A 288,358-nucleotide genomic window follows, 5' to 3' on the forward strand; every position below is an offset into this window, starting at 1 on the left:
ATTCTTAGAGACCTATATTGGGAAAAAAATGCATGACGAGAGCACTCTGCGGAAAAACTACCTGGAAGATATCTATAAAGATACACTAACCAAAATTCCTTTCACATCTCGAAGACGAAGCAGTAGCGATAAATACAGCCAAGTCTTTATTCGAGAAACCTAATTTAAGGAACGACCTTGCATTCATTTCTGACAATTGCGTATTTCTTGCACAAGCCATTACCCAACTTGAGTCCCAAAATGTTCGACTGACAGAAAACGTGTCCAACGTGAAAAAAGTCATCGAAAAGGTGGAAGGAATACCTGGGAGTAAGGGAGATCTGATCAGATCAAAACTGGTAGAAGAACTGAGCAAGAACAAAAGGTGGGAGACCATCTGAGGAACAGAAGTCACCTCAGAACATCGTGTACCCTTTACAACCAACGAGATAACTTCTTTCAGCAAGGCACCTATAACATCTGTAGATGTTGAACGATCTTTTAGTCGTTACAAATCCATCTTACGCCCAGATCGTCGTCACTTTACGTTCCAACATTTGAAATTTCATGTGGTTGCAAACAATTTCGAAGAGTGAAGTTTTCAAAATTGAAAATTTAACACATCTTTTTATAAATAGTAAAAATGTTCTTTGTTGTATAAATCATTATAACTTGTAAAAACAAATTATTTTGTTCCTAATAAATTATTATAAATTGTAAAAATGTTCTTTTCTTGTATAAATAATTATAACTTGCCCCCCCCCCAAAAAAATTCCATTTTCATAAAAAAAAATGTCCATTTTACTTAAATATTCCAGAAAATATTTTAAGAAAATCACATATTTTCCACATAATTGACGAAAATAAATGCATATTTTAATTAAATATTTGGCATTTTTAAATACATAAAAATCCGTTCCTTACTTATATCAGTATAATATGTGAATTAATAGATCTCAATTAATGTTGCCCAAGTTCTACATATGAAAGAAAATTATTAGAGTAACAAGCGGGATTGTTATTGAATGTTTTTTCCGAGTAGTAGGCGAATTTTCTCAAAAATTTTCAGATGTTTTACGGTTCTATGGAAATTAAACGTTGTCTTCAATACTGAATGTTCATTAATATTTTAGACAAGTTTTTAAAAATCACTGAATTCTTTTGTGCAATTTTTATATTCCGATTAAAACACGATTTCATGTAAACAACAAAGTAAGGCTGTCAGGAAATGCAGCTAAAGACGACTATGGCCTAATGGAACAGTAAAATTACAAATATAGAGTGGTATAACTGGTCTATTGTGAGGAAGTAGAATAATTAGGGTGTGGACCCCGCTAGGTGAACTAGTGGTGCCCAAGGTTCGCGCAGCAAGGAGGTTCTTACACATTACAGAAGGTTAAGCTTTGTGGACAACCTTTACTTCATTTCCTTCCGCTTAGTTTTATAGCATGTTGGATGGTGCTTTGTGACCTAGACAGGGCTACTTGTCCGCTAATGGGCCGCTTGTCCACCATAGTCCTAAGCGAAAACCTTGCTAAAAAAAGTGAATTCTGTACTGATGGCGGTCGGAAGGCGGTAAGCAAGACACTGTGGGCCAACACAAGAGAGGTGGCAAAACTGTGTTATTTTAAATTAGAAGATAATCAAATTTAAGTATACAGGGTGTATACGGAGGAGTGGTCGAAACTTCGGAAGGTGATTCTGGGCATCATTTGCAACAAAAAATGTTATATAAACTATGGCCCGATTCGGCTCCGTTTTATAGATATCTTTAATTTTATGTTTTTTCAAGGTACTACTACTTTTTAGCAAACACTTGCCTATATTTCTTAAACTACTAAAGCTACAGCAATTTCAATAAGCTCATTGAAAAGAAGGTTAAATTTCCTTTTAAATAAGCTAATTCATATTTCAAAATAATAATATCAAGTGTTTCATTTTGAGGCCCAAACATAAGAAATAGCAAGTTTCTAATTTTTTCTAAAAACTTTGACTTCATTTTTCTCAAAAATATTATATATGTTTTAAACGTACACTCCTCATGAAAAACATCTATATACAAACACCTTTCGAAAGGTATACAATTGCATAGGGGTTACTTTAAAAATTGATGCAGAAATCTTTGATTAATTGCAAAAAAGTAGGCCTCAAAACAGCGTCAGCATTATGAAAGGAATTCACCTACCATAAGAATATATTTGATCAGAATCATCAAATCCAGTACGATTTTTTGCAAACGTGTAATTTAATAATTAATTAATTAAGAACTATATTAAAAAATATAAAATTTACATTATAAATAATAAAATAAAATAAAAAGAAGAAAAATGAATATGATGTTAAATGAGTGTTAGGTACCAATTTCGAAAGAAATGATTTTCGCCTAACGAGTTTAGATCTGTGGTTTTTCTTTAGTTAATTAGAAAAAAAAAAAACTAAATATGTGAATGTACAGTCATATGCTCAGCTATGAGAAATTTCTCAACAAAAATTTTAAGTTATCAAAAATACTTGTAGATACACCTCTATATAGACAGCTCGGTGGATGGAGTAGTTTGCAATGGAGAAGCAGCGAATTTCATGATAGTATCTAGCAATAGTACATTTTAAACGGGAAAATAGTCACAATTGCGATGACAATCTAAAATTATATTTTCGAAAATCAAACTGCAAACGATCATTCTAATTAATTCCCAAGTAATTTTTAGCTCTTGAGAGGTACAATGACCAATTCTGAACTATAGTGGTTATAGTAATGTTTACAAAAGAGAAGATTGGTTGAGCTTGAATGGATAACCTAGCTACTGTGGTATTCAATGTAAGACGAAAGATCAGCCTGATCCTTTCTTCCCTACAAGACGGTGAACCAATTATAAAAAGCAAAATGAAGAGTTACATAAGAGTGTAGCAGAGGATGAAATGGGTAAAAGCAAAACTATTGAATGACAACCGCGGAAGAATCTCATTTACATGAAGGCGTAGGCTATTCAGTAGCAATAACATATTAGATATAATTTAAAGAAAATTTAAAAAAAAAAGAAGCGGATAATGGCCAAAAAAAAATGGAGACCTTGAGCTCCCAGGAGCCAGGAAATACGATTCGATTGGTTTGACTCTGCCTACAACTACTAATTAATTGATATTTTAGTGGAATTAAGAATATTAGTTTTCTACAATGGACATCTCTTCGTGGTATTTGGCATTATTACCTTATGTACCACGACGTAATCTCAGTTTTCTCACATCTGTTTATTTTACAAACAATATTCGAGTAAATTACAGTTATGCAGAATAATAATTTACTTTAGAAAGTGTTCATTACTTTCATTTTCTTTTTCTTTGATGTTCACGTATTTCTTAATGTATAATAATAAAAAATAAAAAGGCCAATCGGTTTCTTAAACCATGTTGTAATAGTAAGGGAAAATTGTATTATATGTAATCTCTTGGGTAATAAACTATTATTATTATTGTTACAGCCCAATTTTTAAACATCATAATGATATTAACTATGTTATCAAAATGTTAAGGCAGCCCTAATTTACCATTTACAACAATTATAACATCCACCAAATGTGTTTAGTCAGCGAATAAAATTATGGAAATATTAAAAATATTAAGTATTAAACTCATTCATAACTGTCTGAAGCCGGGAGAATTCTCCAGCACAGTCAAGTAAGATAGGTTGGTCAGATCGCATTTACAATGGAAATTGCCCTAAATAATTGTTAACCCGGCTAGTGTTGGTTGATTGCACGTTTGTTACATTTTGAGCAAAGTTTTATGAATCGCTTTAGATTGTCAGCAATTACTATGCATGATTATTTTTATCTGGATAGATTGAAGCAAGATGAAACTAATTACAAATATTTTACTAGTATTCTAATCTATAGTACATTAGGTGAAAATTTAGAAATGAATTATTATTACAAGTATTTATCTATTTTTTGTTTTAACTGCGTGTAATTTGTGCTGCCGTATACTTCAGAAAGATTAATTAAAAACTGAAATTTCGTTTTTAACTCCGTGAAACAAATAACTACAGTAATAGACCAAAACTGTCTCCTTTTCTATTTTAATGTGCTTGTCATGTGACTATACAGAATAGAGCATAAAAAATGGCAACGAAGAAGAATAATTCAGAATAGATTTTTAAAAAAAGTGCCAATTTATCAATATTTATAAGGACACCTTAGCAAAAACCAACAATTTTAAAGGTTAAGCAAAATGGTTGATTAAACGACAAAAGATACAAAAATCAGCAAGTACCAATTTAACGACACCTTAGAGATAATAAATATTCAGATATAGAAGATTAAATTTTTATGGTTCCAATCACTACAATTTCAAAACTCTCTATCTCCCTTTGTATTGTTCCAATTTTAATGATTTTTTTACCGAATTGCAGAGAATAGTTTCCTCTATAACTGCTATAAATAGCAATGTTTTAATGATAATAGTTATTGAGATATAGAAGGATAAACATGGGAGGTATTGCAAATGGTTCAAATTTCAAACCTCTATATCTCTCTTTCTATTGTCCCGGTTTTAGTGAATTCTTTACCAAATTGTAGAGAATAGTTTCCTCTATAACTGCTATAAATAACAATGTTTTAATGATAATAGTTACTGAGATATAGAAGGATAAACTTGGGAGGTATTGCAAATGGTTCAAATTTCAAACCTCTATATCTCTCTTTCTATTTTCCCGGTTTTAGTGAATTCTTTACCAAATTGTAGAGAATGGTTTCCTCTATAACTGCTATAAATAACAATGTTTTAATGATAATAGTTATTGAGATTTAGAAGGATAAACTTGGGAGGTATTGCAAATGGTTCAAATTTCAAACCTCTATATCTCTCTTTCTATTGTCCCGGTTTTAGTGAATTCTTTACCAAATTGTAGAGAATGGTTTCCTCTATAACTGCTATAAATAACAATGTTTTAATGATAATAGTTACTGAGATATAGAAGGATAAACTTGGGAGGTATTGCAAATGGTTCAAATTTCAAACCTCTATATCTCTCTTTCTATTGTCCCGGTTTTAGTGAATTCTTTACCAAATTGTAGAGAATGGTTTCCTCTATAACTGCTATAAATAACAATGTTTTAATGATAATAGTTATTGAGATTTAGAAGGATAAACTTGGGAGGTATTGCAAATGGTTCAAATTTCAAACCTCTATATCTCTCTTTCTATTGTCCCGGTTTTAGTGAATTCTTTACCAAATTGTAGAGAATGGTTTCCTCTATAACTGCTATAAATAACAATGTTTTAATGATAATAGTTATTGAGATATAGAAGGATAAACTTGGGAGGTATTGCAAATGGTTCAAATTTCAAACCTCTATATCTCTCTTTCTATTGTCCCGGTTTTAGTGAATTCTTTACCAAATTGTAGAGAATGGTTTCCTCTATAACTGCTATAAATAACAATGTTTTAATGATAATAGTTATTGAGATATAGAAGGATAAACTTGGGAGGTATTGCAAATGGTTCAAATTTCAAACCTCTATATCTCTCTTTCTATTGTCCCGGTTTTAGTGAATTCTTTACCAAATTGTAGAGAATGGTTTCCTCTATAACTGCTATAAATAACAATGTTTTAATGATAATAGTTATTGAGATTTAGAAGGATAAACTTGGGAGGTATTGCAAATGGTTCAAATTTCAAACCTCTATATCTCTCTTTCTATTGTCCCGGTTTTAGTGAATTCTTTACCAAATTGTAGAGAATGGTTTCCTCTATAACTGCTATAAATAACAATGTTTTAATGATAATAGTTATTGAGATATAGAAGGATAAACTTGGGAGGTATTGCAAATGGTTCAAATTTCAAACCTCTATATCTCTGTTTCTATTGTTCCGATTTTAATGAATTCTTTACCAAATTGTAGAGAATAGTTTCCTCTGCAACTGCTACAAATAACAATGTTTTAATGATAATAGTTATTGAGATATAGAAGGATAAACTTGGGAGGTATTGCAAATGGTTCAAATTTCAAACCTCTATATCTCTGTTTCTATTGTTCCGATTTTAATGAATTCTTTACCAAATTGTAGAGAATAGTTTCCTCTGCAACTGCTACAAATAACAATGTTTTAATGATAATAGTTATTGAGATATAGAAGGATAAACTTGGGAGGTATTGCAAATGGTTCAAATTTCAAACCTCTATATCTCCCTTTCTATTGTCCCGGTTTTAGTGAATTCTTTACCAAATTGTAGAGAATAGTTTCCTCTATAACTGCTATAAATAACAATGTTTTAATGATAATAGTTATTGAGATATAGAAGGATAAACTTGGGAGGTATTGCAAATGGTTCAAATTTCAAACCTCTATATCTCTGTTTCTATTGTTCCGATTTTAATGAATTCTTTACCAAATTGTAGAGAATAGTTTCCTCTGCAACTGCTACAAATAACAATGTTTTAATGATAATAGTTATTGAGATATAGAAGGATAAACTTGGGAGGTATTGCAAATGGTTCAAATTTCAAACCTCTATATCTCCCTTTCTATTGTCCCGGTTTTAGTGAATTCTTTACCAAATTGTAGAGAATGGTTTCCTCTATAACTGCTATAAATAACAATGTTTTAATGATAATAGTTATTGAGATATAGAAGGATAAACTTGGGAGTTATTGCAAATGGTTTAAATTTCAAACCCCTATATCTCTCTTTGTATAGTATAAGAACGTTTTTAAATAACTACTACATATAGTAACAATCACTTTTGTAGAAAAAATAACTTAAACCTACTATTTTTATTTGTAAAATTAATAAATTAAACAAAAATTATTGGTGTATGATGGTGTAAGCAATTTTTTTTTTTTTTTTTTAAAGTTTTTGGATTTTTGAGCCTCATAATTTTTTATAACGTTTTTCTTTTTAATCTGTGATTAATAGTTTGATTATTGTTGATTATTAGATATTATAATCAATCTCAGTTAAATGGTGTGCTACTTGAACATATCTTTTGTACATGAAAAATTGGCTGTATTAGGGTCTGTTTCGTCTAATAAATTCTAAAAAATATTACTGAAAATTTATTACAGTAAAATCACTCTAATGATGTCAATGAAGTATTAATGTTAAGTACTTGCTGATTTGTGTACCTTATACTTTACTATTTATACTTTTAAGTTTAATGATAGATTGTGCCTACGATTGGATAAAATTTCATACAATTCGAGACTGCCTAATATTAGGATACAAAGTGGTGTGTAGTTTTGGAAAGAACAATCTTGACAGAGATTCAACTTGATTTCTCTCCTGTATTGTAGAAATGGAATTATTGATCAATGAAGCCCCATTTGAAACTATCATATTTTTGTACTAAGTTTATATCTATCTGTCTGTATTTTGTTCATACTGTAGTGTTCGTGTGGTACTTTAGAGAGAGTAATTCGTCCGAAAGTTCTAAAGAATCTTTGTTGTTGTTTTAAATAAAATATGATAGTTTAAAAGAGCCACTTTCCTGTTTAAAAACCTGTTAGAATTGTGAGTAGACTGATCTTATGGCTATAGTTAGGGTCATAAGATCTGTAAAGTTGGGAGAGAGCTGGTCTAGGGACGCATAGATCGCCTTGTGTTGAAAGAGAAAGGAGTTATTCCCCTCCTTAAGACCCGGCGCCCCACTCCATAGGTACGCTACTGTCTGCGGCTGTTTTACGAGGAGTTCATGTGTAGTGAGTGTAACAGTGTTTAGAAGTTCACAGTTATATAGTAAAGCAGCATATTTGGTTTCGAAACTTTGGAAAAAAAAAAATAAATTAAAAAAAAAAGACACGAGTGAAACTAGCAAATTGAAAGTGAAATCTCTTGGCGTTCCCCAAAACAGAGAATAGTGGACCATCACAGGATCCAGGACAGATCGCAGTTTGGTGAGTTCCGACACACTTTCACTCTCGAATCTCGCAGGTCTCGCTACTCAATCTTCTCTAAGAAAGTTAATCCACCAGTTTAAAAGAAACAGTAGTACCTAAGTAGGGACATCCAGCAGATACTCCTTTGCCTAGAAAGTTGCGAATAGCTAAACATCCTAACAATCTTCATTTCTGCTTAACAACACCGATTAAAGAATTTCTTACAGACAATTATTTAAAATAAAAGTGATAGACATACGTTTATATTGTGAATAATGATGTTTAAAACTAATCGTTGGAGCAGTTTTCCTTGAAAAAATATAAAAAAATTATAAACTTACAACTCAAAAACTGTAAAATCGATTCAATATAACTTCCGGTTAATCGATTTAAACCAAAATTTTATCTTCGCGACCCCTAGTGGAATTAAAACGAAATATAAGTAAAAAATTTGTATTTTTTTTTTGTATTTACTGTTTTTTTAATAATATTAAAACCGCCCATGAACACATTTACTAAAAATGATTAAAACAAAAAAATGAACTCAAAAACTCTTTAAAAAATATTTTCTCCTGTTAAATGTTTTATAAATAAATAAATGTGACTTTTTTTTTACTTTATTATGACCGCAAATTTGATTTTCAATTAAGTTACAAAATAATTAGAAACGTAAAACACAATAGTGTAACATTTTAAAGGGTAATAACCATCTTTCACCCAGTATCACCACCAAAATTTTAGGTCACTCTTGGATTGACTCAATCAATTGGCACTTCCGATTGTTTGGCTAAATGAAATAGCATTTCCGGTAAACTGATTTTTGACTAGAAAATTAATGACCTAATCCTCTGGCGGTATCTAAACCAAACTTCAAATTTAAACTGCCTACGATTTACCGTTTACAAACAAGAGTTACCGGTAAAATACCCAGAATAGAAAAATCTACAAAAAGCCAATTTTTTTTATAAATTAATGATACAGATGTTATAACCGTCTAATACACTGAGAGTGGACAATTTAGAGGAGAGCTTCTTACCTTTACCTCCCAGAACCTACTAAAGTAAAGTGCCAAATAATAGTGGTAGACCTCTATGTGTGCAGTATGTATACAACGTTTTAAAATATTGTCTTCAAGGAAAGTGAGAATTACATTTTAATGAAATGGTAATTAAATCGATTAAATTTGACGGCCACTGCCACCTTTATTTTTACTTTTATTTTAAGCAGAGCAGATATTTCGTGCTATCAAAATTTTTTTTACTGAATTTTCATTAGAAAATGTACGATTTAGAGATCCCTGAATCTGAAGAAGTAGTTTTTAATATAATCTTCAAGTGAATATAAATGTGTATGTTGCGTAGAATGTTTAGCACAGTTAAAAAGACAAAAATCGTTGGAAGGTCACAACCTTATATGAATCATGTTTGGGAAAAACTATAGGAATTTTGCAATAACTTAGCGATCCAAATTTTTTTTCTGAAAGTAAAATGGATTTTTAATAGTTTTTGAGATTTTCTAGATAAACTAGACCTCATAATCTGTAAATCTATAAATTATTTTTAAAAATATTTTCTTAAGATAATGTATTTTTGGGTAGTTCTGTGGGATTAGCCTTTTCTCTAAGGTGCCATTTTAGTGTTATGTACAAAATAATCACAGGCACAATATACATAATGATTAAAAATTAAATGTATCGCTAAAAATATTGAGTTCTTTTGAAGACAATCACTTGACTAAATGTATAAAAATCTTCTGTATGATCTTTTAAGGTTTTGTGTTTTCTACAATGACTGGAGCAAGCTTCTTCTCTTTCTAGTCTTTGTAAGAGTCTTTATTTAGGATTGTGTCCAATTTCTGATAAAGAAAATACACGTTGTAGGGTCTTGTGAATTTGTAAAACACGTTTTAAGCGCATGGTCTGGTATTTTTTTCTCACTTCGAAATACCAAATATATTTCAGATAATTATATTTATTAATTCAAACGAGCTTCATATTTTTATTAATATTTATAAAATATAATGTTTATTTGAAACATTTTTTTTGGATTTTTGTATTTTAATTGTGCAACCATAAAACACAATAATTCTAAAGAGATTTATCAGAAAAATGCTCAGTTTTATCATTTATATAAGCGATACTAAAAGTATTGCTCGAATTTCAAATATGAAGAGAATATTTTTTCAAAGTTTAAGTATATTAAAAATGGCGCAAAACTATATTAATTAAACTTTGCATGAAAATGTATCACTTTAATTTTGTAATCATTTTGATAAACTAATTATTTTTGGCTATTTTTGGAATGGTGGATATATTTTTTAACAAAATTATTGTTCAAAAACTAACGGTGATGATCTAAAATGGTTGGATCATCAATTTACTTACCTGCTAGTAATTTATAACAAAGTAATTTTTCCACTTACAACGATAGGAATTGTAAAAGTTAGTCGGAGGATTGTTTCATCCCAGTTTTTATTTGGTAGATTTCGAATTATTTTGCCGCCACATACACTTGCTCAACAAGATGAAGCTATTTCAGAGTTTGCAAAATTATGGTGGTATCTGTATTCAATGTTTATGTATTCAAGACCATAACCACGTTTGTTGAGCATATTTATTTATGTTCTTGTAGATAAGGCTAGCTAACCAGGAAAATATTTACAGACAACTTTAGGAATTTAGAATGTTCAAGAGCTGTGTTTTTTGCTTAAATGTTTGGTGAGGTTTGCTAAACCGATGTCAGCACGCGTTTCCATTAACAACCAATCAAAAGCTCTTGCTATCTTACATGTTCTCCGCAACACGAACTTTTACTGACCGATAACCGAGATCGAGTGAATTAAGTATAGCAGAATAACAATAGTCTATTAAGAAATAACACTGCTACCTTAATCCAGAAATCTGTATCAACCTGTTAAAAAACTTAGGAAAAAGTATCCAGGAATACATTGGGTTAATCACATTGGAGCATCCAGAAACGAAAATGTAAGTAACTTAAAAACGGATCACAAACATACTTTAATATAAATTTCTCGTCACTTAAATAATACCGATGGGTGTAATGGTTGTGAGAGGGAGAATGATTGAAACATGTAGTGAATTGTTGGATATGAGGCTTCTTGTCTTTTCAGCCTTAAAGAACTTCCAGGCTTTCTTTTTTTTGGGGGAAGAAAAAACTTCGCCTAAACAAAGAGACCTTCACTGGCGTGACATGCGCACAGGACAGTCCTAAAGACTACCACTTTGGAAGAGCATGCTATAAAGCCTACGGCCACAGACATGAGCATGTAGTATGTCTTTACGCAGATAATTATCATTTTGCCTTCCCACGTCCCAATATTCAGACAATGCCCTTACGAAATATCTACTTATACAATCATGCGCCTCATTAGTCCTAACCAAATTATTTCTAATTTTAAAAAGCACCTTGATTTGTGTAGCTTGGTATTGGTTAACTTATCAGCAACTTACATATCTATAAAACTGCTTTGAAAAGAAATTTGATAAATAAATCTTTTAACCAGTGCTAACAGAATTGTATTGTATCAACTCTTGTGTAACATTAGTTAAAATTAATCTTGTTTAATGAAATGTACACATGTTGGCTCACAATTAAATTTAATCATAAAAAGCAATCTAAATAAAATAAAACTAAGTTTTCAGAGTTAAATGCAAACAAAAAATTTGCTCATTTATCAGGACAAAATGTTAAAAACTAAAAATAAATTTAGAAAATCAAGGAAAAAGGAAAATAATTACAAATTATATCAATTAACCAACATTAGAAACAAAAAAAAAAAGAAGTAAAATATAACATTAAGACCAGTATATGTTTTTGTAAGGAATTATTAAAATTAATGGACCTAGAAGACATACTGGATCAAAATTTGGTATTAACAATAATAATAATGATTACCTACACAAATCCAAGTATTTACTCCTTAAAAGAGCTAATCTAAAGACAGTAGTAGAATTTTTTAATTCGTTATTCTTTTTTTTTGTAGAGATATTATTGTGGGGAAAACAAATCTATTGCATATTTTGAGAGTTAGTTAACGGTATATAGATAGAAATAAGATAAGATGGCACTGGTTTGAAGAATAAACAAAAACTAGCTTTGAGTTCAGAAGAAACATATAGAATGATAAAGCAGCGAAACTGAAGCAAACAAAAAGATCTTAATATACAATATATTTATAAATCCATCCATTTATTTTGAATTAAGCAGTATTTAATTTATGTAAGATGAACTTTGTTAATAAAAATCATAACTTTAAGCAACAGTTTGGGTTGAACTCACATTTCTGAATATTTAGTGTACATATTTCGTACTGTGATGGATGTTAAATATGTGCATCTTATAACATCTTTTCATTTTCCCGTTGAAAACGTGTTGGCTTAATTTTGATAATTACTTTAAGTGGTTCTCTTTAAATTGGCTAAAGATACTTAGACGACACCTTACAGGCTCTGTTTAGAATAAGGGAAATTTGCAAATATATTGTCAATAATGTTGAAGGTGCAGCAATAAATACAATACAATGTGGTTTAATAATAGCATTTAAACTGCCAGATAAGTTTTTGTTGATCGTCAACAACTGCACGAAAAAACGTAACGTTGTAAACTTCAAGGTTGTGTACATTCTAGGAATACCTCTAGACTAAAGTGCTCTAGTAGTGCAAGCGTAAAAAAATAAAATAAAAGTCACAGCCATGAATTAAAAAAAAACATTATTAAAAATAAGTATATTGCTTGATCTTTTTTTGGTTATAATTTTAGTAAAATTTAATACTTTTTAAAAAACATCAAACTAAGTCAAACTTTTTACCTGGGTAAAAAACTAACTTGGAACCCTCATTCGCGACTGAAAAGAGAAGAAATAAAGATACAGTCAACTGAGAAGGCTACTTGGACCGATCTCTATAGTGAACAAACATATATTGCGATGTAGATCTCTGGGTGTCCTCTACCAAATCGAAGTCCTTAGACGTATCGTCAATGCTTCTTTTTTAGTTTCCAATGATACCCTTCATAAAGATCTCAACATATTTTTTTTTTAAATTCCCGAATTAATAATCCGCTCTTGTTTGCCTTACACTCATCTATTCAGTCATCCCAATCCTGTAGCTTCCACTAACAACCCTGACAAATGATTACGCAACTTAAAACTGCGATAGCCGTGTTATCTTCTAATTTCATCAATCCTGATTCTAGCTCCTGGAGTGTTCCAGCATTGGTGGGGGTCTCTCATAACTCTGCAGCGGTGAGGCAATTAGGCTAATTGTACATTTTGTATAAAGAGAACAATTTGCCTGTTGAATATATCTTGTACAGGATGGAATAAAATAATTAAACAAAATAAATGAAAACTTAATAATCTATCCATGAGACAATCGAATTATTTAACACTTGACCATAAGTTGCTAAACCTTTGATCGACAATAACGTGTCCTAATTGAATTTGGATTTTAATTAATTTAAAGTCCCTAGTTAACTGCATTCAGTAACATGAATTTCTCAGTTCAATTGCTTTAACATGCAATCGGCTCGTAAAGATAAACGATTGCTTCCAACGGTTGCTCAAAGTAGACATGACACGACACAAGCTGGTCAAAAATCTCCATCTCAGGCAAACATTGCATGCTGTGGGTGTCAGCCAGTGTGTTTGTCCATTTACCACTTAACCAATCCTGGTAGAAAAGAAATTGTAATTAATCTGTGAAATTATCTACTGCATTCTATTGTACACAACCTAGCATTGAAGTTTTGAATCACTATTTGCGGCAGCTCTAGATATATTTGAATGCCATAAAATGAGATGACATATTTCGGCATTGGTTTCTACAGACAGATTAAGTGTATAATTGATTGTAATTCCGAAGTGAAGGGAACGTTGGCAGTGTGACAATCTAGCAGTACAGGCAGCCACTTGGTATGCGACCACCGCACGCATTCTCTCAGCCTCACGCACTTCTTTACCAAGCATATCTTTAAATTAAACCTGTTGTTGCGTAACCAATCACTTAAATATTTGAGTTAGTTTATATTTTTTTATTTTTACTTTCTCTTACCCCTTTTGTACGAGGAAGTGATGCAATCATGCAGGGTTTTTTTTTATTTTATTTTGAATTTTCATCGAGAAAACATGTTTTGGATCAGAACATGCAGAAGTTGTTTTTGCATATTGATCTTTGTGGGTAGTAAAATAGAAACTAGCAGTTAGTTCAAGTATGATTTTCCTATAGAGCCATTTTAGTGTAATGTAATGATCTACCACTTACACTACTTAATAATAACAAGGATTTGAGTTGCTGCAATTCTGAGTTAAAAGAAAATATAGTCTGAAGGTTGAATATCAAAACAAAGTATTGAATTCAAGAAGTTAATTTAATGCACTAAATAGTTTTTATTGACAGTTTAAATTTTGATTGACAATGGACTAGGAAAACTATTGGTTGAATTCAAAAAATCACACTCACATAATAAAATTATGAATCGAAACATACACTTTTTCACACCATATACCAACCACAACCGTTCAGGTAAAGTATACAGACTTAAGTCACCAAATTATCAATTAAATAAAAAGATAATTTTCTTGAACCCACAATGTGTGTTATCAAATACGGATTAAAAGAGTTATTGAAAATAGGGTCAATATTTTTAGTGAATAAGTATACAGGGTGTCCCAAGCTATATGGATAACGACTTTTTCTCGGAAACTAAGATAGCTAGAAAAAAACTAAAAAATACGTTTTCCCTTAGTTTTTTGTTAGGAATCCAAATTTACTTTATTTTTTTTTTTCGGTGCTTCCAGTTGCGAGATACAGGCACCAACTTCATTTTTTCAAATGGAAAGGTGCGGTTTTTATTTCAGAAATAGATTCCTCTATTTTTTTAAAGAAAAATTTACTTGAACGGTTTTTTTCTGTGAGCGATATTTTAGAAGTTATGAATGAAAACATGATTCTTATAAGAAATTTCAAAATGATAATATTATAACGGTATTTTGATTGAAAAGAAGAAAAGTACTATTTTATTATAAATTTTACTCCTCATTAATATTACAGATCATGCTCGAAATGGCCTCCACCATTAGAGATGCATAGACATGCTCTTTCCTGCCAATTGCCCTTACTGCCAAAGAAATAGATTCGATTTTAACCGAGTTACAGACATCTATTATTCTTTGCTTTAGTTCATCTACAGATGCAATCCTGGCTTGATTCTGATGCACCTAGATTTAGTAAAGCTTTTAGATAAGCAGAAATAAGGAAAGAAAGAAAAAGTTATGAATAATCACCTTGTTTTTCGAGTATGGCCACTGAATCGCCCCCCGTATCGATATAACACCATCAGGCATGTAAAGAGATATCTCGATAGGCAATTTGATGGGCGTGTTATATCGACACGGGGGGCAATTCAATGGCCACCTCGTTCACCGGATTTGACACCTATGGACTATTTCCTTTGGGGATACCTGAAAAACAAGGTGATTATTCATAACTTTTTTCTTTCTTTCCTTATTTCTGCTTATCTAAAAGCATTACTAAATCTAGGTGCATCAGAATCAAGCCAGGATTGCATCTGTAGATGAACTAAAGCAAAGAATAATAGATGCCTGTAACTTGGTTAAATTCGAATCTATTTCTTTGGCAGTAAGGGCAATTGGCAGGAAAGAGCATGTCTATGTATCTCTAATGGTGGAGGCCAGTTCGAGCATGATCTGTAATATTAATGAGGAGTAAAATTTATAATAAAATAGTACTTTTCTTCTTATTCAATCAAAAAACCGTTATAATATTATCATTTTGACATTTCTTATAAGAATCATGTTTTCATTCATTACTTCTAAAATATCGCTCACAGAAAAAAACCGTTCAAGTAAATTTTTCTTTAAAAAAATAGAGGAATCCATTTCTGAAATAAAAACAGCACCTTCCCATTTGAAAAAATGGAGTTGGTGCCTGTATCTCGCTTCTGGAAGCACCGAACAAAATTTGCAAAGTAAATTTGGATTTCTAACAAAAAACTAAGGGAACACGTATTTTTTAGTTTTTTTCTAGCTATCTTAGTTTCCGAGAAAAAGTCGTTATCCATATAGCTTGGGACACCCTGTATATGAAAACAATAAAACATTTTAATTTTATCGGATTAAATGGAAAGCTAATTTTTGTTGGGCGGGAGATGAAAGATGATGATTCACTAATAAGGTTGCATAAATTTACAAAACAAATAATTTAATAAGAACACCTGTTATCTGATACTCATAGAAGATGGCTAACTCAGAATACCGTATAAATCGAAATCATGAATTTTGTGTTGAGGTAATCTTGCAAATTAATTTGTTTCAGTATAGAACACTACTGTTATACTATTCAAATAAAATTAAAAATATAGCAGTATATTCATTAAGTGATATATTTTGTGTTTCATTCTTACACATAATACAATTATGCCCATGTAATACTAGTGGAAGCTAGGAGATACAAAATAAAACATTAGTCCAAAGATTTGGTTACTACTATCATCACTTTCTTTTTATAATTATAGACCTTGCTTCCTCATTGGCGGATTTCACTTTTATCATTCCATATTATTTGAGGTAATACAGGTTGACAATTTTAGTGATCATTCTAATCGGACAGACTTAATATTAAAATTCTTGGCTAACCAATGTTTTTTTTTTGATAGCTTTCGTAGACCTCCTTAAGCTAAGCTAGAAGTAGATTATCACGTTGGTGGCCAATCAACAATTCCAGAGGATCGTTTTGTAGGAAATTATTATCCAAGTTCGCGGGTGACTAGATGGCCGCAGGTCAAAATCAGGATTGTAAACATATAATTGGTATAGTTTACCAAATTAAACCTAATTTTTTTTTTTTTGCTGTAGTTCTTCATCCGCTACTAGTTCTATCACATCAGTCTCAAATAATTAATTATCGAAATCTTGTTCTTCCACGATGCTTCAACTATTTTTGAATTCTTATTCTGTTATGATGTACAATTAATGGTGATTTCTAGTCATACATTTATGCTATAACACCAGAGTATAGAAGTTTTGAGGTGTTATGCTGTACACTATAGATTCAAAAAAAAAATGACTCAAACAAATGAATGAAATAGCATCATCAAACACCATTAAAATAGGAAAATAGGTGAACGCACAATAAACTCAAGGCTGCCTTGGTTATACCATACTTCGCTAGAAAAAACTGTGCTCCTATTTGTATAAGGAAATTTAAGTTTTGAATAAAAACAGTTAAATTTGTTTTATATATATACTCGTATGTTGCTGGATGCACATTGATAGACAATATCAATAGCCATTGGAGGGAAAAAGATGTACGATGCCAGCAGAGCATAGTGCTGTTGACAGCTGGAGAAGCTGCTAGAGATAGACAAGGACATATGCGAGCAGCACACATCTCTGCTTCATTCTGTTTCTTCTTCTTTTTTTTTTGTTTTATTCTTAATAAAATATCTGAGGGAGGAGACATGACAATGTGCCATTGTTCTACAGGACGTTCATCCCACACTTCTGTACAGAGCGATACAGCACACTGTCTACCCTCTGCGCCAACTCAAACCTTGTCTCTACATAAATCAAGCTCATTCACAAAATCATTATAATAACATTTGACACTTACATTAGTCAAAGATTTTTTGTTAGAAGCAAAAACTTTTAATACTCGTTTTGCTTCTAGGATGTAACAAAAGTATTTGCGCTTTTTGTTTTATAATTCTAAAATGTTTTTTTTTTTTTACTCATTTATTAAGCTTACTTCTGCTGTAAGTAAAAACATTATATTTTAATCTTTATGTTCTTCTCCTATATCAGCTAACGCTGCGTACAAAAATTTCAATCATCCCGGTTTCATTTTCTCTGTAGTTATAACTTTTTTTTTAACAGGTAAAAAGTAGGCCAGGTCTGGGTTGTATGATTACTCAGGCAGTAGTTCTAAATTTAAACCTTCCTACGGACGATACATTTTTATGAGGATACTTGATTTCGTTGTGTTCTTAAAGACGTATTTTGTAGCTACTTAATCGTATGATAGTCAGGAAACAGTTTAACATTAATGACGCAATGCTTTTTAATGCATTGTAAATTTAGCGGCTATCTGAGTAGTTTATTAAATTATTAGATTTTGATGAGTATAAATATCTCTTATTTGTTTTGAATTTGAATTGTACCTAAGAGTTGTAAAATACATATGTTCCCAAGTCTCATCTCTGCACGGTTTGCAAATTTGGGAGCTCGCGCTTTCTAGCGTCAGTTGCACTTACTAATTAATTACTTAAAAGAGAAATTCTAAATTAAAAGAATACCACTTTTTGGAGATTATATTTTTAATATGCAGTCTTTCCACGAAGTAAGTAAAACTGTTGAGATACAATCCTAATTAATTATGTTGATCACCATAAATTATCACTGCGTCTAATATCCATTTATTAACATTATTATATGGAATTCTGAGCACTCAGCTAGTGTAACTATAATTGGTCTTTCTTAAGCCAGTAAATTCTTTCAAAATTATCATTAAATGAGATTTGAGAACCAGTGATATCCTATAAACAATAGCTTACCTTACTTGACATAAATTGAATTTATTAGATACGAGAAGACATAGACGATAACTCTGCGAACATCTTATCGCAAACACTTAATAAAGAAAAGTACAAAGCATACTTACAGCGTTTTCTTCTAATTAAGTCTCCTTAATTAATTTAAAGAAACAAACCGAATATTTAGGGGCTCCTCTACCGGTTGAGGCGCAACCTTAAGCATGCGGCTAGAGTTTCTCCAGTCCAGAACAGCCCAAAGTCATAAGAAAATGATAGTCAAGTCGATGACTGTGGGCAATTTAGTATAAAAACCGTACATTATACCTACTCGTTGGTATTAAAGGTCGGAATTCATGGGAGCTGATTTATATTATCCCTTTTTCTTTTTCCTGTAACATGAAGATGGTCAGGCAGCTAACTCTGCCTTTGGACATGACAGTTATGCAGCACTAATAGCTTTTCGTAAATCCTCAACATCGAGATTTGAGGCCTCTTTTAATTACTTTTTAAGATTGTATTGACTTTAAATCTTTCGTCGGGCAATGTGCTAATCAAGAAGGGTATCTTGCCCTTAGATTTCACATAGAGCGCAGTCAACTTATATCACATATCACTGATTGCTATTCGAATGGGTCGTCATGCGTATAAAGACTTCCACACAGTCTAAAAGCTTATATAATTTGATTGTAAACAACATTATGTGCAACACTTCGTGGATTTAATCCATGGAACTAATTTTGTTCCGAGGTCATTTGTTTTTTATACACCTCATTAATACTATGAGGAGTACTTGCAACTTTGTCCTACCTCTATAGTGAACCATAGTACAATGTACACAAATCTATCACAAACTTCTAATGAATTTCAATGTTGTGAGAAAAATTAATCTATAAGAAATGTAATAATTGCAGTAAGAAAACGTTGTTGCAGGTAACTGCTGTAACAGTTTGCCGATTAACCTGCACACTGTTGCAAAATAAAATATTTTTACAATTGGGCCGTGACTGCAACACAAGGTATATGCGTGATTTCGCAAGAGCTGTAGCTACATTCTGAAGTACTGGCCTAAATATCTGCACTGGTAGTGCTCTTATCTGTGAGCGTAATCAAGTTTCACTCTAAATTATAAATACAAATAGGGAGTAAGGATTTAAATCTAGTGAGGCTAACGCCGAACAATATGTTGGAGAAGAGTATCTTACCTTTGGATTCCAAAAGAATTAACTACTGTATGCTATTTGAAGAGTTGTAATTGCCACTTCTCCGCAAATATTTTTTCCAACTAGAGATTGCCTTCGCTGACCAAGTGTATAATACATATCATACCAAACAAAATCATTTTTAGTGCCCACCTTATTGAAATAACTAACTTATATAATACAATAAATATAATAAAACAATATTGAAAGAATAAATCACTTGTAGTTTTAGTATACCACAAAAATGCCACTCCTTTACTCATAAAAGCAACTTTTAAAAAATTGTAATTTTCTTTTAACATGCTGCAGCAATTGAATGTATGAAGATTTACCAGTCATGTGCATTTTCTAACAAAATTTATATTGGAATTCTTAGTTTTCATGTATTTTCTGTAGGTTATCTATTTATCAAAATAGCTATTTTTATTGCCTGGTAATGTAACAGCTCTCTAAAACGGGCTGTTACAAAACTGACAGAATATACAACTAATTTCTGGTCTAATTAGCTAGTAATTAGCCATAAAATATACTTACAACTACTGTGACATGTTGTGCTGCATGATTGCCCCACTGACTCTGTTGGGTAATGTGCAGCGGTGCCAAACAATGGTAGTGTTCCTGCACATTTGGTCATGTACTCGCTGTCAACCTGCCAATCAGCTACGATACTCATCTTTTTGTGTCTTATTGGCAGCATAAGTTGGTGATCAACGTCAATTGACTTTGCCCAAAATTGTTGCTTTGCTAGAAAAAAAGATTCTGTGACACTGACTGGGTCTGGTTCTCAATCTAACGTTACTGTTAAGGTCCTAGGAGTTTATAAAGCTTGTTGATTGGTCTGGTCAATGGAAAGAGAACTCTGTGGCAGGCCTTACTGCACATTTGCAATCTTCATTCATTAAACAAAAAAAATAATGCGAACAACATATTCTTACTTGCAAATACTACAATTACAATTACTAAATTTTACTGAACATGTTTAATTAACCTTAATGTGTTGTTTGAGCTCGCCATAAATCGTACTTGCAAGCAATTGGGTCTTCTAGTTACACCACCTTTGCATCTAGCAGCGCCACCATCAAACACTGTTGAAATTGTTTTAAATAAAAGTTATTGTCTTTAAGTGGTAAGCAAACACACTTAATAGCATCTCACAGTTAACGCACTAAGTTTGTTTTAACAGTATTCGAGCATATTTCAAACAAAATCGAAACCTGTTCCATAAAGTTGTACTTTTAACTGATTTTCTTCAAATTTTGAATACTAGCAATGCTTTAAACATCTTTTAATATTTTGTGAGCGGTTTAACCGTACTTTATAATGAACTGTTACTTTAGAGAAGGTATTTAACGTTGTATACCCTAAGAAACCTTAAAAATAATGATAAATATTGTTACAATTTTTGTAAGAAAAGGGTTCACATAAAATTGATAGGCATTTAGGAGAATGTACGAAGAAAATGAATGTCAATAAAATCGTGAATTAACTTAAAACTAACTTGTGAAGTATCTCAGCCTAATAGCTTGTAATAAATGCTACAGTAGTATCAATCAGAATTCATGTTTGAGTAATCCGAGATTTTTATTTGTTGAATTATGCTCACTCACACTTCTGGCACTTTTTTTTGGGAGAAAACTTCAAGCAATACCTCTTAGAGACATGCAGTTATGGCGTGATTAGAAGTAGTCGTACTCCACACTAACAGAGAAGAAATATAGTGTGTTAGTTAGTGTAGAGTTGTACTTACTAACAAAACTATTAAGTAAGAGTGGTTACCAACTCGACCTTGTACCAAATATCTCGTGCAACAATTTAATACATTTCTTTATTTGTTATTAGACTGGCCATAATAGATTTCTAATAAAATTCTACAGATTAGATTTTTTGCATAACTGAATTTTATAATGTCAGTATTACTTAGTGGTGTGCACGTGAGTAGGCTGTCACGTGCAGACATGCGGAAGTGGCTTCAGTGACGCACCGCTTCTCTTACACAATCTAGCTGGAGTTGTGCTCTTCGAGCAGTCGAGTTGCTTCAGTCTGTCTGTCTTGTCTAACATGGCCGCAAGTTCTCAATAGCCAGCCAACTGTGTTACTAACTTACTTTGCGAGAGTATTAATGGGATATTGATGTCTACAGTTTACGAAAAGTTTGAAATAAAAGTGATCATAGCGTTTTAAGTTAAATCAAAATTGCCGAGCTATTCTCGAGAAATCTAGCCTCCTGCCAATCAGTTTTCTACTAATTCGCAATTTTTCTAATAAATTTCATTCTAATCAATAGTATAGCTCCCAAATTCTTCAAATACTACCTGGACCTATACTGTCACAATGGAAAAGAAGTCTATTGAAAGATAAGAATAACAAATGTGATTTTTTTATCTGTTGGCTCTACATTGCACATCCAATCCAACTAGTAATATCCTGAGACAGTTGCATTATAACGTTTACAAATTTAACCACAGTCTAGATTGTAGGGGTTACAAATAGGTTTTGATAAATTTGAATATATGGTAGTTGAAAAGATCAAGCAACAAGTACTATCTTCACTTCTGAGGTAGCACCGTTATGCACCAGCACAGAAAGTTTCATATGTTTGGGGTCTACGAGTATATACCCAATCGAATGTTACACGTATAATGACGCAGATTTCAAGTTTAAAATGAACTGAAAGCAAAAAGAAGGCATAACTCAGTATTTATGGAATCTACAAATATTAGTAATAAGGGGAGATCTAGTGTGAAACAGATTTTTAAAACATTAAATGACCTTAGTAATAATGTAGATAAACATGAAGATAGTAACTCACAAATTGACATAAGAACGTTTCAGCTAGACATTCTTACCATGAAAATACTAGGCCAATATTCTTTCGACTATTTCATGAAAGGTGTACTATTGAATAGGCAGTCCCTCGGTCGGCGATCTAGGATTAGTTATTAAACATGACTTGTTATTTAACAAACATCTTATTTGCCAAAGTTTATAACAAATAAAACACTAGATTTATTTTAGTGTACCCCGAAAAATGTTAATGATGACTCAGTAATAAAGAATTCATACTGCACTCTTGTGAGATCTATTTTGAAGTGTAGACCTAAGAAAATGCTAAATATTTAAAATATAGAATTTCACCTTGTTATTTATGTTCTTGTAAACAAGTATCAATAATGGTTCCAGAGGTAGCACAACTATAACTCTATCTATTTAAATAAGTTTTATTTAAGCAATTTATGCATACTTAGGTGGTTTTTAAGTCCATAAATAAATATTATGTATTTATATAGTTATATATTGTACTTTTCATATTTTAAAATATTGTTTAGTAATATCGTCAAGAACTTTTGAAAGATTATCGTAAAAGGCTTACTGCCCTTAAATCAAAGAAATAAAAACTTTTATGTAATTTAATAAAATTCGAAGAATTGTTCGAAGCCTACAAACTACATATAAAATCTACAAACTTCGAAGGTGTACAAAATAATTGATAAAAGAAAATAACATTCCCATAGCGTTATAGATTTAAAAACTATATAATTGTTGCTTTTAGAAAGGAAAAAAGTAAAATTCCTTTAGTCTTGTAACATTTTCTTAAAAGATGGCAATAAGACTTTTTATAAGTCAAGGTTAAATAGCTTTTCAGGGCGCTCATCATTTTACAATGACCTGGCGCCCTTTTATTAACATTTGAGCTACTTGTAAACAAGTTTTTGTTTTTACTAATCTAAAAATTCTAAGCAAACAATTTTTTGTAACTTATTTTTCTGTTCATCTAGGCGTTAAAAAAATCTTTGTTATGAGCTAGATGCTACTCATTATTTCTATGAGTCTCAATATGTAGTTGTAAAACTGTAACAACGTTCACTACTTTGTGAATGTTAAATTAGCAGTTATGATCACTTTCTACGCTGACAGATACACCCATTTTACAAATTGGTAGTTGCGGTTGGTGATTTTAACGGCCTCCTTACTGGCGTGCAGTAGGACACACATAAACCGAACATCAGATTTCATATACTAAAAGAAAAAGAGTTTTATAAATCACTTTTCCTGTTCTAAAGTCCAAAAAACCTTATTCCGGGCAAAAATAATCATAGTAGAGTCATGAAATATACTCGTATTTCAGTACTGTATTCAGCCTAATACCAAGTTCCTTTGTAGCAAGATCTGCGGAAACTAATAGAATCTGGAATGGCAGAAGAAGTAGGTTGCGTCAGTAGGTCACAAGAACAACGTCACGCTCTCCAATACATTGTTTTGATTTAGAGAACTGGGGAAATCGGCTTATAGGCAGATTGCTTTAGAAGCGTAAAAAGAAGTAGCTTTATCCCCAGGGCAACTATGAGATATTCATTTGCGCAGTAGCACTGATCCATATAGCTCTCTGTATGTGGCTCCAAGTAGCTTAACTAAGGTGCTGCTTAGCCAGACGGAAGTATCTGGAAGTGGCTGATAAGCAATGAATCAGGCTGATTCTTTCTGGGTAGTACCGGAGATAGCGAACGATAGTACGGATGAAAAAATTCTTCCATCTAACGCATGGAAACGTAGCCTTCTAAAATTATACTGTAACTGGGCAATAGAACTAGTTGCTATGTTTATGGTTACAAGCTGTGTGATTTTTATTTGGAAAAAAGGATTTTAATTATTTTTATTCATTCTGAGTTGGGACTTGCTGGAAGTGAGACAAGGTCAAAACTGTTTGGAAAAACTTGTGTTACCTCTTGTTCATCTGCGAGTCTTCTCGTCTACGGCCCTGCCGTAATTGATGTAAATTACATTAAATAATTTATTAAAGAATTTGTCCCGAGACGCTGTTCTGAGTAATGGTAAGATTGGCTATTGGTACTCTAGCTTAGGTCAAATAGTTTATTGGTCATAGTGAGAATTGGGAAGAGCCAGCGGCTGGCCTACAATACTGAAAAATATTTAAAACAAAAACATAAATATAATCTGCAGTAAAGTAAAAGTAATCGCCTACTTTTTCAGGCGGGCGAAAGCACGTACGTTACTATCAACTTTTTTTTAACAGATAAAAAAGTAACATCACTTAATCCCTCAAAGAATATTTATTTTATTATATATATTTATATTTATATATATTTAATTTAAGCAAGTTAATCTCCTTGGTTGAAACCCAAAGCATGAAGTTTTTAGTCAGGGTCAACTGCAGTACATTTGTCTTTATCAGTGGACCAAGAAGTGCCTACTGACTACATTTAAAGCTTTACTAATAAGCTGGCCTTTTGAACTTTTTAAAACAGTATTTGTGGCAGCATAATCTATTTCAAAGAATAGTTGAAAATTACAGAACTGAATTAAATAGGACTATTTGGAGCAGAGCACTGATAGTAGAACGATGACAACAGAGACATGTGTAGATTTAACAGACCGTACATACTAAATTATTATTCAGTTACACAACATGCCAAGAGTGCGATCGAATTACCAAATCACTTGTAACTGTAGTCTGCCAGCTATTGTCGCTTACAAAATAATCTCTTTTGATTAGTAAGGAAATCAGGTGTAAACAGCCAATTCTACAGTGGATGCCCTATAACTTTTCTGTCTCATCTGTAATCACAATGTCGCTTTATTCTGTGGTACTATTTAGATTGTTCGAGAATTTCTTGAAAAACAGCATTAAAGAGTTATTTTATACTAACTGAATTTTAAGCTATTTGATTATTTAAACTTTACGAGCGCAAAAACATTTTCAATAAGTAAAACTGAATTGTCGGACAATAATCCCTACCTAATCTTACCAGATCTGTGCAACCTTTTTTAACCAAAAGGACCACTGGCAATGTTGGCCAAACTCTGCCTTAAGTTCAAGCATGCTTCTTCGCTTTTACTAGCAAAGAAATTGTTTTGAATTGAATGAATTCAATAAATAATGTAGCTAATATATTATGTACTGTTGTTACAGATGACCGTAGCTGATTGTAGCAATATCAAGTACCAGGTCTAGCCCAAGGAACCACCAGTTCATGTTCGCCTAGAAGTAAGTGCTGCTCTTTACAAAGAAATTTTCTAAATAGAAACAATTTAAATATGACACGCAAGTTCTAATACTTTTCTCACGTTTAAAAATGCATTTCTGCCATGGTTACCATATCATAATTTTAGCAAGAGATTCTGTGGTATCTCTACTACCTACTGTAGTTATGCTTTTCTACAGCTGTCTGGCGAAAAGAACTGTACAAGTGTATAAGTGTTTGTGAGTTACAGTTATTCCAACTTTTCTAGATGTAGAATCAATCAATCAATCAATCAATGTATTTATTGCTTTTTAAATACAAAACTTATAAGCAAGGAGTGGGATTTCAAACAAAATACAGGTTTACAAAAGCTACAAGATTGGGTTATTAAATATAAAGAAAAAACACGTTAGTTCAAAATTAAATTACAACCAAAAAATTAAAAAGAAAAACTTGGAAATAAAAGATCATCCTACAATGGTGAAGAAAAAAAAAAAAAACCAAATAAATAAGCAAATAAATAAATAAACAAAATAAAATAAAAAATACAAAATAATAATAACAACCAAAATATCAAATAAAGAATACATTAATCAATTAAATAAAGCAGAATACTTTCCAGTAATATTAATATTTATCTACATTAATCCTTTTTTTTTTTTTTTTTTTTTTTCCTTCCTCCCTCTTTTTCCTTGGTTTGCTAACTTAGACAAGATATCATTTTTCGAGCTTTTGATGACGTCAGGATCTTGTTTCGCCCAAATGTCGTCAGCGCCAAGTAAACAAAAGTATTTGTTAAGTTCTGAGGTCCAGTTAAAGGGCATTGAGGAATCATTAATAAAATCTAATAACCGCAGATAACACATTCGCGGAAGTCTGTTGCCAGGCATCGACAAAAGCTTGCACCACCAATTAACCATTTTTTTAAATACTTTATATTGTAGTTTTAGCCGTCCAGTTTCTAATCTTATGAACGCATTTGGAGTACTAACTGGGAGTCTCAGAAGTTTCTTGAAAAACCCCGTCTGGCATCGTTCCACTACCGCCAGACACTGGCCACCCCAGATCTCTGACTGGTATAAGAGAACACTTTCAGCCAGGGTATCAAATAAATACTCTTTACTGGACCATTCATCCGATTTAGAAACCCTCAACAATTTTAGCACCGTAGAATTGGCAGCAGTACTTTTAGCCAAAAAATTATTCCCAGCATTAGAAAACTTTCCAGAAGAGAAAAAAGGCACCCCAAGGTAATTAACTGAGTTAACCACATTAATTTTATTATTTTTATAATAAAAAGACGGAAACTTGGAGATCGTACCTCCTTTATGAAATGGAACAATTACGGTTTTTTCAGGATTCACAGCAAGTGATTTCGATGTACAATATTTTTCCAAAATGCGTAAACATGACTGGGCTTCATGCCAAGAAGAAGCTTCTAGATGTAGAATGGTGGATAGATAAAACAATGTTTACTTTCTACAACTTGATGAGTTTGTCCGAGAAGACAAAGAAGAACCTTTTCAGTGGCTATTAAAAAAAAAAAAGGAATACGTTTTTCTTAGTTCAGCAAACTGCTTCTTAATGTAAAGACCTAAAACGTTTAAACTACTTTACGTTTAGTTTCACCATTAATTTCAGAGAGTGCAACTGACTAGGTATCCCTATCTACCCAATATAACCTGATTGATTGTGATAGATCCAGTTTTGGTTTCCGGATAAACCACGGATCTTCCATGCCTTCCATGGAATTGGACGTCATTCAGCTACAGACGGCTGGTGTCGATGACTGAGTGGTAGTCGTTATCAAAAAAGAACCAACACAATTACACAACATCAACACAAATCATCAAGTATCAAACCATCAACACACAAATACAATAATATTTAGTAAAGTTTGCAAAGAGTGTGCTAATGTTCTACATTTGCTAATATCTTACAGTTTCCACTAAAATTCATCTTGTTCGCCGGCAACTTTATCATGAACTACAGCTGAAGAGTTGAAGCAAGCAATAATGGAGGCCGCTCTACTGAGTTCGTTGCTGCTGCTATGTCTAGGTGAGTGCATATTCTTTCGTTCTGGGTTCAGATTTGGCCGATGATATCTTTCGAAGATTTTCCGATTGAAGTCGCCACTGTTCTACATTTTTAGCATTTCTGAATAAAAAATAAATGAATAAAATAAAAAGGATATTTAAGATTAGTCTCGTTGTATGTGTTCAGCCTAACTCAAAACAAGGTCAAATTTCTTATTGCGTATAGGTGCTATCAAGAGAATCCTCCTATGTACTTGGTCAAAATAGAGCAACCGAAAGTGTCACATTACTTGAATCAGTTTTTCAGTATTTTGTGATTATATTTGAAATTATTCCAATTCCAAGTTTACTTGGAACATTCTATTCTCACGCAATACAACATGTAGGTCTATCATTTTTATTTGAAACATTCTTTCTGGGACAATTCATTAGTGTTGGTTGAAGTTTAGCTCTTCTACGAGCTCGTATAATGTGCCAGTTCAATATATTACACGGTTCTAACGACTACTGAATATTAATTTGAATAAAACTATTTGACTAGAAACCTTCTCTTAAAAATTCCTTTCTTAAAAATTGTCTTACTGCTCGTTTAGACGAAAAGTTATTTATTGATCTACATGTACGAGGTGTGTTCAAAAAGTAACGGGAATTTTTAAATTTCGCGGGTTTGGAGAGTCTGATTGTAAAATTTTTTTTTTATTATGTTGGTACACATGCCCCTGAAGTACGATAAAATTTTCAGTAATATTCATTGTTTACTTCTTAAGTGGCAGCCGTTAAGGTTAGACGTGTTTTTCGAGCTTGGCGATTTTTGTTTGTTAAAAAAAATGGATCAAAGAATTTGTATTAAATTTTGCGTAAAAAATGAAATAAAGTGTGTGAAATGTTAATAAAGGCATATGGTGAGTCTGCTATGAGTAAAACAAGGATTTACGAGTGGTATAAGCGTTTCCAAAATGGCCGCGAAAACGTTGAAGATGACGAACGACCTGGGCGTCCAAGCACATCAACAACCGATGAAAACGTGAAAAAAGTGAAAGAAATGGTTATGAACGATCGCCGAATCACAATCAGAGAAGTCGCTGATGATGTTGCCATATCAATTGGCTCATGCCATGAAATTTTTTCGGATGTTTTGGGTATGAAACGTGTGGCAGCAAAATTTGTTCCAAAATTGTTGAATTTCGAACAAAAACAGCGGAGAATGGAAGTTGCTCAAGAGTCACTCAATGAAGTCGACAACGATGCGGATCTACTGAAACGTGTTATAACAGGTGACGAAACATGGGTTTACGGATATGATGTCGAAACTAAGGCTCAATCGTCCCAGTGGAGGCATTCTGGATCGCCAAGACCGAAAAAGGCTCGACAAGTGCGGTCGAATGTGAAGGTTATGCTCACTGTGTTCTTCGATTTTAATGGCATAGTGCATCATGAATTCTTGCCACAAGGTCAAACAATCAATAAGGAGTACTACCTACAAGTTCAACGCCGTTTGCGTGAAGCAATCCGAAAAAAACGCCCGGATTTGTGGCAAAACAATTCATGGATTTTGCACCACGATAATGCACCTGCTCACACTTCATTGCTTGTTCGTGAATTTTTGGCCAAAAACAAAACTTTAACGATGCCCCAGCCTCCATATTCGCCAGACATGGCTCCATGTGACTTTTTTCTATTTCCAAACATAAAGAGAACATTAAAAGGCCGTCGTTTTACAAGCATAGATGACATTAAAAGCGAATCGCTGAAAGAGCTGAAAGCTATCACAAAGATCGAGTTTCAGAAGTGTTTCGAGGATTGGAAAAAGCGCTGGCACAAGTGTATTGTATGCGAAGGGGACTACTTTGAAGGCGACAATATTAATGTAGATGAATAAATAAATATTTTTTTCAAAAAACGAAAATTCCCGTTACTTTTTGAACACACCTCGTATAAAAAATGCAATTAGTAGCAGGTATTTTTCTAAAATCTCAAATGATTGGAAAATTGTTTTTAATAGAGTGGTTCCTCTCTTTAACCGATATATTAAAAATCTTATTACAGAGTCCGCAGAACGGCACTTAAATGAAATTAAAAAACTTTAATTTTTTACGTTTTTTATGAATTTTCTTCCGACGCCGAAAATAAAAGAAATTGAGCGCTTTCTTCTTTTCAAAACTGCTGTTTCAAAGAAATCCTGTGTGAAGACTCTCTTACTACAAATCTCGAGGTTCTGACTACAGTACGTTTTAACTTACACCTCTCTAGACCCAAATAATATTTGAAACTATTATCGTTTAGAATTTATAAATGAACTTTATTTGAAAGTGGATAAATGAACGTACATTATTTGAAAAAAATATTTAGTCAAATATAATGTTTAGCAAATTTTCAGGATTTTTTTTGGAAGATGAAGCGAGGGCCCGATGCGTTCCCTTAAAATCTGCTTCACTCTCACTATTTCTAGCAACCAAAAACCGAAATCTCCACAAATGGAATACATATGTTTCTTTACAAGGACTAATCGTTTACTAGAATGCTATGGGATTGTTTATTATAGATTTTTGTATATCTGTGGATATATAATGGGTGGGGCATTGCTGCTTGCTGGGCCGAGCTAACTTGCCTCCAGCTCTCACCCATAGCTCTTAACAACTGAACTTTATAAGTAAGATTTTGAAAAGACAAGCCGTGTCCTTGGCTAGTAATAGAAAGTAAGCAGCATTGTAATTACAATGTAGCTCACTCACTGACCTCAGCCTGTGGGAATTGACCTGACCTTCGTCCATTAGGCTTCAATTCGGAATACAATCACTCACCTTTTTATATTTTGACAGACAGATGATTTGAGATGCATTGAGAGTGTTAAGACTCCTTCAGAGCTAAATGGTCTGTATGTAAAATCAGTGGCTTATTCTTCATGAATGCAAGGCATGTTCATGTCATGTGTATTTTATTTATTTTGTTCGAATCTAGATTCTATTTATTAGCGCAATGCAATTTGCAAATTAGGGTTTTGAAAACCGCTTCACTTCTTATTCGAATATTAGTAGATCATATCATTTGATTGACGGGATTAGAAGACCGTGTTCTTGATCAAGTCCACTTGTCTTCTGTTTTCCTCTACTATTGTAGTAAGAATGAATGAATGCACTTCACTAACTAAATTATTCACATATGTAAAATATTTACGATTGTCACAATTATTATAATTTCAACTAGGTACCAAAAGTTTATATTGGCCTATTTGAAATTTATATACCTTATTTATTTGCAAGGATAAGCAAAGAAAAACTTAAAACTTGGGGGAAGCTAAGGGCACTATTTTATTTCGTTTTATTTTTCCTTTAATGCAAATTTTCGATCGGGGGAGAGTGGTTCCTAGGTCACACATCCTCTGCTGACATTCAACCAAACTACATCTGCATCTGCAGGCCTCAACACGTACTGTACAGCAGAAAATAAAATTAGATGATTTACTTAATTAATAATTAACATTTCCATATTTGACACCTTGGATACATATCTTGATCTAATTAAAAATGAGCCTATTACCATCTCAAGAATTGGAAATTGCAAACAATTTTTTTTTTTTTTTATCCAAATCAGTACTTTAATTCTGTAGTGGCATAATCTTAGTTCGCCTAATATTAATTCTCATTTTTTGGCCGGCAAGTCCAATGTTTGATGTTTCTTTGAAGAAATGTATTGCTTAAAATGTACAAATACGTAGTTGCATCAAGTAGAATTTCTGCAGATCTTCTCACTGTTGATGATAATATGATAATTAATAATTTTGCGAAAAAAAGCTTTAACTTCATTGTGGGTTAATAAAGTACAATATTATTCATGGATTACCTCAAACTTGAAATTTGTAATTATTTTGATTTTTTGTATAAATCAAAATCACTATTAGGAATTCTCTATTTAGTTGTAAACCGTTTTGATAAATAAGTACCGTTATTTAATTTAACTCTGTAGGCTTTAATTATTAAATAAACCCAAACCTTGTTAGTAATTACTAGTTCTCATGTTTTTACAGCAACAAAATATTTCATTTATTAATTACTTTACTAATTTAAGTATATATTTTTATTGTTAGCTTTGATAGATTTTTATTGTTAGATTTATTGATGTGCATATGCCAATGTAAAATTCTTGCTATAAAATACACTCTATATTAGTAAAGAAATGAACCGCTGACTTTGCAGGAAGTGCACTGGGAGGCGGTCCTGTGTACACAGCCTCTGCTGACATTCAGCCAAGCTCTGCAACTGCATCTGCAGGCCTCACTACGCAAACAGTGTATGGCTTTCTAGACTTTACCACAACTATTGCCAACACTGTGATGATATTTTCGCCGCAAAGTCAAGGTAAATTGTTGTCCGCAGTCAGGTCAGAACTGAGAGAATTTATAGCTAATTGATTCAATGTGCTAACAAATCCAACCTGATGAAGGTTGGCTTAAACTAGTAAACTTAGATTCACAACTGATTGTTCTGGCCGCTACCTACGTTAAATTTGTTTTCGTTCCTACCACTTTATCAACAAAGGATGAATCAAACAGCTGCTAAAAAGTGGCATTCCCACAATGTATATAGTTTTAGCTGTATTAATCATAAATTAGGATCTTTAGAAGAGAGCAAGAAAAGAACCTGAAACATGAAAGCAATGATTTCAGAATAACTTTATAAAAAATGGAAAATAATTTTGAAATTCCAGCTTTTGTTAAGTTTTAAGAAAATCTTAGGTGTCGGATGTGACCAGGATTTGCCATTACCGGCTATTGTTTACAAGTAGCATGACGTTTTCAAAAGGCATTGGATATAATGTCATTTCAACATCGTTTAGGATTGTGGCTGCTTTTGTAAACATTAGTTTTTTCTTGTCAATTTCTGTACTTTTTATGATTATTTTATTATTATTTACTATTCAAATGTGTCGGAAAATTGTCCAAATAACATGCTTCTCTTTGAGAGAAGTTGTATTGAGTTTCTAATGGAACTTTCAAACGATAGGGAACAAGAATTACAAAAATGACGGTATTTATTGAGAATAAGGATCTGAAAAACTTTCTTCAGCAATGATCATAAAGTGAGTCATTTAATATATTTTTTTTTTAATATGGTTTCAAATATCAAAAAATTATTATTTTTACATGTTTACATTCAATTTTTACAGCACTTTCACATTAAAGCGATTTTTTTTATGTATCTTTGAATAAAAAGTTTTTGAGTTGAACAGTTTGGGGAGAGAGAAAGAATCTTTGGTTTAGGCCGCGTTTAAAAATTCTGGTCCAAGGGTTAGATGGAGAGGTCCTTATTTAAGAGTTAGTTAAATTAGACAGGGAATGTAATCTAGTGGATTTTACCTTGTGATTGATAACTCTTAAATATGCATTTAATTTTTTATTTTTCAGCAGCCGAAATAAAACCAAGCAAACCAGCTGAAGTTAAATCTACTGTACATATCAGTAAACAGGTGGAAATCCGAGCCTCGCCGACAGTGAAAATTAGTTCGGAGAAGGCGGTTAGCAGCAAGGTGAGTGTCAGCAAGCAGTCGGCAAAGGCACCCCAGCCCAAGCAGACGGTACTCCAGTCCAAGTCGGTCAGCGTCTCTGAACAGGTAAATTTGGACCTGTGTTCCATTATGCAAACTGTTATAATATAGCGTGGGGAGTTTTTTTAGCTTATTTATGGCTGAGACAAAAGCACTCATACCATAAATGCTGTAGAGATGTAAACTGATTTCTCATTGGCAGTCAAACAACTTCTAATTAAATTTATCGCAGGCCAGCTAATATGCTTATTAATTTCTTTTCTATTTTATTTTTTGAGTGAGTCCTCGTTGATTCTCCTGACGGATTAATTGATTACATCATATATCTCGATTTATTGTCACTTCATATCTATCGAATTCTTTTTCCGTTTGTAATATCAACAAAATTATAAGGTTTAATACTAACCGGTAATAAATAACAACCATGTTCCTCTTCTAAAGCTTCTATAATATTGAAAGAAGAGTTCAGTCTCTACAAGGTCATCACATGTCATGATTTCTTTTTCAGGTGAAAACCGACGTACGAAAGAAAGTGAGCAGTTCAGTAAACAAGGGAAATGTCGAAGTGAAGCAGAAAGAGAACCTAATATTCGATAATAATCTGGAGCCGTCCGAACAGAGTGATCTGGCTAAACAAGCTTCTGGCAAAGTGACTGAGACCTTCAAGGTAATCTTATATATTGTTTTTCAAATACTTAGTTAGTCGGTTCTCTTTGTGTCGTTAGTTTCAAGTGAGTCCATTCTGCCTTACACATTTTGAATGGTACGGCCTTGAATTTTAGATTACGTCGCAACCATTATGGATCATTAGATCCTGAGGGAACTACTGAAAGGTTGGCGAAATTCCACGTCAAGGAACATGGACTGTAGACAAAACACACTATAACAGTAGTATACTGCTGCAGCACTGGCCATTGCATCACTAATCTGCATACGGAGGCCTGGCTGAACACTGTTCTCTATTATTACCGCTATCTGATTGAGTTGACATTTCAGCTGTGAGTTTAATTTTAATTAACTTGCTAGGTGCTGGAAGTCGTGAGTAGCAAGGCCAGGAACGAACCAACTGGTCTGGTCACCAAGCTGGGCGGAACTATTGTGAAAGATGGTGTCACCACTGTGCACGAAACCAGCGTCATTGGCACTTATATTTCAGGTACAGTTCTAGTTTTTTTTTTAGCTAGCTTTTAGAAATATGGCTAAGTATTCGCCTTTGAAAGCAGATGACCCGCTGGAGCAAAACAACCTTAGCTCACCATGCTACAGTGTCGTATATCCATCAATACGCTGCTCTTACATTCTGTGGGTAGGGCGTCAATGAAGATGTATTTCACTTTCTGGGTCAGTGTAAACTATTGGGTTTCATAAGAAAGAAATTCTTTGACGAGAAAAAAAAGTGAAATGATTCTGCTGCTGAATGACTCGCTTGAAAGAATCCATTTTAATTTATTAAAATTCAATTTCAACCCCAGTAAGTAGTTTTAAAATTTTTTTTCTTTACAGCTCAATTCCTATTTTTAAATTTAATTTTCTATGAAATTAACGAGTTTGGTAAAAAGACAAAAAGGCTTCATGTTGCTAAAATGTTTCTTTAACGAAAATTATGGATCAAGAGGATGTACAGGAACGCTTGTTTCTCTCCTTAGTGCTTCATTGGTGTCCGGTTCTCGATCTCAAGAATTTGGACTATTCAAATTAAATCTTTTCTAAGAAAGCACGAGGTTTTGTGGTTTGGAATCGTTGGACCAATTGAGTCTTGCATTTGCAGCTGTATGCAGTTAAAAACAGCCACTAAGTAGATTTTTTAGGCCAAAGGAAAATGATACATTAATATTTAGAGGAATTCTGTTAAGCTACATTTTAGATGTAGCTAGAAGAATGGCTAAAACTGGTAGAACTTCGCCACACAATGTTTGTATTGTATTCGATTTGACGAAGTATTGCAATTTTACTATTGCTTGCCTTGGACAAAATTAAGGGATGCGTTCTGATTACAATACATTCTTTCTACAATACTTTTACTAGGTACCAAGTATAATCACTGTTGCCTAAACATTTTCCAGGTAAATATGCTCAAGTTTTGAAGAGCAGCTCGCATGTCATTAGTCGCCCAACCAAAACACATCAAATTCTGCCAAAAAGTCGCCATCTTGAACCATCAGTACTGGAAGATTCTCTACCGTTAGAAGCGCTGTTCACGACTTCAGCTGGCCAGAATTTGGTGAGACATTCTCGGCGCCCGGCCGTCTCGCCGCCATTTAAAAACAAGTTGCAGCGCACTAAGGTGCATGAGCCGAGCAAAGTACATGAGACGGTGGAACAGAAAAAGAAGCACACCTCTAGGCCTTCATTCAAGTGAGTGTCTTTTGCTTTGTTTAAAATACTCACTTTTAAGATTCATAAATATTTATTAACACACCTTATTGTTGGCACAGACTGTCACACAATCGGTTCAGTAGGACGAGCGCTGTTAGTGTAGACATCCCCACCGTATCTGTCTTCCCAGAGACCGTCGCACCTACCAGAAGGTTCAGTGACTTCTATATTTTACTTTTATCTTTAAGATTTGATAGTGGCAGTTACATGTGTAGGATGACCAGTCAAACTGCAACTAAATGAGAATGCAGACTTCTTTTGTATTAGCTCTTCTTCTCTGAAGTCTGAAGGCGGCCTTTCCCTTCTGCTACTTCTCTAGTAATGATATCGTCAGCAGTTAATCATTTTTCTAAGAGTTAGTGCGGCGATGAATGCATTTTGTTTGGGTGTTGAAGAACATGCCATACTACTTAGAGGATGGAAGTACACTAGAAGGTATATGAAGAAGCTGAAACGAAGACTTCTATTGATTCTGAGTGGGCAGATGTACATAAAATATTTGTTGACTATCTTCATGCAGAGCAATCTAACAGGTGGGCTACTTATCAAATTTTGCAGCAGCAGCAACAGGTTGTTCTGCCTAGAATTTTGCTACAATCTAGCATACCTTAGGGGATGGGTTGAAAGGTTCTGTTATTAGTCCTACTAAATGGTACAGAAGTCTTCTGCTGGTCGCCTGCACTACACAAATCAAAGTAGAAATCATTGAATGAGTTGAAGTTGCTTCTGATCTGAAACTAAGAAAACATTGCATTTCAGGTACAGACAGCGTTCGGCGTCCACCTCGTCAACGGTAAGCTCGAACAACATCGAGACCGGCTCGAGGAGGTTCAAACCAAAACCAAGCCCAGTCACCAGCGAGTCTACCACCAGCCTGTATAAATTCAAGCTGGCAAGACCTCAAGGCAGGTGGGTCACAGTCCTAGCCTCAATCCCTTAACCAGCTGGCAACGACCTGCCACTTATTTTTCTAAAACTGTTACTGTGCCTTGCCAAATTTCTTGTCTACCTAGTGTGTGTGAAACTGATTTAATTTTAATGGTTACCTTTGTCTGTTAACAACAGTTTACTGGATTTTTTAATAAGATTGAATTTTTGTGTTAGTTCGAGAGAAATTCTATAAGTAAATATAAATCACTCTCGAACAAGGTTTTCTCCGATTTACCAAATCGGCTGCTTTGAGCGTGACTGGATTTAAACCTTGAAAAAAAAAAAAACACTGATTATCACCACTCATGACTAATGTTTGCACGAGAAGATGATCTGGCCAGCTTGTCAACAGCTGTTAGATGAAACTGCAATGTGCTAAGTAGTGAAAGGATTAGCTAAGTGATTAGCGAACTGGATTCCCTTGGGTAATTCTGGGTTCGAATCCAGCTGCTGGACTTTATAAATTTTCTTTCTAGCAGCTTTTTACAGCTCACAGTTCGATGATGGACGATATTTTCTGTATCAAGAGAACAGCCAATGCCTCAGATTTTGATGCGCCTTGAATGAAAAAGTAGATAATTATAAGCTAAACGTTCGTTTGCTATGCGCAGGGATGGCAGGTGGCAGTACAAGACGAGTCCGAAGCCTCGAGTGGCAATTCGGCGCCAGGACGAGGACAGCGCCAGCAACATCGTACAGCCGACACCTAGCCTGGCCACGCTGCCGGAGCTAGAGCAGAGCGAATACCTGTCTGAGAGCGACTTAGCCGAGACAACGCACACGAAACCTACACCCACCTTGTCCATACACACCCTACGAGTGGACATCTCCACGCCGGCCAACTTCAGCAACACCTACTACGAGATCGCCACTGTCAAGTCGCCCTACACATTTCAGGTACTCTAAACACATTATGTAATGAAGATCTTTCGCCTAGAGCAGCTCTCCGAAGTCTGCCTGATTTCTAGTTTTTAAGTGAGAACGAAAGATAGTCTGCTAGTCAATTTAGATAGAGGGGCGCCAGTGACTAGATAGGGTAAAAGGGAAAACACCTCTGTTTGTGGCAAGACAAATCATACTTTGCAATTTAGAAACTAATGGTGCACCATGTAGAAAGAAAATAGCACTAACATTCACACATCACATTCATTACCGATTTTTTTCGTATTTCCAGGTAGGCACAGTGAAGAATACCCGTTACATTACTTTGACGACAACTCTAGAAAAACTGCTGGAGGAGGCCAGTCCGACTAGCAACACGGAGCCACTCACTGAGAATATCCTGACCACTACTCCGGTGTATGACAAGGAAGCGCCGATCGTGACCCTGCCAGTGATCAACATAGCTGCCGGAGAGAGCCTGCCGCTAGAGACAATGACGGACACCTTCAGCACCAGTGAAACCTTGCTCAAGACTCACCTACTACCGGTGGTGCGCGACTCCAATACTACCACTCTCACCTTGGTCCAAACTTATGAGGTAATTATTGGCTATCTATCGCATTAATATGGGGCTGGATTGCTCTTCAATATTAGTTGGCGGTCACCTACCTGGACGAAAGCAAATGTTTTCTTGACATCTCTTTACTGATTGCAGGTGACTAAGGTGGTAAGTGCAACCAAAACTCTGCCACCCACAGAGCTGTTCCAGTTCATACCTAGCAAGACTCTGACAGAGTTTAACACAAGGCTGGACGAGGCCGGCTCGGAACTGCATTTGGAACTGGAATTTGGCGATATGGACAACAATGAGGAAGAGCACTCTGTGGCCGTACTACCGGACAATATCACCACCGAGCAAACTATAACTCAACAGACACCGCTCACACAACAACTTCAGCAGCAGCAATTGCAGCAGCAACAGTTGCAGCAACAACTGCAGCAGCAACAACTCCAACAACAGCAGGAGCAGCTGACACCGGACAAATTACAGCAGTTAGCATTCCTGCGGCTTTTGAACCCAAACCAAGCCCCGGTCATCACCTCGTCCACCATACTGTCATTGCAAACCTTATACGAGTCGCACGTGATCCCACTATTTAATGGACTTAGCACGGTGCTAAGCACCGTATCCCGGCCTGTGAAGACTGTGACACGCACAGACTACGTGACGGGTACGGTGCCGCTGCCTAGCTTACCGCTGCCATTCCTACCGACGCCGCAGTTGCAGCCACTGGTCACGTCCAGCCCTATTGTCCAGCAGACCATCATTACGCAGACCGATTCCAAGGTGCTGAAGCTGACGTTCGGAGCGAAGACCGCCTACACCACTCTGTACTCTACCAGGGTGCTGCCCACGTTGGTAACTACTTACGTCACCTCTCAGTTACCAGTTCAGCCAACCATACCTGCCTTCCCACAGTTTTTCCCTCCGTTTAACCCTTTCTCTTTTGTTGGATAAACTGGACGACTTTAATATTGCATCATCACAAATTTACTTCCCTAATGTCGCATTTCTCAATTAAATTGAACCTTTTACAATGAAATTAAACATTTGTCAACTAGGTTTGAACAAGGTTTAATGAGACCGACAAATATAAAATCTTAAGAAATGGATTTACTCTTAGGTAGTCATATTCTATATTTGATTGTGGGGAGATCCGGCAGAATGGGTTGCCTTCAAGCCGATTGCTAATGACATACGCTGCAGTCTTCGAACTGCATTGTTACCGAATCTAACCTTACCTAAATCTTAAGCTATGCTATCTGGCGGTACAGAATGTGTTTCTGCCAGGCCTCTATCAAGCCAGTGTTTTCTTCACCTGCTCAGGAACGCTCTCAGATATCCACAAAAAAGCTGTAAAGCTATGAATCTGATGAAACGTATACAACGATAAGTTACAATTACCGCTAATCTAAAGAATTTATACTTCCAAACAGGGCAGACTCCGAGGGGCTCCTCGCCATAGCTCGTTGCTTATTTGGAGGAAGTCCATGCTCATCATGCTTCTTGCCGAACACATGGGGTTTTCTCTCGTTCAGAATAAAAAGTTATCCTACAAACTCCGCATGGAGAACTGTGGCGTACTTGCCTAATTCTATAGCTGAGGCTATAAATTCCGTCCACGTCTTCTAAATAAGCTTAGTGACCTCAGAATTCCAGTCATCATCTGGTACAGCTTTTCCATGGATTTATGATGTTTCCTACTGAAGAAGCGTGTTCCTTCCTGGTTAAATTTTGTGCAGACTCTCACTTACTCAAGACTTTCTTGGCGGAAAATCCCACCAATCCGCTTACTTGCCCAAGTTCTACAGGAACAAGCATGCTTTGGCTCTCTAGCTAGTTCTTCGATTAGCAAAAGAAGTAGTTTCGTTTGCCTTCGTGAAAACTAATAAAAAATTATTGTCTAAACATTGTGAATTGGTAGTTTTAGGTCTTTTTAGAGTTGTACTATTTATTATTTTTTCCTTATAACAAGTGGTCAAGGCTAAGGTTTTCTGAGCAAAAGTGAGACACTGACTTGAGAATACCTCTTCAAATATTAGAAAAGTAAATCGAAACCTTTCATTTTCAAGAGAGAGAGGATACAGAGCACAACAATTACATTAGGGCGCCCAAAACTGCGAGGAAAAAACTTAAACAACAAAATGAAGATTGCAGAACAGCTCTGTGTTGCGTAATTTGCTATTTTGTAATTAAATATTTCTGCAATTAAATAGCTATTGAAATGACTTACCTGACAGTTTTAATTAAAAAAAATTGTTCCCTTTACTGTTATCGATTTTGTCGTAATAAACACAGAGACGTCACGAATCACAAGCAGAACTAGAAATTGGACTAGTTGTGTTGTACAAATTTCAGCCAATCCCGGTGTTATTCTACCAAACAAGGGTAGTTTACCCAAATTCTCGCTTTACCACAAACTAAACCAATCAATTAACAAATTAGAGACTGAAGAAAGCAAATTAATTAAATTACCAAGTGAAAAGATAAATATATATATTTTTGTAAATGTAACATTTGGGTGCTAAATCATTGTTTTCTGGTTATTGACTGATATTCATGGAAGATCTGTTGCATACTACAATTTTTAACAAAATTATTTACAATTTTGGATGTACTTGGATAATCGGTTGAATAATTCTTTTAAAATTTCCTGTTCTTTTTTTCTTATCACTGGCGTGGACATAATCCTCTGTTCCCGCACGCTTTTAATTTTCCTTGTTTTCTGTTGAGGATACTAAAGCGAGACATCTCATGCATCACCCTCCATGAATATTTCTAATGAAATCATCCAATTACCAATTAAGTTCCTTATTTACTGGTTCTAAATTTTTTAAATTTAATTGTAAATGTTGATGAGTGAGCAAGCAGGGAAAACAGCAATCCCCTCAGTACGAGTTTAGTACGTTCAAGTTCCTCACCAGCGAGTAACCTACCATTGTATGTAATGTAACTAAAATTGTTTCATATTGTATTATTATAAATTCAAATATGTAAATTTTAAATCATTTCATTGATAATTCTAACAACCATTTGTAGACAGAGTTAGCTGGCTGCTAAGATATTCTATACCATCCTAAACATTTATTTGGGGGAACTCAAGGCCTTGAAGGTGAGCCCATTACCTGACAGTATACGCTAGAATGAGCGAATTGTATATAGCATTCTATGTCCCTAAATATCTACTTCTGCAGCCATTTAACAGCTCAATGGCCAGTAATTTCAGGGGTACATCCAGGAACCACCGCCTGGATCAACACCATGGGGTCAGCCTCTAGGCATTTCGCAGATCGCGGCCAACGACTGCCGATTAGCTAAACCTAGATATCTGGAATCCCAAACTAGTACCTCAGCTCAATCAATAAGTTCCAATACCTCTTCATGACACCACCATAATCACGAAAATGGACGGGGAAGTTTGGCATAGACAGTCTTATGCTCTAGGCACTATACACACGGAACCAGTTCAATTGTCTAGCTGTGACGAAAAAATCTCCAAACCCCGCTGCAATTCCACCAAACCGAAGTAGTTTATCCTAATAATTCTGGCTTTAATATGAACGAAAGCAGCTACTTGCATTTGAAGACTAAAGTAGACAACTGTTTACGGCTCTTTATACCAATGTTTGCTATTTTAACCTTCTTCTTATCAATATGCCCTGACTACATAAAGTTCTCGCCTCATTCTCATCGTTTTGGTGCAATTTTCTCGAAGCTATATTTTTCCCCGCATCCTGGATTTATGTTCTCGTTATTGCCAAAATTTGGTTAGCTTGTAAGGAGGCTATTTCACCCTTTCAAGGGCTTGTCAGGGCTTTGGAGCAAGATCATCTTCTCAACTATACTGAAGGATCTTTTACAAACTCTGTAGTCGGTAGTAAAACTTTCCAAGTCTGCGTAACTGCTTGAATGTCATATATACCAGTCCTTACACACAATTAGCCGTCTACTACAGCCAGCAACAACTCATTGCGCCCAACTTCATCCTGCTTTAATTTATTAATGAAATTTGCACATATATCAAACCTTAGTTTAGTTATAATATTATTTAAATAAATTTAACGACTACAAATTAGTATATCTTTACCATTACAAGTAGAATTAATGTGCGATATGCCATCTATAAGTACTTTTGTAAGCAGATTATTACCATTTTGTAAATTGAGTATAAACCTATGTATTTAATTGTTACATTTTTGTATGATTACAGGTATCTTTTGTAATGCCAGGTATTTTTTCCTTTACCTCCCCCCACACCATAGTTCTATATCTAGAGTATCTATGCTGGATCTAGAGTATCTATTTGTAAAGCTAGCTCCATCTTTATAACTGTGCTAAACTTTGTATGAATGAAGGCATGCATTGCCCGCTTTTATATCATATGAAATTAGGACGTATCCATTATGTGGACTCAAATCATTCGTAATTTTCACCATTTTAAAATATTACCCACATTTTTTTGGGGGCAACAAACTAATTTAATCTGAATTGAACTTTATAAATACGCAGAAGAGCGATATCACTACTCAATAGCTGCTGTGATATAAAATGATCAGGCCATGTCCAATGAATGAAATTATAGACAAGTCAAAGTAGCTATACGCGTGCAATTTAAAAACATTATTTAGGATAATAATCCTAATTGTTTTTGAAAACAACCGCAATGTGTAGAATTGCGTTTGAGTAGCCTTAGTTGATTGCCTCAAGTTTAATAGATACTACCTCAGTTTCTTTATCTTCTCTGTTATTTTAAATCTCAAACTCAGCAAATTCAAGGATTATTGAATTTGTTGGCTTGAATTACCTCAATAGGCACCTCAAGCAAGACTGCGTAAAAGTAATCAAACTTCTCTAGCACTTCAAAATATCTATCCTAATACATAGGTACATCCAACAAAAATTTTTCAGAACATCTATCTGAACTTGGTGCGCTATTTCATCTTTTTCAGTTTGCTCTGACAGCTCAAATTGATAGTCATCATCTTTCGAAGACAATGGATCGCACAGTTCTTTACAATCTTACTTCAATTTTTGTTCTAGTTAAGTGAACAGTCATTATGAAATTGCTTCAGGATCAAGATGGTATAGGGAGTAAATAAGGAAGCCAATTTTGAAAACTATTTTGTAATGGCTACTCTGACCATTCTTCATAAATATAACTGCTTTACATTTTTTTATTATTTTGTATTTCTACCTAATTATTAACATAATTTATTTATATATATATATATATATATTTATATTTATAGTATATTTATAGACTTGTAACTGTACAGTATTACTATATTGACAGCATTGCTTCTCGTAGAAAACGTTATATCAGTACTCATATAGTTCACTTCAGTACATGATTTCTTAAAAGCGATAATAAATTCATTTCTTAGTGGTTTTTCGGAACGGTTTAAAAAAAAAGTGGCTAAAATCAATAAAAATACAAGGTCGGTTGATGGCGAACTGCATAACCTAACAGCTCGCTGTGGTACTTCACCACCAGCCTTTACATTATAGCAAAATAAATATAATACACACGGCTGCAAAATAGAACGAAAGATTCTGCTTATTTGAGTTATTGCTTTAAGAACTTTCTCCAGTATGCCGAATTGCTGGTCTTAAACTCACCACTGCATTCCACTAACTCTTCAGAAAGGGTATGTATCCAGGGCAAATCAAATTGTATCTGATTTCCAGATGTTCTTTGACTACTATTTTCTGACCTTGGCTATCTACCAATTGCTCAAAAAGCTAAATGGAAAAATATAATTTTTATTGGGAACTAGTCTTTACAAAATTAAAGAGCGATATAAGGCGGACGACAGAATGGCAAAATTGACTGGTTGAACTTGTTGACTTGTTCAAAACTTATGAGTATTGGCCAAAAATGTTTTTAGTTCACATAAAGATCAAGTCACTTGGAAGATTCTAAAAAAAAAATCATAATAAGAAGCATGTTGCTTTATTTGCTTCTTTTTGTCTATTAATCACCGGTAAAATAAAAAGGTAAATGATCAAGGCGGCTGTATTCGGATGACCAAGTATTGCTTAATGCGTTAAGCTCTTTTTGCTTATGCATCATTCACTGCAAAAGAGGGATGATGGATGTATTCTGAAGAGCCAAGTTCTCATTTAATGCTTTACCGCAAATGATTTAACTATGCTCATGAACACAGTCACTTTGAGGTTCATAAAGCAAGATTGAAAGCAGCCTCAAAGCGAGCTCAGCACCAAGATGACTTTAGAAAACGCTGTGATATAATTTTAGAAACAGAGAAAGTTATGAAACCGATATTTCAAACAATCAGGATTTTTTTTTTTACAACCGTTTTGACAAACTGTTCCGCGTTCACTTTGCATGCACCTCTTTATTTGGTGTGTGGCGATGCGTAATCTTCTGATGGGAAGTTCGTAATGAAATTAATGCATTATATACAAATATTATGGACTTACTGAAAGCTCTGTGATTCACTTTCGTATTTCTAGATTATAATTTTGTTTCTTGCTAGCGGTTTCATGGCGACAGAAGTATGGTAATGCTCTCAACGAATTCAAAACAAAATAGTATAAACAAGTATGTAGTTAATTTCAGCATTAACGTCAGACCACTGAGTAGTTTCTTAGATTTTGAAATTAAATTCATGATTTCAAATTTGGTAATTTTTATTGGACTGACCAACAGGGTTTGGAGAGAATCTGATTTTGTGACAAGGCAGCATCTCTCGGTGAATAAACCACTGTTTTCCAGATTGAGATTTAAGCTATGTGTCTTTTGGAACTCATATTGGCGAGTTTCTGGGCAATGTCCTAGTGTAGTACAGGTTAGTTCTACAGAATTCACTTTTATGGATGCTCGGTAGGTTTTTAGTAGTCTGAAATGGTAATTAAAGGTCCTACAGATTAATCAAAGAGATGTAGAGTTCCTGGCCTTCACGGAAAATCACTTAGATTGTTTAATTAGAGCTTCTACGGAAACCCCTTAAGAGAAGGTATTATGATAGGAGAAGAAACAGGTATTCGTCAAATGAATGTCTAGATTGTAAAGAATTTCAAGCAAGGCGAAGGCTTTTGTTTTGGACTTTGATTTTATTGACTTTATTTGAGACAGCCTTTGTAGCATGGAAAAGGGCTTTTGGATAACGCAAATTCACGCAATTATAAGATTTATTCAGTTGAGTCCAAAATGAACCGTCGCATTCAGGAAAATAATGAACGTAAGTTCTTGAGAATGTGGAAAAGACTAGAACTAGTATAACCTGTGAATGCTAGCAAGGATTGTTGCAGATCTGTTTTCAGTTTTGCTAGATTAGTGGATATTAGCAGGGTAGAAATATCATTAAAGAAGATTTTAGTAAGCCAGCTGCATAGCTCTCAAATTACTCAGTGCTCTTACCACTTCCAAGCTTGCACAGTTCCATCACTTCTGGTCGCCGACTATTGTCAACTGAATTATTAGAATTAATAAATTAGTACACAGAAGGGCAAGCGGCAGCTACTATTTCTTAACGTTACACATATTTATAATATACCTTAAGCAGTGTATAGTTGCGATACAGTGGTACAAAGAACAACAGGATCTCGCTCATCTGGCAGTTAGTTATAATAAAAAATACAGTATTTACTTAAATTTACACAGAAATTGCGTGCAATGGCAGTCTAAATCTTGTCAAAATATTCATCTGATCTCGTACTTTATTGATAGAGCACCTCCTAACAATTGTAGAGTAATAGCTAGATATATGTGTGAAGAAGGATGGAATTTACAGAAACCTCGAAGCTTAAACTGAGTTAGTCGTGATAATATGGAAGTGCTTACATAAATGATCATTGGTTAGTTACAAGAAAGCCCTCGGACTGGTTTTTTGATGATGAAAGGACCAAGAAATATACTGGCATCGTGGGCAAACCATCCACTTCGCAAGGAAGTAAAAGACATGTTTTTAATTATAACAAATATGCGTTCGAACAGAACTTAAAATCAAACCATTCATGAAGTGCACAGCATGTACCACAACTAATGCAATCTATCGCTTGGATTTGTCTCTTAGAAAGTGGACAGCTTTGTTCCTTGTCAAGACTTATGGTATTCTTTGTAGTATTTCAGATGACTCATATAAAAGGCGCTCACATCTGCTCGAATAGACAGACCGTATAGATTCACGTATAGATTGGTGTTAAAATGTTCCAGGAATCAGGATGAGCAATCTTCTAGTAAAGCTGTCCCTCTAGCCAGGGGTTTAAAGTTATTTAAGGATTTCAGGAAATGAAGAGATGGATAGGTAGGCCAAATAAGGAGCCTCTCTCCCATTTATTGGTCTCGAGCCGTTGCTGTGTCGTTTGGCTTCCGGGGGTGCTAACTTTGCAGTGTTTGTCTCCATGGATGAGTTCAGTACTACCATCCACGATGGAGAGTAAGATCTTGTGGCTGGTATTTATGGATCTCTTCCATGCATTTAGTTGGATCCCTTTTTTTTCTCTGAGGGATAGGTTTTATTATGCCCCTTTTATGAAGTAAATGAGATGTAGCAAAAAAACATTTATTTTAGTTTGAACTGAGAGAATCAGAAACTTTGTTTAAGTAGTTTGTGGGTGAGGTTATGCTAATTTTTCTATTAGGTTTTTGTCCGCTTAATGTGATTGGATTAGGTCTGGATCAATATTCAAATCCTAGAACTGTTTTTGTGGTTTTCTGGGATAGCCTAAGGGCTCATTTGGTAAGGTAGTCTAAATGCAGGTGCATACTCTGGACTGTACCTAACCGCAATGCCTTTTATGCAAAAATAATGGCTGACTATAAGAAAAAACTTTTCATAATAGTGTGTTCTGACGTCTTAGTTAAAACACTACCACTTAAAGTGGCCTTCAGTCGATTTAAAGCATGGATAAATTGGTTAGGATACTCGTCATATCTTTTGGATCTGTAAGATTTGTTTTGACATGCCACAACAGTCAGCGCGCAGATCTGTATTCGCAGACTTGGTTACAATCATAGCAACCAGACTAGTTAGTATTCCTTAAAATCCCTAGCTAATAAAAATAAAACCCAAAATATTTCTGGGTTTTGTTATAAGTTAAAAATAATTTAATATTTTGTTCGTTGTTACAATGTTGCTAGATATATTCATGTATCAGATTACGCAATATACAGAGTCTTATTCATATATTAAGTACAGTTACAGATTATTTACTCAGAAACAGACTAGACAAACAGATAATATGTATACAGTCGATGGTCGTTGAAAAGTGCTCTGCTCAAAAAACCAAATTTCACTCATAACGGCAGTTCTACTCTCAACGTTTTCTTGACTAGTGTTCCGTCAAAAAAAAAAAACTGTAGAAAACACTTCACCCTAGAATTGATTAGATCTACCAGAGATCAATCTAACAGTATCTACTTAACTGCTTGAGATAGGTTGAGGCAGAGCAGAGTTATTTGGAGTGTGGCGCATTTATTGTTTAAGTCTTGCACTTTTAAAACTTTTTTGTAATTAATTAAATTTAGAAAAAATTAATATGAATTCATCTCGCGATAAACATTTTTCATTTAATCTTAAAAAACATTGAAATTCGCCGCAACTGCAGTTGGGATTGAGTCATTTTCTGCTTACTAGCTTCCAAGCTATTATTAAAAATAAACCTGACTCCTTAGTGGCAACAATGAAAAAGTCACATTTTGTAACTCCAGATTTTCTGTTTTTGAGCAGAGCCTTCTGTTATATAAATTTATATATACCTTCCATAACAACTCCAATTTGATAATAAATTAAACTTGTATAATTGTGATCTACTACAGTAGTAGGAACACAATGATGACACTCAACTATTTCAGCTGCAAAAATATACAACGTCATTATAAATATATTTGGTTCGGATTCTTTTAGAGAACTTTTAAGGTTTTCTTATTAATTGTTTAAGTATCCATTGGAGAAATGTTCAGTCTCAAGAGAGTTACTTGTTTCGGTGTTAACAAGAGTTGGAGGTTAGTTGGGTCCAGCATAACAAGCGCGCCAGTACACCTGACTGGAAGACATGCCTGCGAGCGCAGCGGCTCACAGCCTCTCAGTTCTACCTCTTAATAAATAATAAGATTATTCTAGTTTTTTTTGTCCAACAATTCCCTGTAATCAGAAACAATAGCTTAAATTTATTGAACTGAGCATTAAAAAAAGGATACAATCCTACTTTTAGACTATTTAGACGACTATTAAGATCCTGATTATCCTGACTATTAAGATCTTTGTTAGATTATTAGGTTACCATAAGGATAAGAAAGGTTTGGGGAATTGTAACCAAGACTAGGTTGAGGTAGGAAAGCTAGAATTTTGCTAGATAAGATTGACTGGGTTAGGTTTAAACGTGTTCTAAATTCTGAAACTTGAAGGCCCGCCTCTGTCGCTTAAGGCTAGCCGTGTGCACCGGCCTACTAAGCTAGCACTACTTAGCTAGTCAGTTTTTCATCATACAGGGTTGTTTATGACAGGTGACACTGATTTTGCTTCTGCTTCGTCCATTTCTAAATAATATTTGTCCTGACGTTAATGTTTGATAATTTTAGTTGGGTAGAAGAGCAGTTGTAGCTCATAGAGGGTAGAGCGGATCTTCTCGCCACGTGTTAGCTGCAACACAACCATATTCACAATTAGTTAATGTGTATCTAGCAAAAAACAGACAAACAATGAGTGTCTGCAATACGATCTCAGTTTGCAAGGCAAGAAAGAGAGCTATTGCTTACCTTTGTAATGCATTTCTTTGTGCATGCTCACTGAACAGATTTTGCCCTAAAAACAGCAATCAAGAAATGATTATCAAATCTTCAATGATTATTGATAAGAAGTACCATCTGACTTGGGTACCCACCGAAGGAGTTTCAGAAGATTGAAAGTCGATGTTGGTGCGCACAGTGCGGTGATGCAGCGGCTGCAAAGGACGCGCATTATTGCCTAGCGGGGCTTTCGGAGTCTTCTCAGAGCCTTGCTTCAATTGACGTAGTGCATAAAGCTACACATTAAATAATTAACTTCAACTCCAGTTACTGGCATGCAATTTACAACCCTAGTAAACAACAGGGCCGAACTATTTATTTAATTACTGCCAAGCTTGAAATTTTTGTAAGGCATCAACCAAACATAGTTGGTTCAAATCAATTGTATAAAGCAGTAATTTCCATCAATGAATATTTTATTATTATAGCCCGTTGATTGGACGATTGTAAGGTCTTTCTGTCACCTATTGGATGCATTACAAATACCATTATTTAGTTTTGTTCTTCTTCACTATAGTTTCAACTTCTGTGAGCTATTAAATTTGCTCTGCCAAAATTAAAAACGGAAAAAAAAGTAGTTGGACAGAACAATGTTTCATTGGAAAAACGTTATTTATTCTTTATAAAATATATCACATTTACATAAGTTTGAGCGATATGTTTCTAAATTTATTTAATAATTGCTTAAAGTAGTAATAGGTTTTTAGGTTAATGTAATAGAATAGATATAAATTACCTCTTGTCTAGTAATGTAGATGGGTTTGTTGAGTATGATCCAGACTGTAGTCTCCCAGCATCCAGGATGTGTGGTGGACCCGTCGTACGTCATGTAGTGTTCCGTGTCGGGCAGTAGACTGCGTAGCGACAGGTGGCGAATTGGAGTGTGTGCGCCTATAATGAGAAATATTGCCTAATTCAATTATAAATAAATAAATACACTTCATTTAACTTATAACCCTATACAAGGCGTACGTCCAAATTAAAACTAAAAACAAAAAAAAAGCAGCTTGTTTTTGCGGAGTATTGCTACCATACTTTACTGTGAATTTCCCATAAACAGGCAAATAAAATTCTAGTTTAAGGCCGAAAATCGAACTCAGCACCGCAATCCAATCTCAGCATCACAGCTTTGCGATCCTCACCGCTAGTCGCTTAATATCATGGCGCCTTATTCATTTTTTTCCCCCATTTTACAAGTGAAAAACCATTTGAATGAAAGTTCAGTTAATCGTTAATCAAATTTATTTATCCATACTCTATATGACTTTTCAACTAATGGTTGAGACCACGTTTTGGCGAGGCCACCTTTCTCAGTATCTACAACAAAAACTTTTCAAATAATTTTGAACTTCACCAGCACACGATTCATTAAACAAAGATAGGCCCACCCTTACACTCACATTTCACCGTGCTGGTGACTCACATAGAACCATTTTATACTCTCATTTTACGAGGAGTTAAAAAAGGTTATCTAAACTTCCATTTAAAATATTTAAAGTTTTACTACCTCAAATACTAAAGTATTTAATTATTAAATTTCAAACCAAACTTTCAAGAATAAAGAAAATCAGTACAACGGAATTGCAGTTTTAAAGAAAGGCTTTTTCTGTAATTTACTATGAATTTGCCGAACGGATTCATTTGAAGCTGATCTAATAAAATAATTTAAGTTATAATAAAATATTCGTTAAGTGTTCATACGAGATTCTTTTCATGAGAAAGCAAAGTAAAACTGTCATGTATTGGCGAAAAATATTCGAAAACTAAGCATTATGTATATGTACGTAAGATTAATATTACTCCTAAAATAGCAAAAAAAAAAAGTGAATAGAATATGAAAAAATAATGGAAGATTCCGAAAAATAAGTGAAGGTGTTGAAACACCATTGTCAATACCGCATTGACCAGCCATGAATGGTTTTCATTGGAAGGGGCGTGATGACACTAGAGGTGGGCGTGACCCGCCCACAGTCTGCAACCCTACTACGCTGTGATTGGCCAATACTTTAAAATGATTAATTTCAATGAAATAATTAATTTAAAATTTTTTTCCGACATTTCTCCCGTAGGTATTTGATAAACTTTCGATTAAAGCAAGAAAAAAATTCCCCATTAAAAATACGATAAATCACATTTCTTTTGGAATAATACTTCGTCTTTTACGCAATTATCGTCAACAGAAACAAAAAAACTTCAGAATTTGTATTGTTTAATCGTGAAATAGTTTTTTTTTTTTTTTGGCGCCTCAACAGCTGAGGTCATTAGCGCCCGGAGCTTTTTCCAGTGCACTGCCGGCCTCCGGACAGTGTTCTCTCGTTACAGACAACACTGTCCATCACCGGACAGTGAGCTGTAAGAAGCTCCTAGGAAGAGAAAATCTAAGGGTCAGCTGCTGGATTCGAACCCGGGACCTCCGCGTGGGAGTCCAGTATGCTAACCTCATAGCTAATCCCTTCCCTTCGTGAAATAGTTAATAAGGAAATAGGTATGAGAGCCGCCATTAAATAGGCGGTAAGCTTACTTTACACTCCATTCGGTGGAGAACTCTGGTAGCAATTTCTGTAAACATAAAAGCAATTTCTACATTCACATTTAACTATGTTGACGATTCACTAGACTTATAGGACCATCCTACACTCATATTAAACCATGTTGACGACTCACTAGACCTATATAGGACCATCCTACACTCATATTAAACCATGTTGACGACTCACTAGACATATAGGACTATGTTACACTCAGATTTAACCATGTTATCAATTCACTAGACATATAGGACTATGTTACACTCAGATTTAACCATGTTATTATTTCACTAGACTTTTATAGAACCTTCCTACACTCATACTCAACCATGTTGACGACTCACTAAGGTTATATATAGTATGTTCATTTGTAAAACTGAAGATGACTGTGAAGGTAGAAACGTATTACTGGCGTGTGTAAAAATAAACAAAATAAAAAGAACAGACTATTATTTTTTATTTGCACCCTGATAAAATTAGTTTTAAAATAGTATAAAAAAATTAAAATTTTTCTTATTGGTCATATAAATAACAATTACCTTTAAATTTGACTTTGCTAAAGGAGCTAGTGATCAGTCTCAATTCATTGTTTGGTGTTTCGCCAATCTGCAACAGTTTTATCAAGTTACTGACAGAACCAAGCACAATGAAATATTAAGTCGAGTATTTGAGACGGATTTTCTTATAATTGTTATTCCTCTCAAGATAGAATGCAGACAAATTCCCTTCAACTTTTAGTCGAAAGGTTGGCCTAAGTGGTAAATTCTCATAATTGCAAGCGAGGAATTGAAAGAAATGAATTTTCCACGGTTATCCTTTGTGGATCACAGTCACAAATGGCATGGTTAATATATCATATTCGTCAAGCATTTTTTTAAAGAGGCTGAGTAACAGAAAGTGTGGAACAATAACAACAGGTAACTAAATTAGTAGGCGGTTGGATGACTGGCAGTCGAGGGCATTTTGCACATGGAGGAGTATTTGGGCAAATCACTACCCTACTAGACTGAAGTTCAAATAATTGAAAATAGTTAGCTGTTGTACCTAGATAGAGGCCATATGATCCAGGAGTGCCTAGGTAAACTTAGAGCGGGAATAATAAATTTAGGCTATCTATGATAATTAGGACATATAATGAGATGACTGACAATGACAATAACCTGGTAAAGGGCAGTATTCTTTTTATAGTACCCAACTGTTGCTGGATAAGCGCTGTGTGATATAAGGATAGAAGGTCCAGTGAGACGCTACGACTTCCTGGACAACGAGCAAGAAAACGAGCTAGGAAAGGAAGATTGCCAGCCTCCACAGCCTGAATATCCAAGACTATTGTTCAGGCGTACAGGATTTTGAGGAGGCACTTGTCTGTAGCACCGTAAGAGATCGGTTGTATGATCCAGCAGTACGGCAAACTAGCAAACATTGCAATGTTACTACTGTACATGGGGCTTGATTGTTTTTAAGCCTGGCTCCATCGAACAGAGGTAAAACCTTGTCCGGCTTGTTCGCCTTGTGCAAGGTGCAAATAGATGCTGCCCACTTGAAATTCTGAGCCGACTAACATGACAAAAACAAAAACAAAAACAAGGCGCGTTTGTACTAGAAAATTATATCACACAAATATTATACTATTCAAAGAGCAAGTAAGAAAAGTGAAGAAGAAGAAGAATTAAATAGACTACGAGTGCTTTCGGGTTTTCTCACAGGAATAGTAAACTCAGAAGGGCAGCTAAAGAACCTGAGAGCCTAAATTGGCTGCTGTAAGTGCAAATTAAGCAGCCTGCAGTACATCGTTGGCTCACTGCGCAATATGATCATTATATTACTACTTTTAACAGTGACATCATGGTAGAAATAACAGCAAGAGGATAGTCTCACTCTAACAGTAATAACGCTCCATGATAAAACAGCAAACGCTGTAGAAACTGGCTGGTCTTAGTTCAGATCTAGCGTACCTGTACCATCAGTGAAATGCCGACGATGCCTTGCGATTTGTGCTGCGCCTCAGTCATGTTGTGGTAAAGCTCTGCGTTGAAGCCGTACAGCTGGATCTGCAAGCATTTATAGAGTTAAAATGGCCTGCTACTCAAAGCATTGCAATCTTGTGAAAAATTGAAGCAAGTAAAATTTGACATTTGGTTAAGGTGTGGCCAGGAAGACATATTGCATTAATCAGCTAATCGTAACTTCCAATTTTCAATGTGATTTTTTTTTGTTTTTTGGCACGATCCCAATGATTGTCTTTAAACTTCATTAAACAAGTATTCCGAACATTTTATGGACAAAGTCATTTTAGAGGACCTAAAAAGGGGTTACGAGTTCTCTGAAGAGCTCTTTCAGTACACTGTAAAGTCTAAACGACTTCATGGATGAGATAGAATTAAATATGAAGCCATAATTTCATTGATAATAGTAAAGCTCCCTGATTAAATAGATAAATATATGTCTATTTCAATTAAACCAAAATTCAGTACGTTTCAATGACGGTTCTATTAAAGCTAGGCGACACATTATTCTCAACAGTGTCAGTGATTATTATGTTGATGCTTTTATAACATTGTATTCCAACTAATGGTTAGAATAATCCCCTAAACAAATTGGTCAATTGCTGTCCCTCGTTAGATTCCATGCTGATTTTTTTTTTTATTTCACCGAGGAAACAAATTTTGAGATCTCCTGTGAAAAGGAAAAGTGATTTCACGATTAGTCCTTGTGAATAAGAATATGTGAGTGGGCGAGTGTATGTCAAAACCGTAAACCTCAGAAATTTCAAATTCTATATTTGATTTAGGCTAGACATTGCCCGGAGTTTTAGTAACATAAATGGAATTTTTTTTATTCGGCCAAATTCGATGAGCAGATTTTGGTGATTTTCTAGAAAAACCTTTATCGCTTTTCATTTAAACATTCTGTATCACTAAAAACTCGTAGTTTTTTCACATTTATCTGAAAAATTTTGTGGTAAAATTCATTAATGGGAGGATTTTGAACGAGGGGTGAAGTTAGGCTGCCTTTAAAGTGGGTCGTCCGGAAATACTACACTACATTGCTGATTTCTTAAAAACAGCTCCCAGGTATTGTTTTTTAACCCATAACTCATATAGACCTTCCACCTCTATTTATTACATATAATCGAATAAAGTGATTTTGAGGCGTTCTAGAGGACTTATCACGTCACACTTTTTTTGTAAATAGCAGCGTTAACTTATAAACGCCCTTATGTAATACGAAAACCAACTCAACGCTCAATGAAATTAAGTTTGAACAAGAATGTGTAAATTAGAAGTCGAAGAATTAGAGTAAGAGAAAAGTCATGCGAGTGTTCTTTAGCAGATTATTTTGGCAGTAAGGTGGCAGTTGTTTGAGGCCGTGTGAGTGGAGTATTGACCGGCAGCCAGCGCCTGCGCGGCTCCCCGCCACACGGGCAGGAGCCGCTAACCGCCCGCGCCCGCCGTCCTCTCTAGCCGCGTGGTTACCGGTTACCAGACACCATACTCCCCACCACACAAACACTTCTCTGTCAAAACTAAAAATTCAAAAACTAACACATTGAAAAAAAAAAAAATCCTTCAGCCTACAGCTGAAACCAACACTAAGGACTAATATTGCCTTCTATTTCACAGCATTAACTGGCCTAAATCCGCACACAGTCTACAATTATTAGGCTATAATGAAAGCCTGTAGGCTTTTTTTTCCTCTCTCTTCCTTAATCTTATACTTTGTACTGATTATCAACTATGTTTATCAAACCTTTCGTATAAGTTACCTCTTTATTTTCAAGAGTATTAAATAGAACAATGTAATTAAAAAAACATGCTTAAACCATCAATTTGGTCCACTTAACATAAACGCGGTACGGCTTAACATAAAGCTGTAAAAAAAAGCCATTAACCTTTATCAATAAACAGAGCGGGAAGGTTGCATAGGCTACTCAGGTCTGGTTCCAAACAATTTATGGAGAGTGGTATGATTCTGGAAGGCATAATAAAAATTGGGCCACCCTCTCTATCAGTAGATTCAGTACTTCTGACACCAGACGTGAAACCTTCATTACCAGAAAACTTTCAATAGAATTAGATGTATACCGCTCAATCGTAATGCGCACCTGGGTCCTGATGGTACACTTTAAGCCCAAGCAAGCCGTACGCCGTCTTGAAGCCCGCAACATCTGAGTGATTTTTTTTATTTCATCAAAAGAATAAATTTATTTTGACGATTCAAATAAAGAAAACCAATGGTTTTCCAAGCCAATCACTTGTACTTGTTCCCCAAGAAAAAGATTTGAAAAGAAAAATAATGCTGCGCGTTTGATGCTACTACGAAGGCGTCATTCATTGTTGGCGATTACAGCTGACTCTGCTCTACTCGGCTAGAACTCGAACACTTGATTTTGGCTGGAAAATGATTCTTTTTTGGTAAATCGAAAAGAAGTACTCGCCACTTCGAATGTACTCAGTAATGGATAATTCAAATTTAAGCTTTTGTCTAACCCACCTTACAGCCACTTCTGGAAAGCCATTGATAACCATTTCTTCCGCTCCATGACCTACTGGAAAGTGGAGCGGTGAAAACAGGACGTTTTATGTATTTTTTTTTTTAGGGTGGGAAGCGCTTGGTTGGTTTATGGAAATAGAAAATTTCGAAGTGTGAGTTTAATAGTTAAGCAAACAAATCAATTTTCAATTGTAAGGAGAAAAACGCTAAGTTTTATAATATACCGGTTTATTGATGTGGAATCTATTTGACCGTTTTCGATTACGAAGATAATTTTGGGTGATTTACAAAGTGTTGAATTGAACAATAGCAAACTTAGTAACGTGTGGTTACCAAAATGAACTGTCAAGTTGAACTGTAAGCAACTCTTTGAAAGTTACTGGGAGTTTTGTTTATAGCAGTTGGTTGAAGTCAGTAATGTTATCAAGACTGTACATTAGAGAGTACGTGGTGTGCAAACACAATCCAACGCCTGCCTTGGAAAAAAAGAGGCAGCTTGGACATTAGTGCTACCTGAGCACACACCTCTCTACCTGACGGCAAGAAGTACGTAGTAGTTCAGTTTGGAATACCAACTACGCTCTAGGTTTGCCCTAGCTCTACAGTTTGAGTAACTTCGCTCCGATCGACCTCTATTTTTAACTTTTTATTCAGGAGTAACGTTACAATTTCACCTTCGAGTAACGTTGCTGGCCACCCTCCACTAACCAGAGATGTAGCAGAGGTCTATGCATTGCAGCAGCCCTGGATGTTCAAGATCAAAAGGGCCATACCGTTTGTTCATTGTTTATAGTGATAGTCGTCGTGTATTCGACACAAAAATTTAAAATCTCCGAAAGTTCAATTCTGATTTTGGCGAAAGATTAACAATCTTGAAATGACATTTTACTGTATCAATTTTCTTGAAAATTGCTCACTGATTTTCTTTAAACTAGGTAAAGGGCTCTGTATTATGGACGTCTATCACTGTTTTCTCCGAAAACGTATCCATGAAAAATTTAATTTTATTAGGGTTTCTGGGTGATCTTTTTCTTAAGATTGCCGCCCTATCGAATAGAAGCTGCATGAAGGTGCACAGATATTGAAACTTACCTCTCCAGGGAAGGAGTAACCATGGATGTGGTGCTCGGAGCCCTGCTGATCCAGCGTGCCATAGTGGATGTAGAACTCCTCGAACTGGTACCTATAAGCCAGCGGCCCTCCTGTGATGTTGACATGGTGTTTGGTGTCTTTATCCACTCGGAACACCAGCGACTGGCCCGTATTCAGCAGCGTGCCGCTTACCTAGACACCATTACCTATTTCTTCTACATTGAATTAACATTTTATTATACAAATATTTTACAGTGACTAGCCAATGAAGTACTGTACTGGTGGACTATGAACATTACATCTGAAATAGTTTTTCAGCAAGTGTTGTAACTGTAGACCCAACTTCTACAACATACATTGTTTATCACCGCTTCCAGTGAATGCAGTTCTCGCTGTACTATCAACTGCAAGACTTGGTGCATGCACTACTTAAAAAAAAAAAAAAATCACCAAATTAAGGGAAGTTGTACATTTTGAGCTATATGTGAGGGAAAGAAATCCACATTGGCGTCACTCCAGTGAAAGACTTGTACTTCAGCGGTCAGCGCAGCTTTATTTTAAATTCATGTAAATACTGTATTCTTTCTAATCTCTTAGAACTGAGTTACGACATTCAAAACAATATAATATGTTTTCTACGTCAGATATTTCACGGACGTTAAAGGTCCATCCAAATACGTGTGATTGGTAGTCTCTTTCTTTAATAGAAACTTATGTTAGTATTCATACGTCTTTCTTAAAAAGACAAAAACCATTATTTACTTATTACTTGAGATATTTGCAGCAAGAGCAACCAATGGAGTGTATGTAAGCAAAATATACACACTCCAACGACTCAACATTATCCAGCTGAACTACTGCTCTGAATAAAGGCCAAAACTTCTTTTGAAAAGTCTGTTTTAAACGGTCATTCGTCTTAGTTTATCTCAGCAGGTTCAAACATGTCTACTTACCACCAATCTGTCTCAATGGAGTCAGTGCTTTTTATACTCCACTGTTTACTTCTAATTTTATTCCTATCTGGCAAATCTGTAATTTTGCTGTGGTAATTTTGGCTGTTTGTCTAATCCTATTATGAGACTGCAAGTAGTTTAGACAGGGGTTGCCGTATGAGTTGTTTTTAAAAGTATTCGAGAATCAAAGAATACTTCTTATCAGTTCTTGTGATTTATCTGCCAGCGTCGTTTTCCTACCAGAGCTTAAGCACTGTCTTTTCCTTTCGTACTATGGCGATAAGCTGCAGTTCCACACCTGCAATTGTTAAGTGTACGCTATTAACCCTTCTGTGTCAGTTTAAACTAGCACACTGCATAGTTATCACTATTATTTTTGTTTTAATGATTGCCGGATAATATTTCATAATAGTCTTAACAACGATATCAAGAAGCGTTAAGCTTTCTTACTACAACAGTTCTGGATTTGCGCGACAATGATGCTTGTAATATCATACTCACCGATTTATGAACGAAAAAATTCACTTAAACTAAATGTTTTCAGAAAAGGTTTAAACATTATTATAAAATCTATAATTCATCCACCCCTATTGACTTAGGAGAACAGGTTTTAAAACGCAATAACTCATTTTGCCTTTTTCTTTTATTTTTTGGTTAATATTCTAAAAAGTAAAAACAAAAAAATACAATTTTTACACTAAAATCACTTGCCATATCACTCGCGTTTACTCCAACTTCTTAAAATCGGGAACAAATCATCCATTTTTAAAAAGATATTGCTTCTCTTCCAATGTATGAATAAGAAAATATTCTCAAATAGTTTTCGAGTATATCTTCTTGTTTCATATTTTTCCTCAGAGGGAAATATACAGAAAAATTAAAAAAAAATCTGACCTCATAGTACCAAAACACTAACAGAAAGAAGCGGAATACAGTACAGAGTTATGTCATCAAATTCCATTAATTTTCCAAGTTGCTCAAAGGAAAACAGATTATCAGAAAGATAACAGATGCTATCTTGAGCACAATTATCTTTGTAATTAGAAAGATTATTGCTCTGGTTGCAGATTGAAAATTATGAGCTTACATCCTAGTTTCCTGCAATTAGTTTATTGTTTTTTTTTAAATTAACTTTTCATGAGTTCAGATTAAACCAAACCTTCTAATCTACGAAGGATGTGAGTTTATTTTCAAATTGTCAACGTTTTACGAGGGTCGTTTGAAAAGTCCGTGCAAAGTCAGAGAGATAGCACTACTGGCGCGTATCGAGGTTATGTTTAGTTAGTAGCATCTCTTGGAAGAACACACACCAAGTTTCAGCCAGATCGGTCTATTTCTTTGTGTTTGGCATTCGTTTGAATCGAGGAAGTCGAGTGATTTTCAAAAAATGGACGAAAAAGAATTTCGTGTGTTGATTAAACACTACTTTATGAAAGGCAAAACGACTCAGGAGACTAAAGAGAAGCTTGATAAACATTATGGTGACTCTGCACCTTCGATTAGAACAGTTTATAAGTGGTTTCAAAATTTTCGGAGTGGCCATATGAGCACAAGTGACGCTGAACGTTCTGGACGCCCTGTTGAGGTTACTACTCCAGAAATCATTGATAAAATCCATGATATGGTGATGGATGACAGAAGAGTGAAGGTGCGTGAGATTGCTAGTGCTGTGGGCATCTCGAATGAACGGGTACATAATATTTTGCATTAACATTTAGACATGACAAAGCTATCCGCAAGATGGGTGCCGCGATTGCTCATGCTTGACCAAAAACGAAATCGTGTGAAGTGTTGTAAGGACGGTTTGCAGCTGTTACAGAAGAATCCGCAGGACTTTAAGCGTCGTTTCGTCACTGTGGATGAAACATGGATACATCACTACACTCCTGAGACCAAAAAACAATCTAAACAATGGGTTACCAAGGAGGAATCTGCGCCAAAAAAGGCGAAGACCGTTCCTTCGGCGGAAAGATTATGGCGACTGTCTTTTGGGATTCGCGAGGAATAATCCTCATCGACTATCGGGAAAAGGGTAAAACTATTACAGGTGCATATTATTCATCGTTATTGGACCGTTTGAAAACCGAGCTGCAAGAAAAACGCCCACGATTGGCCCACAAAAAAGTCCTTTTCCATCACGACAACGCACCAGCTCACACCTCAGCAGTTGTGGTCACAAAATTAATGGAAATAGGGTTCCAACTCGTTTCACATCCCCCCTATTCTCCAGACTTGGCTCCCTCGGACTACTATTAGTTCCCCAATTTGAAGAAATGGCTGGCGGGAAAAAGATTTTATTCAAACGAGGAGGTGATTGCAGAAACGAATGGCTATTTTTCAGACTTGGACAAATCCTATTATTCGGAAGGGATCAACAAACTAGAGCAGCGTTGGACGAAGTGTATAAGCCTAAAAGGAGACTATGTTGAAAAATAAAAAAGGTTTACCCCAAAAAATTAAGTAGTTTTTATTTTTGCACGGACTTTTCAAACGACCCTCGTAAACAAATACAGTTACATTGAAAAGTAATATGTGACAAATGCTTTATAAAGGCAGTTAGTGCAAAACTTGCATTCAGGAGAATATACCATGATTTAAAAACTAACGGACAAATATATACTTTTGTTTAGCGATTAAAAAAAAGCAATTGCAATAACAAATTATATAATTTCAGTACGGCAACCCCGCGTCCTATCATTGCCGACAATCAGACAGTTATTTTATGATGTCACTGTCTTGTACTAAGTCAATGCAGTAGTTCTGATACGCTGGCAGCTGAAATAAATATTCATTTAATGATATAACTGGGTTTCCAGTGAGTATGTCCCTAAATTTTAATTTAGAGGCTGCTATTGTAATCTCTGCAGATTACAAAAAAATAAAAAGCTTTTGGTCAGGACTTCTGTAAGATCATAATAATAGTGGCTCCTCATAAATAGTGACCATTTAGCACATTGACATTACACTCACTTGTTCTACTAACACACTGTGAATAACTTAAACTAATTCTCTCTTTTTTTAAAAAAAATATTGCTCACCTTAAATTTATCTAAATCCACATGTCTTAAATATGGATCGAATAATAATTTCTTTGGTTCCACATTGATTGGAGACTGGCGCCTGCCCTTGTTGCACAGACTCCACTCTGGATTTATACGACCCCAATACTCCGGACCTAACTCCACCCATTAAATAAAAAATCCAATTTAATTTATTTTAACTACAAATATTATATAGGAATGTACCTAGTGCTGCCATTCATTAGTAATGAATAAAAAATTAAAGCAAGGCTTTCAATTAATTGTACACAATTACCTAAGTCGATTACACTCTGCCAGTTGATGAAGCCATCATGAAATCAGTTGACACAGGCTAGCTAGAGGTGTAATACTTGTACATAAGCTGGCCAAAACATCTTTTCAAGGAAATAGACTATGGGTGCTAGCCTATCAACCATTAGCAGAACTACAGTCAGATTCTATCATAATTATAGAACAATTTTGCCAGAGATCAGATAGTTTTGTCTTCACGAAAAGAAGGGCTTAGAATAAATGATGAGCACTGTAGAAAAGGAATTTGGATAATAGAACTTGACAATTTTATAAATCAATGAACATATACTCTTTGGATGTGAATGAATGAGTGTCCAACAGCCTTCAATGGTATGTAGGAGTGGCCGATTTTGATACAAAGAACCGTACTAACAAGGGAATCCTATAGTTGAAGAAAAAGTCTTGGGATCCAGGCCTCTCTTTTGGAAATAAGAAGAACTTCAACGTAATAACTCTACTACAATGCGCTACATCTTCGTACTCGATCGTTTTCTCTCAATTCTTTTCTAACGCACTTCCACTGAGCGTAGAAAGTGTCCTTTCATTTAGATGTCGCATTCTCCTGGCACAAACAAGCTTAATATTTAATTTATTATATGTTTAGTGTATGTAGGCAATTGACCAGAAACACTTTTGGACGCTTTGGTAATAAAATATGCACTGTAACAATAATTTGTTGTTACCCTAGTACTTAGGCAGGGCGATCCTTCATTTCTAATACTTTTCAATTCAATAATTCAATCAGTAAAATGAATTTAAAATGTGAAGGTAACATTTATAACTATTTAGTAAATCACTCCGTTTATACGGCGGTTGGTGTTAAGATTGGCAACAGCTTTAAAAGCCGATCTACGATATTTAAAGTAAGTGGCAGCCACACTCGATCTTTAAATAAATGAGGATAAGATCGAATTTATGGTAACAACCAGTAGAGTAAAATGATCAAAGCGACTTACTGGTTGATGAGCAGTAAATTCAAGGTTGAAAGGATTTTAGCGCTTTACTATATTATATAATAAAATAAATATGTAAGCTGAAATGTAAGAAATCGAATAAGGAGTCCATAAATGAACAGTTTTATTGTCAATAAGATCACTACTTATCAGAAGGTAGTAAAACCGGTACTAATATACGCCCCGAGACTTGGCCAATCAAAACAACAGATGAATTGAAACTGTAAGTTTTAGAAAGAAATGTACTAGTCAGGAATCTGCAGCGGATTAGAAAGAACTAAAACCTTAGATATTTCTACAAGCTAGGACTTTCTGTTAACATCAATAAAAATAAATGGGCTGATTGAAGTATCATGTGGACATTCATGGATCCAAAAAACGTATTGAAGAGTATCAAGGAGAAGAACAAGCTAAAAATAATTCCTGGGAGTACATGTAATGAAAATTTAACAATTGTGAGTGAAGTAAGAAAGGAGAGTGACCACGCGGAGAACATAACCAATGGAAATAGTTTAAATTGTTGCTATTACTATTAATTATAGTAGTAAATGAAAATATGAAATATTAATTACGATACATAAGCCAGTACACGGTCGGTTGCTGGAGTGGATACTAAAGCCCTTCATCAAAACATGTATAAACGTACTTGGCCTACATACTTCAAAGGGTTCTGTTCCACTGATTAAATACTAAAAATTGGATTAAACAATAAGTTTTGTAACGCTGTTAGTAAATATGGAGGCTCAGCTTAGGTTGTTTAATTTAATAAATAACTAGCTGATTGATTTGTTAGAAATTTGCGGAAGAAGTTAGTTTTATTAAAGAGATTGATCATATACGAGTATGTGATATGTACATATAAAAGAAAAATATAACAGAAGAAATGAACGGCTTCAGCAACGGAGACTGAAATGATAGTAGATTCCAGCTGGAAGGCTTTCCGCTAGGAAAGAAGTCTAGAAAGAGCAAAAAGAGCTAATGTTGTGGATGTTTTGGTGCTTTTAGTAGTTAAGTAAATGTTTATTTTCGAATTGCCTGTGTAATCTTACATACTAACTGTAACACTATTGATGAAGGCAACACTAGGTGTATAAAATGATGGCGCTAATTGGCGGCCAAGTCGACAGCTATCCAACAGGATCTGGAGCTGAGAAGTTCAAGATCTAACTGGCGTTGCAAAGCCAACTGAATGGCGGAATGATAGGAGGCGTCGAGCCCAGTCAGTGAAGGCTTTTTAAGTTAGGTCATTTTCCTTACCAATTGGTTCACTTTTCCTAGCCTAAGTACCTTATATTACTAATCTTGAGTTGTACCCTTTCTATCACAGTTGATGTTTATATAGTAAAAGATTAAATTACCAAATTTATCGATTCCTGAGTTCAACTAATAGGGATTCTACTACGCACTCCATTCACAGCATAACCGGAGCCAAAGTAATTGCCATTATTGAAAACCTAATAACCGCATTACCTTTTCTTATTTTATTGCCTATCACATATGTAAACGGGTAGAAAAGGGTAATCACATGGTTAAAGGAAAATGAACTAATTTAGCTGAAGTAATCACGAGACTGCTATCTACACTCCCTAAATACCTTCTTAAATGAGAAGTTAAGCCTTGAAGTGAAGTGGATAGTTTTGTATTTTTCATAAAATTCCTGAATTATTAGGTTTATTATACGAAATCTGCAATGATGAATAAGCGCTCCATTATGTTTCAATCTTTGGAGAGTCAGATGTTGCAAAAGAAAGATTTGCGAGAAAAGTGAACACTGGCAAAGGTGATTTAGAACCTGATTGCACTTAACTGGATTTAGATTATTACGGTTATCTGGGCGTACAGGCAATTCAGGGATGCCACTCAGGCGTAAAACATCACAAAAAGGTAGTAGAGAAATATTAATTAAGATAGTTTGAGGCATTTTTCTTCTCGAAGGCATACAGCTCGAGCTTCAAACTCAAGAATCACAAAATGGAGTTCAACATGGTTTCACCAAGCGAGCTCTCAAATGGAGAAAAAAAAAAGTCAGTTCAAATAAACTACAACTAGTTTCGAACCAGTATGTTTGGGTACGCTACTATAGCCACGTGAACAAGATCAACAGCTCCATTCCAGTAATGGAAAACCATTCGACTTGGCAGCCTAACGCCTTGTAGCAGAAATTTGCTACGTTTTACCTCGTAGCATTCACAGAAGACACATACCCGAAATTCCGTCGTACGTCCACCATTCCTCCCAGCTTCCTTGTATCTCTGAAACATAGAAATTAGTCATGTTGACAAGCAAAAAGTTAAATGCAATAAAAGTATCTCTTAATATTAAGGGACCCACAAACTTGTAACTGCAATTACTAGCCCCTGGTGATATATAATGCACATTGCGTTCATTTCAAAAATCCTAATCGTTCACAGATTGTTCAAATTGGCGAAAAATATTCCTGGGAATAAGTATCGCGCTTAGGGAGAATCGCCTAACTGGACACCAGTAAAGTATTTCGCAGGGAACATCAGTGCTAATAACTATGCCACAATGAACGTCTCCGAAGTAACCTTGAAATTTAATATTTGACACGACAGAGATTTCTGTTGTTTTTTTTCTTTTAATTTTCTCTGAAATGCCTCTTAACTTGAAATAGCTGGAAATAATATATGTTATATTATTGAGGAACATAATTTTATGTATTATGATACATAATAATCTCTTATCAGTGTAACTATTAAAATATTGTATTTAATAACATTATACATGTATTATATGTGTTCAGCATAAGACTACCGTAACTTCGGGAGGTGATTCTGGGCATCATTTGCTGGGCATCAAAAATAAATAAATAGGACAAGAAGAAAAGATAGTTTAAAGTCTACATTTTCATAAGATATTTAGTTGTCATTTTGCTATCATTATGCGAACGTATTCGAATAATGAATATCGCGTACGTTATACATCTACGGTTTCGTAGATGGGAATAGTGGAGAAGCTAGGCGGGAGTATTCTAGATGATTTCCAGATAGGCGTGTTCCGAACGCTAAGACGATCGTGGAGGTGAACAGGCGGTCCGGTGAAATATTCCATCTACCATTATTTAATTTGGGGATTAGAGCGAGTAATAAGTTTTTGGCTTATTCATTAGCTCTTCACGACCTGTTAATTCCAAAAGTTTATTGTGTAGTTCAAGAAAATCTGTGTTTTATTCACATATTTAGCATATTTCTCCAATTAACAAAAGAATAGCACACAGTCCTAAACTCGTTAAACGAAAAGCCTTTCTTTCGAAATTGGTACCTAACACTCATTTAAACTCATATACCATTTTCTTCTTTTTATTTTATTTTATTATTTATAATGTAAATTTTATATTTTTGAATATAGTTCTTAAATAAATTAATTATTAAATTACACGTTTGCAAAAAATCTTACTGGATTTGATGATTCTGATCAGTTATATTTTTATGGTAGGTGAATTGCTTTCATAATGCCGACGCTGTTTTGAGGCCTACTTTTTTGCAATTAATCACAGATTTCTGCAACAATTTTTAAAATAACCCGAATGCATTGTATACCTTTCGAGAGGTGATTGTAAGTAGATGTTTTTCATGAATAGTGCACGTTTTTTACATACATAATATTTTTGAGAAAAATGAAGTCAAAGTTTTTGGGAGAAAAATTAGAAACTTGCTATTTCTTATGTTTGGGTCACAAAGTGAAATACTTAATATTATTATTTTGAAATATAAATTAGCTTATTTAAAAGGAAATTTAACCTTCTTTCTAATGAGCTTATTGAAATTACTTTAGCTTTAATAGTCTATAAAAATATAATAATATCTATAAAACGGAGTAGAATCAAGCCATAGTTTATATGGAATTTTTTTTGTTGCAAATGATGCCCAGAATTGCCTCCCGAAGTTACGGTAGTCTTATGCTGAACACCCTGTATTATTATGATTTAACGCTGAGAAATGGCAAAAATGCTGAAACAACAGCATAAATGAATGTTAAATGTAAATGCGTTCAAATTGAGTTATTTGGGCCATTCAACTCTAAGAAATTTGAGTAAGAGTAGTTGATAGATTGACTACCGACTTTGTAGCTCTGAACTCAGTTCAGTGACCAATTTGAAACATATTTACTCCTTTCTGGGACTCCCAAATGGGTATAATCGATTTCAAAATTGGTAAATAGCACAAAAACAATTCTTGCTTTTAGCGGTAATAAGAAGAGTATAAACTTGAGGTTGATTACTAGAAGTTTGAGACCAAAATCCATGGCCGAACTGTGGATGATTGATGTCCTATCTGGCAGCCCCGCGGCCAGTACAGGATTGAACGACAGATGGGCGGAAGAAAACTTGGAGACGGAATTTTTACTGGAGCAGAGGGCGACTCCAGTCTGCCACCCTCTAAATCAATGTTTGTGCGCGCCCCAACCTATACTTCCATCCGCTTTGGAATTGCTCCCATTTTTATATCTAAACAGGAAGTTAGGGTTATAAGACAAGGGTTGGACTGTGAGAGTGAATCTTGCTGCCCTCCGTATCCACCATGATCAAGAAGGCGGTGGGTATATTAACAACAAGGATGTCACTAATAGCAAATATCTCGGACACAAAACACATACTTTAACGAGCACTGTTCCTTCAATCTTCATCATTTTTACTACTACATCACTTAATAATTTTTTATTAATTCCTGCCCTGGGCAATTTTCTCTAAACATTTAATAATATTTCACATAAGGCCTATATAGGCCTTATATAAGGTGAACCAATAAGTATTGTCCATAGGCCTACTGTGTGTAGTACATCTAAAGTGGAGTTCAATGACGTATTGGCCAACTTCATATTTTCCACTATTCTTGAGTGACGTCACTTTATTTTTTTTTTCTAAAATCATTACTTTTCTCCAATAAAAATGTTATTACTCAGAAAGTTTTAGTCCGAATTCAATTCTGATGACAAGGTTAGAAAGACAGATAAATTTTCTAAAAATTGATACCATTTCGAAGCATAAATTATTCTCCAAACAGCCTCAATCTTCCTCCGGACGATGGAAAAATAAAGTAATCGAAATTTTTAAGAAAAGTCATTTAGCCCTTATGTGATCATCATCCGACCTAGGTGCTGGCACTTTTTATAAAAGTTTCCTTGTCTAATGGGGCTTTCAAACGGTATATCATTTTCCACGATTCCTTTTATCTTCGTATGAGAAATTACGTTTGTTTTGTTCACGAGCACTCAAGAGTGTTAGTTTATCAAGTTGTTTAAATCATTGAAAACTCTTTTAGATGGACCAGTAGTAAATTTTTAAAGTAGATTGTCTTAAAATAAGGAAGTCAAAGGCTACAAATTGCCCTTTAAACATTTACTTCTGATCTCACTGAAATATTTGAGAAAATGTTAGGAAATATTTTAAACAAGTCTATTTTTATAATCTAAAAGAGTTTTCAATGAATTAAATAACTTGATAAATTAACACCGTTGTGTGCTCGTGAACACGTTTTCTTGTAAAACAAACGTAATTTCTCATACGAAGATAAGAGGAATCCTGGAAAATGATATACCGTTTGAAAGCCCACATTAGACAAGGAAACTTTTATAAAAAGTGCCAGCACCTAGGTCCGATAATGATCACATAGGGCCTAATGGGGTTTTCTCAAAAATTTCGATTACTTTATTTTTCCATCGTCCGGAGGAAGATTGAGGCTGTTTGGAGAATAATTTATGCAAAAAAGGTATCAATTTTTAGAAAATTTATCTGTCTTTCAAACCGTGTCATCAGAATCGAATTCGGACTAAAACTTTCTGAGTAATGACATTTTTATTGGAAAAAAGTAATGATTTTAGAAAAAAAAATTAAAGTGACGTCACTCAAGAACAGTGGAAAATATGAAGTTGGCCAATACGTCATTGAACTCCACTTTAGATGTACTACACACAGTAAGCCTATGGACAATACTTACTGGTTCACCCTGTATAGGTCTACAATTTTATGAGGTGCTGGAAAGCAGGGCTAATAACATTAGACTCTCTTCCAAATACAATTTCAGTGTACTGTACGGTCCTAACACAAGTATAATACCACTAAAATTAAAATTTGTGGCATAAATTCCGAATTTGATGAAAAATCAGTTAATCGCTAACGCATTTTTACTTTAAAATTCTTTATTTTTGGGCTAAAAATTTGTAAAAACAATAAATGATTTATTTAAATGATAAATCTAGGAAACGAATGTTTGACGACATATACAGGTATTTAGATGCACAATTTCGCTACGAAGACATAATATTCTCCACCAACATCTATGTGCTTAAATCTGTAGCAGAGCTAGCAATGAAATATGAATGTATTTAAAAGTTATAGCCGATTTAGAATGAATGGAAGAAAATGATTAGAGAAGGATTACGTGATTTTAATTTCGGTTAAGCTATAAGGATGGCAGGAATATAGATTACTGATCCATCCATTAGCTGTAGTTTATGTAAATAGTTGTATGTTATATAGTAGTGGGATGAATGTGTGAAGCGAATGTATTTATAAGTAAGAATGGAGAGTGAGTGATATTCTAGTGATAAGCACCTAGACGATGCTGGCTGTATGGCGAAGGCCAATGCCAAAAAAAAAGGCAAAAAAAAAATCTAGTTAAAACATATTAGGAAACATCATTTTTAGATGGTTTCTGTGCCATACTTGACTACTCCAAAACAATTATCGATCTTCCAGGAGAACCTCTAGTTAGGGGATAGTTGTTACGCCCCAGATTTTTCTGTTTTGCGCGCTATTAAGGAAAAGTATAAAGGTAGCATAGTTTTCTAAAAACTATGTGGTCACCTAGATGTCTATCGTTTATATTAAAAAAAAAAAAAACTTGTCTGTCAGTTAGCAAGATGTGAAGTCTACAATAATTGAAGAGAATGGTTGCGAGCGTTGAGTCACTCATTTTGTTTTTAAGCAGAACTGTTTGGCTCAGTTTTAAACATAAATTTTGTGGTTGGATGGTTGTAGTTTAATTTAGATAGGAGAGTTACGGCCAAGTCTACTATCTGCGCTCTAATCTGGAATAGCGTGACCGCGCTTCGTCGCATGATATGTTTCAATTCGGGCCGCCTTGAACTAGAATAGAGTTTTACAACTATCGCCACTGTCCAGCTTTAATGCACTTCTATCTGAAGTATTCACTCGCTACTGAAGAGAGCAGTTTGACTTATCACCACCGAACACAACCAAAGCCTTCGTTATAGCAGGACAGGCGGGGCACAGGCACACGCTTAAGAAAAAGGATTTGCTCCTAATTATAAACTAAAGAATCAATTTAATATTTACAAAAAATAATACGACGGGTAAATGTTTATTAAGATGAAAAATCAGCACAAAAACAATTTGAAATTGGCAATTATAGAGTATGTTCTGGCGAATACCTATAATCTCAAACAAAATATCTGAAGTAACGAATGATTCTTCGAGTTCTGAAATTAATTTATATTCAGTAGCAAGTAAAAGTTCGTAAATTCACTGGGAATTTTGAAGAAAGGCTCTTTACAGATGTACAATCAGCATGCAGCTTATTAGGTGTAAGATAATGTGCTATTGCTTCGACAGTTTCTGGGAATCTTGCAGGCTACTCGCAGATATAGGGGAAAGGCTAATTGCCTGAAAGTTTTCTGGCACTGTGCAGAGATATGCTTCTAAAATGTAGGAGTGAATAGAACCGAAATTGAACAGAAATTGGTTTATTTTTAAATAAAGGATCAGTTTATAATATTTTTTAAAAAAAAATAACACAGGATTCTACAATTACTGCGCGGAGAAGCTGAATTTAAGAGTAGGAGACGAACTAGGTGTGAACATCTGCTAGCAGAAATGCTGAATCTATGGATTGAACTATACCACTGAATTTCGAGTCATTTCCCGCATGTTATTAACTTTGTAAGAGCCAATTATTAATATTTTTTTTGCAAAATAAAAGAACAAAACCTTAATATTTTTAGTTTCAGTTCATTCAATTTATAAATTGTGCAAAACCATTCCATGGAGATGATAAAAGTTAAACAAAAAGTAATAGGATCAAACAAATACTATTTCTTTGCAACTTATCTGCTGGTAGATGTCGAAAATAGTCGTTAAGTAAACAAATATGCCTAATATGTAGAAAGAGTTTGCCTGTACAATTACAGGATGTTTCTGTTAGTGCAGCCCACAGACTTCAACGAACCCAGAGTGGGCTTGGACCTAACTCAGCCAGTAACTTCAACGTTATACCGTTACCACTTGTTTACGATTTTTTGCCAACTGTAACTGAAGAGTCACGATCATGCAAGAATACCGAAGTGCGTATTACTCCGCAGATAAATAATCGAAGGCCCAAAATTTATTATTATTTTGATTTAATATGTGGTACGAATTCTCACACGCCTTCTTACTGCAATCATTTCAACTAAATTTTATACATTATCTTCAAACGTATATTTCCTTCTAAAAGATAGGTTAAGGGTGCTATTGCTTATCACACAGGCATAGATATGATTGCACGGTAATCTTACAATTGCAATGGCGTGCACGCCCCCAAAATACTTGAACATAATATCATAAATTCTCGAGAATACAATCTTTTAAATAAAATTGTAAATCACATGTATTTCGTACATTCTTCTACGAACATGTAGTGTTAATACATAAAAGTATAAGATACACCTGGGCCCGGCCACTGGGTTATAGTATATACATGGACTTGTATTTTACCCTTCTTTCTTTATTGTAATATATTTTATTTCTTTCCTACTTTTTATATTTTATTTTACATTCTTTGTTTTAGTATTACTTCTGTGATAAGGGGACTGATTCGTATATATTTTTTGTACAGGAGAATCCAAAAAGTTAAGTTTAGCAATGAAGAAATAGTACACAAACCAGTTGTAACTATAAATACATCTGAGCGAAATGATACAAAAGATGTGACTAATCAAGTTGATGGATGCTGGAAAATGTTGTTATCTACTAACAGTTGAAAAATAGTCAAAATTAAAAAACCAGGAATATTTTTAAGACAAATTAAAGCGGCTTGCATGAAATTGAATTCAAGGTTAACAGACATATTGTTAGTATAATATACGAGATGTGGCTATTAAATAACGAGACTATTGCTGTAGAACATTTTATTTTAAATTTATACATATTTAGGGGAAAGTGGGGTAACTGTGCGCATTTTCCTAAAAAAAATAATAAAAAATTTAGCGAACATGTAAAAACATCCAGGATTTTTTTGTGAGTTGAAAAAAGCTTTGTTTATATTGTCTGAGGAGTAAGACTATCAAAAGTAAGTTAATAAAGACCTATATTTTTTCCGCCTAAAAGCTGCACTGCGCACCCTTACCCATCCTATAAGGGGTAACTGTACGCAATAGTCGGGTAACTGTACGCATTACTGAGGCATTTGTATGAATGGAAAAACAATGAAAAAACAATACCTTGAACAAGTAATTATATTATATACAAGTAATGAATTATATTTTTAGTGGTCACAAAAATCGCACACATAATTTTCAGGTGTATCCCAACCAGAACATAGAGCATGTGCCCAACGAGAACATTGTGTGCATCTATACCATAACTCATTTTTTCGAGAAAAATCGTCACATATTACACACTTCTCGTTATCCTCTGACGGCAAATCGTCCAGTTCATCATCATCGCATAGTTGATTCACATCAACTTCTTCTTCTGATGAACTGTCGCTGTTTAAAATCTTCTTGAGCCTATAACGTTTTTTAGTCAAGGATGCTTTTGATTTCACTTTATTTTTTAATCGTTCTTCAACCTCACGACGTCTTCTGTTTTTTTTAATCTCAGGTTTGCGGAGACTTATTTCTGGATGTCGTTTTAAAAACTGATAGTACCAGTCTTTGCCGGCCATTTTTCTGTTTATATTAAAACTGTGTTTAATGTTGTTAGCCTCAGCGTAGGCAAAAGCCAGTTTACGGAACTGAATGCTAGTCATTCCATAATACATTTTAGCCGCTTTTTCTTTCACAGCTTCAACTGACTGAAATCCGTGTTCCTTTTTAATGCAGATTTGACTTTGTGGAACAGATAAAAGCCACATGGGACCAGGTCAGGCGAATAAGGCGAATGGCCTAAAACTGGGATGTTGTACTTGGCTAGAAACGTCTTGACCGATAATACTGTGTGAGCCGGTGCGTTGTCTTGATGGGAGAACCCCGTGACTTGTTCTTCCACAAATCGGGCCGTTTTTTCCTTACTATTTCACGGAGGGGAGCAAGCACCTCACGGTAGTAATGTTGATTAATTATAATCGATATTTTCATCCGTTTTGACGTCTTCTCGGCCATCTTAGAAACGCTTGAACCACTCAAAAAAACTTGCGCACGTGATAAACATTCATCGCCATAAACTTCTTTTAATAAAAGATAAGTTTCAGTAGCGGTTTTACACAGTTTCATGTGAAATTTCACGACAATTCGTTGCTCTACTACATGTTGTGTAGTATCATGTTTTCGGCAAAACGAAACTAACACCTCTTACACAAACGGACGGTTCCGGTCAGACAGATTTCCCTACAAACACACGTAAGACGCTGCACAATCGAAAGAGAAGGCTTTACGCTGCACAGCTGTCGGTCGTTAGGATTTAGCGCATGCACAGTTCTTCTGTAGCAGCATCAGTATTATTTAACAGCCACACCTCGTATTTGATGATAATAATGATATCCTGTTAAATAAAAACTATATCTGCCAGCAGCAAAAATTTAATTTTTACGTAAACACCACTCAAACCCTGAAATGATCGCCAAAGTTTCCTTTGTTCAGTATATAATTGGAGAAATCAAATAGGATCTGAGCTCTAAAGAGTTATGAATAGTAAAAGACAGTCACTTTCTGCAGAAGAATGAAATTAATCAGGCAATAATGGCGCTATTTCTATTTTATTTTTAAAATGGGACTCAGGTCCACTTTTTAACGTGTATAAGACAAATATTTATTGATTAATCCCTTTTTTTAATCATAATAATTTTAATCTTCGGAAAATAAAAAAAATCGCTTGTAGAAGAGATTTTGATAATTCGCCTAGTTGCCAATAGATAGTCCACATTCTTGTTATATACGTAGCTCCTAGGCCAGGGGTCGGCAACCTATTTCAAGTAGAGAGCCATTTCTTCTTAAATAATTTTAATAAATCTTACCAAGAGCCGCAAGGATGATAGTGTAAACAAACTCTGTAGATCATTTGTATTCACAATTTATTATTTTATGATATTCAATAACATTTAAATGTTTTATATATTTATTTTCACATATTGCAAAGTAAATAAACAAATAAATAATAACTAAACCTGTGTTTGAATGAAAATGGCGGCAGTCCTATATATTACGTACTGTATTTTAATATAATTCTATTCAATTTCTAACCTATCACATTTAAAATTATTTTTGAAAAAATATCTTTACTTTAATAAATGAAATTTACATTTGTTTCAATAAAATTGAAATATACAATTTATTTTGGACAAGAAGAGCCACAAAATTTGTATAAAAGAGCCGCATGCGGCTCGCGAGCCGCGGGTTGCCGACTCCTGTCCTAGGCTATCCTTTAAACTTCTTATTGCTTCGGTCTAATTACATTTCAGTGTAATGTTCGTTTGTACTAACTATATTGTTGCTGAGAATTAATATGAGTCAAATGTTTCTAGTTTGAAAAATATTAAGTTAGAACCTTGAGAAAATCAATTGAAATATTAAGATGTATTTCAAATAAAAGCTTAAGTCAGAAAGTATGACCTAGTTACAGTGTATGTTAGCTGTTGCCAGTTGAAGTAGACTTAGGAACACATTCAAAAACACATTGGAGGATAATAATTTAAGGCAAGCGGTACAAAAGATGCTTCTCAAGATTCTGTCGCTAGTTTCTATTGCTTCTGAAAAGCTCTCATCTATAGAATATATGAATAAGATTGTCATTATAAAGCTGCCTCACAAATATCTCCATCCACTCAACGCCAGAGATTTAATGCAGCCAGAGGTTGACACGCCCACTTTATGTTGCAAGTAATAGCTAGTAAAGAAAAATAGCTGCAATCATTATACAGTAAAAAAAAATGTAAAGTGAACAAACACCCGTCTACCCCTTAATACAATTTGCAAAGTTTTAAGATAAACATTTCTTTCAAAATTTGAAATTTCACTATAACGTTTCCTGATTAAAATGCTATTCATCTTTACTGTAACAAAACTGTAATTATGAGAGATTTTATACCATTTAAGAAAGAATTTAAGATATGAGTGACATAAATGTTCACAGATATCTTTTTACTCAGCAGAACTTAAATCACGTAATCCGAATGAATCCAAACATTTCGTATTATTGAGACGACTACAAACTGAACTTTATTTTATTGTAATGCCATCATCTTGAGAACAGTTGCGAAAGAAAAAGAAAAAAAAAATTTGTTTTGTGATAGTTCAGTGTATTACACAGTCTGCCAATACGGATAGCCTTACAAACAACTAGCAGAGTTGCTCTAATTTATCACAGCTTGCGGTCCAAATGTATTAAACGAACAGTACATTAGTTTCATCCCGTGATACATGGCTAATGAGCCAGCTAATTATCGTGGCTTATCTGTGCTGTAGTTATTAGCTCTGTTAGGCTCGCTTAAAGATCTAACTTCTTTGTATTAAATGAAAATACCACATTATTACAGCGACCCTTAGATTCGTTCGCGTATATCTCTATTTTCTTTATTATTATTTATTATGTGAATAAAAAGAAAACCTCTTGGATCTGTAGCCGCTGTATTCAGTAAAATTTTCATCTTCAAACGTTTAATTAAATAAAATTTCAACCTAAACTATTTGCGCAGATCTGTTCGCAAGAATAAATAGGTGGTTTATACATTAAAGAGTGGTTATGCAAAAAATTTTTGCAACCTTTTCAATCGTACAACCTTAATCACTATTAATGTATGTAAATGAAATTATTTACAATTGGCACCCTGCTGTATTTGCATAATTTATAAATTGAAATCTCATTTCCTTGGAACATAAAGTTTCCCTGTATAATATATCCAAAAGGAAATTGTAATAATTGCTAGGAATTGGCCTTCATATTATACATATTGCTCGCTAATATTACGGCTCAAACTTAGAAGCAAAAACCTTCTGTTTTAGACGTCTATCCACATAATTCAAAACAAGCCTAAGGCTAAAAACGTTAAATTTCTTAGGCTAAAAAAAAAATAAGGTGCACAATAAGTCTCTAAAATTTTCAAGAATTACAGATTACCGTGCAAACTCAGCAAGATCAACAAAAAAATTATTGGTCAGTTTTCGAAAGCAACCGAAGCCTTGAAAAAAAAAAAAAAAGGTTCTTAAAATTAATGTCACTTCGCTTGAATTTTACGAAGAAATTTTAGGATTACAAAGTGGACATGAATAATTAGATTGATGAGTCAAAAATTATTAACAGCCGAATTTTGGCGGAAGAAATACGAGGGTCGTTTGAAAAGTCCGTGCAAAGTCAGAGAGATAGCACTACTGGCGCGTATCGAGGTTATGTTTAGTTAGTAGCATCTCTTGGAAGAACACACACCAAGTTTCAGCAAGATCAGTCTATTTCTTTGTGTTTGGCATTCGTTTGAATCGAGGAAGTCGAGTGATTTTCAAAAAATGGACGAAAAAGAATTTCGTGTGTTGATTAAACACTACTTTATGAAAGGCAAAACGCCTCAGGAGACTAAAGAGAAGCTTGATAAACATTATGGTGACTCTGCACCTTCGATTAGAACAGTTTATAAGTGGTTTCAAAATTTTCAGAGTGGCCATATGGGCACAAGTGACGCTGAACGTTCTGGACGCCCTGTTGAGGTTACTACTCCAGAAATCATTGATAAAATCCATGATATGGTGATGGATGACAGAAGTGTGAAGGTGCGTGAGATTGCTAGTGCTGTGGGCATCTCGAATGAACGGGTACATAATATTTTGCATCAACATTTGGACATGACAAAGCTATCCGCAAGATGGGTGCCGCGATTGCTCACGCTTGACCAAAAACGAAATCGTGTGAAGTGTTGCAAGGACGGTTTGCAGCTGTTCCAGAAGAATCCGCAGGACTTTAAGCGTCGTTTCGTCACTGTGGATGAAACATGGATACATCACTACACTCCTGAGACCAAAGAACAATCTAAACAATGGGTTACCAAGGGGGGAATCTGCGCCAAAAAAGGCGAAGATCGTTCCTTCGGCCGGAAAGATATGGCGACTGTCTTTTGGGATTCGCAAGGAATAACCTCATCGACTATCTGGAAAAGGGTAAAACTATTACAGGTGCATATTATTCATCGTTATTGGACCGTTTGAAAACCGAGCTGCAAGAAAAACGCCCACGATTGGCCCACAAAAAAGCCCTTTTCCATCACGACAACGCACCAGCTCAAACCTCAGCAGTTGTGGTCGCAAAATTAATGGAAATAGGGTTCCAACTCGTTTCACATCCCCCCTATTCTCCAGACTTGGCTCCCTCGGACTACTATTTGTTCCCCAATATGAAGAAATGGCTGGCGGGAAAAAGACTTTATTCAAACGAGGAGGTGATTGCAGAAACGAATGGCTATTTTTCAGACTTGGACAAATCCTATTATTCGGAAGGGATCAACAAACTAGAGCAGCGTTGGACGAAGTGTATAAGCCTAAAAGGAGACTATGTTGAAAAATAAAAAAGGTTTACCCCAAAAAATTAAGTAGTTTTTATTTTTGCACGGACTTTTCAAACGATCCTCGTATTATACTTAGGTTTGTTCGACAGCTATTTGGGTCTGGGTTGCTATAAAGAGTCTATTGTCAGATGTTGGCCGAACTTTGTATGACATATTTTGTAACACAGATCGTTGAGAAGTTTAATAAAATGGGGAAAAATATGGATGTAGTCATATTTTTTACAAAACAAAGTTTATGTATATTAGTAGAAAAAGCAAAGCTCCATTTTCACACTTAATCTGTACCTCGGAGGGAAAAGGCACCATGTCACAAAAAGTAAATTTTACAGGGGAGCCAAATAAAGAATTTTTCCAAATTCCTTTTTTGTTCTACTTTTCCGGTTATACTCTTTCCTGTACTTCTCACCATAAATATTATAGTTGGTATGGCCACTTTAACTCCCATATTTTAAAATATTTTACTTTCATCTCCAATGTGAAAAAAATTTATGCCCATGTAGAGGGCCTTTTACCCTTAAGCAATGAAGTATCATAGCGGTTTTTAAAAATACATAAATCGCTTAATAGTAAACATAGGACATAGTGCTTTATACCTGTAGAAAGAGCAACAAAAAATTTGTAAAATGATGTGAAAATCTGAAAATCGAAAAAAATGGACATGGTGCCTTTTCTCTCCGAGGTACAGAAATGTACATGAAAAGGGTTTTCTAAAAAAATCCCATTGGTACTCCGAACGTGATACATGTACGTTCTTGTGATTTCTCACTTTTTGAGTTTTCTTGTGCCCCCATATTCATTCAGGCTAATGGTTTAAAGAGAAACAATTTTTTCAGATAACTCCAAAAGCCGTGATCCTGATAACAATAAATTCTTCAACATTGACACAAGTAATGAGCAAAAATTGGTAGGAATTCCACAGCCGAACTCACATTAATTGTAAAAGTATTCATGTTAGAAGTGGCTGTTTTGTCTAAAAAAAAAAGAGAAGAGATTTGCAAGATGGCCGACCCTTACTTTGATATGCAAATATTTGTCAGATATGGCGACAATCAATAATGGGCACTGAGATACAATTCTGACACAAAGATACAATTCAAATTATCTGAGGTTAATTCTAGAATAGGGAACGGTACTCCTTGACACAGCCAATCTGCCGCTCGTTACCAATTCCACTTGTGACTCTCTCATCAAAGACATAAATTATGAATCAATGTGAATAATGAAGACGGTCGGCTAAGAGTCAAGATAGACCCATCCACTCGGATTTGGCACTCCTCAGCCTTCTCCAAGTACTTTGTAAATACTGGCCGAAAATTCCAACCAAAGGTTACTCCAGATTATATAGTAAATGGTGAATAACTTTTACCTAGCCAAATAATACCATGATAAAAAGAAATCCATTTTAAACTTTTATTACTTTTTATTAATCTTTGAGACTATGTTTATTTACTAAAACTTGGCCACTAATAATTATCTTAAAACTTTAGTGGATTAATTTTTCATAAAAATAGTTCAATGTTCATCTTTGTTAGTCCAATATTTTCCCAGGATTATACTATAAGCGGCAGTTCAGAGGGAGTTCCACGCTTGTTCTGCCATTTTAGGAAAATGGATTGTATTAATTATTGTTAAAATGGATTAATTTTTTTGGCTAAAATTCCGGTTTTAGAGAAAAACACTCTTCGCACACTTTCTACTTAGATTAAAGTCCTATTGCTTTTGTTTGGAACTCTTTCTCTTGAAAACTGATTTTACGGTAGGATTCTAGAGTGTTATTAATCAGTGGTATGAATTAGCTCGTAGTCATTCCGGTACCTTCTAGTTTTAAAATGTTAACATGAAACATTGCCTGGTTACATCACAGTCAAACAAGAAGGTTAAAAAATTATGAGGCTCTTTCAACTAGTTCAATGTTCAAAATCGCAACGCTTCTGTTCTAAAATAAAATGGACATAGAATGTCATTTTAAGATTAGTGGTGAATTACTTTCTTTGAATTATAGTCCTATTTTGGTTAGTGAGGTAGAGCTGCGTTCTCCAACTGTCAGGTGAGAGAGGTTACTGCAGTAAAAATAGTTATAGCTTAACATAAAACTACAAATTTTTATAATACCCTGGAGAAGGTAATTAATTTACCGAAACGTTGATGGGAAAAAAGAAATTTGTCCATAAATTTTAATGACTGCACCTCATAAGATAATCTATTATTAACGGTCGAAATAATAAAACCATCATTATTTGATTATATACTTTATGTTCATAAAAATAATTTAATTTGAACGGAAATCTATTAAATTAAACTCGTTCATTGCTTTAGCAGGATTTGAAGAAAGTAAGCTAGGCAATTGAAGGCTAAAGATGTTGAAGATTTAATCAAGAAATGAGAGCTGAAGAATGGTTTCACGTCCTTTTCATGCTTCTGACCAACGTGACAGAGTAATCTTAGGATGGTTTAGTCCATCCTTTCTTTCAAACTTCTGCGAATTCATCTAGGGGTTTTAGTGCCACGCAGACGCATGTCTCTTAAGTAATGTTGAAGATGATAACTAGAAAATTCAACAGGTTGTAAGCGCCGATAACAGTCAGAGTGGTTCATACAATTTGTTTCTGTTCCAGAAATTCAGAACGCTTCTGATATAGTCGAGCACTGACTTCCACAATTTTATGAGTCTAAGGAACTGCAGCTGGCTGTAGGACCCTATTGATAAACTTTCATGAAGAATATACCTATATTCATGTGCACATTTCTGAATACTGCCCAGAAAACGTAATGGATGACTATTTGGGTGCTTGAATTCCTGCCTAAATTGTTATTGAATTCCATGCTATAAGCATGGATAGGAGGGTTCATCGTATGCAGAAATATGTGGTTGGGTCAGTTTGCGTTCACCTATGTCGTCGTTGCTTCAATTGTTTAGGGCATTTTGGATCGCCTGCGTTCCATCGCCTTCTTGGGGGTACCGCCCTTTGTTACAATCTAATCTATTGCTTCAATTAGAATGGTTACAAGTACATCATAAACGTGATCTTTTGTGGTTGCTGTTTATTAAAAAATAGCTCAGAAATACAGAAATTTAGGCTCAAACCATTTACTTGGAGATAATTTCTAACTGTTTAAATACATGCCAGTAAGTACCAATGGTTTTCAACCTTTTGACACTCTAGGTCCGACAAAAATACAAATTTATGTGACATTATTTTGAGCAAAAAAAAGAACGTACATTGAATATAGCCACTGCTAATTTGACGTATTTGTAATTTACTAAATTTTTCACACACCGGTAGAAAACTAAAATTCTGCCGCTTGAAAAACACGGCCCTACAAATCACTGCGTAACATTCGAGAAGATTTCCTATTGTTGTGGGTTGCACTATGTTTTAATATAGTTGCCTTGTTTACGCAACTAATTTTGCGTACTGAAAGAATTCAGTGTATACTTCGTTCTCTAATATCGCGTCCAAACCATTCCACTTATTAAATGAGAACAGTACAAATGTCGTTTATAGTGAACCAACCTTACGCCTAAAACAGCCTAAACTATTCCCAAGTTCGTACCCAAAGTTTTGAAGTCTTTTCACAAAGAAATGTATTAAACGCTTTCTATGGCACACACTACTGTATAGAAGTAGCTATGAATTAAATAATTATTGAGAATAAAGGAACCGCTAGCAATAAACAATGTTCTTCCTACTTTTGTCATTATAATGTTTAAAATGAATGAATACGGTTTATTTCGAATATATTGTGAACGTAGAAAAAGCAAGTAAACAGTATTTTCACATATCTATCCGTATAGTGAATATCCCAGATTTAGTCAACCTTTGCTAACGAGACTAGTACTTCTTCATGGCATCAATCAACGCATGTTTCTATTAGTGGTTAAGCCAATATAAACGCTATTTAATCACAATTTGTCTGTGTCTCGTTCTATCATACCAATATACTTTTTGCATATCTTAATGTAGTACGTCCTGTCAGGGCTATCCTTTTGATAAACAATTTTTGCAAGTGTACTGGTGAATCTGGCTGCCTCACCAGTGTTCTATCAAGTATGCTGGAAGACCCTTACATTATGTATAAATTACTTCGTACTCTGTTCAATGAATGAAGGAAGGCAAGGTGATTTACACATTTTTAGTTTTTCATTTTGCTAAAAACGAAGCGAAACAGTAACACACCTAAAAGATATAATGGTTGCAATGGTGTTGCACAATCGGTGGAACTAGAACTCTCTGTAGTCTGAACCAAAGTAATAAGAACTATAAAAGAGTGGTTTATTGAAAACTTGCGTGCAAGGGTATATCCGGTTGACCATTAGTCTTCGTTCGGCTTGACCTAGGATGAGCTGGCTGCAGGAAATGATCTGGAGCTCGCGTGAGCTCGCTTTCCGCATTCTGTTGTGATGGTCACATGGACTAATTAGCCGCTAGTCGGCTGCAGCTTCATTTTCTAGCTAAGACAGCTGGTTATTGCCATTCTTCACTTTCCCACAGTTTTGGCGACTTGGTTCTTAGTCTATTGTGGTCAAAACATTCATCTAGACGGCAGAGGATACAAATCTCTGAGTGGGAATATCAATTATATACGTGCTGCTTGCTAGGTGTCTCAGCAGAAAGTATTGGTCAAATCTGTCTCAATATGTATCAAATTCAAACAACCATCACACATATCAATGTGAAAAAGCCTTTTTTTCATAAACAGAGAACTCAAAAACTAAATGTATTTATGATTGCAATACGTCCTAGAGAAATTAAATACAAAAAAGAAACACTCACCACTACAAACATACTCAAATATTACTCGCACTTAGACTAAAGAAACGTTTGTTGCGACTGCTATCAGTATGCCAACAAAGTGTTTAGAAAATCAAAACTCGCAGTAAACATGAAATGAGCTAGGTGTTGCCAAAAAACTAATTCTTAGATCATTCTTATCTCTATAGTATTTTTTCCTTTTTATTCTTTGTGATTTCCTAGATAAAGATACCAATAGGTTCTATTTTAATAATGAACTTGATGTAAAAAGTTCCTCGGATATAGGCTTATCACTTTGGTTTGTAACTTTTTTTGGTGGGAGAACCTTGTTCTCTAAATTGTTGTAGCAGGAAGCTTAGAAATCAACACTCAACGGTGTTATTATAGTAAAATTGTAATAGATAGCAAACATTTTAGGTTACAGAAAAAGCTTGTTAAGTTTTGTAACAGTAAGTCGGGTTTCACAGGTTTCTTGTTTTTTATTTTCAATTTTTATGGACGAAATTTCAACGTTGTAAAGATAATTCTTGTGTTTCACTCAAAATGTCTCGTGTTGTTTCATTTATCACTCCCGAGATCTAGTGCCACTGTTTCAAAAAACAGTTTAGCTAGCCATTTTTGTTTGTTTAATAGAGGATTAAGGAGAGAAATGCGACAAGTAAACTCTTTCTTACAAGTTGAACTATAATGCATATAATATAAACAATATCTTTTAGTTTAGTTTTTCTTTAGTAGAACTTTAAAAGTTAGCAGTCATTTTCTAATCGTTACATGGATAAACATCCATAATAATAATTGCCCTAACGAAATTAAATATGCTCAGATGATAGAATTATTAGAGGCATTTTACCGAGATACTGTAGCCCATGTATCTGATAAATATTTGCAGCGAGGCAAGACCCGAACTAATTCAAGCAGAGTGAGACAAACAAGGTTCAAAATTGGTTCTAGTATTGGGAACAAATGGTGAAAATCATTTTTAAATTGCTATGTGAGCACTCTAACTCTTTTGGTTTTCATAGAGTTCTTCCAATCTCTTGACGGACACGAAAATATTCGTATTGTTGGACATCTTTATTGAACTGAACTGTCTATAACTATACTGTTCTTAAATTTAGGAAAAGTTTAACATCACTGTGATCTCAAACCATCTTTTACTATCCTTTTTTTTTATAATATGGTCCGTGAATATCGCAAAAGAATTGGGTCGATATTTGAGCAATTAACAGCTATATCCCGAGTATTAGAACCGATTTTGAACCTAGTTACTCCCACTAAGACTTCTTCAGGTTTTCTGCTATTATTTCCTGGCTCCCAACCAAGTTGCACACAATCATTTCTAATTTCTAATTTGACTGCAATTCCCCAAACACACCGTATTCAGGTAAAAACTTCGGCCAATTCCAATAATACTACCACTTGGACCATCATCCTCTGGAGTTAAGCTCAATTTAACGTTCAGAAAATGTATGAGACTTAATTTTTCACTCAAATAAAACCTTTTAAAAAGAGCTAAAGATTGTTATAATCTAAGGAGATGTACTTCTATGAGTTTTAATAATTTTACTCCCAACTTGGGGAAACCATGTCGTCACTCTTTGCTCAATCGTACATTTTTTGTTTTAGCAAACTTCTACAATAATGCGACCAACTTTTTAGTGCAAATTCTAAGTTTACGATCAATTTTTCGTTTGTTTGTTTTGCTTGAACCATTTTCTCGAAAAAAAAATTGAAAGAAATGTAAAATTTCCCGAGTTTGTAAAAAAGATCGGATGCCCTAGAATGAAGCACTTTAATGTACGGTTTCTTCAGTCTCATGAGTCATTGAAATTACACATAATGAAGGCCTATCACTTTGGTTTTGAGATGTTTACAATAAATATTGTTTTTTAGAGTTTTTAGAAAAAAAACTTAGCCCTAACAGCATCGTTTTAGAGTGATTGTAAGATTGAAGACGACTGAAATTCAAAATATAAAAAAAAGTTTAACGTAAAATCTTTGAAAAATTACTTATATCATGGTTGTTGAATATTTTATTCCGTTGCGGCAACAAGGAAGAGTCAAAATTCTACCACTTATATTACTAAACTTCATATTAGTTTCTCACATCTATGTAAGGGGAAGTATTGCAATCGAGCTGATTTTTAAATTTTGTGGTTCCTTGAACACCAAAAAACGGTTTTTTTTTTTAGTATAATGGTCAGTTATTTATACTTTTATTTGTGTATATCACCGTAACTTAAAAAAAAAGAATATTCGCAGAAAGGTCAAATTCAATAATTTTTGTTTTCATGCCCAGTTAGACTCAATTTTGGTTAAACTCAGCAATTAGATTATAGTCAAAATGTTTTTGCGTTTGTTTTTAAAGTTGCTGCAATGATTTTCTATAATATATTATATATTAAATATATGTATGTCTGAAAGTCATTTTTAGACCAATTCTAAGAGAGGGATAATGTTAGCTGTCTTATAGTATCTAATATCTAAATAATGTTGATGAACAAGAATTTAACTTGTTTCCAGAACTTTACAGTTGAAGAAATCAAATGATGAGCAGTGTTTCTCTATTTAACCTTTTAGTTTTCTACTACTTTACGGTCTTCTTGAACTTGGTAAACTAATTATACTTTTGTTTTAATTACTAAAATCAATTATTCTATAGAGATCTCTTATTTAAAGACATAGTAAACAAAATAATATTGAGTTTGTTGCAGCCGTGAAGCTGTTTAATGTTGAAAACTTAAATTTGTATACAAATTATAAGTTTAAAAGGAATTTGACGACGTAAGTTGCATCAGGAGCAAGTCGCGTGAGTGTTCTCACTGTTTTTTTTGCCGTATCCTGCTATTTATTCCAATAAAATACGTTTCGGGAATTTGTAGACCTAACACTTGGTCTGTAAGATTAAGTTCAGTGTGTTCTACGAGTGATGGACGAATTCTGAGAAGTGAGTCTGGCCCCCATTGCAATACTTCCTCTCCAGGAATCAAATGAACAGTTTCATAACTGTTCCACGTTATAGTTGCAAAAAGCAGGTTTTGATCCTACACTTAACTGTCCTGCCGGACTGTATTGGGTTTCGAAAAGCAATAATGTGCAGTATCTAGAAACTAAGCGTTGAAGGAAAGCAAGCTGTACTTACCGACTAATAAGGTTGCCAGAATCCACAGCCATACCATTGTAGACATTTTCTATTTTTGGGGAGGATTTCCAAGGAATGTGGTGGAATTTTGAGGGGCCAAAATTGAATTTTTGGGTTTGGCGCGTCAATAAATGTGAAAATTCTAGCTAGTCTCTTGCATTATTTTTTTTATTAGGCAGTGATTTTGTCTGTTTTTATTACTATTTGGAGTTTTCCAAATTTCAAAGTTTTCCGATGTTTCAGAACTTTATAAAAGTTCTATTTTATCTAGGAAAAATTTATAGAAAAATATACATATATATATATATTTTTTTGTCTTGAGTGTATGTGAGAAAATGATAATAGATCAAACTAAAAGTGAACTAAATAAGGGCAGAATTTTGGGAACATATTTACTAAGGTATTTACTGTGCGAGACTTGGGGTTACTGGCAAACTAAAGAGGGAGCGAACTGTGGGCTACCCCCACCGCCGGCACCCAGCTACCACGGCCGTGCCCCACTACCTCGCCGGCGACCCCCACAGCGCGCTCCCGGCTTCCACAAACGGCTCGGGTAACCTCACCTCGACTCAGTCGGCCAGCACGCGCACTCGAACAGCCGCCCAAACCATCGCTCCAATATTCCACTCTTATTTACTCACCATACAAGTTTCCACTTTTTTTCTTGACTTTCACACAGAACCTACAAGACCTGAAAATAACGTCTTGGTCAAAATTAGACAAAAACCTTTTAAGATTACTGTATGTTTATTATAAGTTTACTATATCGATTTCTTAATTTACCCTGATTTAATAAAACCAAACTAGCAGGTAGCTTTAAACTTTGGTTACACAAATATGGGCCCAATTTATTTACAAAACATTTCTCCAGGCAATTACATTTTAGAAGGGGATCTAAGGGAAAGGGGGTGTTTGCTTATTGCAAAATGCTATTGCAGTAGATTTTGATTCCAGTAAATATTTATTTTCACAATTGAAAACTACTTTTTTTAAACGAACTCGTTCATCGGAAGTTCCACTTCATTTCATCATTTTCTAATTTTTGTAATTTTCTGGGGGAAAAAATTGTTTTTTTTTTTTTAAATTGGCAGGCTATACGCAATTGACAGCTTGTACAATATGTACGAAAATGTAGTCGAAAGTCCACAGGAATTCACGTAAGTGGGAAGAATGTCAATTCACCAGGAGCGTAATCGAAAGTACTGCACGTTACGACTTTTTCATGTACACCTAACTGTCTACAGTAGAAAATAGATAAAGAAACAATGAAGTTAGACTTGAATTCATTCTGGGATTAACTTACTAATCTTAAGCCTATCTATTTTGTCAGAAAACAATTACCCCTGAAGAGTTCAAAAAGAGTAGTAGAATTTTTGTATTTTAGGAATTACGTTTAAGGTAAACATATTTCTAGTACAAATTCTAAACAAAGAATTTTGTTTATCTTTTGCAATTATTATCAATGGTCAGTTCATATTTACAGTTTCATTTAAATTAATTTTATTTCATCTTACATTTCATGAGTAATGACAAAGTATTGCAATCGGGTTAACTTTCGATTATGAGATTTTTACCGATAATTTTGAAGCCCCTATAAGTATAAAAGTAAAAGTACTGTAAGTAGAAAGTAGAAGTATAAAACAGAATGTACAGCCAAAAAATACTAACTTGACTAGTAACTAGTATTCATCTCTTTAGAGAACTAAGAACTGAAGAAAAGCTCCACTTTAATTTATGTTAGGTTTTTGACTTGAGTATTATTTTAGAGAAAGATGATTTTGTTGGGGTTCTATGGAAGCTTTTCGACACACTTCTTCAATAGCATCATATTATTGTTTGTTGAGGCCAACTATTTTTTTATTACATTCTAATTTTGATTAATTAAGTACGTAAACTGCTTATATGAAAGTTTCAGCCAACTATTAAGTTTTCAAGCTCATACAGACTATATATAAAGCTTCACAAATAAGCTGACAGAGTGGAGCTAATTCGTTATTATATGCACAACAATATTAGCAAAACTCAGCATTGGATTGAAGACAGTATAATTATTTTTGTTAGCACTAGGTTATAATTGCTAGAAAAAAAGTGGCCTGTTCACATGATATTTCTTGCCGTGAAGATTACTACAGATGAGATGGTAGGGCGGGGTCCCTGGCACTGCTTCCAGTATATAAGAGAGCTTTATAAGTTTTGAAGAAAGAAGAAATTAATAGAAAAGTTTAGTGAGTCGTTTAAGGAGGGCAGGCTAGTACCAATTTGTAGCCGTGCCAAATGTGCGCCAGCCAAAGAAAAGGGGAACTGCATCCCGCACCACTGTCTAAGTAATAGACACCTACCTCCTTGTTACAACCTCCTCTGTTAGACAAATGAAAAAATATAGAATTCTTTGTGAATGTAAAGACTAACATGACAGGGTTGAAGTTGTAACAAAAAACTTCGTACGGTTTACAATCAGTTTGTTCGACGCAAACCTTATTAGCTACTTACTACTTTTACAGTCACTTAATGCTTTTGGCAGGGTTGATAAGAGATGCGATTTAAACAAAAAGTGGCTGATCTAAAAATTAATCTACAAATTCGGGCAATTTTGCTTTGCTACTTTCAGAAAGCTACAACACCACAGAAAAAAACGCTTTCAAAATTAATGAAATAGAGAGGGGTGTATCCTCTAACCTTAGATTCAGCACTTCTGGAACCGCCTGGAGAAAAGGATACTTATAACAAAACCAGAAAACTGTCGGGTGGATCCCAAGCCAATCATAAATCACTTGGCAAGGGGCTCTTGGACGCACAGAGGCATTTCTCATCAATCTAAGCCCTATTAGTCATACGAGGAGCTCGGTCTGTAAAATCCTTCTTTCATCAAGATTTTCAAAGGAATCTTACTACTTAGCAAGCATTTTAAGGTATTCTAATAGTCTAATCGTGTTGCATTAGCAAAGTGATGTTTACGTAATGGTAAGGAACATCACACAATATTTTCATTGCTTCTTACAAGTCATTTCTGTTTCTCATACAAGACTTACTAGATAGTTTACTTTAATGGAACAATTTTAAAAAATCGCCATAAATTGAAAAATCTAATATATAAAGAGGTATTTTTGGTCTGTCGATTCCTTCAAATTGCGATATTTTGTTGATATATTTAGTTCCAATTAATATTATGCGGTTGTATGGTAGGACCATACATTACATGGGAACTTTCATAAGTGATGTGTACGAGAAAAACTCCCCTCTAAAAAAAAAAAAAAAAAAAAAAAAAAAAATCTTTACATTTTGGCATCTAAGTGAAATCGGTCGGAGAGTTTTGATGAAATCTCTTAGTTTATAGTCAAGTAGTCCTACTAAGCCATGCCAGCTAATCCTTCCGGAATTAATGAAGTGTACTGGTCTTCCTAATTCATTATTTCCATATTCGCGTGTACCTGACGTCTTGCCAAAAACTCCTGCAAAAACCGTGCCTAATCTTTAAAGTCAGCAGCTTTAAGAGTCTAGTTCTCTGTTCTAAATCAAGCAATTTATCTTGATAAGACTTACTAAGTTGGACTTTTAGTTGTTCTGTCTAAGAGACTAACATTTTAACTAGGCTGTATCAATCCTAATAACAGTCACATCTTTTTTTTTTTTTAATAATTTCGTTGTTTACCTTATTCTCGCTGTTTATCTCAATCCAAGGCATGTAAAACGCACAACTGCTTTAAAGTTATTCGCCGTACTACAGGTTTACATCGTTATTCGAACGGTGATACTACCATACATCTTTTCATTATCAGCAACACCGTCCGCTTGGAATTTTCTTTCTAGTTGTGCGTGAGCTGTCAAGACTGAATTTTGGATCCTCTCCAAAACAGTAATCTTGCCATTATGACCCAGAAGTTGGTAGCAATAAAACGCTGGGTACTCTTTGGGCTTCAGTCTCTTAATTTAGAACTAAGTTAAATAGTACAGCAGAAAGGGCGTTTTCTAGCCGCCTTCCTGTATTAAATTATACCATTTTCAAGAGAAATACTTATACATTTTAAAAGAACAACTCCCTGAAGACATATTAACTTTTTTCTTGCGCTGTAACTGAAGGGTACATGGCCCTTCATCATGAGCTTCTAGAAATGTTTAACGACAGAATGTATTAATATTTAATTACCTTTTCATATACCTTCAAATAATGTTTTCAAATTATTTTGTGAATTTTTAACTTATTCTTTTGTTTCCAACCAACTAACAATTACACACATACATCCTTGTATCTCGTAAATTGTGTTGCTAAAAATGTCCATTGGTTTCTAATGAAGGGCACCAAAACGTAAAGCTACGATAAAGAATTTATCAAAGGCTCTCTTTTGATAAAAACATCTCTTCTTTACTTACAATTAAACAGCTTTAGGCGTTTCATATCCATGTCACCACCTTACACGCTTCGACAAGCCAGTTTTATTTTCTGGTGTGATATACATGACTTCGGTTAGTGTTATTTCGTGAGGTTAGAATTGGCCACTGTAGGACTTGGCGCGACTGTCAGTTGACACCTTTACTCCTGTGTAGTAGTAGGTTGAGTAAAGAAAGTCAATAAAAATATATATTTTGCAAAATAGGTTATGAGGATTTATTTTGCCTTTTCTGAATCGCTCCTACCTGTCGAGGCACATTCCTTTACACTTTTACAGTCACAGTTTTTAAGTTTAAGAACTAGATTTTTTTAAGTATTAAAATTGTTAGAATAATACTGTCATTAATAAGAGAATAACGAAATTATTGACAAATAAATGTTCTAGGATCTAGAATCATCAACAGCTAAGGAGAAATGACCACTAATTTTGGCCTCTAAATGTATTTAGTTTTTGTTATTAACACTTGTTTGTATTTTGTAAAAATATGTATGGAATTTTGAATACATAAAAAAATATGTATATTCTGTATCGTCAATGATTAAATTTCTAAAAAAGTGTACATTTTATACCAAAATTATTTTTTATATTCATTTCTAATTTAATAAACTTCTGTTCACAAAAAGTTAGAATGGTGAAGTAAGAACATTTCTTAACATATAAAAAGTGAGAAAAAGACGAGCCACAATTCCTGCGTCGATGTGGGGTCAAAGAAGTGAGAAAATCAGTTCAATTTTCTTTTAAATTTTAAGATTTTAATTAAATAAAAACGTACATATATATATAGACACTCTAAGAAGACGTTTGTGGATGGGTTTCGAAGAGTTAGGAACTTCATTTAGCAAAAAATTATAGTACTTTTTTTCCTAACCTGTGAATTTCAACACAAGATTTAGTTAGAAAAAAAGAAAGAATAAGGCCAACAAAACAATTCAATTTAAAAACAGTATATAATTTAAATAGAGTGAAATATAAATACAATCTTATTTACTTTAGAATAATACTGCCAAACACAAGTTTGTATATTTGTAATCTCATAATTGTTTTGTATAAATAATTTGTTCAAAAATAGAGTATTTTTTTGAGTTGATCTTGAGTGAATCTTTAAATTGAGTTGAGTCTGCTGACAATCCAGAATGATAATCAAAATTCTCTTTAATACTAAATTCTTTTAGACATTACAGCGAAACTTGCACGGCTCTTCGCTATTAAGAATCCTAATTGAGTATAAAATCACATAACAGTGTATTTGGTAATTCTCTAAACTCTTGTAGTTAAAGAATGAGTCTCGTCAAACAGTCAAATATTCTTCTTTCTTGACAATCCAACATTCTGAGTATCACAAGTATTGCAAACAAGCAGATTCATTTCCAGTAAATATCAGCTTGTTTGAGCAGCTATTGTGCATTATTTTCGTTGGATGAAAAATAGCGTCTCAGCCAGTACGAAAACTTAGATGATTATATCACCCGAAGAAGTATTTTATAGCGGTGGCGCTATAAAAAGAAGGAAGAAATAACTGATATTTACAGCACGTGGACTGTAGACAGAGCATCAATGAAGAAGTAACCTATTCTAAGAAGAGTCCCAACCCTATCTTGGATCACAAGATAACAGAATGTAAACAGATTCACATTTACCTGAAGTCCGGCGTCTTGCATCTGGCAAAATCAATTGGAAGTGCCAATTTATTGAAAAGATTTTTTTTGCAATTTCTCGAAAATGGTTCCAACGATTTTCTTTAAATTTTGAACACACTACAAAAATAGGCCTATCACATTTATTTGATTCTTCTTCTTCTTTTCTTTTTTTTTTTTACAAATTCTCAAATCCATTTTATGAGGCTTGGCGGGGTTAGATTAGAATGCCGCTTCAGTGGCTGTAAGGTTAACCCTGCATAACATTAATAATGAATTTTTTAAAGAAATTTTAAATTTGAAGGAAACAGGAACTTTCACATTGCTGGGTAGGTGCTTGAGTTTTTGCGTTTTTATTAACGATTTCTTGCAACTTGAATGCGAATACGTTGGTCTGTTACACTTATTTGTAAAATATGTCCGTGAAAATTCATCTAGAATGATAAAGACGAGGAAATAATATTTGGCTCAGTATAAAGTGTCTTTTAATAAACTATAAGTATAACCTACATATATCTGAATAAAGCTCTGTACTTTGGAGATAAGATCCATAATGTTTATATTAATGTGTCTCGCCGCACAAACTGCTCTAACAAGCTAGTCCCTGACTGGTATTTCTGGCTTCTCGTAGTAAGTCAATCTCACTAAATTTGGAAACACTAAGACGCTCGCCATTCTCTATAGTCTCTACTTTTCCAGAAAGCGGTATATTGGCCAACGATATAGGCTGTCCCGCACTTAAGAATTCTAATTGTTATCTACGAACTGCCACGAGTCCCTCTGGCACTGCTCGGACACTGCAGAAGGCGACTGTAATCTTCGCATATCTGCTTTGGATCACACTTGACTGCATCATTTATTTAATTATAAAAATAGTTCCTTATTAATCTACAATTATTTACATTTCGATCGGCCATCGAGCAGCTTCTTCCAAAGGTCAAACTGCTCATGGAATTTGACCATGTGTATGCTAATGCTCTTTTTAATATTGCATATATTGAAGGGGATGCGCTTGTTTATGAACTCATTAATATGTACACGTTTGACATCAATGGACTGAGCGACAATACCCGTCGTGAACACATCTTCCAATTTCAGGTACGTGCTCTTCAGTGCCCGTTTAAACATGTCCGATATAATATCTGATGTTAATAAATATGCCGGACCTGTTGTAAAATCAGGAAATACGGGCAATGAGAATTGTTTTGTGGAGACAAAATATTTGGATTTACGATTTCTAATTGGTTTCCATTTCCTAGCTAACCGTCCAAATATTGTACGCTTTGCGTTCGTATGCTTCTCAATAAATGTCAGTAAATGCGGAAAGTTGATGAACATATCATCGTCGGTCTTCAGCACGAACTTGGCCTGTTGGAACAAGCAACATACATATTTTACAAATTTTAAATACAACTCAAACATATAATCTTTATAATAGACTGTAATAAAAATCTACGCATTTTTCACCTCACAAAAATATACTTGTTCACTCGCCCTTTAAAGTGACTGCGAAAAAAAGAGAATCATAACTTTAAGCTACCTGTGAGCCAACAATCCATTTAGGGTGGGACAAACACCTCTTATCTCCCCCTAAATGTTTTAGAGAACACTTTATAACCGAGAAGAATAAAGTTCTCATATAATCACACGATCATCAACAATTGAAAGATTGTTTGTCTTGATTCACTGATGAAGACGGGTTCAGGAGAAAGAGATAATGAGTGCGACTTGCTGAGGCGTAAGTTAATGTTAAATGCTTCAGGAGCTTCTGAAAGCCAAGCCATCGGTTTAATCTTAAGTGGGCGGTTTAATCTGTTTAACTTTACTACACCTGAACGTTTTCTGGAAGTGCATAGATCCGCTTTTATAGCTGGCTTCGGAATTGCTGAGAATGAGAATAGGTACGTCCTAAACCAAGCTTACTCTCAGGCTCGTATCACTTTCACAAAACGAGTAACTAGCTTGAGCAGTTTCTCCATTTTAATTACTTTGGAAGCAACGTTTCTATCGTAGTACCTTTTTAAAATATTTTCGCAATCGCGTAAAAAGATCGCCTATATTAAAGTCGTAAGAGAGGTTCCTAATAACTAACTGGTTGTAAACAGAACTGGAGGATTAAAAGGAAAAATGTACAGATTTTTATTAAAAGTTAAGTAACAGGATAATCAGAATTTAAAGAGATCTGGCTACATAAGAACAGTAGAGGTGAGGCTGATCCAAAACAGACTTGGGATCGGTAGTTCTGCTCCAAACAGGAGCTTGATTGCTTCCAGCAATTATACAAGAGTACTGGCTACTCTAAAATATATATTAATTACCTTAGAACAATAGTTCTCCACCCAATCGAGCAAGGACACAGTCTTCAGTGTGAGATTATCGTAGGAGTCAAGGAAATCAGCACGTACAACGTCACCATAGATTTGAGATTCTTGAAAGGTTGCCGTATTAATAGTATTAACACGCGACATCCCCAACATGAATGCCAAGGAGACATCTCGCCTCTGTCCGAAGTGGCCCCAAGTCTGTCTTATGGCCATCCTTGCTTCTGTGTGACTCGGTGCAGACATAATACCAACTACAAGCTGCAAACAAACAATCAATGTTAAGACAACCAGTAAAATCGTTAAAAACAATTTAAAAAATGGAACTTTTGGGAATGGACAACGGCAAAATCCTACAATCAATTCCTTTAAGGCACTTTTCCTTTAATAAATATAAGTATGATCCCAAGTTTATAAAAATGTTACGCGATATATCAGATAAAAAAAAAAAAAAAATCAAAAATCATTCTTTAGAACTGCACCTTTCGTTAACCTAAGAACTAAGCAACGCCAATGGTGTAGAAATGTGATTTTCGACCATAACAGAACAGAATAAAATTGTTCCTGAGGGTTGAGCAATAAAACAAATGTTTCCCTCTGGCCTTCCTCGACTTCCTTTAAATATTTTTCAGAACTTTAAATGCACTTGGAAGCAAGTTGATCACATTAGTCCTACGAGAAACACCTCCCAAACAAATATTTTATTGGGGGAAAATTATACACATTTAGGTAGGCAAATATATGCTTAGTTAAAAAAATAAAAATAAAAAATTGTTAGAGCTATTTTTTTAGTGATTCTACATAGATATTCAAGAATAACATTTGCTAAAAAAATGTTTTCGTCTTAATGGTACCACAAAACATATATGTCCAATGAATACTGTAATGACAAAATTTGCGAAAAACCTACTCCTTTATGTGGTGAATCCTCGTGATTTACCTCTGTTTCAAAGCTTAATTGTTTATCTTAACAAAAATGACCATTCTGAACATTTACCTTCAGTTTGTTACCAAGTTCTGGACAGAGATCTACGTTGGGTATATTGTATCCTGACTGGTACAAATTTTCCGTCAGAATACCTTGCGCAGTTTTGTCCAGCGTTTGATTTTCCTGTGGTACCTTTACAGCGGCTGCATTTTGATGCCCAATCAAGACGACCGGCGATGAGGATGGTGATTTTCCGATCTCTAAACTAGATTTAGACGACGCGACTACATGGTGACTTGAAGTAGCATTGGTTATGTTTCCTGAAAGCAGAAATCAAACATGTGAAGGCAATCAGTCAAAATATTGGGCTGATGGCCTAAAACTATTCTGTATCTGTAACTAATAATGAAAATCTAATTCCTTGATTGAGGTATTAAAAAGCTGTGCAGCCAATTGAGCCGCTTCTTAAAGTTACTGAAAACGATGGGAAAGACCGCAGCTCTGGTCTGCTTTAAAATATGCGTGGGTAATGGAATTGGAAGAGTAAGATGTTGTTTTTGAGCTTCTTGCTGATGGGCCAGCACGTTGTTTCAAGAATAGCTCTTTGTAAAGCGGAAAAAGAAGACTTCTGCAAGAAGGCTACCCATGACTAAACAGTGCCCACTTATGTCAAACAACCGCAGTAATTGAAGGTTTCTATTTTGAGCTTTTTCCTCGCCTAGTTTACAACCTAGTTCTGGAAGGCTCTCAATGTCAGATCTTCCAGTTAATTTGTACATGAACTGGATCTTTCGAGAATTTTTTTGCAAATGATGGCTGGTGATATGTTGAGGGGGAGGAATTGTTGGCTCACAGATGGTTCTGTTATGAAAATGATTATTTATAACTTTAAGCTCAAAAAATCATTTTCGAAACGTAAAGTTAAAACTGCACAGACCTTTGTTTATCCCAGTGTTAACTTTTCTCAGCTTACTTTTACAAAAGTATCCTTATCATAATGCTTACTGCTCCTCTCTGGATCAATGTGGTATAAGAGCACTGGGCCGGTGAAGTAGGAAGAATAAATAATGACTGTGGCTCCAATCAATCCGAATACGATCACATGTAATATCTTTGCCCGAAATGCCATCATCTGAAAAATAAAAAGATAAAAAACTAAATATAAAAAAGAACTGACATTTTGTTGACAGGCGCAAAGCAGTTGTAAGGAATGGTGCCAGAGAGCGACATGTCCACACCCATCTCAAAATTTAAAGGAAATCTTTATAATGCTTCAAAGTTACTTATAGCTGGGAAAAAAAATCTGAGTACCAACGGTCACCCAACCTTCTTTTACAGTGTTCTTACAATTATGAAAGCAAAATTCCTAAAACGACGGCGGTAAAAGTATCTATTTTCATGGATATTTACAGAAGTAAAGGCTAAATAAAAAAGAAAAACTGCTTTAATCCTCATAAAGCCAGCTTACCTGTCATTTTATCTTTGATGCACCGATATTACAGAGAGTACGCATATTTCCGACAAATGTCTGGTTATCCAAATTTCATTTTTGAATCTGTTAAAAAATAAGTGCAAAAATTCAGAATAAAACATCTTCATTTTTTACATACAACAAATTACTGATTAAAATATATATGTATGCGCATAAAACTAGAGCTTGGCCTTTAAGAAAGTTGTATGAGGATAACAACTCTAAAATGATCAAGTCTAACAAATATATAGAGGAAATCGAAAGCTTAAAAATGTTTATAAAAGTAAGACATTATTGCTAGGTTTGTTAGCGATCCGCCTCCGTCCACCACATCAGATTGGTTGTTAAACATCATGCCCATTAGAAAAAATTGGTATTCTCTGACTTTTCATTTTATTTGTAAACTGAAGTTAATGATTTAAGTTCAGTGGGCCCCCTCGTATTTTAGGATTTTCCAACAAACTATAAATAATTAGATTCTTTCATACGACTAAACTGTAATAATAATAGTTGCTAGTACAGCGTGAGATACTAAGCTTATCACTAAATTTTCTAACTTTTAATTCCTTCGAGTTTTAATTATTTTCGTCCATTAACCTCTACTTTTCCTCAAAGGGAACTAACGATCCATGTGGCAATCAAATGTAAAGACATAATAACTTCCTTGCATAATAGTTATAATTATTGAAAAGATTGAGAGGCTTTCTAGCAGGACCAGCGACTCTGAGCAGAGACACCAGCCACTCGGTCAGGTACCTAAACTTTCTCGGCTGTCCCAGCGAAACAACTGGTGCAACTGCTTGCTGTAGAACAAATCTGCTGTGCACTCTAGAATATGCAATCGGTTTATTACAGCTAAGAGCTGTAGGATTACTTACTACAAGTTCAAGGAGTAACCATGAGTTACTGAAAGGTGTACAGGGAGACTAGCGACAGGTCCAGTGTATCTGGAATCATCCTATAAGTAGGTTAGCTTTAGCCAATCAACCCTCCAAAACCGAGTTGAGTTTTATTGAAATTGAGAACGTCACCCCCGCTACATATGTAGAGATAGTCACATTGAAGGCTTCATTTATTTTGACACTTCAACTAATGCATCAGACCATGCATAGCGGAGTTGTCGACCACTTCTTGAATGAAGTCGTAAAAAATATGATTTTTAACACAGTACCAATCAAAACGGAATGAGGTTCAAAAGTTTGTGGATTATTCAAAACTAGACCAGATTGCATCGATATCTCGCTTCATGCGATCTCCATCGAGGCCTTAGTATGGCTTGAGGTAATACTAAAGAGTATGCAAAAATAAATATAATTAATATATGTATAAATTAAATTAATATTAATATATAATTTATGGCGCTTCTATATCTTAGGCCGTTGCACCTTGAGCCTTTTTCCTTACACAATTTGCCTCCAGACAGCGTTCTCTCTTTACAGATAATACTGATCATCAGCGGGAGGTGTTAAGGTTCGTAAGGAGAGAAAATCTAAAGGCAGACAGCTACATTTAATCCGGGGATCTCCACCTGTGAATCCAGTGACTAACTACTGAGCTATTTCCTTCCCCATATAACACACACACACACACACATATATATATATATATATATATAAGAATATAGGTGATAGTGAGAGGGGGGGTTAGAGATCAATACATTACATCGAGCAAGGCAAACAATAAACAAGAATGTATTCCCTAAAAGCAATAATGTTCCACTTCCACACAAAAGTACTTTTGGTCTGTGATTTTTGAAAAAAAAAAAAAAAAAAAAAAAAAAAAAAAAAAAAAACCTTGACGGTGTTAATCAGTCTGACTAACCAAATGAAATAGTACGAGAAAGTAAACAACATTAAATAATTGAATAAAAATAAAGTACTAATAAAAAATCTAATGTTGAATGAGATTGGTATAGGCAGCGCGCGAGGTGATTATGCAGGCGGTTGAGTCAGCGCTTATCTCATCGCAACTTCCTTGAGAACAACTTACCTTGAAACATTTTTTTAATAAAATACTTGTTTGCATCCTCTATAAACTACATGAAACAACAGCACGCTGACCTTTGGTAGATAACCTGCCGTAATAGCAAAAATTCCTATTCGATTGCTACTGCAAATACTGATATTTATTACTGATGTTCCTCAAACTTGCAAATTAACACCTTAACCTTCGTTAGGACCAAATATTACGTACGTACGGATTTTCAGTTGGAGATTTCATGAGAAACTTGCTAAATATTCAAATATTGAAATTTAAATTAAGTGCCACCAGCTTCATTAGAAAATAAGCTTTTATCAAAATTGATCAACCAATTGATATGATTTTAAGAAATTCGGTTATCAAAAAGTGTGTTTTTCGAAGACAATTTGTGAAGCCAGATAGATAGATATATACATAATTTATAAAATTTGAAACTAAATTTTTAGATATTACGAATACTACAGATAATAATTATATAAAAGTAATTAATTCTAACTTCTTTTAAAATTGATAGAAAAACTGAAGACTAGTTGAAAGAAAGTGTGCAAAAAAAAAGCATTTGAAAAGAAAACCTCCAGAAACTTTATGGAGTCATTAATATATGGCCCTTAACATAGACAAAGTACAAATTGAGAGCTGAAAGTACTTTTTAAAAAGACTTCGTTCTTGTGGCTACTATGGCTAGAAAGTCTACTTAAATTCTCGATTTTACCGCTCATTAGTCATTGATCACGCCCCTTAGTTACATTAGTCAAGTGAGAAGAAAACCCTTCACTATCCAAAGCCTTTGTACATGCCCATATAGCAACCCTAAAACAAAATAAAAATTAACCATAAACCGAGTATAAAATTAATATCCAGTCTCAGGCTCGAGCAACATAAGATTGCAAGCAGTTTGTTCAAATCTCAGATCGGCTAAATACTGACAAAAAAACGTTGCTGTTAGAAGCGTGGCCTCAAAGCAGTATTGCGGACCTGTTAAGTTTCTGCTCTTGGATATGGATGTGATATGAGAAATTTAAAGTAAAACATATTAACTATCTGCCTAGTCCATATATCTGATAGGTAGTTGAACGCAAAGCTACCTAAAACTTCCTACTCTAAGTTGCAAACATCAACCAATCACTTTCTTTTGTTCTATTGGAAAAATTTATTTTTGGGGGATTCGTCGAACATAAAGAGATTGAAGAAGCAGACTTCTTTGGGAAATGTAACCTGTGATCCTCGGGAGTCAAGATCCTAGGCAGCAGCAAATCTGTAGCCAAAAGAGAATCGTCAACTTGAAAAGCACCATTTGGACGAAAGTAGTTCCCTGAACCTCGTATAACAACGGTAAATCTACTGATCACGTTTAGATGTAAGATAACACCGGCATGTACTCTTCGATTGCTTTAGTTTCATGTGTTGGCAGAGTGGCACTTAGAAAAAAAATTCTGAGCTGACTCATGCCTCCACCGTACCGTAGGCCTAAAATGTCTGTAGAAGACAACGAGGAATCGGCCTCCGGATGGTCGTAAGAAGAAGTACGTTAAATTAATAATCTACATAAGTAGATTCAACTGATATATAACAACTAAACAATCCTTACACTTACCTTTATTACAATTCAATGCATTAAATATTCCAAAATATGTATTGGCATTTTGGTTAAATGTATGCATAAACTTAAATCACGATGTAAACATGGAAAGATGCACTTCATATTAAAACAAAAATACAAATAAATTGTTATATCAAATTTATGAATTTCCCTAGTAAAGATATCAATAGTCCACAGTACATATACATTACAAAACAGAAGTAAATTGTCGATTTTTCGTTTAATAATGCAATAAAAAATGATAAGGTGTAAACAGATCTACATCTGTGTCACTCAGAATTAACGTTATCACCTAAACTGCTTCAGTATCACGTCAGAATATCTATGGATAAAATATTATCTTCAAAATTAAATAATAATGAAGCAAAAGTCTTGAGTATTAATGAGTATGACTAAGGCGCTGGCACTAGACATTCACATAGACTGAGCCAGTGTTCTCCGGGCGGTCGGCTCATGTCACAGTACAAATGTCGTACTTCATTTCTTCAATAAATTATTGACACTTTTACTCAAAAAGAGTTAATAATTATATATATTATATTATCATAATTACATTATATTTTGTTGCCAACGAATGTATTGTTTAGTTAGAAGAACAAATGAGAACGTCTTTTTTAATTTTTTTTTTTAATTTATTAAAGAATTGCTTCAGCAAGAGTGCACCCCTTTCAAGATTAATGAATTGAACAAAGGAATTTAGTTAGAATAACGTTGGTTGATGAAATATGGTGTGCCCACTCACACGAATTTTATATAATGGAGTTCTCTAGGTACCAGCTTACATTTTTTTTAAAGTTTCGAATTCGTACTAAATGTTATTTCACTTAAAATATGTAGGTTGTTGCAATGAAATAGAATTTTTGAATGAAGCGTTAAAAGTTATAGTTTCCAAAATACTTTTAAAATTCTTTTTCACTCTCTTAATCCTCAAAGTTCTAACATGAATTTTCTTCAAGCTCCGAATATTTCATTACATAGCATTATACATTAACTAAAAACGTGCATTACACTGAAATGACAAGTTCCAGGAAAACTTGTATGGGAGTCCCCAAAAATTGACCTAAAACGAATTTGACTAGAAAAAAGAATAAGCTACGAGTATGTAAGGTATGTACGAAATTGACAGAAAATTCTAGAAGCAATTTTCGAGCAATTCTCAAAAAGAGAAAAATTCACTTTGTTGAGGTAATTTCAGTGGGGGAATTTTCTTCATACATGGTCTGTAAGCAAGACATTTGACCCTACTGAACAATTTCTTAAGAGCTTGACTTTAATCAAAATTTGCTAGTAAATTATTTTGAATGTAAATTGTAATTTACATGTTTGTAAATACCATAGAAAGTATGAATAAAATTTTTGAAATGTTTTTCCAGAAATCTCCAAATATTGCAAAATGTGTTCAGTAAAGTGGCACTTCAAATTTGGAAATTCGATCCCTTTTTTTTAATGTTTGTTTATATTTAATAGGTGAAAAATACTTATATTACACTGAAGTGGCACTTTAAAAGTAATTCAACCTCTTCTTGCTCAGAAGTGCTCTATATAGAATTTTCCGTGATAACACATTATAGATGACAGTTAATGCACTGTTTGATGATTATCAATTGAGCCTGATTCACCTAAGTGAATTATCAAATTTAAACATTCGGCAACTTTTTCGTTTTTGAATTATAGAGGATTCTTATTAAATTTTTGCAATAATTCGTAAAACCCTCGTTTTTGAACTCGAAGGACTTCAAATCGAATGTTTTCGATGGAAATTCAACTCTAGACTCGAATAGAGATCTACCACTTACTGGTCTAAACATATAACCATCACACTAAACCCGCCCCCGCATTTCCAGAGTAAATAATTGCTGTCACCATCCTCTCGCTTCCATAATCTGAAAAATATTCAGACAGTGTAAACATGTAGCTATCTCTATAAAGGGTATAAATGGACCAGCTTGTGTACTACTATGTAGTTTATATACTTAACTATTTAGTTTATTACTTATCTAGTAACTTCAGGTAAACCGGTTTTTACAAGATTGTCCTTATTTTTGATTCTGTATTAACTTATACACAATGTTGGATTAGATTTAGTACAGTATTATTTATTTTTTGTTCGTTAAGGAATTAAATACATGGTTTTTCTAAGGGGATGGGGTTGAAGGAATTTATTAAAAAGACACAACCTGAAGGAAGTATAACTTTATTTTACAATCTTAATGCTCAGTTATAATACAAAAACTAAATTATTGGTTCAAATTTGAATTTTACCCACTGCAAGCACACAAAAAATATTGGTTTTATTAACAAATTTCATTCAAGCTGTTGCATGTCTTTTGAATTGCTCGTTGAGTAACTGGAGCGTCTGCATCGCTTTCTCACGACGCTCTTCCAGGTAGCAATCAGACTTGGCGTCTTCTAAGTACTCCTTAACAGCGTAGTTACTGTGTGCTAAATTCAACAGCTTTTTTTCGATAAATAGTATCTGAGCGTATCGTTCACTCTCGGAAAGTTGTCTCTGTGAAGGGAGAAAAATTTTGAAAATAAAGTGTTTAGTTTGAAATAAAATGAGCCATTAAGGGGGTTCTGAAGGTCTTTCCAGATTGCTAAGAGACCAGGCAAGGGTTAGTTCTAGGAGTTCAGAGAAAGTAAGATATGTAACATATTAATTGCGAAGTTTTCTATTTCTAGGTAACTGGAGGTTCACCGCCTGCCACCTTTTTAAAGAAACCTAAATATAACTAGAGACAAACTCTTTAAAGTCATCGACTGGACTGAGAGCTTGAACATGGGGAGTAGGGTTTAGAAGTTTAGCATATAGCATATCACCTTTGTCTGGTGATTCTACTAGTTAACACCTTAAGCTTCAGGGTTCACAATACTGGTTTTGATGTGACGGTGAGGCTTTCTGGTGAAGGTAGTAGTAATATACTCGGCCGCTATGATAAGACAGGAATTACATAATTCTCTTGGCTGTTCAGTCAGCTCTATGGGTTTTTGGGTTTCTAGCGATACTGGCGTAGCACTGTTTGTATATCCTGTCATAAAATAAATAGTTCGGGGACCAGGTCACTCTATTCAGAGCATAAATGCAATGTAGTGGAAAATCGAATTCAAGAAAACCCAGATCTACCCTAACATTCAGGAAACAGTGATGCGCAACTAAAGTATAAAAGTTAACAGGAACCAAAGAGAGTTAATATACCGGACTCAACATACAACGGCCATCAGTTCAAACCAATACATAGCTAATATTTGACCAGTGAGAAAAGGGGGGCTTTTCACCGTACGAATTCTGGCGTTTCATGAAATGAGTTTCACCTGAATTTTAGTGGGGTCATAACATATTTCCAGTACCTATTTAACTAGTCAAAAGCTATTTTTCTAAACTGAATTAAACCGAATCATTCTACACCATCTCTAGATAGTTCCCATAATGAACAAAATACCTCTGCCCAATCCTGGACGCCCTTCTTCAAGTATTTGGACACAAACCTTACAGACCCAAAGTTGACTATTCAGAACATGATTACAAAAATCATACTTGATTTCACTGAAGTCGTACTTGATTTAGGTACACTTGGAACATATTGGAGCCATACGGTTCGATACGATACGATAGCCAAGCGGTTAGAGGCGAGTACCGCAAAGCTAAGATGTATTGTGGTACTGGGTTCGATTTCCGGATTAAGCCTTGGATTTTATTTAATCGTTTATATGACTAATTAAAGTAAAGTATGTTGCTTTCGCCCACAACACCTAATTTGATGGTTGGACATAAATCTCGCCTAACAGGCTTACTTCACTTTTTTCAAGACTTACCTGTACTTCATTAAACTTAGCCGTGACCTCAATCACACTAGATTTAGTAGATGATCTAGCTCCTGATAGTGTTTGTCTTGCAGCTGTTAATTCTTCTTTCTTCTTGTTGATTCCAGTTTCTAGATCAGCTATGTTCGTATAGGTTTCCATCTCAACGGACATAGTGTGCGTGTTCTTGGTCACTTTATTCAGATCTTCTTCGACTTTATTGCCCATCTTTACGATCTGAACAGAATAACGTAGGATAAAAAAATCCTAAAGGTTTGGGCCATAATGAAAGAAGCTTTTCTTTGTTTTACTACAAACCTTATTCAGATAGCAGAACAAGTTGATGAACTCATTGCTTACAGACTTGACGGTGTTTAGAAGGTCCCGTTTAACGACGTGTGACTGCGACAGACTCATGGACTTGTAGTCGGCCAGGGTGGGTATTGTGGATAGCCGGGCAGCTAAAGTCTTCAACAGTGGCAAAATTTGTGCGTCTAGAGCGTCCAGACTGTTCAACTCGTCTTGCCTACGACTCTCTACGCTGCCAAGGAAGTCATCAATCGCTAATTCTTTTTTACGTAACTCCAAATATTTGGCTACATTTCTGGATTCATCTACTTTCTAGAAATAAATAAATTAACAGATGCTTGTATGAACCCTTATACAAAGATATCTTATTTTAGTAACCACCATGAATTATTATTATTATTTTTTTTTGTGAACCTATAATTGTTTTCACATTAACCATAATTGAAAATTAACTCCAACTAACAAGAGGCGAAAGAACCTTAGTTTAGAGAATAAGGTAATGACATTTTAAAACTAATTAAAAGCTTTTTTTTTTTTCGTTCTTGTCTTAATAAATACAACAGCTGGCCACAGGGCAAAAACCAGCCAACAGAAAAAATGGTAATTATTCGAAAAAGTAATAAAGGATAAATTAATTTTCATAATTTGATCTCATTCGAATAATTAATTAATTAGTATCCACTATTAGGTGAATCGCTCTACCTGCGAACAAATTTCTTCTAAACAACTTATTTCCTTATTTACAACATATTTTACCATTCTTGGCATAAGATAAAAACGATTTTTTAAGACCTACAGTTATCAAACAGAATCTGTGGAAATTCGGAAGTGCAGTCTGTTTTAAAATCAGCTTTGTTACCTTCTCCTGTAGCTGGGTCAGCACGGCCTCACCATGCCTGATCTCTTCACTGATTTCGGAGATCGCTTTTTCCATAATGCCGATCTGTAACTTGTCCTCCTTGATCCTGTTCAGCAGCGACTTGAATTCATCCTCAGGTTCCAGGTTGTCTCTAATTTCCGCCAGTAAATTACTCTTCTTATTGTTCAAATCCCACAGTTTAACTTCATTTTCAAACATTTCCATTTTTACCTGAAAAAAATACAAAACAAAATTGAGTGCAACAGTATTTAATTCTCAATTTGCTGTCAACCAGTAGTTATTTGACTAAACAAATTGGTACTCGAGATATGATAAATTATATTTAGAATTATTTTTAGCGATCAAACAGAACATGAATTAACAGTTAAATTTGAATAGGCAGATAACCATATTTCTAAAATTACATTAGCCAGATACTATTTGCCTACACAAAAGAAATTTTAAAAATAATTAAGTATCTGCCTTGAAGCATTTTCTAAGTTTTAAGAAATTTGTTGGAGAAGTTATATGAGAAAACCGCAAAACAATTGTTCTGTAAAATGGTACGTGAGACCATAGGGGACCTTTTGAAAAAATCTATTAACGATTGAGACTGAAATTCGAAAATTCTGTCATGATGGCATTCCTTGATATAAATGTCAATACGTAATGATGCTGTTATAACAAAAGTGAGAAAAAGGCAAGAAGCTGGTATTGCTTCTTATTGCAGTCTTCTGCTAACCAGTAAGGCACGCTACTCACTGGCGACACGTACACCTGATCTCCTAAAACAGGCATCATTTTCTCTATCGATTCAATTTCCCCCTTTAATTGTTCCGCCTTCTGCTGCATCTCAGTTTTGCGCTTCATTAGCTCGTTGTAGCGTTGCTTCATCACTGGACTCATGCTGGCGATCATCTGATCAGTTTTGTAAATTTCCTGCAAAATAACATTTTAGTCAATTAAATATATTCTAATCATTTTGTTTCTACGCAGTTTTTAAAAAATACTGCTCATACGACAAGAGAAGAATAGAAATTAAAATTAAAAAATCAGAACTCTTCACAAAACCAACACTTGCTGTTACAAGAAATAGATGGATCAATGAAAAAAAAATGAAATTTGAACGAATTCGAAAAGAAACCCAAAACGACCAAAATTTAAACTAGAAATATCTCTCAAACTATTATTAGCCAAACAATCCCATTTATACCACATATAAAGATAACTTTTCCATACATTTTGGTGAAGAAATCATTCAAATCTCATAAATACGAAAATAGATATACACGTTTGAAACTGGAATGAATTTGAAAACCTCCAAAATTCAACCTTCAATATATCGTTAACTCTTATAATTAGAACATTGCAATTTGCATCACACATACACCTATCTTTTCTTTATAATTCGGTAAAGAATTCATTAAAATGCGATAAATACAAATTGAGATATAAACGTTTGAAATTTGGACGTATTCGAAACGAAACACAAAACGTCCAAAATTTAGACTAAAAATATCTCTTAAACTATTATTAACAAAACAATGCAATTTATACCACACACAAAGATAACGTTTCCCTACATTTTGGTGAATAAATCATTGAAATCTCATAAATACGAAAATAGATATAAACGTTTGAAATTTGAATGAATTTGAAAACCTCCAAAATTCAACCTACAATATATCGTTAACTCTTATAATTAGAACATTGCAATTTGCACCACATATACACCTATCTTTTCTTTATAATTCGGTAAAGAATTGATTAAAATCTGATAAATACAAAAAGTGATATAAACGTTAGAAATTTGGACGTATTCGACACGAAACAAAAAACGTCCAAAATTTAAACTAGAAATATCTCTTACACTATTATTAACAAAACAATCCCATTTATACCACATATAAAGATAACTTTTCCGTACATTTTGGTGAAGAAATCATTGATATCTCATAAATACGAAAATAGATATCAACCTTCGAAATTTGAATGAATTTGAAAACCTCCAAAATTCAACCTACAATATATCGTTAACTCTTATAATTAGAACATTGCAATTTGCACTGATTAAAATCTGTGCAAATACAAAAAGTGATATAAACGTTAGAAATTTGGACGTATTCGACACGAAACAAAAAACGTCCAAAATTTAAACTAGAAATATCTCTTACACTATTATTAACAAAACAATCCCATTTATACCACATATAAAGATAACTTTTCCGTACATTTTGGTGAAGAAATCATTGAAATCTCATAAATACGAAAATAGATATCAACCTTCGAAATTTGAATGAATTGGAAAACTTCTAAAATTTAACCTTCAATATCTCGTTATCTATTATAGTTAAAACATTGCAATTGGCACCACATATACACCTATCTTTTCTCCCTAATTCGGTAATGAATGCATTAAAATCTGATAAATACAAAATGAGATATAAACGTTTGAAATTTGAACGTATTCGAAACGAAACACAAAACGTCCAAAATTTAAACTAGAAATATCTCTTAAACTATTATTAACAAAACAATCCCATTTATACCACATATAAAGATAACTTTTCCCTACATTTTGGTGAAGAAATCATTGAAATCTCATAAATACGATATAAACGTTTGAAATTTGAATCAATTTGAATGCATCCAAAATTTAACCTTCAATATCTCGTTATCTATTATACTTAAAACATTGCAATTTGCACCACATATACACCTATCTTTTCTCTATAATTCGGTAAAGAATTCATTAAAATCTGATAAATACAAATTGAGATATAAACGTTTGAAATTTGGACGTATTCGACACGAAACACAAAACGTCCAAAATTTAAACTAGAAATATCTCTTACACTATTATTAACAAAACAATCCCATTAATACCTCATATAAAGATAACTTTTCCCTACATTTTGGTGAAGAAATCATTGAAATCTCATAAATACGAAAATAGATATCAACGTTCGAAATTTGAATGAATTTGAAAACTTCTAAAATTTAACCTTCAATATCTCGTTATCTATTATACTTAAAACATTGCAATTTGCACCACATATACACCTATGTTTTCTCTATAATACGGTAAAGAATTCATAAAAATCTGATAAATACAAATTGAGATATAAACGTTTGAAATTTGGACGTATTCGAAACGAAACACAAAACGTCCAAAATTTAAACTAGAAATATCTCTTACACTATTATTAACAAAACAATCCCATTTATACCACATATAAAGATAACTTTTCTCTACATTTTGGTGAAGAAATCATTGAAATCTCATAAATACGAAAATAGATATCAACGTTCGAAATTTGAATGAATTTGAAAACTTCTAAAATTTAAACTTCAATATCTCGTTATCTATTATAGTTAAAACATTGCAATTGGCACCACATATACACCTGTCTTTTCTCTATAATTCGGTAAAGAATTCATTAAAATCTGATAAATACAAAATGAGATATAAACGTTTGAAATTTGAACGTATTCGAAACGAAACACAAAACGTCAAAAATTTAAACTAAAAATATCTCTTACACTATTATTAACAAAACAATCCCATTTATACCACATATATAGATAACTTTTCCCTACATTTTGGTGAAGAAATCATTGAAATCTCATAAATACGAAAATAGATATAAACCTTTGAAATTTGAATCAATTTGAAAACATCCAAAATTTAACCTTCAATATCTCGTTATCTATTATACTTAAAACATTGCAATTTGCACCACATATACACCTATCTTTTCTCTATAATTCGGTAAAGAATTCATTAAAATCTGATAAATACAAATTGAGATATAAACGTTTGAAATTTGAACGTATTCGAAACGAAACACAAAACGTCCCAAATTTAAACTAGAAATATCTCTTACACTATTATTAACAAAACAATCCCATTTATACCACATATAAAGATAACTTTTCGCTACATTTTGGTGAAGAAATCATTGAAATCTCATAAATACGAAAATAGATATAAACGTTTGAAATTTGAATCAATTTGAATACATCCAAAATTTAACCTTCAATATCTCGTTATCTATAATACTTAAAACATTGCAATTTGCACCACATATACACCTATCTTTTCTCTATAATTCGGTAAAGATTTCATTAAAATCTGATAAATACAAATTGAGATATAAACGTTTGAAATTTGGACGTATTCAACACGAAACACAAAACGTCCAAAATTTAAACTAGAAATATCTCTTACACTATTATTAACAAAACAATCCCATTAATACCACATATAAAGATAACTTTTCCCTACATTTTGGTGAAGAAATCATTAAAATCTCATAAATACGAAAATAGATAAAAAAGGTATAAAATTTGAATGTAGTTGAAAACATCCAAAATTTAACCTTCAATATCTCGTTTTCTATTATAATTAAAACATTGCAATTTGCACCACATATACACCTATAGTTTTTCTATAATTCGGTAAATAATTCATTAAAATCTGATAAATACAAAAAGTGATATAAACGTTTGAAATTTGGACGTATTCGAAACGAAACACAAAACGTCCAAAATTTAAACTAGAAATATCTCTTACACTATTATTAACAAAACAATCCCATTTATACCATATATAAAGATAACTTTTCTCTACATTTTGGTGAAGAAATCATTGAAATCTCATTAATACGAAAATAGATATAAACGTTTGAAATTTGAATCAATTTGAAAAGATCCAAAATTTAACCTTCAATATCTCGTTATCTATTATACTTAAAACATTGCAATTAGCACCACATATACACCTATCTTTTCTCTATAATTCAGTAAAGAAATCATTAAAATCTGATAAATACAAATTGAGATATAAACGTTTGAAATTTGGACGTATTCGACACGAAACACAAAACGTCGAAAATTTAAACTAGAAATATCTCTCACACTATTATTAACAACACAATCCCATTAATACCACATATAAAGATAACTTTTCCCTACATTTTGGTGAAGAAATCATTAAAATCTCATAAATACGAAAATAGATAAAAAAGGTATAAAATTTGAATCAATTTGAATACATCCAAAATTTAACCTTCAATATCTCGTTATCTATTATACTTAAAACATTGCAATTTGCAGCACATATACACCTATCATTTCTCTATAATTCGGTAAAGAATTCATTAAAATCGGATAAATACAAATTGAGATATAAACGTTTAAAATTTGGACGTATTCGGCACGAAACACAAAACGTCCAAAATTTAAACTAGAAATATCTCTTACACTATTATTAACAAAACAATCCCATTAATACCACATATAAAGATAACTTTTCCCTATATTTTGGTGAAGAAATCATTAAAATCTCATAAATACGAAAATAGATAAAAAAGGTATAAAATTTGAATGTATTTGAAAACATCCAAAATTTAACCTTCAATTACTCGTTTTCTATTATAATTAAAACATTGCAATTAGCACCATATATACACCTATCTTTTCTCTACAATTCGGTAAAGAATTCAGTAAAATCTGATAAATACAAATTGAGATATAAACGTTTGAAATTTGGACGTATTCGACGCGAAACACAAAACGTACAAAATTTAAACTAGAAATATCTCTTACACTATTATTAACAAAACAATCCCATTTATACCACATATAAAGATAACTTTTCCCTACATTTTAGTGAAGAAATCATTGAAATCTCATAAATACGAAAATAGATATAAACGATTGAAATTTGAATCAATTTGAAAACATCCAAAATTTAACCTTCAATATCTCGTTATCTATTATACTTAAAACATTGCAATTTGCACCACATATACACCTGTCTTTTCTCTATAATTCGGTAAATAATTCATTTAAATCTGATAAATACAAATTGAGATATAAACGTTTGAAATTTGGACGTATTCGAAACGAAACACAAAACGTCCAAAATTTAAACTAAAAATATCTCTTAACTATTATTAACAAAACGATCCCATTTATACCACACATAAAGATAACTTTTCCCTATATTTTGTTGACGAAATCATTAAAATCTCATAAATACGAAAATAGATATCAACGTTCGAAATTTGAATGAATTTGAAAACTTCTAAAATTTAACCTTCAATATCTCGTTATCTATTATACTTAAAACATTGCAATTTGCACCACATATACACCTATCTTTTCTCTATAATTCGGTAAAGAATTCATTAAAATCTGATAAATACAAATTGAGATATAAACGTTTGAAATTTGGACGTATTCGACACGAAACACAAAACGTCCAAAATTTAAACTAGAAATATCTCTCACACTATTATTAACAAAACAATCCCATTAATACCACATATAAAGATAACTTTTCCCTACATTTTGGTGAAGAAATCATTAAAATCTCATAAATACGAAAATAGATAAAAAAGGTATAAAATTTGAATGTATTTGAAAACATCCAAAATTTAACCTTCAATATCTCGTTTCCTATTATAATTAAAACATTGCAATTTGCACCACATATACACCTATAGTTTTTCTATAATTCGGTAAATAATTCATTCAAATCTGATAAATACAAATTGAGATATAAACGTTTGAAATTTGAACGTATTCGAAACGAAACACAAAACGTCAAAAATTTAAACTAGAAATATCTCTTACACTATTATTAACAAAAAAACCCCATTTATACCACATATAAAGATAACTTTTCCCTACATTTTGGTGAAGAAATCATTGAAATCTCATAAATACGAAAATAGATATAAACGTTTGAAATTTGAATCAATTTGAAAACATCCAAAATTTAACCTTCAATATCTCGTTATCTATTATACTTGAAACATTGCAATTTGCACCACATATACACCTGTCTTTTCTCTATAATTCGGTAAAGAATTCACTTAAATCTGATAAATACAATAAGAGATATAAACGTTTGAAATTTGAACGTATTCGAAACGAAACACAAAACGTCCAAAATTTAAACTAGAAATATCTCTTACTAAACTTTCATTAACAAAACAATGCCATTTATACCACATACAAAGATAACATTTCCCTACATTTTGGTGAAGAAATCATTGAAATCTCATAAATACGAAAATAGATATAAACGTTTGAAATTTGAATCAATTTGAATACATCCAAAATTTAACCTTCAATATCTCGTTATCTATTATACTTGAAACACTGCAATTTGCACCACATATACACCTATCTTTTCTCTATAATTCGGTAAAGAATTCATTAAAATCTGATAAATACAAATTGAGATATAAACGTTTGAAATTTGGACGTATTCGAAACGAAACACAAAACGTCCAAAATTTAAACTAGAAATATCTCTTACACTATTATTAACAAAACAATCCCATTTATACCACATATAAAGATAACTTTTCCCTACATTTTGGTGAAGAAATCATTGAAATCTCATTAATACGAAAATAGATATAAACGTTTGAAATTTGAATCAATTTGAAAAGATCCAAAATTTAACCTTCAATATCCCGTTATCTATTATACTTAAAACATTGCAATTAGCACCACATATACACCTATCTTTTCTCTATAATTCGGTAAAGAATTCATTAAAATCTGATAAATACAAATTGAGATATAAACGTTTGAAATTTGGACGTATTCGACACGAAATACAAAACGTCCAAAATTTAAACTAGAAATATCTCTTACACTATTATTAACAAAACAATCCCATTTATACCACATATAAAGATAACTTTTCCCTACATTTTGGTGAAGAAATCATTGAAATCTCATTAATAAGAAAATAGATATAAACGTTTGAAATTTGAATCAATTTGAAAAGATCAAAAATTTAACCTTCAATATCTCGTTATCTATTATACATAAAACATTGCAATTAGCACCACATATACACCTATCTTTTCTCTATAATTCGGTAAAGAATTCATTAAAATCTGATAAATACAAATTGAGATATAAACGTTTGAAATTTGGACGTATTAGACACGAAACACAAAACGTCCAAAATTTAAACTAGAAATATCTCTCACACTATTATTAACAAAACAATCCCATTAATACCACATATAAAGATAACTTTTCCCTACATTTTGGTGAAGAAATCATTAAAATCTCATAAATACGAAAATAGATAAAAAAGGTATAAAATTTGAATCAATTTGAATACATCCAAAATTTAACCTTCAATATCTCGTTATCTATTATACTTAAAACATTGCAATTTGCAGCACATATACACCTATCATTTCTCTATAATTCGGTAAAGAATTCATTAAAATCTGATAAATACAAATTGAGATATAAACGTTTGAAATTTGGACGTATTCGGCACGAAACACAAAACGTCCAAAATTTAAACTAGAAATATCTCTTACACTATTATTAACAAAAAGATCCCATTAATACCACATATAAAGATAACTTTTCCCTACATTTTGGTGAAGAAATCATTAAAATCTCATAAATACGAAAATAGATAAAGAAGGTATAAAATTTGAATGTATTTGAAAACCTCCAAAATTTAACCTTCAATTACTCGTTTTCTATTATAATTAAAACATTGCAATTAGCACCACATATACACCTATCTTTTCTCTACAATTCGGTAAAGAATTCATTAAAATCTGATAAATACAAATTGAGATATAAACGTTTGAAATTTGGACGTATTCGACACGAAACACAAAACGTACAAAATTTAAACTAGAAATATCTCTTACACTATTATTAACAAAACAATCCCATTTATACCACATATAAAGATAACTTTTCCCTACATTTTGGTGAAGAAATCATTGAAATCTCATAAATACGAAAATAGATATCAACGTTCGAAATTTCAATGAATTTGAAAACTTCTAAAATTTAACCTTCAATATCTCGTTATCTATTATACTTAAAACATTGCAATTTGCACCACATATACACCTATCTTTTCTCTATAATTCGGTAAAGAATTCATTAAAATCTGATAAATACAAATTGAGATATAAACGTTTGAAATTTGGACGTATTCGACACGAAATACAAAACGTCCAAAATTTAAACTAGAAATATCTCTTACACTATTATTAACAAAACAATGCCATTTATACTACATACAAAGATAACTTTTCCCTACATTTTGGTGAAGAAATCATTGAAATCTCATTAATACGAAAATAGATATTAACGTTTGAAATTTGAATCAATTTGAAAACATCCAAAATTTAACCTTCAATATCTCGTTATCTATTATACTTGAAACATTGCAATTAGCACCACATATACACCTATCTTTTCTCTATAATTCGGTAAAGAATTCATTAAAATCTGATAAATACAAATTGAGATATAAACGTTTGAAATTTGGACGTATTCGACACGAAACACAAAACGTCCAAAATTTAAACTAGAAATATCTCTTACACTATTATTAACAAAACAATCCCATTAATACCACATATAAAGATAACTTTTCCCTACATTTTAGTGAAGAAATCATTGAAATCTCATAAATACGAAAATAGATAAAAAAGGTATAAAATTTGAATGTATTTAAAAACATCCAAAATTTAACCTTCAATATCTCGTTTTCTATTATAATTAAAACATTGCAATTTGCACCACATATACACCTATAGTTTTTCTATAATTCGATAAATAATTCATTAAAATCTGATAAATACAAATTGAGATATAAACGTTTGAAATTTGGACGTATTCGAAACGAAACACAAAACGTCCAAAATTTAAACTAGAAATATCTCTTACACTATTATTAACAAAACAATCCCATTTATACCACATATAAAGATAACTTTTCCCTACATTTTGGTGAAGAAATCATTGAAATCTCATAAATACGAAAATAGATATAAACGATTGAAATTTGAATGAATTTGAAAACCTCCAAAATTCAACCGTCAATATATCGTTAACTCTTATAATTAGAACATTGCAATTTGCACCAAATATACACCTATCTTTTCTTTATAATTCGGTAAAGAATTCATTAAAATCTGATAAACACAAAAAGTGATATAAACGTTTGAAATTTGGACGTATTCGACACGAAACACAAAACGTCAACAATTTAAACTAGAAATATCTCTTACACTATTATTAACAAAACAATCCCATTTATACCACATATAAAGATAACTTTTCCCTACATTTTGGTGAAGAAATCATTGAAATCTCATAAATACGAAAATAGATATCAACGTTCGAAATTTGAATGAATTTGAAAACTTCTAAAATTTAACCTTCAATATCTCGTTATCTATTATACTTAAAACATTGCAATTTGCACCACATATACACCTATCTTTTCTCTATAATTCGGTAAAGAATTCATTAAAATCTGATAAATACAAATTGAGATATAAACGTTTGAAATTTGGACGTATTCGACACGAAATACAAAACGTCCAAAATTTAAACTAGAAATATCTCTTACACTATTATTAACAAAACAATGCCATTTATACTACATACAAAGATAACTTTTCCCTACATTTTGGTGAAGAAATCATTGAAATCTCATTAATACGAAAATAGATATTAACGTTTGAAATTTGAATCAATTTGAAAACATCCAAAATTTAACCTTCAATATCTCGTTATCTATTATACTTGAAACATTGCAATTAGCACCACATATACACCTATCTTTTCTCTATAATTCGGTAAAGAATTCATTAAAATCTGATAAATACAAATTGAGATATAAACGTTTGAAATTTGGACGTATTCGACACGAAACACAAAACGTCCAAAATTTAACCTAGAAATATCTCTTACACTATTATTAACAAAACAATCCCAATAATACCACATATAAAGATAACTTTTCCCTACATTTTAGTGAAGAAATCATTGAAATCTCATAAATACGAAAATAGATAAAAAAGGTATAAAATTTGAATGTATTTAAAAACATCCAAAATTTAACCTTCAATATCTCGTTTTCTATTATAATTAAAACATTGCAATTTGCACCACATATACACCTATAGTTTTTCTATAATTCGATAAATAATTCATTAAAATCTGATAAATACAAATTGAGATATAAACGTTTGAAATTTGGACGTATTCGAAACGAAACACAGAACGTCCAAAATTTAAACTAGAAATATCTCTTACACTATTATTAACAAAACAATCCCATTTATACCACATATAAAGATAACTTTTCCCTACATTTTGGTGAAGAAATCATTGAAATCTCATAAATACGAAAATAGATATAAACGATTGAAATTTGAATGAATTTGAAAACCTCCAAAATTCAACCGTCAATATATCGTTAACTCTTATAATTAGAACATTGCAATTTGCACCAAATATACACCTATCTTTTCTTTATAATTCGGTAAAGAATTCATTAAAATCTGATAAACACAAAAAGTGATATAAACGTTAGAAATTTGTACGTATTCGAAACAAAACACAAAACGTCAACAATTTAAACTAGAAATATCTCTTACACTATTATTAACAAAACAATCCCATTTATACCACATATAAAGATAACTTTTCCCTACATTTTGGTGAAGAAATCATTGAAATCTCATAAATACAAAAATAGATATCAACGTTCGAAATTTGAATGAATTTGAAAACTTCTAAAATTTAACCTTCAATATCTCGTTATCTATTATAGTTAAAACATTGCAATTGGCACCACATATACACCTATCTTTTCTCTATAATTCGGTAATGAATGCATTAAAATCTGATAATTACAAAATGAGATATAAACGTTTGAAATTTGAACGTATTCGAAACGAAACACAAAACGTCCAAAATTTAAACTAGAAATATCTCTTACACTATTATTAACAAAACAATCCCATTTATACCACATATAAAGATAACTTTTTCCTACATTTTGGTGAAGAAATCATTGAAATCTCAAAAATACGAAAATAGATATAAACGTTTGAAATTTGAATCAATTTGAAAACATCCAAAATTTAACCTTCAATATCTCGTTATCTATTATACTTAAAACATTGCAATTTGCACCACATATACACCTGTCTTTTCTCTATAATTCGGTAAATAATTCATTTAAATCTGATAAATACAAATTGAGATATAAACGTTTGAAATTTGGACGTATTCGAAACGAAACACAAAACGTCCAAAATTTAAACTAAAACTATCTCTTAACTATTATTAACAAAACAATCCCATTTATACCACACATAAAGATAACTTTTCCCTATATTTTGGTGAAGAAATCATTGAAATCTCATAAATACGAAAATAGATATCAACGTTCGAAATTTGAATGAATTTGAAAACTTCTAAAATTTAACCTTCAATATCTCGTTATCTATTATACTTAAAACATTGCAATTTGCACCACATATACACCTATCTTTTCTCTATAATTCGGTAAAGAATTCATTAAAATCTGATAAATACAAATTGAGATATAAACGTTTGAAATTTGGACGTATTCGACACGAAACACAAAACGTCCAAAATTTAAACTAGAAATATCTCTTACACTATTATTAACAAAACAATCCCATTAATACCACATATAAAGATAATTTTTCCCTACATTTTAGTGAAGAAATCATTGAAATCTCATAAATACGAATATAGATAAAAAAGGTATAAAATTTGAATGTATTTGAAAACATCCAAAATTTAACTTTCAATATCTCGTTTTCTATTATAATTAAAACATTGCAATTTGCACCACATATACACCTATAGTTTTTCTATAATTCGGTAAATAATTCATTAAAATCTGATAAATACAAATTGAGATATAAACGTTTGAAATTTGGACGTATTCGAAACGAAACACAAAACGTCCAAAATTTAAACTAAAAATATCTCTTAACTATTATTAACAAAACAATCCCATTTATACCACACATAAAGATAACTTTTCCCTATATTTTGTTGAAGAAATCATTGAAATCTCATAAATACGAAAATAGATATCAACGTTCGAAATTTGAATGAATTTGAAAACTTCTAAAATTTAACCTTCAATATCTCGTTATCTATTATAGTTAAAACATTGCAATTGGCACCACATATACACCTATCTTTTCTCTCTAATTTGGTAATGAATGCATTAAAATCTGATAAATACAAAATGAGATATAAACGTTTGAAATTTGGACGTATTCGAAACGAAACACAAAACGTCCAAAATTTAAACTAGAAATATCTCTTACACTATTATTAACAAAACAATCCTATTTATACCACAAATAAAGATAACTTTTCCCTACATTTTGGTGAAGAAATCATTGAAATCTCATAAATACGAAAATAGATATAAACGTTTGAAATTTGAATCAATTTGAAAACATCCAAAATTTAACCTTCAGTGTTTCGTTATCTATTATACATAAAACATTGCAATTTGCACCACATATACACCTGTCTTTTTTCTATAATTCGGTAAATAATTCATTTAAATCTGATAAATACAAAAAGAGATATAAACGTTTGAAATTTGAACGTATTCGAAACGAAACACAAAACGTCCAAAATTTAAACTAAAAATATCTCTTAACTATTATTAACAAAACAATCCCATTTATACCACACATAAAGATAACTTTTCCCTATATTTTGTTGAAGAAATCATTGAAATCTCATAAATACGAAAATAGATATCAACGTTCGAAATTTGAATGAATTTGAAAACTTCTAAAATTTAACCTTCAATATCTCGTTATCTATTATAGTTAAAACATTGCAATTGGCACCACATATACACCTATCTTTTCTCTCTAATTTGGTAATGAATGCATTAAAATCTGATAAATACAAAATGAGATATAAACGTTTGAAATTTGGACGTATTCGAAACGAAACACAAAACGTCCAAAATTTAAACTAGAAATATCTCTTACACTATTATTAACAAAACAATCCTATTTATACCACAAATAAAGATAACTTTTCCCTACATTTTGGTGAAGAAATCATTGAAATCTCATAAATACGAAAATAGATATAAACGTTTGAAATTTGAATCAATTTGAAAACATCCAAAATTTAACCTTCAGTGTTTCGTTATCTATTATACTTAAAACATTGCAATTTGCACCACATATACACCTGTCTTTTTTCTATAATTCGGTAAATAATTCATTTAAATCTGATAAATACAAAAAGAGATATAAACGTTTGAAATTTGAACGTATTCGAAACGAAACACAAAACGTCAAAAATTTATACTAGAAATATCTCTTACTAAACTATTATTAACAAAACAATGCCATTTATACCACATATAAAGATAACATTTCCCTAAATTTTGGTGAAGAAGTAAGAGTTATTAGGATGGGATGACCGCAGGGGCGCCAAGATCATTGGTGTACTAGACCGAAGGTAGGAGCAATAGGATCATGAAGGAAGTGGTGTACCTTGGTCAGCTGGCTCTGCAGGGCCTGACAGGCTTCCTCGCGGCGGACTCTTACCAGGAACAGCACCTCGAGAGCGGCCTCCTCTTCACTGTTTACTCCTGCCAGTTCTCGAGCTTCTGCCAGTGTCTTCGCTGGATCGTTGCCCACGTTTACCTTTTGCAGCGCTAAATTGTGGTCGGCCAATCGTCCTTGCAGCTCTAATAACACCAATATTCAAATTAATTTTACACTATTTATCTTTGAAGTTCTTCTTGTTTATTTATACAGGATTTCTATGCCGTTCCAGAGAAATGAAAATGTATTCATGAATCCTGACAATATATTAGAAACTCATCAAAATCGTTGATTTTAATCGGTGTAGCAAGCATGTTTATTGCATCCCTAACCGGTTTCGGATTTTCATTCTTCTTCAGAGGTAGTGAGTTCGACTTTACCTATATTTCCGTCACGCAATACATTTGCGAAATGAATGAGAGGAGTTACATGTTGTTTTTGTGCGTTATTCAAAATGTTAAAAGTGTAAAATGTTAGACAATCTCTGAAAACTCCGTTTTCCACGTTTTTCTAGAGAACCATTTGATTTGCTTTGTTGTTGCATAAAATTATACATAAATACAAGGATATGCCTTTATTTTTAAGAAAATTCGGGAATTTATCTTTTTTAGACAAGAAGATTTTGTCAAAGATGGGTGTTTTTCGACTCTACTCTTTTTCATTCAGTTTTTGACGATGTAGAACGAATGTTTATTATATACCTCTATACAACTGTTCTACAAGACAGTTTTATAAAGTGATAGACCGTATAGAAAGATTTTAAGCTACCAGTATTCTGAGAGATAAAACCCACATATCTAGGAAATATTAGGATGTAAGGTGATTTGATTCAGCAACGATGACAGTGGAAGAGTTTAGGCTGTTTTCCGTTAAGGTTATTATCCGATATGCCCAGGCTACAGTGAATCTTGTAAGAGGTTTAAGTATGAGTACGGACGGTACTTTGTTCTGACACTGCTGGCAAGGTGATTTGAGGTAGGTAGGATTTAGTCTATGAAAAATAGCAATACTAAGGTGAGACTTGCCTGTGAGACTGGCTGCCAGCTCCTTAACAATGGCCTTGAAGTAATGGTGCGAACCCATGTCCTTGGCCGCCTGGTCCATGTACGCGTTCAGACTGTCCAGTTCAGCATTCAGCTGGTTGATTTTCACTCGCAGTACTTCTTCATAATATTTCTTGTCTCTAACTATCCTTTCGGACTGCACTTTGGCCACTCGACCTGTGGATAGCCGGGCCTGTGACACGTGCGTACTCTGCCGAGAAGTACTTAAATAAATATTGTTATCACGCTTAATAATCATATCCATTGAACCCTTTAATTCTGATCCACTTTGGATTTTAATCCGTCTTCAGTTTATTTAAGTTCATAGAGAATTATGAATTATGATTTCCGCTGTATAAGGCTTTTGTCATCAAATCGTTAAACTAATTGTTCACAAACCTGATCAAACAATCTGATGAAGATAAAAGAAAATCCGAAATCGTTCAGAATTGAACCCAAGCATGTTTGACGATAAACTCAAAGGAAAAGTAAGAAAAAAAAAAAAACCCTTAGGTTACAGAAAGAGTTAAAATCTTGACAAATTTGCGAAAAAGTGATCCCGTAATATGGCTGATTTTAGAGTCTCCTCTACAATACTATTTCAGTTTCTAATGTTACAATAGCGGTTTCTGAGTTCAGCTGATCTGAGCCTAATATGGCTTTTATCCCCGAACCTCACCCACATCCAAAAAGTTATAGTTCCCTCATCATAACTATGAAACTTACGACAAGCGCTACGAAATAACTAAATGCTAGGTAACCTTTCCCTAGCTCTATCATTACAATTATGGCACTCTAAGTAATTAAAACTCTTCTCCGAAAGTTTGTCAGAACCGAAAAGGAATAGAGTACTCTGCTAGTCAATGAGAAGTGAACTACCTGTGGTTGCAGTCCCATGGACATCTTGTCGGCGTGGAACAGCGCCGTTCCGGTGCTGATATAAGGGCTATAAGTCTTCGGCACCGAGGTGGGTGGCCTCATCCGCGCTCTTTCGATCTCCTAAACAGATACATAAATTTCTAAATAAAGTTTAATCAGCCAGAGAAGAAACATACGAGTGCAATATGTTTCTTTTCAACCGTATAATTATGTTACAACTTGCCACATGGCAGTTTTTAATGAACAACCAAGGGAAAAAAGTACCAAGTTAATTATCCAGCAGTATGGACCCAACCAAATTTTCAGTGGGGCTTTATAATTTAAAAACAGAGACTTAATAAACAAGTTCAAATAATCTATGTCTTTATTGATTAGATATATTACCAGTTCTAATTAAATACACCCACTTAATTTACAATTATCTTTAAAGGAACAAACTATTAATGGTATAGTTTGCTGCGCTGTAACATTAAAGAGATGAACAGTAGACTAGATTCGGCCATCAAGTCGGCTGTATTCCTCAGCCATCTTAAAACATAAAAGATGTTTATTGTACCTACTAAAAAGGGAGGTTAAGTCGCATAATCCTCACACACATTTTTTTTTCACTATCAACTTCCAGTGGCAAAAATATCTCCTCGAACTGGAGCCACAGAAGCTCCCACAACGACCCAAACGGTAGAGGCAACCTCTTCCTACAACCCGTTTGTGACTCCACGTTCCTGGAAGGAAGGGAGAAACTTAAGCAAAGAGAATTTTCAGGAAGCCCATTGCCCCAATAATTAAAGATGAGCCTTATTAATAGATTCTGCAAGAATGACAGGAATTGAGCTTACGAAGGATGAAATGGACAAGGACTTATATTGCAATAATGAAGAATAGATTCAATATTTAACGCAAATGTATTATGTTTAAATATTAAATTGTAAGGCGTAACTTTGGTAGATGGGAAATGTAGTCAATAACAAGCAAGCAGGACGGTTGATGTCCTCAGGATGAAGAAGGTTGCCGGAGGACCATGAACAGTTGGCAGAACTGTATTTAAAAAAAAAACCGAGAGCTCAACCCAAGTGACGTTCACGTGGGTCAGTCGGAGAGTTCAGTGAGTGGTCATCGTGTCGTCATGTGTATACCGGGTAGGTCCCTCTGTGTTTATGTTAAACTAAATTAAATGTGAATATAAGATTTTGTTTAATCTTTTGGTATTCTGAGTGTTGGTGGCGTGCCCCACACCTTTAGATTTCCGCTTTAATAGTAGAAATATTAGTTTAAATATTATTTTCAGTCTGCTCTCCCAAATTACTCTTTTCAGGAAATAGAGGCAGTATTACTTTCTGTTCAGCTCTCCTAATTTATTTTATTACTGCCCTCTCAAGCTATTTCAGGATTTTTCACTGACAGAGAAGACAATTATTCTCTTATTAATAAATAATAATAAGTAATAATAATTCCGGAAAGTGCTTGAGCTTCACAAAACAAAACTTAGTCCTTGATTTTATCCGTAGCGCACGCATGTTCATTGCATCTCTGACCGGTTTCGGTCATGATAAATCATAAAGGCTTACATACCGCACCTGACTTATTCATAAGGTGTCATAAGAAGGATGTAAGTGTCCTAATCAAAACTTAATTCAAATTCTAATGTCATAAAAAATCACGACACAATTTGTTTCCAGTAGCATTGCTCGCACGTTTGATGCACTAACAGGATTGCTTAGAAGTTTGCAGCTGGATAATAGTACTACCCATCACTTTACAGAGAATACTGTGCCTCTAACTTTTCTGATTAAGACGTAAAAAAAATTGATGGGCACTTACTTGCTGGAAAGTGGCTGCTTTCCTGGAGGCCGGTCGCTCTGAGTGGTGTCGGTCTCTCCAGTGCGAGAGCGGTCTGTCGATCACCATTGTTTCTTTGAGTACAACAACTGTCAATCACCTCGCAGCTTGTATAACACGCTCCTATTCAATAGGAGTGTGATTGTTGGGAAACAGTATTAATACAATGACAACAATGGAACCTGGGCTGAAAATACGAGCACTAATGGTAACTAGGCAACCAAACTCAAACAAAGTTCAATTAATCGATTCAGACAGTTTAAATATCGGCAATGCAATAATTCAAATTAATAGATAATGTGCAAATAAAGAAAAAAGGAAATAGCCTCGTCCCTTATTCTTAAATCTTCTTTTAAACTACGACCGTCCTCGAGTCTAATTACCCGGTGTGATACTCTCACTTACTCTTATAGTGATCGTAAATGTCATAATTTCATTTCTTTGTATCATTCTATTAATCGAGATTAGAATATAAATTTGATGTTTTCATCTCCAACCCTACCCTCAATATACTAAACTGGCCAAATAGGATGAATCCTAAATATCAATGTACAAAATTTATTACCTCGAAAATCTCTGTGAATATACAAGCGCATTATTTCAAACATGCTGACTTACACAAAACTAGCGACTACTTACTCGCCCAAGATAATTTTTCACTGGAAATGAAAATTAAAAACCACTTCCATTTAAACTATCAAAAGTTGCTCGCACGAAATTATTTTATTCATTTACAAGAACTTCGTATGAAATTAAAAACCTATTTACAAGAATTTGTAAGCTGAGTCTTATTCTTGCTGTATTTTTCACAAAAAATCTTCAATTTCCTTTACTCTGTAGGAAAAAGTACTAAGTAAGTGAAACGTGACGGAGTTTGAAACGTTCATTCAACTAGATTAGGTTACTTTGCTACAGCTCGCATTGATTAGCCCCCAGCTGTTTAATAAAGTAGTCTCGAACGGTCTTAAGAGATGGGTTCCCACTCAAAGTGAACCACAGGCCACATCCTAAACAGTTTCTAAGGCAACAAGCTTCGAGATAAAAACGAGTTACAGAAAATCAGTCCAATAGGTTTAGAAATAGCTTGATCAACTTTTCAGAAGATTGAATGAGATCATTGAAAAATAGGAAGCCCCCGCAAGAGTATCAAGTGATTTTTCGATAGAACAACTCGACTAAACTTAGATAAAAAGAACCATGTTCTTTTTAATGAGTGAATGATGGCCTCCAGACAGATAAATTCGAACATCCTGAAGAAAGATTGTTCATCTTTATTAATTTAACTTACCCTCTTTTAAGAAATGGTAAGGATGGTCAGTTTTATAAGTCTAGAAAAGTCTTTATTAAAATTCATTACATAACTACATAACACACATAAAACTTAACAATACTGAACATTACAATTGGCAATACAAAGCCTCCTTTTTGGTGTGCCCGCTGACTTAATTTTGTTCTAACGCCATCTTCCACCTTCGTCCATCTTAAAAATCTCCTAGTGTGATGTGTTCTACTGTTTTTTATGTGTAACGCCTTCGAGCAACAATAGTAGACCACTCTCACTTTGTAAAATCTAAGAATGGACTTTTTTTTTACAAAATTCATTTCATAAATTAAAAACTACGTCTACATCAACGTCTTGTACCTTGACCACACTAAACAAGTTTGGCAGTTCGCGTCCAACATTATGTGTAAAGTTTTAACATATCTGACGAAAGTAACTAGACATCACTCATCCAGGCCCAGTTGTGTTAACGCAGTTTCTAATGTTTTTTATTGTACTTTAAAGATGTCTCTTGAAGAAGGTAAAGACAATGTTTGCAGAAAAGTTGAGGAAGGATATAAAAACAACCATTTTAAGGCCATGAGCCAAGAGTCTAACAAGTCTTTTTTTATGTTGGTATCCATCAACTGAAACAATTCGCTTCTCAAAAAAAGGGCTTTTTATCAAAAGTAGTATTCTTCAAATTGGTCCCCAGAAACACGAAGTTTTTCAGATAAATTAATTTTGATTAAAAGATAAATTTATGCATACAATAAATGCTAGCACGAACGGTTTTATATTCCCTCTTCAAGTAATTCCCTTTCTTGTCGTAGTTCTTCGATAATATATTGTTTCACTGTTCATACTAGTTTCTAGACCGGCATAAAAAACCACCGTTTACATTTTGCTTCAAATGTTTTTCAGTATAAGTGCCGAAATTTTCAAATTATCTTAAGGGGTACTAAAGTTAGAGCTTTCAACAATAAAATATTATACAAAAATTCTTTCATAATAAATATAATATATATACGATATGTGCGTGTGTATTTATATCTGTAAATATTGTATATATATATATACAGACACACACAAATCCGACAATCAAGTTCCTTGTTGAGAAATCTTCACTGTCACACGATGGCATTACTTGCCTTACAAGATTATAAAAAAATATATAAATAATAGAAAAAAATTAATAATATTCAGCATAATAAAAGTTTAATTAGTTCAAGTCCAAATGTGTTATTTGGTAGATGGGAGGTTTACAAAGGTACAAAACTATTTACAGAGATATTTACAAGCAAGTGCACTCTGCACTCCTATTTACAGTATTTTCTTAGCCTTAACACACCGACAGACTAGTGAGCTTTCTTCCTCGCTTTCTTTATAGAAAAACTTACAGTCTCAAACTTACAGCATAAAAATAAATACATTGGTATTCACTTGTGATCGCGCTTAAGGTGATCACAAATCCGTTGGATCGGCAACTTGACGCGCAACTGCTCGTTAAAACAAGTTTATTTATGATTCTATGTAAAAACTTAATGAATAAAAAGTGGACGATTCTCAATTTTTAGAAAGATGCTGCACTATAGTTTCGCTTCGCCGAAGTTAGTTACACTTTCTAACGCAAAAAGTGTTATACGCCAAGACAGCTAAGTCGGAAAAATGTAAAAGAATTCTAATGCCATAAAGTCCTTTAATTTTTATTCTCTCAGACTGAGATCGGTGTGTCGAGCGAAAATTGGCAAGTGTGCATTGTCGTAGCCTGTTGAGATATAGTTCTTAGCCACTAATCTAGATCTCTTTTTTACTTTCCTGCAGCATGATGACTAACCGGGTCTATAGGCAATTAATGTGCTGACCAAGTGCACCAGTATTTACCTGGACATGGCTCAACATTTTTCTGACATAGAAACAATACGCGCTTTAAAGTCATATATTGATGTCTGTAAACATTAGAAAAAATGATGAGTTCAAGTCCATGGAAAGTCTAATTAGAAAGAAACACAGACTTTTTTTTAACACCTCAGAAATTAAATAAATGTATTTGCTAAATACTGGCTGGTTTAAATTAGAACCCTCTATTAATCGATTAAATAGTAGATCCATGAGTTGCCGTACCATCGACAAAGGGGTGATAACTTGACGACAAATTTAATTTAAGAAAGTGATGCGCTTCATACATCAGAATTAATATATTAATAAAATTCATAATAAACTAAATATTGCACTTTTTTAACAATACCACAGGCAAGAATGTTAGAGAGCACTGAGCAAGGCCCCAGTTGGAACCTTACCTCACACCCTTAGATACACTGTACACTGAACAATGAGATTAAAACTCATTCGATTTTTGTAGATGTTTCTGTTTAACCTATTATATTATTAACCTTAAAATATTAAGGTTTTAAAAAAACAGAAATATATTTCATCACTTCTCAGAATATACAATCACAATTTATAATAATCACTATCATTTATAATAATATTAATAATAACAATAACAATACAGTCAATGTAAAAGAGCCTGTGCAACAAGGCTTCGAGATTCATCAAGAATTATGCATTTCCTTTAAGCAGTTCTTTTAAAAGAACACTTATTAATGATATGTTTCAGTAGTTTCGAGACCTCTGTGACTGCAAGGCACAAGCAAGTTCAACCTATTTTCTCATATACAATTATTAGTTCTAACATACATTTTCTTCAAACCTGGATGTTTTACTAAAACGGAAATACTGGTAGATTTATATCAGCTACAGTGTAGGAGAAGTGAGACTTACCACTTCCCCTAGCTCTCCACCTCTCTCGGGAAGTCAATATTGTCTAATAAATACATGCTACCGACTAACCGCAAGATCTACAGATATGTGTGAATGCAAAGTTTAGAAAACAGTTGTGGGCCTCATTCCGAAAAAATCGCAAAAACCTGAAGTTGTTTTAGTTGGTTAGTCTTGCCAAAAGGTATGTCTCTCTAACGGCAAGTAAACTAAAAATTAAATTTCAACTTACTGTAACCTACTATTTCCAGCGAACTAAAAATATATATTTCTTAAAGGTGAAATTTATTAGTCAAAAGAAAATACAGAGGGTGTTATAGGCTGGAAAGCCATTTGGACCAGGAAGACCTAGCGAAGACCTTTAATTTACCGTTCTGGCGTCAGCGGCTATTTGATAGAAGAACAAATTTTAACTAGAAAAAGCAAACTGCACCAACACCTAATCGAATATTTGAATTATGAGCTTCTAACGCCTTAGTTCTCAGAGCAGACCTGCCACTCCCGGATTACTCTCTTCCACACTACAGCCCAATTTTTACGAGGTACAAAATGTACAAACTCGAACAAAGTGAAAGCAAGATGCTTAGATATTTTTGATAAGGTAGATTGGTGGCATTGAAAGGGCTTGAAAATTTTGTTTGTGGAAATAGAATTAAACTTATAATTAGTAACTACAACATACTCCAGGAAACCTCTGAATTCATAGTAAACCTACTCCATTAAACTGTGGATTGTTGAAAAATATCGCAAGTTTCAAAACAGTTTTTTGTTCACACCTCACCACATATATTTAGAAAAAAATCCGAGTTTGAAGAATAATACAGGAGATTAAAACAACATAAATACACCTGCCAGTGCCGATCTCCAGAGATAGCCCGCAGAGCTAGGCTACTAGAAAGCACCCTCTGCAGAAGGGCCTGTATGGCCATCTCTGTCTGCAGTCACTTGACGACTTTCAACATCACTTAACAATTTCATTATATTTGGCACGAACATGATTGCTTTGGTTATGATTCTTTATTCTAGTTAAATTCTAAAATACATTATCACTTTTGAATTTCGTTTCTTTATCTAAATAGCACCGAAAATTTGATAACATTTTAAACTTTTATCTTAAACAACAAATTGGAAGACAAAATACCTTGATTCACAGACAAAACATTGCCTAAGAAAACCGTGGAGTGCTATTTTTGATGTAATATCTGGAGACCCAAGTGTGCAGAATATAAGCAGTCTTTCTACGGTACTATTGAAAACAGCTGTTCTGAGAAGTAAATTAAAATCGGAAATTGTATAGCTCAGCAACTAGTTTAGACAGGCGCGATCGAGATACATTTGTGCTGAGGAAATTTTGCCGACAGAAACTTTTCAAAACCTCAAAAGTCGTGTTTCTATTAATCTACAACGATGAGGGAACCAAGGACTAGAATGTTGGGTAGTCATTCCCCAAGAAATCAAGTCTAATATTTAATGCTGATGATTTGGGTAAGGATTTTCGATTAGTATATCCGGAAAAGAACGTAGGTGACATAATTTTCTACAGCGTCTGGCAAGACCAGAATTCAGCACAGAAGTAGCATTTATAGTGTTTCTCTCAAAACTCCACTTTCCTAAAGCTCTAGAAAAAGGAGGACTGAAGGCTTCATTATATGAGTTCATCAGTTTTACCTTTAAGAGCTAGGAGAGAACAGAATCAGTATGCTACATATAGAAGTAGAGAGAAGGGAAGACAGTATTAACCGGAGGTCAGCGTGCCCGTTTCGCCAGTATTAGGTTTATCGTTCAGTAGAAGTATACTCTCAAGAAAACGCTTGGGAGGTATAGAGATCAGGGCTTTATAAGTAGAGCCAATTTTTGGATGGGCAGAGTTCGAGTTAGACAAAACTCTTTACGCTTAAGACTCGCACCGGCTAGGTAGTTCTGTAGTGATGATAATAATAATGTACACCAAGAAGTAGGACAAGGAGCACAGTTTGAGCTGGCATACAGTGAAAAAAACAATTAACGTTTAAGTAGCTGAATGCCAGTCTTGCGAGAGGCCAGCTGTTTAGCAGCTCCGAGGAGTAAAGCGATGTTTGGGAGAGTAAGTCCTTAACGCTCAATAAAAAGCACTGTTCTTCGTTACAAGAAACATGTTTTCGTCTCTCTGTATTTTGAATTAAATTGAATTTTAGTCAGAAATATTTGTTTTGTGGATTTGTGAACATATAACAAATAATTATTAGTGTGTGACTTTTTCGAAAACGGAAAACAGACGATAGCGCCAACATGCTTCCTAACTTACTGCTTATGCGACTAACAATTGTTTATTGCATACCAAAATCACACACATATAAAAATGTAAAGTAAACAAATAATAATAATTTCATTTAAGAAAATTATTAAGATGACTTAGTAACTAGGTTGCATACTTGGGCCATCCTACAATCGAAGTAAATACTTATTTCTAGAGGACTGTCGCCTGAGGCGCCAGACGGCGCTGGATCACAGATATAAGGCACTATTACCATTTATCACAATGAATTTCACAAAAATTTTGTTTTTTTACAACAAAAAAAGAGTCTAATTAAAAGTGTGTTTTTTTTTACTGATGAAATTATTTGGCATTTCTGTGAGTTATCTTGGAGATTGGAAGACTGGTTCGCTGGCCAACAGTGCTGCTCCTGAAAGCAAACATTTCACCATTAGTAATCGCTACCATATGTCACACACAATTCTATTACATCACAAAAATGCTATAAGTTAACTAAAATGGCATTGTTTTAGTCAGCTCTCATTCCTCTTATAATCTGTAATAAAGACATAGAGCGATAGCCAAGAACTTACAGCATGACAATTGAAAAGATCAATTCTGCTGACCTACCTAGAGACAGGCATCGGCAGTCGCGATCCAAACCGCCTAACCGAGGCCCCCTTGTTTTGTTGCAAATTGACTAATGGACAGTTATTATTATTCTGTAAAAAAAATAGATACATTTTAATTAAGATGACAGTTAAGTGTTTCTTTACATAATTATTAAATTTTTGCTATAATTACGGCTGATAAAACAATTCAGGCTAAGCAATATGAGGAAAGCAGCTTCAAGCTTCGTCTTTTGCGCTCGACTTGCGTGGTGCAGCTGACTCTTAGAGACAACTTGCAATTGAATAGTCAAAAATCAGGATACCAGCAAATACTGACGCATCACAGATAAGTTAAAGACCTCCGGAGGAGATGCTGCTTCTGAGCAACATCTTCCAATCGAAGTCCAATGAAATCTCTATAAGAAGCACTGGTTTCAGTGACATCAGACTGTCCTAAAAGAATTTTCCTTTTCAAATTTGTGTGGACAGAAACAATGTACAACACTGTCTGTCCTTTTTGGTTATACTGTTCACAATCACACCCCTACCAAACTATACTAAAACCCTATTAAACGCGGTTATGCAATCCTATTCAAAAAATAGATAACCCTCTATAAATGCATCCATAATTACTTTTATTAGTTAACTTACCACTATTGTGTAATCAACATTATTAGTTATATCGATGTTTTTCTCACACACAGCTTTTACGTAATTTATTTCCTTAGTTGGCAATGATGTTCCTAAAAAAAAAAAAAAAGTTCAATCATTTATATGAAATTTAAATAACCGATAGTAGATAAGCCTTTAGAGCTCTTAGCATTCTCTTCGTTACCCCATCCTGCTTAGGGTGGAATCTGCCAGCTTTCCTTCCCTTATAGGTTCAGTCCGTACATACAATCCATCAAATCTATCCTAGCCAAACATTTCCATTAAGGTCCAAACAATCAGAAAAATACTGACCCGTAGAGGATGTTTATGTGTACGTAATTCTGGTGAATTCTAGCTAACCTCATCACACTACGTATACAGATTACTTTGTATTACGCGACTGACAGTTCAATGAAGGGCGAAGTCGTATCCAATGGAATATATAGATGAAGCCATCAGGGATTTTTCGTTGAGATTTTTTTGCTCACATAGAGACACTCATAGAAACTTAAAAAAAAGTCTAAAAACAATGTAACCCAAAAATGTTCCGTTGTGGATTCCATTTCTTAAAGTTTAACACGTTCGTAACACATGCCCCTTTTATGAGAAGTATGAGAAAGTAAAAACGAAATCTAGCGAGATGAAAACACGTTTTTCATGACAGTATACGGTTTGTACCTTCTCTGCTGGTGAGGCGCTGGCCTGCCACAACATTGCTGCTCTCCGCTGGCAAACCCGCTGTCGGCTGGTGAGAGGTGTTCAGCGTCCCATCGCTAGTAGTGATCCTGCCTTTTCCAAACATACTTAAATTCGCTGAAAAAATTGAAAAAATCTGTTGTGATCACTAGCACGACTGTCTCCGACTACAATTTTTAAAGTTCCCACTTCTCAATGAAACACCAATTAAAAAAAAAAAAAATACACATTTTTGAACTTAAAACATGCATTTAAAATTAAATTATGTACAACTTGTTTCAAGTGTAGAGTTAAATACTAACGCTTCCTGCCGAGGGTGTTGGAAAGTAGGTTGGAGGTAGAAGCTCGACAGACGTTTTGCAACGAGGACTCGTTTCGCTGTTGCAGGTTGGAGGTGGATGCTCGACAGGTGTTCTGTAGCGAAGATTCGGACTGTTGCTGTAAGTTGTAGAGCGAAGCGGCCCGCATCCTGCTCAGTCTTGGACTGCCTCTCTTCTCTACCGCTGCAACATCAGTACACTCATACATTACTCTTACACTACTCTCTTTAAAGTAATAGTCCAAAGTTTACTTACAAAGTTTTCGTGAGACCTGGTTCTTTGGAGACGCAGAATTTAAAGTCGTCATATCTGAGCAGCTCAGCCTGGACCGGTGAAAATTAAAATTTATTAAATGCAGAAAACAAATTATTGAGCAGCTGAATTGATAAAGAGACAAGTATCTACTAAATATCCTATAATATCTACAAAAGAGTGCAGCTTTAGAAACAATTCATGGAAATTTCCAAGAACAAAGTGACTACATCAACTGTAGAACGGGTTTGCAACAAAGATAGCCAAGAAATTTGCAGCGGAATCCACCTTTTCCAGATTGCTGAATTAGTGGGAAAACGAGCAAGTAATTTCGAAGGAGAAGTTATAGCACTAATACTTCTCAATAAATTGGGAGATTTAAATTGGAACAAAACAGTAATTTTAAAGTTGATACTGCAGCATACGCAAAAATACTCAAGCATTTAAAGGTAACATGAAAAATAAATAAATAAAAATGGATAATGGAAGAATACTAGCTTACTCATCATTATCTAGCGTGAATGTTTGATTGAGGTCACCGTCAGCACTGCAGTTAGAATCGAGAAGTGTGAATGTTCGGTTTAGTTCATTGTCCAAATTAAAATCAATCTGAGATTGCCTTCTGTTTGAGTCGTCCTTCAAGGGTGACGATGCAACCACATTCTTCTTTGCCAAAACTAGGCTGAAGTTGAGGTCATTGCCCGGCGAACCTAAAGACAAAGAGACTGTAATACCTAAATATTATATTAATTAATTACTTTTTAATGATTCTCGCCTCGAGAACCCACCAAGTTTGTTTAAAGTATCCGATGTAAACTGGAAAGTGCTGGGTAAGTTCTTGTTCCAGTCATCTGCAACACTAAAACAGAACACTTTTTTACAGACTATATATAGTACTTCAGAAATGCAATTAAGGTTTTGTTTCTTCACAGAACAGATGTCAAAAAAATGTTAGAAGTAAAAGTGGTACAATTCAAAATTAGTAGCGGAAAGAACTAACCTACTTTTTTGGGTATTTTGCGCTCCTATAGGCATAACACAACCCACGTAGGGGCTTCAGAAGGAGATAATCTGTAATCTGTAAGTTAATTAGAGTTAACTAGGAGGGGCACCCTTTCCGAACGTAAGGCCCTTAAAAATTATATGAGGGTACTCATTTTAACAGTTATGCAAATGATCCCATATTTATTACAAAAGCACATCATAGGGGCACATTCTTCCCCTAGACAAGTTCAAGTTTAATTCAACCGGTTCTAATGGATGCCCTGACACTACAACTTCGTAAAATGTCCGCTTTGCCTTGGAATTCATCAGAAGCAACGTTGTTGTTATTTAAAATGGAACAGTGGTGACATTCTCAAGAGGAAATTGAGAATCATCAAATAACATGGATAGCAAATGTTGCCATATACTCCCTCCTATGATTACCTTGGTATACTTAAAGCCACCTCCACAGAACGTGATTTAGAGGATAATGTGGCAATATCGCAGGCTACGACCATGGCTTCTGGAAATATCGACCAATTGTTGTGTGCCCTAGTTCCATGGTATCGTAAGGCAATTGAAATGGGCAGCGATTATATGGAGGAATATTATTTTACTTCCATATTTTTCAACCCAAAGTTCAGGAAACAAAAGACTAGATAAAAAATAAGTCAGGAAAATATTGTGCATGACTTTTGGAATGAGTCTCCTAAAGCGAAATGCATTGTAATACTGAGATATGTGAGAATAGGTTGTAAAGATGACGGTTGTTTGAGTTTAAATAGCCACAGCAACCTCGAAGGTTGCAGAACTATGCAGGCGATTCTGTATTAGCCTGGAGTACGCAAACCCTCCCAAGGGATACTTACCTACCCACAATTCTAATTACACCTTCAGAAAAAACCTACCTTTCTTCTAGGAGAAGGGAGCACGGTTGGGCTTCTCCAGTCTTTTTATCTAGAAAACAAAACAAATATGATGTGATACCACACACCTCTCTAAGGAATGTACAAAAATTATTTTAACCAAGTAGTACTTACCTTTTTCACGGTCCGTCTTCTGCAAGAACCTGAGCAGGTCGGTGTGATTTTCATTCTCTGGATATTTTAAGAACTCTAGGCCGCTATCATCAACATCTTCAAGCCTGTAACAAATGTATAGAGTAATAACAATAAGTCAGCTAAGTCAGTTTTACATTAATAAGTCAGTTTTGATATTGCTTACAATTAAAAACTGTACCACTAAAATTAAGTATAATTTCCCCAATATGAGCAAATAAATAGACTGTTCCTTTTACTTGATACAAATATGTTAGCCTTACGAAATTGTAATCCCCTATCATCAAAATAAATTTAACACCTACAAATTTAGGTTGGAATATTGACCTTTTTCTAATAAAGATATCTGCATAAAATTATATAATACATATAAGTATTAAGTAAGTATCCTGTATTTGTTAGAAACAAATCAGCTGACATCAAATGAATGCTGGCTTTGTGGGAGTTGAATTTATTTGGATATGAGTTTTATTAAATTGAATAGCAGCAGTTTCCGCTTTAAAAAATTGCAGTATATAACATCTTACGGGCATATCAATTCATTGGCAGCAAGTTACTTACAAATATAACTGCTTAAATAGCTTTCACATAGTCGAATATCTTAAAGCTTCAAAAGTGCTACTACTTATCTTTAAAATGGGTAGATACTTCTGTAAATATTATCCCCTCTTCAAACATTGTGTGTTAAAATTACTTCAGTCATTAAATTTTGAAGTAAAATTATTTCAGGAATTGTAAATTACACGTAAAAAACCAGTCAACTGTAGAAGTCACTGACTAACTGACGTTGGTTTCAGAAACTGAATAGTAGTCATATGGTCTTACAAAAGAAGACTAGTTCAAGACAAACATCATATATCCTTACTCGAGCATATTTTTAATAAGCAACCATTTCCAATAAGATAATTCTCAGCCACAAATAATACATCCGACTCGAGAACTATAAATGAAGCAATCGATGGCACTGAACACATTCTAAGGTCCAAATTTAGATCCATACAACTGCCATTGTTTAAGTATGGGATACCCTATCTTTACGGAAGAACATTTACTAGCTGCACAAAATAAAACAAATAAACTGCACAAATAAAACTGGCGTGTAAGATGTTTTTATTGCAAACGCAATAAATGTTATCAGATAAGAATTCAACAACTGGCAGAAAAAGGGCATGAAACAGTCAATCTCAATGGGCTATATTATGGCCACTAATATGAATAATTTATTTATAATTAAAAACAGTCATCTTGTTTTATACACACTGACATCATATTAAGCGTTTCAGAAAAAAGAATTCATGCTGTTGCAGTTTCGTATCTGTGGATTAAACGCTGGTGTACAACTAATTATACCCAGTTATACTTCAAAAATAAATAGAGACCCAATACAACATATTGCCACCTTCTCTTATAAATTTCACCAGTGAATGTAACACTTTCAATAACAGAGTAGGTACTTACAAAGTTTGTTTACTGAATAGATCTTCTAATCCATCCGATTCCATTTGTCCAGATTCTAACACCAATGACTTCTGCCCAGGCTACTGATTCAGAACCAGAACAGACCTCCACCGTTAGACACAACAGTGTTGTCAAATAGGTTTTATTTAAAAAATAATTTCATGTAGTAATATGTGCGTTAATAAGAGCAAACGATTACAATTGATGATGAGCATTGTAGTAAGGTTTATGTCATGTGTTATGTTTATGTACTATGTGTGTGTGATTGACAGAAATAGACAGCTCAGCACAACGAACTATCTAATAAGCCCCCTTCCTGAAGAATTAATATTGTTCTTTTTAACTTTTCTAAAAAGAAGGATTGCGATTGCTTCCAGCATTGAAAGCCCTTTTTCAAACAAAAAAATTAGGCCTTTTCAGTACAAAAAAGTGGTTTAAGGAAATTAAATCACCCCCAAATTTTATATAGTTCATTTATTAAAAATTGTAAGTATATTCTTAAAGACTTAAAAATTCAAGATGTTTGTATCGTTATGAAAGATAAGAAATTTGCTAAATTTAAATGTAAACCCTTTAATAATGATAAATTACTTATATGCACAATGTGTAATATAAAGCAATAGCAAAATGTCAATCACTCCATTGCGATTTTTAGTCTTGAAATATTTCAGATAAGCATTTGGGAAACATTAGCTTTAATGGATTCTGTAGCTAAAGGCTGAAGAATGCGATTTGCTCCAATATTCCTTGGCTCCACACTACTTGCCACTGGAAACCGTAAAGGACTTAGCGATGGAAGAAAAGGTGCCATTACAGAACGAGAGGTTTTAGATGAAACGGTGCCAAAGTCCAAGTTGTTGATGTGAAAAAAAAAAGCCTCACTAATATAAAGTAATAGTTTATTTTTCTAAGCGGGCTTAGGTGCTCTAGTTTGTGTTCTTATCATCATTTTCTTTCAAACACCTTTTCATCAATTCTTTTAACCCCCAACCCTAATGTAGCCACATCGTCGGATCCCAAACACGCTAACTCTTTTTGCAGCGCGCTTTCTACTAAAGTGGTATCTTACTTTCACATAGACCTTAAAGACATTTTCTGCAATAAAAGTTATAAAGTTCAATTATTAAACAACTCACAGGACCACATAACGTGTGTTTCGTGTGAAAACAGAGATCGAAAATGAGCACTATTGAAATACTTTTTCACACGGCAAGTACAAAAAAGTTAGCATTCAAAGAGACAAAAAAAATCTGTATTGTAGTAAGCGAAAGCCGTTTTCATCAGAATATCTTTAGTACACAGCGAGTCTCCTGACAAAAAATCTTGCAGAATTTGCCATACTGGACGCGACAAGTGTGTAGGACACAGTAAGAATATGTGCTGACAGCGCTATCTGCAGCTGTGTTCTAAGCGATGGCCCGGAGTTATATTTGACACTTGACAGTTGAATACGTCAGTTAAAACGAAGACCATAGCGTTCTGTCTCAGTAGGAGGTTCGCTTACCCAGGTATCTCAGTTAATTAAATTATTTTATTAAATTCATAAATTATTTTCATTATCATTATATTTTATGATCATTATTTTATGAGAAGTTTTATTTCATTGGTAACAGTGCAGATCATAAGTAGGAGTAGATTAGATAAGGCGCCACAAAATTCGCTACGATTTTCCGGAACCTTTATTCCGCACAACCCTATTATTTTGTTTAAATTCGATCATCGTTTTCTCAAACCACGTATATCACATACTTATAAATTCTATGTTTAAATGGCAATTTAAAAAAATAAAGAAAAAAAGTAAACTGAAACTGGAGATTTGTTTGCCGAAAGCCGACATATGTACATACAAATATTAGCATGTCCATAGGAATCAAGCAAACCCTACACAATACTGTGAGGTTCAATTTAAAACTTGCTTGGCAATTTTTGTTTATGCCAAGAACGAATAAACAGCTGTTAGAATGAAGTAGGCCAAATCAAAAATTTTAAGAAGAGGTTATTGCGCTAGATTCCATGCGGATTTCCCGGGTTTAAGTCTTGCTCTCAGCTCGTAGCGTTTCTCTTTATTCAAGTCTTTTCGTTCACTTTTGATGATCTTACAATTTGTTGACAGAATTGTGTGTAATGAGAGGACACTCTCTGAAGGCCAAAGTACTCTGCAAAAGACTCCGGGCGCCAATGATCTTAGATGTTGACGCGCTTTAAATTAGGGGGGGGATAAAAGAACCTATCGATAATTTTAACCTGCAGCGTATAATGTTCGTTTTGGCTATTCATAAATTATTTTAGATATTTGTATGAAAGTCAAATTATCAACTAATAGTTAATTTCTTCATTTTTCGCTTCTCAGAAGCACTTAACCACAATTCAGAAACTAAAATTATTTTCAATGAAAATTCAGTATAAACCCCCCTCTCTGGATTTGCGTTTGCATTCTGTAAAGTTACATTTCCAATGCAGCAGTAAGAGAAAGCTTTTATTTGAGCCTTTATTTATTTTTTATTTTGAATTTAGGTTTTCTCCGGGAATACTTGTTACTCTTTTAGAAAGAAAGATGAAAAAAAGGTTAAATTAATTTTACTAGAAGCGTCATCTGCTATCAACGCTTTGTTATTACTCCACACTATCCATCCAACTTGTAAGGCGCCAGCTCCTCCTCTCTGTCCATCTACCACCTGTGTCTCATCGGCAATCTTAGCCTTCCTATTGGGACACATGATATGTACAAACCAGCGTACGTATTTCTCCTCTGACTTTTCTTCAGCTTTTGTACTCCCAGATTGTCTCATATAGTATGTGTCGACTGGTCATCCCATCAGTCTTTCTAAATCAGTATTCTCTGACTGGTTTTTATGTATTTTATATTTAAACATTTTTGTTTTCTGGACACTTCTTTATTGTTGAAAAAGCCCTTTCAGGCCGCATTGAACATCTGTCTTCAGTACTTATCCTTTCTAGAATCTCCATCGCTATTCAAAACTGCTTTTGATCCATACAGCTACCCTTCCAGTTAAAACAAAGTAACAGACCTAGTCTAAGACCAAAATATCCAATTCCGAATCTGAGCAACTTAACAATAGTAGTCATCAAGCATCGAAGTCAAATAGAAAAAGCACTTCCACCGTCAACCTATTCCGACCAAAGATCCTGTACCCAACCTCTTCACAAACAATAGGGTGTCCTATGATCTTAAAACTAGAGAACATTGTTCCACCCAACTCGCTAACTTTCTTATTCTCCAAGATAATCACCTCATTTTCCAGGATATTCAAATTATAAATAAAGTATCGGCCGTTGTTAGCCAATATTGACAGATAAACGGCAAATACTACGAGAGAATACTTAAAAGAAGTGACATTGACGTTGACTAGGCTAAAGCTGTTCTATTGCTGTATGTTGTTAGTGATCAAAATTACTTCACACCACTATGCAGATTTTTTTTTAACTTGCAATCATATGCTGGCGTTAATCGTCATTTACAACCAATGTTTTACTAAAAAATCTTTTAACTGACTATCAAAAATTTTGTCGAAAAACTAGTTGCCAGTCTGTTAAGTTAGATATTCCACCATATGTTAAAAACAAAACAAGGTATCAGTTCCAGGAACTTTAATGTTTTTTTCTCCTTCTATTTTTTATAATATATATTCTTAGTTCTTCAAATATTTCTTTTTTAAAAAGGAACACACTTCGTGTACTGTTTGCTACCTAAACGAGTACCACTAGTTTTGCATATTTGAATAATACATGAGTAACAGTTTCCCAGTAAAAGTTATTTTAAATGGTATCTCTATTTGAAGAATCTACTTCAATTTAAATATTCGATTTCAAACTTTAATGGGGAGTAGCCGTGACTTCTGGATCTCAGTGCAAAAATAGTACCCTACCACACCTACCACCATGTCCGCTTCCTTTGAGGAAATTTTAACGTTGAAGAAAATTTATAACTTTTAATGATTAAGGTAAGACAAAGTCATTAGCTATGTTTTAGGGTAGCTGTAACATGGATCTAGGATGACTCTAGTATTCCACGACAGTAGCATTGTACAGATCAAACACGTTTATAACATTTGAAGTAGGTTAGAGTTGTTTTATCCCAGTGGTCAGTTAGAGCAGTAAATTCTGGGATAAAGAGAAGATTATTTTAGAGTTTCAGTCCTAATTGAAGCTAAAATTTAAGAATGAGTGGTCATTTTTGTACCTTTGCAATTAAGAAAACTTGAGAATTTTTTATCTTTGATACGTTCTGTTTGGAAACAATTCAGAATTGTGATACGGTGAAGATGACCTGTCCTTGAGCGAGGGCAACTCTTTGTGTTAATCCGTTACCTAGTTAGTACATTTCTACTGCCAAAACTGGAGAGTAGTACAACACGAGTTAGGTAACACAGTAAGTAAATCCACTTCTTTGTAAATACTGATGGTTTTTAATTTAACATATGTGTGGTTTTATTTGATTGGGCGAAGTTGTATGACGTATTATGATGAGAAGTGACGCTGCTCATTCCGCTTATCTAACTCACACAACGCATCAGTTCTGGAAATAGGAATAACAGCGCGAATTAAATTAAACTGGCAACCATTATTCATTCAAATGATCATAGCATCCATTAAGTATAAATTTCCTGCTTAAGACATATCCATTATTCCAAATTTTTCTAATAACAAAACATATGGTGCCAACACTCTTGTTGAGTCACGCCAAGGAGAGATGGAAAAAGGTTTGGTTTCTTCCTCAAAGAAAGAAAATTATTTCGGACGCCACGTAGTCAAAGATATCTGAAGAAAAGATAATCTTGACAAGTTTCGAAATTAACTCCAAGGATGTCTAAGGAAGGATCACTTTGCGGTAGGAAAGGAAATACCTCTGCGGGTTAACGGAATTGGTTAAGTAAGATGAAAGCAAAAATTAAAAAACCTGTTAGAAAAACTAAAATATAAAAGCTGTATTTAAACTGAAAATATCGTCATAGAAGAAACAAAAGAAGATAACGAAAAGAAACAAAATAAAAGAAAGACCTTTAATCTAATTTCTTTTTTCTATAATTCGCATTTACAGACAAAATTAGTTCAAGTTACGCAAGAACATAATAATCAAGTATGAAAAGTGACTGTCTTACTTAAAGTAGAAGTATGTGTACACCTGTACCCATGGCCAAACTGTAGACCGAAATTTTGTACTTTAAACAGCTGAACTGGCCAAGCTGGGAGTCGAAATAGAGATATGAATCCCGTTGTTTATTGCAGTCCAATGGCAGTTAGAGGCTTCATAAGTGATAAAATATACATAGTCAAAAGGTACAGCCTATGCCATCTAGCGGATTTTTTGGTTACAACTTAAACAAACTGGGAAAATATCCTACAAAAGTGTTGTAATAAAAGTGCATTATAAAGGAAATCGATACATCCGTCTTTAGCTAAATTCAAAAAGTTACTAAGTTACTCAAAAAAGTACTAAATAAAGTTGAAAGTTTACTATACTCAAACTTGAAATTCCAGAAGTGCTTTTATGTTCTTTAATTACAGTAAGCTGTTTTGAAGGGTCACTTTAGAGACAAGCTTTTTAAGATAATAGTTCCATGATAATTCCTCGTAAAACAAATTTTACCTGAAATACATTTCAATTGAAAGTGATAAACATTTAGGAGGGTAAATAGCTAACGAAGTTTAAAGAAAAACGTTGGAGCCAATTTCGAAAAAATCGTAAAAACTTGAAATTGACGTTATTAAAGTAAATTCTGACAGACCGATTTCGACTAGAACTTTCTTTTGAGGAAGATCTGAGCTACTGCCAACTTTTCTAGTTACGTTGTGTCTCTTTTACTGTTGTAAGTAAGAAACATATCTCCAAATTAAGATGTCTGAGAAATAGAATCTGAGAGGATTTATGGGAGGATATGTTCTTCTTCAATTCCTGGTAGATCCCCAGGTGTGTAAATCTTCGTTAAATGATATCACTGACAGTCACGGGCTTCAACTTCTTTCGGTACCAAGTGGAGACTGTTGGCATCGTGTTGACTTCACCGTGGTAGGATGTTTTACGTAATTTCCGGAATGTTTTTTTTCATCGGAAGCCTTAACCGTGATCTTCGCCTAGTTTGGTACTTTTAGTTCAAACATTTTTTTCGGAAAAGGACTGCTATGGGGTGATGTAAGGCTCCCTTCTTTTCAGAGAATTGTGATTGTTTAAAGGTTCTTAGACGTCTTTTTTCAAAAATGTGGTTTATTGCTGCTAATCTAATATTGTAATGAAGCAAGCTAAGAAATTGCTGCTAGTATCGATATTATTTTAATGCTGGGAGTAAAGAGGTTCAGTGGCTAAATGATTCAACTGGATTTATTTTTGAAATTATGTAGTTTTTGCTTTATTTTATTTATTTATTTTTTGCAGATAAGTTAGAGTTCGACATGGAGACACTATCTGAAAATCTGAGCGGCCCGAGTCGAGCTTCGCAGCCTACTGACCGCCTAGAGAACACACTCTTCTCCAAGGTGCTGGTCATCTATACAGGTGGCACCATCGGCATGCTCAGTGACCCAGACAAAGGTAATATAATCAAGCATTTGTGTATATGAAAGATTAGAAATTATTTTCTTTCAGTGTATCAGCGTAATTGTGAAACATCTATCGCAGACAGATTAAACTTTTAAAAAAAGAAGAAAGTAATGCTTATATTTTCAGGCAGCATTAAGTAAAGCTAACAAATTAGTGACGTGGAGGGAGGCGACTGGAAAACATACGTCGCTATTAATTTCTTAACCATTAAATAAAGTCAGACCAGAAATCGAACCCAGTTCCACTATACTCTTAACTTTGAGGGCAAATTTTAACATATAGACTACATAAGATCTTAGTCCCAATCAGCCAAGCGGAGGTATCATTTCATGGCTTTTCCGGTTTTTAGATAATTTATTTTAGTATTGAAATTTTTCACAAAAAAGTAGCAACATATTATTTTGACATCCTATCGCTTTAGGTATTTTTCTGAAAACATTGATCTTATTGAGATTCTTAGGGGAGCTATGACGACGTCATCTTCTATCCACATTTTCGAGCCTATATAAAATTGAATGAGTAAAAGTTCAAAATTTGAAAGAAGTTGGAAAATTGAAAAGAGAGTAACAAAATAATGTGTGTTCGTTGGTTGCAGGTTTGGTGCCGGTGAAGAAGAAACTCAAGGAGACGTTATCACAAAATCCACTGACCCATGACAGGGAGTTTGCCCAGCTATACCTGAGTCAAGAGTATAACCAACGCTACTTTGTACTGCCGTAAGTGATTCAACTTTCTTGTGCTGAGTGTTCGTAGACAGAACAAGTAAAAACGTTACATTTCAGAGAGGGGGGGTACTTTCTGAGTAGTTCACAGAATTATAGTTGAAGGGATGCAACGAACTTGGCGATTAAAGTCGGAGTAAAGGATTAGTTTGCCAATCTGTTACTTTCTGTATAATGATAGACCTAAAACGATCTATGGTGTTTTATTTATTTTTTTTAGGACTTAAGGCGCGTCAACATCTGAGGTTATTGGTGCCCGGAGCGTTTTTCAGTGCACTGCTGGCCTCTAAACAGTGTTCTCTCGTTAAAGGCAAAACTGTCAATCGCCGAACAGTGAGTGTAAGAAGCCCCTAGAAAGAGAAAAATCTAAGGGTCAGCAGCTGGATTTGAACCCGGATCCTTTGCCTAGGAATCCTGTGATCGTAGATTAGATCCTCCAAGAATTACAGACTCCTGAATATTTTCTTGGTGTTTATAAGAAGATTCCACCTTGAAAACCAAAAACATTTACAACTAATTTAACTTTTTTTTTTTTTTTTTTTTGACCGAACTAATCCTTTTTTGCAGCAAATCTAATGCTTGGTTCTAGCAAATTAATATTCAAACAAATTGATAATTGATTAACCTTTCAACCACTGAGCTGCTGCGTTTTCTCAGTTGATGATAAATTTTTTAGATGGATCGAAGGAAAGAGTCGTATTCTGTACGAAATCTATGAATACGAAGAACTGCTAGATTCGTCTAACATGTCGTTCGACAACTGGCGCCAGATAGCTATGGATATTTATGTAAGCGTAATCTGCTGTTACCTTTCACATTTAATTTCTCTTACTAAACTAGATCGTATCAATTTTTAGAAAGAATCTAGAAAAACCATTATAACTATTATAATGGACATGTGTGTTCAATATGTATCATAATAAACAAAAAATCGCTCTAAGTTGAAACATATTTCGATTAAGTTAATTCAGGGGATCCGACTCTGACTTGCAAATTAAAAGTTGTACTAGAACTGTAGTAGGATACATTTAGAACATTAATAACATATTCACAAGCGATAATAAAAAAATATTGTACTTTTTTATTAAAACAATTTTTTTTATATATCCTATTAATATTTCTAAAGTAAATGAAAAGTGCAGATTACCATCTGTTGCAGAGTAACTACAATAATTACGAGGGGTTCGTGGTGCTGCATGGCACCGACACTATGGCGTACACAGCGTCAGCTCTCTCTTTCATGTTGGAGAATCTCGGCAAAACTGTGATTGTCACTGGTTCGCAGGTAACTACAGTAATAATTATGTTCAGTGCACTGATGATGTATTTACTTGTCAAATTATACATGTCACAACATGAAGTGAAATAAAGATTATTTCCCCAGTTTGCCAATACCTATTGGAAATGTGTCATACACTTTCTGTGTCAACCGTCAGCATGTTAACGCAAAGAGCAAAAACAAAGATGTTCATACTCATTACATATAAAGCTTCACAAAAAAACTGTCAGAGTGCAGCTGACTAAATAAATATATCTACCGTACTATTTATTTGATATAGTAATCTGCAGCTGCAGTAAATGTTGTGCGATGGTCCGTAAAGAGAATATACAAGCGAATGATAAATTGTAGATCCCAATCTTTCAAGTGATCAGCGACGGCCGAGACAACTTCATCTCTTCGCTAATCTTGGCTGGACATTACACAATTCCCGAAGTGGCTGTCTTCTTTAACCATAAGTTATTCCGTGGCAACAGAGTCACCAAGACCAGCGCCGACAATTTCAACGCCTTCGATTCCCATAACATGATTCCTCTGGCTACAGTCGGTGTAGCGATTGAAGGTAAGCTACTATGATTTTCGCTGGAGAGCACTCATAACATTGCTAATAAGTATTAATAATTAATTTCTTGCGATATATTTAATGTATCAATTTCATTTTTTTAATTATTTTTTTACTATTTCTTCTTAGCTCTTTTCTTTTCGCTTGTCCTATTTAGAATAGGTTTTTATTTTCTTTTCCTTCAATTATGTGTAAGAATTACGATTTGTTAAACGTTCCAAATTCATTTTTCACCGAAATTCGTATTTTGACGACCTTAATTTTCGTGTTCCCATAAACGAAGTTTTTATGTATAAACTTAAGTACTAATTCTAAGGTTAAAGCTAAAATACGCTTGCAGAAATAACTTAAGTTAGGATTTAACAGGGGGGGTTCCCTTAAGACTTCCTTATTTTGTAATTCATTTCGTCTTATTCTTTTTTGTTCTGTTTTTTATGGCAACTTATTATTTGCATCTGAAATTCGTATATAACTGAGTTGTAAATAATTTATTCATACTATGTTTCATTTGGATGAATCTCACAGAGCTAACGATGCGTTTTTTAAATTTATGTGCTTTTTTTTATGTTCTTGCTGGTAAATTTATAGTTCTGTTAAACTCATTTTTACTGATCTATAATTACATAAGTAAGTTCTTATTTAAAGTGTTATTTTATAAATAATTTCGCTTTTAAGATTTTTGGTACTTTTTTTTTTTTAAGTTATCATGTTTTTTGGATCTATTACTTTGTTTAATCGACGACTTTTTTTTTTATCAATGAGGGAGACTAATGGAAAATAAATAAATAAATAAAAAACGTTGATAGAGTCTAATATAATATGTTCGTCTTAATAAATTTGTAAGCCTTTGTGATTTTTTCAAATAAAAATTGCCAATTCTATTTTTTCGTTATTCATTCGTATTCATTTCATTTTATTAATAATTCTGGGTTTTAGTTAACGAAAATATTATCTTAAGGCCGGACGCTATTGCCAAATTTCAAGTGAACACCACGCTAAATCCAAATGTTGCTATTCTGCGGCTGTTCCCCAATATTTCTTTGGATGTGGTGAGTACTAACTTGCTGAGGAATAGCTTTTGTAGTTGGGAGAAAAACCTAACTTTTATTGTCCTACTTATCCGTATTGTCTTCATTTTGCAGATAAAAACCTTCTTCAGCTATCCAATTGAAGGAGTTGTAATCCAATCGTATGGGGCAGGCAATATGCCCACCAACCGTAACGGCTTTTTCGCTTTGCTTTCTGAAGCTTCCGCACGAGGAGTGATCATAATCAACTGCACCCAGTGCCTCAAAGGGTCTGTGCACTGTCTATACGAGACCTCTAAGGTGCTGTTTAATTATTACTGATATTCCTAACAATATACTAGTACTTCGCTCGAATTTAATTAACTATGCATGAAAATATAAGTGGAAAGGTTCTCCCTAAAGTATTGTAATATACGTCATTTTATTTAATTGTTCTATTTTGAAAGAGCAATATAAATCTCCAGGCCAACGCCTCTAGTGCTTTAATCTTCTGGAAAGCCAGTGTTGAGAAAGAAGGCAACTTGTATGATTTGTGAGGAATCGAGAAATTTCGTTCGTGTAGCGGGGTTTTAATTGATTTACAAGAAGAATGAGAGAGGACCTTAATGGAAAGTTAAAGTAGAATCAAAGATAGGAGATTGGTTACTTTCCGAAGGCGTCTAGATTGGAATGATTGAATATGGATGTTGGGAATTGGATTGCTAGAAACTCGCTCATATGTTATATGTTCATAACGGTTGAATGCCCGCTGATATTTTACGAGAATACATTTTTTATTTTTCAATAAGCTTACGAGAATTGTTCAAGCATAGAAACAAGTTTTTGACATTTAGTTATTTTCCGTCTCTTAAGCCTGGTATGTATTAATAGCAAACTCTCTTAGCCGAATAGATTGTGGTACCATGGAAGAGGATAGGAAAGGGTGACGCGGCTGATTCTGAAGTATATGTATTTATATTTAGTGTTGTTGATTTCAATTTCTCTTGTGAGCCAAGTTACCAAGGATGTTTTGTAAAATGGAGAAGAAGCTGTACGTACCATGACTCGGAGGTTGCGAGTCTGTGGATCATATTTCTAAATCAGTATGAACTGCGGAAATTGTAGCATGAATGGGTGTGAATTATTCAACAGATTGTTTCTCTAGTTGTTTGTAGAAGCGGGTGTGCTTTCTGGACACGACATGACCGCGGAGGCTGCTCTCACCAAGATGTCCTACGTACTGAGCAAGACTGACTGGAGCCTTCAAAAGAAGAAACAGGTACCTTCCAATGTTTTATTGGGTTAGTGCAATGTGACTATACCGAGCCTCTGTTGAGAATTAGTCTAATATCTCAATCCACACTTGCAGGCCATGATGAGAAGTATCCGAGGCGAGTTGACACAGCCACCTGATCCAGAGCGTGAGTATAACAGCCTCTTGCAGAATATCTCTCAGTTCCTGAATCTTACTCATCCAATAGAAGTACAAGGATTACAGTCGGCTATATCGCATGTCTTACTGTCATCTTCTATTTTTCACAATGATTTAAATAGATTAGTCAAGTTATGCGACTCGGTAGGTATCCAGATATTAGATATCTTCTACGCAGTGAAATTAACAAAGCTTTTTTTACTTTCCTTTTACAGGTAAATTATTTATCCGGAATTGACACATTATTTTCCAGCTTAAAAGACTTTTCCGAAAGTTGCTCATACGAGTTTACTTGTTAAATCTTAGTGTACTAAATACACACTGAAGGCCTAACACTTTTATTTGAAAAAATTTTCCCTGGGATTTTTTTTTTTTTGAGGTGTCAGCAGGGAAGCACAACCATAAGCAGGCCACTAAAGTGTTACTTTAAACAATATACGGTTCTGAAGACCTATATGATATTAAGGTAGAGTTAAAACATAGATAGCTTTAATGAAGCTATCTATTTGAAGAAAGTTGGCTATAAGTGCACTGCGTGTGTGTACAATGATTCTTAATGGGTTTTCTATAAATTTAAGGTACTAAGTACCTGCTTACCGGAGAAACTATCATCAAATTTTATTCTGCAGTTGCTCATAGTTTTTTTTATGTTGCAATTGCAGGGCATCAACATACATGCAGTAAACTCAGACAACAGGTCTCTACTGCACCTCGCGGTAGGCGGCAGCCACATAGACGTCATCAAGTTTCTGCTGCTGAAGGGGTTGTCTGTACATACTAAAGATAGGTAACATTCAACTAGCAAAAATGTAGTACACAAGTGATTCTTAATTGGTCAAAAAATTAATTTTAAATTTGTTACAGTTATGGGCAGACAGCACTTACTGAAGCCATTCGCCATGAAAGACAAGACGTTGTGGAAATTTTAGTTGAAAACGGAGCGAATTTAGAACTAAACACGTTGGGCGACTTCCTGACTAGGTAAGCTGGCTCGCAACGAAACTACTTATAAAATCAAGATTCAGAAACAATTCCAAGTGTAAAAAAAATGTTTAGCCTTGATCTTTGTGGATTGCAGTGAGAGAAAGTCGCTGTTTGTTTAGATCTGTGGTTGTTATAGTCATTACAATATTTAATCACGCTGAATGGTTCTTTATGCTTATCTTTTAAATAGATGTGCAGCAAATGGCCATCTAAAAAGATTGCAGCTGTTTGAAATAGCTGGTGCAGATCTGAACACAAGGAATAAAAGCGGCAGAACTGCCCTGCATGAGGTAGGTAAAACAGGTGTTTACTAGCTTTTTGGCTCCATTCAATTTCAAACTCTGTATTCTTCGCCCTGTGTAAAGTAGAATACGTTAATACAAAATAACTATCCCAAAAAAATGCGTTCGAAAGAAAGGGAAAACTACCAGAAAACCAACTTCGTAAATACATTTATAATACTGAGGACCCAAATAATAAGTGAATTGTTTGGCAATAATGGGGCAACGAGTTTCTTTGGCGTCACCCAGTTTTTCGAATCTCGGTAGGAGCCTCCACGGTTTATTGGCCATTGGCAGCATCATCTCAAATCGGTACTTAGACGCTTGCATCATAAATCTACCGAATGTTGTCTGTTACACTGTAGTACGCGTCTTTTATCATTTGTGCACAAAAAATCACATGCCCTCTGAAGGCCTGTTTTTGTTGTGATCTCCCAGCGAAGAGTTTCGGTTTCAATCTAAGCCCTCAGACTTCCCCATTAATAGGATGGATGATGTTTGTGTACACGTAAGATAAAGCTAAATTAAGAAATTAAATTAATACTTAAGTGTTGAATTTTATATAAAAAACGCACATGATTTTGGTATTGGATTCGTTTCCCGGTCTAGGTCTTTGATTTTATAGAGTGGTTAATAAGAAAAATTTATAGTAAAATACGTTTGATATCGTCTCCATCCACGACACCCATTTTGGTGATTGGACGTATGATCCGCCTGAAAAAGTAAGCATTACTTTACTTTTATTTGCTTAATAGAAAAACACCAACTTTATAAGTGTTTGTTCCCTTAAGAAGGCCCAACCACATTTAATAGTAATAATAAGAGAAGGGATTAGCTGAGTAGTCAGCGAATACTGGATTCCATCTCGGAAATCACGTGTTTGCATCCAGCTGCTTCTTAGGAGTTTCTTACAGCTCACTCTCCGGTGATGGATATCTCTAACGAGAGTGCAATGAAAAAATGAAAATAATCATGGAACTAATATTAATCGTAATTTTGATAGGCTTGTCTGCACAACAAGGCTAAAATTGTCAGGTACCTGCTTAGCAAAGGGGCTAATAAGATGTGCGCAGACACGTTGGGAATAACACCACAGGATATCTCCACTAAATTGCAAGATCCAGAGATTCTCACTATGATGTCAGCAGACCATAACAATCACCGATCTGGTCCATAAGATTCTTCAGTTCTGCAGCTCTACTGCTGTTTGTGAATTAATTTACCGCCGATGAAGTCTAATGCTAAATTACCAAATATAGCCAGTTGGAAACTTGTATAGTCTGCATTGAATCAGAGTAATATAGATCTGAGGCGCTAATGTCCATGTTTTCGATACGTCATGTATATATTTATATATATAAGTATACACACATATATATATTTATATATATAAGTATACATACATTTAAAACGCACCAATCGCTAATAACTTTTTAGGAAAGCGGATGTTTTTTAACTTTTAGAATATGTTTTTATTGGTCTAGTTTTCATATTTTCCACCCCCGATGTTGTATCTTCATTTTTGGCGGAGGCTAAAAACCCTATTGAGGTTTCATAAGGACCACTGGTTTTGACAAAGTTTGTAAAAACTACATAAAAAATTGGAAAAAATGACGTTGACCCCGTTTCGATATCTCTAATATTTGTCGAGATATTTAAGATCAAATTTACTATTTTATCAACTCGTGAACGGTTTTCAATATTAATTTTCCACCACAAATACACGTTTTGGGAGGTCCTCTAACTGCGAAAATGTTATTTGTGACTCAAAAAACAAAAATAATAATAATTAAAGATTTTAAAAATGTAGTCTAATGTAATGGTTATGGATGAGTCAGAATAAATTTGTTTTATCATCAAATAAAAGCAACTAACACATCATTTTAATGTACCCCGTATGCAAGACTTCTTGACCTGTGATTGTGGTAAAAATGAAGATACAGCATCGGGGGTAAAAGATTTGAAAACTAGACAAAAAAAAAACATATACTTTACTTCGTGGGTTTTTTCGAAATTCCGTTTTCCTAAAAAGTTATTAGCGATTGGTGCGTTTTAAATGGATCACCCTGTATATTTATATATATGAAAGCTTTTTATTTTATTTTTTACCAGTTTTTTATTTTAGTACCACGAGAGTTTGTTAAATACCTTACTGATTTAGACTGTTAACACTATGTATATACCAAAAAATGTAACTAGATCTTTTAAAAAATGCCTAATGTAAACAGGTCTATAAAATAATACATTGAGCGTTTATTTATTTTTACTTTTTTGTATTACCTTCGAGGTCATAGCCATTATATCGTAGATATGTAATGAGTTCAAAAATATATTTGTAATAAAATATATGTTTTCATATGAACAATAATAATTAAAATGAGACAAAAGGGAACAAAGAAAAATTGAAAGGAGTTTTAAATACTAAACTCATTACAAATAGAAACAGCGTAATCTTTAAATGAGTATTCCAAGGATGTAATTTTATACATTATAACTAACTTGTAAATAAGAATAAAACAATAAATAACTTTAAGTTCATTGATTTAATTTGTTCACCTGTGTTTCAATTTGCGTACAGTCAATAAGAGCAAATATTAGTAGTATCTTTTTTTTTCTCTAGTATAATGTAAGAAACCTAGGCGTTAAACATGTTTATGTTAATATAAAAAACCTAATTAAAAACCTGCTTAATGTCTAATTTTATTCGAATAATATATGTCTTTCCGGTGAAAAACGTCAGTAGAAAATGTGCACTGTTGCAATACTTAAATCATCCTTCAAATCACGAAGAGTAAAGTAAATGTATCACTGCACTAGTTATATCTAGAAATGGAAAAGAAGCTTTTTGGAATATAGGACTTAGATACGGGATGATTAAACATCACATTTCATTTCCAAAATTTCTATTATTCTATTGTACTTCATAGTTGAATTAACATAAGAACCAATAATTTCACACAACACAAACTTGTGTTATTTAATGTTTAGTTTACAAATCTAACAACAATATTGCAGCAATCACACGGACCCACTCAATTAAATATGCAGGAAAGTAGAAAAATTTTTAATGACTTTTGGACCCTCTACAGGCTTAGTAATGATCGCATGATGTAAATTTCATGTCAAATTTTTAGAACATTAGCTCCTGCAAGTACACAGCCCACGTGGTGGTGACTCAAAATGAGTCAGGCTGCATTGGAGAACACTGCATTAATACGATGCTGTTCTTCAAAGGTTGCAATAGACTTTTACAAGGCTTTTGTACCAAGAGAGTCTATTCTATTAGTTCCCTCATCGGTGCCTTGTCATGTTGGACACTTCTAGATAACTACGGTATGCTCAAGTGGCCAAGAATGTAATGAGTCTTTTGAGTTGAGTAAATCTATTAGTTTCCTCAGCCTTGAACCTTGACAGAGATTTTCTATTATTATACAGCTGCAGAGGTGGGCACGGTATGTTCCAGTGACCAAAAAAGTACTGAGAATTTTGTGACGAGAGATTCTATTAGTTTTCTCAGCGGCACCTTCCAGTCACGTTCGGTATGTTCTAGTAGCCAGAAAGTACTGAGCTTTGTGAGTCTATTAGTTAGCTTCCTTAGCGTAACCTTGACAAAGGTTCTCTATTAGATAGAGTGCAGAGGAGGCACGATAAGTATAAGTAGCCAAGAAGGAACTGACGTATGCCGAGAATCTATTAGCTAGCGAAAACAATAAAAAAGTTTATTTGTTAGATAGCTGCAGAGGCAAATGTTATAATTCAGTTGCCAAATAAGAAGTGTGTTATGTCGAGCCTAAGAGTTTCTTCAGTGGAACCTTTAAAAGGTTCTCTACTGATCAACTAAAAAACCCGCTGAAGAACATATAATGTTCGAATAGCCTAAAAACAAGTGAGACTTGAGTTATTTCATCAGTTCCCTCAACACAATTTTGCCACGTTGGGCAACTGCAGGAGAGACACAGTATGTTCGAGCAGTTAAAAAATCAATAAGTGCAACTTTAAATATTAGTAGTAGTAATAAGATCCTTGACCAGCAAGCACTTAATGTCCAAAAAAGTAGGATTATCTACAAGCTTACATTAACGATCAGGGCGAGGAAGTTATTTGTGGCATTTGAAATTTCACTGGTTGGACAAAAAAAAAAAATATTTCTCTTATCCATTGAAAAAGTAAAGTTACTTCAGAAAAATAAATAAAACTATCCTAAAAGTTTTAGCTAAATTGGAAGGGTGGCATTTTAAGGCCTTTGCATTTATTTTGCTTTTTAAATTTAAGGCAATCTTAAAAATTGATTCCGGTCAATTTGCTTTTAATGTACAGACCTATATACAACTGATAGTTCTCTATATACAGAAAGGGAATTCACACATTCTTAAATTTCTACAAGTAGATAGTGAGCTTTAGTACTGTGGTGTCGAACTTTGAGATGAGTTCGGAGTAAATGACTGCTGGGCTAAGAATAGTTTCGACTATCGCATCCACTTACACAGTCACCTACACACCGTATCAACCAAAAATTGTAAAAAAAATAAAATAAAATAAAAATAAAAAAATAACAATTCTAAAAAAAGAAACCGAACACTAAAGAAATAAAATCTCTCTTAAGAATAAAGCTAAAACAAAAATAGTACAGACTCGTCTAATTAATTAAAGATTGTAATCCTGCAGGTAAATTATATCCTTTTGTTCTGCAGAAAATAACCCCTCCTGAAATGAACAGAAAACAAATTAATTAAATTTTATATCGAATTAAAATTGAAAAAAATAGCTAATGAGCATTTCATAGTGTGTCATGACGGAAAAAATAAAATCTTTGATTTAATCGGTCTCAGCACACTTTATTTTTGTATCCGTGACCGGTTTCGGACTTTCGAACGGCCTCCGGGCAGTGTTCTCTCGCTACAGAAACATTGTTCATGACCTGCAGCTGAATTCGAATACGGAATCTCCGCGAGGGAATTCAGTGACTAAACACTGAGCTAAATCCCTTCCCTTTTGTTTATTAAATGTAAATTTTATTTACTGTGTAACAGAAATTGCAATTTAAATTTTTTCTTTGAATACAATAAATTTGTCTACCTAAAAATTATTTGTAATGACGAGTATCCATTAACCAAACTTAAATGAAAAAGAAAAGGTCAACAAGCAATCAACACAAATACGAAAAAATAGGTCCGACTTAACTGGCGAAGATAGCTTAGATCTTAAACAAAGTTTTCCTCGCAACTCCCTTCAGACTAAAGGATTCATTCATTCTAGATAATGCCGCTACTGAGTTACGTGAGTGTAAACAGATCTTGTGGCATATAATCAAATGAAACTAAGCCGAAAGCTAAATAAAAAAACTCGTTTTTCAAATGGTAGTTCCGGCAATGAAATAGTTTTGAAACTGAGAAACCAGCTCACCGTCACTAGAGGTTGCCTCCAGGCTCCAGTTCCTGCTGCCTCATCACCATGGCCGCTTCAACCAGCACTCGCAGACATCGGTATGGGTCGGAATCGCTATTGTCTGAATTACTGCATTCACTCTGAGACGAACTCGGTGAGCGTTCGTAAGGACTGACAACTATTTCCGCTTCCGCATGGTGATCGCTGATGATGCCGTTAGTACTGTCGATATCGTTCTCATTTTTATCCACTCTGGAACAGGTACATATCTAACATTAAAGACAGAAGAATTCTCTTTACCTACGACTTTTGCAGCTCCAATAAGACTTTTTTTTTTTTTTAAATTAAAGATAAAAGTAAATAATAAGCATTGGTGGGGTTCGAATTTCCAAGTTTCCAAGAAGCAGTAAGAGAAAGCGAACGAAAATTCATCGAAGACTACTTACGAATCCTCACTCGTTGAAAGATCTTGCTCAGCTTCCAGATACTTCTGGTTGTACTCTGTCTGCAGGGGAGTTACACGCGACGCCAAGGTGTGCTTGCCCCGGCGCGTGTACTGCCGAGGATCTTGGCCGTCCTCACGGATCATTTGCGGCAGTATTCTACGTCTCGCGTTTATAAACCAATTGCACACCTGAAATAAACATTAAAGGTTAAAAACCAAAAGTGATAGGACTTAATTAGCTGCAGATAAGAGTATAAGTTAAGAGTATTCCATTGGTATTTTAATGAAGTTGCAGAAAAAATGGATGGAATTTTCAGCGTTCTAACATTCACATCTTCTTCCAACTTTGTCATTTTAGTAAATGTGAGTTTCTTTCAAATATTCTAGATTCACTGCACTAATACGATACTTATGAGTAAAACGCGACCTGCTGTTTTCTTTAAAAAGATCTTTGCTTGAAATTTTATAAATAAAATTAATAGGTCAACATGTAAGTATTTTAGTGAGCATAAAACTTTAAAGAAATTAGACAGAGCCGATTTTCTTCCTATTCGGAACTTTTATCAAAAAATTGATACTTATCAGTGCTGACTCGTGGTTACTTAGGTTGCACCTAACTTAAAATTAAATGAACAATTTTGAAATTTTTCAAAACCATAATATCATAACACTTTACTTCATACACTCACATTCAACAATGGTCACAATGTAATTTATTATTAGCATTTCATATTACAATCATTTTTAAAAAATGGATTTTACTTAATGAAAGTAATAATAGTGCTTGTGATACATTATTTGTTGAAAGTTATTTAAAAACTTAAGTCACAGGAAAGCACACCTGGCTATCTCAATGCCTTTTATCAAAAGAGTTCTATCATGAAAATATCTGATTTCAATAAGAAATTATAATATTATAAAAAAAGCAGGATACCTGAAGTAGCGTTAAGTTAGCCTCACGAGAGAGCATCGACTTCTCAATGTCGCTGGGATAGGCATTATATCGATGGTCGAACAGCCACCTCTTCAGAACTCTTACTGACTCATCTGGAAGATTGCCACGCTTTTTCCGGATACGAGCGCTTCCCATATTGTTTACAGTCAGTCTTCCGTTTGAACTGAGAGCTGTGGCAACAACAAATCGGAACCAAATCAGACTTCCATTTGAACCATATCATTTTATAGAATAACGTACTGGGAATACACATGGATACAAACGGAAGGGCGGACACCTTGCTTATAACTTTTCATTTATCACTGACGAGCACTCTGATTCAACAAAGAAAGAAGTAAGTCAATATATGCTCAATGGTCTAACTCAGGGGTGAGCAACCTTTTTAATCAATGGGCCAATTTAAATTTAAATTTTTTTTGGCGGGCCGCACATAGATTAACTCTTATTAATAATTTACGAAACGTCCGTATTGCATGTTTGAACAAGTCACCGACAAGTGTGTATCTCGTCACAAAAAAGTCGCGCAGACGTGGCGCGTTCATATTGCATGTTTAAAAACGTCGTCGACAAGTAACTCGCCATAAAAAAATATTTCGGTTTAGTATGTACTACCATTTTATTATAATTAATTTTATAACAATATATTGATGGGAGAAAGTCGATAAAATAAATTCAATTTTAGAAATGCTTGGCGGGCCGCAAGCGGCCCGCGTGTTGCTCATCCTTGGTCTAACTAAATATTCTTCAGAAGACTGTTCGCATCAGATGTGCGAAACATGATTTGGCACAGAATTTCTACTTATTCAATAATTTTTATGAGAAAATGATGTCTAGAAATTTTCTATAAGCGTTACATTGCGTCTAACACGGGAACAGTGCACTGAACCAAGTTTCATGAACCTTCAACACCATGCATATTGCGTCTAATGTTTCCAAACGTTATACTATAATGTTTAAACGTGTTGGGTGTTCCTAAAAATAGTTAGTTCAAAGTTTACTCTGAAGTTGTAACAAGTAACAGGCCCGCAACAAAATGGCAAAAATAAAAATCGAACTGCCAAATTAGGTGTCGGAAAGAAAAATTGTAAAAATAAAAAAAAAAATGAAGTTTTTCTTTTTATAGCCGAGCAAAGAAGTAACATGAGAGAGAGCTCTATTGTCAGAAGGATGGCTTTCAACTTTCAATCAATACTTGCTACAATTTGAAAATTCCTAAAACTTATATTAAATTGATTTTGTTTAATAAAATAAAATGAAAAAAAAACGGTACTATTTTGTACATCATATTAAATGAAGGTGCTATCCCACAACAAAGATAAAAGAAACAGACCGGATTAATATAAAGGATGTCACTAAAGTAATATCACAAATAAGTAGGGTGTGCAATTTGTTTGCATCCGAGTGTATAAGTAGTAACTTTGGTTAGCACTTACCCGGAGTTTCGCCCTCCATGTCTGACCAAGAATTTTCGCTTCCAGACATGGGGTCATAATTTTGATGCTTGCCCGGCTGCAAGTGCAAGTTGTTATAGTCCAAAAGAGCTCCAGAGGTCTGTTCACAACCACTGCCAGTACTAGCCGATAATTTATTATTTTTAATAATAGCCTCATTGTTAATATCAACTACATTATTCTCATTTTGATATGTCCCCTTTTTAGGCAAATAATTCTCTTTTGATTTTATGTTACTCAAATTTGGCTTTAGAGAAAATTTCTTTGAACGATTACTGTTGTAATATCGAATAAAGCCTGATTGCATTTCAAAATTTCTATGACTAGCTGGCGGCATGTGATTTGGCCTCATATTCCGAAATCTAAATATTTACCTGCAAAACATTTCAACAAAAATTTATTACCACAAAATCATACAAGTTTTTATCTATTTTAGACATGTACATACAGACAAGCTGTGATGAGTTTGAGTATAGAACACTGAGAAGCCCCCTTAATTATGATAGTTGCACTCGATGACAGGAAAGCTGACTGGAGATGAATGTTAAGATGAGCTCTGCATCGCATCGGCTTAGTGCCGTCATGACAGAAACTGGGCCCGAGTTTAATCTAAGTACTGGACATACAGGAGAAGCCCCCAAATAAGTTTAATGTTGGACTGTCGATGTAGCTCTGGGCCAGGGTGCAGTACCCTGAATTAAGTAGGAGGATACAATGAATGTTAAATTATAAACTTACGACATAAGTACTGTGGACGGCTGAGGCGTAAATACTGGGATCCGGCTATCTTACCGGCTTGAAATCTTCATTCCACGATAATAACCATACTAAGTTTTAAAACTTTTCTTGCTGCCAATGAAGTAAAAAGTATCCTGTCTAATTCACCAGAATTAACCAATAACAGATCATAACGTACTGATTGATCGTGGTATGAAATATCGGGTGAATGAGCCCGTGTACATCTAGTACTACTTCTAGTATAATAGCATGATTAATACGCACCTTAAACAGCAGTACTTAGAGGATAACTAAGTGGTCAGGTCAATACTCAAATTTGAACAATTATTAATTAAGTAATAAACAGTAAGTATTGAACACCTTGAGCAATACATTATACATGACACAATGGTTGGTTGTAAGCATAAAAATAAACTCACTAGTAAATTTTCCACCACTCTCCAGCGTTATCTTAGCTGTGTCTTAAACTGCCACAAATAAAATCGCCCTAATCAAGAAAGGTTCAAACAAACTATTAGGAAAATCTATATCCACTTGTTTAAATAAAACAAAAACAGAAAATAAAAACTGTATTTCACTGATAGTGCATTTTAAAATGGTTATATTGGAGCGGTAATGACATGCTCCCGGTAAGTAAACCTTAAAACTGTCAAGCACGTGCCGGAGAAAATTTCAGTCAGGCGGGATCGTTGCAGTGCCAAAGAGACGGTTACAATACTGCTTGCCAGTGTAGCCACGGTCTCACTTAGTAATCAAAGCTAGCTTTCAACTTCATATAACTGAATTATTTTATTTAAAATAATTGCATACCAACACTTTTTAATCAATCCTAATTGTTTACAAAAGAGAAAAAAAGGCCATTCTGACTCTTCAACTTCCAAGCTTGTAATCTGCACAATTTTATGAAGAAAACTTGATTTGGAGCTTTGATGGGGGGTGATGGCTTAATGAAAAAAACCTATTGTGGTTTCATTTCTAAATAATATGTTTATTTATGGGATAGTTAGTCTGAAGATTCTGTAGCTCAAGTTCAAAAAAGAATGATGCAAACATTTTCCAGATAATTCCAAAACTCATAAATTTAATGCAGTAAAATTGCATTACATCTTGCAAAACGAATCGCCTTACTTTTTTCGGTCATAGTATAAACTAATTGCGTTCAATTAATCTAGTATATTTTGCCTCCAAAGATTTTTAATATTCACTCAAACATACTAAAAATTGTCACCTTTTGACAATTATTCCTCCATTTAATATTAACTTCTTCTGACATCTTTTGTTTCCTTTCTTCTTCAGCGTTCATTTCAGAACATAATTTTCCTCTTCGATTCGCAATACGTTTCCATTTTTCTTGCTTCACCTTCACTTGTTTTTAATACGAGGGTCTTTCAATAACTAAACAGACAATAGCATTACATCAAAAGTGGTTTATTAAATCAATACAATTTTTGATTTATTCTTCACGAATCACACCAACTTCTATGCACTTGTCCTTTTTTTTTATGACTCCTTTTATCCCCTCTGCGAAGAATTCTCTACCACGATCTCGAAGCCACTTTTGCTGGTGCCACGCAAGTTTCTTTCATCGGGCCAAACAGATGAAAAGCCGAAGAGGCAAGGTCATGGCTGCAAGGAGGATGAGGCTGGAGCTCCTAACCCACTTTGTAAATATTTACTAGCATCAATATAGTACCGTATGAAGTCGAGCGTTTTCTTGAAGAAGATCACACCTTTCCACTGCCATTCCTGATATTTTCTCATCATAGCGGGCTTGAATTTGTTCACAATCTTATCTGAGTAATTTAGGCTGTTGATAGTGCGTTGCTCCTCCAAAGAATTACAGAAAATCAGACCACGAGCACTTCCCGAGCGGTGCTAGACCTTTTTACGCTTTTGCGGCCACATTTAAACTTTTCCACCTATGCGTAAAAACTAGCTCGGTTTATGCAACTACTACCGTATTACTTGTTCATCCGAGAGAATATTTTTGATGGTTGTACACTTTCCAAAACTAAAAATTGGATCACAGAACGCCGTAAGAAATAACTTTCTTGAACGAACACGCCATCAGAACTAAGACCTTAAGGGTTAGATTTATGTAAATATTAATCGAACAGCTGACTGACACTCTTCGCAAGATTACCAACTAACACTTACAAAAATTTAAATTCCCTGCATTAAGGTTGCCTTCACTAAATATGTTTGTCTGTTTATTAATTGAATGACTCTCGTACTTCTAATTTTGAAAACGTTTGAGTTCTCAGCTTTCTTTCTTTTCAATAAAATAAAAACCCACTTGTACGTCCCAAAATAACCTTTTCTCCTACTTTGTTTATCACGACTTCAGGAGTTTTCCTTCAGCTTCTTGCAATGATTTACTCATACAGTTGGCAAGTGGAACAGCAATAATCATGATCAGGTATTGTAAATTAATGAACATCGTCATCAATCAAATTAGTCGTACTTAGTACGTTGCCCTACTGAAGATCTTGTGGCACAGCACTTAGCTAAACCATAAACTGGCGTTTCACAAGTGCTAATGTTATCTTAATGAACAGCTGTGCTGTCCTTTGTCGTGCAAGGATTAACTGTTTAAATATTAATTAATATAAATACCTGTATTTATAAATGTTTACACCATGTCACAAACCACCCTCCTTTTTTAGCACCTTCTTTCAAACGTGTGATTACAAGAGGAATTAATAGGCAATACCTATTCAGGGCTATTCACCTTCATTTACCCCGTTTTCTGGGAATACCCGCTTCCTTCTATGGTGGTGGACAGTCTCTGGATATGTGACCGGAATTTCCACCATTGTGGAAGTAGTATTACGTTTTATCTGCAAATAAAGACACAACATAGAGTTTTTCTACTTCACAGTAGAATGCTACAGTTCTTCTTCTTCTTAATGGCCTTTTGTGCACTTCTTGTATCATGTCTATGGAGGATAGTCTGCTGTAGTTCTCTAAAAAATCTTTTATCCTGTAAAATCATCAATATAGTTATTACAAGAAACAGTTAAATATAAGTGTTGATTAAACGACAATATTGTTTACAAACAATATGACCAAGCTACGATAAACTATATAGAAAAAATAAAGAAAAATTTTATCTATAAGTTAGACAAATCTCATAAACAAAAACTTTTAGTTTAGTAAGCTAATTCACAATCACCTAAAATATCTTTCATGTTTGAGCTAAACATTTCAGCATTTTCTATTCGACATTCTCTACTCTTTTCTTCTACAGGTCACATACATTTTTTATAATAATTCTTTTGAAAATTTAATCATAACTGATGTCTTTTAAATAAATTGACTTACTTATATTTTCATAATATTTTTTAGAATGCATTTTTCTATTTTAGTTCAGAATTGCACTCTTAATTTAATTTGAATTTTAATAATTTCAGGAATCGAACTATAAATGCACAAATTACTTTATTACTGTATTCTGGTACTATTATTACAATGATATTATAATTATGATATTATGAATTATAATTATGATAAATATGTCCTAAATGGACGGATTCAGATTTGAGCACTTTTGAACTTCAGTTGAAGTAAACGCGTTTTTTTTTTGTTTTTAAAGGAACCGCAGTTAAACTTGTTAAAAAATAATTAATGACGTTAAAAAATTGCAAAAGTTAAATATAAATGCAAACATGCTTGTCACGAAATCACTTCTTTTTTTGAATTCAGATTTAGTACAGTAGTATGAAGTTAGAGAACATAGCTTTAAATTCATCTGCTTATGCTAAAATAAATTTTAATTTTATTAAAAATAAATATTTGCAGTTCCCCTCTATCCACGACACATTATTAGCTAATTAAGGTTAAAAATAGTTGAGCAGTTGTATTTAATTACTCTTTCATTTTAGATAAAAAAGGTAATGTGGGCAATAATAGCACTTATCAATTTTTAAGTGTTGATGTATTTTTAAATAAATTTATGTTAGTTATTAAAGAAGTCAAAGTATATAATATACATATCTCCTTAACAAAAACTTACAGTTTAAAAAGTTAAGTATAAGGGTTGATTAAACGCCAAAAGGTACACAAATCAGCAAGTACCCAACATTTCATTCAAGCTTAGTTGATATAATTTAAGTAATTTTGCTGCATTAACTTTTCCTTCACATTTTTTAGAATTTATTAGATGTCACAGACCCTTATGCTGGCCAGTTCGTTCATAATATTATTTGGTTATACTTATGATAAAATGTATATTATATCTTCGTTTTTAAATAGGTACTTTATTTTAACTCTATTCCAAATAATTATTATTCTTCTGATTTATCTTTAATATGCCCTTTATTCTGAAGTTGTCACATCTTATACATGCATGTTAAAGTAGAAAAAGACAAAGTTAGAGTCGGCTACTGTTTAAATTTGAATCACGGAGGATTTAAAACAATATTTCAGACTTGAATTCGTCTAACCGAAATATTCGTGAGCACAAATAACACACAGTTAATAACAAGTAGATTATTCAACAATTATTCATTTCTCAATTGTAATTTAATTTTACTTACAGTAAAATACTGGAATAATTATCTGTCCTAAAAGTATGCAATACTTATTTATTTTATATTACATAACATATATATAACATTGTGAGAAGAACAGCTACATTGAGAGTGTGATTGAAGAAAACTATATTATTTTCTATAAAGCCAGATAATTATTACCTATTATTATAAACGTTTGACTACTACATAAAGTAACAATTACTTTAATCGAAGAATGAACTTAAACAGACGATTTTTATTAAAAATAAAATAATCGAAATCATTGATGTATGTTGGTGTAAGCATTTTTTTAAAAAAGTTTTTAAATTTTGTAGCCTCGTAATTTTTTTTATTTTTTATAACGTTTTCTTTTTAACCTGTAATTAATAGTTTGATTATTATAGATTAATAGATATTACAGTCAATCTACAGTGCTACTTGAACAAATTTTTTGTAGATGAAAATGGCCAGCATAAGGTTCTGTGACATCTAATAAATTCTAAAAAATGTGAAGAAAAAGTTAATGCAGCAAAATTACTTAAATTATATCAACTAAGCTTGAATGAAATGTTGGGTACTTGCTGATTTGTGTACCTTTTGGCGTTTAATCAACCCTTATACTTAACTTTTTAAACTGTAAGTTTTGTTAAGGAGATTTTTGTACCTTTTGGATAGATTTTCATTTTTGTCTATTTTGCTAAGTTACATATCTGCTTTACTGTTTTTTTTAAATTTGGAATAAGCAATTCTAACATTATAACCTGATAAGGTGTTAAGTAGGAACCGTAACTACCACTGGAGAGATCTTTTTAAAGAATGATTATAGTTGCGGTCCCCAAAGCATCCTCAATAACAATTTTTTTGAGAAAGCCTTTTTATATAAAATAGGAAGGTATTTGTACGTAAAAAGCAAATTTAAACTGCGATTTCAGACCTTCCTTTTAAGAGGAGTAAGAAAAATAAACGGGCGATTACAGTACTTCTCCCTAAAAGGCAAAGAGGCAAAGATTTTGAATCGAACGACAATTCATTAATGTAAATAGGTTCACCCATTGATAATTTTAACGATTTCAGTACTTCCTCTTAGTAGGTGTAAGAGCATGATGGCACTTCACAGCCATGTAGAGGAGCTTTAATCACTTCTTCGTGCTAAATTTTATCAAAATCGGACAAAGCGTTATAGAAATATTGGTAATAATAGTTTTAGAAACGGCCTTACTTGGGTGGGGCAAACTCCCCTCCATATGAGGCGTAGCGACGAGACTTTTAAAGTGCAAATCTGTACAAAATTTCGATTCGAATGACACTTCATTCATGAAAATCAGTTCACTTGTCGATAATTTGAAACGATTGCTATACTTCCCCTTAACTAGTGTAAGAGCAGATCGCCGCTTTAATGTTACGTAGGGGAGCCCTAACTCTATCATCCTACCAAATTTTATCAAAATCGGGCTAAGATTTACAGAGTAATTAGTAATAATAATTTTGAAGGGGGCCTTACATAAAGGGGGCTAACTCCTCTCTAATTCGGTGTACAGCGTCGAGACCCCCAAAAGGCACATCTATATAAAATTCCGAATCGAATGTCACCTCATTCATGAAAATCGGTTCTCGCGTTTAGGCGCTACGTAGTTTACAAAAAAGGTAACAACAACAACAACAACAACAACAACAACAACAAGAAGAAGAACAACAACAATTTCTGAAAATGCCGTTTTTGCTCATTTTCGGCAACTTTTTTCTCGAAACCTATTAGGTCTGGGGGGTTGCAAAAAAATTACAGTTATAAAGGAGGGTTTGCCCTATATTTTAAAGAAAATTTGGGAATTTTATCTTTTATAGAAAAAGAGAAAAAAATTGTCAAAGTTGGGTGTTTTTTAACGTTACGCTTTTTCGTGCACTTTTTGACGATCAATCCTTATACAACTGTCCTACCGGACAGTTTTAATAATGAATAAAACTACTTATTACAAATGTTAGTCATAATTGAGGTAACTTCGGGTGGACGTGGCTGAGAATATGCTCTACTTTCATCTTATCAACGTGACCCCTAAATCTACCCCCAACTTAAAACTTAAAATAGAGAAATGCAATTTAAAAGGAGCTAATTATTATTTAAGTACTTTACTAATATTAATTATCAAATTAAAACTATTTTACACGTTGAAAAAGTGCATAATTATACGGACTACATTTAAATATAATAGTAAATATAAATGTCTGCACATATATATGATAATTATTTAATTGTTATTGACTAACAGTGTTTAATGGTAAGTTCACATTCTGCTGGAATTCAGGATGGAAATTTTATTTTAAGTCCTTCATTCAGAATATGCCAGTAATAGACCAACTGTTGTAATACACCAACCCTCTTTTTCTATTTTGGTAGGCTTTTATATATTTATCTTCTGTAACGATTCATGAACACATTTTCTTAAGGCGAATGTTAAAATACTTAAATTATTATTTGTAGAGTGAGAATTCAGTTTAGTACGATGGGGAAGAATATAAGAAACAAATTTAATTAAAAATAAATAAGCTTTTTTCGAACATTTTTTATCTATCTGAAATATCGAGCTTAAATATGAATGAAGTGTTCGGATTTTTGTCGTTTAATCGATCCTTGCACTTTACTGGAAGTTTTTGTCAAAGAGTGTTAATATTGATTAGGTTTCTAGTCATTAGAATTATTCAAACTACTGTCAAATCATCTCTACTTCTGACTTCAGTATTACTTTTTCAATAACTACTCCTTTTTGTTTTCGGCATATCCCGCAATCATTGTAAATTTAATCACTTCCCAGACAGACATTTTGGTTTCTCTTCTGTAACAACGTGGCTATTAAGATGTTTGATATTTTTGAAAAAAAAAAAAATCCTAATGCAAAGGGGTGGTGACACCCTTTGTTCCGGCCATGGTTTCATATTTGAGAGAATGGATCATATTCTGTCTATTTCGATAGATAATCCACCAAAAGCGAGCATTAGAGCTAGAATAAGACATTTCTTGCTTGCTCCGGTGAGTAACAGTTACTTATCAGATAATTTTTAATTTTATTTCGAACTAGTAAGTTTCAACTTTGAATTTTGAACTGTAAGAAATGACTAGCTAAAGGGATTGGAGACAAAGAAAGTTGTATATCTTATATGGCAGGTCATGCAGATGTTAATGACCTACAGCGGATTTACCACCCTCAAGCTCGACTAACGGTCCACTTGTTTGTCTTGTCTTATGGAAGAGATCTATAGAAATATGATTTTGGCTGCAGTTAAACTGTGTCATCTATCATTGGTGCTGTATTTAAATCAATTTATTTCTAGTTATCTTCTTCAGATTTTTAAATAAATTGAATAAATTATCTGGAGTGCCGGCACATAGCATCGTGATAACTCTTGTAGTACGCTCGAGGCAAAGAGTTATCAAACTACAACGATAATGAGGTATGTTGATATTTTATTATTTACTGCAACAATTAAGCTTAAGTTGATTCGTTATTTTCTCAGTTCTAGCAATATTCGACTTTCTATTCATATACTATTTTTCCTTTGTATTGATCTCCAATACGATCTCTTGCTGCAAGCCGCAATTTTTATCAAATCTTATTCAAAGATGAGATTTAAACAAAATTCCCAACTTGTATTTTATACCACTGATTGCCCCTAAAAGTTTGCGTTTTTTGCACAAAGACTAACTTAGTTTTTGTGTACGAGGACTGAGAACAGAACATATCGAAGTCAGAAACTCGTAGTAAGTCCAAACTTGATATTTCTACCTGGTTCAACTGTCGTTTCCGATACTTTAAATTTGGCCTGAGTCCTTCACTCATTTGAATAATTGATGCGATTTTCTTAGTAATGGTGCCAATAATTTTTTTTTTTAAACTCCGCTTGCATCTTACCCTCCTTTCCTAAACGCATATCTCTTTTGTTTGAAATTATTTAATGCAAATTTATGTTAAAACTTAACGATCTATTATCATTATCAGATTTTTTAACAAATTATTAACCTACCGGCAGGATAGGCCAGCGTGTTATTGAGTTTCGTTAAATTTTTAATGGGTTAAGAGAGTTTCAAAATCACTTAACAAAAAATAAATCTGTTGAAAGAAATTTCTTATGAATTGTAATAAAATTTATTGTTCGTAATACTATTTTATGAATTTTATGTTGTTCTGTTAAAAGTGACCCATCTATTGCTATTTATCGGCAAGAATATGACTTTTTACAATTTTTTACCTGCACTAGTAAGTCATGTTGGTCATTTTCTATTCCCCCACTCGATTGTAAGTTCTTACTAAAAAGCCAACGTATCTCCCATGTATATTTTAAATTAGTGTGTTAATAGCTCAAGCAGCAATACGAATAATATATTATGTACAACGCTAATTTTCTAAATAGTCACTGTATCTCGTTTAGGTATGTACGTTTTTAATTGTTTATATTTTGTTGAATGTGATAAATAATTCTTACAGAAAGCATTTGGTATTTTGTTTTGCATTCTTTTCAGCATTGAGTGATCATAAGTAAACAAAGTAAGTTATTTATTTATTTGTGAGAAAAAGAAAGAAAAATATCTCAGAATCTAAATCTGATGATACTGAAGGAACACTTAGTATTTCATGCAAACCCTTAAAAGAGAGAAAAATGTATAATCATGGTTTCAATTTTAAAAAAAAAAAAAAAAAAATGAAATACAGCTACTTCAATGTGTCATGTTGGATCTAATAAATTGGCTAACTTATCATGTAGAAGTAGTAAACTTGTAAGACATTAAAAAACAAATTATAATAAATTTACTGAATATAGATAAATCTACTGAATCATTTTATAAAATTCAATTGGTTTTCGCAATTAGAACATAAACTTATAACCATAGGGTGGATCATATGTTGAAGGTAACTGATAAAACATCAATTTAAAACAACTTAAAATAAAAAAAAAATTGAAAAATTAAAAAAATCACAAACCATCCCTTGATATTCACTCAATCATTAATTCTCACTTTAATTCTAATTTTAAAAGCAGTAGTTTCGTGACAGAAGGAGAACAATATTTACATGAAAGAACGTCTATTTGAAAGCGCAGAATTGTTAACAAATTAGTGATGACTAGGGAACGGATTCGTATGTATTTAAATATTTTTTTCTAGGCAATTTACAGACGTTTTTCAACTAGAAGTACGAGGGTCGTTTGAAAAGTCCGTGCAAAAATAAAAACTACTTAATTTTTTGGGGTAAACCTTTTTTATTTTTCAACATAGTCTCCTTTTAGGCTTATACACTTCGTCCATCGCTGCTCTAGTTTGTTGATCCCTTCCGAATAATAGGATTTGTCCAAGTCTGAAAAATAGCCATTCGTTTCTGCAATCACCTCCTCGTTTGAATAAAATCTTTTTCCCGCCAGCCATTTCTTCATATTGGGGAACAAATAGTAGTCCGAGGGAGCCAAGTCTGGAGTATAGGGGGGATGTGAAACGAGTTGGAACCCTATTTCCATTAATTTTGCGACCACAACTGCTGAGGTGTGAGCTGGTGCGTTGTCGTGATGGAAAAGGACTTTTTGTGGGCCAATCGTGGGCGTTTTTCTTGCAGCTCGGTTTTCAAACGGTCCAATAACGATGAATAATATGCACCTGTAATAGTTTTACCCTTTTCCAGATAGTCGATGAGGATTATTCCTTGCGAATCCCAAAAGACAGTCACCATAATCTTTCCGGCCGAAGGAACGGACTACGCCTTTTTTGGCGCAGATTCCCCCTTGGTAACCCATTGTTTAGATTGTTCTTTGGTCTCAGGAGTGTAGTGATGTATCCATGTTTCATCCACAGTGACGAAACGACGCTTAAAGTCCTGCGGATTCTTCTGGAACAGCTGCAAACCGTCCTTGCAACACTTCACACGATTTCGTTTTTGGTCAAGCGTGAGCAATCGCGGCACCCATCTTGCGGAAAGCTTTGTCATGTCCAAATGTTGATGCAAAATATTATGTACCCGTTCATTCGAGATGCCCACAGCACTAGCAATCTCACGCACCTTCACTCTTCTGTCATCCATCACCATATCATGGATTTTAGCAATGATTTCTGGAGTAGTAACCTCAACAGGGCGTCCAGAACGTTCAGCGTCACTTGTGCCCATATGGCCACTCCGAAAATTTTGAAACCACTTATAAACTGTTCTAATCGAAGGTGCAGAGTTACCATAATGTTTATCAAGCTTCTCTTTAGTCTCCTGAGGCGTTTTGCCTTTCATAAAGTAGTGTTTAATCAACACACGAAATTCTTTTTCGTCCATTTTTTGAAAATCACTCGACTTCCTCGATTCAAACGAATGCCAAACAAAAAGAAATAGACCGATCTGGCTGAAACTTCGTGTGTGTTTTTCCAAGAGATGCTACTAACTAAACATAACCTCGATACGCGCCAGTAGTACTATCTCTCTGACTTTGCACGGACTTTTCAAACGACCCTCGTATTCATACTGACACTTTTTAAGCCGTTTGAGTCTACTTTTATTTCACATATTTGCACATATTTGGATGTTATCGCATATTTATACATATTTTATTAAAATAAATAAATATTTCTACATATTTAATCAAAATATGTACATATTTTTTCATATTTTTCATTTTGGGCATATTTTCATAATTGGAAGGTGGTTGACAGGAACTGTGAACCACAGACTGTAGGGCTGTGAATCACAGTGGGTACAATGGTTATTGTAATTTACACAGAATGCTGCTAAACAGTGACGGGCACTTGTTAGTTTTTTGATGTTGTCTGACGTTGTCTGTTCTTTCAGCTCGTTCGTTGAAGTGTCCAATTCATTTCGTTCGGTCACTTAGTGTATTCTTTTTTGGGTGAAAGGCCACGAACATCGGCTTCAAACAAACAACTGGTTGCTAAATATCTTCGCGAGTTTCCAGCAGAACTTTTTCGAAGTGATGGAGACATTTTGTACTTCACAGCTTGTGACAAGCGCGTTTCTTGCTCTCAACGTTCCCGAGTCACCTAACATATTGCCACCAGATCGCACATAGAGAATAAAAATAGAAAGAAAGAGAGGACGTCCTATCAAGCCTTCCTTACATCTCCATCATCAAGTAAGTCTACTCTGAGTACAGATCTGTGTCGGGCTTTGGTTAGAGCAGATATCCCTTTCCACAAACTTAAAAATCCTCATTTCAAAGGATTTTAGTCGTTACAAGTCCATCTTACGCCCAAATCGTCGTCACTTTACGTTCTAACATTTGAAATTTCATGTGGTTGCAAACAATTTCGAAGAGTGAAGTTTTCAAAATTGAAAATGTAACACATCTTTTTATAAATAGTAAAAATGTTCTTTGTTGTATAAATCATTATAACTCCCCCCCCCCCAAAATTCCATTTTCATAAAAAAAAATGTTCATTTTACTTAAATATTCCAGAAAATATTTTAAGAAAATCACATATTTTCCACATAATTGACGAAAATAAATGCATATTTTAATTAAATATTTGGCATTTTTAAATACATAAAAATCCGTTCCTTAGTGATGACTCAGCCTTTCTACTTTAGAATCGTTTAAGATGGTAGACTATAAATTTTAAAGTCATATTGAATGACCAGTATGTATTACGCGCGACCAGGACAGTCTATATCACTTTCTGATTGTATGCCCTAATTATAAGCTGTCAAGAAATAGATATATTTTGAAGTATATCAATAGAATAGTAAAAGTGAAGTTGAAAATGTTCAACAATTTTTCTGCAAATTTAAGATAATGTTAAATTAGATTATATTTACTACTTTACCATTGAATCATTATAAACACGAGCAATATCAGTTGGAGATATTTTATAAGGGAATATCCCTACAAACAAATAAATAAATCTGACTACTGAATCATTTTTAAGAAAACAGTATAAATTAAGAACAGATTCGTCTAATTTGACAAAACGATGCCAATCCGTATAAAATACACGAGGAAAAGAACGGTAAACAGGCTGTAAAAGTGTTAAAAGTAAATTTTTGTAAAACATTTTACTGCATTTTGGGAAAAAATATTAATTAGTCTGTGTCTTTAGATAGAAATTTGCAATAAATTAACGAAAGTAGCAAGTTAATGCGTTGATATGGTTAATTAGATGACCATTTAGAGAGACACCAAACGTTTTCCTCCTCTAAAATTAGTTTTCCTCAAACAAACATTAGAATTGATAGGTGCACTTTATATACGAAGTTTACATAAAATCTTTTCAACTAGTTTCAAGAAAATAAAAAATAAAAGAAACATATTTATATTGTAAAGTGTCTTTTGTTGACCAATTTTGACCAAAACCTTAATGGTTTCGTACATTTTTTTCTTAACAAAACGAAATATTAAATTTGAATTTTCCGCCAGTCTTGGTCTTTTTATATAATGTGAAGATACATGAACGTTTTCTTGATTTGGTTACCTTACACTTAAAACTTAACAACTTCATTTTACTTGGGAAAAATTTAAAGCAATGTCATCCACTATTGTTCATATTTACATCTTATTTGCGTTCTATCCTATACAGATTCATAGCTTCAGTTCTACTAATTATATCTTTAATTGATGGAAACTTGGCGTTGGACAACGGACTGGCCCTCACTCCACCGATGGGTTGGATGACATGGGAGAGGTTCAGATGCACTATTGATTGCACAAAATATCCAAATGAATGCATTAGGTGAGTTATTTCAATTTAGAAACGATTGTACCCTTAGTAAATTTAATTCTATACAGTTTTACCTAAGAGTTAATGCTAACTAGGATAAGCGCAAATATAAAGGAACCTTGTTGGCTGTTATTGCAGCAATACCTTCTTTAACGTAAATTGAACTATCAAAGAATTTAATACGTAACATAGTGACCTTAATTCTTAATGTCAGTACTACGTACTTATTAAGATTGTTATTAAGTTTGTAGTACACCTTCAGAAGTTTGTAGTAGACATAATTGTAGGTTCAAGTTCAGTGCCAAAAAGGCGCTCAACTGTTTTTTTTTTTTAAATTATTATTGGCTAGTGGCTAGAGACGCACTTATGCATGTTATCAGTATGCCTTAGGAATGTTGCAAAATTTTGAATATGAATAGGAATACGTAAAACACAAAGAATTTAAAAGATATAAATATCTTATAACACAAGTGCCTATTTTGCTTTAGTTTTTAAAAATTTAATGTATAAAAGCAATTGTATCTCCTTAACAAAAGCTTAGATTAAAAAGTCAAGTATAAGGGTTGATTAAACGACAAAAGGTTCACGAACCAGCAAGTGCCCAACATTTCATTCATAAATTTATCGCATTTCAGCCATTTAGAAATGTTCGTAAAAGCCTATGTGTGTTTTTTTTTTAAATCGTATAACTATTGATATCTTTTAAGGAATTTTACTGCATTAAATTTTCATTAATATTGATTAGAATTTATACACACTTATGCTAGCTATGTTCTTCTACTACTAGGGCTAAGATTTACAGAGTTATTACTAATAATAGGATAACAGGGGGCCTTTCAAATATGGGACTAACGTTTCTCCGATTGGATGTACAACTTTGAGAACTCCAAAGGGCACATTTACATGAAATTCCTGATTGAGTGACATGAAAATTGTTTCACGTGTTTTTGGCACAGGTTTTTTTTTCAAAAACTAATCAATCTGCGTTATTGCGACCAAAAAATGACAGTTGTAAATGAGAAGTAAAGTAAAAAGTAAAGTAAAGTAATCGCCTATTTTTTCAGGCGGGGCTTAACGTCCAACTACCATTTACTAGGTGTCGTGGACGGAGGCGAATAGCAAACGTACTTTACTATTTCACATTTAATCATTAAATAAAATCCAAGGCCAAGACCAGGAATCGAACCCAGTACCACAATGCAATATATTAGCTTTGCAGGTCTCGCCTCTTAACCCGCTCGGCTACCGTGGCGCCTAGTTGTAAATGAGAATATGCGCTTTATTTTAAGGAAAATTTGGAAATTGTTACTTTTTATAAGAAAAGAGGAAAAAATTGTTAAAGTTGGGTGTTTTTCAACGTTCCGCTTTTTCGTGAAGTTTTAGACGATCAGCTCTAATACAACTGACTTACCAAACAGTTTTAATAAGATTATTTATTCGATGGTGTTATTGTATGCAAGAAAGAATTGGGAATTGTTCATAATTGTAGAAAACATTTAAAGCTTTTAAAGAAACATATGAAAGACTAAAGATAACAAAAAAATGTGTTGAAGATAATAGACAACACAATTGTTTCTTAATGTCGTCAAACAAATATCTTAAAATAAAGATGTGAAAAGTTTATTTACAATCATTTAACATAGAGAGAAAATTAACCAATATTTTCCAAACATATTAGTTAATTTTTACTAAGAGTGTCATAAGAGATATATGTGAGATGTCGTCTTCATTGTCAATGTTACTGTGATAATTACCTTTTTTCGAAAAAATTAATTTTACGAGTACTTATCTTTTCTGATAAAGTTACTTATTTGTTAACAACATCTTCAAATTCAGGTAGTCTTACTAGTTATTTTTTTAATACTATGAAACAATACCATTTCAAGTGCTGGCAATAAAGATATGACCTCTCTTCAATCGTTCCGATAAGTCCTCTAACTCGTTCACTGAATTTCCCTACGTTATTAGTACTTGTCGACATTTCAACCAAATTGATTGGGGTTATCACTTTAATGATAATCTCTTCTATTTGTATGCTTCAAAGAGGTTTCTTTTTTCGACAACCTATATTCAAAACATTTAAAACGTTCAGAATGCAATATGTGCTTGTTCCCTAAACTTTTTTCATTTATTTACTGGCTAACAGTAATAACTTCTGATTTGCTTCTGCACCTGTGATGTTTGAGTAACAATTGGGAGTATAAAAAGGTTGATGAATTTATACTAATGACTAATGACTTCGTACTTAAACTTCCTCATTTCTAATTTTAATTCCATTTTTTATTATTATTATTATTATTATTATTATCTTTTTCCTTCTCTCTGCTTTTCCTCATTTATTTATTTATATTATACCTTTTCTCTCTCTATTTCTCATTAGTTCTCTCTCTTATCTCTTTTTCTTTTCCTTGTGAATAATTTTCTTAATTCTACTATAATAGGTGTCAAACTGAGTTGGTGCCCAACTCAAGATAAGTTGTGTAGTGGTAATGGTAACAACATAAATGTGCCTAACACTATTGTAAATAACAATATAAACCAAAATACTGTAACTTAACACTAATTTTAATAAAAACTCTAACATGAAAGTACCTATAATATGGAAGTGAAACAATTAGGCCAATCTCACGCCTAACTCAATCTAAATGTAACAAAACCGGAAAAAATGATCAACTAAAGAACAGGCGAGACTATATTGTCCCGTGTCTCTACAGTGTACGTTCAAGATATCAATACTGACGAAAATAAAAATCAGTTTATGAACAAAAATAATTATATCTTTAAGGCAGTTAATAATCGTAACAGACCTGCTGATAAAGGTCCATTTGTGATGAATTAGAGGGTATTAAGGGAAACGTAGGTAAGGTAAATAGGATAGCTTTAGATAAATGATAATTCAAATCTGCTAAGGAATACACAAATGAAATAATTGACATTTCTATTACTGGACGAAATAAATAAAAATTACGAATACTTCTCAGGCAACTAATTAACGTTACATATTAACCCTGGGCATATTGAGTAAAAAACCCTGGACCCAATTTTAGAGTACAAAGTACAGTTACACAAGTTTCATCGTATATGGAACATATTTACAGTACATAATGTACATTAATTTGAAATAAATATTAGTTCAAATTGTCAGTAGCATAAGGTAATTAATTTTTTGTGAACTAATTGTTATATCAAATTAATGTACATTATAATTCTGTTACTGTAAAATATGTTCCACAGCTCTGAAGATCACATAGTTGGTCATAAGCATAGGAAAAATAAAAAAATAATGTCTGAAATAGACAATATTCTTTTTTCCATTTGGCTTAATAAATCAGTCACCAAAAACTATGAACAATACTCTAAAATGTAAATGAAATGAGCCGGTTACTGTCTAGAGCCACAAACAGCACATACCACCCCCTCTATAATTTCCTAAATTTCAGTTTGAAAAATCGTTATTTGAATACACAAAGTTTTCAAAATTGCACATGGATAATCAAAGTTAGGTCGGACATGTTAAATTTAAGTTATAAACCTTGGGTTTCCGAATCGTCCGTTTACTGCCCATTGTGCTATATGTGTACCACTGAGGACCTACACCATTTTTTAACAGAATGCGCTGGGTTGGCGGAGTATAGGCAGCAATACTTTGGGGATGTGATCATTTCAAACGAACAATGTTTAGAATTAGTCAATGGTAAAAACTGGTCTGTGCTCGCATCATTTATAAAGCACGCATATAAATTTAGACAAGGGAAGATCAGTGAAATTGCCCTCTAGAAAGAATTGTATTGCCCGCAATTGATTCTGGGATCACTTTCTAACAATAGTTGTCCGGAGGAAATGCAATGAAATTATTTGTTCACAAGTATATTTATGCATGTAATGGAGGAGTTTGTTTATTAAGTTTCTTTGATTGTTTTTTTTGGGTTGTAAAAGCCTGTGTGGGCATAATATAATATAATTACCAAACAATTAATAAAGTGAAAATAATTGATTTTGTATGTTTATGGAAATAATTGTTTAATTTGAATTATAAAATTAAAGTATGGAACTCGCCTGACGATCATTTGATCAAGGCGCCAAATGTATGAAGAAAAAAAACAAAACATTTATATTAATATTTTCCAATAAAACATTTATAATAATAATACTCTAAAATGTAAGTCGAAAGCCAAACGACCCAACATTTTTACTGAAGTGGAACTCACCTTTGGATTTACCACTAAGAAAACAACAACGGAAAGGTACTTAGAAGCACATAAGAAACTAAAGATCAATTTATTAGTTGAAACAGTTATAAACAGATATACATATAACATAAATTATATTATATATTGAATTCTATAAAATATAAAAATAAATTTTAGGTTTCTTTGGCAGGAAAAATACTCACACTATGTCTCATTTGCTGTAAGGAACCTGAGAAGCTTTAGACATCCCTGAGCAGGGTCCTCCCACTTAATATTAAACATTTATTTGTGTGTCGTAGTGACGCTCTGGTGCGCAGAACAGCCGACCTGATGGTGGAAAAAGGCTACCTGCAGGCCGGCTACCAGTACCTGATCATTGACGACTGCTGGTTGGAATATAGGCGCAGCGAAGAGGGTAATCTAGTGGCCGACAGAACGCGCTTCCCTTACGGCATGCCCAAACTCATTGAATATGTAAGTCAGCCAGTCACTGTGGCATAAATGCAAGCCATGCATTTTTATATTGATTGTTATTATTCTAGACGAAATTAGTATTCGAGATTATCCTTCACAACCTTCGATTATAAAAGCTACGAATTGAAATTTAAACCGCCACAAACTACTACGTCCCAGAAAGCTTTTTGCGCAATCAAGTAGGTTATACATATGCATGCATATCCAAAATCGCGTTCAGGAGAGTGATTACTGTGAAGATAGCAGCACAATGTAGCCGGAGAACTTTAGAATCTGTAGCTCCTCCTGCTGACAAAACAACAGGCCGGATGATTAACCATCACTTTATTTACTTCAACTTGGTGTCCAATTAGAAATTCGATGTGAACTTGGTTCATTATTTCGCTTGTATTCCGATCTTTTATGCATGTTAAATGTCTTCTCGTTAAAATACATGTCTTGAAATCACAAGTACAGAACTAACACCTATATATTATTAAGAGGCATGCTATAAAAATTAGTCCAATTTACGGTGGTTATTAATATTAAACGTTTAGTAACTTTTATTGTTAAGATCCAATTGTTGATTTCTTTTCCCACACAGGTGCATTCAAAAGGCTTAAAGTTTGGTATTTATGAAAATTACGGGAACAAGACATGTGAAGGTTATCCTGGATTGATTGGGCACGAGAAAGTAGATGTCACCATGTTTGCAGAGTGGGGAATTGACTACATTAAGGTGGATGGCTGTTATTATGATGGATACAATTACGCTAAGGGTAAATAATCTAAATTTTCCTTCACAAAGTGAAGAGTGGTTGAGATGCTTATGAACTTCATTTTCTTCCTGAATCAGCTTTCCTATTTTGATTGAACCTTATACTTAATATTAAATTAATTACTTTTCTTGAATTTTAAAAAAAAGTTCAATGTATTCAGTGCAATGATTTTGGTAAACTAGCTTTGGATCCATTGGTAAGTGCGGCCGAGTGTTATCTTGCTAGAACAGAACTTGCAAAATATCAAACATAACGCTGGAACTATTTTTTAAGTGAAATACAAGTATGAAGTTGTTAGCAGTAAAGGTTTGAGTAAATTGAAAGTCAATTGAGACTGTGGTCGGCATGAATTACTCCTTCGCAGTTTCAAAAAATTCACATAGACTTTGTCTCAAACTGATTTCTAGGTCACTAAAGCTGGTCAGATCCTGTCGGGTCTTTCCCTGTTTTGACCTTGCAGATCTGAGACGAGTTTGGTTTTTTAGGTTATGAGGCTCTCGGGCAGTACTTGAACCAGACCGGCAGACCAATAGTGTATTCCTGTAGCTACCCTGCCTACCATGACGCATCAAGCATACCGGTCCGTATGTTTAACAGGATTTCACGATTAACATTCACGTATTATGAATATCTTTTAGAATTTCATTGCATTTAAATGTTATTTTACAGACAAATTATCAAGTATTATCAGAAAATTGCAACCTGTGGAGAAATTATGATGACATTCAGGACTCCTGGGGAAGTGTGACCGATATTATGGACTACTACGCGCTGAAACAAGACTACATCGCCCAGTATGCTGGGCCTGGGCATTGGAACGATCCTGATATGGTATTCTGAACTTGTTATCAGTGCGCCTTGTTTTAAAAATTGCTCCAGCATTTTACCAATGCCAAGTAATGTATGATCAGCTTTGCACTCATTAGCAGTCGCAAATTTGGTTGAAGTTTATTTCTGATGGGACAGAACATTCACATTAATTTATTAGAATTAATACCATGTCGATAACTCCCTCGCAACCAGCCAACTCAATGCAATTCATACGTATTTCTGTTCTATAGGAAGAACTTATTGGTCTTTCTCTAAATTAATTGGTTGCGCGGGGAAGTGCAACTTATCGTTTTTTCAGTCCTTTGCGATGTTCTCTATAAAAACATTTACAGATTTGTTTGTTACACATATTTTTTACAGTTAATAATAGGTAACTTTGGATTAAGCTATGACCAAAGCAAAGTGCAAATGGCGATCTGGACAATTTTAGCGGCTCCTCTATTGCTATCAACCGACTTGGCCACTATTAGATCTGAGTTCCAAGAGATACTGTTGAACAAGAACATAATCGAAGTACATCAAGACCCTCTAGGCATACAGGGACTTCGAGTGTACAGGGTAACATTAGTGTTGTTGATTTGTTGAGGAGGAATGGCGCTGCTGCCGCGTGCTAACCAACTGACTTCTTACAGAAGGACAAGGTCGAGGTATGGACCAGGAAGGTAACACCATATCAAAATCAGGACTATTCGTATGCTGTTGCTATCTGCAGTCGCAGAGACGACGGCTTCCCATACCCTTTCACCCTGGATCTGAAGCGAATTTCCTTGCTACATACTAAGGGCTACACAATCAAGGTTGGTTTAATGTTTATTTCATTCAATGACAAGGCGCCGAGTAATTTCATATATTCTGAGCTTTAGCCACGATGAAAACCTATGAATGAAGTCCTAAGCGAAATTTGTCTTCCAAACTCTAAAACGGATTTGGTATGAGCGTTATATCTATACATAGCTTCTTTCATACCACAACACACTCTAGTAAAGGATCCAACTTTGAATCTGAGAGTGTTCGTGTAAGTAACTACAGCACTATCAACTTTATCTGGATCTCTTGGGTAGATTAAATTCGTCCAGTTAACCGTAGACCCTGTAATACAAGTTTTCTAATAGTGACACATTCTAGTTAGAGCATATCCTTCAGTCCCGTTTAGATAGACTTAGCAGTCTGGAGAGCGGCTCTTGGTAAAAAGCTTAAAGGCTTATTTACACTTATCAAAAATATTATTTATACTCTACCATAAATGCCTTTTACTAACAAATAGATAAAATCTAACCCAGTACCACAATACATCTTTGTATGGTGTCAGCCAGAGGAATAATTTCCAGCCGTTTATTAATAATCACTAGGTTCCAACTCGGGAAGTTAGATAATTTAATTACTTGCATTTAATGATCAGTAACTGCCTAATTTGAAACTTTCCTCAAATTTGACACAAGCTAGGCCTCATTCAATAATTTATTCTGTTACCAGGATCTGTACACGAATGAAAACCTGCCAGGCGTATTTTATCCGGATTCTCAACTCACTGTCCGCATCAACCCATCAGGTATCTGGAAGATCACTATTATAGACAAGCCTCTTAATTTAACTTGACTCATAACGATGCTATATTTTAGGTGTGGTGTTCCTGAAGGCCACTATAGTTCAGTGATTGAAGAAGAAGAAAAAAAAGACGAGATGTTTGAGGTTTAAAGGTACAGACCAGGGTTTTGGTCGTCGTGGGCGTGATGAGGTTATCTCCCTCAAAAACCGTCTAAGACAAATTAATTTTGGATTATTTAAGTCAATGTAAATAAAAATCATTCTTTGTAATTGCTTCTTTATTGTACGAGCCTTGCTCTTGAAACAAAAACTTGTTAAGGAAGCGTAATAAAACTTCGCTGTTACTTAGTGTGACCTCGAGATAAATATAGCGTTAACTGCAAGGAGAGCAACACTGAATGAAATATAAGGGACCTAGTTAAAGAAGGAAACCACTTCCGAAACAAGGTTTGATTCAAAAAATTAGTATATTTGTTTATTATATGGGTAATTAAGTTCCCAGTTACAAGTTTTCTATAGGGTATAAACAGCAAAAAACAACGGATCATGGTCAACCAATTATTTTAGTGATTTTGAAAAGCTGCGACGTCACGTTTTTTGACGGTATTATTTTAATATACTACTAACCAAGTAAACAATTCTTAAAAACAAAAATCTCTCAAGGAAAAACCTCTAAAGTGGCCAGGTAAACCGAAACTCAAGGCGATGTAAAAAAAAAATTTAAAGAAATAAAAGAGATCAGAAAAGAGTCTTAGCAATCGCTGATCTATACTATGCAATGGGTAAACGAAAGGGCATTTTAAGGGAAAATCTCAAAAACTAAACAATCCATCCAATATAGGTGGAACTTCCAGTAGAAAGATAACGAACAAAAACAGATCACCAGGTCCTTGGTATAACGTAAAAAGTTCAAATTTCAACTCCCATACAGAAATTTTAAGTGTATAAACAAAAACCTTTTTTGAACTTAGGGAACCTCAAAATGTATAGTACGTACATATTCCGGCGTAAAAAATTAGCCACGATCGCAATACTTCCTCTCAATCAGTAAGAAAAAAGAATAGGGTCCTCAGAATGAAGCGCTTCATCGAGCAATCAGTGAACTAGCTTCAAAACCTGCCACAATGTAACCTTTGTATTTATAAAAGAAACAAGTTTAGTCAGTCGTAAGTTTGGGAAGTTTTCGAAGCCTTTAGTGAAATTTAATTAAGCATCAATTATGGAGGTAAGATTCTGTTAACGATATTAAGTGATTTCATTGATGTGGTCTTACACAACACTTGAGTATATATTACCCAGTGTACTCCTGTCATAATCTAGGTGTATTAAAAAATAGTTTTTATAACTTATGATGTTTCGTAGCTCTTTAAATCAGGTTGTTGTTTCCATTCGCTATTTGTGTTAAACTGTAAATTTTCAAAAAGTCAATTGTATTGCGAACCATTTTTTTGAATCTGTATGTGGGTTACGGAGTATTAATAATTACACTCATTACTGGAAAGAACAGTGTAAGTACAGCTGCTGTTGCTACACTGTATTCCATGAGTATTCACCTTTAACCAACAGCTAAATAGAATGTACTATAAAAATATGCCTAAACTTCATCCTGCTTTGGCAATTATAACCAATTTTGTTCAGCCACTCTTAGCAGAGGAAAGAAATAGCAGAGTGTGTGTTTTAGTATCTGGAAGAAAGTATAGGAAACGTATAGCATAGTTCCAGCATTAAGAAATTGAAATTTTAAAAGTTTTTTAATTGTTTAACAGCGGATTATTTGAAAGTTACTACACTTACTGCCTAAGATGAATGTAAGGGCTTCTGATTGAGCAGCTCAAATCAATGTTGCTGGCGGATCATGAAGAGCACTTAAAAGAAACCAAAGATGTTTAATTCAAGTGTTTGTTTTGTTAATTTATAACAGACAATGGGTGACATTAGAGATATCCTGGAGATTGACCGCCAGCAAGGTCCGGACATCACCAAGGAGGCGATTATCGGCCCGGAAAGGAAGTTCCGCAGGCAGTTAGGTGCACCAAAAGTGTCTCGCCGACCTGAAGGCATGGCCCGCGAGGTGTTTGCCCTGCTGTATAATGACAAGAAAGATGTTCCGCCACTCTTCCCAACAGATACTGGTCAGTGTTTTTTATTTCTCATAACTTGTCTCTCACTGCTTTGATAAGGAAGCAATGTACGTTTCTATTGCCGAATTTTTCTACCCAAATTTTGGTACAAAGTTTGGGATTGTCATTAGGCTGATGGGTGAAACATGGGCATCTTCATTCTCTAAACATTAATGGGGTAAATATTAATGAGGTAACAACATTGGTGCTAATGACCATCGCAGTGTATGCGCCCCCCAAAAAAAATTATTGAGGAGGATACCTCCCACTTCTAATGGATATGTCAGACTGAAGACCGAAAGAATTCATAGCAACTTTAAAATATTCAAACGTGGGGGTAGGTTGGTAGATTTAGCTCTTAGCTAGGGACTCGGGCAGGTTACCTACACTTGCGTTTCTTCTAGACATTAATTTTGAATCTAATCTGTCTCTAATTGGTATTGGTAATTAAAATATCTTACAGTTACAGGTTTTAAAAATATTTTAAATAACCAAGATTTGAGATGTGTTAAATCTTGCAAAGCTATTGTGTTCCAGTATTCCCATAATCACTTCTCTCTTTCGACGTTGACTTGTTATTAACAGCTCTTTTAATCCGTACTGTAGATTTTTTAGTTAGTTTAAGACATTTATTTACATAATTGTGATGTGAAATATATATATATATATATGTAGCTCTTGCCCAAATTCGTTAGTCTGGTTCAGAATTTTGTTGAACTATTTTTATGTAAAAAAAAATATATATATTTCAGTGATAATTGATTAGATGGCCTAATCATTGCCCAAATAACTATACTCGAATATCTTCTTTTATTAAAGCAATAATTTCAAAAGTAGAAACAGTGGTTGGTTTTTTGAGGGATATTGATCTAAATAAAATTAATGCCTTGTTTAATTTTTTTTTAAACTTCATCGAATATTAGAAATGTTATTCAATAAAATTGAAACCTTTTTAAGCGGTAAATTTGTTTTTCTGACCACCTAATTATGCACATAATAAAGTAATAAAATAATAATAAATTAATTTTTAATTGTTTTAGATTTTTTAACTTATTTATTTTGTTCGGGATTTCATTGTGTGAGTTCATTTCCTTTTTTATTTTTTGTTATCCTACTCCGTTGTCATAGAAATGTAATTTTCTAGCCCTACAAATATGCTATTTATCTTTATATTAATAACTGCTTTAAAAAGTTTCGACTTTCTGAGTATCTAACTTATTGTCTGTCATCTCCACTATTGAAAAAACATTTTATTTTGTTTCTACGAAGTGAGTATTATCAAATTTTATATACTTAATTTATTAAACTAACAAATAAAGAATTCGCAGATAATCATATCTTTAGAATACTGGTTATGTTGTGACATTCCACAATAATTATTGATGCAGGACAGGGTTACAAGAATACGAAGGCCAACCTAAGCATGAAGAGTGTGCGGCCTTGGAAGTGGATGCCGTTCACGAACACAGCGCGCTCTGACAACGCTGTCTTCCACCATTGGAGGCGGGTCTCCGATGAGGGCAAGGAGTATCCGTTCGCTCGATTTAACAAGGTAAGCATCTGCTAGAAATTGCATGAGCTATGAGCTGTGATCAGTTGGTATTTCAGAGGTCTGCATGTTCCAGAAAGTACAAATACCTACATATTCGGACTCTGAGTACGCCAGTTATTTAGCAAACGATTCGTGGACCAGAGCGGAAACGGACCACCTGTTTGATCTATGCCGCAGGTACTATGTTCAGATAAACGTTTTTTCTCGTTTAAATTATTTGACATAAAACAATAAGAGATATGAACGAACATGGAGAAACAGTTTATGTACAAATTATCTTATACACATTTAGCACACATATGTAATTGGATTGCAAATACATATGTACTAACTCATGCAAACAATTGCAGACAAGCTACAGACAGGCGATAAAAAAACAGAAAATTTAAAAAGGAGTATTTTAAACAGATTTGTCATTTCAAATAATATTAATTAAATTATTTATAAATATGTACATTAAATAATATATTCATCAGATTATTTTAAATTACTATTATAAAAAAAAAAAGTTCATATTAAAACAATGTTTACAGTGACATATTTTAAATAATATCTATGCTGAGCAACTCATACTATTTATAGTATCACATATCTTTGCAGGTTTGATCTAAGGTTTGGCATAATGGCCGACAGATGGGAGCAATCCAAGTTTAGTAAAAGAAGCATAGAAGATCTAAAAGAACGCTATTACGGGATTTGCTCAGCGCTGGCCAAGGTATAATTCACTCCTTATCCTATGTCTTCCTCTTTGTAGCTTTTTGAATTTATGAAAATTAAAAAATGACGAGATTTATTCGAATTACGTTAGCAGTTACATACTGCTTGAACGATAAATAGCGTGCATATAATGTGTGGACGCAGTTGGCTCACTCACACATAAAGAAGAAGACATACAGATGTCTCCAAACTTTCCAAAAGCCTCCGGAGTTGCTGCTCCAAAAAGTGCAGTGGGGTTGCGGAGTCATGCGTGACTTACCAACACCGTCACAATTCGATCTAAGTATAAAACATCAGGCGGGCTTTACGTTCAACTAAATACAGGTGTCAAGTAATTTACTAATGTAAATTTCTCACATTAACCACACATAAAATCCAAGGCCTAAACTGGGAATTGAACTCATAGTAATCATAGCTTAGCTTAGCTACATTTACATAAGCACCTTTCACGTTCTCGTAAGGTACATATCCAAAAGTGTAATTTCTGTACCTTGTATGTTTATTGTTCCTAAAATTACAACAATTTTCACACAAAATTAGTGATAATCAACAAATTTTTAATTTGATTACAGATAAAAACTGGACAAGGTTTGACCCCGGAGATGAGGAACTACGTGTTTGATGCGGAACATGAACGGAAACGCAAGGAGCAGCTGGCCAGACTGTACAGCCGCACTAAGGAACAGGTACGTTTTTTCCATTTTAGCATAGTTTGTTAAAAGAAAATATGTGTCTAGTTTAAGGAAGACCAGAGCAGGCATTACAGTTAGTAGCTAACCCAACTTCTGCTGAAAGTGTAGTTTGTAAACTGCGTCAGTGTCCAACTTTTAGTGATTGATGAGAAGCCATTCCGAATTCTGCTTCTCCTAAATTCCATTTGCGCATTAATTACATGTCTTCTGCATTGAAACCTATTTGTGTTAATTGAGGTTTTCCAATTCTCTAATTACCTTTTTAGTATTCTGCACTAAGACGAAAAACTTATTTAATTTTAATTTGTATTATTGTTATTATTATTTTTTTTTTTTTTAGGTAGAAGAAGAACAAATGTTGCAGAATGAACTGCGTAAGATCGAGGCGAGAAAGAAAGAACGTGATAAAAAGACCCAAGATTTACAGAAACTTATCACCGCGGTCGACAGTCAGGCTGGTGAAATGCGCCGCCCTGGCAGGGTGCCCAAACGAAGATTGGCTCCTGCAACCCGACCAAAAATGGATTCTTTAGTACTTTCTTTTTTTTTTCTTTACTCGTAATACTTTCTATTACTCGAATTTCGGGGACTTATTGCTATTACATTATATAGTCCTAACATAATGCTTACAAGTTTAAATGAGAACTAGAAATAATAAATTTGAGAACTTGGCCGAATTGTAAGTGCGAATTTCCTGAAAGTTGCTAAAATCGAGTTTGTAAAAAATTCTTCAACCGAAAGTACTTTTTTTCTCAATGGATCGTTCACTTTCTCAAAAGGGCTTTTTTAAAAATTCGTATGTACATTACATACACATAGTTTATAATACTTATATTCAATCATTTATTTTTATACAAATTTTTTCAAAGGGTAGGTTTCCTGTATTAAATACGACTCAAAGTTCGGAATTTGAAGTAAATTTTTGTGAGATAGAAACTTCGGAATAAATCGTATGAGAGTTCACATTAGATTTTTTATTTCTCACGATGTTTTCATATTAAAAAAATAACAAAAAATTGAAGACTTCTGTTAAGTTTGCAGAAATGTTTTGATCGTATGTTGACGTAATTGGATGTGACTCTCAACAAGGATAGTAATACTTGAATACAGTGTTGCTTAAATTGTCTGTTTCAGTCGGGAGAAATCACCAGTATAAAATTTCCCGATCTGAAGGGAAGCGGAGTATATCTTCGCTCTCAGCGTATGAAGCTGCCGGCCAATATTGGCCAGAAGAAGATCAAAGCCATCGAACAACTGTTGGTTGAAATGAATATAGGTAGGTTGCATTCTTTTGGCCCATTCTAATCTACTCTAAAATTCTAAGTTTGCTCATTCCAATTTCTTACTGTACGCTTGGTAATGTTTGAATCGGACAAGGTTTTTTAAATTGAATTGATGCAAAATATTGGATGAGACCCGTTACTGTCAACATGAAATTGAAAATAATGTTTCAATCAAGATAATTGTATTTTTTTTCTAGAGTGTAGGTTCTCTATCATATAATCACCCATTTTTCAAACGAGACTTAACGTCCAACTGCCAAATGAGGTGGGATAGTGACTGGGGTAGAAGCTCATACTTTTCCACTAATCCACTAATAGTTTTCTAATAATAATACAAAAAATGTTGTTACAGACGAACTCGAACTGAAAATCTACCACATAAATCCGCGTTCATTATACCGCCCCTCTCTTCCTAAAAGATTGAATCTAATAAATAAATCAGCCAATAGAAAAGTTGCCAAAATTACGAAAAATGTGAATAAGAGAAACTCGTTTAATGTTTCTGGATATTTTTTTTTTTACATTTTAGAGGCAAATCCCACACCAACAGAGGAGATATGCCAACACTTCAACGAGCTACGCAGCGATCTATTGCTGTTGCACGAACTGCGCACAGCCATGTCGTCCTGCGAATTTGAGCTTCAGTCATTGAGACATCAATATGAAGCTTGTAATCCTGGCAAGGTTAGTAATCGTGATAACACTTTTAAAGTTAGTGATCAAGTGAGTGTATGCACACTTTTCAATTTCTGCTTATGATTTCAGACGCTGGTAATACCGCCGGAACTGTGTTCAGGTGGAGACCCCGCGACCTCCAACCCAGACATCAATCCAGCGGCCAAGGAGTCACCCGCTCCCAATAAGATGGAAATTATAGATGTGGTCGGCTCGCCGCAAACCTCACCTTGTAAATGTTGATTTAAACTACAAAAGTACATTGTTACATTGTAAAGTGACGCACTTAAAAAAGCATTGATTGTTTCTTATTTTTAAAATTATATATATATATAATTTTCAGTATGTTTATTTAGCGTGCTACAATTTTAATTCAACAATAAGAAATAATCATTGAATAAAAGTCGCTCAAAACCCAGGCTAAAGCATTCATCTGATAGAACATATTTACTTGTTCTTTCTTCGTTCTGGCTGGTTCCTCCATATTATCCATCTTTAGAGAGATTTGTGATTTGATTTGATTTGGATTTCCACGAATGCAGTGAGATAGCACCTATTTGCGCATAAATTATTATACCCTTTTTCAGCCAGATTAAACTGTTTTTAATTATAGAATAACCTTATTTTTCAACAATGAGCCATTTTTATTTTTTTTAAACCAATTTATTAACACATTTTGAACATTTCTCAAACACTTTTCTCTGACATACGTGATAAGCATGATTTGATAATTTTTGAATAAAAATAGCGAGTAAAAGGGAATGGATTAGATCAGTGATTAGCAGCGTATTGGTTTCCCAAGAAGAGATTCAAAGTTCACTGTCCGGTGTTGGCAGCGTTGTCTGTAACGAGGGAACATTCCGAAGCCGACAGTGCACTGAAAAAGCTTCGGGTGCCAACGATTTCAGAAGTCAAAAACCTTAAGTTAAAAAGAAAAGAAAATAGCGAGTAAATTTTAAAATGTGTTTGTTCAAATTGTACAAAATGAGGTAAATATGTTAGTTTAGTAGTTTTAATTTTAGGTAAAAGCAGTATAGGTTGATGTAATGAAAGTAATGAGGTTGAAGGGTGCCAGTTAGTTTTACTTTGCAGCCGTAATGAATATATAATTATTTGTATAGAGTATCATGCTTGTCTTAATGGCCGTGTAACTCAAGTGTTCTCAGGTGTTATCAGATAATTTTGTCGCAGCATAATCTCTCAGCTGTGCATAAGTATTCACTTTCCAGCCACTTAAAGGGCAACATCCTTAGCCTTTTTCTCCAATCCGTTTTCTTATCCTGCTCCTACGTGTTCCTACTCAATTTTATTCGACTGTCAATTGTACACTAGATTTATTCCAGCTTAGGAAAGACGACTGTTACCGTAAAACTAATTCTTGTAAGTAGGAACACTTGGTCGGCATTGAATGCTTGGTCGGAAAGTATCCCCAAAATTTTGTATTTGTAAAATAAATAAAAAATTACACTAATTTAATGTAACATAGTTTATTATAATAATAATACAAATTGGACTCTAATATTATACAATCAAACTCGCAGCGTTGTTATACAAGTGTGTAAATATATGAATTTATTTGCTAGAGGATTTTTATCTGTAATTATTTACACATATTTTACAAAAACTGTTGAGCAGTACAGCCAGAAATTAGCATGATAAATAAATACTTTTTTAATTATTAAAAAGAGCATTTTTTGTTTTTGTCCAAAAATATACCGGAGCCTGATTTGGAGAATAGTCTGACAGGGTTCTAGGCTATATCTGCACCCTCAATGCTAAATCTTAATCAGGTACCTCCCAGCTACAACCTAATGGAATCAGGAGACTCCTACAATCAAGGTTCTTGTGTTACTAGACTGGAATCCAGTTTTGACTCAACACAAAGCTGGCATCAACATTCCAACATCAAGTAATTGGCCACCCAAATCAAATAAATTTCTTCGTCTGCGATCTTTAAATTTGCAACCAATCCCACATCAACAAGCTCTTCAGCTTATTTGGTCGCGTAATTCTCAATTCTTTGCAGTTTGTTGGGAAGTGGAACTATTCTCTGCGTAGGAAACATCTTCCCGTTCAATTTTAACAAGCCTGGTATCAATCAACTCTGTAGCTTTACTTCGACAAATTTCAGATTTACCCTTACTGTAGCCAGGAAGCAGTGCCTGTAACAAAATAAGCAGTTGAGAATTATGAATTAAGTTTCACTAGATTAGGAAAGCCTAAGAGTCCGACGTACCCCACACAAGCATATATTGTTGGGCATCAGTGGGTTCTTCTGATAAGACAGCTTCTGATTTGAGTTAATTTTTACTTCAATTAAAGTAAATACTAAATAGGTGCCCCCGACAGAGGGCGATAGGAGGCATGATTCGTAAAACTGGAATGTATTGTGGTATAAGGTTTAACTCCCGGTCTTGGTCTTTGGTTTTATTTAATGTGCTTAATAAAAAATTTTGGCGAAGTATGGCAGTTGGACAAAAAGAAATAGGCATTACTTTACTTCACTTTTACTTGATTGTTATGGGTCAAGAAAGCGTGAGTGGAGGGGTGATAACTAGATATAATGAGAAACTTCAAATTGCGCTACTAGAGTTACTTCTCACAATTTGAAGCTAGACGAAGTGTTAAGTGTCATACCTATAACCACCTGAGTAGCTAGTAGGAGGAAATTGAAAGGATCCCTCAAATATGGTAAATGAAGTATTGTAAACAGCAATATATACATTGTACTATTTGTTCAGATAGAGTTGCTTAACATAATCTAGCTAGGGTGGTTGTTGACTGATCTCTTTCTGACGACGTCAACTCCAGCTAGATTGTAAAAAAGTTTCTTACTGTCATGCAAATCTGCGTGATTTCTCCCAAGATTTCTAACAGAATTTCAAGCTTACTGCCAATCTTCATTACCTGTGAATCGCTGAGTAAGCTAGGCGCTCTAGCCAGGACGTGACCTTTGTACTGACGCTCTAGGTCTGGCCGGAAGTTCCAGCCAACAGGTAACTGTGCCAGCTGTGACATGGGCTCCTTCTTCCAGGGCGTGGCCAGCTCCAGACTGCTTTCGCTCCATTCCTAAAACAGTGCGTTAGATGAAATGATATGGTGGGTAACTTTCAATAGTAAGCCTCAGAACAATTCCTGCTTGTTAATACTAATATACCTTAGAAGTATTCTTAGGATGAAAATTTGAGAAAATCAATGGGAAGCGTCTTATAACCTTTGGATAGATCCTAAAACTGGGAGAAGAAGAATGAACTGGTCATACTTCAGCAGTAGGTTCTACACTTCATGTGATTACAAATGTAATAAAAACCTTAGAATAAATTTTACAGGTGACGTCATAAAACATATTTAATTACACTAAACGAAAGATCATTAAATCGCATAAGATTAAAATTATTTTGCTTATGTTTAACATAAATATTATTTTGGTATTCAACAGTTAAAAAATGTACATTTCTTTATGTATTCTCCAAGTAACGGTGTTCAAATCCACTTTTCCTATTAGAGTGCAAGGAGAGAGAAGCTGAGGAGCGAGAGACTGAATTTGGTTTTCAAAGTTTTTATTCCTGAAGGCCGCTGAAAACAGTCGTTGTGCTCGCTTTAGGTGTGATTTCAACGTAAAGAATTCACTTTTCAATGAGTTGCTGTTTACCCTAGCCTTTCAAATTTTGTTTACCTGTTATTGGTATAGAGTTTTCTCCTAAAATTACTTCCAGTCATTCTTTAGCGGCTCAAATTGGCCTAATCTGAATAGTAGTTGATGCATGAAATTATAGCAAATTACTTATCATTGAACTAAATTATTTAAATTAAATTTTCTTTGCCCTAAACTGTTACAAGCGAAATCTATTGTATTTAACACTTAACTGACTCAGTTTATCAGCTAGGGGAAAAGATTCTGACTTCCACTTATAATGCGGGGTCAGCAAGTGTAGTGTGTAACAGAAGCAAAAAAAATGACTTGTTTGGCTGGTCAGGTAGAACTGAAATCGTGTATAGTCTAACCTTGGCGACTGTGAAGGCGGCGTTAGCATGCAGCAACGAAACATGCTGGCCCAGCGCTGCGTGATTGCTCTCCAAACCAAGATGTAGACGAGCGTGCAGCATGACTTCGGTCTCCGTGTTCAGGGTTTGTCTGCAAATGACACAAGGCGCCGGCAGACTGCTGCACCCATGCTGTCCTAGATGAGCCGTAAAACTTTCTTCATCCGTTAGATTAGTCTTGCACTGGATACATTTAGTGCCATGAACTACCTGCATTGTCCACACAATAAATATTAGATTGTAGCGGACTGCAACTTTAAACATACTCTTAAATGCTCAGAACATACCAAAGTTGTACCAACTTAATTATATTTAAGCACATTAACTCATTTTTAGAATTCTATGATGAAGGAAATCATACCATATTTACCTTGCAGTGGGTAAGTTTGTGTTCTGCAAGAGCAACAGCTGAACTACACAGCTCGTCGCAAATGTTGCACTTGTGTTTGCCGGGGCCTAGTCCGCCCTGGCAGTGTGTCTTCATGTGGGTCTCCAATTCAGCTCTAGACTTACAGTTCTCCTTACAGTAGGCACAGTGCAGACTCACCTGACAAATATTTGGTTCTTTAAAATTGGAAGCTATAGTAATACTAGCCGAGCTTGGCTCCTTAAATGGCTCAGATTATTTGAGGGTCACGCAACAAGTTTAGAGATATGAGAACGTGGTTTTGGGAAAATTTTGTGAATATTAAGTCTGTAAGGGTTCAAGCTGAGCCAAGGATCAGTGTATCAGTTTGTGCTGCTATCACATGAATTTGGATTTTCACTAGTGGAATTTCAAGAGTGTCAGGTTGTAAAATGTTCTTTACTAAACTCGAAGAATGAGCAAATTATTTTAGTACCACATTAAGAGATTAACACCCTAAATATACTTCACGAGATAAATGAGGTTCTCTCTTCGTGAAATTGATTAATTAAGACAAAGTTAACAAGGTCTAATTTTGTAATTACTGTTTTTTGTCTCCTTTTTGAGCTTAATCCATTTTAATTTCTAGTTTATTTAAACAACATTAACCAGTAAGTAAAAGGGTTAAAAATGACAAGGAATGATGTGAAACAGTAATTTGATAAAGTTCTACAAGTTCGAATAGAAAAAAATTTCAATCCTACAATTAATTCATTCATATCAGTGAACTGGCTGAGTACTGACTTTAGCTGTGGTAGAAGTTTTTAGGTGATGCACTAATTTGCGGTGAGCGTTTAGCTCAGCCTCAGATGCGAAGTCACCGGCCTCACAAATGCCGCAGTCCTTGGTGTTGTTATTGTTATTGTTGTTGTGCGGAATGTCGGGTTTCTTAGAAGCGCCTTCTGTAGTGGGCTCATTAGCTGCGCCCAGCTGCAAGACTGTACTGTCCGTCTGCATCTCTCCCACACTGCTCGATGTCTGTACACAACAAATAGTAAGCAACATCTGATGCGTTCGACTGATGACGGTCTATGTTGCAGTTTCCTAATTTTGGTATACGACAATGTGTTTTATCTGATCTAATTTATAAAGAATTGGTATTCTATATACAACATAGATCGTATATAAGGTACTGATTATAATTTCTTCTAAAGCCTTGGTGATGTACTTGAAGAGCTTATTTCGTTCTCTCCTTTTATAAGCGCTTTAATAGTGGTTTTACAAAATCTGCTAGCACAGTAACAAACCTCAGGACCATGAGCACACTGCATGTGCTTCTCCAACAGGTACTCCACGTGAAACCCTTCCGAACACACCGGGCACTGGTACTGCTTGGTGTGGACAGACAGGTGATATTGCATTTCTAGCTCTGTTGAGAAGGTCATGCTGCAGAATACGCAGCGGAGAAGTCTTGGAGACTGCAAGCAACCAGAACAATGAAGAAATAGTTTTAATGTACTGGGGAACAATTATATTTTGCTTACTTTCTCTAGTGCTAAAAAATAACTCGTAAATAAAGAATAACTATGAAGAAAAGTAAATTTAAGGTATTCCTAGGCAAAGGCGTAGCAAGGGCTCTGGGTGGTCAGGCAACAATCATGGCGGGGAGCACGAACTAAAATGATGTTGCTTTTTATATCTGGAGAAGAGCAATTGCTCTACTGCCATCTAATTGATTTGAGAAAGCTAAAAGTTTGAATGTTTGTAATTATTACAGAGAGAGAAGGCCAGGCAGAATTAAACTTCGGCTGCTCAAGGCAATTGTACATCTACACATGCCGCAAATGGTTCACCATATTGAGGGTCCATGCCGACTTAATCTGACCTTATGCCATTTTATAAGCCCGATAGGATCAGAAACTACTTCTACAGGGTAATACAATTTTTTTTTTTCTTTCTAGTCCCTGAGTAAAATGTGTCCTTGAGTGGAGGTGAAGGATAGAGCTTGTCTGATCATTTTTCAATCGTTAGTTTATGATATGAGCCTTTGACACCTTGAGATTAAAGAATATTCAAAAATTATTAATAGGAAAACCCTGGAAGTTTTCTTGGAAGCAAAAAGTTTTCTTTTACTAGAGGTCAGCACAATGTCTCTTTTGCTGAAATCCTTGAGGTACAGGATCCACCTCGAGCTTAATATAAATTAATCTATTCTGAAAAAGGGAGTTAATGTTCGTACTTGATTTTAGAACTACTATATTTAAATAATATTACCGCAATACTAGGGGGAGTAGGTGAGTTGATCTTGAAGTTGCAGTGGACTGTCTTGATGTGCAGCCAAAACTCGTGTTCTGAGCCGAGAGGCGCGATATTCGGGCACGCGGTGCACCTATATTGCTTCACTTCGTTGCAGTGCTTCGCCGTGAAATGCACCTGAAACACAAGGAGTAGTTGCTATGTTATCGCTAAAATCTCCTCTTCTTATGTAACAACTCTGGAAGTATGAGTGCAGGTTACCTCAATCGCCACTTTTGACTCGAACAGATCAGAGCAAAGGCAACATCTGTAGGCGACGAACGCATGGCAGTCCATTAGGTGTCTGCGCAGGTTGTCTAAAGTGGAGAAAAGGCGGAGGCAGGTGTTGCAGCCGTAATCGGTGATGCGGGCCAACAGGTGGGTACCGATGTGCTGGACTAGGCTCTCCGAGCTGGGCTGTGAGCTGCCGCAGTAGGGGCAGAGTGGCACAGAGCTGTTCGCTCCTGTCTTTCCCAACTCACCGGTACCATGCGACGAGCGCTCCTCCAGATGACACTTGACATGTCGCCGGAACGACTCGAAGTCCGGCAGCGCTGCGTCACACTGCGAGCACAGCAGTACGCCCGGGTGCGAGTACTCCACTCTCTGCGTTAAAAATTCTGCCATGAGCCAAATGAACTGCATAGGAGACTAAAATGGGATAGCCTAATTTCCAGACTTGTTTCGTATCTCACTTTCGGGGCCAATGTTCAGTCAGTTAGTTACAGGAAGTTTTGCATTCGAACAGATTTTTGATTTTGAGTTTTCGCAGAAAATGAATAGTTTTTACAAATTAGTCTCTGTTTATTTGTAGGTGTCTGTCTATTTGTTAATGTGTATGTAGTTATCAAAACTCAATAACGAAAAATCCAAGTGTTTTTGTTTTACTGTTTTTACCTATTTTTTCGAAAATGGTTTCAACGATTTTATTTAAATTTTGTGTAAACACTTTATACCAGTCGCTGAGGAACTAACCTTTTGAAGTAAACTGTCAGAGGTAGTGAAAGGCAGTCTTGGTCTCTTGTTGGCACTTGGAGTATCTAGGTGCCAACCAGTCAGTTCATGGTTGGTTTGCACCAGACTTCCGTGGCTGCGCACCGTACTGCCGTGCAAAGACGCCGTATGCGACTCTAAGGAGCCAACCGGTACGATTATCGAACACACCGGACACACTACGTTGTAATTCAGCTCGGACACATCGTTCTGGCTGTTACCTGAAAACATAAAGATAATATTAAGGCAGCTAGTCCAAGGCGCTCAAAAAGATAACCTGCTACCACATCGGGCCACAAAGTTTTCTATTTTGGCATGCATTAATTTGAACAAGATTCTGAAGTTCTATACTTACTATGCACCGTTTTCACATGGTGATGTAGTGCCTCTATTGTTGCGAAATTATCATTTGCACAATAGATGCAAGCTAAGCTGGTTTTAGCCACGCTGTCCTTACATTTTCTGTGCACACTGTTGATCGACTCACCATGCAAAGTTGAAATATGTTCCTGTAAAAATTTAAAGGCTAATTAAAACAACTAAAGTCGGCTCCTTATATTAAATGATTGTGGGAAGATCAAGAAAAGTCTTTTGAGGAATACTGGAAAATAGTAAAGGTTCTAGACAGGATATAAATCAGTTCCTCTATTATTTTGTTATTTCAGGGCTTCTAGGTCTAGCTCTGTATTAGTGGTAGTCAGAGCAGATATGCTGCTTCTGCACGAACAGAAGCTCTAACATACGTACAAAAACATGTACAGGAATGGTCCACTTACCGTGAGTTCTTCTGGTTTGTGAAAGACTTCATGGCATTGTAGGCACTTATAGGTTTGTATCTTATTGTTATTATTATTAATGTTATTATTATTATTATTATTATTATTAGTTGCAGCCTCCTGTGCAGCGAGTGATCCATCAGCGTTGCGCTTGTGAATCTGCATATGCGAGGTGAGTGCAGCAGCAGTGTTGTAGCCACGGTTGCAGACAGTGCATTGGAACGGCTTCTGATTGTCGTGCGTCTTCATATGAATCTTTAAATGATCGCTGAAATTACCAAAAATAAATTCAAACCTAAGTATTTAAAATAACTTCGTTAGCTGTTTAAAAGCCAAGTTTTGTTATCATAGCGACGCTTATACTCGTATAATCGGTGCATAAACGTTTTCTGAACAAAACCATGAAACTCACCCATGTACCTCTAGCCTTTAAATTAATTAATTTTAAACAATAATAAACGCTCTTGCTAGAGGTAAGAAAAAGAAAAAAATTGATAATATAAAAAAGAATCTAGATTACCTTCTAGAGAATGCCGCCTCGCATTTGGTGCAGCGATATTTCTTGTCACCAGTGTGCAGCTTGATGTGGCGATCACGACTTCGCTTGTGCTTGAACAGCCGCAGGCAGTATTCGCAACGAAACGGCATGTGCTCGCTATGGCTCTGCAACCCGAGCACCATATACACTCAACTCTAGCAGCAAGAGTTTTAGGCGTACCTACAATAGTTCCCTCTCAATACCGCAACTTATTTTACGGTATAAAGTGCTTCATAATATTCACATATAATTGTGTGCGTGATATCATGTCTGAAACTATTCACATTTGGCAACATTGCACAAACAATCTCTCACAGGCATTGCAAAAATCACTCGATTTTCTTCTAATCAAATTCCCATACATAAAGCAGCTAAGTTTCTTCTACCGAATTTTTAATTCATCAAGCTCCAACTAAGTGGATAGCGAAAAGAAACCTACATGATACTAATCCCAAAAATTGAACGATTAAAAAAAAAGAATCCGATCGACCTTCGGGATTAGTCAACGATTATCGCTACCCCAACCTCGCGTTCTACTGAGAAAAATTTGTAAGAAAAAGTTTAAGTAGAACCTATTTATTTTTATTTCAAGAAGGGATTTGATAAGTTCCTCCGCGATATTCCGCCATCCTGCTCTATCTTGTGCGGCTGCTTTCCAGTTAGAAATTCCCAAAAGTTTTGCGCCAGCCACCGCTCCATCTACCCACCTCAACCTGGGCCTTCCTGCCCTTCTAGTTCGGTGAACTGTCTCTACTAATACTTGGGATCTCAGATTCCTCCATTCTAACTAGGTGGCCTGCCCCGCTCAGCCTCCCTGTCTTAATAACTTTTACAATATCCGCTTCGGCGTACAGGTCGTACAGCTCCGCATAATCTAGCAATTGCACTGACTGAAAATATTGTCCCTGTCGTCTGGATGCGCGAGTCCCTGATGATCTTTTCCAGGGCTCAATTGAATAGCAGTACGTCTCCTTGTCTTTGACCTTTGTTGGCTCTAAAGTCTGTTGAATGGTCAGTTTGCACTCGCACTGTACACTTGACTTCCTGCATTTTGATGAGTCGCATAAGCTTAGGTGGAATTACCATGCCTTCCATTGTCTCATAGAGCTTTGGCCGCTTAATGCTGTCATAAGCACTTTTAAAATCTATGAAGAGGTGATTCGTCGGCATTTTATATTGATGGGCGTTTTCTAGAATTGTTCGGAGGGTAAAGAACTGATCCTTTACCCAATAATAGCAAATAAAACAATTAATGTATTTTCTCTTTCCCTCTTTCTTTTTCTTCCTTAAAATGTTAGTTTTGCGATGTCAAATTTTCAAAATTGTTTCTATTCATAAATATTTATTTCTATATATCTATTAATCATAACTTTGTTTACTTAATTGTGCAGATATGTTGCAATGTATGTTTCAAACTCCGGCAGACGGTAGAAACTATGCCGATGTATTTTGTTCTGTTTAAAAAAGAAATCTTGTATCTTGAATTTTTAATTTAAATAAACTTTATTACTATATCTTTAATGATGTCTGTTGTCGAATAGGTTTAGTACCTCCTCAATCCGTTACTTCTTATCGAAGTTAATCTGAACGCATCTCTCTGTAGCGTCAATTTCCGGCTAAAGATGATAGGAAATTTACTCAAACTCAATTAGGCTCTAGTTGTCTCAGAGGTTTTTTTTTTTTGGTGCACTAGCTGGAAGAGTAATTTTTAACATAACTGCATTCTTGGTCATGCTATCTTTATGGGAAGTTCATGCGTCCATTTTCAGCGAATTAAGATTTACTGGAGTTCCAAAGATAGCCGGACCAAAGTTCACAAACTATACCAAACTGTTGGACTGGCGCAATACAAGTATTTAATATGCAAGACATGTTTACTCAGTTCCTGAATTTGTATATTCGAGTAATATTTTTTATAAATAAAATCAAAAAGATTAAGATATGAAAATATACAAACAAACAAATGCTGGACGACTGGACCATAAGTGGACTAGTTAGATAGAGCTTGCATACTAATTAGAGAGTCCAAGTTATCTGGCACCTGAAATCTGCCGCAACACGCCACACGTACCAACTTGACGCTCTAGCCCTCTAGCGATTTCTCTTAAAATCTTAAAATTAATAACCTCAGCAGACAGAACACAACGTCCAGCTCATTGGCCTCATTAAAATATTACCAAGCGAAAGAGCGTTATTCTTTCTACCATTTTACTAATTTGAAATATAAATTTAAAAAAGGAAAAAAAAGTTAAACCAATGTGAAGGTTTCATCGGCAACGGTCAGAAAAAATATTTTTTAGAGACCGATTTATTATATTAATTATTTATCTGTATTTCGGATATAATTGGTGCCCTTCAACAGTAGTAAAATACTTCAAGATGTATTCGCTGTAATCGTAAAAGCTATATAATTTTTGGATATAAAAAATATGATAGGGAATATATTGGGAAAACTCTGGGATTAGCTTACACTGGATTCGAAAGCGGAGATTCCAGGTTCGAATCCAGCTTCAGGCTTTTCTTCCTAGCAGCTTCTTATTATAGCTCACTTTCAGGTGATGTATAGTTTTGTTTGTAAAGAGAGAACTCACTATCCGTAGGCGGGCATTGTACTGAATTAAGTATTTTAAAGAGAATCCTTGTGGAAATTTTGGTGACCGAAAATCTCTTTTCCAAAACTGTCCTTCTATGAAAGGGGAAAAATGTTTCAAGTGAAAATTATAATGTGTGAAAAGAAAATTTCAAAAACAAAAATCTATTTTAAAAAAAAGTCACTTCCGACAAAATGAATTTGTTGAAAGGCTTAATTAATGTTGAATTCCCAAAGATAAATTTAAATATATACATAATTAACTACGATCCGATTTTTTCGTTAATCAGTTATTCTAGTCATACACTCATTTGATGCAGTCACATGGACATCAGACAAACCCACTCGCACAAGCAGTCTACTTTGTAAAAAACACTTTTCTATTTTTCAGGGATCTCAAAAAGAGTAAAGACTCAAAATTTAAATTTTGCACGAATAAATACTTTTTCCTTACTAGTTCAGTAAGAGAGTAAAAATTTAAGTAATGAATTTCAAGTTATCTCTTACCTGTTCATGTTTCTTAAGATAGGACAATCTCGGGAAGGCTTTATGGCAGAAATGGCATGGATATGGAGTTGTCTCGGTCACTCCAACCGTATAGGCCAGGTCGGACTCTTGTAAAGAGCTGGCAGAGTTTGGCGTCGGACAAGAAGAGGCACTGCTCGTTTCTGATGAACTTCCACCTTCCGTTTCTCCGCCTTCTGTCAAACAAAGTACCAAAAAAAAAAGTAGGAATATTGCTGTAGTAGCCTACAAGGAGAGCTCCTATTTTAGGTTAGATTTTGAATAGAATTAAAACAGTGTAGCGCTAAAATTGTAGGAAATTACATTTACTTTATTTCCTTGGTACTGTTTGCTAGGCCTAGGTACTTCGGGAGCCCTCATTAGCTCGCCTATCCTTGCATGGCTCTATTCCATAGGTGACCAAACAGAGTCGTGCTAGCAGAACGTTATTCTAATATCACTATTGCAGGCAACGCCCTAATGATTTTGCTAATTACATACCGAAGCGATATTCACTCTTTTCCGGATAGTTGAGCTCTAGTATTTGTAATTACTATCTGGTTATAGTACAAAATAGAGTAGAAAAGCATTCTTTATTTCAGTAGTCCAAGCAGGTTAATTTTGATTGATTTGCCAGAGTGTATAAAATTCTGTATTTTTATAAACATAATCGTGGTCTGTATCCCTTTGTTAAAAGCAGCAGCAAGCCTTTAATAGATTGCTTCAAAATAAAAGGGCTTATTTTGAAAATGAACGTCGCATTATGTTGGGTGAGAGGGACTTAGAAATTAGCGGAAATGAAGATATCAATGAAAGAAGTTCACGTATGAAGAAAAGCTGATAAATACCGAACTCCAATCTAGATAAATCTTAAGGGGTAGAACTGTAGCAAAATGAAATCTGGTAGAGCTGGAGTTTAGACAGGTACCATAATCAATTTCTAACCAGCACTTAGTACATCTTTGAGTTGTGGTTCGGCAACGGTTTGCACAATCAGCAATGGTTAGCTTCGCACTCTCAAGCGGTAATCACAAGCTCACAGAAAGAATCTTACCGCAAACCTCATTCTTTTCATATTTGGATGTAATGAACATTATAAACTGTACATTGGTACTTCATATTTGTAATTAAATTTTGCAAATCTAATTTGAATAGATTTTATTCGATGCAACTTGTAAAATGCACAGAAAATAATCCACTGACATTTCCTTTAAATGCATTAAATAAAGAGGTTTATGGACAAATCCAATAACAAAAAATCCTAATGCATCAACAGAATGGCTAAAGAAAACATTGGAGAACTCTAAGCAGACCCAGTTTCGGTCACAACAGGTCCTTCGTACTGCAGAAAAATTACTAACCCTTCTGACGATGTTTCTGAATAGACTGTGGATTTAATGATAGTCTCCCACAGCCTTTCATTTAGGAATTATTACTATCCCCCGATTAAAAAAGGTGTCACTCTCCAACTTCGTCTTGGCCGAGCGTCCAACACTCCAACTCAACAAACAACGAAGTTTTCTTTACGTTTCCTCGGGAATGTTGACTTTAATATGTCATAATTTAGTGTATTTTTGTGTATGTGGGTGACCACTTTTGTGGAATATGAGCGTATATCTATATTGCGTATGTGTGAAAATGTGTAAGCATGTTCTTCTGAAAATATTTTTTTATTATACGTACATTTAAATTAATCACTGTTGAATTCTACGTCACTGACAGAATAATTTTAAATAGCATATTTGTAGATATACACTCACTTTTTTTTTTGTAAATCTACATGTTTTCACTTCTTGTACATTGTAGGCTATTTTTCTCTAACTTTATTGAGTATAGTTTCTTAATGGCAGAAAACCGTATTACTAAAAGCGCAAAGTAATTATTTGTGATAATGTAAGTTAAAAATGTTTTGCGTAATCATTTGAAAACGTGGTTAGTTAGGCATATGCATTTGTTTAGTATAGATCGTGGAACCTTCCTACTAAATGGTAGTTCATGTTTTCGAAAAAAAAAGCGCTGCCATCTACAAAACAAAAAAAAAACTATAAAACAGGAAAGTCGATAGAGAACAAGAATTCGTCATTGATTACTCCACATAGCAATCGCATATCATTCCTCTCAAATTGCTGTGTCTTGCACTAATCGGAAATGCCGTTCGTCCGCAATCCAGCTATTCATTCACACCTGTCTCAATAATATATTGTCTAGTAAATACTCCTCATCGTATGCCAATATTCTCACAATTTTTCCATTGTTGAGTTGGCAGTGTTTAAAGTCCTACAGTCGCTATTCTATATCTTCCATTTTATCTTTGACGTCTCTATATTTTAGTCACTGCCAGTTCTGCAGCAAGTGCACCAAATTCATGTTCGTACTTTGGATTTGTCTCAGAAAATTTCTCTTTAAGTCTCATTAACATAGAATGATTATTTCCTATTTCCGTTAAAAATTTGTAAAATGTGTAGACATGTTTTCACTTCTTGTATATTGTACGCTATTTTTCTCTAACTTTATTGTGTATAGTTTCTTAATAAATAATAGCGTACGTTATTCATAGTTTTCTATTATTAAGAAATCTGATACAGAAAAATGATAATTGCACTATTTGGTGGAGGGGATACAGTGTATGTATAGTCTATAGCAGGGATGGCGAACCTTTTTTGAGACGTGGGTCAAATTTTGTTCATTTTTTTTTTAGTACTAGCTCTTAGGTCACTAATGCCAATTTGTACAAGAGTTAAGTTTAAAAATTTTAAACTGAATATTTTCAAAACTGAACATCTTTAAAATTCAGTTGGCTTAACGGGTAAAACGGGAGGCAACAAGTGCTATGGAAGACTCTTTTTACAAACATAACTGAACAAAACCGTGTTTTATTTGAAAAAAAATCTAAATATGGTTATATGCTTTGGGTTGTCGATTTTTTTTATCAAACGAAATATGAGTAAAATTATGCATTTTATTTGATATTTTGTAAACACTTTCGCTTTATTTCAAATACTACAAAGTCATTTGTCGTCATTTGCGTTTTAGAGCTGTAATGATCAAACTAAAGGTTATAGATAGCATTTAAATTGCTTTGTGTCAATGCGTGATTGGAAAAAATAAAGATAGAATATAAATTATCCACACAATTAGAAAATCTAAATCAACCCGCGTAAACAAACAAATGGTTGCCTAGCAATTTTGTGGGTCAGTGAAAAAGCTTGCGCGGGTAAGTGTCTGACCCGCGGGTCATAGGTTTGCCATCACTAGTCTATTGAGTCTAAAATTAATATAAACAATTCTATGTGACTTGGAAGGTTGTATTTTGGGATCTTCCTAGACTATACAATGAAACTTTTTGTTAAAAAGATTGACTACTGTAAAGTTGAGAACGCTAGTACTTAAGGCAATTGAGTTTGGGTGTCGCTTGTGGCAGATTTGATGGAATTAGAGTGTCGGCGCGTATTAAGACAGAAGATGTGGCGTGAATTGTAGACAAGTGGGCGTCAGAAGCGACCCTAATCAGGAAGTTGGCCGTCTTGTCAAGACCATAGCCCATAGGAATGTTCTCACTTGAAGTCGCATCCTAATTTGCTACGCAGACAGCGTCATATGCCCACGCAACAGGCTCGCTGGCGCCTAAACTTTTTTAATCCTTTAATATGGTGACATTACTGTAGGCCAGTTATGTAGCCTGGTATATCTCGCGCCCAGTCTACTGTGGCCAAATTAACATCTCACCTACATTCCTCTTCTAGCACTTGTCCGGGACACTTGGACACTGCATATTCCGCGCTTGTCAAACGAAAATATCACTGCAATTGCAGGACTAAATATGATAACTAAATTCCATGCAGAAACCCAAAAATAATATTCCTAAGACAAAAATTTTGTAATGAAAGTGAGGCAAAAAGCTGGGAAACTAAAAAAATCGAGCAAGCAAAGTGGCATCTTTTGCTAGTCGAATGATGGCAAAAATTTAAGTTTCATGGAAACCAGATAAATTGAAAATAGCATCTTACGAATTTCAATGGGATTGTTGCTGATTGCCCTCTTTGTAACAGACAAGTCATAAAATTTGAGCCATTTTTGGCAAGATATATGTGCCTTTGTACAGGATATGTTTCGTATATTTCAAACGAGCCCATCAAAATGCAAACGCTATTGTTTACGTTGTGATGAAGCATAAAAATTTCTTTTATTTTATATCTCAGTCGCTAAAATTTGAAATTTTATTTGATCTAGCTAAATTTATTGGAAACAGCTTTGAAATTTAGTCCTGTAAACAACACTTAAGATGCATCCTTACGATGGATTATGTTTTGGATAACATAGGGTTTCGTTTCCCCCCCAAAACTCCTCAATTAACTTATTTAAGGGTGAACTCATTTTGAATCTGACCCATAAATGGTATAGGAAATGTTATTTCTTTAAGAGATGAGGTGTATCATGTACAAAACCGCCCTGTCATTAAGCTTTAAGAATTAGCGTTTGTATATTCGATTTGCAGTGTTGAACAGGTTTAAGTTCGCAATCACCGAACAGGTAAAACAAAAAACACTTGGAGATGGCGGTACAAACAAAAAAAGGTGACAGAAGACGTGGTAATCTCCAATAATCTGCCAAGGAGGATGACTGTGACTTCGTTCAGGATGGCAACCAGCCACGATTACCTGTAAAATCAACTAAACCGGCTGTGAATCTGATTCTTCAAACAAACTCCGATCGCGAAACACCTGAAAGAATGTTTGGCACTGAGGGATATGTCATCCGCAGGCTCATTTGAAAATGTCTAAATGCACGTAATCGAATGGCTGTGCAACCAAAAATGGGCATTAGATAAACCATTTAAAGATAAACCAGCGTAATGTACAGATTTATCATTTGATATAATATTAAGAAGTATTTCAATTTGCCCATAAAGAGCCAGAATCAAAAACAATGAGCACAATTTCCAACTATCTATCTTTTGCAATAATTGGAGTAAGAGTTTATCGTATGAGTAATAATTCATCCCAAAATTGGTTTCAAAATTCAAGGCTACCTTTACGTTGAGTGAGAAGATTGTGTCTAAAAGAATGATGTTTAGCTGCAACGTCCCAACTCTACTGTATATCATCGTTGCAACACGCGCGTTGGCTTTCTCTGCCTGTACATGTGTGACTAATATTGCTTGGCAGCGCTATCTGCCAGCAACCTCCTAAATTCTAAATCCGCAAACTTCCCCAGAACTCAGAGAATATTTAGTTTTTTTTTTTTTTCTGGAAAGATATTTCAAATGTAAGTAAACGCTCCATCTATAATGTAGTTAGTACTTAAAGCTTGAAGAAAATCGTTGCAAATATTTTCCAAAAATCTTAAATTACTGCAAAATTGAAACTCATACGACTACTCTTACTACAATTCTACTACAAAACAAACTCAATACTGAAAAAAATGTGTATTAAAACTAACTTGCTACATAAAAGTAATAAACAAGTGTTATCAGTACAATTCAATTGTAACTCAGCATTAATTATTCAAGAAGTACTGAAAACATCAATGCCTCTTAAAGTTTTTTCAGACCAACTGAACGAAATTTTAGTATACTGAAACCTAAGTCGTGTAAAAGTTTACATTGTTCGACAGAGACCGTGTTTAGAAGTGATTTAGGCCAATCTGGAGGAACTAAAAGCTGTATTGGGCCAAATAGAGGCATAAATTGGACTTATAAAACAGTATAAGGAGTAAATCATTTTTTGTATTAAAAACAGTACAATATTTCTGTGGGTCTATTTTGAAAGTTTCTGAACTAATAGTACACTTAGAACACAATATCTGCCTGAGGTTCCGAGCTGAGCAACTAAACGAACTCAAGTTTTAAGGAGATTTTGAAGTAAATAATTTTGAGTGTCTTCCGCCTTGTTATGAATTAAGTTTATAGTTATACGCTAAAATTGGAGCTCTGTAAACTTTGAAAGTCTTTATTTTTTGAAATGTTCTTTGAAAATTACCACTGTATGTTAAGTGCCTAAGTATAATAGTTAATAAACACAGAAACTTCTCAGGATTCCATTGGTGGAAATCGTAAAGATACTAAAAAATCAGGTAAGTCAAGATTCATGACAAACGAGCTCAAGTCTTTTTGACCACCACATCAAGTATCCATAAATTGAAGTGAACCTCTTAATTGAAATGATAAGTCAATACAATTATAGCAATTGCAAAAAAATAACATACGCCTTGCAATCTTCCGTCTGCCCGAGAATTTAATATAAGCAATTTAACAAATCAAAGAAAAATTATTTCAGATTGATACAAAACATTAATTTAAAAAGAAAAGAAACGCGAATAATATTTTGTAGGTAAATTTTTGGTCTGTATTCGGAAGGAGTTTTATGATAAAAACAGTTTTTTGCCAATGGTGTCCATTTAAGAGGTGTGTCATTTCAGTTTTTACAACTCTTTGTTAGCCAAATTAAATCATTTGATAATTTAACTTATTGGTATTTTAGGAGGAAATAAAGAACGTAATGAAAGAATACAAAATCAGAAAAACGTGATAAAGTAAACAAAAATTTGTCCTAAGATTATCCATATATGGTAAATTAATACACACTAAATCTTTTCCTTGTCCGACCAATGTGCTTCTGACTGGAGTGTCAGTGTAAACTGAGAGATTATTCTTTCATTTCTGTAATTTGCAAACCTGTAGAGTTTCAGAGTCCGCGTAAATTATTAGACATAATGTTGAATGAATGATTCCTAGACTTTTATTCAAAAGGATTTTAGGCTAGCCTGTACATACAAATTATTTGTTTATCCTCCAAAAATCCTCTAGGATTCTGCCTAACCTGGTGTGGTCAAAACTTTCGACATCATTCAAATCAAACTTTGCCAGAGATTTTGTTTAGGGCCAAAGAAAACTAATCTAGACGACAGGGTTAATGTCCAGGTTTTGATTTTTTTTAGGAGCTTGAAATTGTTGCCCAAACAAGTGATTTAGAATGACGTATAGATTTTCAATGAAATAATTGCTTTGGCTCTCTCCTCATATTAATTACTATGTCATTTGAGTTTTAAAATTGGACTTTCGTTTTAATTAAATCATTGGAACAAATTTTGAGAAAAACATAAAAGAATTACTCAGTCAAGGTTGTATTTTACCAGTATATTGACCGAAACCTATGAGTTATGCTGCTTTAACCGTATTCAAGAAGCTTCTATACATGTTTTTGTTTTGGGTAAAATTTTTCGCTTCTCTTTTAGAAGTAATGTACGAGGGTCGTTTGAAAAGTCCGTGCAAAAATAAAAACTACTTAATTTTTTGGGGTAAACCTTTTTTATTTTTCAACATAGTCTCCTTTTAGGCTTATACACTTCGTCCAACGCTGCTCTAGTTTGTTGATCCCTTCCGAATAATAGGATTTGTCCAAGTCTGAAAAATAGCCATTCGTTTCTGCAATCACCTCCTCGTTTGAATAAAATCTTTTTCCCGCCAGCCATTTCTTCATATTTGGGAACAAATAGTAGTCCGAGGGAGCCAAGTCTGGAGAATAGGAGGGGATGTGAAACGAGTTGGAACCCTATTTCCATTAATTTTGCGACCACAGCTGCTGAGGTGTGAGCTGGTGCGTTGTCGTGATGGAAAAGGACTTTTTTGTGGGCCAATCGTGGGCGTTTTTCTTGCAGCTCGGTTTTCAAACGGTCCAATAACGATGAATAATATGCACCTGTAATAGTTTTACCCTTTTCCAGATAGTCGATGAGGATTATTCCTTGCGAATCCCAAAAGACAGTCGCCATAATCTTTCCGGCCGAAGGAACGGTCTTCGCCTTTTTTGGCGCAGATTCCCCCTTGGTAACCCATTGTTTAGATTGTTCTTTGGTCTCAGGAGTGTAGTGATGTATCCATGTTTCATCCACAGTGACGAAACGGCGCTTAAAGTCCTGTGGATTCTTCTGGAACAGCTGCAAACCGTCCTTACAACACTTCACACGATTTAGTTTTTGGTCAAGCGTGAGCAATCGCGGCACCCATCTTGCGGATAGCTTTGTCATGTCCAAATGTTGATGCAAAATATTATGTACCCGTTTATTCGAGATGCCCACAGCACTAGCAATCTCACGCACCTTCACTCTTCTGTCATCCATCACCATATCATGGATTTTATCAATGATTTCTGGAGTAGTAACCTCAACAGGGCGTCCAGAACGTTCAGCGTCACTTGTGCCCATATGGCCACTCCGAAAATTTTGAAACCACTTATAAACTGTTCTAATCGAAGGTGCAGAGTCACCATAATGTTTATCAAGCTTCTCTTTAGTCTCCTCAGGCGTTTTCCCTTTCATAAAGTAGTGTTTAATCAACACACGAAATTCTTTTTCGTCCATTTTTTGAAAATCACTCGACTTCCTCGATTCAAACGAATGCCAAACACAAAGAAATAGACCGATCTGGCTGAAACTTGGTGTGTGTTCTTCCAAGAGATGTTACTAACTAAACATAACCTCGATACGCGCCAGTGGTGCTATCTTTCTGACTTTGCACGGACTTTTCAAACGACCCTCGTAATGTCAAAATTGGCAGAAAGCGGTTCTGTAAAGTAACAAGTAATTGATATTCTTCACACTTGAACTTCTAGTCAATACCCTTAACATTTATAGTGGTAAGTAGAACTATATATTATTCTGTGATTATAAGTGGCACAATGGAAGCAATTGAAAATGGAAGACAATCGTTGCAACCGTTTCCAGCGACAATCGTAAAACAAGACAAAAAAAATTGGTGATAGTTTTGGTTGTCCGTTTTTCTTTTTTGACAAACTCTAGTCTGCCTAAACTATAAATTACTCAAAAACAAAAAAATGTAGAAAGATCAAATTTTATAACTTTGATTTAGGTGCGACAGGAGATCCGACAATAAGATAGTCTTAAAAAGTCAACGCCTCTTTAGTCAAAAGGACTTTTTTATTTTCATACTTTTGTAATATTTTTACTTTTTCTCATTCATTAAAAAAAAAATCACTGTGGAAATATTGAAATCGTTTCATAATTTTGATTTGTGTTTTAAAAGGAAATATTTTTGAGGTTTACTTAATACGAAAAAAGAGAGAAGTTTCTCAAATGAAAAGAATTCAAATTTATTAACTTATTTTCTTTAAACCTTCTTTTACTATTTATCGAAGCAATAGCCTACACTTTCAAGTAAAACATTTTTTCCAGATAAATCTTCTATCTTTCGACATTTTGGCTTAAGTTCTGCGTTAAACTTTGCACTAAATCTTCAGAACTTTTTCTCTATTCCGCCCATATAGATCAATAAAAATTGAAAATATTTTTAGATTTTTAACTTTAGAATCAGTAAAGCACAAATAAAAACTATACATAATAGATTTGGAATTTCCAAAATAGATGCATCGATTCTCTAATTTGAAACAATTTCGCCAGAAGAAATGATTTTTTAGATGTGTTTCTGTGTCAAATTTAAGATTTGATTTCAAAAAGCTGGGATACTACTGTAATACAGTGTCTACAGTTTAGGCTACTTTTGTTCCAGATAAAGAAGCATCAAGAGATTTGGAAAGAGGTAAATCCCATCTAATTTACTTGGAGGAATCTAAACGTTTGAAGAGAATTAATCTCTGAACATTTTCTGTGAAATGTTTTTCGTTCTCTAAATACTTGTAGGAACATAATTCTATGTTCAGTGAATTTTTATTTTTAGGGTTGTTTCCGATAGTTGGCCCAGAAAATTAGACGATAATCGTTTAAAAAGAATTTTTGCCTGATAAGTAGCTTTTTAGGACGTACCTTTAACCTCCTGATCGGGCGGAACTTCCTTATGCGCGTGTATCTTCTCGATGAGCAACTGCAGTCTGGAAGAGTTACCTTTGAAGAGCATGTCGAACGGTTACAGCTGGCCGCGGCACGCAGAATGTTGACTGATTGTCGCGGTAGTCACGCCAGACCGTCAAAAGGGGCTCGCTCTCCCTTCCACTCGAAGTGCTCCAAGCACTGGTTCTCTGGCTCTATCCCCACGGATGTCTCGCTGACAAATCACAACCTACTGAATGTTTAATTGTGTCTATCGCATCGCAAACCGTAAGACTTGCGATCTTGTCCAATTTTTTTTTTAATTAAAGCTGATTTTTTGTCTTTTCCCCAGAAATGTGTGATATGAAGACTTTATAATAAGAAATAAATAATCTAGCGGGAACAAATATAAGTTTAAGATTTATATTTGTAATCATAGCTTTAAATGAAAAGTTTAAATGAAATCGTAGTCATTTTTTGAGGCAATTTTAAAATCTTTAAAGAAAAATGGCTATTACGGTCGATCAATCTGGCTTCTAATTTAGCAATTTAAGAAAAGATTCTAACCAGCCCCTCTCCCAAAAAGTACTCTCAATGGAATTTTCCTCAAAAAATGTTTCAAAAAACAAAAAAAAGTTGACGGTAACGTAAGTTATTAATCCATCTTGGATGATAGATGAACCTCAGGAACCGCTAATTTTGGTTAAAACCAAAATCTGTTTGCTGCTTGTAATAATAGAAGCAAATCCGACTGCACAATATTAAGTTTGCTCTAATCAAAATTTAAAAAAATTCTTTATTTATTCTGTTTTAACCAGATAGTGTACAGAAGGAGTTGCTTAAACAAAACTTTTTAGAAAGAAATATTAAAAGATACAAATTAAATAGAACTTAAACAAAAAATAATTATAAAATAATAAATCGCATAATTTAAAAATAATTTTTCTAAATGAGCGATAAACTTCTAAATTAAATTATAACTTAAATATTTTAGTATTACATCATAACTTACTTTAGTCATTAAAGCATGGATGAGCGCAACATTACTACATTTATGATATAATTGTAAATATTAAGACAGTCAGATTTCGATTGCGGTGACAGTAAATGAAATAGTTGTTCCTCTCTGCTAATAATGGTTGGGATAGATAATTGGGGTAGATATTTTAATCTAATACATTCATAAATCGGACAAGTAATAAATAAATGAAATAAGTCTTCATTTTCATGGAGATTACAAAGAGTAGAGAGCTGGTTAGGATTTATATTAAGTAGCCTATTGCTTTGTGAACGATATTAATTGAGAAATTACTGCAAGTTCTAAGTTGGAACAATATGGTTGTTACAGGAAATGGTAGAGAGTGTAAAAGATAATTTTGATCATTCGAGATATTTAAAGGGATATTTCTAAAATAAATACTATAATTTGAGGAGTATAGTCTGGCTACATCAGTATTGTGTAAATTGGCTTCATAAAATTGCATTTAGATTTTTACGAATTATATATGGGTCCTGCATTTCCCAGAGATGGTTATAACCAACATTTATAAAAAATTCCTTAACTTGGGTTACCCAATTGAACTTAATATTATTAGTCGATGAAGAATCGAGGTGTAACAGCCTATCGTAACAAACACGAGGTAATCTGGATCGATCCATTTCCAATATTTTACAGAACCATTTCAACGCAAGCTTAAAAAAAAGTGGTGGCTACATGAGATATTCTAGTTTCCAACAGTATTATATAGTATGGAGTGGATTTTAATAGATGAAAAAGACGTTTATAAAAATTTGTTTGGGCATATTCTAAACGGTCTAAATACCTTAGCCCCCAGATTTGTACTGAATAGAGCAATGTGGAACGGGTAATTGATTTAAACAGAGCTACATTACTGGACCATGAGTTACGTCTTGACTTTCGCCAAAATATTGAAGTTTGAACTGACCAAGTTTGCTCTAATCAGTGAGCGAAAAAATTGATAGATATTATTTTCAGCTTGAAAAATTATCTTTTGTGAGAGGATAACTACGACCCCAGGATGTTTACGATTATCAGCAATCAATTGATTCGATGGGGAAAAAACCAGTAATTTGAAACGATTGCTGTTTCTTATAAAAAAACGATAGAAATAGGCTTAATTTTAACAATCAAGGCATGTCTTTATAAAACAAAACAAAAATTGATTATAAATGTATTAAAAAATTCGCAAAATCACTGGAAACCGGAAATCGGTATTTATTGGGTTGTCAAGTATGAAATGGAGCAAAGTTTATGTTATTTATTTGACGTTCTGAAAGCCACTGTGCAAGCGAATTCCAGCCAAAGTGCACGTGAATTATCACTAATGTACAATGTATCAAAGCAAACAATCTTGACTCATTTGGCTCAAATCGGTAGAGTGAAAAGCTGGACAAGTGGATACCGCATGAATTGACTGATGCGCAGAAGGAACGAAGACTCGATGCATGGCAACAAAGCCGAACCATTTCTCAATCAAAGCGTTACGTGCGATGAAAAATGGATCATGTACGATAATCGTAAGCGTTCATCGCAATGGTTGGACAAAGATGAACCACCAAAACGGTGTCCGAAACGAGACATCTACCAGAAGAAGCTGATGGTCACTGTTTGGTGGTTTGGCTCAGGTGTCATCCACCACAGCTTTATGGAACCTGGCCGATCGATCACGACGGATGTCTACTGTTATCAACTAGACGAAATGATGAGAAATCTTGAGATTAAGTTAATCGGATGACTCCAATTCTCCTGCACGAAAACGTTCGACCAAATGCCGCACGAATGATCGTGCCAAAGCTACAGGAGTTGAAGTTGGAAACTCTCCGTCACCCGCCGTACTCGCCAGACCTTGCCCCCACTGACTATCATTTCTTTCAAAATTTAAACAAACTTTTTATCTGGAAAAAAAATTCAATTCCGCAAAGGCTGTCAAAATGGCGTTTCAAGAGTTCATCGACTCCCGTGATCCAGACTTCTACAGCAAAGGAATAAATGAGATACCTCTAAAATGGCAAAAGTGTATCGATAATATGGGTGCATACTTTGATTAAAAATAAAATAAATTTTATTGGAATAAAATCGAATTCAATTATGTGCATTTTTTGCTCCATTTCGTACTTGACAACCCGATATTTGAGCAGCACTATCGTACAATACACATTTAAGTTCAACGTCAAAATTCGTCGCCCTGCAGTGCCACTTTTCGAAATCAGTAGGTTAATTTCAATAAGTTAATTGAATTTTGTTTTCTGTCCACAAGTTTTTCCTCAATAGCAGCATATTTTTTTTTTTTTTTTCAAATTTGTTACACAAAAAATTGCACATTTTTGTAAAGCAGCAACAGTTATCTCTGATTATACAGTAATTTTAGTTCACATTTTGGAATGCTTAGAACGAAGTTATTGTTAGACGGCTCATTAGTTTGAGGAACTAAGGCAGGTTACCCGGGAGGTTACCTGAACATGGCAGGAAATTCCGTGGGAATCTACATTCCGATAATTTGAACATCTTTTGCTGCATATTAACCGTGACTGCGTTAATTCCAAAAAGCAGTAAAATCTTCTTGATGTACGTGAAAGCGCTACGATCGTGTCAAACTTTACAATAAAACGATAAAAATAATTATAAATATAACGTATTTATTCTTTTTCACATTAGGAATTATATATGTTCAGTAAGAAGTTGTTTGATATCAAATATTTAAACAGATTTGAATAAATACATAGACTACAAACATTCTTGATTTAACAAAAACAAAAATTAATTGTAACTATTAACTCTGAAGGCGTCGAAACCTTCTCAGTGCACTGCCGGCCTCAGGACAGAGTTTTCTCTCTACATACAACATGGTCTATCCCCGGACTGTGATCTGTGGGGTGATTCAGTCTGTGGGCAGCCAGCTGGACTCGAACCCGGGTCTCAAGGAACAACTTAGCTAATCATTCCCTCAATTATTGTAAATCTTTATATTATTTTATTTCAAAAATACGTAAAACAACTAAATGATTTATAAACAAATGAAAATTATTTATAAAAGTCATAATCATAATAATTTCTAACTTAATTTTTCATATTTATATAGGTTTTTCTAATTTCCTAAGGAAACCAAACCCAATTTTGGCAAAGCTTTTTACCAGCGCAACTACTTTATGTTTTTTTTTTTTTAAGGGGTCGTCTCTTTTCCTTAAAAGTTGTTTTATTTCAGTGAATCTGTATAAAGCCAGCTAGCCTTTAGTAAAAGATTCAAAGAAGTCATGTGAGTCGTCTTAACCTTAAACGTCCTTCTAATGTATCCCCAAAACAGGTCAAGGTGCAGATGTATCATCTATTATAATTGTAAGAGGTACTAAAACCTTAAGCACGTCTTTAAAGTGCCACAAGTTAGTACAATTTAATTTCTGTGGTGGACAGGGGCAGCCACGAGAGAATAGTTGCTAAGATCATGCACGAAGCCCAAAAGATAATAGAAAATTGGTGTAGAAGGGTAGATCTTATTGTGAACCCTTCTAAGACTACTCTGGTCCCCTTTATTAGGAGAAGGGACACAGAGAGCTACAAAAAATCTTCGAACTTTTGACAAAACTCTGGTTGTGACGGGCGAGGTTAAGTTCTGGGCATTGTCCCAGACTCCAGACTCACCTGGAAAGCCCATTTAGATAATGTTACGCTAAAGGCAAAACAGGCTCTTTGTGGTACTATTAGAACCTGTGAGAAGACATGGGATTTACGTCCCAAAATGACCCACTGGCTCTATACACGAACAGTCATTATCACCTACGGTGAGGTAGTGTAGTGGAGGAAGACTGAACAACAGGCGGTTATCAAGGCTCTAGCCAGGGTGCCAGAGACTGGCCTGCCTGTTGATTACGGGGGCCCTTAGCAGTGCCCCTACTTCCTGGAAATCACCAAGGATGCAGTTCGTGCGCCCCTCTCAGAGACTGGATCTGGAGAGAGCATGAAAAGAACTGGGTGATATGTCCTGGGGTCAAACACAGCAAGACTATGATGCTTTGGTTGTCTAAACAAAGAGCCAAAGAGACACTGCTTGGGTAGAAATCAGATTACTCTGATCACAGGCCTATTCACCGGGTTACGGTAGGTTCAGGAAGCATCTGTACAAGGTGAGGCTAATTTTCTCGGGCAGATTGTGTCAGGAAGAGGAGGAAACAGCCTCTCACTTGTTGTTCAATTGCGTTGCTATGGAGAGGTTGCTCTATAAAACCTTTGGCTTTTTGAGACCAAAGGAGATAGTAGCGCAAAAAGAACTAGTAGGGAAAGTCCTCAAACGTTTTAGTAGTGGAGGTTTCATCTACTAGATCCAAAGAGAGAAGGCACACTCAGCCTCTTTTGGCTGCGATGCCTTGGGGCACAGGTCCCGTTCCATTGATTTTAATCTTAACCTGAGAACAATTTACAGATCTGCCACTAATAAATATGCTAAGAAACTATAGTGCGAATTAAGCATGCTATGATACAGTTTTCAGTTCTGCCATCTATTATCTATTGGGTATTGAAAATTTAAACAACCCTACTAAAAAGTGAAAGTAATGTTTTGCCTATTTTTTAAACGTCCAATGGCCAAATTAGGTGACTGTACGGTAGTGAAACACATTACTATATAATAATATAAATATAACTTTAAAAACAATAACAAAAATTTAATACATTTTTCTAACCAAAAAAAATTACAGGAGACTACCAATGGTCTTTGACAATGGTCAAATTTGACTTGTATTGGTCAAAGCACAGAAAAATTCCATCAGTCCAACTCTTTAAATATTCCTGACCAAGACTAGAAATTTACAAAAGTGTCATGGATTAAATATATTTTATGGAACTGCCTACTCAAAGTATGACTGTAAGTTATCATTAGTTAGTAGAAAGTGTGGAACTATCACGTTCCAGCTACTTAATATTAACTGGAACTACAACCTCTAAGTCGTGCTTCTAACGTGCCTTCTATGCTCCTGAAAAAAATGAAAAAACCTATATTCCACATTGGATTAGATTCCAGTAGGGCGCCACAGCGACCCAATGGATCTATTGTGGGTCACGATCTACATTAAGAAAAATGCAAACTTTAGGCATGGTTTTAAGAGCTTTAAGGTAGGTTTTAAAACGCTTTCAGGTAGAACAATAATAGTACATAATATACAAAAAAGCGCGACGGTAGCCGAGCGGTTAGAGCCGAGACCTGGTAAAGCTAATATATACGAAGTGTGGCTATTAAATAACGAGACTATTGCTATAAAACATTTTATTTTAAATTTATACATATTTAGTTATTATCACCTTCAATATAAACCCCTCCCCTATCCCTACAACGCTCCATGTGAATTTACCATTGTTCGAAACAGTGCTGGAAGTCTTTTTCTTCTGTGAGCTCCAGCATGACGCGTGCCGCTTTTTCCGTCACAGCTTCAACGGACTGAAATCGTGTTCCTTTTAATGCAAGAATTGACTTTGGGGAACAGGTAAAAAAGTCACATGGGGCCAGGTCAGGCGAATAAGGCGGATGGCCTAAAACTGGGATGTTCAACTTGGCTAGAAACGTCTTGACAGACAATGTAGTGTGGAGAACTCATGACTTGTTCTTCCACAAATCGGGTCGTTTTTTCCTTACTCTTTCACGGAGTTGAGCAAGCACATCTCGGTAGTAATGTTGATTAATTATAATCGATATTTTCATCCGTTTTGGACGGGCGGGACGTCTTCTCGGTCATCTTGGAAACGCTTGAACCACTCAAAAACTTGCGCACGTGATTAATATTCATCGCCATAAACTTCTTTTAATAAAAGATAAGTTTCAGTAGCGGTTTTACAAAGTTTCATTGAAATTTCACGACAATTAGTTGCTCTACTACATGTGTAGTATTATGTTTCCGGCCAAAACGAAACTAACACCTCTTACACAAACGACGGTTCCGGTCGGACAGAATTTCTCTACAAACACGTGAGACGCTGCAATCGAAAGAGAAGGCGTTACGCTGCACAGCTGTCGGTCGTTAGGATTTGGCGCATGCATAGTTCTTCTGTAGCAGCATCAGTCTCGTTATTTAATAGTCACACCTCGTATTATGATACTGGGTTCAATTCCCGGTCTAGAGACCTTGGGTTTTAATTAATGGTTAATAAAAAAAATTTACAGTTTAAGTATGTTTGCTAGTCGCCTCCGTGCACGACACCTAATTTGGTAGTTGGTCGTAAAGCCCGCCTGAAAAAATAGGCGATTACTTTACTAGTGAAGGTAGATGGCACTAGGCGGTAGCCAATCTGTAGTTGCTTTCATTAATGTTAGCCAAAAAGTGGCTACTACAATGCTAGTCACTCTTTTCTGTTTGATTTTGGGAGAAGATCTGATAATAATTGGTAAATTTGACGAGTATTTTACGTGGCCAGGACAAGATGGTGACGAACGCTCCTTAACGGCCTTCTTCGACAGGAATATTCTGAGAACTAAAGGCTCTCCAGTTATGGCCCCACCTCGTGACCCCCTCCAGTGCAGCTACACCCACAAGCGCGCTCCCTACTCCCTAAAACTCGCCCATTCAAATTTCACCAATGGCAACTCTAGTAACGGCAGTTTAGAAAATAAATGCGAACAAATTTTCTTCAAAAAATCTGAGCGAGAGGAGGCACAATGTCCTCTCGTGATTTTGAATTACCAGACATCTTAGCTAACATATTCACCAACATGGGGATTCTTAAATGGTCATACATGAGGAAGTAAGTGCATTCGTACCAAATTTCTATTTTGAATTTTGCCTTGAAATAAAAGACATGATATCCTAAACATTTTTTGTATTTTAATGTTCTTATTAGGAGAAGAGACAAGCCATTGTTCACCATTAGTATTATACACTATTGTATACTTTACGGCCTAATATTTCTGTATAATATTTATAATAATTTCAGAATCGTCATTTTCTCTTATAGATAAGCAATCAAATTCTACTTGATTGATTCAACGCTAGAATTGAACTCACTGAAGGTCCTAACTAGAATTTGTAGCTAAAACAAGATGTTTCTTGCCTGAGGTGTCCGAAAATTTTCGAATGAGACAGAAGACAGAGCCCGGCTTGGAAGAGATCGTATAAAAACCATCTCGGAACCTCTGAATTCTTTGGACGATTAGCATGGTGCATCACAGGTGCTGAAATTAAGCAATGGATGAATTTAAAAATCGACAATGTGTTCACCATAGCAAATATTTGTATTAATTATTAAAAAAATGTCTATATCATGTTTACTCTGTAATAGTATTTCGTCTCTATGCAAATAGAAGAGGATACTGTTGTTTCCAATTTGTTGTTTGGATTGAACAACAATTTATGTGTTCTAATGATGGCCAAATCATCATTTGCAAGGGATCTCAGCACGACAATAGTACTTTTTTTCATATGTTTCATATAAAACACAGTTATAACAACCAAGACTATAACACCTGTTTAAGCTCTCACAAAATCAGTTGATGGGTTCAATATTAAATCTGTTTAAAAGTTTTTTTTACAATTTCATCATATCTAATATAGTCCATACTTCTGAAAAATAAAGAAACAATAGCCGCAACAATTGGTCCTAATATTTCTAATGTCTGGTCTTATCTATTGCCAATACTTCTCTCAATTTTACAATGGCTTCCAAGTCCTTTCTTGAAGAAAGAATCCGAATCGACTTTTGCAAGTGAATGGCCCATCTAAACAGGTAATAGTGTTAACAGATTTATTTTCTTAAGAGGAAGGTTTGGTGAAGTGGTTTTAGGTTCGTGATGTCTCATGTGTTTCAACTTTTTATTCAATTGGTAAAATGTGTGCTTTCGTTACACCGTGTAAGTCCCCTAAGTTGATAGTTGAACTTTTAAGTTCCGCCTGAAAAAAAAATATGGCGATTACTTTACTTTTTACATTTATTTATTTTTAACTCTATTACGAGTATATTTAAAATTTAGCCACTTCCCGCTTTTGAAAGAGGAAAAACTATTAAATTGACTTTCTAAGTATTCATAGATACAAGGGTTATAAAAATATTAGGTAATAATTAATCTTGGTTAATATTAAACAATATAGTTTTCTTCAACTACATTCTTAATCTAGGTGTTCTTCCCTCAATCTTATATGTATGTATATATATATATATATATATATATATATTGTTCGGTCGTGACCGAGACCATTCGGCCAGTTTGGCTAGCGTCCGTCTCTCGCGAGTCAGCCTTATAGTGCACTTATTGCACTATTCCCCCTTTACTCTTCCGCTTACCTCATTTCCACTTCCGCTACGCTTCTCTGAGCCTGAGCCCAAATATTGCCTCCCTTTCTCAAAGCTCACCACACACACACACACATTTACATAAACATATATACACGCTTCCGCTCCACAGCTTCCTTTCCTCTCAACGCTTCTCAGGCAGCTTATCAACATACCTCACGCACATCGCTCCTTGCAAAGGGTAAGTACCTTCCCCTTTTTCTTTTATTTCTCTTTATTTTTTCTATTCTTCTTTGTCTACTATTATTTCGTACAGCGCCCACTTGGGCACCTTAGCATTTGGGTGTAGGCGGCCACGCGCGCCTACATATATATATATATGACGCCTACATATATATATGAAATATAAAATAGATAATATTTGCACATTTTTAGGACAGTTAATTATTAAAGTATTTCACTGCAAGTACTTAATTAAAGGGACTACATTAAATTACAACTGAGAAATGAATAATTATTGTTGAATAATTTACTTGTTATATTAACTGTGTGTTATTTGTGCTCTCAAATACTGTTAGACGAATTGAAGATTCAAATTTTGTTCTAACTTTGTGATTCAAATTTAAATAGTAATCAGAACTACGTTTCTTTTTTTTATTCTATTTTAATGTGCATGTGTTTGAGATTACACAGACTAAAGGGCATAATAGAGATAAATCAGACAAATAATTTGGAATAAAGTTCAAATAAGCTTTGTTATGAAAAAGAAATATACATTTTATTATTATTTTCACAAAAAAATTATTATAAATAAAGTGGCCAGTATAAGGGTATGTGACATCTAATAAATTCTAAAAAATATTGACAAGTTAATGTAGCAAAATTACTTAAATGATATCAATGAAGTATTAATGAAATGTTGGGTACTTGCTGATTTCTGTACCTTTTGGCGTTTAATCAACCCTTATACTTAACATTTTAAACTATACTAAACTAAACTAGTTTTTGTTAAACATTCATAGATAAACCATTTGCCTTGCAACATTTTAAAGTGGTTGAAATTCCCCACTTTCAACTGGACATCTTAAACATTAACATGTTTACAAACAGTAGAAAAACAGATAATTTTTCAACTTCATCAAATTTAGTTCCTCAAAGTAAATCATAAAAGTTGCATAGTTGTATCGAGAACTATTTAATATCAGAGATTCGCCCCTTAGAACTCTTAAATTAATACTTTAAGCTAAATGAGTCACTCTCGTGGCAAGCTTTTAATACTTCATGATTATGTTTTCGTTCATTAATAGTGCATGAAGACTGTCAAAGTCTTTCGCTAAACTCAAGAGAAATAACATAAAGTGTTTTTTAATTTTATTTCATTAATTTAATACTAATGCAACATTTATAAGTACAAACAGACACCTGCTACGGCCCCTTACGCGAGATCTCTAGCATTAGCTTTAGAGGAATGAAGACTAAAAACCCTTTTGTGCCTCTGTGATTAGTCTATTTCTCATTTCTAACTTATGGTGGTCCCTCTCACAATGTACGTGACATCAGATTGGCTGTGACTGGTTCCAGATTTGTCAATAATAAATAATCGACATTTAGTCCTACTGCGTTTTTATTAATTATTATTTCTATTACTGTTTGTATATTTTTTTTATCACAGGCGAGTATAAACAAAATTGTAAAACGTCCTTCCTAAAGCTTGATTGGCTCATTCATTTCAATAACCTTCATTTCACACGATAAATAAAATCTTTCCTTGACAATATCAATGCAAACAAACGTTTGGTGCTGGCGATAAATAAGGCATTGTATCTGTGATTCGTAACTGCCTTCTCAGCTTTCTTTAAGCAAGAAATAAAATTGAGGTTTACATATATACAAATATGGAGATAAAATTAAACGATCTCCAACTTTAAAATATTAACAAAAACTTAGAGTATACAAAGTAAAGTATAAAGGGTCGATTAAAAGACCAAATTAATTAAATTTGGCCACAAAGGATTTCTGAATATTGGTGGTAGAAATGTATGGAGATCATTTTTCACCGTTGACCAAAACTTAGAATCCTTTTTATCTTTAAGAGCTAAATATGGATATGATATTTTAACAATCAAAGAATTTATTCTCCTTCACTCTGAAATTTAGTAAACAGCCATTACTAAATTTAAGCTTTGTAAGTTCTTATAGAATTACTTCTAAATGCTTCTTAAAAAATCTACATTCATTTTCAAACCAGTGTTTCTTGGTTTGGGAAATATATTATCTCCTTTTTTTTTAATCACTTGTCATTTCCACTTCTTTCATTGTAGGTTTAACATTTTTTCACAATCAGAACTGTAATAAGAAGATCTAGAAGGACCAGTCAAATCTTTTGGAGAAGGGGTTTGCTTTTAGGGGGACAGAGTGTTTGCAAGTTAGTATTACTAGACATAACTAGACTAGAATTACCAGGCGGAATCTTGCTTTTTTTTTCTTTTTCTTGGTGTTAGTAAGGGTTAGAAAGGAGGGCAGATTGCTTCAGTGAGAGAGGACGCTGGAGTTGGTCGTTCCATGACGAGGTGACGCTCCAGTGACGAGGCACTTGTTCCAGCACTATGTGCTCGCTAACTCGGCATTTCACAGGTGCTGCACCGTGTCCTGGAGGAACTGTATCCTGGCCTCTCAAAGTAACCTGCACATAAACCTGCCGTACACTTCTCATAGCATCCGTTTTTCGCATTTTAATGGGGAGATTTTAAAGTAGTTGTTTCTCGATAAAAATCTTTCTTTAAAAAGGATTTATACTCGTAGCTAGATAAACAGAAGCCTTTTAATAAGCCTTCTTATTAAACTTCTAAGTAAACGGTCAAAGACATAAAAAACATACACTTGATCTGAAATCCTCAGTGAATGCTTTTGTATGCATTCTTTTAACTAAATGTTTAGGAGCAAATTCGGTTGTTATGAGCATAATAAAACAATGTAAGTCGAATAGTTGCTAAACCAAAAATTTTCTTATTTGATTCTCTTTCAGAGAATCAACACTTCTAGATTTGCCGAAAATTTGGGGCCCTAGCTACACCGATATCATTGAGAAAGATCAAACGAAATTCTTAAAATATCTTTTACACTTGCCCTTAAATACCATCGAATGCTTCTAATTCGGCTTGAGACTGGGCGATCTCATTTAAAACTAAAAACGTGTTCTCCAAAATGATTGGCTTGATGGTTACCAAAATTTTGAAATTACCACGAAACAGGTTGCCTCATATTGTTTTTCGAAGATTGAAAACCTCTTACCGTCTGCCCTTCCTTACCGTATAACTGAGCTCTACAACTAAACTGTTCACTATTCGTAAAGAACATCTTTGGCACTGTCAGGACCATAATATCATATAAAAAATAAATATAAAAAATACTGTATTAGCGCATTCAGTAACCAATTGTTGGAGCAAAGATATAGATTTTGCTACAAATTCAACATTTATTTTGTTCTACAGGAATATTAGTTTATCAGGTGGCCAAGAAACGTACCTGAATTCAATTCCTCAAATCAGTCAAATCAGAATTATTTCTCAAATTAGACAACTTCTAAAAAATCTGTTCGATTATTTATTAATGGATTGAAATACAAATATTTTCCTGAAAGCCAATGTAAATTGTGTAACGAGGCTAGTTCTAAGGATGATCTTTGTCATTTCTTTACAGGATGTAACATTTTTAAACTGGTTGAGAAAAAAAATTCCTACTATTTCATTTTCAAGAGGAGCAGGTTTCTAACTTGGTCCAATTTGGAAAAATTATTGTGCTTAGATGATATCAAAGGGAACAATATTTGTAAATATACTATTGAGGGATTAAGATTAAGATCAATATTATTGTAGGACTTTAAACATGAACTATTGTTGTCTCTTTTGTACTGTTGTGTCTGAATCTCTGGTTTATAATGTCCATTTCTTCAAAATATCATTACAATTATTCTCATTTATCTATAAGTTAAGATGCTGAAGATTTCCATTATATTGTCTAATAAGGTTTGCTATATCCATATTTTTATGTAAATTACAATATTTTACAGGATTTCAAAGAACCCAGAACTAATGTATTGTCAAATTAATATTTTTTATAATGTTTATTATGTTATCAGTTTTGTAAGCTTGGTGGTAACTTGAAAGCAATAAAAATGTATTATTATCATTATTATTATTTCCATAAACATCATAAATATTCACACTATATTATAATAAAATAATACTACATTAAAAAAACAATGAAATCGCTGAACAACTGTCGTTGAGAAACAATTTCAAATAAGAAATAAACTTTTATATATCATAAGTTTGCAACAATGATTTATTGGTTTTGTTTGAAATTCATTCCCAAAAAAATGGAAGATAACGAAAGAAACTGGGGTTTCAGACTTCCCTTAAAAGCCGTTATTTTTTTTTTTTAAAAAAAGTGAATCCATATTGAAACTAAACAACATTTAGAAGAAACTCGTACTTTGAAATAAACCTTGAGAATGCAAGACGTATTTATTGCAAAATTAGTAGTAGGGTTTACCCGTTTAGACGTGTCTTTGGAAACTGTCTAGTTCTACAGCAAATGCAGGAGTAATTGGATTTAACTAGACAGCTTCTCTTCAAGCCTTAACAACTTGTTCTAAAGTCGTATCTTCTGTTATTAATACGTCATGGTTTACTTAAAAAGCACACAATAGAAATATTCAAGAAGAAATAATTCATACACGGATGATTAACTTTACAGACTAATAGTACAATATTAGGAAGAGCGTAAACATCCGACGTATATATAAGGGTTTCGTGGTTTCTACAACATCTTTAATTACAAAAATTATCATTTATTTTGTATAAAAGTCATTATCAAACAAATATCGAAGCCATGTAAGTTAGATGCCAATGAGAGAATGCTTTGTGTGTTTCACATACCAAAGATTGTTATACGATGGCGTTACACAGAGTATGATCGCAATAAAATTGATTTCTTTTAGAGAAACATTTTGTTAGAACCGTTGTGTTTATTAAAGCCAAGGGTAAATTGTTTGAGCGGTAAACTACGGCCTAGGGATTAATGGCAAAGAGGTGTACCGGGATCCGGCCCAGTTGCACACCTGGCCCCAGGTTTTACAATCCCCGGGGTACACTGAAACTGTAATCCTTTACCAACGGATCGGGGGTTCGGGGCAAGAGAAGAAGCTGGTCTACAACTATACGACAGCGCAGGGAACAGCTCTCAGATCGACAATACAGCCTGACCCAACTATCATCTTAACTTGAACAGTTATTAGTAAACTGCTAGCTCTCTTTAAGTGATTTGGCCAGGGTTTAAATATGACGAAGATTTACATTAGGTTAGACTAAATATAAGATGCCGTTAAAATATTGTCAAGTATCACACAGTTATCTGGTTCCGATAGACTAACTGACTTAGTACAAGTAAATTGTCTAGCTAGCTTCAAAAGATTTTTATAGATCAGGATCTTGTGGGCCGATTTTGAAATTCATTATAAGCCTGCGAGTCGCTTATAAATTATGTGAATATCTTTTAGATTGGACCCACTTCAAAAACTGTTTGATGTTATGATGATAATCATACAAACCCTTCACCATTATTATTATTATCATTATTGTTATTATTACTATTCATACATACCCGTATAAACATAGATAATATAATATTGACAATTATAAGATTGTCGATTAATACTTAATTCATTTAAATAGCGAGACATTTGTTTCTCAACTCTTTCAAGTCAATTTCAATGCGCGTATTTGCACCACATAATCATCCTTTAAAATCAGGGGGTTCATACCAATAGGATAGGAAATACAGCCACTTGAAATGTGAAGAAAATACAAAACTCCTAAAATTTATCACATTATATCATCTTCATAAATGCAGATAAAAAGTGGGAATTGTGTACAATTGTAGAAGAAAACGAGTACTGTAATTGTCCATATATCCTCAAAGATTACAACAATAGAACAGGAGATATACTAATTCGAAGTATGAAGGAAATTTAAAACTCCTAAACTTTATCACCTTATATCTCCTTCAAAAAGGCAGCTAGAATGAGGGGAATTGCGAGCAGTTAAAGAGGCAAACGAATACTATTATTGCATGTATTTACACCGAGTTTACAATACGACTGGAGATACATCAATTCGAAATATGAAGGAAATGTAAAGCTTCCAAACTTTATCACCTTATATAACCTTCGATAATTGAGCTAGAAAGCTTAAATTTTGTAAAATTAGGATGAATCTCGCGGGCCTTAAAATTGTTCTAGGCGGGACACATGCGGCCCGCGGGTGTACCACCCCTGGTATAGATATAAATATGACCGAAGTATACGTTAGAATAGGCTAAATTTTTCGAAATTAATAAGTCAATGTAAAATAATGCCTATTTTACCAGGCGGTTTTTACGTTGAAACATAGATTATGTATTTTGGCAGGAGCATGAACATACCATTAAACAAAAAACATAGACATACTTTGGTATACCCAATTCCACAATACATCTTTGCTGTGCGGGCCTTCAGCCCTTTGGCTAAATACAAAGTGGTCAAATGAAGTAGGGTGTTTACATTTGTGGACCCAGATATCTTAAAGTTTACTACAGATTTGCAGCCAACTTTCGCGATTCCCTTATTCTACGATTATCAAGCTATTGACAGTGTTAATAGTATAATTTTACAGATTTTCCAAGAGATAGGCTCGCAGGGGTTGATTTTTACAAGACGTTCAACGTGATACATTAAAAAAAGAAAATTACCAATACCTTATGTGTATAAATAGAGTTAACGCTTCAAACGTTTGTGATCGCTTGATCGGGCAGCATCAGTGCAGCTGTCCATAGAACATCTGCCGATTTATTATAGTCTTTACTATCTTCTTGTAACCTTCTGGAACACGTCACTGGCTACTAACATGGCAATAAAATCAAAACAAAATCAGCAATTATAGCTGGCAGTAATTAGTGTTAGGCAACCCTCAGCGTTTTACAGTGAAGGCTAGCAAACCGCTACAGTCTGCTATTGATCTTAACACATTTTTTCCAAACCAATATTTTATCAAACTCATATCTTAATATCGGTGCCCTGAAAATGAATCAAATCAATCCGGAATATGCTAGACATAAATTAGTTAACCATGTAAAGTACTGTTGATCGTTTTTGGTGACTATTCAGTAAACCAAAAGGTAGAAAGAATATTGCCTATTTCAGTTCTAATTTTTTAGTTATTTTTGCCTAGGCTTCCGACTTATCTTTTCTTTAGGGCTTGTGCTGTTAACAATTATAGTATTTTTTTTTTTACATTGTTTTATCTAAGGTTGGTGTGTCTTCTGTCCTAACTGTTTAGGTACTGAGTCGTCATAAGAGCTTAACCATCAGAGTAAAGACAACTCAAAGGCCTAAATAACTGCGCAGTTTATACAAATTTTAACTTGGAAAGTAAAACTTTAAAGTGATGCCTCCAAAAGGTAAAAATTTATAATTGCAACCAGCCCTGAGGGTAGTGCATATCCAAAGTGACAAGTAGGTTGGTTAGTCTTGTTATAAAGGGTGCGAGAGGCCCAATTAGTTTTGGAAGTAGTGCGCTCACCGGTCTGCCAAAAATTCCTATCGCGCAAGGTGGCCACGTGGGGCACGTCCAGCATGATTCGCCACGGCTAGCTTTGTGAGAGCTCAGGGCCCCGTGTCCAAACTGTTGAAGTCGTTTCTATTATTGATCTAGTATTAGATTGGAGAAACGAGGCTTTGCTGTCAGGAGATCGTCCTGATTAGGCCTGACGTGCTCGTCACGGTTCGTGTGGTCCCACTCACAGTCACACTTTGAAATTACAAAAAAGGAATAAATAACTCTACGTCGTTGGGTTAGTGGCATGTTCCCGCAAGTTTGTCTGTCTATACTTCTCTTATTATTATTATTTTTTGTTCATTTTAAACAGGAAAATTGGGCAATATTACACAGGCTGGCTATAATAGAACGACACAGTTGAATACATCCCTCAGAACACCCAAAGAATTAACTTTCTCGAAAAAACGAATCATATAGAGACCTACGGTTATATCTCATTTCCTATAATTGCTAAAACATTGCAATTTTACCAGTTATAGAGCTAACTTTTCTCTACAATTCAGTGAAGAATTCATGAAAATCGGAACAGTAGGAAAAGAGATATAAAGGTTTGAACTTTGAACGAATATTAAAACTTTCAAATTTTAACCTTCAATATCACAATAACTATTGAAACTAGAACATTGTAATTTATACCAGTTATAGAGCTAACTTTTCTCTACAATTGGGTAAAGAAATCATTCAAATGAGAACAGTACTAAAAGAGATATAAACGTTTGAATTTCGAACGAATTCGAAAACTTAGATCGATAACATAAAAAATTGTAACCTTTTATTCTCACGTTATATTGTATTTAGAAAAATGCCGATTATATCAGTTATAGAGCTAACTATTCTCTACAATTCAGTGAAGAATTCATGAAAATGGGAACAGTAGGAAAAGAGATATAAAGGTTTGAACTTTGAACGATTTACAAAACCTACAAATTTAAACACCCTATATCTCAATAACTATTATCATTAAAACATTGCTATTTGCATCAGTTAAAGAGCTTAGTTTTCCTTACAATTGGGTAAAGAATTCATTAAAATCGGAAGAATACGAAGAGAGATAAAGAGGTTTGAAATTTAAACAATTTTGAAAATCTCCAAACTTTAACCATCTATATCTGAATAACTATTATCACTGAAACATTGCTATTTATACCAGTTTTAGAGCTTACTTTTCTTTACAATTTGGTAAAAAATTCATTGAATTCTGAATTATATGAAGAGAGATATAAACGTTTAAAATTTGAACGAATTTAAAAAGACCCCAAAATTTAACCTTAAAACATTTATAGGATCCAATTTGTGGATAATCCCAAAAGTCTGATACATTCTATTCAGTGAAGTGGCACCAACAATGAGCGAACCAAACTCCAGTAGTTGCAAATACCAGACACTAAATTTATTATTAAATTAGAATCATTTCCGAAATTGCGGTTTTTGAATTTTGGTGACTTAAATAAAAAAGATTATTTCTAAAGATACTTTTTTTCTACTTCGAGTAAAAAAAACGTGACAAAATTTCAAAATCGTGTCACGATCCATTTTTATTTTTTGGTAAAATAGAATTCTAGGATCCTATTACAACGGGGTAACGGTTGGACTGTTAAGTAATATTCATATTTGGTACATTTTCGGAGAAAAAATATTTTAAAAAATCATCATTTGTCAGCATTCTCTATTAGCGATTAAGCGAAATATCAAATTTGAAGCTTCTAAAATATTTGGTTTTGAGTTACGATAGTTATTAAACAACTCACTATAAAAATCACTTTATGTAATCTGGGAGCCTCTAAATAGATGTTTAAGGTGACATCTAAATAATCTAAAATTTGTTCGCTTACAGTTGCTTTTCTTACTAGTAGAGTAAGTAAAAATGTAATTTAGAAATGATACACAGAATTGACCAACGAATGATACAACAATTTATTTACAAGACAGGTTATATAATCCCAGTTAATATCAAGTAAAGTAGTAGTTTTGCCATTGTGCTGAATTGGGGCACTTTAGATTTATGAGCTCTTCATTGTATATAGACTGTTCCTGGATAGTCAAGGGGCACGCCGAAAGTCACGCTCCTAGGTAACGGAGTTGAACAAAAACCTTATCATCAGATAGGAGAGTGTCACCTAAAAACGAATACAAATAATACAAGTTCAAGGCGCCTGCGAGTGGACGACAGAAAGAAAGATTCAGCGTAAAGATCTATCTAAATGCAATGAACGGATGGATTGAGTAATAAATCTACGCCAGCATCAAGGCCAAACTTGGTCTACCATTGGGCAATCTTTACATACTATTATTTTTAAAGCACAGAATGAGCAAATTGATGGTTACAGTTCTTGTTGTAACAAGATCGGATCTAAGAGGCGTATCCTTAGTAAGGTATAGTAGTTAGAGTAAACAGAAAACGCCTAAACCTATAATCCTCACCATAGGCTAAAGCTCAAAGACTATCATCGACTTTAACACCTGCTTTTTGGTTGAGAATTTGCATTTTTAACTTTAGTATGTTTAATAATGAGTGTGTGACGCGGTGAGCGTTACCAAACCAGATGCCAAAGGCTGGGTGAACCGCAGAGACTGGTGAGGTGCGTACTCAAAACTGTATTCAAAACTTACAAATTAGTTCACCTGTTAGTAAACTATTGCTCGTTCGCTTGCTTTCAACCAAAGGACATCCTACTGAAGATAGGAAACTCCTGAAATAATAAAGTCCGGGCTATCGTGCTTGCATCATCTAAAAGTTTGTTAAATTTTGGTCTTAGAGCAAGTTATTTATTGTTTTTATTATTTTAAACAAAATTTCTTTGATTTCACCGCGTATGTGCTCAATTTCTTTTGTATAATTTTTCAATTGTTTATTGATCCAGAAAATACGCAGTTAACAATAAATTACAATAAATTTTGACGTAATTTAAAGTAGGCATAATTAACGTTTGTATAATTGCGTATTTTCTGGATCAATAAACAATCAAAGAAATTTTGTTTCAAATAATAAAAACAATAAATAACTCTTACTCTAAGACCAAAATTAACAAACTTAAGTATGATAGCCTATACTTGCTCCCAAATAGACGGTCATGTGTGCAAATCTTATGCATAAATAGGGTTTGAGAAATCAAATACCACTGCACAATCAAACTGCATAATGTACTCATAAGAAAGTCTGGGAAAATTTTATTAGCATCTCCCGTTAATATTATGTTTTTGCTCTCTTAGTAGTTGTTTGCTGTGGACTATTTAATCCATTGCAGTGTTTAGTGCAATAGATCTGTGCAATTGAATGGTGTTAACTCATGAGATATCCATTATAACTTTTACGCCTCAACCTAAAAAGCTATTTTGGACAACATATCCATTTACACGTGCCAAAATCCATTAGTTTACTTTTTTTAATTTAATTATTTTTGAAGTATTTAGCGTATGGTACTTACTTGAACAGAAAATTTAAAGTAATGAATGAACTTTATGAGCTAAACAATATAGAAATGTGCAATATTTACTGTATCAACTACTGCAACAACTTGGACATCTTAAATTTACAAAGAAAACCGATGAAAAATTTCACTCAAAACACTGATAGATTTTACAAGTCTAAGTTTTGTTTTAGCTTATATCCTAAAAATTTACATCGTCATTTGTACCAATGTTTGACATGAGCTGGCAGTACATTTATTAAATTACATCTCACTCTTAAACACAATAAACTCTTTGATCTTGGGTAAGTCCAGTTAATAATGTAGTAAATCTACTTTAAAGTACCTTAGAGCATTTAGCATAATACTTACAATATTTGTATTTGAGGTAAATCTCGATATTCTGCAGACATGATTTGAAAATGGACTGATAACAAGTTTGTAAGTTAGCAACTTATATTAAGCATATAATGTGGTGACAAACTAGACCTTAAGATATTTAATTGAAAATCCAATGAGTAATTAACATTAAATTGCTCACATTTATATTATGGCAATGTAGGCTTTATTTTGGTAAACAGTATAGCTTCTAACTTAGTCAAATTTGGGTCTTTTCTCTTATATCTACCACTTTTGGAAGAACCTATTTTATTGTTTGGCATGTTTTTTGACAACCGGGCCTATTGTGTCTGTTTGTGCCAGGAGCTTTATAAAATTAACAGTAGACAGCGCTAATTTATTGTCTTTAAGTTTCGGTATTTATCATTAATTTACAAAATGAACATCAATGAGGCCTGAGGGATTCTCAGGCGTTAATGGTTGTAGCATCAAGAGCTCTAGTGTTCTAAGTGCATTGCAAAAGTCATGTTAGATAAATACGAATGCATAACTTTAATAACTATATACAATCAGGCGTTTTATACTTAATTAGTTGAATTTAGCAATCCATTGTGCCAAACCGTGTAATAAGCGCTTTTGAAATCGTTAATTAGCATTCCTGTATGTTTTCTTTTATTATATTTCAGTAAGACTCGACTAAGAAACTGCTGGGCTGAGGTAAAGTGCTGTCTAAGAATAGAAAATTTGAAGAATTACATAAAAAGCTCTATAAGCTAATAATGTTCATTCTATGGCACAATTAAATTTACAATACTTAAGATCTGACTCTCTAGCAGTCAAGGCCATTTTTATGTCAAAAAGTCGAAGGAATTATTATTTAATGATAAAATGTGTTAATGGTTAGAAATGGCTGAGTCTGGAACAAACATTCAATCAACTTGACACAAATGAGCCTGCGAAAGTGTGGCCAGTCTATTTACTACATTATAATATTTAAAGGTAAGTAAATATTTAGTAAAAATTCTGTAGTCTTAGGTAAAAATTATGAGTTAAAGCTTTCCAATAGTGTTAGTGAGAGGCGAGGCTGACCTCTGCAGAGGGCGCTGCCAATGTGAGGTGTGTCGGCCGTACTTCTAATGAAAACACTGACCAACTTGGTGAGCTCTACCTGACCCAAGTACCGGACTTGCAACTCTGAGGCGCGGTGCAGCCAACGACAAGGTCACTTCCTCATGAACTTTACTAGTCAGTGCACCTGTTGACAGTACCATCCACCTTCCAGGAACCCCGGCCAGTACTCATAACGGTTCTCCGACTTACCGACCTGACAGCTACTCTCTCCCAACTGATCGTGTACATGACTCTATCGCCTAGACAAGTTTTGTCACCATTCGGGTCATCCTAGATGCTATTGCTAAACATATTGTAGCCCTTATTATTATAGTTGCTTGCAATAACATGACCAGGTTGGAAGGCAGCTCGTTTCAAATATCGTTTTTGGATATTACTAATTCGAAGAGCCATGTTGGCGACTCTATCGCTTGAATCGCATTATTTAGATTCGTAATTCTTGATGATAACATTATAGGTGTTAAAACACTACATTAATGTAGAAAAGAAGAGCAGGTAATAAAAGAAATAAGTAAAAAAAAAAAGAACTGAAAAGACAATAATATATTTATTAAACACCTTCTTTAACACTCTTACACCTTTTTTGTTTTACACACTAAATATAACTGAAGAGAAAAACGCTTTGGGTAATACAAACAAAAGAATCTCTTCGCAATTGCCATCCAATAAATATTTATATAAAATAAATGTATACAGGGGGTGCGTCCACAGATTATTATTCTACATTACTGTGGATATTTAATTCACTTAGTACATCTAAGTAAATGTAGCGAGTTTATTAGTTGAAAATTGTTGCAGCTACTACTGAAACTATTCAGTAAACTATCTACCATTTCTGCCTGTCAGATTTTAGTAAAAACTAAAAATGTCGTACTCAGTACAACAGAAATAAACAAATTATCAAATTTGAACCTTTGGCTTTAATGAATGACTTTATTTTTTTTAAAGCATTTGGGTGTATTGTATTCGTTTTTGTGAATATTAAGCGGAGTAGAAAACTGAAGTTGTATATTTTATGGAGAGCAATTTGAAATGTTAATAATATTGTGATTTAGCTCTTAAAACTGAAAGGCAAACAAACTTTAGATTACTCTGCCACTATCTAAGCATTACCTTAATAAATATATGTTGCGTTGAAACAATAAATTCGTCAAAGATACATATGTACACTGGGATCGAAATCAAAATGATCCAAACCTATAAGAATTTTGGTTTCAGATGTATATTTTAAAACGTCCATCGTAAATTGTAATTTCTTCCCGCAAGGAGCGTAATAAAATATAAGATTCATATCTGAGTCCCTGCATTTTTTAAAATATATTTATGTATAAATTTATTACTATAAAATAGTTAATACATTAAAGTATTTCATTTTAACCCTTTCCAGCTCGATGATGCCATATGGCATCACTAGTTTAAAATGTATTATTTCTTGCTTAATTTTGACCAAATAATACAATTGGCATCACTTTAGTTTTCTTTCATGCCTGTTGGGGCAGCACAAGTCGTAATTTTTACATAATTCTTGCCCGCGAAAATATAATATGTTTTTATTTCATTGTTGTCAACCACCAGAAAATCGTCTTCATTACAGTTGTATTTGTGAATTTTTTTTTGCATTTTTTAAAGCTTTTTTGTTTCTTAATTATTTGTTTTTGTAGAAACTAAGTGTTATTTATCTTGAATTAGGTATGTTTCAATTTATTTAACTTATATTTATTTGTATAATCGAAATTTTAAAAATAAGTCCATATGGACTCTTTGAGCAAAACTTGACTATTAACCATTCTATTTTTTTTATTACATAGGGTATATTCTGACCTGTTTTTTTTAACATGGAGCGCATGTATACACCCGAAGAAGCTATAAAGATTATATTAGACGGTAATTGGTCAGATGTTGACTTAGAATCTTCAGATTCTGAAGATGAACAAATTTGGGGAAGTTGATGCCAACGCGAATTTACCCCCAAAAACAGACTCTAATTATACCACTTTACCAAATGAAGATGAGTTTTTTTTACTGAGGATGAAAGATCAGCTAGTTCGGAAAATATTTCAGGAAACCCTTCCAATAATTTGCAGGATCCTGTTTTACCAACCCCTGAAGCAAAAAGGAAACCTCCAAAATTATTACGCGGGAACAACATTAGTTGGGTACCAGTTAGGGATGATTTTCACTTGAATTGTACTAATTTTTCTTTCAATAAAAAACACAATATCACTTATGGATGTGACAAGCCCATAAATTATTTTCAACTCTTTTGTTCGAATGAAATTTTAAAAAATTTTGTGGAGCAATCTAATTTATATTCTGCTCAAAAGACTGCCCAATCTATTGGCACCACAATTAATGAAATAAAAAAAATTTTGGGTATAAACATCATGAGCGGAATTGTAAAAATGCCAAGCTATAGAATGTATTGGGCCAGAAATACCAGGTATCCTTGCGGATGCAATGAGCAGAAATCGTTTTGACAAACTTCGCACATTTTTCCATGTGAATGACAATACAAACTTTATCTCTGATCCAAATCACCCTAATTACAATAAATTGTACAAAATTCAACCATTCCTAGATGGAATAAATAAAGTTTTAATTATTTTCATTCTTGCTAACTGGTGCCCAATGATGCCATATGAAATCATTTTCCAAAAAATGTTCAAAACATTCAAAATGGAAAAAAATATTTGATTTGTTCATTTTAAGCATTATTTATTGCAGAGAAAAAAGTTTTTCTCTCTCTCTCTCTGTATAATAATTCGGTCCGGAAAGGGTTAATAACGAATGATAGAATAAAAAGTTCAATTTTAGCAAAATCTACCTCCAAAAAGCAAACAATGTGGGCACTATAAGTGGATTAACACCCTTTTTATCTCGACTCATCTTATCCTACTGTGGCAACACAAGCTGGATTACATGTATGCTTCTTATAAGGTGTCAACTGAAGTGAATGTAGAGGTAATAGAGTTGGTGAACTATTTTGAAATTAGCTTCATCTCGCATATTTACGGCGTTAAGGTAAGAGAGAGCGTTTTACCCAAAAAACAAAAAAAAAAGTGTCTGGCAATATTAGCGAATCGGCAGTGCCACTATTTTAAGGGAAGTGTTCCACATTTTGCAATTTATTTAAAAATAACTGTAAATACTTTTCTAAACAATGTTCTAGAAATTTTTCTGCAGGCATTTTTTGGAGGAGTTAAGGCAGATAGTTTTTTATACTGCCTACCCAGTGTACTGTCCTCTCACATGCAGAACAATCAATACGATAAAAATTAGTCGGCCAAAATTTGAAATATTTGATGTACATTGATTAACCAGAAATGCGACTTGAAAATGTGTGTTTGTGTTAATAATATAATTTCTCAAAAAACGAATGAAAATTTTTGGGAAGCTGAAACTGTATAGACTTATACTCAGTGAAATTTTCTAGTAAAATTTAAATAAAATGCACTTCTATGAGAGGAGGTTGAGTAGATTTACCTCTAAAGTGTCATTTCTGCATAATGATCAATACAAATATTTATTTACTGTTAAGAAGATTAATCTGATTTGTTGCTAAAACTTCTAAACTGGTACTCGTAGTTTTCAACCTTACGAAATTGATTTTTTCGCTTGTTGTTGCAAATTTTCTCGGAGTAAGTCCTAGAATTTTCTGTTAATTTCGTATCCACATTAACCAGCCCAAATCTATAACTGTTTCTTTAATCATTTTTCTAGGTCTTACCCTTTGGTGAGAGTACGGGCAAGGTTTACCTGTAAGGTTATACATATTTCTGCATATAAATGTATATTCTTGAGAATGGTAATAAGAAATAGTTGTGTAAGTTCATTTGTGTGTGTTTTTTTAAAGAAAAATAAAAAACATCATTTACCTATTGCAACAGAATTCTAACTTGAATTTAATCTCTTCAATGGATCAATACCTAATACTTAATGCCATACCGTGTGAATAAAAAAATAATTAAAACATGTATTTCCGTAGATTTACTGTTGAGGCTCTTTTAGAACTGGGCCACACTCAACTGGATGTTGCCTCATAGTTAACTGTTTCCATAATAATGATTGGAAGCGCTTCAATTCTTTATTAAAGAATGGTCAACCATCTCACGGAGGTCGTCGAGCACTTAAAACTCTGCCTTAAAAAAAAGCCACCAGTTAAAACTTTTTCTGCGATTCAAGCTTTTGTATGTACCACGTTAGAAATCATCTCCATGTACGTAGTTTGAGAGCCAGAAAATTTAGACTAAGATATTTTTCACCCTGCATTAGAGAAAGCTAAACAAAAGATTTCACGCGATGTGAGATGATGAAATTGTGATAAGTTGATGGTTATGAAACGGATAATCGATCAACACTTACAGATATCGACTCTTGACTATATTCTAATATATGATTGCTTAAATCGAACTAATAAATTAAAGATTAATAATGAATGGAGGTTAAGTATGAACGTTGTATAAAGGAATGGTAGTTAGGCACCACCGAGCGGGTGGTGACTCGCGAATAATGATGTCGCGTACTGAACTAGTGATTCGCATATGGCCTACTTGTTATGGCTCACTGTTGTAGTCAGTGATTCCCAAATCTCTTCCTTAAAGGAGGGATGACGGTAAGTAGTATCCCTACCACTTCTCCAGCTCTAGACTGTGGATAGCTCTCTCACCAACCATTAATTCCAGTAACAATTTCTTTGAAGATAATTCGTATAAACTTCAGAAATTCGCTGAAAGAAAAAATTCAGGTGACGGGACCATAGTACTACCTCTTACTAGTAATAAGTGAACCCAGCCGACTAAACAGGTAAGTGTTGGTGACCGTGAGGTGGCAGCCCTAACTGACGGCTCTATTTCAAGTTCCCATCACCACGCTGTGTTTGTAACCTGACATGTTTATAACCATTTATGAAATCTTCAGTTAGTGGAGATAATCTGTTTGAAAGGAACATCTATCTTCTTTTTTTCAAGTTTTTGTCTATTTTTTTTTTTTTGTCCATTATTATGATTCTATTAAGGCGAGATAGTTCGGTGTGACGACATGCTGTGCGGCGTGTCCGATCGAGTCTGACTCAGCAACTCTCGCCTTTCTGTCCGCGTCCAGAGCAAACACAGTAATTAGTGCTGCCAAGTCCACCTCACAACCACTTTCTCCCACTGCAACTGTAACTGACTAATTCTCTTCTAGCAATGAACTTTACTGAACGTTCAATTATTCTTAGCTATCATCCCGTCATAAATTGGATCTAGATGTAAAATCCTTTCAGTCAAAAGTATCAGTTTTACAGCTAAACTTAAGTCCTCTAAGAATACCCTCAAAATAAAAAAAAGACTCCCGAAAATATCTATGACTTTAGCATTCCAGGTTTAAGAAAATCTTAGAAAAAATATCAAGATATCCCCCAAAAAGTTAAGATTCCAATTAGATGATTATGAAGTAAATAGAAGAATGCAGACCATCCGTCTCTTCTGACCACTTTTTCCAGCCCAGTCATGCCACAGTCTACTCTTAAACAATCATGGAAGCTTCCAATTCGCAGTTAGATTGGAAAAGGAGTTGATTTGTTGGATATCCATAGAACTAGAACCTTTGTTGGGTATGGAGTACTACTTCGGAGGAAACAGAGTGGAATATGAACTCGCTATTTTAAAAGAAGCCCCGTTAAACCTTTTTGAGGAATTAGTGCAATATACTCGAAAAGTACGCCCATAAGTTGGCGCCGTCCGATGTCTTGTTGCTTTTGAATGGCTGTGAGTTGACTCTCGCTGGACCACTTTTGTACTGTGCCACTTCTTTTCTGGGAGTTTCTATTTCCAGATGAGATTACAAGTTCAAGATTACAATAAATGCTCATAGCTTTCAATCGCCGTAGTGAGACGTATATGCTCCAGTAGCAAGAAGGACGTACAGGCATTAAGAGAAGACTCCTGTGAAATAAATCGGGTGGTGCGGACTGCTCGCCTTGTTAGGACAGATAATGTAAGACCTACAGAACAATGGAGAGGTTTCTCCATTTTGATTTTTTTTTTTTTTTGCTTAGAGCGGGCAACAGCTCGTGAATGTTTGATGCGGCGGTATGATGGCCAGAGAGGACGGAGCGCGGATTGCTGGATTAAAGTAGCAACGTGTAAAACTCCGACTCCCGGCTAACGGTATCTCTTATAATTTGTTTGATGAGTGTTGCCGTGCGGCAAGAGATTGTGTTTTGGCGGCAGCAAGTCCCCAAGGAGAGCACCCTCTCCCGCCAAGCAATCTGCCGCCCTGTACACTCCAGACACTCAATTAAACTTTAAGACGCTATGCAAGCAGCCCGACTGTAGCCGGCATTCTTTCAGTCGGTGGGCCCTGGTTGGGCTCGGCTCAATTACCTGCAACCGTCTGCGAGCTGACTCCTCACTAACACGCACTCAACATGCACTCCCTCAACATAACATGAATAAATTATTTCAAAGTTGGAATTTTTGTTTGAAGCTAATTTTTACTTCCTTCATTGTGAGCATATATACTGACTTCATACATAAAGGCTTATCACTTTTGTGCGAAGCATTTTCCGAAAAAAATTAATATTTACTTTCTGTAACCCCACCCCATAATACAGGATTTGCTTTCGTGAAGATTTTCAATTTTGGAAATTCACGTTTTGGACTATTCTCAAAACTTATAAGTGCATGTACCTGTCTGTAAAAAAATTGTTAATCAACTTCTGACGATAGTGCTAATTAGATTTTTTATTTTGGTTTGCGATATTCTTTAAACAGCTCCAACAATTTTCTTTAACCTAAAAATGCTTTATTAAGCGTTTATTCATTTATTTATAATTTCTGGTTTCTGCTCAATTAATTACTAATTGATTTTCAGATAAAAAGTTTTTAACAAGAGAAATATTTTTATCAGCCAGTCCCGCAACAACATCGATATTTTGCGTTTTAGCATTTGCACACCACAACAGATGTAAATCGAGATATGGTGAAGTTCAGCAAGTACAGCATACCTAGTATTCCGGCAGATCTCAAGTCTAGCGTTGTATTGCTTCACTCAGTCTTGGTAAACACTGTCGGCCACACTATTAGACCGTGTCCAGAGCCATCCATTTAAATATTCAAACCAAGGCAAACAATGGACTGCCCAATTTCTGTCGCAGAAACAAGAATGAACAGATTGCTTCGTCTTTGTTAGGTAGCGGGCAACGCTGGCCAAAGCCACTAAAGCAAACGGCTGTTTTAGTCAAGCTTAAATTAACTATTAAGATCTATTAAAGAGATTTTAGAGAAACCTTAAAGTTACTAAACTAGATTCATTACAATTGAAATTAATTTGTATAGCTGTTAAATCCAACAAAAATAAATTTTCACAGAGCAAATATTTTTTAAAAATTCTCTGGTGTAAACACTCACACGATTTAGTTTGACTAAAATTTTGGAAATTCTAAAAATACAAATTCTTTAAAACTAAACGTTATCCTCATTCAATGATTGTTTGGTCCATCAATCATAAATTGAAGACTCTCTTCTTGGTGTAAATATAACCTTATAAATCTAAGCACTAATAAATGTTATAAAATTTCTTTCCACGGAAAAAAAAGAACCTATCAAATTTAATTACACAATACACGACAGTTCTAAAACAGGCTTCAATTGTTAAAGGAGTGATGCTGGTGTGATACTTTCATTGATCACATTCAATACTAGAACATTAAAGCTATGAACATTTTTGACTTCCTCAGTAGAAAAACCAAGGATTTCACTAATCTCGCTACCTAAAAAATCCATAGTACACATCACAAGTTAAGCCCTTTGCTGAATAAGCATCAAATCGTTTAAAAATTTTCAAAAACAATGCCATATTAACACAATGGAACATATTTAATAGAAATTCTGTCAAATTATTTATTTTGATTCTACACAAATCTATACCTCTCTTACCCAGCAACTGCCATACATGATGAAGATCTGTCTCTATTTACCATCGTAAGTTAGAAAATCCCAAACAGATTTAATCTTTCTATACAGATAACTTCATAACCAATTCATTATTGCCAATTTAATGTAAAGTTAAGATTCAGAATTCCTTGTTTTGCATATTCAATGTTTCATACACGAAAACCTCTTATCTTGAAAACTGACCTGGCCATAAGATAATGCGGCTTACTAATCAAGTGTTCATTAACGATATTCACTTGTTTGAACAAACCTTTAAAACATTTATCATCAGAATAAAATGGAAACAAACTGCCTTTAAATAATATTTATCTAGTGCGAATGCTATTTGAATCTCTCTTTTATATTCAGTCTTTTTATTTACATATATTTTGTAAGTTGTGTATTTTCTAATTTTTATTCCACATTAAATGTTATTTTACACTTTGTTTTATTATTCAATAATACAAAAATTTGAAAAAAACTAAATAAACAAGTGATAGTCACATTTTTAATTGTTATTACTAAATTAGTAACAGCTTTGTAACAAATAACGATTAAAGTTTAATCACACATCTAGTGATGACTAACTATAATAAATTACTAAACTTTAAGTCTACTCAAAATGTATGGCTAAATCTTATAGTTTTTTTAATCAGGCAAAGACATTTTAGTAAAATGTAAAATTACTAAATTTTAGCTATAGACTGGGATAGATATTCATAAATCGTACACAAGTTAGCTAATATCAAGTGCACACTTCTTCCCCCTGATATGAACTTTTGTACTGCAAGCAAACAAACGGGCGCTCAGATTCCCTAAAATCCCCCCCAAAAAAATCATTGATATATATATATATAGGTGAAGAAGTAGTAAATTGACCTGATGGAGTACTTTAAGAGGCAGCCCGAAAAAATTCTGGTTAACAAATCCCAAGGGAAAAAGTATCAAATAAAAGTAATAGGTATTTAAGTGAGTAATTAGTCAACAAAAGGTAAAGAAAATTGTAGGGGAAACAGTTTCAGGTAGCCGTGCTTAAGTTTGATGGATTTCTTAATCTTATTCTCAGTAAGTAGTATTGATACCAAACCGTATTTGGAATAGAAGCTTTCAGCGAATTTCAGTTTTAAATGCACACGCTACCCGAAGATAGCTTGTTTCTCCACGTGCACTTCTCATTTACAACACTCCCATGTACATATACTTCATTCATGTGCGTTCACACAAAGTCATTTACAGTTACACCAAGCTATCATCCATAATTAACCCCTATTGGCTAATGAGTGAATTCCAAGGTTCACCATAGTACACAGAGGTTAAATATAGGGCCAGCAACCCCATACGCTCCCCGACGTCAACTCCTCTAGAAAACCACCAAAATAATAAAAAGCCTGATTGTCATTAAGAAACACTAGGAGTATATCAACATTTACAGCTCAGGGTCACTGAAAGTGCTTATCAAAGAACTCTATGACTATAAATTTGGACATAGTCGCCCTCTAAAAAATGCTTTGGATTGGCCAAGAAATATTGGCGTTAAAAATACTCGCTATGTTTATTACGGTTATCTTAAAAACATTTACAGTTATGGCATGGGTTAGCCACAATGCTCGTTGACTTCTACTTGATTTTAAAGCCGTTAACCCTAGAATTTGTCAGTTACGCTTTAAGGGAAACTTTTACAACTACACAATCTACAGCATCCTCACCACTACTATAATATCTGAGGAAGGAGAAAAAAATGGTAAGTTCTATTACCTTCTCCAAGAACCAAAACTGCATATTAAAATCATAGCTAAGGATTCATTTGGTTTATTTTTAGTCTAAAACTTTTTGTTGGGTATTTCTTATAAAAATACAAAAAATAAAAATTATTTCTTCTCATTTAGAGATATCCAAAACATTTATTTCTGGTGAAAACTGAATTTTTGAAAATTCGCCAGTATAGTACAGTTGCCACGAGTCTTGAATGGCCGAGACATCTAGCGGATAATTCAGACACTATCTTACTAGAAAGCTAAAAAGTAACTTCTATCTAATTCACCCTATTATGGGGCTATGCCCAAGATTCTAACCTAAAGATGTTTCTTCAAATATTCAATTTGTACGATATTTATTTATGTATGTAAGTTGGCTCCAATGTTTAATAGATTCATAGTACTTATGAAAGAAGCATAAAATCACCTTGCCGAGTGAAGTTGGTGAAATGCCTCTTCGCTGACAATTTATATTAAGTATTGAATTATTTAAAATTATCTGAATTATCGAAAAGAATTTGCTTGCTTGGTCACTCGTAGAAAAATATAAGTTAAGCGTTTTGTCGTGGTTGTCAAACTTGTTCTTGTTACATTTGTTTTAATAATTGGTATTTGGTTTTCTTTGACTTCATAGTTCAAACAACCTCACTTGTGTTTAATATATATATACATAACGTTAGATTTTAATTACAATACAGTTACAAACATTTTAGCCAAAAATTAACTTTATAAATTTTATTACTCGTTGTTTGTTGAAAACTCTTTTAACTTATTGGTAGGAGGAATTAAAAAACAACGTTTTTAAAGAAGGACGTCCTACAGTTGCTTTGACAGTTTTCGTGACAAAAAGGACTTAAAAAAGTGATTAATCATAAAATGTTCACTTAAACTTTCTTGATTAACCGAATGTTATAAGTGTAATATTGTTTTTCTTTATGAAACCCCCTGCAATGATTTTTTTCAGGAAAACTTATTAAATAAAAGAGATAGACCTCCATGTGTATATTTGTTTAATTTTTAGACAACACTGGAAGAAAATTGTTGAAACCATTTTCCGGAAAGGAGAAAGTAACGAAAACTGAAAAAAATTATTCAGCAATGAAGCTTTCAAGTCTGTTTAATCCTGACCAAAACATTATTGTTTAAGTTTCAAAAAGCGAATGGTCAAAATGACATGAAGCAACATCTATTTATATTATACGGAACCTTAAGTAGGTACTTCCATCCTATTCGATTGCTGTTTCTTTTAAAATAAACAGAATAGGCTTAATTTTAACTATCCGACATGCCTCTACAAAAAAAAAAAAAAAATAGAAAAAGGTTTTTAAACTCTTAATTATTTTTAGGAGAGAAGTTGGCCTTTGCATTCTAACTAGCCTTAATCTGTTACTAAGTTTAACAGAGCCGATATACCAAATTGGTTTTTGTAGCTGAATGGTGTGTGACAGTCTTGCACTCATGCTCCAAAACTACAACTCACAGGAAGCTAATACTTGATATTCCGTTTGCATACCCCCTTGGGATCCAGAATCTTAGTGATGAGAACCTCTCAACTGAATGTACCACTTTACAGAACCTTTTTTTTTCACTTTTTTGAGATTTACTCGAAAATGGTTCCATTTTCTTTCAACTTGTTGGATTCAATTCGCTTATTTGAAATTTATCTACAACTTTCAATTTAAATGAAATATGTACCGGGGATAGGTGATTGCAGTTCCTAGTTAAGGCTCAGGGTCATTACCTCTTTAGATATTAACAAGATATTAATTAAACAAAGATTTTAACAATGAGTAGCTGAAATTCCGAGTAAGCGTGACCGAGAGTACAAATTTCCAGAGAATATTTTATATCTCGAAAATCACTTCGATTTCTTTGAACTAGTACTAGAGTATTAACTACTCGTCTTATTCCAGAAAATTTTAAGTCAGAGTTCTCTCTCTATTGGACTTTACTTAATTTTACAGCGTATCCATTACTGGGATAAAAAAAAGTTTGCTAAAATTCCAATTTTGAAAAAAAAATGAGGAAATATGAATCTCACAATTGATTTTAAATTTTAGCAATTATACACCGTCAACTCAGACTAACGCCTGTCGCTTTTGTTTAAATTTCATTCATAAACAGATTTTATAATGAGGTTCTAAGAAGTCATGCTTCTCATATAAGTCACTTATTATAGCAAACCCAGAGACTAATTTAAGACTAAACTTAAAAATTCGAATTTCAAAGAAAATCGAGAGAACCGCATCAAAAAAGTTTTCACAATAGTTGTTTATTATTATTTGTATTTATGTGATATATATATATTTTTTTTTTGCATACTTCGTAAATATTTGTTTCAAGGTTGTGTGTAGCAGTTGAAATTGCTCTGGAAGTAGCAAACAGAAGGACCGGAAATATTTATGCGATCATTTATTTTAATATTACCTACATAAAGACTACATACGTAAAGTTTCTTGTTAGCAAAGGAGTTGGCTTGAACAAATATTAAGATGCAAGTTGTAATAATAAGAAAAAAAAAATCAAAAAGCAATAATATTATTTGCTTAATGCTTGCTTGCTTAATGAACTGATAATAATAACATCTTAAATAAACGATACATTTTTATTTTTTCTAACAAAATTCAGAACTTGCTGAAAACAACAGTTGTAGTTTCATAATTAAAATGCTTTACAGTGTGAATAAACAAAAAAAAAAAGAAAAGGAGATTGGAATCAATTCTCACTTGAAACACTAAACTTGGAATCTTCATTTAGTTTTTAGTTTCAATAAATAAAGAAATTTTCCTTTTAAATTTATTTTCTTTTTTGCTCTTTTCTCCTATCCTTCCACTAAGATACTATCTGGGTGCCACTATCAACAGGGCGGAGGAGAAAAACCATGAACTGGTGCTGACGAACATAAGACATAAGACTTGCTATTTTATTTCAGTAAATTAACTATTGAGTCAAAAGAGAAGTTCTCAAACCTAAAGAGTCAATGGTAAAAAGCATCTCAAATTGATTCTAGGTTTATAAATAGCTGGAATAAGCAGCCAGAAGTTTACTTCAATCAACGATTATAAAGTGCCAATTTACTTTGACAATTTTGCAAGAATTTTTTTGAGACAAAGAACCTATACGGTCTTAATTTTATTACAGGTGCGGGAAAAGTTCTAATTGAGATTTTATGGAATTATGCCAGTTAGGCTACTGCCTTAGACGTGCAAACAACAGTTATTTAGGTACACTTACCAGAGTCAAGACTCTCCTGGTAGTCGAGCTGAGATTCTGAGGAGCCACTGGTCGCCTGCGACAGTGTCGATAACCTGTCCTCTTGATCTTCGCTCGCATCTAAAAAACAAAAAAAAAAACCGCACATAAATTTCGCGTATCAATTTTAAGAATTGTAACAAAATAGAGAACCAAATTTGAAATATATGCAAGTATCATTTTTAAGGCTTCAACTAAAACCTATGATTTCAATTTTTCCGAGTTCCGCCATTGAATGTTCGTTTACAGTATAATACGAGTATTATACTCGTGTACCAGATGAAAGTGGCCATTCTTTTAAATATGTGTTGTCTTGATACAGTCTTGGTTTCAATCCTCTTGAAGCTGCAGGCTAGCCAAGGCGGTATTGAGATGGCACGGCGTGAAGGGTGAGGAAGAAATTGTCTGTTAGTTTGGTCATGTGAGTGTCAATTTCTTGAATGTCGAGTTCCCTGTATATCTGTGAGTTCCTAGTAGCATTCAGCGGCTATTCGTAGAACTTTATTCTGGAGAAGCAGACTTCGCTCGCAGACAGGTCTTTTCGGTCAGAGTGTTGTTAGCTGTAATCTCCAGACTGCGCAGGCTGGATGTTAAAAGAGGTCTAACGAGGGTCTTGTAGAGCAGTACAGTGCAGCAGTCTTTTAATTACTGGGAATAACTGTTTCGGTCGAGCGTATACTTATTGCAGTTTTGTGTTGATGTGCAGTCAGCAGGGCTTTTCGTCAGTGAGTTACTAGCTGCGAGCCAGACAGGGCAAGATGGATGTCAAAAGTGGTCTAAGGAGCGTCTAGTAGTCGCTAAAACATTTCTATTTATATCAGTGGAACAGCTTACTTTTCCCCACAAGTGGGCGAAGAATCCAAAAAAATCGAATAGATCCGAAGCGAGATATAGAGGTTTGAATTTTGAACATGTTACAAAACCATCAAATTTTAACCTTCTATATCTCAATAAATATTATCACTAAAACATTGCTATTTATATCAGTTGAAGAGAGTACTTTTCCCTACAATTGAGTGAAGAATTCATTAAAATCGAAAGGATACAAAGAGAGATATAGAGGTTTGAATTTCGAACGTGTTACAAAAGCATTAAAATATAACCTTCTATATCTCTATAACTATTATCACTAAAACATTGCTACTTATATCAGTTCAAGAGAGAACTTTTCGCTACAAATGGATGAAGAATTCATTAAAATCGGAATGATACGAATAGAGATATAGAGGTTTGAAATTTGGACGATTTACAAAACCCCCAAAATTTAACCTTCTATATCTAAATAACTATTATCACTAAAACATTGCTATTTATATCAGTGGAGGAGCTTACTGTTCCCTACAATTGGGTGAAGAATTCATTAAAATCGGAAGGATACGAAGAGAGATATAGAGGTTTGAAATTTGGACGATTTAAAAAACCCCCAAATTTTAACCTTCTATATCTAAATAACTATTATCACTATAACATTTCTATTTATATCAGTGGAGGAGCATACTTTTCGCTACAAATGGATGAAGAATTCATTAAAATCGGAATGATACGAATAGAGATATAGAGGATTAAATTATCAACATGTTACAAAACCCCCAAATTTTAACCTTCTATATCTAAATAACTATTATCACTATAACATTTCTATTTATATCAGTGGAGGAGCTTACTTTTCCCTACAATTGGGTGAAGAATTCATTAAAATCGGAAGGATACGAAGAGAGATATAGAGGATTAAATTATGAACATGTTACAAAACCTACAATATTTAACCTTCTATATCTCAATAACTATTATCACTAAAACATTACTATTTATATCAGTCGAAGAGCTTACTGTTCCCTACAGTAGAGTGAAGAATTCATTAAAATTGGAAGGATACGAAGAGAGATATAGAGGTTTGAATTTTGAACGTGTTACAAAACCATTAAAATTTACCCTTCTATATCTCTATAACTATTATCACTAAAACATTGCTATTTATATCAGTTGAAGAGAGTTCTCTTCCCTACGATTGGGTGAAGAATTCATTAAAATCGGAAGGATAGGAATAGAGATATAGAGGTTTGAAATTTGGACGATTTCCAAAACCCCTAAATTTTAACCTTCTATATCTAAATAACTATTATCACTAAAACATTTCTATTTATATCAGTGGAGGAGCTTACTGTTCCCTACAATTGGGTGAAGAATTCATTAAAATCAGAAGGATACGAAGAGAGATATAGAGGTTTGAATTATGAGCATGTTACAAAACCTACAATTTTTAACCTTCTATATCTCAATAACTATTATCACTAAAACATTACTATTTATATCAGTTGAAGAGCTTACTGTTCCCTACAGTTGAGTGAAGAATTCATTAAAATTGGAAGGATAGGAAGAGAAATATAGAGGTTTGAAATTTGGACGATTTCCAAAACCCCCAAATTTTAACCTTCTATATCTAAATAACTATTATCACTAAAACATTTCTATTTATATCAGTGGAGGAGCTTACTTTTCCCTACAATTGGGTGAAGAATTCATTAAAATCGGAAGGATACGAAGAGAGATATAGAGGATTAAATTATGAACATGTTACAAAACCTACAATATTTAACCTTCTATATCTCAATAACTATTATCACTAAAACATTACTATTTATATCAGTCGAAGAGCTTACTGTTCCCTACAGTAGAGTGAAGAATTCATTAAAATTGGAAGGATACGAAGAGAGATATAGAGGTTTGAATTTTGAACGTGTTACAAAACCATTAAAATTTACCCTTCTATATCTCTATAACTATTATCACTAAAACATTGCTATTTATATCAGTTGAAGAGAGTTCTCTTCCCTACAATTGGGTGAAGAATGCATTAAAATCGGAAGGATAGGAATAGAGATATAGAGGTTTGAAATTTGGACGATTTCCAAAACCCCCAAACTTTAACCTTCTATATCTAAATAACTATTATCACAAAACATTTCTATTTATATCAGTGGAGGAGCTTACTTTTCCCTACAATTGGGTGAAGAATTCATTAAAATCGGAAGGATACGAAGAGAGATATAGAGGATTAAATTATGAACATGTTACAAAACCTACAATATTTAACCTTCTATATCTCAATAACTATTATCACTAAAACATTACTATTTATATCAGTCGAAGAGCTTACTGTTCCCTACAGTAGAGTGAAGAATTCATTAAAATTGGAAGGATACGAAGAGAGATATAGAGGTTTGAATTTTGAACGTGTTACAAAACCATTAAAATTTACCCTTCTATATCTCTATAACTATTATCACTAAAACATTGCTATTTATATCAGTTGAAGAGAGTTCTCTTCCCTACAATTGGGTGAAGAATGCATTAAAATCGGAAGGATAGGAATAGAGATATAGAGGTTTGAAATTTGGACGATTTCCAAAACCCCCAAACTTTAACCTTCTATATCTAAATAACTATTATCACAAAACATTTCTATTTATATCAGTGGAGGAGCTTACTTTTCCCTACAATTGGGTGAAGAATTCATTAAAATCGGAAGGATACGAAGAGAGATATAGAGGTTTGAATTATGAACATGTTACAAAACCTACAATTTTTAACCTTCTATATCTCAATAACTATTATCACTAAAACATTACTATTTATATCAGTTGAAGAGCTTACTGTTCCCTACAGTTGAGTGAAGAATTCATTAAAATCGAAAGGATACAAAGAGAGATATAGAGGTTTGAATTTCGAACGTGTTACAAAAGCATTAAAATATAACCTTCTATATCTCTATAACTATTATCACTAAAACATTGCTACTTATATCAGTTCAAGAGAGAACTTTTCGCTACAAATGGATGAAGAATTCATTAAAATCGGAATGATACGAATAGAGATATAGAGGTTTGAAATTTGGACGATTTACAAAACCCCCAAAATTTAACCTTCTATATCTAAATAACTATTATCACTAAAACATTGCTATTTATATCAGTGGAGGAGCTTACTGTTTCCTACAATTGGGTGAAGAATTCATTAAAATCGGAAGGATACGAAGAGAGATATAGAGGTTTGAAATTTGGACGATTTACAAAACCCCCAAATTTTAACCTTCTATATCTAAATAACTATTATCACTATAACATTTCTATTTATATCAGTGGAGGAGCATACTTTTCGCTACAAATAGATGAAGAATTCATTAAAATCGGAATGATACGAATAGAGATATAGAGGATTAAATTATCAACATGTTACAAAACCCCCAAATTTTAACCTTCTATATCTAAATAACTATTATCACTATAACATTTCTATTTATATCAGTGGAGGAGCTTACTTTTCCCTACAATTGGGTGAAGAATTCATTAAAATCGGAAGGATACGAAGAGAGATATAGAGGATTAAATTATGAACATGTTACAAAACCTACAATATTTAACCTTCTATATCTCAATAACTATTATCACTAAAACATTACTATTTATATCAGTCGAAGAGCTTACTGTTCCCTACAGTAGAGTGAAGAATTCATTAAAATTGGAAGGATACGAAGAGAGATATAGAGGTTTGAATTTTGAACGTGTTACAAAACCATTAAAATTTACCCTTCTATATCTCTATAACTATTATCACTAAAACATTGCTATTTATATCAGTTGAAGAGAGTTCTCTTCCCTACGATTGGGTGGAGAATTCATTAAAATCGGAAGGATAGGAATAGAGATATAGAGGTTTGAAATTTGGACGATTTCCAAAACCCCCAAATTTTAACCTTCTATATCTAAATAACTATTATCACTAAAACATTTCTATTTATATCAGTGGAGGAGCTTACTGTTCCCTACAATTGGGTGAAGAATTCATTAAAATCAGAAGGATACGAAGAGAGATATAGAGGTTTGAATTGTGAGCATGTTACAAAACCTACAATTTTTAACCTTCTATATCTCAATAACTATTATCACTAAAACATTACTATTTATATCAGTTGAAGAGCTTACTGTTCCCTACAGTTGAGTGAAGAACTCATTAAAATTGGAAGGATAGGAAGAGAAATATAGAGGCTTGAAATTTGGACGATTTCCAAAACCCCCAAATTTTAACCTTCTATATCTAAATAACTATTATCACTAAAACATTTCTATTTATATCAGTGGAGGAGCTTACTTTTCCCTACAATTGGGTGAAGAATTCATTAAAATCGGAAGGATACGAAGAGAGATATAGAGGATTAAATTATGAACATGTTACAAAACCTACAATATTTAACCTTCTATATCTCAATAACTATTATCACTAAAACATTACTATTTATATCAGTCGAAGAGCTTACTGTTCCCTACAGTAGAGTGAAGAATTCATTAAAATTGGAAGTATACGAAGAGAGATATAGAGGTTTGAATTTTGAACGTGTTACAAAACCATTAAAATTTACCCTTCTATATCTCTATAACTATTATCACTAAAACATTGCTATTTATATCAGTTGAAGAGAGTTCTCTTCCCTACAATTGGGTGAAGAATGCATTAAAATCGGAAGGATAGGAATAGAGATATGGAGGTTTGAAATTTGGACGATTTCCAAAACCCCCAAACTTTAACCTTCTATATCTAAATAACTATTATCACAAAACATTTCTATTTATATCAGTGGAGGAGCTTACTTTTCCCTACAATTGGGTGAAGGATTCATTAAAATCGGAAGGATACGAAGAGAGATATAGAGGTTTGAATTATGAACATGTTACAAAACCTACAATTTTTAACCTTCTATATCTCAATAACTATTATCACTAAAACATTACTATTTATATCAGTTGAAGAGCTTACTGTTCCCTACAGTTGAGTGAAGAATTCATTAAAATTGGAAGGATACGAATAGAGATATAGAGGATTAAATTATCAACATGTTACAAAACCCCCAAATTTTAACCTTCTATATCTAAATAACTTTTATCACTATAACATTTCTATTTATATCAGTGGAGGAGCTTACTTTTCCCTACAATTGGGTGAAGAATTCATTAAAATCGGAAGGATACGAAGAGAGATATAGAGGATTAAATTATGAACATGTTACAAAACCTACAATATTTAACCTTCTATATCTCAATAACTATTATCACTAAAACATTACTATTTATATCAGTCGAAAAGCTTACTGTTCCCTACAGTAGAGTGAAGAATTCATTAAAATTGGAAGGATACGAAGAGAGATATAGAGGTTTGAATTTTGAAAGATTTACAAAAACCCCAAATTTTAACCTTCTATATCACAACAACTATTATCGCTAAAACAGTTCTACTTATATCAGTGGAGGAGCTTACTTTTCCCTACAATTGGGTGAAGAATTCATTAAAATCGGAAGGATACGAAGAGAGATATAGAGGATTAAATTATGAACATGTTACAAAACCTACAATATTTAACCTTCTATATCTCAATAACTATTATCACTAAAACATTACTATTTATATCAGTCGAAAAGCTTACTGTTCCCTACAGTAGAGTGAAGAATTCATTAAAATTGGAAGGATACGAAGAGAGATATAGAGGTTCGAAATTTGAAAGATTTACAAAAACCCCAAATTTTAACCTTCTATATCACAACAACTATTATCGCTAAAACAGTTCTACTTATATCAGTGGAGGAGCTTACTTTTCCCTACAATTGGGTGAAGAATTCATTAAAATCGGAAGTATACGAAGAGAGATATAGAGGTTTGAAATTTGAATGTGTTACAAAACCCTCAAATTTCAAACTTCCATATTCTAATAACTGTTATCACTAAAACATTTCTATTTATATCAGTTGAAGAGAGTACTTTTCCCTCCAATTGGATGAAGAATTCATTAAAATCGGAATGATACGAATAGTTATATAGAGGTTTGAATTGTGGACGATTTACAAAACCCCCAAAATTTAATCATCTATATCTCAATATCACAATCAGGTGAAGAATTCATTAAAATCATCTGTATACGAAGAGAGATATAGAGGTTTGAAATTTGGACGATTTACAAAACCCTCAAATTTTAAACTTCTATATCTCAATAACTATTATCACTAAAACATTGCTATTAATATCATTTGAAGACAGTACTTTTCCCTACAATTGAGTGTAGAATTCATTAAAATCGAAGGGATAAAAAGAGAGATATAGAGATTTGAATTTCGAACGTGTTACAAAAGCATTAAAATTTAATCTTCTATATCTCTATAAATATTATCACTAAAACATTGCTATTTATATCAGTTGAAAAGAGTACTATTTCCTACAATTGAGTGAAGAATTCATTCAAATCGGAAGGATACGAATAGAGATATAGAGGTTAGAAATTTGAAAGATTTACAAAAACCCCAAATTTTAACCTTCTATATCACAACAACTATTATCGCTAAAACAGTTCTACTTATATCAGTGGAGGAGCTTACTTTACCCTACAATTGTGTTACAAAACCCTGAAATTTCAAACTTCCATATTCTAATAACTGTTATCACTAAAACATTTCTATTTATATCAGTTGAAGAGAGTACTTTTCCCTCCAATTGGATGAAGAATTCATTAAAATCGGAATGATTCGAATAGTTATATAGAGGTTTGAATTTTGAATTTGTTACAAAACTCTCAAATTTTAACCTTCTATATCTCAATAACTATTATCACTAAAACATTGCTATTTATATCAGTTGAAGAAAGTACTTTTCCCTACAATTGTATGAAGAATTCATTAAAATCGGAATGATACGAATAGAGATATAGAGGTTTGAAATTTGGACGATTTACAAAACTCTCAAATTTTAACCTTCTATATCTCAATAACTATTATCGCTAAAATATTTCTATTTATATGAGTGGAAGAGCTTACTTTTCTTTACAATTGGGTGAAGTATTCATTAAAATAGGAAGTATACGATGAGAGATACAGGGGTTTGAAATTTGTTCGATTTACAACATCCTTAAAATTTAAACATCTATATCTCAATAACTATGATCACTAAAACATTGCTATTTGTATCAGTTGAAGCGAATACTTTTCCCTACAATTGGGTGAAGAATTCATTAAAATCGGAAGGATACGAAGAGAGATATAGAGGTTTGAAATTTGAATGTGTTACAAAACCCTCAAATTTCAAACTTCCATATTCTAATAACTATTATCACTAAAACATTGCTATTTATATCAGTTTAAGAAAGTACTTTTCTCTACAATTGTATGAAGAATTCATTAAAATCGGAATAATACGAATAGAGATATAGAGGTTTGAAATTTGGACGATTTACAAAACTCTCAAATTTTAACCTTCTATATCTCAATAACTATTATCGCTAAAATATTTCTATTTATATGAGTGGAAGAGCTTACTTTTCTTTACAATTGGGTGAAGTATTCATTAAAATAGGAAGTATACGATGAGAGATACAGGGGTTTGAAATTTGTTCGATTTACAACATCCTTAAAATTTAAACATCTATATCTCAATAACTATGATCACTAAAACATTGCTATTTGTATCAGTTGAAGCGAATACTTTTCCCTACAATTGAGTGAAGAATTCATTAAAATCGGAATGATACGAATAGAGATATAGAGGTTTGAAATTTGGACGATTTACAAAACTCTCAAATTTTAACCTTCTATATCTCAATAACTATTATCGCTAAAATATTTCTATTTATATGAGTGGAAGAGCTTACTTTTCTTTACAATTGGGTGAAGTATTCATTAAAATAGGAAGTATACGATGAGAGATACAGGGGTTTGAAATTTGTTCGATTTACAACATCCTTAAAATTTAAACATCTATATCTCAATAACTATGATCACTAAAACATTGCTATTTGTATCAGTTGAAGCGAATACTTTTCCCTACAATTGTATGAAGAATTCATTAAAATCGGAATGATACGAATAGAGATATAGAGGTTTGAAATTTGGACGATTTACAAAACTCTCAAATTTTAACCTTCTATATCTCAATAACTATTATCGCTAAAATATTTCTATTTATATGAGTGGAAGAACTTACTTTTCTTTACAATTGGGTGAAGTATTCATTAAAATAGGAAGTATACGATGAGAGATACAGGGGTTTGAAATTTGTTCGATTTACAACATCCTTAAAATTTAAACATCTATATCTCAATAACTATGATCACTAAAACATTGCTATTTGTATCAGTTGAAGCGAATACTTTTCCCTACAATTGGGTGAAGAATTCATTAAAATCGGAATGATACGAATAGAGATATAGAGGTTTGAAATTTGGACGATTTACAAAACTCTCAAATTTTAACCTTCTATATCTCAATAACTATTATCGCTAAAATATTTCTATTTATATGAGTGGAAGAGCTTACTTTTCTTTACAATTGGGTGAAGTATTCATTAAAATAGGAAGTATACGATGAGAGATACAGGGGTTTGAAATTTGTTCGATTTACAACATCCTTAAAATTTAAACATCTATATCTCAATAACTATGATCACTAAAACATTGCTATTTGTATCAGTTGAAGCGAATACTTTTCCCTACAATTGGGTGAAGAATTCATTAAAATCGGAATGATACGAATAGAGATATAGAGGTTTGAAATTTGGACGATTTACAAAACTCTCAAATTTTAACCTTCTATATCTCAATAACTATTATCGCTAAAATATTTCTATTTATATGAGTGGAAGAGCTTACTTTTCTTTACAATTGGGTGAAGTATTCATTAAAATAGGAAGTATACGATGAGAGATACAGGGGTTTGAAATTTGTTCGATTTACAACATCCTTAAAATTTAAACATCTATATCTCAATAACTATGATCACTAAAACATTGCTATTTGTATCAGTTGAAGCGAATACTTTTCCCTACAATTGTATGAAGAATTCATTAAAATCGGAATGATACGAATAGAGATATAGAGGTTTGAAATTTGGACGATTTACAAAACTCTCAAATTTTAACCTTCTATATCTCAATAACTATTATCGCTAAAATATTTCTATTTATATGAGTGGAAGAGCTTACTTTTCTTTACAATTGGGTGAAGTATTCATTAAAATAGGAAGTATACGATGAGAGATACAGGGGTTTGAAATTTGTTCGATTTATAACATCCTTAAAATTTAAACATCTATATCTCAATAACTATGATCACTAAAACATTGCTATTTGTATCAGTTGAAGCGAATACTTTTCCCTACAATTGGGTGAAGAATTCATTAATATCGGAAGGATACGAAGAGAGATATAGAGGTTTGAAATTTGGACGATTTACAAAACTCTCAAATTTTAACCTTCTATATCTCAATAACTATTATCGCTAAAATATTTCTATTTATATGAGTGGAAGAGCTTACTTTTCTTTACAATTGGGTGAAGTATTCATTAAAATAGGAAGTATACGATGAGAGATACAGGGGTTTGAAATTTGTTCGATTTACAACATCCTTAAAATTTAAACATCTATATCTCAATAACTATGATCACTAAAACATTGCTATTTGTATCAGTTGAAGCGAATACTTTTCCCTACAATTGGGTGAAGAATTCATTAATATCGGAAGGATACGAAGAGAGATATAGAGGTTTGAAATTTGAATGTGTTACAAAACCCTCAAATTTCAAACTTCCATATTCTAATAACTATTATCACTAAAACATTGCTATTTATATCAGTTTAAGAAAGTACTTTTCTCTACAATTGTATGAAGAATTCATTAAAATCGGAATAATACGAATAGAGATATAGAGGTTTGAAATTTGGACGATTTACAAAACTCTCAAATTTTAACCTTCTATATCTCAATAACTATTATCGCTAAAATATTTCTATTTATATGAGTGGAAGAGCTTACTTTTCTTTACAATTGGGTGAAGTATTCATTAAAATAGGAAGTATACGATGAGAGATACAGGGGTTTGAAATTTGTTCGATTTACAACATCCTTAAAATTTAAACATCTATATCTCAATAACTATGATCACTAAAACATTGCTATTTGTATCAGTTGAAGCGAATACTTTTCCCTACAATTGGGTGAAGAATTCATTAAAATCGAAAGGATACGAATAGAGATATAGAGGCTTGAAATTTGGACGATTTACAAAAACCCCAAATTTTAACCTTCTATACCTCAATAACTATTACCACTAAAACATTGCTATTTATATCAGTGGAAGAGCTTACTTTTCCCTACAATTGGGTGGAGAACTCATTAAAATCGGACGGATACGAATGGAGATATAGAGGTTTGAATTTTGAATGAGTTACAAAACCTCCAAAATTTAACCCTCTGTATCTCATTAATTGTTATCACCAAAACAATGGAGTTTTTACTAGTTCTAGAGCTTTTCTCTACTCTTCGGTATAGAATTCATTAAAATCGGAACAATAGAAAGAGAGATATAGAGAATTGAAATTTGGACAACTTACAAAACTTCCAAAATTTAACCTTTTATAACTCTTTAGCTATTATCAATAGATTAATGGAATTTATACCAGTTATAGATAAAATATTTGTCTGCAATTCGGTGAAGAATTTATTGAATTCCGTACATTCCGATGAATATATAAACGGTGAAATTTGAACGAATTTCAAAAGACGTCTTTACCTTCTCTATCCCATTCCCTGTTATCACTAGAATCTTACAATTTTTGCATTTATGCCACTAACTTATCTCTACATTTCGGTAAAGAAATCATTGAATTTAGAACCCTAAGAAAAGGAAATGCAAACTACCAGGGTTGCCTTTAATTTGGAAAAGGAAAACTGAAATATAAAGGAAAAGACGGTGTTAGCTTTCTTGTTCGTCTAGATTTCTACTTTTCCTGCCTCTGTCACCTGCTTTTGTGGCCAGGGCTGAAATAAACACAAACGGTTGCCTTCATTTGGAAAATGAAAGGTAAAAAACAAGGGAAAAAAGCCGAATTGGCTTCCAGTTCTTCTAAATTTCTACTTCTTCAGTCTCTATCACCTGCTTTTAAGGCTGAGGATATAATAAACATCAAGGGTTGCCTTTATTTGGAAAACGAAAACTGAAATGTAAAGGAAACAGACGGTGTTAGCTTCTAGTTCGCCTGGATTTCTATTATTTCTGTCTTCGTCACCAGCGTTTATACGCCAGGTATAAAATAAACCTTTAGAGTAACCTGCATTTGGATAATTAAATGTAAAATACAAGGATTCTCTAGATTTCTACTCTTCCTTTCTTGATCATCTACTATTATGCCCATAGCTAAATTAAACTTGAAGGCAACCTCATTATCAAAACGAAAATTAAACTATAAAAGGAAAAGATGGTGTATGCTTCTAGTTCGTCTAGATTTCTACTTTTTCTGTCTCCGTCACCTGATTTTATTGCCAAGGATAAAATAAACATTAAGGGTTGCCTTCATTTGGAAAATGAAAGGTAAAAAACAAGGGAAAAAAGCCGAATTGGCTTCCAGTTCTTCTAAATTTCTACTTCTTCAGTCTCTATCACCTGCTTTTAAGGCTGAGGATATAATAAACATCAAGGGTTGCCTTTATTTGGAAAACGAAAACTGAAATGTAAAGGAAACAGACGGTGTTAGCTTCTAGTTCGCCTGGATTTCTATTATTTCTGTCTTCGTCACCAGCGTTTATACGCCAGGTATAAAATAAACCTTTAGAGTAACCTGCATTTGGATAATTAAATGTAAAATACAAGGATTCTCTAGATTTCTACTCTTCCTTTCTTGATCATCTACTATTATGCCCATAGCTAAATTAAACTTGAAGGCAACCTCATTATCAAAACGAAAATTAAACTATAAAAGGAAAAGATGGTGTATGCTTCTAGTTCGTCTAGATTTCTACTTTTTCTGTCTCCGTCACCTGATTTTATTGCCAAGGATAAAATAAACATTAAGGGTTGCCTTCATTTGGAAAATGAAAGGTAAAAAACAAGGGAAAAAAGCCGAATTGGCTTCCAGTTCTTCTAAATTTCTACTTCTTCAGTCTCTATCACCTGCTTTTAAGGCTGAGGATATAATAAACATCAAGGGTTGCCTTTATTTGGAAAACGAAAACTGAAATGTAAAGGAAACAGACGGTGTTAGCTTCTAGTTCGCCTGGATTTCTATTATTTCTGTCTTCGTCACCAGCGTTTATACGCCAGGTATAAAATAAACCTTTAGAGTAACCTGCATTTGGATAATTAAATGTAAAATACAAGGATTCTCTAGATTTCTACTCTTCCTTTCTTGATCATCTACTATTATGCCCATAGCTAAATTAAACTTGAAGGCAACCTCATTATCAAAACGAAAATTAAACTATAAAAGGAAAAGATGGTGTATGCTTCTAGTTCGTCTAGATTTCTACTTTTTCTGTCTCCGTCACCTGATTTTATTGCCAAGGATAAAATAAACATTAAGGGTTGCCTTCATTTGGAAAATGAAAGGTAAAATACAAGTGAGGAAGACCGAATTGGCTTTCAGTTCGTCTATATCATGTGAGTTAAACTGACGGCCCGCGGGTAATTTTTTTTGTCCCTCAAGGTTATGAAATAAAATGACAACAGAAAAATTTGTTTAGAAAAAAAGTACGCTTAGGGCTGATCGAGGGAATACAGTACACACATTTCCCTTTAACTCTACTGAAGACGAGTATACATGTGGCCAGTGCCTTTTATAGAGGCCTGTGGGCCTGAATAAACGCGCTGAGTAGTCGGAGTTTGAAAGCGATGTGGCTGCCACTCTCTGGTTTACGTTTTTTAAACAGATCCCAGTAGCGAAATGATTAAAAGGAGCATTCTGGGTTGTGATGTTATGAATCATATCTATCAAATCAAATTTGTAACTGTGATGTGGCCCGCGTGCCCCAAATGGCCTGTGATTTAATTTAGTATGACGCCCCTGCTCTGTAGGATAGTTTCATTGTAGTGAATATACATGAAGGTTAAAGATAACGGATATCTGGGTAAAAATTCCAAGTTTTCCAGGAGAATTTGTGGATTATAACTATGGGAGCAGTGTGGAAGTGAGGTGTATTTCTCAGTTTAGAAAGGCGGAATGGGATAAGGAACAGAGTGAGCACGGAAGGTGCGATGTGGCGCTATCTGACGGGCCCCGGGAGAGCCGACTAAGGCTGGGCTGCAGATGACACGGCCAAGATATTATTCCCCAGGACACACTAGAGGTCCCCGGAGTGCCGTAACTATAAACATTAACTCGGGCGCCCGCGCCATATCTACCCGCCAACTTTCTGGCCCGCCATAACCAATTATTTATAAGGCAGTCGGCAACAATGTTCGCGTCGATTTCACAACCCGCAACAACATAAAAACTCTCCTTGTAACCTCGTCTAAACCTACCCACAATGCATTACCTCACTATCCTTTAACCAGATCGGCTTTTCTTGCACCGGCAGACCAACTATCAAAAGTTGAACTTTGTGATATTCTGGAAAATTCGAGTAAGAACGAGTATTGCTATAGTGATCAATTTCGAAAATTCTCTTACAGCAATTATTACAATTTCTTTTTTTTTTTTTTATCTTTTATTGAAATTCACAACTGCAGCAACTATTGCAACAAGCAAATGCGATGTAAGATAAAAATATCATGAATATTATCGGAGAAAGCACCCAGTAGTGCAACTCCATTAACGTGAATATACTATATACACGCTCTTATGATGAGAGTAGATCGTGGGGTTATCTTCTCTTCAATCTCCTTGGAGGATTTCCTGGTAATGTGGAAGAAGATAGATCTTCTATGAGTGGGTTAGGATGAGCGGCGTTAGAGGAATGAAATTTTAAGAAACGAGTTTTCGCAAGGTCTTTAACGAATGGGATTTTGAGGTGAGATTAGAAATATAGAATGGAACGTTAAGTAGTATTCGTAGTATTTTTGACTGTAATGTCTGGATGCGTAGAGAGTTGGTACGTTTAGTCGATCCCCATACATCGATGCTGATATTAAATTTATGATTTTTAATTAATACTAAGAAAATCCTGCCAGCATTAATGAGTGACCACGGTAGCTGAGTGGTTAGAAACTAGATCCGCAAAGCTAAGATGTATTGTAGGTTAGTGGGTTCGATTCCTATTCTAGACCTTGAATTTCATGTAATGGTTAATAAAAGAATCCAGTGTAAAGTAAGTTTGCAATTCGCTTTCACACCATATAATTTTATAGTTGGCCATAAATATCATCTGAAAAATAGGCATTACTTTTTACTAGTATTAATAGCAACATTAATTTAAAAGATGATTTAAATAAAATATGGCTGTGGAGATAATGTTGATTTACCAATAAATAAAAAGGTTTAGAATGTTTAAGATATTTTCTAAAATTTGCTCCGAATAAGACAACTCTGTCTATCAGCAGACAGTGAGCTACAAGAAGCGTTTAGGAAGAGAAAATTTAAAGACCGGTAGCTGGAATTGAACCTTAGATCTGCGCGTTGGAATCCAGTTATTAGCTCATCATTTAGAATTTATAAACTTACTGTTACCAGCTCGAAATTTTATGCGCATTCTTTGAAAAAAATATTCATACAATGTTTTTCTTTTTTAAAAAAACTTTAAATTGCAAAGCTCTTTGAAATTGAGGCCCCGGGCACGCGCCTTTTACCTTAATAATTCGCTTCTGAAAACTGGTTTTACGTTTTTAAAAGCGTTTTTCTTATACCCCCTAAATGTTGGTTCAGTTATATTTTCGGAGAAAACAAATATTTAATTTGTTGCAAACAAGCCTAATTTAATATAGTAGCATTTATGAATTTCTTTAAATAAATAGTATTTGTTTCTTTATTTGATGACACAGTTTAAAAATAATAATAATAATAGTAATATGCAACTGTTGTTATAATTGATCGATCTCCGAAAATCCTCTAATAAAACGTTTCTCAAAACTTTTGTGTTCGTAAAAAATAAAATAGTAAAAATAAGTAATTATTATTTCATTACTATTACTTACAAGTTTAGTACACCATAAAGGTAAATGGACTACCCACTTTTTCAGGGATCTTTTAGTGTCCCTGCGGGTATCCTAGTCTAACAGCAAGAACAGTATTTACATTTACACCCCCAAACCCTCTTACAATACAAATAAGTAGAGATAAATGTTGTGGGGCACCCTTTTTAGGGAATTTAGTAAACTTATGGGCGATCTCAAACTTATCTGAACACACTTACTCACAGCTTTCAGATGCCTACATTTTAGGACAACATTGATACATCCGGGAGCCACAATAGATCTTTAAAGTTGCTGTGGATTTGGCTAATAGCCACTCCCTTTTATAATCTACTATTTGAATACTACAGTATTTGCTACTTTTAAAAAAAACTAACATAAAGCAACGTAAGAAGTACCTTTACGTATTTCTTTAATTTGTATTAATTTATCACAGCTAAAGATTCAATATTAACGCTTACATAACATATGTGAACTGTAATTGGTTTTTCCATATCAATTATAAAATTATGTTATACATTTTTAGCCTAAAAGTAATCAGTTATTTAACTCCAAAAGTCCAAATTCTATAGTAATAAAAATAAAGTCTATAATCCAAAAGTTGCGAGACGTAAATATTAATATTTTTGAATAAGGCAGTTTATTTTATTTTATTTTATTTTTCATTATTTCTTATAAATTTTGAAACAGGTTTCACCGTCTTTTTGCAGAAAAATTGTTTAATAAAACTCAAAGTGCTATCCCGTTAAATAACGATTCTGATTAACCGATTTTCTGCAACTTTGGGACCTAGCTATGCTTTTAATATTACTTGTTACAATATAAGCAGCGGTATTCTAACTTGTTCTGTTGGGACGTTTTAGATTAATGCTTAAAGTTATGAGTATCTCAAAACCCTAGACGAAAAAACCTAACCAGGTAGGCAGTTTAGGTAGGCAGGTAGTGTGTGAGGTTTAAAGGAAAGCTAGAAAAAGGTTTTAGAAGGATTTCAGCCGAAATCATGGTGTCCCAAATGACAATAATGTATGAACAGGAAACAAAGGTTGAGCAATCTTCTGCAGTTTTTAGTTTTGGAGATGAACTCTTACTTATAGACCATACTCCAAATATTTGTTTTTCGTTTTTAGAGGACTTTAAAAAAATAAATAAAATACACACACACACACGGTGAAACTTAATTTCGAATATTTGCCACGATAAAAACAATCGCAAGAAGCAGAAACTTGGATGATCCGTTTAGGTGAACTAACAGTATCTTTGATGGTAGGCCGATGGAAATGCGAATTCAAGTTGAGTGCTCAGCTGCTTATGTAGTTGTTGCTGGGAGAGTATTATTCGGGTAGAAGACGTGGCACCGTGGAGATGCGAGCTGCCAGTCGAGCCCAGCGGAGTTGCTCCAACTAATCAAGAGTTTTTTCCCTGTGTTTGAGTGTATGTGTTAGCTAGGGTGCCGGCCGCTGCTCGCAGGACCACCTGGCTGGTAGATAGAAGGTGGAAAAAGGAGCGGGGCGGTCCCTGGGGGCCACTGCTCCCTACCCTCATTTTGCCTCATTTCCCCACAGAGCGGCCGGTCCCTAGGGACTCGCATCCAGGCCCGGCGAGCTCCAGCTTCTAGTCTCTTCTACACCAGCCTTTTTATACAACTCTCTCATTCATTCACTCACACAGACATATACTAGCTGTATAACTACACATATAAAACACATACACAATTTTCGCCTCTTTCCAGCTACTCACGCTAATTTTTATTCGCTTCCAAGCACTGTGAAAAGCGCTAGCAAAGTCGCCTTGCAGCACTAAAACTCCTTAGTAACAGTACAACTGCTACTGAATCAATACCAGGCAAATCCGATTGCAAGCCGTTCAAAACTTGAACATATTCTGCAAAAAATATCTTTTAAAATAGCATAGTACCAACTTTGTATATGATGATTACAAGGAAAAACAAAAACAAACTGAAAAATTCATTCTGTAAAGTTTCTGGGCAACAGATTTCATAACCTTAGTGGGAGTACCGAGAGGGAACTCAAATATATTACCCAATATAAGGCAAAGTTGTCTTATTTACATTAGATACGTTTCTTATTATATAAACACAACCATACCACAGTTTATAGTGAGCTGTATCAATGTAAATTATTGCAATCAGCCGTTTTTTTAAGGCGTAAACAAAAAATTAAAAAATACTGTCATTATCATGGCTTTATAGCCAACGTTTCAACAAGCTCTGTCTGGGATATCTTTAGGGAATTATAAGATTGGTATATGATACTGTATGTTAAACCACAAAAGTGCAATCTTAGAAGACCCCATGTAAACGTTAATTATTTACCGTAGTAAGAGGAGGAAAGGAATCAAATTTGAAGCTAAATTTGCTGAAATACAACTTTAAGATTCCCTTGAAAATGGCTCCTACAATTTCATTACAAAAACAAAAAAATCTACAACTTATATGCAAATGATTATTTCCGGAAAATTCTATTACGGGAACTTCTAAGTGAGAGGGTGGTTAGTTACCCTCTAAAGGTACGCTCCTATGTTTTGGGTATTGTTAAGAGGCGTTACTTGTATTGTTTGATTCAAATTTTAAAAAAAAATCCTCAGCCGAAAGGATTTCATTATTAAATGGATAGTTCACTTTTAAGTTTATAAGTTTAAGTCTATAAGTTTTCTGTAAACTTCATATTAGTTGGAAAAGTTCTCTGTAAAGTTAAATTTCAATGTAATTATATGGTTTTTGCAAACTATAATTTTGGTGAGAATTAATGTGAGTCAAATATTCGTATTTGGATGAAAATTAATAAAATGTAAACGCAAGAATCGTAGCGAAAGAAAGTTGTTCACATTACATTAAGTTTAAAAGTTTAAGTGAAAACCTAGAAACTGGTTTAGAAGAAATAATAATAATAATAGGAAAATCTTTTCAGAAAAATGATACTTCAGGTCGGTCAATTTCTTCAAAATTTAGCAATTTAGCCCACGTGTGATTTTTAATAAAATTATATAGTTGCCAAGACAACACAACATACAAAAATAGCACTTTAGAGTAAAGTCTAAAGTCTCCTCTTACTCAAAAGAGCCATTTTAAAATAACAAATAATCGAAAAAGTTGAAATTTTCCAGAAAAACGTTTTTAAAAAAAAACTTTTAGATTTACATATGTATTTATTACAATTAGTACACTAAGTTTCAAGAATTTGAGGAAATCTTGAAAAACTGAAAAATTGTTTCAGTAAAGTGGTCCAATTTATAGTAGAGAGCGCCGATACTCCCAGCAATCCTGCAACACCGCTCTAATCATTTCCTGCTGCTCATTGTATGGCAGATAATACAGCCAACCTATCCCCCACATGTAAAACCTGATATAGTTTTCCGAATTCTTCAAAACCATCTAACTACTTTCAAACTGAGGTACTCCAAGAGCATATATTTTTTCACTCTCCGACTGAGTATCTCTTGTGGCCGTTAACAATAAAATTCTCCCCGCTTTATAACTTTTTTTGTTTTGTTTTATGGAGCCAGTAATTTAGGGCAAAGCATGTGCATCGGAAATACACTCTCGCAAGTCAATCCAAACTACCTACCAAACTAATAATTGGGAATACAGTTATTTCTCTTGCAAGCATTAAAACTTTACTCCATATTGTATTCAATCAGTAAGCCCGATAATTTAAATTTTCCTGAATTTTCCTTTTTCTGGTAAAATGTTTCCAATAAAATTGATGAATAATTAATAATCCTTTATTTTATAATAAAAAAAATTATAATACAAAATTCATAATAGTAGGAAATTATATGGCTTACAGCCGTCTGCAGGAGTTAGCTTTTATATAAAGAAAGAAAAAAAAAACTAAATAAATAAGAATAAAAAAAGAACATAAATCAGAAGAAGATGAGGGTTGAAGTACAATGAAGGGTCAAAGAAGAGCAGCAAATCAAATTCTAAAAGCTTTTACAAAATAAAATAAATCATTAAACTTCTTGAAAATAAAAGATATTTAAATTTTAGGCTCTCCATTTATAATTTCATATCTTACATTTCAGGCATTCCTGGTAGAAGTAATCAGTGGAAAATAATCCGAGGTGGACAACAAATTAACAATATAATGGCCAAAAAGACTAGAACTACCAATGATTCGGAGTTGGAGCTCACCTGAAATCGGACACATAGCTAAAGATCTTCCTGTACCCTCTTGCTTGGAAAAGTGATAAATACATACACGGTTATGTGTAAATTATCATTCTAACTTTCAAAAAAATTCCATGCAGCTTTTTCAATAAGATTGAAAACAAAAAATAAATCTCAACTCTATTCTGTAAAATGGAATTGTTGGTAAACTGATGTGCTTCAAACTTTAAATTATAGCAATGGTTTTAATGCCCATTTGATATTATATAAATAACAAGATAGTAAATTGATTTTAAGAGTTAATTTGGAGAAAGATTAACATAGAGCATTCAATATTTTGGATTGAGCACTCCTTGTTTCCTGTCACCCAGAAGTTATCCCAATTATCTTTACCTAAATTTAAATTACCTAATCCTTTTTTTGTTTGCTTTTAATATAATTAATAAAACGTTTCGTTACACTTCCATACAAATTAACCCTTAATATCTATTCACTATCACCTCAACTATTGTAAAATTAAGGAGCATTAAAAACATTTCTAAAATTCTAAGTTTGTGGGAAATTGTTTAACTAAAAATGAAGCCATACACAACGAAGTTACCAGCCTTCCTCGATTTTGTCAAAAACTAATCCAAATGATTTCTTCAAACTTTTCCTGAAAAGGTACATAAATTTAGATGGGTTCCAAAAGTTAGGGCTTACCTTCGAAGTGACATTTCAGTAAATTGATTTTACCTCATGTACACAATTTGTATAAATTAATTATGATGTTAAAATTAGGTCTTTAAAGGGAATCGCTTGACCGAAGGAGTGAATAGTGAGTTTTGTTTGTTTGTTTTTTTTTTCGTTAAGAGTCTACTCACTAAGACTTTCGCTTTTGTTTGAAACACTATTTATGAAAATTATTTGTAAGAATGATTTTTGTTAGCTTAAACACTAAGCTGTTCTCAACAGAGTAATGTGATCTTCTTGCACACAGTGTTAAAATTAACGTGTATGTTTAAATACAATGGCAAAAGAAATATCCCGGTGGGTTACAAAGGTACCCATCGGGTGCAACTCACCGCTGTCTTCGCCTTGCTCTGACCACAGTTCCAATTGGCCTTCTCCTGCAACATACCAACAGTTTAGTTAGACGCCTGTTCAAAGAGAGCAATGAAAATTATAAAGAATTAAATTTTTCCAACAGTGAATGTTTTGTGGTAATTTTCGCAAGGCCTAACTGAATGGGAAATATTGCTAGGCGGACAGCTCCATTATTTCAATTTCAGTTCTATATGAGTTAGCATTCACTATGACGCAAAACTACATATGAATGAATGTTTATTTGTTTAAGTTATATAAACCATACAAAGAGTTGAGTTGCACATCTATATATAAAAAATGATAAAATGAAATTAGATAACATAAAATCTGCTTATTAATAATAATTAATTAATTGTAATAATAAAAAGAAAAGTATCAAATTTTAATAAGGGAAGGGATTAGCTATGAGGTTAGCATACTGGACTCCCACGCGGAGGTCCCGGGTTCGAATCCAGCTGCTGACCCTTAGATTTTCTCTTCCTAGGAGCATCTTACAGCTCACTGTCCGGTGATGGACAGTGTTGTCTGTAACGAGAGAACACTGTCCGGAGGCCGGCAGTGCACTGAAAGAAGCTCCGGGCGCCAATAACCTTAGATGTTGACGCGCCTTAAATCATTAAAAAAAAAAAAAAAAAATTTTAATAGTATTGTGTACAAAAGATTTCTCTTATGATTACAAAATAAAATAATAAAATAAATAATAGTCTATAAATCTTCAATGTAATAAATTGAAAGAGAAAAATAAATAAACAAAAACAAAAATTTCTTTTTAATATATTTGAAAAGAGAAAGAATGCAAATAGATTATTGACACAAGGATTGCCTTAGCTGCAGTACTATTTTGACATAATTAAATATCTTAATTAGGTCTTCTTTCACCGCAGATGACAATAATAGGTGAAACAAGTTGTCATAGGTGATAGGGGAACCATAATGAGAAAGGTAGTTTTCTCTAACAGAATGGTATGCGGGACATTCTATAAATATGTGAATTAGATCTTCATTCACGCCCATATTACAAATACAACAATTTTTCGTAGGATTAATTACATATGTTATATTCTTTATAGTGAGCTTTATACAATAATTATTGCAAGTTCGTAACTGTGCAATCAATTTGGTGATTGAAAAAAGAATACTTATGTTTAAATACTCCTGGGCAGTGCCGCCCAGGAAGTGTGCTATAAACTCTGCTAAACTGTGAGGCAGCCAACTTATTATAATCTGCTTCACTCAATTCTTTCACCAGCGAGTTTAGAACTTCCTTCTTTCTTTTTCGAAAGTTGTCAGAAGACTGCTCATTCCAAAGGTATTCACAGTTTAAATCCAAAAATATCTCTTTGTCTTGGGACACCCAGTAGTACTTATAAATATTTCCTGGTTTTGAATGCAAAACTACATAGAACTAAACAAAAAAAAAATGTAGGGTACTAAATTTCCTACAATTAATGTTCTGTAGTAGTTTTGGCTAAATATTGGTTAGAATTTGGGACTATCTTTGTTTATAAAAAAAGTAGATCAGCTCTGGCTATAGATTCTTTGAATTCTTCTTTTAATAAACGTTGTTAGAATAATGCTATTTATAAAATGGAGATAGTTGTGGTATAGTGCGGGTTAGCAGTTTTTATTTAATGTTATCCAGCAATGGAAATTCACCTCTCGGGATTCAAATATATACATATATATGAAAAAAAATGGCGGTGTTGTGGAATAGGATATAGTTGAGTGCGGCAGGCCAGAGCCCAGGGGAGAGAAGTGGCGTATCCCCTAGGGGGGATACATCATAATCCCGGGGCGACTCCCGCGGGACGGCGCTTTTATAGAGCCAGTAATTAGGGCAAAGCATGTGCCTCGGAAATACACTCTATCTGCCACAAGTCTATCCAAACTACCTACCAAACTATGAATATTCTGAAAAAAAAAAAAAACAAGCAAACAAACAAAACTTCAAAACTACTTACTCACAGTACATTATTGGTTAGGGGGCTGCGCCGCTCTGGCCCTCAAGCCAACAATTAACTAACTCTAATTTGATGAAGACTTCAATTGCTAAACAATGTTTATTTTCTCTAAGGCCACCCCCCACGAATTCGGAAAATGTATGTGTGGGTTTTATTTACTTTATTTCAGCACGCTCGCCAGTTATTTTATTATTTTATAAAATAACATGTGTGCATGGGTAAAAGAAAGAGAGCAATGCAAAAAGTTTAAATTTGGTGTTCCTACAGATACCAACTATCACTAGTGATACTAGACTTGTGCACTTATGCTGGTATTTGTAAGTGCGAGATTCATGCTGCAGTTTTTATTTTTTTACGATTTCCACGAAAATGACACAAGCAATTTTTATTTAACCGCAAATATTGTTTACCCACATTGGAGACTGAGTTTTATTTGTATTTAAAACCTTATTTTTTGTTGTATATATATATTTTTTTTTTCTTATAAGTCTCTCATACAAGTCATATCATATGCATCGATCTAAAGTACTTCGTCAGAACAAGGCACGATTCTATTCTTAGCATAATATTAGGATGCATTTAAAAACAATGAAAGAGTATCACATTTACAGAAAACCGAGAGTTTGCAATTTTACAGAATAGATTTCTCATTCACTTCTCACCACCGAAACCAGCTTTATTGTATTACATACTTTAAACTTGAATTACCAACTGGATAGACAAACAGATTTGGCCTGCAGAATTGATTTAAATATTTTTTTGAGGAGTTCAAAAAAAAAAAAAGAGATAAGTTTTGTTTGATTTTTATGGTCCTAGGGTGGAAGAGAAGTGGCAGGAATTTCTTAGACAATACAGCGCCCAATCGTAGACAATTCTCAACCAGAGAAACGTTTAACTGCTTATCATATTTAGTTTAGAACACTTATATTTAGTTTTCGGAAATTTAAAATTAGAATTGTAATCGTTGGAGTTGGGGAAATATGTGTGTGATAATATCAAATTTTTACTTACCTTACCTGTGGCCAAAGGAAGTACTGGGCAGATTTTGTTTTGCGTTTCACCGGAAGTATCACCGTTTTTTGGCCAAAAACGATCAACCGGAAGATACATTTAACGAAATCGATTTTCCAGTTTTTTTTTTTTTTTTAAACGTTCGCGAAAACGACAACAACGGTTTTATTTTAGCGAGAGGGGGATTGGAGGAAGGCAAATTTAAGCTTTTCTTGAAATGCCACTACAAAAAAAAAAAAAAAACAGTACCAATGCCTGCACAAAATTAATGCAGAGTGTAAATTTGGCTGCGCTTTTTAAAAAAGGCAGTATTAAGCAGTATGCAAGGACAGAAAAAGATATTTTTATTTTTTTTACATAACCGTAGTTGGGTATCCAAGTATTCCTAAAATATTGAAATTAAATTTGCAGTTTGTGTATTTCTTCGTACTCTATAGGTTCCTTATTTGAAATTTTTTAAATATTTGATCATATCTTCATTAGTATTAGTTTATATGCAAAACTGAATAGAAACAAAAAGATATAGAATTAAATCTACTACAATTTATATTCTATTATAATTGTAGGTACGATTAACACCAAAGAAGATATTGCTTCATTAAGTCTACAAAACGGATACTACTTAAATTTCAACTCATATCTTGTTTAACATTGATTTTACGATACATCTTTATAGTACAAAAATTGTAGAGAATAAAATTTGCTACAATTATGTTCTACGGTAGTTTTGGCAAGGACAAATTCTAAAGAGATTTTGATGTAAAAACAGTTTACAAGTACACCATTTAAATATTTATTTGCTCATATCTTCTTCAGCATTAACGCTGCGATAAAATTATATAGAACGAAAATTGTAGCTTATTAAATCTACTATTATTTTTGTCCTGTACAGCTTTAGCTAAAACTAACTCTGACGAAGTTATTGCTGCAATAACAGTCGTCAAAGCAGAAAGCTCTTGAATTTCAGTTCTTATCTTCTTCAGCATTAACTCTACGATGAAGCTGAATAGAAATTGAAATTTTTGATTGATAAATTTACTATATAATTTATGTTCAGTGTAGTTTAAACTATGGCTAACTCTAAAGGAGATATTAAATAAATTATGGTAGTATATATTAAAAATAATATTATTGCTTACTTACTTTTCAATGATCGCGGCTTGGCCTGCTTCCGTCGAGACATTACCGGTTTGGTAAATTGATATCTAATTCTTGAAAGTCGTCTAATTGAAGGTGGTAAATAGTTAAAGGATTTTTTTATAGTCTGGAATGTTTGATTTGCTCGTGAATATTTATTTTGCTCGAAAGTCTGGCATTTTTGATTCTGGATTGTGAAAAATTTAAACCATGTGCCAGAAAAGAAGACGTCAAGGCCTAAAATTGACGAACAGTTCGATAGAGGGACACTAGAAGGGGCTTGAGTGCAGTCCGTTGCCGGTCTGACTGCCGTGCGACACATGCCTGCCCTGAGAGTTGGCCGCCCTCGAGGCGCATGTCTTCTCAGCTTTTCTCTTCACCACACAGAGGGTGTGTGGGATATTGCCGGCAAAAAACCAGTTTTCAATTTTATTGGGATTTATTATTCATTTTATTGGCTTATTATTAATAATAACTATACATATACGTGTGCTGTTTACAAATATCATATTATAATGTTCTGACTGCAAACTTCTCTACTTCATTTGTTAGAACCTTATCATTTAAACCTTCTTCTTTGTCAAGTTTCTGCTCTAAGTTACAAGTGTTTTTTTTTTGTACGCAAGTTAGTTTGTGATCCTTTAAATCTACTCTCTTAAACTCTATATAATTGGGTTATTTCGATTTAATTGTATTTTACTTCGAACCTGTAAGTCTAGGAATTATTTCTGTTATCTAGTATACAGGGTGTACACGGAGGAGAGATCAAAACTTCAGGAGGTGATTCAGCAGCTCAAATGCTACACAAAATATTCTGTTCACTTTGGCCTGATTCACAATAATGCCAAAATATTTGCATTTTTAACTTTAGACATTCCGCGTTTTTCACCATACAAACGGCCATAACTTTTCTGTCCTTTATACTACAACAAAACTGCTTATTCTAAACGAAAGAGCATTAAATTGCCTATAAATCTGCTTAATCCAGAGCCTCAAAACTTTTCTTATAAACAATGAAATTTTTACTTTAATGTCTCCAAAATTCGTTCTCGATGATTTTTGTTAAAATTTTCGACTGAATTTTTCCACTGTTTAATGAATCAAAGAGTCACCCAATTACAGAAAGAGTTGTGCATTTATTGAGCTTCAAGATTTTTTTGATTTTTTTTGCTTTTAATAAAACCCCACCCCGAACAGAGGGGTGTAAATGCAGAAAACTGGGATTTTGCGTAACCCACTTTCCACTGATATCAAATTATTAATTTACTCCTACATATGTCAATTTGTGGAATAGAAACAAAAAGAAAAGTAACCATTATAGTTTTGAACAATTATTGTTTAATAAAATGGAAGTAAAAAATACAGTAGTGATAAAACACAATAGTAATAAAATACAATAGGTAGATGCCAACCCTAAAATCGCTATAAAAATTGTTTGAATTGTTCAAACAAGGAAGTGGTAAATAATTGTGGCAATTTTTTAGTTCGTGTCACTGCTCATTAATGACATAACGGAGGTTTTTTCATCAAATCCTATAAAGTCTATTAAAGATTAAAGTAGGATTGTTCAGAAATCCTAAAAGCATTGGTAGCAAGAATAAGGTATTTCTTGTTTGGGAACTCAAGCAAACGGGTTACAGTGTTTATATATATATATATACGTATATATATATATTAAACTTTATTCTACATGCTCCATTACAATATTACATGTATATATTACTATCACTTAGTATTAAAGATCACATAATCACAAATTTACATTTGCATAACTAACATATAGTACTAGCAGATACCAAAAAAGAAAATAAATGAATAAATAAATAAACATTGAAAAATTACTTCAGTTTATCACAACTGTCCATATACATTAACCTAAGTTGTGTGTCATTAATACACCGTGTGTCAGTTTTCTTAAATAATGAAAGGTTGGAACAGGCTTCAGAATTGAAATACCTTGGAGTTATTTTTGATGAGAAGTTTACATGGAACTGTGGTATAGAAAATATAAAAACAAAATGCACTCAATTGATACATCGTCTTTCTAGGACTGCAAAGGTGTATTGGGGTATAGGATGTGACGCTCTGCAGATAATTTATTCAGGTGCCATACTTCCTCTTTTACTATATGCTGTTCCTGCTTGGATTGAGGCTCTAGAAGTTGGCTATAACAGGACGGAGTTGTGTTCAGTTCAAAGATTAATTGCTATTCGTATAATTAAAGGTCATAGAACTATTACCTATGAAGCGGTTTGTGTTATAGCTAATGTAGCTCCTATTTCCTCAAAGCAAAAGAGAGGGTTGCTTTATATGAAAGAAACATCGCTTGTTTTAACATGGAGGAAACACACTTTGGGTTACAGGGGTAATGAGGAGGTATATCGCTAGAGTCGGGTAGGGACTTCAGCTGGTCTTACGGGATCCCTTTTGCGGCATCACAAATGCCTGTCAGTGTGTCACTCAGGGAATGGCTGCATAGCTAGTTGGAGGAGAGGTGGGATGAACCCTAAGTCAAAGGCAAGCGAAAACGTTTGAGTTATTCGCCCAAAGTTACTGTGGCATTACTCCAGCAAGGCCAAGCGGCCGTTATCTTGTTCATAGGCCTTTTAATGGGCCATTGTATACTGAAACCGAGTATACAACTGTAACTGAGTTAGCTCTGAATCACTGTAGTACAGGTCAAAAAAACAAACAATAAATGGGATTGGAGACCATATTCAAGATCAGAATAGAATAAAATGGTTTATTTCTTATTAAAAAGTAAAGTAATCGTCGGAAGCTCATGCTTTGCTTTAAACAATTTTTCTGACAAATAAAAAGTAGTTATACGGGGAGCCACGCTCTTGACCACTAGACCAACACCCGCCCCAATAACTTATTTTATGATATGGTTCATGATGTTTTTAGTCATATTTTAGAAAATGTAAGCCAGGAGAGCTGCGTATGAGAAATACATTTTTAAAATTAATTTCTATAAAATATTAAGTATTCCTGATAGTACTCCTAACATAAAACATGAATGGCGATAATCGTGGAGGTAACAGTCTGGTTATGGTGGATGTGCCGTTGATGGCAGATGTGATGCCAAAGAATGTTCACATATTTTCGCTCGCCACCCGTGAAGTAAATGTTTCCTATATATTTAATTTATGTATTTTGAAGTGCTGATATATAATTCACGTAAACATGAGTGACCAATCGATGGACGTTAGTCATTTATCAACTAAGAAGTTATTCAACGATCCGAATTTAAGACAAGGTAATACATTCAACTTCGTTAAATAATAAGTAAATTACATAGCATACAAATCTCCAGTTAACATTTGACATTTTTTTTTAAATATTATAACTTGCAAACCATATACATCATATACATAATTTTAGAGGTAGCTTTTAGATAATCCGTAAGTTTAGGGATGTAGGCAATAAAAAGGTTTTGTATAGTATTAAGTCCTAATACCTACAACTTTGTTTTTAGGGTTACCTTGCAGCTACATTAATATAAAACAAATTTGATTACGAAATAGGAAAAAATTATTTAAGTTTAATATGTATTTCACCATATTCTGTTTAAACCAAGCAACATTTGTCCTCTGTATGATTAAATTGAATTCATTATCAAAATTTTCTGACATATTCCATTTTCTGATGCATTGTGTAAACGAAAGTTATGTTTTCGTATAATTTTTTTTTTTGTTCAATTATGAGTGTAACAGATCAACGCAATCAAGTTATTCCACTTTTTTTTTAGTCTTACAGAGGTTTTAGAGCGTTCGTTATCTTTATGGGGGGAAAAAAATGTGTTTTTGTTTTTTTAAGAAATTCTGTCTAGTTAAAGGCCAGCAAAGGTCTGAAGAATAGCATATGATCAGGTCTATGAAATTTCGGCCAGTAAACACTCATATCATTGTACTTCAGTAAAGAAAAAGTAATCTCCTATTTTTTCAGGTGGGGTCAACTGCCAATTAGGTATCGTGGACGAGGGCGGAAACATGTACTTTTACTATTAATATTTTATTCTAACAAAATGTAACTATCTGCATGATTCGAACTGGGATCACCATTTCTAAATTCAAGTTTCATAACTACATCAACACTTGCTCCATTATTCATGAGTACAAGCGCGTGTAAATAAATTATCTTTAGTGGCGGGAATTCATTTTTAGAAGTTCTGGGAAGGAAAGGGATTAATTAGCTCATTGGTTAGCGTGTACGAGATCGAAAACGATGATTTTTGTTAAATTAATGTATTTATTTATTTTATTTTTCTTTCTTTCTTATTTTTATTTATTTATTTTATTTTTTTCTGTTCAATGCCATTCGATGTCATACCCTACCTATTATGTAAATATGAATGCTGGAAATCCCACGGTTCTTTTTACTCGTATTATGGTTCTCAAAGAAATGCTTAAATATCAACGATGATAAAAACTGAATAAATAGCTACTATGTTTTGACACAATTAAAATATGTTAAACAATAAATTCGTTTGGTTTTTACAATAAATTGTGTAATAACTTCAAGGAAACTTTTATGTTTTATATTATTTCAGTTCGTATTCATTGTTGCCAGAAATATGGCTTTACACCATTAATTTTATGAAGTTAGGTATCATCAAGTTAACCTACAGTGACTCCCATTAATATTGGGACAGTACATACAGAAGTTCAAAATTGACGAAAATTAAAAGTGGCACCCATTTATTCAAATTTTTATAAATTCATTTCATTTTATAATTACTATTAATTAAATAAAAACTATTTAAATAAGTACATAAAAATGTTTTGGTAGATTAAAAAAAATATATATAATAATAAGAGCAAATTCTACCTCTCATAAATATTGGGACACTATTATAATTTATAGTTTGTCCAAGGTTTTGCCCGAATATTTATACAATTTGTAAATATATACCTTAAGCATATATTCAATATGAAATTAATAATTAAATTAGTTTATATAAATCAAGCCAGGTGTAACATGTCGCGCAAAAATACAAAGAAAAATTGTAATTTCTTTGCACAAAGACAATAAAAAGTGTTAGAGAGACAGAAAAACTGATCGGACCTAAAACATCTACTGCGTGGAACATCATTCAGCGTTACCAAAAAGAAAAAAGAATTGTTTCAACCCCACAAAAAGGCCGTCCTCAACTGCTCTCTGAGAGAGAGTAGAGTTATATATTAAAAGAATTAAAAAAGATCACCGACTTAGTGCTCCAAAACTTCTATGTGAAATTTTTGACATGTTCAGAGAGCAAAAAAGGAGCAGAAACAGTTCGGAGAGTGCTAAGAAAACTCGACTATCATGGTAGAGTAGCCTGGAAGAATCCTTTTGTCAGTAAGATAAATAGTGTTAAGAGAGTGAAATTTGCCGAAAAATATTCCAATGTAAATAGTGACTTTTGGAATGATATACTCTAGCGATGAATCAAAATTTAATGTTTTCCAGTCAGATGGAAGGGTTATGGTCTGGAGGAAGGCGAATGCTGAACTCGAAAAGAAGAATTTACAGCCAACTTTAAAGGGTTTTAAAGCTGCACCTCCGGGTGGAGGTGGGTCAGTTCTGGTTTGGGGCTGGATGTCCGCATCAGGATTTGGAGAATTAGTGTTTATTGATGGAATGATGCACAAAATGGTTTATAGTAATATATTAAAATATAATTTGAAAAAAGTGCCCAAACATTTGGTATTTTAGGGTCTTCTAAATTCTACCAAGATAACGACCCCAAACCTACGGCTTGGGTGATACGTCAGTGACTGTTATACAATTGCCCAAAAGTATTCCAAACCTCTCCGCAGTCACCAGATCTTAATCCCATTGAACATTTATGGCAATATTTAGCCAGTGCTTTAAGAAAAACGAATAATATCTAACAAAAATGAATTAAAACGATGTTTCCTGGAAGAATAGGAAAAAAACACCACCTGAATTAACCAAAAACTTGTTTCACCTATGCCTGATCGTTTGAGGGCTGTTGTAAGTCAAAAAGCAATTATTAAATTATTACCAACCAAATATTAAATAGTAGGAGATTTTAAATATTGAACATTTAAACTCTAGCACTTCTGGTGTCCCAATATTTTTGAGAGCCTTATTTTACACTTTTTCAAAAAGTGCTACCTAACAGTTTGGAATTTCATCGATTTATACTTATATATAATTTCTACAGATGTTGCTAATGTAATTAAAAAAAAAAAAAAAATTCCAAACTTTTGTCTGTTGTTTTCATTTTCCTTTTAAATCATTTTGTAATAGGTGTCCCAATATTAATGGGAGTCACTGTATCTCCTATCAAGCTATTTGACAGATGACTTTAATTTTAAGCACCTCCTTTGTAGAGAAATCATATAATCTTAAACGTATTTGAGACTTCTTTATCACGAGGCAACTTACTTACCGCCTACCGGAATATGTATAATTTGCTCGGACATGTCCGTCTACTGTAGTAATTAGGAGCTCCGACATCTAGGCCTTCTGTGCTGTATGGCGGCCAACGAAGTTGTGTAAAATTTAAGCCATTGTTACTTCTGACCTATTAGAAGAAGTAGTTATAGAAATTTTCCTATTAGAAAAGCTTTTTTTTTTTTTTTACGCAACATTAAACGTTTCAGAGAATGATCAGCTTACGATGAAAATGTCAAAACAGTGGTGTTAAGAATCTTATTATTTATTTATTTTGTAACTTAGAAAGACTCCTTGAAATATAATGACCAGGCATTTTAAGTCAGTTTTATTGTAGTATACAACGTTTGTTTATTACATATTTCTGAGCACGGTTGTTCTTTTGTGTGCGTTTTTCTATTTTATATTTACTTAATGAACTTTTTTTTAGAATATTACGTTAATTGAAAAGTTACGTCAGGCTTGGGTACATTGGTGTAAACAATATTGCTAGAATAACTTGGCGAAACGTTTGTTAATTTGTTTAAAAAAAAAAATCAGGATTAGATTAGGTCATGGTAACAACATACTACATTATCTTTGGTTTTCTAATGTTTCATTTTTAAGAGACCCTAACTTTCCCTGCCAGTTCCAAACTATTCCGGAGGTTGGGCCTCATAACTTGGCCGTGTTCTCTGAGCTTTTCCACTAACCCACCAGTCGATCCTACTGAGCAAATGCTCAGGTCGCGCGATTAAAAGGCCTTCTTCTAAGAGCTGACGATTTAATAATGAGTACTATTTCCGTGTATTCTTGTTTAGGGTTCATCGCTTTAGGGTAAGTTATAAAAAGCTACTTCATTCTGACGCTAGTTAATATATTTTTTAATCACTGTGATATCAAACGTGAATCTACAAAGAAATAGTTAAACGAGCGTTTACGAATTGGATGATTTTGGTTAGTTTTAATAGTCTTAATTTAATAGTTTTAATGGCCTGCGCTTGCTACACTTAATAGTAATAAAGCCTAAATAAAAACTAATTATATCTTTGTACGTTTCAGTACTTTTATCAAACGGCATTGTTCCGTCAAGGACCAAACGTAAAATTAAAGAGGCTAAACGACGATCTAGGCCAGGTAAAATATGTTTTTATTAAATAGTTTTCTCAAAAAATATCAATTAAAACTAATTCTTTGAAATTAGAATATTAACTTTTTTTTTTTTTTTGCAGAATTAGGAGATCCTTGGTCATGGACCATGCTGAACTATGCAGCACATTTTGCTCCTTTTAAGGAAGTGAATGACAAACTTGAAAGGATAGATGTAGCTTCGGTATCTACCAGGCAATTTATTGAGAAATACGAGCAGTCATACAGACCAGTCGTTATTACCGGAGTGCAGAGGAACTGGCCGGCCCAACACAAATGGAACCTTCATGTGAGTGTATTTTAAAAGTTGCAACAGTAAAGAGCATATGAAACCAGTTAGCTTGGATTGGAACTAGTCTGATTTCTGGAGACGAACTGTAACATCCTCAACGATAATTAAAACCAAAATGTTGCAAAATTTCCACCTTTATTTAAACACCTGAAGTCCATCGGCCTATCTCAACCACTAATAAACTAAGCAGCATTCAGTTTTAGCCTCCGACCCCGCCTTGAGTCCAACTACTGAATCTTGCTGGAACACCCCATGAGTATTTCATTGAAAATGCTTTGATTTAAAAGTAATGAATTCTAAATTATCCTCTTGATGGCTCTTCACACATATTTTAGAACACCTTTGTTTCTAAAAAATGTATTTGTGTTGTGACCTACTAGCTTAATGGCTATCTGTTATACATATGAATTGAGCTAATATCCTCTTGGGATTCTTTACGACTCTTGCACTGTCACCTCAAACACTTACACCATACTTACGCTCTTAGAAGTTAGAAGTTGGTCCATACCGATTGTTTTAAAAGCTTCACTAATAAGTTGTAGAATGCAGCTTATAGACAACTAAGTACGCTGTATAATTAGAATAATCTTGTTGCAGAGATTGAGAAAAAAGTATAGGAATCAGAAATTTAAATGTGGTGAAGACAACCAGGGATATAGCGTGAAATTAAAAATGAAGTATTTCGTTGACTACATCCTCTCAACTACGGACGACAGTCCGTTGTATATTTTCGACAGTGGTTTCGGCGAGGTAAACTATGTTACATTATTTTTTGTCACTTGAGTAAGAAGGTTTTTTTTTCAGTACTGTGTGTGTGTGTGTCCAGAGAGAGAGAAATTTAGATTGGAAAGTGTTTTGAATACGATATTTTTACCCTTTAATCACAGTTTTTATTAAATCTGAAAATTTGATGACTTTCAAACAACTACTGGCAAAGACAGTAAATACGCCCGCAACTTTAAAACACCATGAAATGTGTTTACAAACTACCGGTTAAGGAAGTAAGCACTCGAAGCTTAAATCAAAATGTTTTCGACCGGAAATCTCTTTTCCAACATATGAATTTAGTAATAATGTTGCTAAAATACTTGGCTGCAATAATGAGCATCACTCAATAATGGAAAATCCCTGAATCTTCAAATTTGATATTTCGATTAAGTGCCATTAGGTAGATCCGACCATAAAATATTGGTCAAAATCTGCCAATTGAAATTAGTGATTCCTAAATCAATCATTCGTTTTGTTGCGAATGTTTTGAAAATAGTTTTGATTTTTTTTAAAAAAAAATCTGTGCATACATAATAGTTTTATCTGTTGTAGCTTTTAAACGCAATTAGCCACATTTTAGAACCATCCGAATCCTAAAATTCTTTTGGGCTTTTTTATCCTTATGTTTAAAAGTGGCGCAGTTTCATGTAATTTGTTTGTTTGGCACCTCGAGAATAATGATTAATTTTTTCTTTTCATATTTATTCGGGCAGTGCTTTATTTTATTAATCATTTTTTAATCGAAGATTTTAAGATATACCTGATAATTCGTCACTTATCAGAACTTTTTGTTGCCGGAAGTACTGTTCTGTGATGTTCAGATCTGTTGTGAGTTTCAACTCCTACTATCATACAAGATGAGAGAGCCAATCCAGTCTGCTAATATACTATTATTTAACGTATCTTTGTTTTGTTAATTGGTGTTTTTTTTTATACTAATGACATTTGGCATCATTTCCTGTTGCAGCTTTTTTTATTTTAATTAAGGCACGTCAACATCTAAGATTATTTTCTTCGTTTCTCGTAATATCGCCTTTTCTTTTCCTGAAATTTCTATAATTCTTGTAAAATTTTCAGATGATCAACTTTTTTTTAAATTTAATTGTTTATAAACATTTCTGTAAACTAACAGTCATTGGACACGCAAAACAATAACATAGAGAATTAAATTAAAAATATATTTTTATTTAAAGGAACTACATTTAAAGTGATTTTTCAGAAAATCTTATATGATTATATCATGTTAAAGGACCGCCGCCGAAAAAGACTTCTAGAAGATTATACCATACCAGAGTATTTTACGGACGACCTCTTCCATTTATGTGGTGAACGGAGAAGGCCCCCATACCGATGGTTCGTCATGGGTCCTGCCAGATCTGGGACTGGAATTCATATAGATCCGCTAGGAACATCTGCGTGGAATGCACTTGTTATTGGGCATAAAAGGTTGGTTTTATTATTGAATAATAATTTGGATATTATTATTAAAAATTTATCAGAAGACGGAGTCGATGGCTTTTTTTTCCTTAGGTGTAGCCCTGTGTTGACGTATCTCGAATATACTGCAATGTTCTGAGACTGTTGAACTTGTTGAATCGCCTAATATCTAAGAATATCTGACGCTTTCACCCCGTAAGTTAGATCTAGACACTGACCGGCATAGGCTAGTAAATAGAGTAGAGGCCATCATCCAATTAATTTTTTCCGGAATGCTCATGTGACTGACTGGCACTCGGATTAGAAAACCTCCTGTGCAGTAGACAGTTCTTGCAAACTTTTATTACAGTTAGCACCAATTTTGTAGGTGTAGATCTACAAATGTAGAGCTTTTTGCTAAGCTCTCTAATCAAGAAACCACAAACTTCTTTTACAATTGATTCCCTACCTACTTATTACAAGTTCAGCGAAAATTAACATAAAATTCAGTCTAGAAGTGGTAAATTAATTAATTAAGAGACGTAGATTACCTTAAATATGTCTAGTCTGTAAATAAACAGTCTCCCATGCTTCCCAGTCACTGTGCGACAGTGTTGACTGGTTGACAGTGCGACGAATTGTTAACAGGTAACACATGAGTGAGCCAATTTATCTCGAAGAAGGCAGCCTCACACATAAGGATGTTCACTATGAGGTCTTGACCGCTTTGGTTGAGATATTGTGAAGAGCACCTCAAAAATAAATGTAGTGCGGCCATATTGTTTTCTTTGGTCCAATAAACTGCAGTTTTGGTTCTATGGTTTTATTGTCAGCTAGTTTTTCTGTCTAGAAAATCTTGAAATACCCAGCAAGGTCTCATTGCAGCATTGAACGAAATCACCGCCTATAAATCAATATTCCAGCGGCTAGGCGGGTTTGGTGAAGTGATTATCATGAGCATAGAATTGTAAATGGGAGATCTCCAGTTCGAGTCCCATGTGTAACTTATAAGTTTTTATTAGTTTAAAAAAGGTTGATGTCAAAATATGTGTCCCCATCTTCAAAACAATTTGGCACCTAAAAAATTGACCCATAAAATATAAGCATTACTTTTAAAATTACTTAAGCGGAACTTAAAATAATTGTATTCTTTGTACAAAACTGTGACAATCAAGGAGGCAAAAATAGATATTTTAAGTGGCAATGAATTTAGCTTTAAAAAAAACCTCTACCATTTTCAGATGGTGCCTTTTCCCAACACATACGCCGAAAGAAATTCTAAAAGTAACTAATGCAGATGGCGGCAAGCAACGTGATGAAGCTATTACTTGGTTTAATATAATTTACCCTCGGACCCAGCAACCGTCATGGCCACAAGACTGTAAACCGGTAAGTGGTTGGTTCTGATCCCAAATGGTTTTGATCCTAATCAAAATTAATATTATTAATCACTAGGATGATTAATTGAACTTAATGCGACTCCACTTCTTTTTCCCCCTTGGCTATGTTTTCCATTTTTTATCTTCGACACTTGAGAGGTACCACAAGCTTTCCTAGCAGTTTGACCTTATTCATTAGTATTGATTGCGCTACAAAATATTTTTTTCACCTCTGGTCTCCATGAACAAAAAATACACTTAGGGATGAATATGTTCTGGTAATGTTGTTTAGTAAAAGATGCACACAATTTAGCTGTCAAAGTTTTTCATTCACAGGTGGAAATACTTCAGATGCCGGGAGAGACTGTATTCGTGCCAGGCGGCTGGTGGCACGTCGTTCTCAATTTGGACACTACTGTGGCAGTCACTCAAAACTTCTGTAGCAGAACCAATTTTCCGGTAGTGTGGCACAAAACTGTGAGAGGAAGACCTAAGTTAGCTCGAAAATGGTATAGGGCACTAAAGGTACAAGCTTTACGATCTGTTTGAATTTGTTACATTAAATTAAAAAATTATTTTATTATCTATTTAATTTTTATTTATTTAGAGCTACCATAAAGCTTAAGTTTTATACCGAGCTTGAATTTCTAATAGAGAGCCTCAAGAGTAAGTGGTTTTTTTCGTAAACCTTAGCTTAGATAGGAAGAAAATATCTCATAAACAATGACACGATGTTAAATCACCCACGGTTCTATGGAAACTAAAATGGCATTTAACAGTGAACAGCTGGTTTGACTGCGAATCATATAGTACAAGCTTTAGTTCCTTTATCCCCAATTTTATATCCATTCCAGCTCCACCATACGTATTTGATTAAATGCACATGATCGATTGACTTGCTCTGTTGCAGCGGACATATCCCGACTTGGCTGTGATTGCAGAAAACGTAGACCTGACCAACTCGACGGGTGTAGCTTCAGACACCTCTACTTCTTGCAGCTCCTCTACCAGCAGCTGCGACAGTGACAGTGGCCAGGAGTCACTCACGCCTTATAAGAAAAAGTAACTTATTTATTTCAAGTAATGCACTACTTTTTTTACTTAACTTTTTTTATTTAGACTTATCGAATACATTTTTGTGCAAAATTATTCGCATCGCTCAAAAGATTGTCAAAATTTCCTTTGGGTTCTCTTACCGTGAGAAAATTTATTTGCGATTTCTCAGAATTCCAAGATTCATATTAAAGGAAGCTCGCTCAAAGTGCTCCTTTAAGCTAAGTCTGCCAGTTCTCATTTCCTTTTGGGTACCGCTATGGCCTTCGAAGCCTCTTGGTTGTCCTCTCCTTCAATCCTAGTAACTCTTTACTATACCGTCCATTTTTTTTTTTTTTTTTTTTGCATTGTTTCAAATATAAAAATAGGTATTTCTACATTCATCATGTTAACTATGGAAATAATCGATAGAGCCGTTTCCACAAAACTCCTAAATCCTAAATCTTTTTTCTGTAAAGATACACATCCAGTTAACAGATTTTCTTATCTTTTAGAACAAACAACACTTGATATTGTGTAGTCGGCGGCCTTTGCTGAGATATTTAAAAAAAATGTATTATGTTTGTCCCCAACTTCTTAAAAATAATTCTCGTGGGAACACGTTTCGAACCAAATTGGAAGATATTTGTGGGTAAATAGCAATTTAAAAAACGTGCAACTGCATTCCAGAAAAACTCTACCTCCAAACAACCTCAGAAATCTGTTAAGTAAAATCGCACTTCCGATTAATCTGTTTTCTTCAAACCTTTATTCCCCATTATGCTTCGACGATACCTTAATATTGAACAGTGACAAAACTGTTCTGACTTGGTGCTTTAGAAGGATATCTATGGTTGCACCTCTATGGTCAAGAGCTAACTTTTTTGCACAAGAAATGTTAATAAATTTTCAATTTTATATCATTTATTTGAAAAAAATCAATTTGAAGAGTGTTTTTATTAAAGTATTGTGAATGTTTGCTCACCACAGTGCTCCTGTTCCAGAAAGTACACCAAGACGAAGCGCGACACGACAGTTCTCCTAAGCAGTTTTTCTCCATGAACTTAGTCAATTTTGTTTCCATATTTTGTTTCTCTGTTTTTTGAAATTCTAAACTAATAAAAAGAACAAAGAAAGGTTTTCTTTTTTAATTTCGTGTTTGATGTTTATTTTTGTATTTGAAAAATAGACATAGAATGGCTTCAACAAGCTGGCAACATGCAACTAGATTTATAGATGTCGCAGGCAAAATAAAATAGTTATTTTAAGAAAATAGCTTTTGACTGGATCGCTAGCGTCTCTGACCTGGGTGTTATTTATTTATACATTTTTTTTTTTAATCAGTTAGAATAAAAATCTTGGGAAATAAATTCAATAACCTCAATGCTTAAAGAACAAATTCATGTTCATCTTTTTTAACGTTTAAATTTAATTACTTGGACTTTCTGCGATTCTTCCTTTTTGAGGTATCCTGAGTACAAACTCTACCAGCAGAAAATTGCTAACAGCTACAAAAATCTATTCATTAAAACGGCACTTCCGGTTAGCCATTTTTTCAAATTTGAAATTTTGGTTACACATTGAATCCTTATTAATACTTATAGGTTACAAGTGCAATAAAAGAAAGTAACACAGTTGGAGTGCCTCCTTCGATTATTACTTATCGTCAGTGGCGCATTTGGCCGCCTAACTACCAAATTTCGACGTTTGTGCTGGAATATTAAGGGGGTTATCTAAGAAAATCTGTTAAACTAAACGACTAGTTGGGATGCCTATTTTGTTTCATTAATAACTCTCTTGATTTTGCTACAAAAACGTTGATCGATGGCACTAACGATATCCAAAAAATCACGAGGTGGGCACACCAACTTGACGCATTTGACAGATGGTATCTGACTAGGCAAAAGCTATTTCACAGGTGTGTTTATTAGTCATTTAGCGTCAGGAATGGCGAAAAGACAAGGCATGACTTGTTGAAGCCATCTAATGTATTATAATGTGATATTTTAATCGTTTTATCATTGAATATAAATGTAGAAAATCAGTGGTAGAGTATTTTTTTAATCATTTGGGCCGAGTGGTTAGCGGCCCAAAGCACAAAGCTCAGGTGGCGTTTGCCCCCGTCCAAATGACGGGAACGGAGTCACTTCTTGACTCTAGTGATTACCGAAACAGTAATTTTCAGACTTAGAATCTTAAGTACCTCGAACCCTAAACCTAATTGGCAGCGTACTTTAGTAATAGTTTATTATCGTAAATACCTCCTTTTTTAAAAAATATTTTCTGACTATCCAAGTATGATTTTTAATAGACATTAACCCGATTTCAAAGGGCATTTTTCCAACTTCAGCACCTCTCTAAATACCAGTCGAGTTTTTCTTCTTTCAGCAGTTCCAAATTGTATCCAAATAGTACTAATTCCGAAGTATTACTCGATTTCCAATGAATTCGCGATTTTCTGGTTTGTAGTCAAGCACCCAAGGATCATTTTACAATGCTGATGAAATGTCTTCAGCCTTAGTCTTCTTCCATTCTTGAGTCTAAGCTGAATGAATATACAGCGTTTTTATAAGGATTTCGGCAATAAAAGTATGTCCTTCGCTCAACGCTTCACTTTCATTAGTTCTTCTCAGCATGTTGTATCTTTTTCTTGGCCTCCACTTTTTCCCGTTTTTACTTTAGCTGGCCTTCCTCGACTTTTGCTTCACACACTCAGCAGTCCCGGTTCAGTCTTGAGGATTTCCAAGGTTTCGGAACTTTCATTGTTGTTTAGCGAGAAATTTCTATTTCTTCTTCTTCATTCTGAGATTCTGTATGTGCTTCAGGCAAGAGATCTCCGTATTCACTCATGAGTATAGGCTTAGGAAACTTACAGCTTCTAATATTTTACGTTGTGATTGTCTAACATTTTATCAGAAAAAGCTTGATCATGCGGACAGGCGCCCTGAAACCTGTTTTGTTTTGTTGTTTTCGCTTTGTGGAATTACGGTTTGTTTTTCCCAATCATAAATTGTGCGCCACGTACCATTTATGAAAAATAATTTGGTCAGTAAAGTCGTGAATAAATAGTTTTCAAGTATTAAAAGAATTGACCACCAAAAAGTAGAAAGTTGAGTTTGGACCACTGATTTCTGTTATTTTTTGTAATCTATTTTGTAATAAAGAAATGAGATTTCTATGTAAACCAAAAAATAAGTAAATATAAAGCTTGTCAGTGTCAAAATAAACATTTTAAAAAATAACTATAGTGCCTTTGAAAAGTACGAGACAAAAACTGATATTTCATGTGTATTTTATTGGTATTTCTTATTAAAATTAATTCAGATTCCAAGTATATTTTAATTTAATTTACCCTCTTCAGGAAAACTGGTTTTTAGAAATTGGGTAAGTGGGTGGAGGCAGCTTAACCAACGAATCAGGAAAATCCCAGGAACTTCAAATTTAAAATAATATTAAGAATTTATATGCGTATATATTACTCTATTTTAAATGTAAGTTTTCTGTAAAATTAAATTAAGTTTGAAGTTCCTGATTTGTGGGTTAAGATGAGTTTATGTATATACATTTATAAATATCTAAGGAAAGATTTTGATGTTTACAGAAATATTGTACTCGTCTTTAGACTCTGTAGGCGTTTTTGCGGCTATTATGATCTATTTCAAATAGTAAACCGTCGCTGAGCGATATCGAAGACAAATATGTTTTTGATTGTCAAACTCAATCTGTTAGTGTTGGTTAAAGCAGTATATAGATTAACATTTATGGTGGAACAGCCCTTAGAAAGAAATATGAATTTCAGGGACTTGTTTTATAGGAAGCAATGGAGTGAAACCCTACTCGAGCAGTGGTGGTCCACGTACAGCTAAACTGGTAGTATCTAAAGCGATGGATGGCACCCATACTGGGACTAATCTTTCTCTTTAAAAAAATAATTATAAAATAATAAAAATATCTATCGACAAAAAACATAACATGTGATGAGAAGAGGATTTCCTGGCTAATAGTTGAATTAAGGGCAAACTAAGAACTAAGATTCATTATGAACCCCTTCTTATGGGCCTTTCAACGAATTCCAAGACCTCTGGTCAATAACTAGATAGAATCTTTCAATAGATACTCGGTATTGTGAGTAAACGGTTTTGTCAAGCATGTTAACGCTAAAGACTGCTTAAGTCGTCACTAACACACCTTGGCGTGCGCTTCATTGTAAGGTAAGGTTTGGATTTTCGAAGACTGGTACCACCATCAATCATAGACAACGTGATCCTTTATCACCAGCTTTCTTTTCTGTATTGTCCTGGAACTGGCTACCCTCTGTTATATTCAAACCCTTGGGGTAATATTATTAAACTATTTTATTTATATGAATTAACATTACACCAATGTCATGTCAGTGCAGATGATGTTCCTGTAATTGCGAGATCAGCATCTAACTTTAATGAAGTTTTTATAGAATTGGAGCCGGGGGGCTGCCGATTGCCAACTACATGTAAATGCAGAGAAAAAATATATCGTCACTGAGAAGAAGGAGAAGGCATAATCAGCGTAAACAAAAACGAAAAAGCCAAAATGTAATTTTTATTTGGAATACAATGAGAATTGCAGTAAGAAAATTCGTGCTTCACTAAATCATTCTAGCGAATTTAAACGAATGCTACTCTAGTACTTGTTTAAGACCTGGTTACTTTGGTGCCATGTTAAGTGTCAACAATTTAAGTATAATGTAACAGTGTAGTAACCTCTAGTTTTGCTTTCCAAGCGCCTCTTATCTCTAATCTACCTTTAATGTAGAAAACTAGGTAAACGTTTTAATATATTTTCAATTTCAATAAAATACTAACGTTAATATATTTTATAGTAAAAATCTGCTTAAGTGAATTAATTAAACTCCAGATTAATTAATCAATATTTATAGCAAAAAAAAGTGATTAGTTTTTTATATAAAAAATGAAAAGCCGGGGACTAGAGAGTTAGATTGTATAGGTGTTGTGTTCGTGTAATCATGGCAGCGCCTACTAGTGTGGTTGTGCTGGACAGGGGTAATAATACAACCTGCACCATAAATCTTCATGGTAAATATTCTCTAGTAACTAGTAACTAGTATTAATTGTGTTAAAAACCATTATTCAAGATGATTTTGTTATTTTAAGTGCAGCAATGAGCCATAGAGAACCCACTTTGCCCTGGCTTAACCGTTCACTGTTTTTTTTTATATAGATTTCATGTGTCCGGTTTTTTATACCAAAAGCTCTGGTTTCGCCACTGCCCTCCACTTTGTCCTAACTTATCTAGTCCACTTAAATTAACTAATTTAAGTTTTCTACTTATTTTTATTGAGAATATTACTTTCATTATTTGTGTTTTTTTTTTTTTACCTTAATAAATAATTGTTGAAAACAAATATAGGAGCGACGGTTGTGTCATGGCGAGTTAACAACCAAGAACAACTTTTCGTCAGGTCAGTCACTACTTAGTTTTTTGTTTCTAACCAGGTAATAATGTTTATAAGTTATTAAAGTGTTAATTTTTATTGAAGCAAACAAGCAGTATTTGATGGGAAGAAAGCAATTAGAGGAGGCATACCATTTGTGTTCCGTGAGTAGATGAAACATTTTTATTTAACGCTTTTAGTTTAGCGGAGTAAAATCACAAATTCGTTTTTTAAAAAAAGAGATAAACAGTGATAGACCTAACATTTATGCATGTTTAATACAGTCGTAGCTTTTTTTGGAAGAAAATTACAAAGAAAAGTTGAGTAAAATTAAGGTTACCGGATTTACCCCGGTTTGAAAAAGTGTTCTGCATTGTGACGCTTTTCTATTACTAATATTTATGAGTAAGTACGTTATATTAAATGTAAGAAAGATTATTAAGACACAATTATAAAAAAATTAGATGTGGAAGAATGCCCCTTCCTAATTTTTACTGGCCCCTGGGTGTTTGTAAAATGACTTACTAGTTTGGCTTATCAAATGGCTTATTATAATTTACAAATCTGAATCTCCCTTTACTGCATCATCTACTTAAATTTCCAATTCTATAAAAGTTTAAAATTATTAAAACAACCTTGAATTCATGGTTAAATAGTATTGGTGGGCTATATCTAATTATTTCATGCGTTATAGTCTTTTCGTTTTCTTTCATTCAGTAGTTCTTATTTTCATCCACCTTCAAGGATTGGTTCATCAGGTTGTGCGAAGAAGTTTGACCTGCACTTTAATGGTTTTTTATTTTCTCTATGTATGAACCTCACAGTGGTGATAATTAGATAGATTAAAAGCAAATAATTATTTTTAGCTTTCTGTCATTTTTCTAAAACCTCTCCGGCTGATTCCTTAAAATTTGGTGCAGAAGTTAACTGTGCTTAGTTTTTCTAATTTCTAATTCATTTTTTTCCTATGAAAATTTATTTTATTATATATTTTGAGTTTCTCTTTACTTTATTTACTTTGCCGTGCGAATTGGCTATAAAATACCTTTCTTAGTTAATGTTAAAAAAGTTGTTTCTGGTTCAAAAAAAAAAAACGCAAGGACGCTCTGGTCTCCAGTCCACACCTAGCACCCTGTGATTAACACCTCAACTGCTCCATGGTGCACTTTTGCCTGGCGAAAAGTTACATTTACCGATCAGAATAACACAGAATTTTTGGGATTTTAGCCAATTAAGACAGCTTTGTTATTGTAAGAGTATAGGATTGTTGACTCACAGATGGTATTAATTCATGAAACATTTGGCTTACATTATTTCTTGCAGTAAGCTCATATTAGGTATGCAAACTAACCATGATTGAATTGTACGTTGAAAAATGCAGAGTTTTCTTTCGCTCTGGCATCAAATGTGAACTTTCTGATCACACCCTACATACTAACTTCCAAAAGCAATTTTTCTGTCTTAAAGTACCCTTTTAAAATTAGAAGAATTTCTAGTCTTATTTGAACAGCATATTTTTTTAATTTTTACCCTAGGCTTATAATTTGCCTTTTTGGTTTTTAGCTTTTCTGTTGTACGTATTCTAACGACTAGTTCTTTTCCTCACCTGTTTGTGTAGTGTCAGCCGTCTAAACTACATGCAACTACTATATAAGACTCAGAAAAAACAAAATTAATTTTTAATTTGAGAGTAACGAAGATGTGACCTTTCCAGTAAGGCGGATCATAGGCCAGTCGGCAGGTGACACACATTTGCGGTCTCATTGCAGACCCCAAGTTTCTAGTTTACAGTTAATGTTAGTTAAGTCAGCAGTTAATGCGTCTAAGCCATTTCTAGTTTTATCAATAACACAATTAGCAGCAATGTCTCAAAGGGTGTTAAGAAGCTATTTCAAGTGTCTCCTGTGTTGGTTTCGTTATGGCGCAATTATTCAATCCGTATTTTAGTTTGAAGGTAACTTTAATTTAGTAAAGATTTTTACTTTAAAAAAAATACCAATTAAGAAAGTGCTTGCGTACTTTTAATGTTGGATACGAACTAATATTTGAAAGTTTTTTCAAACGCATTTCTCTATTGCAGCACAATTTCACTGGAGATGCGCGCCACCACATGCGTTTGTCCAGGTTATGCGATGGAACCTAGAGAAAGGCCCAGAAAGGCTCCCAAGCGGCGATGTAGAAGCGATTTTCACAATAAGTGATTCTCAGATCACGAGAGAAATATGGAATTACGCGTAAGTGATATAATTATAACAAAGGGGCATACATCCGATAAAAGGTTTTCAATATTTTTTTTTTATTGCCTTTTGTAGGATATCTTTCAGACACCTGATAGAGCCTTCACTCTAGTATCGCTGGGTGTGAGATCCGACAAAATTATGCACTCCTGTTTCTACTTTGTTGGTCTTGATAAATACAATAAAGTTTCATCACAGTTATGTAGGCCATCATGAACATTTGACAATAATGCATCACCACTATTTCATTTTTAAAACCAACGCCAATCTGTAATTAAGAACAATTAGTATAATTGTAGTTTAAGCCCTGCTTAGAATTTTTTTTTATGTACTTGAGGCTTAAGTATTCAGTTGAATTTTTTATAACAACTGTTATTTATTTATTGTATGTACACTAGTAATTAATTCGGCTTCTTAATCGAAAATGATAATATTTGGGTTGTATTTGCTCCAGGTTCAGACTGACTTATCGGCTGATATTGCGTGAAAAGGAGTTGCATTTCATAATCGGTGTGTACAACCCAAGCACGGAGTTAACCTTTTCGTTTAACCTGCTGTTGCACACCTACTTCAAAGTTCCTGACGTACGGCGCTGTCAGATTACAGGACTGCATGGCTGTACCTTCATAGACAAGGTATACATTCACTGTATTTTACTATTACTTCAAACTCTTTTTTTTTCGCTCTTTCTTGAAGTGCATGTTTAGAAGTCTTCTGAGTCTTAAAAAAAAAAAAAAAATCAAAAGTTTTCCTCAAAGTGGTCTGTTGGTTCTTGATTTTGTGGCTCCAGTGTATTCTTTCCTCATGTGCTTGTCTTTAAAAGAAAGTGAACTATACCACTTCTTTAGAAATGTTGAGAAAGCACTCATAGGAAATCCCCAGCACTCATGCAGATATAGTTGATGAGAATTTGGTTCAACGAATTCATAGGCAAAATCTAGCTCATTTAACAGGGCGCTCACATTTATAGAAGAAACATGAGATCATGAGAGAACCACATCTTTACATCTTTTAGGTCGCAAGGGATTTGTCTTTATTGCCGCTCTCTGTATTAATCTGTTTAGTGAGTCTGACACTTTTTGAAAAAAAAAAACCTAACTAATTCAATTCAAGTGATTCCGGCAGAGATTGAATTTAGGAACTCCGAGGAAGTGTCATTTCAGTGTATTATCATTTTGTTAACTGATACACTACTTATAAAGTAAAGTAATCGCATTTTTTTCGGGCGGAACTTAACGTCCAACTACCAGTTAGGTATACAGTACTCAAACCCACACTTAAAAACCTAAAACTTTTATCTTAATATTAAACCTATTCTTGTGAAAATCTTGTGATTATTGTACCCAAATGTTTATTTGTCATATTACGTGTTCCCATTCAAGAAAAACCGACCAAGATCTAACATTCTCAAACGATGTTGTTAAACAGACTCGAGACGGCGCTATTTATCAGGAAGGTCGAGAGTCAGTCACCATTGGTGAATGGACAGATCGGATATATCAGAACACTCCGCAGGAGCATATCATCACCAACGTGGTGTCTGGTAGGAAGATGCGAATACAAAAATACAATTTCCCAGATACAGTAGTCTGGAACCCATGGTCGGACCACAGTAAGGATTATACAGACTTCGGAGACGATGAGTTCCCTAACATGATCTGCGTGGAGTCAGGACATGTGTCCTCGCCAGTTATATTGCTGCCAGGAACAGCGTTCGAGGCCAGTCAGATACTACAGGTAACTAACTATGTTTTACATGTACTAGATTTAGATACTCTGTACATAAATAGGATTGCCATTTAAGCTAGCCTAGGAAAGTGCTAAAATCATACAATGTTCAGATTTACCACGTTTAATATTAATGAAAACTGCGACGTTAAGCCGGCTTTAATGCCCTAAAATACTGCAGAGGTACAATCTGTATGTTTTAATGTGACATTAAAGCTTGCTTCTCAACTGTTATAGTCACAAGAGTGTACTGATCTACCACCCATCTAATGATAAGGAGAGCTGCAACAATAAACTAGCCTTTAAAATACTTCTGGTCAGCACAATGTATGAAACAACTATTGTAATTCTAATGTTACATAAATCAGAACGATGTACAAATTGCCACCTTTACAATAAGACACAAAGCATTGTTTGATTTTAATGTAGGAAAGAAAATCAGTCAAAAAGTGTGATCTA

At 33.9% G+C, this 288,358-nt stretch overlaps 12 protein-coding genes across 26 annotated transcripts in view; 6 read left to right on the plus strand and 6 right to left on the minus strand.

Moving 5' to 3' along the window:
* Positions 1-7,626: 7,626 nt before the first annotated feature.
* LOC141459451 (uncharacterized) lies at positions 7,627-42,154 on the plus strand. Of its 3 annotated transcripts, none has more exons than XM_074138562.1 (13): positions 7,627-7,873; positions 25,552-25,626; positions 27,546-27,661; positions 31,833-31,994; positions 33,044-33,246; positions 33,689-33,847; positions 34,207-34,336; positions 35,244-35,535; positions 35,616-35,708; positions 36,316-36,465; positions 37,098-37,383; positions 37,661-37,966; positions 38,084-42,154. In XM_074138562.1, exons 3-13 carry the CDS (start codon positions 27,619-27,621, stop codon positions 38,885-38,887), a joined length of 2,628 nt encoding a protein of 875 aa, XP_073994663.1. In that variant the 5' UTR covers positions 7,627-7,873; positions 25,552-25,626; positions 27,546-27,618; the 3' UTR covers positions 38,888-42,154. The 3 variants fall into 3 exon arrangements, with proteins under 3 accessions (XP_073994663.1, XP_073994664.1, XP_073994662.1); XM_074138561.1 differs by having other exon boundaries at positions 7,630-7,873; positions 33,041-33,246; XM_074138563.1 differs by lacking the exon at positions 31,833-31,994 and having other exon boundaries at positions 7,628-7,873; positions 33,041-33,246.
* Positions 42,155-46,117: 3,963 nt separating this feature from the next.
* CARPA (Carbonic anhydrase-related protein A) lies at positions 46,118-85,101 on the minus strand. 2 transcript variants are annotated; one of them, XM_074138566.1, is made up of 10 exons: positions 84,655-85,101; positions 64,240-64,287; positions 60,789-60,925; positions 56,798-56,989; positions 53,167-53,262; positions 51,751-51,817; positions 49,420-49,574; positions 48,779-48,919; positions 48,654-48,699; positions 46,118-48,537 (listed from the first exon to the last, which is right to left on the minus strand). In XM_074138566.1, exons 1-10 carry the CDS (start codon positions 84,698-84,700, stop codon positions 48,500-48,502), a joined length of 966 nt encoding a protein of 321 aa, XP_073994667.1. In that variant the 5' UTR covers positions 84,701-85,101; the 3' UTR covers positions 46,118-48,499. The 2 variants fall into 2 exon arrangements, with proteins under 2 accessions (XP_073994667.1, XP_073994668.1); XM_074138567.1 differs by lacking the exon at positions 84,655-85,101 and having other exon boundaries at positions 64,213-64,281.
* Positions 85,102-91,013: 5,912 nt separating this feature from the next.
* On the minus strand, positions 91,014-99,399 carry LOC141459086 (beta-1,3-galactosyltransferase 5-like). Its single transcript, XM_074137660.1, has 6 exons — positions 98,971-99,399; positions 95,394-95,480; positions 94,931-95,057; positions 93,995-94,245; positions 92,995-93,258; positions 91,014-92,044 (listed from the first exon to the last, which is right to left on the minus strand). The coding sequence occupies exons 3-6, from the start codon at positions 95,055-95,057 to the stop codon at positions 91,571-91,573; spliced, it is 1,116 nt and encodes a 371-aa protein (XP_073993761.1). The 5' UTR covers positions 95,394-95,480; positions 98,971-99,399; the 3' UTR covers positions 91,014-91,570.
* A 1,754-nt stretch (positions 99,400-101,153) lies between these two features.
* LOC141459445 (intraflagellar transport protein 74 homolog) lies at positions 101,154-122,639 on the minus strand. Its single transcript, XM_074138551.1, has 9 exons — positions 122,127-122,639; positions 120,309-120,428; positions 119,412-119,640; positions 118,333-118,529; positions 104,708-104,884; positions 103,946-104,176; positions 103,096-103,398; positions 102,790-103,014; positions 101,154-101,485 (listed from the first exon to the last, which is right to left on the minus strand). Exons 1-9 carry the CDS (start codon positions 122,211-122,213, stop codon positions 101,285-101,287), a joined length of 1,770 nt encoding a protein of 589 aa, XP_073994652.1. The 5' UTR covers positions 122,214-122,639; the 3' UTR covers positions 101,154-101,284.
* An 823-nt stretch (positions 122,640-123,462) lies between these two features.
* Positions 123,463-134,605, minus strand: LOC141459446 (uncharacterized). Its single transcript, XM_074138552.1, has 11 exons — positions 134,450-134,605; positions 132,974-133,077; positions 132,842-132,890; positions 131,738-131,808; positions 131,452-131,659; positions 130,953-131,020; positions 130,680-130,880; positions 130,360-130,494; positions 129,682-129,773; positions 129,050-129,141; positions 123,463-128,849 (listed from the first exon to the last, which is right to left on the minus strand). The coding sequence occupies exons 1-11, from the start codon at positions 134,491-134,493 to the stop codon at positions 128,783-128,785; spliced, it is 1,131 nt and encodes a 376-aa protein (XP_073994653.1). The 5' UTR covers positions 134,494-134,605; the 3' UTR covers positions 123,463-128,782.
* Positions 134,606-135,810: 1,205 nt separating this feature from the next.
* On the plus strand, positions 135,811-149,810 carry LOC141459444 (L-asparaginase 1-like). Of its 4 annotated transcripts, none has more exons than XM_074138547.1 (14): positions 135,812-135,957; positions 140,841-140,996; positions 141,601-141,721; positions 142,404-142,515; positions 142,887-143,012; positions 143,358-143,568; positions 144,505-144,617; positions 144,711-144,896; positions 145,741-145,854; positions 145,945-146,151; positions 146,670-146,794; positions 146,872-146,988; positions 147,182-147,281; positions 148,276-149,810. In XM_074138547.1, exons 2-14 carry the CDS (start codon positions 140,858-140,860, stop codon positions 148,447-148,449), a joined length of 1,845 nt encoding a protein of 614 aa, XP_073994648.1. In that variant the 5' UTR covers positions 135,812-135,957; positions 140,841-140,857; the 3' UTR covers positions 148,450-149,810. The 4 variants fall into 4 exon arrangements, with proteins under 4 accessions (XP_073994651.1, XP_073994648.1, XP_073994650.1 ...); XM_074138549.1 differs by lacking the exon at positions 135,812-135,957 and adding an exon at positions 138,311-138,411; XM_074138548.1 differs by lacking the exon at positions 135,812-135,957 and adding an exon at positions 138,714-138,839.
* Positions 149,811-150,158: 348 nt separating this feature from the next.
* Positions 150,159-156,960, minus strand: LOC141459447 (uncharacterized). The gene is made up of 6 exons (XM_074138554.1): positions 156,666-156,960; positions 155,491-155,882; positions 154,037-154,227; positions 153,104-153,291; positions 152,676-152,909; positions 150,159-151,976 (listed from the first exon to the last, which is right to left on the minus strand). Exons 2-5 carry the CDS (start codon positions 155,858-155,860, stop codon positions 152,681-152,683), a joined length of 978 nt encoding a protein of 325 aa, XP_073994655.1. The 5' UTR covers positions 155,861-155,882; positions 156,666-156,960; the 3' UTR covers positions 150,159-151,976; positions 152,676-152,680.
* Positions 156,961-164,090: 7,130 nt separating this feature from the next.
* LOC141459527 (alpha-N-acetylgalactosaminidase-like) lies at positions 164,091-177,517 on the plus strand. 3 transcript variants are annotated; one of them, XM_074138703.1, is made up of 10 exons: positions 164,091-164,204; positions 169,309-169,461; positions 173,939-174,113; positions 174,697-174,871; positions 175,357-175,451; positions 175,541-175,702; positions 176,063-176,260; positions 176,335-176,499; positions 177,176-177,251; positions 177,322-177,517. In XM_074138703.1, exons 1-10 carry the CDS (start codon positions 164,200-164,202, stop codon positions 177,354-177,356), a joined length of 1,239 nt encoding a protein of 412 aa, XP_073994804.1. In that variant the 5' UTR covers positions 164,091-164,199; the 3' UTR covers positions 177,357-177,517. The 3 variants fall into 3 exon arrangements, with proteins under 3 accessions (XP_073994804.1, XP_073994803.1, XP_073994805.1); XM_074138702.1 differs by lacking the exon at positions 164,091-164,204 and adding an exon at positions 165,121-165,179; XM_074138704.1 differs by lacking the exon at positions 164,091-164,204 and adding an exon at positions 167,500-167,867.
* Positions 177,518-178,334: 817 nt separating this feature from the next.
* DMAP1 (DNA methyltransferase 1 associated protein 1) lies at positions 178,335-185,119 on the plus strand. Its single transcript, XM_074138700.1, has 10 exons — positions 178,335-178,472; positions 179,169-179,379; positions 180,756-180,919; positions 180,993-181,096; positions 181,520-181,634; positions 182,209-182,322; positions 182,669-182,860; positions 183,463-183,604; positions 184,141-184,295; positions 184,377-185,119. The coding sequence occupies exons 1-10, from the start codon at positions 178,467-178,469 to the stop codon at positions 184,527-184,529; spliced, it is 1,356 nt and encodes a 451-aa protein (XP_073994801.1). The 5' UTR covers positions 178,335-178,466; the 3' UTR covers positions 184,530-185,119.
* A 742-nt stretch (positions 185,120-185,861) lies between these two features.
* L (zinc finger protein Lobe) lies at positions 185,862-266,402 on the minus strand. 4 transcript variants are annotated; one of them, XM_074138696.1, is made up of 16 exons: positions 266,090-266,400; positions 261,953-261,997; positions 240,815-240,913; positions 196,376-196,569; positions 193,261-193,403; positions 192,741-193,008; positions 192,320-192,473; positions 191,947-192,185; positions 191,194-191,577; positions 190,951-191,109; positions 189,984-190,154; positions 189,481-189,714; positions 188,701-188,877; positions 188,292-188,540; positions 187,194-187,355; positions 185,862-186,448 (listed from the first exon to the last, which is right to left on the minus strand). In XM_074138696.1, exons 1-16 carry the CDS (start codon positions 266,127-266,129, stop codon positions 186,299-186,301), a joined length of 2,868 nt encoding a protein of 955 aa, XP_073994797.1. In that variant the 5' UTR covers positions 266,130-266,400; the 3' UTR covers positions 185,862-186,298. The 4 variants fall into 4 exon arrangements, with proteins under 4 accessions (XP_073994797.1, XP_073994798.1, XP_073994800.1 ...); XM_074138697.1 differs by lacking the exons at positions 240,815-240,913; positions 261,953-261,997; positions 266,090-266,400 and adding an exon at positions 206,150-206,334; XM_074138699.1 differs by lacking the exons at positions 240,815-240,913; positions 261,953-261,997; positions 266,090-266,400 and having other exon boundaries at positions 193,261-193,458; positions 196,376-196,512.
* Positions 266,403-269,107: 2,705 nt separating this feature from the next.
* On the plus strand, positions 269,108-280,340 carry JMJD6 (Bifunctional arginine demethylase and lysyl-hydroxylase PSR). 4 transcript variants are annotated; one of them, XM_074138806.1, is made up of 9 exons: positions 269,108-269,342; positions 273,530-273,604; positions 273,700-273,905; positions 274,506-274,658; positions 275,926-276,122; positions 277,334-277,481; positions 277,808-277,996; positions 278,382-278,533; positions 279,508-280,340. In XM_074138806.1, exons 1-9 carry the CDS (start codon positions 269,270-269,272, stop codon positions 279,563-279,565), a joined length of 1,251 nt encoding a protein of 416 aa, XP_073994907.1. In that variant the 5' UTR covers positions 269,108-269,269; the 3' UTR covers positions 279,566-280,340. The 4 variants fall into 4 exon arrangements, with proteins under 4 accessions (XP_073994907.1, XP_073994909.1, XP_073994908.1 ...); XM_074138808.1 differs by having other exon boundaries at positions 269,112-269,342; positions 278,382-278,551; positions 279,494-280,340; XM_074138807.1 differs by having other exon boundaries at positions 269,112-269,342; positions 279,494-280,340.
* A 3,080-nt stretch (positions 280,341-283,420) lies between these two features.
* The window catches only part of LOC141459566 (uncharacterized), a 5,333-nt gene continuing 395 nt past the window's right edge, over positions 283,421-288,358 (plus strand). The window contains exons 1-6 of the mRNA XM_074138788.1: positions 283,421-283,575; positions 283,910-283,961; positions 284,040-284,098; positions 286,015-286,168; positions 286,626-286,806; positions 287,600-287,908. Coding sequence (XP_073994889.1) covers positions 283,506-283,575; positions 283,910-283,961; positions 284,040-284,098; positions 286,015-286,168; positions 286,626-286,806; positions 287,600-287,908 — 825 coding nt within the window. The 5' untranslated portion in view covers positions 283,421-283,505. The remainder of the gene's footprint in view (positions 283,576-283,909; positions 283,962-284,039; positions 284,099-286,014; positions 286,169-286,625; positions 286,807-287,599; positions 287,909-288,358) is intronic.

The sequence above is a fragment of the Rhodnius prolixus genome, unplaced genomic scaffold (genome assembly GCF_049639745.1).
Source record: "Rhodnius prolixus isolate KJV_2025 unplaced genomic scaffold, Rpr scaffold_11, whole genome shotgun sequence".
NCBI lineage: Eukaryota > Metazoa > Arthropoda > Insecta > Hemiptera > Reduviidae > Rhodnius > Rhodnius prolixus.

Excerpts from the sequence above, each read along its gene's own strand:
- L (XM_074138696.1), bottom strand. The coding sequence starts at position 266,129 with ATGTCTCGACGGAAGCAGGCCAAGCCGCGATCATTGAAAA. Across the intron at positions 190,155-190,950 it reads CTACTCCCCCTAGTATTGCG|TCTCCAAGACTTCTCCGCTG; the intron begins GTAATATTATTT and ends GGTTGCTTGCAG. Across the intron at positions 188,878-189,480 it reads AAACTTCTACCACAGCTAAA|GTGAGTCTGCACTGTGCCTA; the intron begins GTCAGTACTCAG and ends AATATTTGTCAG.
- LOC141459444 (XM_074138547.1), top strand. The coding sequence starts at position 140,858 with ATGGAGACACTATCTGAAAATCTGAGCGGCCCGAGTCGAGCTTCGCAG. Across the intron at positions 146,989-147,181 it reads TTGGGCGACTTCCTGACTAG|ATGTGCAGCAAATGGCCATC; the intron begins GTAAGCTGGCTC and ends TCTTTTAAATAG. Across the intron at positions 147,282-148,275 it reads GCAGAACTGCCCTGCATGAG|GCTTGTCTGCACAACAAGGC; the intron begins GTAGGTAAAACA and ends TAATTTTGATAG.
- LOC141459445 (XM_074138551.1), bottom strand. The coding sequence starts at position 122,213 with ATGGTGATCGACAGACCGCTCTCGCACTGGAGAGACCGACACCACTCA. Across the intron at positions 119,641-120,308 it reads CCATGGGACTGCAACCACAG|AGTACGCACGTGTCACAGGC; the intron begins GTAGTTCACTTC and ends ACTTCTCGGCAG. Across the intron at positions 104,177-104,707 it reads ATCAGGTGTACGTGTCGCCA|GTAAAAATGGAAATGTTTGA; the intron begins GTGAGTAGCGTG and ends TATTTTTTTCAG.
- LOC141459446 (XM_074138552.1), bottom strand. The coding sequence starts at position 134,493 with ATGGAATCGGATGGATTAGAAGATCTATTCAGTAAACAAACTTT. Across the intron at positions 131,660-131,737 it reads GGATACTTTAAACAAACTTG|GTTCGCCGGGCAATGACCTC; the intron begins GTGGGTTCTCGA and ends CTTTGTCTTTAG. Across the intron at positions 131,021-131,451 it reads TTCACGCTAGATAATGATGA|GCTGAGCTGCTCAGATATGA; the intron begins GTAAGCTAGTAT and ends TCACCGGTCCAG.
- LOC141459447 (XM_074138554.1), bottom strand. The coding sequence starts at position 155,860 with ATGAGGCCAAATCACATGCCGCCAGCTAGTCATAGAAATTTTGAAATG. Across the intron at positions 154,228-155,490 it reads CATGGAGGGCGAAACTCCGG|CTCTCAGTTCAAACGGAAGA; the intron begins GTAAGTGCTAAC and ends TTGTTGCCACAG. Across the intron at positions 152,910-153,103 it reads CTTTCAACGAGTGAGGATTC|AGTGGATAAAAATGAGAACG; the intron begins GTAAGTAGTCTT and ends TACCTGTTCCAG.
- LOC141459086 (XM_074137660.1), bottom strand. The coding sequence starts at position 95,057 with ATGATGGCATTTCGGGCAAAGATATTACATGTGATCGTATTCGGATTG. Across the intron at positions 94,246-94,930 it reads CATTGATCCAGAGAGGAGCA|GAAACATAACCAATGCTACT; the intron begins GTAAGCATTATG and ends TTCTGCTTTCAG. Across the intron at positions 93,259-93,994 it reads AACTTGGTAACAAACTGAAG|CTTGTAGTTGGTATTATGTC; the intron begins GTAAATGTTCAG and ends GTTTGTTTGCAG.
- DMAP1 (XM_074138700.1), top strand. Across the intron at positions 180,920-180,992 it reads CGTTCGCTCGATTTAACAAG|AAAGTACAAATACCTACATA; the intron begins GTAAGCATCTGC and ends TGCATGTTCCAG. Across the intron at positions 182,323-182,668 it reads ACAGCCGCACTAAGGAACAG|GTAGAAGAAGAACAAATGTT; the intron begins GTACGTTTTTTC and ends TTTTTTTTTTAG.
- CARPA (XM_074138566.1), bottom strand. The coding sequence starts at position 84,700 with ATGTCTACAATGGTATGGCTGTGGATTCTGGCAACCTTATTAGTCG. Across the intron at positions 48,700-48,778 it reads AATCTTCTGAAACTCCTTCG|GGCAAAATCTGTTCAGTGAG; the intron begins GTGGGTACCCAA and ends TGCTGTTTTTAG. Across the intron at positions 48,538-48,653 it reads CAAAGAAATGCATTACAAAG|CTAACACGTGGCGAGAAGAT; the intron begins GTAAGCAATAGC and ends GTTGTGTTGCAG.
- LOC141459527 (XM_074138702.1), top strand. The coding sequence starts at position 165,136 with ATGTACAACGCTAATTTTCTAAATAGTCACTGTATCTCGTTTAG. Across the intron at positions 165,180-169,308 it reads AGTCACTGTATCTCGTTTAG|ATTCATAGCTTCAGTTCTAC; the intron begins GTATGTACGTTT and ends TATCCTATACAG. Across the intron at positions 174,114-174,696 it reads TGCCCAAACTCATTGAATAT|GTGCATTCAAAAGGCTTAAA; the intron begins GTAAGTCAGCCA and ends TTTCCCACACAG.
- LOC141459451 (XM_074138561.1), top strand. The coding sequence starts at position 27,619 with ATGGAGGCCGCTCTACTGAGTTCGTTGCTGCTGCTATGTCTAG. Across the intron at positions 27,662-31,832 it reads GTTGCTGCTGCTATGTCTAG|GAAGTGCACTGGGAGGCGGT; the intron begins GTGAGTGCATAT and ends CTGACTTTGCAG. Across the intron at positions 37,967-38,083 it reads CCTTGGTCCAAACTTATGAG|GTGACTAAGGTGGTAAGTGC; the intron begins GTAATTATTGGC and ends TACTGATTGCAG.
- JMJD6 (XM_074138806.1), top strand. The coding sequence starts at position 269,270 with ATGAGTGACCAATCGATGGACGTTAGTCATTTATCAACTAAGAAGTTA. Across the intron at positions 269,343-273,529 it reads CGATCCGAATTTAAGACAAG|TACTTTTATCAAACGGCATT; the intron begins GTAATACATTCA and ends TGTACGTTTCAG. Across the intron at positions 273,605-273,699 it reads TAAACGACGATCTAGGCCAG|AATTAGGAGATCCTTGGTCA; the intron begins GTAAAATATGTT and ends TTTTTTTTGCAG.